We start from the raw sequence: 274,686 nt of genomic DNA on the forward strand, positions 1-274,686 counted from the left end.
CGGTGACTTAGGCTGAGGTGTTCATAGCACACTTGGATAGCTTCACAGCTGTTCCAGGATTCATATTCAGATCTTCAACTTCATACCTTGTAATTGGTCTGCTGGTAAGCCAGTTACTCAATGTGCATCTTTCTGTAGTGCATTTCTAGGAACTTGTGAGAATCCCTCCAGAGGGTGGAGAAAGGATATACCTTACTTTGTCTGTGTGACAATGGTTTATTTGTACTATAAATCAGAAATAAGAACTTCAGGGCTGTATATTTTATGTTTCTGGAAAATACATTTGGGGAGTGGGTTGTTAAGAACTGACTTTGCCAATTAGGTTATACGTTTTTCCTAAGTTAAACCAGTAGCATGGAAATTTTGATAATGTATCTTGTGCTAAAAAGTGTGTTCTCTATGAGTGTCTGTATTCAAAGGAATATGATAACAAGGAAAGGGTAGATTACTGCCAACCCTGTCTTGCAGGTGAGTGTACCAATGCATGGGTTAAAATAGCAGTGACAAATCCTGAATTTGTCAGAACACTGAATGTAGACAAGAGTGTCCCCACATCCTTTGGGGAAGCTCATAAGACAGACCTGTGCCCCTTGGTTCCTCTGCACTGTAATGACTCCTTCCCACCGGGGGTATACAAACATTAATGGAATGAAATCAGAGGTTCAAGGTAAAAGTGAATGCTAAACCTGGTGGTTGGTCCCTAATTTCATCTCTCTCAACAAAACCACATTGAAATAATACATTGAGGCCAGCCATAGTGGATCATGCCTGTAATCCCAGCACTTTTGGAGGGTGAGGTAGGAGAATACCTAGAGGCCAGGAGTTCCAAAACCAGCCTGGGCAACATTGCAAGACCCCATCTCTACAAAAAATTTAAAAAATAGCCAGGTGTGGCTGGCTGTTTTGCAGTGGCTCAATACCTGTGAAACTACCACTTTGGGAGACCAAGGTGGGAAGATTGCTTGAGTCCAGGAGTTTGAGGTTGCCGTGAGCTATATGGTGACATTTTTTATTACCCCTAAAAGAAACCCCATACCCTTCAACAGTCACTCCAATCTCCTAGTCCAGTGGTCCCCAACCTTTTTGGCACCAGGGACCAGTTTCATAGAAGACAGTTTTTCCATAGGGAGGGGTGGTTTCATGGTTTCGAGATGATTCAAGTGCATTACATTCATTGTGTACTTTATTATTACATTGTAATATATAATGAAATAATCCTATAACTCACCATAATGCCGAATTGTTGGGATCCCTGAGCTTGTTTTCCTGCAACTGGATGGTCCCATCTGTATTTGCAGCCATTCCCCAGCACCAGCATCACCACATCAGATCATCAGGCATTAGATTCTCATAAGGAGCGTGCAATCTAGGGCCCTCCCATGAGCAGTTTACAATAGGGTTCCCGTTCCTGTGAGAGTCTAATGCCACCACTGATCTGATAGGAGGCAGAGCTCAGGCAGTGATGTGAGCCATGGAGAGCAGCTTCAACTCACCTGCTGCTCACCTGCTGTGCAGCCTGGTTTCTAATAGGCCTCGGACCAATACTGGTCTGTGGCCTGAGTTTGGGAACCACAGTCCTAGGTGACCTATAGACTTGCCTATTCTGGGCATTTCATGTTAGTCTAATACGTGATCTTTTGTGACTAGCTTCTTTCACTTAGCGTGTTTTCAAGGTTAAACCATGTAGTATGTAGCAGTACTCCATTGCTTTTTAAGGCTGAATAGTGTTCCATTTTTGACTGTTACGAATAATTCTGCTATGAACATTCATGTACAAGTTTTTTTGTGGACATACGTTTTCAGTTTTTTTGGGTATATACCTAGGAGTAGAACAGCTGGGTCACATGGTAACTGTTTAACTTTTTGCGGAACTGCTAGATTATTTTCCAAAGTGGCTGCACCATTTTACATTACCACCAGCAGTCTATAAATGTTCATACTTCTCTACATCATTGCCAACACTTACCATCTGTCTTTTTAATCATAGTTATCCTAGTGGATGTGAAGTGGTAACTCATTGTTTACCATTACACTTTCAGTCCAGAGTCTTTGCCAGGGTCTGCAAGACTCCAGTGATCTAGACATATCTTCTTTAACTTTGTGTACCACAGGTAAGCAACCGGAACTCATGGCAGCGAACGTGACATGAACTGTTAAGTGATTTATAATCTCTACTTATTACACTTAACATGAGTATTCTTATATTTTGCTGCAGAAATATTAATGTGTTTGATCGTTGATGCTGCTTCAGATTCGTTTGAGGATGTTATGTATTAAGTAAAATATGTACCATATTATTGTTCTAAAATAGAAAACCAATTCCAGAGCAAGTAAGGCCCCAAAGATATATAAAGGATTATAGACCTGAACCACTCTCCCCCTAGCTCACTTGAACTTAGCCATAGCCACTGCCTGGCATCCAGGCATGCTCCTGCCTCAAAGCATTTGCACTTGCTATTTCCTATGCTGAAAAGCTCTTTCCCCATTCATCCAAATGACCTGCTCCTTTACTTTCTTTAGGTTTCTGATCAAATATCAGCAATCAAACTTATCAAGAGGCTTGCCCTATATACTGCAGTCCACCATTACACTGGGTCATTCCCTTAGACTGCTTCCCCACTAGAATGTAGTAAGCTCCATGAGACCAGGGTCTCGTTTTGGTCATTGCTACCGTCCTCAATACTTAGAAGTATCTAGCACATAATAGTGACTCATTATTTGGATAAATTGTTTACATCACTTAAACCTCACCAAAATACTATGAAATAGGAATGACTTCTAAAAATTAGAAAATCGAAGAGAGGTAACTCACCCAAGGTCACACGGCTAGAAGCAGCACAGGCGGAATTTACATCTAAAATTGCCCTTTTAGGTTCTTAATCAGCTGGCTCTGTGCAACAGGGGTCTTGGACTAAAAAAAAAAAAAAATACCAAGCACATAGGCAATCAATAGTCTCCTTCAATAAGCTTATTAGCTTGTAAACGCACATGAAATGGACACATTTATATACCTATTAGTTACCTACCAAAAGAATAAACTAAATGTTCAAACTAAAGAATCATGACATTAACCTAAATAGTATGATGGGCAGTGAATTTCTTCCTCCTATGTTGCGAAGTGTTGGAGAGGTAGGCAAAGTAAAATGAAAATCCAGACTATAGGGTTGGGGGGAAAAGGGTAGTCCAGGACCTCAATAAATCATTTTCCAACCAGGCACAGTAGCTCACATCTGTATTCCCAGCACTTTGGGAGGCTGAGGAGGGAGGATCACTTGAGGCCAGGAGTTCAAAACCAGCATGGACAACATAGTGAGACCCCGTCTCTACAAAAAAAATTTTTTAAAGTTAGCATTGCATGGTGGCGCCTACCTATAGTCCTAGCTACTCAAGAGGCTGAGGTGGGAGGATTGCTTGAACCCAGTTCAAAGTTACAGTGAGCTATGAGTGAAGCTACAGTGAGCCACTACACCCTAGCCTGGGTGACAGAGTGAGACCCTGTCTCCAAAAGATAAAAAATAGAGAAACAATAATGATAATAATAAAACTACATAGCTTTTAAATTTAAAAAAAAAATTATTTACCAACCAAAGTCATCCTACAAACATCCATAGGAAATGTCTCCTGAGCTGTAAACTCCTGAAGTTAGGGACAGTGGTTGGTCAATTATATTGCCTGACATAAAGCAGGTAGTCAACATTTGTGGATGAAAAAATATGCTCTGACTATGGAAAAGTCAGAAATGAATGAATAATCTCTTTTAGAATTGCCTATGCTGTTTAAAATACAGAGTTCTAAGCTACATCTCCAAAAAGCATGATTCAAAGAGTGGGGTAGGGTCCAGGAATCTCCATTTTAGTAGTGTCCCAGGTGATTCTGATGCAATTGGTCTGCAGGCCATACTTTAGAGCAGATGGTGAACGGAATGTTGAATTTGGGAGATTTTACTGATGACGAACCCTAAGTTCCAAGGGCTGTGAAAGGGTTTGAGGAGATAAGAGTGCAAAATGGGGTCAGAAAAGGCTGCATGGGAATTAGAATCTGGGAGACGTGGAGTGACCTGGAGTCCTCCTTTGTGGTGACTGCTTGAACAGGGATAAGGACAGCTGAGCCCTGGAGGACATGATGCATCACAAGCCAAGTGTGCAGTGGGACCTGGAGTCCTAGCTCACTTGTCTACAGTTTCAGGGACCCTGACTTCACAGCTCCTCCCCAAGGCTATTTTCCTGACCTTTGCTCCCCTGTCTGAGGTCCCTGCTGCATTCCTCATTTCAGGTATGTGGCTAGGCACACGGGGAGAGAGGCCCAAAGGCATTGAGATGGGGGTAGGGATCACCAGGAGAGAAGAAAATTGGGATGGGGAGGAGGAATACAGAGTCTCCCTCCCACCTCCTCCGCCCCCAAAGAGAAGTTCTGAGAACACATCTTTTTCTCCACTACACAGCTTGTCCTGATCCAGGCCCCCTGGATGAAAGTTAGAGGAATTCTTCAGGCTACAGTTAAAGGTGACATCGGGGTGAGAAGGCAGACCTGGTCAATGTCAGTACCTCAGGGGGGCAGTATAGTGCAGCAGTTAAGAGCCCAGCTTTGGAGTCTGACAGACTTGATTTGAGTCCTTCTTTTGCTATATGGTAGCCTTGTGTAGTGACTTTGGGCAAATTACTATTTAAATCTCCAAACTTCATTTAAAAATGAGAATAGTTACACTTCACGAGACTGTTTTTTGTTTGCTTGTTTTTAGAGATGGAAGCTTGCTCTGTCTCTAGGCTGGAATGCAGTGGTACAATCATAGCTCACTGTAGCCTCCATCTCCTGGGCTCAGGAGATCCTCCTGCCTCAGCCTCCTGAGTAGCTGGGACTACAAGCGCACACTACCACGTCCAGCTAATTTTTTTTTCTTTTTCCGTAGGACTCTGCTTGATGTAATTTTTTAATTTTTTGTAGAATTGGGGTCTCACTTGTTGCTCAGGCTGGTTTCCAACTCCTGGCCTCAAGTGATCCTCCCACCTGACCTCCCAAAAGTGCTGGGATTACAGGAGTAAGTCACTATACCCTGCCTCTGGTTTATTTTTAAAAATTCCCTTCTTTTTCATCTTTTATTTCTCTTAAGGCATTATTTGTTGTATTTACTTGTTCTTATGTTCCTGTAGTTTAGTCTTCATTTCTAAAATATTCTTTCTTTTTACTTCTGATTTTTTCTTAAACTCTGTTACTTCATTTTTGAATTTTTGAAATTCTGATTTTTGTTATTTCATGTCTCATATCACTTTCTTAATGCCTTTTAGCTCACTTTGAAATAAAATGTTATAACTTTCATCTGTTTTGTGAGCATCTCTCTCTTTGGCATGATTTATCTGTAGGGATATTTTTCTGTTCCTTATTTTCTTTTTTCTTATAGTACTTTGTATATTTGTATAGAATTTAACTCAATACTCTTTTGTTGCTTTTTTTTTTTTTTTTTTTTGAGACAGAGTCTCGCTCTGTAGAGTAGAGTAGAGTGCAGTGGCATCATCATAGCTCACAGCAATCTCAAACTCCTGGGTTCAGGCAATTCTCCTGCCTCAGCCTCCCAGAGTGCACCAACCCCCTACCCCATCTTTGTCTGAACTTTCTCTTCCTTTGTCTCTGTTGTCCCTGTCCTACTCAATTTTGATTCCTCTCTCAGTGATTTAGTTGCTCTGTTTTGGTTCTGGTTTTGTTTTAGTGGGGATCTGAGAAATCCCAAAACTAGTCTGCCAATGCTGCTGCCATCTCCCCGCCACCATCAAACATACCCCGCCCCAGTTATTCTTTTCTTTTTTTGGAGGCAGAGTCTCGCCCTGTTGCCCCGGCTAGTGTGCATAGCTCACTCCAACCTCCAGCTCGTGGGCTCAAGTGATCCTCCTGCCTCAGCCTCCCGAGTAGCTGGGATGACAAGCACGTGCCACCATGCCCGGCTAATTTTTCTATTTTTTATAGAGACAGGTTCTCACTTTTGCTCAGGCCGGTCTCAAACTCCTGAGCTCAAGCATACCTCCCACCTCAGCCTCCCAGGGTGCTAGGATTACAGGCATGAGCCACCACTCCAGGCCTCAGTTATTCTTTTATTAGATCCTGCTTGTGCTTCATTCTTGTCTCATGTTGTAGTGATATGTGTACTTGTCTATGATCTCTTTCTCCCTAGATTGTTTGTGCCATGAGAGCTCAGGAATGAGCTGGCAATACAGTAGGAGCTAATATTTGTTGAAAGCAAAATGTTCCAGGAAAAGCGCCATATTTAGAGGCTGAGAGAAAAGAGGCGGTTTGTGGCAGGTACATAAAGTGGGCTAGAGAAGTAGTAATAGATAAAACTGGAGGGGAGTCCACTTGCTCAAGGCTTCTTGGGTGTGGCTCCAGGTTAAAAAAAAAAAAAAAGATAAAACTGGAAGGGTTGGGCCAGTTCAGTGCAGAGCTTTGTAAAGCAGTTAAGGCATTTGTACTTTATCCTGAGGGCAATGAAAATCCATTAGAAGATTTTAAGCAAGGGAGTGGTCTGATGAGAACTCTTTGGTTTTTGAGAAACATCACAAACTGTAGGATAAAGAATGAATTATAGGCCGGGCGCGGTGGCTCACGCCTGTAATCCTAGCACTCTGGGAGGCCGAGGTGGGCGGATCGTTTGAGCTCAGGAGTTCGAGACCAGCCTGAGCAAGAGCGAGACCCCACCTCTACTAAAAATAGAAAGAAATTATATGGACAGCTAAAAATATATATAGAAAAAATTAGCCGGGCATGGTGGCGCATGCCTGTAGTCCCAGCCACTTGGGAGGCTGAGACAGGAGGATCGCTTGAGCTCAGGAGTTTGAGGTTGCTGTGAGCTAGGCTGACGCCACGGCACTCACTCTAGCCTGGGCAACAGAGTGAGACCCTGTCTCAAAAAAAAAAAAAAAAAAAAAAAAGAATGAATTATAGAAGGCAAGACTAGAGACCAGGGATTAGAATCTATGGAAATAATCCAGCATTTGTGCATAAATGAGTAAAAAATTGAATTATAATCATCTGATTTTCAGATAGCTTGCACAGTGTAAGACGTAGTAAAAATCCAAAAGGCAATAGAATGGCCAGAAAAGAGTTGAATCTAAAAAAGATGACAATTAGTAGAGATAAATAAAAGCTCATTCATACAGGACCCAAATTCACAATTGATGAATAATTATAGGCTGGTTTAATAATAGCTTACATAGTTATATAAACATATAAAGTGATACTGTGATGAAATTGACCAAAAATGTTAATTTACTTTTTAAAAAATAGCTTGAGATATAGTTAATATATTATACTATACAATTCACCCATTTAAAGTGTACAATTCAAGGGTTTTAGTAAATTCACAGATACATGCAACTATCATTGTAATCAATTTTAGAATATTTTCATCACCTCATAAAGAAACTCCATGCCTTTTAGCTATCAACCTTCTATGCCCCCATTGCCTTTCCTCTCCAGCCTTTTTTTTGTTTTGTTTTTTTTTTTTTGAGGCAGAGTCTCACTCCGTTGCCTGGGTGAGTGCTGTGGGGTCAGCCTAGCTCACAGCAACCTGAAACTCCTGGGCTCAAGTGATCCTCCTGCCTCAGCCTCCCAAGTAGCTGGGATGACAGGTGTGCACCACCAAGCCCTGCTGATTTTGTCTATTTTTAGTAGAGACGGAGTCTCACTCTTGCTCACACTGGCCTCAAACTCAAGCTATCCTCCCACCTCGGTCTCTCAGAGTGTTAGGATTACAGGTGTGAGCCATTGTGCCTGGCCTCTTCTCCAGCCTTAAGTAACCACTAATCTACTTTCTGCCTCTATAGATTACCTTTTTCTGGACTTTCATATAAATGTAATCCTATAATATATAAACTTTTGCGACTGGGTTTTTTACTTAGCATAATGTTTTCAAGGTTCTTTCAAGCCATAGCGTTTACTGGTACTCCATTTTTCATGGCTGAATAATATTCCATTATATGGATGTACCACATTTGTTTATCCATTATCCTTCCATTGATGGACATTTGGGTTGTTTCTATCTTCTGGCTATATTAAATAATGCTACTGTAAACATTCTTGTACAAGTTTTGGTGGGGACTCCTTTTCATTTCTCTTGGGTATATGCTCAGGGGTGGAATTGCTGGGTCATTTAATTTAACTTACTCTTTGGCTCCATTAATAGACATAACATTCAGAATGTGCTAAATGATAGTCTCCTCAATAATGTGGTATTCAGTGCTGGGCTATCCACACTGACACACTGGACCAGGTACAGCCAAAAGAGGTAAGGGTAATAGAGGGGTGATTGTTAACTGGATCACTTGAAAAACACTGAGAGGACCTGGAGACGTTTAGCTGGAGAAAGGAAACCTAAGGGGAGCAGGGCATGATGTCACAGACGTGTCGCCTAGCTATTTAGGTGGCTGAAGCAGGAGAATCCCTTGCCTAGGAGTTCAAGGCCAGCCTGGGCAACATAGCGAAACCCTGACTCTAATAAAAATACATACATATATATATTTTAAAAAAGAAAACTAAAGAGTAAGGGAGAGACATTTTCAAAAGATCTGAAATGTTGTTATATAGAAGGGGGATTAACCAGAGGATAGAACTAGACCTGCTCAGTAGACGTTACAGAGAAACACAACACTGTTTGAAAATTTCTCTTCTTTCAGTTCCGATTATTTTATTTTTTGATCACATAAAACATGAACAAAACATAAAAGGTACAAAAGAATAAATAGTGATAGCTCACATTCAGTTCCCCTTCCTAGAGCCAGTTTCTTGTGTATCCTTCAAGATACACTTTAAACATATAAAATCAGATTTTTTATTTTTTAAAAGAAGTTAATATGCTTTCAGAAAATGAAAACATTTCTAACTCTCTGCAGCCCAACCCTGCAGTGACCATCTCAGGCATTTCCTATCCTGGGGGTGTTCAGGGAAATGGACAAACAATCATCCACTTATCATCTGGGTGTTTTTTCTCTTGCAATTTATTTGTTTAAAAAAAAACTGGATTGTTGTCCTGTAAAATTTCCTGCACTCTGGATTTTGGTGATTGTGCAGTATCTTTCGTTTGTCTCAATTCAATACCAATTTCTCATAAATTGATACTGAATAAAGAGGCTTAATCAAATTCAGATTTGATTATTTTGGACTTCACAGAGGGTACTGAGTTCTTCCATCAGGAGGCACATAACATCTGGTATCTCTTTTTGTGATGTTCTCAACTATTGATGCTCAAAGCCTAAATCTATAAGTTCATTAGAACTTCAAAAAGTGGTGATATTCTAAATGTATTACCCCTTCTTCATTTATTAGTTAGCATATTTTTATAATGAGAAAGTTCCTCTTGTTTTAGTTGCTATTCTAATGTATAGTTCATATAAGAAAGGCAGATAAGACCTGCCGAGGTGGCTCACGCTGGTAATCCTAGCACTCTGGGAGGCCCAGGTGGGAGGATCGCTTGAGCTCAGGAGTTCGAGACCAGCCTGAGCAAGAACCAGATCCCGTCTCTACTAAAAAAATATAAAAATTAGCTGGGCGCAGTGGCATGTGCCTGTAGTCCCAGCTACTCAGGAGGTTGAGGCAGGAGGATTGCTTGAGCCCAGGAGTTGGAGGTTGCAGTTGCAGTGAGCTATGATGATGCCACTGCACTGTAGCTGGGTGACAGAGTGAGACTCTGTCTCCAAAAAAAAAAAGGAGAGAAAAAGAAAAAAAAGAAAGGCAGATAAATGTTTGATACTTTATCTAGAGTTTTCAAAATAATGGATTGGTTCCCTATCATTTTCTAATGATGACCAATTAATATTTTTTAGAAGGTCAGAAAGGAGAGGAAGATATATTTAAAGCAAAGGAAATACAGGCAGTGATATAGGAGGAAAATCAGGAAAATGTGGTAGCTTAGTAGAAAAGTAATTGTTTCAAGAGGAAGAGAGTGGGCTGGGTGTGGTGGCTCACCCCTGTAATCCTAGCACTCTGGGAGGCCAAGGCGGGAGGATCGCTCAAGGTCAGGAGTTTGAGACCAGTCTGAGCAAGAGCAAGACCCCGTCTCTACCAAAAACTTGGAAAGAAATTAGCTGGACAACTAAAAATATAGATAGAAAAAATTAGCCAGGCATGGTGGCTCATGCCTGTAGTCCTAGCTACTCAGGAGGCTGAGGCAATAGGATTGCTTGACCCCAGGAGTTTGAGGTTGCTGTGAGCTAGGCTGACACCACGGCACTCTAGCCCAGGCAACAGAGTGAGACTCTGTCTCAAAAAAATAAAAAAAATAAAAAAGAGGAAGAGAGTGATCAAGTGGCCAAATGTTGCTGAAAAGTCAGGTAAGATGAGAACTGACCATTGGGTTGGACAAGAGCAGATTCAGTGGAATAGGGAAACAGAACTTGTTTAGAAAGGGCTCAGGAGAGAATAGGAGATAAGGAAGTAGAACAAGCAAATATGGACCAACAGTCTCCAATATGGGGACCACCTGTATTAGGAGGTATGAGAAAATCCATTAGGGTGGAGAAGAAAATATTAGATGTTCAATTCATATTTATTTTATCTAATACATACTTTACTAATATTTAATTTGTGGATTGTCAAAGATGTCAGTCAACACAAAAGAACAATAGTAACATCTTTTTTTCTTTTTTCTTTTTTCTACTGAGCTCATCCTTCTGCTGAAAGTCACATCTTAAAATATGGCATGAGAAGTATCCTAAGGAAATAGGTGGACAGTGGTATTCTCTCACTTCTCTCTATTGTTTTTCTACTCACTATTTCTTTGATCTCTGTTATAATCTTCATTATTTCCTTTCTTCTGCTAGCTTTAGGTTTAGTTTGCTCTTCTTTTTCTAGTTCTTTGAGGTACAAAGTTGGGTTATTGATTTGAGATCTTTCTTATATGCTTGTTTATTTTTGAGACAGAATCTCACTCTATTGCCCGGGCTAAAGTGTCGTGGCGTCAGCCTAGCTCACAGCAACCTCAAACTCCTGGGCTCAAGCAATCCTACTGCCTCAGCCTCCCGAGTAGCTGGGACCACAGGCATGCGCCGCCATGCCCGGCTAATTTTTTTCTATATGTATGTTTTTAGCAAGACATTACTATTAACCTTACAGAAATGAAAGGGATTGTAAGAGAATACTATGGATAAATTGGATAAACTAGGTGAAATGAAACCTCCTTAGTTTCAGCAGTCCAGGATGCCACCAGCCACTGCCATGGAGATAATGCTGCCACCCCAGTGGGCCCAGAGAGCAAAGTATCAAGCCAAAGAGGATTATTCTCAAGCCTTAAGATCTAATGGAGGCCGGGCGCGGTGGCTCACGCCTGTAATCCTAGCACTCTGGGAGGCCGAGGCGGGTGGATTGCTCAAGGTCAGGAGTTCGAGACCAGCCTGAGCGAGACCCCGTCTCTACTAAAAACAGAAAGACATTATATGGACACCTAAAAATCTATATAGAAAAAAAAAATTAGCCGGGCATAGTGGCGCATGCCTGTAGTCCCAGCTACTCGGGAGGCTGAGGCAGTAGGATCGCTTGAGCCCAGGAGTTTGAGGTTGCTGTGAGCTAAGCTGACGCCACGGCACTCACTCTAGCCTGGGCAACAAAGTGAGACTCTGTCTCAACAAAAAAAAAAAAAAAAAAAAAAAAAGATCTAATGGAATTTGCCTTGCTAGGTTTTGAACTTCCATGGGACTCATCACCTATTTTCCGATTTATACCTTTTGGAATGGGAATGTCTATCCCATGCCTGTCTCATCAGTTTTGTTTTTTGTTTTTTATTTTGTTTTTGAAGCACATAACTTGTCTGGTTTCACAATGAGAAAAGAAAAGAACTTTTACCTGAGGAATACAAATCCTTTTAAATTACCAGGCCCAGAAAGACATTAAAATGAGGCAGCAATCATGTCCTGCTCCTGCCACTTTGAGCCGTGTATTCCTCTCTTGAAACTGCTTGCCATTGCCACAAGTAGCCATAAATTAACCTAAGAATGCCATACCTGACACTATAAGCCACACCCTACAGTTCAACAATGTATTGCCATCACTAATCAACGTTATTTCTGTAAATCAATAAGAATTCCTAGGCTGGGCGCGGTGGCTCACGCCTATAATCCTAGCACTCTGGGAGCCCAAGGCTGGCGGATGGTTTGAGCTCAGAAGTTCCAGACCAGCCTGAGCAAGAGCCAGACCCCGTCTCTACTAAAAATAGAAAGAAATTATATGGACAACTAAAAATATATAGAAAAAATTAGCCCGGCATGGTGGCGCATGCCTGTAGTACCAGCTACTCGGGAGGCTGAGGCAGAAGGATCGCTTGAGCCCAAGAGTTTGAGGTTGCTGTGATCTAGGCTGATGCCACGGCACTCTAGCCTGGGCAACACAGTGAGACCCCTGTCTCTACAAAAAAATTTTTAAATTAGCCAGGTGTGGTGGCATGTGCCTACAGTCCCAGCTACTCAGGAGGCTGAGGTGGGAGGATCACTTGAGCCCAGGAGTTCAAGATTGCAGTGAGCTATGATCATGCCACTGCACTCCAGGCTGGGTGACAGAGCAAGACTCTGCCTCTAAAAATAAAAAAAATCAGTTGTGTATCTATACACCAGCAATGAACAATTCAAATAGGAAATTAAGAAAGCAATTCCATGGGCCAGTCACGGTGGCTCATGCCCATAATCCTGGCACTCTGGGAGGCCAAGTTGGGAGGATCACTCGAGGTAGGCATTCGAGACCAGCCTGAGCAAGAGCGAGACCACCTCTCTACTAAAAAATAGAAAGAAATTAGCTGGACAGCTAAAAATATACAGAAAAAAATTAGCCAGGCATGGAGATGCATGCCTGTAGTCCCAGCTACTTGGGAGGCTGAAGCAGAAGGATTGCTTAAGCCCAGGAGTCTGAGGTTGCTGTGAGCGAGGCTGAGGTTGCTGTGAGCTAGGCACTCTAGCCTGGGCAATTGAGTGAGACTCTGTCTCAAAAAAAAAAAGAATGTGTCTCCAAAAAAAAGTAATTCAGTAATTCCAGGCTGGGCATGGTAGCTCATGTTTATGATCCTAGCACTTTGGGAGGCTGAGGTAGGAGGATGGATCGCTTGAGGTCAGGAGTTCAAGATAATACTGAACAACATAGGGAGACCCTGTCTCCACAAAAAATATAAAAATTAACTGGGCATAGTCAAAGTTCTTGTAGAAAAATAAGAAAAAGAAAAAGTAAAAAAAAAAAAAAAAAAAACTAGCTGGGCATGGTGGTGTGCACCTATAGTCCTATCTGCTCGGCAGGCTGAGGCAAGAGAATCAATGGGGCCCAGAAGTTTGAGGTTGCCGTGAGCTGTACTCTAGTCCAGGTGACAGAGCAAGACCCCACCTCTAGAAAAAAATAATTAAAGAAGACCAAAATAGGCCGGGCGCGGTGGCTCACGCCTGTAATCCTAGCACTCTGGGAGGCCGAGGCGGGTGGATTGCTCAAGGTCAGGAGTTCGAGACCAGCCTGAGCGAGACCCCGTCTCTACTAAAAATAGAAAGAAATTATATGGACAACTAAAAATCTATATAGAAAAAATTAGCCGGGCATAGTGGCGCATGCCTGTAGTCCCAGCTACTCGGGAGGCTGAGGCAGTAGGATCGCTTAAGCCGAGGAGTCTGAGGTTGCTGTGAGCTAAGCTGATGCCACGGCACTCACTCTAGCCTGGGCAACAAAGTGAGACTCTGTCTCAACAAAAAAAAAAAAAAAAAAGAAGACCAAAATAAATGGAAAGATATGCTGTGTACATGGATTGAAAGACTTAATATTGTTAATGTGGCAATATTATCAAAAGCAATTTACAGACTGTAACTTGGTTTTCATCTCTAGTTCTTGGCTCACAGCTCCTAAAACCCTTGTAATTTTCTAAGTCATTATAATAATAGGAGTATCTTTTGTTAAAATATTTAGCCTTTTGTCCTTGGCTGCTGTAACAGCTCCAGAACTGCTCCAAAGTGATAAAGGTGAAAGATGTGTTTTTTGTTATTCATAACAAGCTCCTTTCAACCATGCCTGAGTTTATGTTAATGAGGTAATTTTTGGAAAGTCCCCAGATAATCACAGGTAGAGGGGCTGGTTGCCAGGGGAACCAACCATATGATTAGAGGATTGGAACTTTCAGTTCAACACCCCAACCCCCAGCGAGGAAAGAGGGCTGAAGTTTGAGTTGATCAATGGCCAATGATGTAATCAGTCATACCTATGTAATGAAGGCTCCAAAAAAAAAAAAAAACACAAAAGGAGAGAGTCTGAAGAGCTTCCAGGTTGGTGAACAAGAACACATCCATGAACCAGTGATCCTCTTGCCTCAGTTCCAGGGGATCTGAAGCTCCTGTGTGAGGGGCCCTTTCGGACTTTGACCTTTGTTTTTCTTCATCTGGCTGTTCATTTGCTGTCCTCTAAAATAGCCTTTGTAACAAATGGAAAAATGTAGGTAAAGTGTTTCCCTGAGTTCTGTCAGATGCTCTAGCAAATTAATATAACCCAAGGAGGGGATCTTGGGAATTCCAATTTTGATTGGTCAGAAGTCTAGGTAGGTGACAACCTACTACTTGTGATTGTTGTCTGAAGTGTGTGGGGTTGGGGGGCAGTCTTGTGGGACTGAACTCTGAGCCCTTAACCTGTGGAGTCTGACGCTATCTCCAGGTAGGTAGTGTCAGAATTGAATTGCATTAGAGAACACCCAGCTGGATGTTTGCTAGAGAATTGCTTGGTTAGTAGAGAATCAGTTGGTTGGGAGGAGGAGGGAACCCTCACATGTGCAGTGTGTCGTGTTGAGTGAGGGTAGAGAGTAGGAAAAATGCACTTTGTTTCTTTGTTTTTTTTCTATCCTCTAATACAGAGTCAATGCAATCCCTATCAAAATTACAATGAAGTCTTTTTACAGAAATGGAAAAGCTGACCCTAAAATTCTTTTCAGAGATGAGGTCTTGCTTTGTTACCAAAGCTGGAGTATAGTAGCACAATCATAGCTCATTGCAGCCTTAAACTCCTGGATTCAAGTGATCCTCCTGCCTCAGCCTCCTGAGTTGCTGGGATTAGAAGCATGAGCCACCATGACCAGCTTTGACTCTCAAATTAGTAAGGAATTATTAATACAAGGGGTGAAGAAGAGCCAAAATAATCTTGAAAAAGGAGAACAAAGTTGGATAACTCATACTTCCCAATTTTAAAACTTACTACCAAGCTACAGTATGAAAACAATGTGATACTGGCATATAGATAGACATATAGACAAATGGAATAGAATTGAGAATCCAGAAATAAACCAATATATCTATGGCCAATTGATTTTCAGCAACAGTGCCAAGACCACTCAATAAGGAAAGAATAATCTCTTCAACAAGAGATGCTGCACAAGAACTGGACATCCCCCTCCAAAAGAATGAAGTGTGACCCCTACCTCACACCATATATAAAAATTAACTCAAAATGGACCAAAAACTTAAATATAAGAGCTAAAACCATAAAACATAGGGGAAACTCTTCAGGACCTTGGATTTGACAGTTGATTTTAAAATATCACGCCAAAAGTATAAGCAACAAAAGAAAAAAGATAAATTGGACTTAATCAAAATTAAAAACTTAGCTGGTCATGGTGGCATGTGGCTTAGTCCTAGCTACTCAGGAGGCTGAGGCAGGAGGATCATTTGAGCCCAGGAGGTTGAGGCCAGCCTGGGCAACACAGTGAGACCCCCATCTCTAAAAAAAATTTATTTTTTAATTAAATACTTGGTGTATCAAAGGACATTACCAAGGAAGTGAAGAGACAACCTACAGTATGGGAGAAAATATTTGCAAATCATACATCTGATGAGAGTCTTATATCCAGAATATATAAATAACTCTTACAATTTAATAAAAAAGACAACCCAATTTTAAAATAGGCAAAAGAGTTGAATAGATAGTTCTTTAAAGAAGATATATAAATTGCCAATGAGCACATGAAAATATATACAACATCCTTAATCATTAAGGAAATGCAAATCAAAACCACAGCAAGATACCACTTCATACCCACTAAGATGGCCATCACAAAAAAATGGAAAATGGCAAGTGCTGGCCTGGATATGGAGAAATTAGAACCCTCATATATTGCTGGTGGGAATGTGAAATGGTTCAAATGCTATAAAAAACAGTTTGATGGTTCCTGAAAAAGTTTAACATAAAATTATTACATGACCCAGAGATTTCACTCATATAAATATAAAATAATTGAAAAAAGTTATGCAAACAAATCCTTGTTCAAAATGTTCATTGTAGCACCATTCATAATAACCAAAAGGTGGAAACAGCTCAAATGTCCATCAGTGGATGAACGGATAAACAAATTGTGGTATTACATGCAATGGAATGTTAGTCTTAAAAAGGAATGAAGGCCGGGCGCTGTGGCTCACGCCTGTAATCCTAGCACTCTGGGAGGCCGAGGCGGGCGGATCGCTCAAGGTCAGGAGTTCGAGACCAGCCTGAGCAAGAGCGAGACCCCGTCTCTACTAAAAATGGAGGGAAATTATATGGACAACTAAAAATATATATATAGAAAAATTAGCCGGGCATAGTGGTGCATGCCTGTAGTCCCAGCTACTCGGGAGGCTGAGGCAGGAGGATCGCTTGAGCCCAGGAGTTTGAGGTTGCTGTGAGCTAGGCTGACGCCACGGCACTCACTCTAGCCTGGGCAACAAAGTGAGACTCTGTCTCAAAAAAAAAAAAAAAAAGGAATGAAGTACTGATTCATGCTACAAGTACAACATAGATAAATCTTGAAAACATGCTAAATGAAAGAAGCTAGATATAAAGGATAACATTGTATAATTCCATTTATATAAATATCCAAATTAGGTAAATCCATAGAAATATAAAGATTGGTGGTTGCCAGGGGAGATGGAAAGTAACTGCTTGATTGTAATGCAATATAAAACTTAATGTGAAGTTTTATTTTGGGGTGACAAAAATGTTTTGGAACTAGGTAGAAGTGATGGTGGCATAATATTAACATCAAGCTGAATGTTACTGAATTGTTCACTTTAAAATGCCTGATTTGGCCAGGCGTGGTGGCTCACGCCTGTAATCCTAGCACTCTGGGAGGCCAAGGCGGGTGGATCGCTTGAGGTCAGGAGCTCGAGATCAGTCTCAGCAAGAGCAAGATCCCATCTCTACTAAAAATAGAAAGAAATTATATGGACAACTAAAAATATATATAGAAAAAATTAGCCAGGCATAGTGGCGCACGCCTGTAGTCCCAGCTACTCGGGAGGCTGAGGCAGAAGGATCACTTGAGCCCAGGAGTTTGAGGTTGCTGTGAGTTAGGTTGACCCCATGGCACTCTAGCCCGGGCAACTCTGTCTCAAAAATAAATAGATAAAATAAAATAAAATGCCTGATTTTATGTTATATGAATTTCACCTCAATAAAATATTTTTTTAAAAAAGTTTGTGACTTCCATCTTGCTCATCCTCCCTTCCTCCTTGCCTACCTCCCTCCATCTCTCTCCGTCTCTCCCTCTCTCTTTTTCTCTCAGAAGGAAAGCTGCCATATTGGGAGTAGCTCTACAGAGAAACCCATGTGGCAAGGAACTATATCTCCAGCCCATTGGCTAATGAGGACCTGAGGCCTGCTGACAGCCATGTGGAATGATCTTGGAAGTGAATTCTCCCCTAGCTGAGCCTTGAGATGACTGCAGCCTTTGATTGCAGACTTGTAAGACCTTCAGTCAGAGCATCTGGTTAAGCCACTTCTGGATTCCTGAACCACAAAATTTGTGAGATAATACATTTTGGTTGTTTTAAGCTGCTATGTTTTGCTATGACTGGGACTTCTCATATAGCAAGGAGGCTGCATTGCAAGAATAAGCGTCCTGTGAGGAAATGTCCAGAAAGCAAGAGTTTAAAAGAATCAGGCAGAAGCTACATCATCTTTTATGACCTAGCTGCGGATGTCCTATGGCTTCACTTCTACCATAGTTGATGAATCAAACCAGTCACAAATCTGCCCAGATTTAAGGGGCAGGAAATAGACCCCACCTCTCAACAGAAGTGACAAAGAATCTGGGGCTGTGTTTCAAAATTGTCAAATAGGGTATGTGTAAGTTCAACTTTAGTAGACAATGACAAATGGTTTCCAAAGTGGTTGCACCAATGTTAATTCCCACGAGCGAATTATGTGAATGTATGTTCCACGCCCTCATCAACACTAGCTGTTTTTATTATTTGTCAGTCTTTCATTCTAGCAGTTCTGGTGGGTATGTAATAACATCTCGTAGTTTTTTTTTTTTTTTTTGAGACAGAGTCTCACTTTGTTGCCCTGGCTAACGTGAGTGCCATGGCGTCAGCCTAGCTCACAGCAACCTCAAACTCCTGGGCTTAAGCGATCCTACTGCCTCAGCCTCCCAAGTAGCTGGGACTACAGGCATGCGCCACCATGCCCGGCTAATTTTTTCTATATATATTTTTAGTTGTCCATATAATTTCTTTCTATTTTTAGTAGAGACGGGGTTTCGCTCTTGCTCAGGCTGGTCTCGAACTCCTGACCTTGAGCGATCCACCCGCCTCGGCCTCCCAGAGTGCTAGGATTACAGGCGTGAGCCACCGCGCCCGGCCTCATTGTAGTTTTAATTTGAATTTCCCTGATGACCATGAAGTTGAGCCTCTTTTTATGTTTCTTGGCCATTTAGATATCCTTTTTGAATGTGTGTGCAAGCCTTTTGTCCATTTTTCTACTGATTTTTTCCCTTTTCTTATTGTAAGGTTTTTTGGATTGCCCGGCGCCAGAGAAAGAAAGATGAACAGAGTTGAAAGGGATAAGTAAAGAGGCTTTATTGGGGCGCTCCCGGGTGGGGGTAACGGGTCCCAAGAGAGGGGCCCGGGCGAGCCTCATGGTCCCACGAGTGGAACCAGAGAAGCCGCCCCGCCCAGAAGTCTGGGTGGACTTATATATGGTTTTAGGGATGTGAGATGGGAGTTTCTCTGGAGGGAAGGTTTCTGCGGGAAGAGTGAGGAATTTCTTTGTTTCAGCTTTAGGGCGAGTATGGAGGAGCAGGGAGGGCTTCCTCTTTTTCCACTAGGGAGGGGAGGGGTGCCCGCCATCAGCCTTACACTTATTCCTTTATAGGAGTTCTATATATATTATGATATGAGTCCTTTCGCAGATACATGTCCTGTAACTTTCTTCTCTGACTTTATGGCTTGCCTTTTTATTCCCTTCAAGGTATCTCTGATGAACAGAAGCTTTTTTTTTTTTTTTTTTTTGAGACAGAGTCTCACTCTGTTGCCCAGGGCTAGAGTGCCGTGGCGTCAGCCTAGCTCACAGCAACCTCAAACTCCTGGGCTCAAGGGATCCTCCTGCCTCAGCCTCCCAAGTAGCTGGGACTACAGGCATGCGCCACCATGCCTGGCTAATTTTTTCTACATATATTTTTAGTTGTCCAGGTAATTTCTTTCTATTTTTTAGTGGAGACGGGGTCTTGCTCTTGCTCAGGCTGGTCTCGAACTCCTGACCTCAAGCCATCCTCCCGCCTTGGCCTCCCAGAGTGCTAGGATTACTGGTGTGAGCCACTGCGCTCAGCCTAGAGGCTCTTAATTTTAATGTACTCCAGGTTATCAATTTTTTCCTTTATGTTGGGCTCCTTATGTTCTGTTTAAGAACACTGTGTCTATGCTAAGGTCATGAAGTTAGTCTCTTGTATTTTCTTCTAGAAACTTCATTTTTTTACCCTTTTTAATTATATCTGCAATCTACCTGGAATTGACTTTTTTATATATGGTATTAGGAAGGGGTCAAGTATTATTTTTTTCCATTGTGGCCCAGCACCATTTATTGAAAAATCGTCATTTCTGCTACTGAACTGCAGAGTTACCTTCATCATAAATCAGGTGATTGTTTATGAACTCTGTTTCTAGACTCTATATTCTGTTCCATGGGTTGATTTGTCTATCCTTTTGCCAATACACGAGTGGTTTAATTGTTATTTATATAGGTTTTGGTAAATGGCAGTGTAAGTCCTCTGGCTTTGTTCTTCTTCAAGATACTATGGCTATTCGTGGCCCTTTGTACTTCCATATAAAGCTTAGGATTAGCTTAATATTTTTCATTAAAAATTACTGGAGGCCGGTGTAGTGGCTCACGCCTGTAATCCTAGCTCTCTGGGAGGCTGAGGCGGGCAGATCTTTTGAGCTCAGGAGTTCCAGACCAGCCTGAGCAAGAGTGAGACCCCGTCTCTACTAAAAATAGAAAGACATTAGCTGGACAACTAAAAATATATATATAAAAAATTAGCTGGGCATGGTGGTGCATGCCTGTAGGCCCAGCTACTTGGGAGGCTGAGGCAGGAGGATTGCTTGAAGCCAGGAGTTTGAGGTTGCTATGAGCTAGGCTGACACCATGGCACTCGAGCCCAGGCAACAGAGTGAGATTCTGCCTCAAAAAAAAAGGAAAAAAAATTCACTTTCCATTTGTTTGGTGCTCATATATCAAAATATAATTGATTTTTTTTTTTTTTTTTTAGACAGAGTCTCACTCTGTTGCCCGGGCTAGAGTGAGTGCCGTGGCTTCAGCCTAGCTCACAGCAACCTCAAACTCCTGGGCTCAAGCGATCCTCCTGCCTCAGTCTCCCGAGTAGCTGGGACTACAGGCATGCACCACCATGCCCGGCTAATTTTTTGTATATATATATTTTAGTTGTCCATATAATTTCTTTCTATTTTTAGTAGAGACGGGGTCTCACTCTTGCTCAGGCTGGTCTCGAACTCCTGACCTCGAGCGATCCACCCGCCTCGGCCTCCCAGAGTGCTAGGATTACAGGCGTGAGCCACCGCGCCCGGCCTTGATTTTTTTTTTTTTGAGAGAGAGTCTCACTCTGTTGCCCAGGCTAGAGTGCTGTGGCGTCAGCCTAGCTCACAGCAACCTCAAACTCCTGGGCTCAAGCAATCCTCCTGCCTCAGCCTCTCAAGTATCTGGGACTACAGGCATGTGCCACCATGCCCAGCTAATTTTTATATATATATATTTTTAGTTGTCCAGATAATTTCTTTCTATTTTTAGTAGAGATGAGGTTTTGCTCTTGCTCAGGCTGGTCTCAAACTCCTGACCTTGAGCAATCCTCCTTCCTCGGCCTCCTGGAGTGCTAAGATTACAGGCATGAGCCACCGCGCCCGGCCTGTAATTGATTTTTGTTAATTGGCCTTGAATCTAACAGCCTGGCTAAACTCACTTATTACTTCTAATAGTACGTGTGTGTGTGTATATATATATATATATATGATTTTCTATGTATATGATCATGTTACATGCAAAAATGACAGTTTTATTTCTCTCTTCCAGTCCCTATATTTAGGACCTCTAGTACAATATTGACTGAATGTGACATGAACAGACATTTTTGTCTCATTCTGTGTCACAGGGAAAAGCTTTTAATATTGTACCATTAGATTTGATATTTGCTGTAGGTTTTTTGGTAATAAGTTTTTTTTTTTTTTGAGACAATCTCACTTTGTCACCCTGGCTAGAGTACAGTGGCGTCATCATAGCTTACTGCAACCTCAAACTCCTGGGCTCAAGGGATCCTCCTTCCTCAGCCTCCTGAATAGCTGGGACCAAAGGCACAAGCCACCACACTGGGCTAATTTTTCTATTTTTAGTAGAGATGGGGTCTCACTCTTGCTCAGGCTGGTCTTGAGCTCCTGAGCTCAAGAGATCCTCCTGCCTCATCTTGGCCTCCCAGAGTGCTAGGATTACAGGCATGAGCCACTGCATCCAGCCTGTTAATAAGTTTTTAAAATCAGGCCAGCATGGTGGCTCAAAAAAAATTTTTTTTCTTCAATAGATTTAGGACCATTTAGGATTTTCTATGACTTCTTGGGTAAGTTTAGGGAAGTTTTGTTTTCCTAAGTGTGGATTTATTTCAACTAAATTTTCAAATTTATTTATTTTGTTTTGTATTTTAGAGACAGGGTCTAGCTCTGTCACCCAGGTTGACGTGCAGTCACATCATCATAGCTCACAGCAACCTCAAACTCCCGGGCTCAAGCAATCCTCTTGCCTCAGCATCCCAAGTAGTTGGGACTATAGGCACGTCCCACCATGCCTGGCTAATTTTTTTTTTTTTTTTTTTTTTTTTGTTGAGACAGCGTCTCACTTTGTTGCCAAGGCTAGAGTGAGTGCCGTGGCGTCAGCTTAGCTCACAGCAACCTCAGACTCCTCGGCTTAAGCGATCCTACTGCCTCAGCCTCCCGAGTAGCTGGGACTACAGGCATGCGCCACTATGCCCGGCTAATTTTTTCTATATAGATTTTTAGTTGTCCATATAATGTCTTTCTATTTTTAGTAGAGACGGGGTCTCCTTCAGGCTGGTCTCGAACTCCTGACCTTGAGCAATCCACCCGCCTCGGCCTCCCAGAGTGCTAGGATTACAGGCGTGAGCCACCGCGCCCGGCCATAATTTTTAAACTTTTTGTAGAGACACAGTCTCACTCTGTTGCCCAGGCTGGTCTCAAGCTCCTCATGTCAAACTCCTCATGTCAAACTCCTCTTGCTTCAGCCTCCCAAAGTGCTGGGATTATAGACATGAGCCACCACACCCAGCCTCAAATTTATTTTTATGAAGTTATTCATACAGTTACTTTATTGTCTATAGGATATGTAAGAAGACTCCTTTTTTATTTTTTTTATTTTATTTTTTTTTTTTTGAGACAGAGTCTCACTCTGTTGCCCAGGCTAGAGTGCCATGGCGTCAGCCTAGCTCACAGCAACCTCAAACTCCTGGGCTCAAGCAATCCTCTTGCCTCAGCCTCCCGAGTAGCTGGAACTACAGGCATGTGCCACCATGCCCAGCTAATTTTTTCTATATATTTTTAGTTGTCCAGCTAATTTCTTTCTATTTTTTTTAGTAGAGACAGGGTCCTGCTCTTGCTCAGGCTGGTCTTGAACTCCTGAGCTCAAACTATCCACCCACCTCGGTCTCCAACAGTGCTAGGATTACAGGTGTGAGCCACCGCACCTGGCCTCCTTTTTTATTCTTGATATTGGAACAAACTTAGCTTTGCCGATCTTCAATACTGTATATTTATTTTATGTTTCATTAGTTTCTGGTCCTTTATTATTTATTTTCTTCTGTATTCTTTGAGTAAATTTATTCTTTTTTTTTTTTTTTTTTTTTTTTTTTGAGACAGTCTTGCTCTGCTGCCAGGACCAGAGTATGGTGGTATCATCATAGCTCACTGCAATTTCCAATTCCTGGGCTCAAGCTATCCTCTTGCCTTGGCCTCCTGAGTAGCTGGGACTACAGGTGTGCACCACCATGCCAGGCTAATTTTTTCCATTTTTATAGAGAGATCCTGCTCTTGTTGGTTTCAAACTGCTGGCCTCAAGCAATCCTCCTGACTCAGCCTCCCAGAGGTGAGCCACCACTACCAGCCTTGTTCTTTTTTTCCAATTTCTTGAAATGGATATTTGTGGTTAGTGGCTACCATATCGGACAGCATAGACTTAAAGGGTACAAAGATAGCAGCCCCCAGCATATCTTCATTTAATTCACCAATCTGGTCCCTACAAAACCCAGACAGATCCTGGAGGATGGTAGAGAACTACTGCAAACTCAACTAAGTAGTAGCCCTAGTTATATAGCTGCTTTGCTGTATGTAATATCATAGCTAAAGCCAATTAACAGGGCCTCAAGTACATAGTGTGCAGCCATTAATCTGGCAAATGAATTCTTTTCCATTCTTTCCTATCAGAAAGGAGAGCAGAAACAGTTTACATTCACTCAGAAAGGAAAACAATAACATTTATAGTCTTGCCCCAGGGCTATGTTAACTCTCCCGCCCTCTGTTATAAAATAATCTGAAGAGACCTAACCAGCTGGAGGTCTCTCAAAACATCACTGTATTGATCTACTACACTGATAACATCATGCAAATTGGACCGGTTAAGCAGGAAATGGCAAGTGTGCCAGATGCCTTGGTACTTGCTCTCCAGAGGGTGGCATAGTAACCCTATTTCAGAGTTCCCTTCAGGGTTAGCTGAAGCCTTGTGTTTACTCTGCAGCCCAACTTCTGTCCAATCCTGCTTCCTTCTGTCCTTTCCTGCAAGGCTTGATCCCAAGAGCACTCACTCATAAACTTCCTGCACTCTAATTTCCACCTTAGAATTGGCTTCCTTGGAAACTCTGTGATCAAGGGACAAGCTTTACCGGGTAAAAAATAATCCAAAAGTAAATTGAGATTTTAGTATGTGACAAAATTCAAGGCAAAAAATTATGCTACAAAAGGGAAAGTGTTACATAATGATAAAATAAATAAGAAAGCAAGAAAATATGATCATCATAAATGTACTTGGTAATATAGATTCAAAATATACCAATAGTAATAGTTAACTTTATTGAGTACCTTCTACATATCAGGCATGTTCTATAGGCTTTTCATGTATCAACTCACAATCTCCATTACAATCCTATGAGAAAGTATTATTATTATCCTCATTTTATGTTTACAAAACAATTGACAAATTTAGGAAAGAAAAAAATAAATCTATTGAAACTGGAATGGCCGGGCGTGGTGGCTCATGCCTGTAATCCTAGCACTCTGGGAGGCCGAGGCGGGTGGATCGCTCAAGGTCAGGAGTTCGAGACCAGCCTGAGCAAGAGTGAGACCCCGTCTCTACTAAAAATAGAAAGAAATTATATGGACAACTAAATATATATATATATAGAAAAAAATTAGCCGGGCATAGTGGCGCATGCCTGTAGTCCCAGCTACTTGGGAGGCTGAGGCAGGAGGATCGCTTGAGCCCAGGAGTTTGAGGTTGCTGTGAGCTAGGCTGACGCCACGGCACTCACTCTAGCCTGGGCAACAAAGTGAGACTCTGTCTCAAAAAAAAAAAAAAAAAAAAAAGAAACTGGAAACATTTACATAGCTCTCTTAGAAACCGATGGATCAAGAAGATAAACAATAAGAGATATACAAGATCTGAATAATACAATTTACAAGCTCTATCTATTATATATGAAGATTTCTACAGCTAACAGATAATATACTTTTTCTGGCACATGTGAAACATTTACAAAAAATGACTATGTACTAAGTTACAAAGAAAGCCTTAATAGTACATTTTGTTTTTATTTTATTTATCCATTTATATAGTTATTTATTTATTTTTTATTTTATTTTTGAGATGGCATCTTACCCAGGCTGAAGTACAGTGGAGTCATCATAGCTCACTGCAGCTTCCAACTCCTGGGCTCAAGCAATCCTCCAGCCTTAATACTATATTTTGAAGAATCAATATTACAAGGCCTATGTTTTATGACTATAATGTAACAACAGAGAAATTAGTAATTAAAGGATAGCTTTTAAGGCCCAGTGTGGTGTATCATGCCTGTAATCCTAGCACTCTGGGAGGCCAAGGCAGGATAGCTTGAGGTCAGGAGTTTGAGACAAGCCTGAGCAAGAGTAAAACCCAATCTCTACAAAAAATAGAAACATTAGCTGGCCGTGGTGGCGCATGCCTGTAGTCCCAGCTACTCGGGAGGCTGAGTCAGGAGGAGTGCTTGAGTCCAGGAGTTTGAGGTTGCAATGGGCTATGATGATGCCATTGCACTTCAGGCTGGGTGACAGAGGGAGACTGTCTCAAAAAAAAAAAAAAAAAAAAAAGCCTTTAAACCCAAATGTATAGAAATTAAAAACATACACTATTAAGTAATTTGGGTTAAAAAAGAAGTCAGCGGCCAGGCATGGTGGCTCATACATGTAATCCCAGCACTTTGGGAAACCAGCCTGGGCAGCAGAGCATGGCCCTGTCTATACGAAAAATAAAAGTAAAGAAGACAGGAAATTATAAAATACTTAAAAGTAGGCTGGGTGCAGTGGCTTATATCTGTAATCCCAGAAATTTCGCATATCAAGGTGGGAGGATGCTTGAGACCAGGAGTTCAAGACCAGCCTAGGCAACACAGCAAGACCTTGTCTCTATAAAAACAATTTTTTTTTTTAATTAGCCAGCACACTTCTAGTCCCAGCTACTGGGGAAGCTGACACAAGAGGATTTCTTGAGCTTAGGAGATTGGAGTTTGAGGTTATAGTGAGCTATGATGGCCCCAACTGCATTCCAGCCTGGGTAACAGACCAAGACCCTGTCTCTAAAAACAAAACAAAACAAAACAATCTAAATAAATATGAAATTTTCTAGGATAAAACTAAAACTTTACTTAGAGATATATCAACTATACATCAGTAAAGTCTGTGATGTGGGGGTGGGAAAGAATGTCTTTTAAAATATCAAGATCTGCAAGATGTCTGTAAGGAATGAAAAAAAAGTTAAAAAATAGATAAATACATATATAAAAATATCAAGATCAGCTGGTGATGTAGTGTGTGCCTGTAGTCCCAGCTACTTGGGAGGCTAAGGCAGGAGAATCCTTGAGGCCAGGAATTAGAGGTTATGATCACACCAACTTTGCTCCAGCCTGGGCAACATAAGGAGACACATCTCTAAAAAAAAAGAAATCAAGTTTAGAGGTTCTGGAGGCTGTGTATTCTAGCAGGATGGATCTGTCAGATCAGCCAATGCCAGAGCAAGATTGGGATCTTTTTCAGTTATGGGAGCAGCTTTATGGACGAGGGGCTGTGTGTGCAGTGATCACAGCAGTGGCACTGCCACTTGGGACTTCAGCCCAGGAAGCTGAGTTGCAGCTATTAAGAGGAAAAAGGTAAACATTTATATGGACTTTAAATATGCTTTTGTGATTGTGCATGCTCATAGTGCCATTTGAAAGAAAAGGGGTCTCCTGACAGCAGGAAATAAGAATATTAAATATGCCACTGAAATAATGGCCTCAATACAGGCTGTGACTGAGCCCAAGCAGGTGACCAGCATGGCAAAAAGAATTCAGGCCACTGGCAGAGCTGCTAAGGAGGCCACTGGAGGTGATCTGTTCCTTGGGGTCATGATACCCCTGCTAGATTTAGACCACCTTAAAAACTAAAGACTGGGGCTCCGACATTTGGGATAGCACAGCTAAATGGAGATAGAATTCTCATAGACTCATGTTCTACCCAAAGCTTTGGTTCAGCCTCTTATGAGGCATGTACATGAATACACACATTGGGAGCTGGGAGCCTTGATGATGATGCCTTGTTGGATTTGGTGGATTTGGTGGGACCTCATTTGAGAAGACCCCATTTACAACTGTTTATGTGCCTGGGGCTGTCCAAGGACAGAAAGGTGACCTGCTACACAGGGAGCCCTTTCAATGATTGGCAGTTTCACTCAGATGCCTAGGCTTGTACTGGTAGATACCTCCTCAGGCTTGGTAGAGACTTGTCCTCCCCAGAGGAAAGAAAGCAGCATAAGGTTACTGAAATCCTTCTGGAGGAACTCACTCCGAGATGGGCTCCTACCAGGAGCTACAGGGCCTTTGCCGAGTTCCTGCATGTGTACAGGTACAGGCCTCAGGGGACGATGGGATGATGGGCATCAACAGTTCAGGGGAAGAAGCCAAGTAAATGGAGAATAACATGCTGGTGATGGAGGCTGTGGACAGCCAGCTACGGAGATGGCTCAGTAGCTCCTCCTCCTACAGCGAGGACATCAGCAGATACCCCATTGCCAACAGGACCCAGGAGCACACACCACGGGGCCATGGACATTTCACAAGAGTGATAATAGACCCTCCTTTGTAGCAAAGGTAACCCAGCAAGTAAACAAAGCCCCACACCTAGAACAGAAATTGTACACATCCTGGAATTGATGCAGGAAACCCATCTAAAGTGGGGTGAGATATTGCCGTTTGCCCTCCTCTGGATAAGGGTAGCTCTTTAGAAGCAGGCTTAAGTTAAACCCCTAAGAAATGGTTTATGAGAGACTGACTCTTCCTAGCACCCTGAGGTAAGTATGGTAATATAACCATGAGTAAAAGAAAAAGAGTAAAACAATATGTCAAATGTGTGGGTCAGGTGCTAGCCACTATACGTGAGCTTGCCTCTTTCAGGTCCCTGCCCCAGTTGGAAGCAGAGAAGTGGAAGAGACCCTATGAAGTGCCTCTAACAACCCACACCTTGTTAAAATTGTGAGAAGTGAAACATTTGGTCCATCACACCAAAGTAAAGAGGTGTAGCCCCCAATGGAGGGATCAGCCTTTAGGTGACCTAAAGTATCTGTTTCAGAAAAAGAAATAAATGAAAATGTTGACATTTTTGCTAAAAAAAAAAAAAAAAATCACAAAACATAAGAAATAAAATTGATTAGATTATAGAAAAATTAAGAATTTCTGTTTAATGAACAATATTATTATTATTATTATTTTTTTTTTTTTTTTTGAGACAGAGTCTCACTTTGTTGCCCAGGCTAGAGTGAGTGCCGTGGCGTCAGCCTAGCTCACAGCAACCTCAAACTCCTGGGCTCAAGCGATCCTCCTGCCTCAGCCTCCCGAGTAGCTGGGACTACAGGCATGCACCACTATGCCCGGCTAATTTTTCTATACATATATTTTTAGTTGTCCATATAATTTTTTTCTATTTTTAGTAGAGACGGGGTCTCGCTCTTGCTCAGGATGGTCTCGAACTCCTGACCTTGAGCGATCCACCCGCCTCGGCCTCCCAGAGTGCTAGGATTACAGGCGTGAGCCACCGCGCCCGGCCTGAACAATATTATTGACAGAGTTAATGATAAAAGATTGGGAAGATATAATAGGCAATTCATAAAAGAGAAAAACAAAAAGTGAGAAAAAATTTGAGATGTGCAAACATATTAATAGTTAAAATTGCAAAAAGATATCATTTTAAACCCATCGCAAATTGAAAAATTAGAAACTTGAATAATGTCAAGTATTGGCAAGGAAGTTAGGCTATAGAAATCTCACCATTGGTGGTGGGAATGTAGACTGGTGCAGTCATTCCAGAGAATGTGGAGGTCAATATGCACAAGAAATTTTCATAGAATCAAAGGAGGCAAGTACAAGGATATTAATTACACCATCGCTTGTGGCAGCTGAAAGTTGGAAGCAATCTAAGGGTTCGTCACTAGGATAATGAACAAGTAAAGTATAAGGATCTACATAATAGAACACCTTGCAGCAGTTAGGAGCAAGGGACTAGAAGGCCATGGGGTCAAAGAAAGTTTGTTTTGTTTTGGTTTTTAAGATGGAAGAGCCAATGTGTTTGCGCTTGCAATCTCAGCTACTTGGGAGGCTGAGTCAGGAGGATCATTGAGTTTGAGACCAATGTGGGTGATATAAAGAGACCCTAAGGAGACCTTGTCTCAAAAAAAAAAAAAAAAGCAAGAAAGAAAGAAAGAAAAGAAACAAAAAGCAAGCAAGCAAGAAAGATGGACAATATTATAGCATGTTTGTATGCTAATGCACATGATCCAGTAGGGAGAAAAACTGATAATACAGGAGAAGGGATACTGCAGGAAAAACATTCCTTAGGTAGGCAGGAAGGAATGGTCTCCGGTGTAGAACTGGAATGTTCAGTGTAGAACTGGAATGTTGGGGTGAGGGTGGAGATAGGAATGGAGGAGTGACAGTTGGCTTTAAATAGAAGCAAGGACAATTCATTGTAACAAGATGGAAGTTAGAGTATACAGAAGAGCTGGGCAGTGGCTAGCACTTGTCATCTCAGCTACTCAGGAGGCTGAGGCGGGAGGATCACTTAAGGCCAGGAGTTTGAGATCAGCCTGAGCAAGAGCGAGACCCCATCTCTACTAGAAATAGAAAAATTAGCCAGGCGTGGTGGCCACACCTGTAGTCCCAGCTACTCCGGAGGCTGAGCCAGAAGAATCGCTTGAGTCCAGGACTTTGAGGTTGCTATAAGCTAGGCTGATGCCACGGCACTCTAGCCCAGGTGACAGAGTGAGACTCCATCTCCAAAAAATAAAAATAAAAAAAGAAAAGAAAAAGCCCCAAAAGTATATAGATGAGGATGGAGGTAAATTGGCCAGGACTAGTGGTAGGAAGATAAGGATGTTTCTTTTGACTACTTTTATTTTCACAGTTAAATAAGAACCAAAGCCATCAGCTAAGAGTAAGGAAAAATAAAGGGATGCCGGAAAACTGCAGAAAGCATTCATAAGTAAGCCTCCCTTCTTTCATTTATTTAATCAGGGCAGCACCCAACAGGGATGGCCAGTTACATGGCAGTTTTAGCCACTGTGTATATCCTGGGTGCTTAGCATGATGTTTCTCTAAGTGTTGAAGAATGAATAGATAACAGCAGACACATCTTGGGATCTAGTTGGGAGTGTAAAAGATGGGGTTGGGGATAAAGAGAATAGATACAGCTGGCCTTCCTTGAATGCTTCTTAAAGGTTGAGCACAACACAGTAATTCAGAGCTCTACCTGCCTTTTCTCATTAAGTCCAAACAACAATCTTTTTTTTTCTTTAAAGTGGGGCAGCACTCTAACAAGTAATGGTTCAGAGAGCCCCCCCACACAACAATCTTGTAAGTAGATACAACTGTTTATAAACAAGGACACCAAGGAGGGTTTTCTCCTTCAAAATCAAGGCCCTGAACACTAAGTTGAGATGGGGGTGTAATAAAATGAAAGACTCTTTAATCTGGGGGAGAGTAGGTAGGAGTGGAGATCCTTAAGTGGTTTAGCTCTGTTATCGGATGGGCGTTTGATTCTGAGCAGATGAAGCTCCACTCTCAGTAAAACATAAGAAATCAAACCTGAGTTTCTCCTCCTGGTCACCTGATCACCTGGACTACTATCACCAGGTGGATGACCTTGGAGAAGTCACAGGTTTCCAGTTCTGTAAATGGAGAATGATGTCGCCTAGCTCACATAATTTTTATGTTAAGTGACACATTCTCTAAGCACTAAATTTGAGGAAATGCTTTGAAAACGAAATGGCATATGAATGTACCTGTATATGTTAGCCGTTTTGCTGTTGATAGTACTATTACGACTAAGACATGTGGTCTGGGCGAGGTCAACCTCCTGAAAGAGGGCGAAGCAGGAATTATCAAGCAGAGAATGGGCCCTCTAGGTTGTGTATCAATAGAGAGCAGGTTAAAAGAATTTTAGATAGTTGTTTTGGCTAGGGGCGAGGGACGAAATTTTTCTTTATCAATGCTCAATTGTTCTCTAAGTCTTCAGGCTTGAAGTTCTGGGGAAAATAATTAGGCTCTCCGGGCGAGATCTGGAATGCCAATTTAAAGGATTTGAAATGCAACGCCATGTGGGACTTCACTGCCGCAGGTTGGGCACCAGGGGGCGCTGGTCGGATCCGTCCGGGGGCTAGCAGGGCTTTGGCAGCGCCCGACCTTCTGGCCCGGATCGCCCGAGCTGGTGCGGGAGGTCTCAGGGGTCCGTGCCATTCGTCTCTAGTGTCCTCTTCGTGTCCCTCTTCACTGCTCACCCATCCTCCTGCTCTCCAGCGAGAGCCTGGACTTGGCACCCGGGAGGGTGTGGGCGCCCGTGGTGGGGACCATGTGCCCATCTGGGTCCCCAGAAGAGCGGCGGGAACTGCGGCCGCCTGGACGGCGCGGTCAGACTCCAGTGTGGAAGGGGAGGCAGCTGTTCTCCCAGGCGGCTATGGGGGGCAGCAGAGGGGACGGCGACAGGTGCGGGAGCCCCTCCCGGGGTAGAAGTGGAAAGGCGGGCTCCGGGGTCTGTTCCCAGGCTAGAAACCAACCCCTACCCCCCGCCCCATCCAAATCCCCCGGAGAGGCTGGGCCGGCGCCGGGTCTGGAGGAGGAATCGGCCGGAGACAGTGCAATTTCACGCGGCCTCTGGAGCTCGGGTTCCTGGGCAGGGTGGACGAGTTATGAGGTTTCAAGTCCCGGGAAAACTGAGGTGGCCTGAACATGACGCAAAAAACACCCTCCCTCTCAAAAATACACAGAGAGAAATATTCACATTCAGAGAGAAAATCTCCCCAAGTGAACCAACCGGCTAGGGGAGTTGAGTGATTTGGTTAATGCGCGAGGCCAACTTTCAGGGGGCCGGGCTTTGTAGCGCTCTCCCCACCCTCATTCATTACCTTTCCCTGGACTTAGGCGCTTTTGGAATCATGAAGTCCCTTTAGCGCAGCTTCTGAAGGAAAATTAGGGTGAGACCCATCCTGCATCTGCTTGGCCAAGTTGCGGAGCCGTGGGGCGTGGCGCGCGCTCGGGGCGGGCTGTCCGAGGCTCCAGCAATCCCTACTCCAGCCTCCGCGGGAGGGGGCGCGGCCGTGACTCACCCCCTTCCCCCTGCGTTCCCTCCCTCCTTCTCTCACAGACATACACCCCTCCCCTGCCATCCCGCCCCGGACTCCGGCTCCGGTTGCAGTTTGCAACCTCCGGCGCCGCCGCCGCCGCCTCCAACTCTCCGGCGGCTCAGGTGGCTCTCGCTTCGATGTCCTAGTCCAGGGGTCCCCGGGCCGGACTCGGCTGGGCTCCCTTCATCCTCCTCTGAAGTCATGAGGGCGAACGGGGCTTTGCAGGTGCTGGGCTTACTTCTCAGCCTGGCCCGGGGCTCCGAGGTGGGCAACTCGCAGGCAGGTAAGCGGCGCTGGAGCACCGGCGGGCTTGGAACCTGGGAGCCGGACCGAGTGCGCGCAGTTCCCGAGGGCAGGGGCAAGGCTCAGGCGGTGTGGGGGTGGGAGTGTTGACCCCGGGTCCTCTGGGACCACCTGAGAGGGGGCGGTCGGGCTCGAGTTCTTGGCGTGGTCCAGGTGGGGATGGTATTCCTGGGCACCCCCTTCCCCAGCGCGTCGCCTACCCTCTAACTGGTCTCCCCTGATGAGGCTGATGCCGAAACAAGTAGTTCACACTTGTGAGGGGCCCTACAGGGAGCGGAGCGGGGACCTTCGTTCTGTAAACAGGAGGAGATGGTTGGAGGTGGGGATCTTTGCGGAAGGGCTTCTGTTTGCTCTCCAGCCCCCAGCCCCCTGCCCCCTGCCCCCAACCCCGCACCTGATTTCAGCAACCCTCAGTTTCGTTGTTTTGCCGACAGGGCGGAGCTACGGAAGGGTTGGAGGGGGTTGTTGTTTTCTGGTGTTGGAAAAACAGGAGCGGCACCTCCTCTTCCGTGAGTGAGCCTGCCCTGGGGAGGGCTGAGATTAACCAGAGGGCCAAGTCCAGGTGACATCAGGGTGAGAGGCCCAGCAGAGGTTGGCTGCCCGCTTTCCCTCCAAATAATAGAGCTGGCCCGTCCCCAACTTGACTAACCTCTCTTTGCCAAGACCCAGGTCAATTCAACTAATATTTATTGAGCATCTACTACACACAAGCCTCTGGGCCAGGAGTTGTTGAGGCATGGACGTCCAGCCCTTTGTCTTTTCTTTCCCCAGCCTGAGGGCTAGGAGGGCACTTGGGCTACCTTCTGAGCCTCCTGTCCTGAGAAGTACTTCTAGGCCCAGCTTCTGCCCACTGCCCCCATTCTGTTTATTGTCTGACACTGTCTCTAGGACTCTAGACAGAGTCCTGGATTGCTCTTCTCTAATCCTCCTCCCACTCCCATCTATCTGTGTCCACCCCTTTTCGGTGTCTCTGGGACCATGGACACCTGACGGGTGCTGGTGTTGCTGGAATTGAAGTCCTGTTGATCGCCTCCCATCCCCCCAGATCTCAGCTTGGGGTTTGGCACAGCCAGGGCCCCTTCCCCAGGGTGGGAGTGGGAGAAACCACCTGTGCTTCCCCCACAGTTGCTGGGCCTAAATTTAGATCCTGGGATCTCGGAGATGTGAACACTCCCAGCTGGTGGAGGGGGGGTGGTCTGGGGACTGCAGTGGGAGGGACCAGTGGAGTGGCTGTATAGCTGTCCCATCCAGACCCCTGGAATCTTCAACCAGGAACCCAGGAATCCCAGATTCTGGCCACCCTCCCTGGAGGAGGCAGGAGGCAGTCATGGTTGGGTCTCTTTACCCTTTATCTGGATCCTGCAGCCTCTGGGCATCCGGCCCTGTCTCAGTCCTTCTATAGCCCCTTTGTCCCGGCTGTGATGGGGGTGGGGGATGCTGAAGGGGAGGCCTCTGGTTGAGGAGGGCTGGAGATTCTTGCTCTGTCCCAGCCTTAGTGCTCTCTACCAAAGGAGGGCCTGTGGCATTGCCCCTCCCTGTGCCCCTGCTCCCTGGGTACAGCAGGGATTTTCATAATTCCCCTCCCCCACCCTGCTGCCCAAGCTGACTGGTTCCTCCCCAGAGGTGTTGTTTATTCCTTTCCCGCCCAGGGCCTTTGCCCCCTGTTTGTATAATATGGACTTTACCCTAAAGGTGGCAGGGAAGTGGGACCTCTAACACTGTATCTTTCCAAGCATAGACACAAAGTCTGCACAAATACTTCTGGGCAGGTGGGATGGATGGGGCCACCTGAACTACCTCCTGTAAGGATATCCAAGGGCAGATCAGTATAGATTTTTGGGCCAGCAGGGGAGATGTGTACGTGTTCATGTGTATGTTGTGTGTATGTGTGCGTGCACTCACATACACACACCGCACTTCCTTGTGCAGAAATCTTGGCTCCTCCCTTATGTGGGGAAAAGGATTGGCGCCTTAAGTTGGAAAAGGGGGTGTCCTGCCAGGAGGGGGATTGGGTGGGGCTGTTCCAAAAATAACGAACCTTTCTAGTCTCTTTCATTTCAGCCCAAGGACCCTGGAGTTCCCAGGCTCCTGGGAGCTCCTGGCCAGTTTACCCCTCTTTGCTGAAACTAGCCAACCTCTTCCCTTCATGTGGAGTGATAGGGAAGTGAAACACTCAAAGATCAAGTGGTCAGGCCAGGGGTGTATCTAGTAGGAGGAGTTGGGGCCTCACCATCTCCCTCCCTGCATTCCCACTTCTGCCTCCCACTGAGCTGCCTCAGGGAAGGGTGGTTGGAACAGGTGGTATCTACCCCCTACTACCTCCCCCCCCCCATACACACACAGTCTGTCTCTGAGCCAGAGGAGAGAGGCTGGGGTGGGGCTTTAGGGTCCAAGATTTCCTACAGCCCATTGCCCTCCACATTTACAAAGAAAAGTGAACTCCCAAGACTTGACACGCCTCATGTGCGTCTGGTCTAGACTCTCCCCTAGTGTGGGTAAGGATTGCCATGTTGGAAGTCTTTTTAATGACTCTCTTCTAACAATGAAATTGCATGGAAGGCTTAGAATGGGCAGTGTGCTACTGTTTCCCTCCAGGCTTCTCTGTATTTGCTGAAAAATACTCTGGGGCTGGAGAGTGATGCTGAGGGAGCTGGAGTGGTTAGGCTAGGGGAAGGGAGTGAGAAGGAAAGCCAGAGTTTAGGAAGGGGGGAGGCAGCCAGCTCCTTATCTTCCACCTTTAAAGACAAAGCTCCCATTGACACCCCACCACCACCACCAGAGCTCCCCCCTCTAGTGAGGTCACTAGTCTGAGCCCAAGGCTTGAGGGTGGAGGGGGGTTGCTGCTGAGGACGGGGTGTCTGGGGACAGGGTGGGGCAGCCCCCTCCTCCTGGATAGAATCGCTTCATTGTGGGCTGGACTGTGGCCCCAGGCACTGCCCCCACCCTCTGCCCCCATCCCACCCTCAGTAGACACAATAGGGGCTGTGTGCTAGCCCCAAAGAGATGTTTATTTCAGGACCTAGAGAGAGAGGCAGGATGAGGGTAAAGAAGTCAGTGCCCTAGTTGGAGGGAGAGAAGAGGGTAATCAAAGTTGTGGTCCTTTCCTAACTTCTCCTTTCTAGAGAGGGAAAAAAAAAAAAATCCCATCTTCCTTGATTAACTCCTTAGCACCCAAAGTAGTACCTAAAAGAGGCACAGAGGGTCTCTGGAAGAAAAAGGAAACCCTTTTACCTTCGCATGCAGGGGATGGTGAGGGGTTTCTAAGAAGAGAGGAGGCTCTCAGGCCATCATGGGCCTATCTGTCCCTGGTGGGTAGGGTTGGAGGCAAATGCCTTCTTATCCTGTTGAATGTTACTGGAAGAGAGCAACCGAGGGGCTGGTCTTGGGGGATGGCAAATGGAGCTAAGAACTTGCATCCAGCCCTCTGCCACTCTTCCCTCCACTTTGAACAGTGTGTCCTGGGACTCTGAATGGGCTGAGTGTGACTGGCGATGCCGAGAACCAATACCAGACTCTGCACAAGCTCTACGAGAGGTGTGAGGTGGTGATGGGGAACCTCGAGATTGTGCTCACAGGCCACAATGCCGACCTCTCCTTCCTGCAGGTTTGAATGCCTGTCCCCTTCCTTGACCTGTTGCTCTTCATTCTCCCCATAGAAGCCTCCTTCCCTTCTTCAGGGCTACCTTCTGCTGGAGTTCAGCATTCCTAGGATTCAATAGCTCCTAAGATTCAAACCTATAATTATGGGGACAATGACTGGAACTGGGGACCTATGCTGTTGTCGTAGCCAGGGATATATAGGGAAGGAGGAGCAGGTGGTGTTCTGTGATGGTGCAAAGGAAGCAGGGACTAATACAAAGAGACACCTGAGGACTGAGAGGCACCTGGGGAGATGAGGAAGGAACTAAGCCAGGACCCTCTTGGCAGGAAGAGCTTTGAGAAGAAAAAAGTAGGAAACTAGAATTCCTTTATGATTTCTGTTCTCTCTCTTCCCTGTTGGAAGTGACAGCGTTCTGTGACACAATCTACTCCCTACTGCAAATAGGAATTAGAAAGACTTAAAAGAGTTAAGGATTCCTGGGGAGGGAGAGGGGACTGAGACTTTTTGCCCTGTCATGCCTCTCATTGACACAATCTGCTCCATCACAGTGGATCCGAGAAGTGACAGGCTATGTCCTTGTGGCCATGAATGAATTCTCTACACTACCACTGCCCAACCTCCGAGTGGTGCGGGGCACGCAGGTCTACGATGGGAAGTTTGCCATCTTTGTCATGTTGAACTATAACACCAACTCCAGCCACGCTCTGCGCCAGCTCCGCTTTACTCAGCTCACCGGTCAGTTCCTGGTGACTCCTGGCCTTGCCTCTCAGCCAACCTGCTGACTGGCACCTCCCTGATGACCCAAGACTGTTCACCCTAAGTGCCCCTTCCAAGGTGCCCACCTCCTTAACAGTAGAGGGCCTCCAGTGGGGAGCTGAGGGCATCTGCTCCAGGGAGAGGGTCCTCTGTCCTGGTGGGGCTAGAGTTGGAGCTGGATCTGTTACACATTTCTCTAACTTCAAAGTAGTGTACCTTGATGTCCCTTCTTCCCTGGGAATCCTACCTTTACTCCCTCCCAAACCCCCACAGGCCGGAGGCACATAGGGGTTAAATACCACCTGGCCACCTGCTACTTCTCCCTGTCCCAGTCAGTTGGAAAACACACAGGTAGGGCTGGGGGAGGGTGTTGAGTCAGAGATGTTCTCCTTTTTTCCCTTCCCTTCCCCCACTGGCTAAACCGGATCTGGACAGGTGTCTGAAGAGGCAAGAGTTTCTTTTGGCCTGACTCCTCTTATAAGGCGAGCCTTTTCTGCAGCTGGGATTTAATTGGACATATCTGTCTGCCCCGTTTCCCGTGCTGCCAAGTCTCAGATGTCTTCTACATTGGCGGGAAGGTGGAGTTCTGCTGTAGCCCCTGACTCTGTCACTTCTTTTCCTTACCTCAGAGATTCTGTCAGGGGGCGTTTATATTGAGAAGAATGATAAACTTTGTCACATGGACACAATTGACTGGAGGGACATCGTGAGGGACCGAGACGCTGAGATTGTGGTGAAGGACAATGGCAGAAGCTGTGAGTGGCCATGATAAAGACTGCTCCCCCTGCCTCATCCAACCAGAGTGATTCCTTTCCCATCATCGTTACATCCCTGCTCTGAACCCATCTCTCCACTGAACAAACACCTCAGGCCCTAGACCTAAGGGCCTGCCAGGAGAGACCAGGCCAGTTCCCCTGGAACCCAAACCACAGAGGAGGTATATCAAGAAGAGGGGCAAAAAGATTTCTCAGTACTAGGCATGGAATCCAGATTTTTCAACTCCATAGCCGTTACTCTTTCCATCACAATCTACTCCCTTCTCCTTGGAACCCACCTATCCTTGAACATAATCTGCTGCTCCCTGTCCATTTACACGCGTATCTTCCTGCTAGGCTCAGTTTGCCAAGGAGAAACCAAGTTCCTGGGTTGGGACTGAGGCTGAGGTTGGCATTTGCCCCAATCCCTCCCCTTCAGCTGCCCAGTGGGTGGTGTGGAGGCGTGGCTCCACCCTTTGTTGACAGGTTCACTTGAGCCCAGCCCTGCTCTCCAAGGGCAGGGAGGGACACAGCCCTGGCTCTTTGCTTCTTGGGATTGAGGTGTTTGTGTGCTGACATCATACTCTGTTGATTCAAGCAAACCTGTCCTAGCCCTGACAGCCCTTTGTGTTGCCTTTCTTCCTAACCAGGTCCCCCCTGTCATGAGGCCTGCAAGGGACGATGCTGGGGTCCTGGACCAGAAGACTGCCAGACATGTGGGTTTGAACTTCCCTCCAAAAATTTCAAACTCATACGCTTTCATACCCCTGCCTACCCAAGCCTGTGTCAACCCTGGGGGTGGTGATGAGCAGTGACCTCAGAATGCAGTCCTAAGAGCCCTGACAGCCATGCTTTCTCTCCTTCCATAGTGACCAAGACCATCTGTGCCCCTCAGTGTAATGGTCACTGCTTTGGGCCCAACCCCAACCAGTGCTGCCATGATGAGTGTGCAGGGGGCTGCTCAGGCCCTCAGGACACGGACTGCTTTGTATGTACTCTTACCGTTTGCCTGGGATGGAAATGGGGATGTGGGCTTTGGGGAGGAGGTAGGGGTACATATGTAACATGAATTTTATGAGTCTCCTATGTTCCCAGGCCTGCCGACACTTCAATGACAGTGGAGCCTGTGTACCCCGGTGTCCACTGCCTCTTGTCTATAATAAGCTAACTTTCCAGCTGGAACCCAATCCCCACACCAAGTACCAGTATGGAGGAGTTTGTGTCGCCAGCTGTCCCCGTAAGTGTCTGAGGGGAAGGACTGACAGTAGTGGATCCAGAATTTTAGACAAAATTTTGGGAGGCAAAAGGCACCAAGTGGGGAGCTCAGCAGGCAAATTGGTCATGATCATCTAACCACCCACAAAGAGTACCTGCGCTTGTGTCCCATGACTTCCAGCTATTGCCCCTACTTCTGTTCTTTGTAGCAACATAAAGCAAAGGGACTTTCTAATCTACAGGACAGCACTCAAGGGACCTAGGGTGGTAGGTGGGGACAAATCCAGTGCAGAGCGGGAGGGAGAAGGGCCCAGAGGGGGGTTCAGTTGGTGGTTGGCAGTGTTCCTCCCTCACCTCTAATGGTGCCCTCCTCTTCCCTAGACAACTTTGTGGTGGATCTAACTTCCTGTGTCAGAGCCTGCCCTCCTGACAAGATGGAAGTAGATAAAAATGGGCTCAAGATGTGTGAGCCTTGTGGGGGGCTATGCCCCAAAGGTGAGTAGGAGATGGTAAGAACTTGTAAAGAGACATCCTTTCCTCTAAGACTGTTCAGACCACCCCCACTGAGCCTCCTTTGTGTTTGCAGCCTGTGAGGGGACAGGTTCTGGGAGCCGCTTCCAGACCGTGGACTCAAGCAACATCGATGGATTTGTGAACTGCACCAAGATCCTGGGCAACCTGGACTTTCTTATCACTGGCCTCAATGGGTTAGAGATTCTGCCTTCCCTCCCCAGTCCTGCACCCCATCTACCCCTCACGGTTCATTTCCTTGGCCTAAACCTTCCTATGTGGAGCTGACTGGGAATCTAAGTCATAAAGTCTTAGCAGTTACAAAGGACCTAGGGGAATGCTTAACTCAACCTCCCATCCATTGCTTAAGGATGTCCCTGAATTCCCTCAGGGACATCCTTAAGCAATTCAACATCACCCTGCCAAGGAACAAAGGACAGGGACAATAGTGCATCCTTCTTCTTAAAGATTTCTAAAAGTTCTTCCCTAAATTTAGATAAAAATCTGCCTCCCCCGTGATTTTCAGCTATTTCCTCTAATTCTGCTTCTTGGAGTAACAAAGAGCAAAGGGACTTCTATTCTATACGACAGCACTTAAATGTGTGTGTGTGTGTGAGAGAGAGAGAAACACTATGGCTGCCTGTTTTTTTCTTTTAATTTTTTATTTTAACATAATCTCTATTTTAACATAAATTTATTTATTTTTAGAGATAGGGCCTTGCTCTGTCACCTAGGCTGGAGTGCAATGTCACAATTATAGCTCACTGCAACCTGAACTCCTGGGCTCAAGCTATCTTCCCACCTCAGCCTCCCAAGTAGCTGGGACTATAGGCACACACCATCATGCCTGGCTAATTTTTAAATTTTTTGTAGAGATAAGGGTCTCACTAAGTTGCCCAGGCTGGTCTCAAAGTCTCGGTGTCAGGCGGCACTCCCCTTAGCCTTCCAAACTGTGGGGATTATAGGTGTGAGCCACCAAGCCCAGCCTATTCAATGGTTTATAATCCTTTAGAATCATTATTTATTTGTCCCTGATTTGGCCATTGGGAGCCCCTTCAAACTGGTGCCTGTGTTCTTTGGGCTGTACCCTTCATTCTTTGAGTACTTTCTTTTTTGTATAAGATTCTCTAGGCTCATGTTATATTTCTCCCGCCCCAACCTCTCCAAAGAACCCTGTTTCCTTTTAGTGGAGAGTGATACTTAGAAACGAAGTTTGGGGGCTAGGTGTTCTCATTGCTAATAGCTATCATACCCCTACCTTGCTGACTGCTTTTTATTGTTCTCCCCAGAGATCCTTGGCACAAGATCCCTGCCTTGGACCCTGAGAAGCTCAATGTCTTCCAGACAGTACGGGAGATCACAGGTGAGTGGGAGGAGAGGCTGCCCTTTCTGAGAGGAATAGGTGAACCACTGGCATCGACTGTGGTATAAGTACTTGAGAAAATCATGTCCCAAGTTAGAGGGGAGGAAAAAAAACAAAAACAAGTTACAGGGGAGGAGCCAGGAGAAGCTGAGAAAGAGGAAAGGGAGAAGACTCCCTGCTGACATGGCTCTCTCCAACCCCTCAGGTTACCTGAACATCCAATCCTGGCCTCCCCACATGCACAACTTCAGTGTTTTTTCCAACCTGACGACCATTGGTGGCAGAAGCCTCTACAAGTGAGTAAGGGGTGTGGAGCTGATGGCATCTCCAGGCAATGAACACTGTTTTGTGGGCATTCTTGGGTGAAATACGAGGCACTGACTCATACAGCAGGCCCAGAGGGTTTGAGAGTTTGATGGGGAAAAGGCAAAAGGAGAGGCATCCCTCTCGATGGGTCTGGACCAGCTCGGAGCAAATTTGTTAAATAAAATGAATCCACTGCATGGTTAATTTTCCCTTAGTAGTGTCCCCTCTCATCCTGTCTCCTTACTCTCAGCCGGGGCTTCTCGTTGTTGATCATGAAGAACTTGAATGTAACATCCCTGGGTCTCCGATCCCTGAAGGAAATTAGTGCTGGGCGTATCTACATAAGTGCCAATCGGCAGCTCTGCTACCACCATTCTTTGAACTGGACCAAGCTGCTTCGGGGGCCTTCAGAAGAGAGACTAGACATCAAGCATAATCGGCCCCGAAGAGAATGTGGTGAGGGAAAGGGCCCACTGGGTGGTGAGAACAGGTAGTCAGGCAGGACAGGGTGTAAGGATTATTCTGCCCTGGAAGTGGGAGTAGGCTTGGGGATGGAACCACCGAGAAGGGGGATGTTAGGTTGGAAGCAGTAATGAGGAAGACTTCAGGGGAGGGCTTGTTAGGAGTCCTCAGACTCCTCTCCTAATCTACCCCTTCCTTTCCAGTGGCAGAGGGCAAAGTTTGTGACCCACTGTGCTCCTCTGGGGGATGCTGGGGCCCAGGCCCTGGTCAGTGCTTATCCTGTCGGAACTACAGCCGAGGAGGTGTCTGTGTGACCCACTGCAACTTTCTGAATGGGTACAGTGAGGGGACATAGTCAAGAACAGGCAGGGGTGGGGCCCTGGGATGGAGCTGTTCAGGTGGTACCTGACAGCCTTTAGACAACTTTCTGCATGTGCCTTGGTGGGAATGAGGTAGGAGACCTATGGGTGTGGGATTAGGGCGTTATGGTTAGGACTTGAAAGTGACCCCCTTCCCTTTGTCCCCCACTGCAGGGAGCCTCGTGAGTTTGCCCATGAGGCTGAATGCTTCTCCTGCCACCCGGAATGCCAACCCACGGAGGGCACTGCCACGTGCAATAGCTCGGTATAGTAGCAGCACCATAATTGCTAAGGCAGATAGGCAAGGGGCAACACTTGGAGCATCTAGGGAATGATATAGCCAAATCCCAGAGGCAGCATAGGGTGGCCAGATAATGCTAGGGATTGTGGATGGAGGATCCTGAATGGCTGGGTTGGTCTTTGCTGAGCGCCATGGCATTGACCTTGGAATCCAATTCTTCTTGACCTGCTTTCTTTCACTCAGGGCTCTGATGCTTGTGCCCAATGTGCCCATTTTCGAGATGGGCCCCACTGTGTGAGCAGCTGCCCCCATGGAGTCTTAGGTGCCAAGGGCCCCATCTACAAATACCCGGATGCTCAGAATGAATGTCGTCCCTGCCATGAGAACTGCACCCAAGGGTCAGTAATGCAAAATGATGAGAAGAAGGGTCAGGCTGAAGGGCAGGAGCACAGAACTAGGGTGAAGAGAGCAGAAAAAAGAGGGGGACTGTGAATTAAGGATCACCCCCCAATCACTCCCCACTGTGTTGTAAATAATTGGAGAAGAGGAAACTCATTAACAGCACAAAATTATAGTTTTGGGAACCTGAAAAACCTCAGCTCAGAGGAGTTTCATTACAAGAGGGGCTCAGGGAGGGCTTGTGAGCTGGAGGTGGAGGCCATGTCTTGGGATAGGCTTTGGGCTCGAGGATAGGCTGCCATGATAGGTTATGAAACAGCTTTTGTAGGTTGAGGCCATTGGAATTGAGCCTCTGTTGTTCAAGCTCCCATTTAAGGTGTTGACTGTCTTCTTTAGGTGTAAAGGACCAGAGCTACAAGACTGTTTAGGCCAACCATCGGAGCTGATCAGGTATAATGGGCTTGGAGATTCTGGATGCTGGGGATATTTGAGAGAGAAGCTACGGTGAGGGTGGTTACCTGCAGGGCAGAGTGAGTCTCTATTCATTCTGGCCTTTTATATACATAGTCCACTATCACTGGACTTGAAACATAAGAATCCAGGCTTCTGGCCTTCCTTTCCTAAAATTGTAGTAGCCTAAGGGTGGTCTACATTTAGGTTAGTCCCTTCAGTGCTCAAGGAGATATATATATATGTGTGTGTGCGTGTGTGTGAGAAAGTTAAATTCTTGTCCCAGATCTGCACCATACCTTGGCACAGGTATAGATGATATTTGTAAGGGAGGTATATACCCAGGATAATGCTGGGTTTCTCTATATTCCATAGCAAAACCCATCTGACAATGGCTTTGACGGTGGTAGTAGGATTGGTAGCGATTTTCCTGATCCTGGGTGGCACTTTTCTCTATTGGCGTGGGCGCCGGATTCAGAATAAAAGGGCTATGAGACGCTACTTGGAACGAGGTGAGGTGAGTACTTAGAGCTTAATTTTGAGAGGTACCCTGTGCCATCTGCACCCAGAAGTCAGTGATGGGATGAGCATCTCACCCCTCCTCTTTTCCTGGAGATTTGATCCCTTTCTTCAAAGAGATAGTGTGATTTGCTAGAAAGAACACTGTTCAGAGAAATGAGAGGCATGCATTCTAGTCCTGATTTTGCTGTTAATTTGCCACATGACTTTGAAGAAGTTCCTTCTGTTCTCTGTGTCTAAGTTTACGTATCTAAATGGAGGAAATAACATTCCTCTGTATGGCTGTAAGGGTAAAAGCCAATTATGTGAAAGTGCTTTGAAACGGATAGAGCACTGGCCAGGCACGGTGGCTCATGCCTGTAATCCTAGCACTCTGGGAGTCCAAGGCGGGATGACCACATGAGGTCAGGAGTTTGAGACCAGTCTGAGCAAGAGCAATACCCTATCTCTACTAAAAATAGAAAAAAATTAGCTGGGCGTGGTGGTGCGTGCCTGTAATACCAGCTACTTGGGAGGCTAAGGCAGGAGGATCCCTTGAGCCCAGGAGTTTTAGGTTGCTCTGAGCTAGGCTGATGCCACAGCACTCTAGCCCGGGCAACAGAGTAAGACTCTGTCTGGAAAAAAAAGAAAAATTTCCACAGGGTCTGTTATTCCTCAATATGCCTACAGTGTTTTCCAGGACTAAAGACAATTTCTCTTCCTGTCCTTTGGGCTCTGCTGTGTTTGGCATCTACTTATGGGCAGTGGGTTGGAGTGGGATGTGAGAATGGGCTTCCCTGAATCCCTCCTTCCCATCTGCTCCTCAGAGCATAGAGCCTCTGGATCCCAGTGAGAAGGCTAACAAAGTCTTGGCCAGAATCTTCAAAGAGACAGAGCTGAGGAAGCTTAAAGTGCTTGGCTCGGGAGTCTTTGGAACCGTGCACAAAGTGAGTGACCCACAGGAAGGCTGGAGAGGTGGGGAAAGGACCTAGGGCAAAGGGGAGAAAAATTTTAGCAAAGGGAGAATGACCCTAGACTGACTCCTGCCTGCCCCAAACTTCCCAGGGAGTGTGGATTCCTGAGGGTGAATCAATCAAGATTCCAGTCTGCATTAAAGTCATTGAGGACAAGAGTGGACGGCAGAGTTTTCAAGCTGTGACAGATGTAAGTGAAGGAAAAGGATTTCGTATGCTACTAGGAGCGAGGACAGTATTAGATACAGTCATGTAGAAGCATGGTCCTGTGTTAGCAGCTAGTATGTTAGCCATGTTGATATATTTGAACATTGGGGGATCCCCGGCCTGGGTGTACATGTGCAGAGTGTATGTGAATCTGTTTGTTTCCTGGATAACACCTCTTGTGTCTCTTAGCATATGCTGGCCATTGGCAGTCTAGACCATGCCCACATTGTACGGTTGCTGGGACTATGCCCAGGATCATCTCTACAGCTCGTCACCCAATACTTGCCTCTGGGTTCCCTGCTGGATCATGTGAGACAACACCGGGGGGCACTGGGGCCACAGCTGCTGCTCAACTGGGGAGTACAAATTGCGAAGGTGAGAGGAGCCTGGAGGAGCCCTATAATAAGAACTGCCTGGATGGGGGCAGGGAGAGAAGGGGCGGGAAGGTTGAAGTACTGAGAGGTGCCTTCAGGGTTTGGGAGGATTCTAGATCTCAATGACTGATTGATTCTCCCAACCCTGAGAATACTTTCTTCCCCTGTAGGGTATGTACTACCTTGAGGAGCATGGTATGGTGCATAGGAACCTGGCTGCCCGAAATGTGCTACTCAAGTCACCTAGTCAGGTTCAGGTGGCAGATTTTGGTGTGGCCGATCTGCTGCCACCGGATGATAAACAGCTACTACACAGTGAGGCCAAGGTGAGGTGACACAAAGGTCTGGGTAAGGAGGTGGGAGTGGAGTGAAGCATGAGGATAGGGAGCAGTCAGTGGTCTCCTTCAGGGGCAGGGCAGGTGCTTCATAGTAAGTTCAAGAAGGGAAAGCTAAGGTCGGGCACATGGCTCACACCTATAATCCTAGCACTCTGGGAGGCTAAGGTGGGAGGACTGCTTGAGCTCAGGAGTTCAAGACCAACCTGAACAAGGGTGAGACCCTGTCTCTAATAAAAATAGAAAAACTAAGCAGGCATTGTGGTGTGCGCCTGTAGTCCCAGCTACTTGGGAGGCTAAGACAGGATTGCTTGAGCCTAGGAGTTTGAGGTTGCAGTGAGCTATGATGACACCACTGTACTCTATGTGAACCTGGGGTGACTGAGCGATACCCTGCCTCAAAAAAAAAAAAAAAAAAAGAGAGAGAGAGAGAAAGCTAAAGATGTCAAAGATTTAAGTTCAGAGAGCAACAAAGAAAAGAATGATAAGAGAACTTGGGACTTGGAAATGCTAAGAAAATTTGTGGAAATCAACTGGTGACACCTTTATCTTTAATCCTCAGACTCCAATTAAGTGGATGGCCCTTGAGAGTATTCACTTTGGGAAATACACACACCAGAGTGACGTCTGGAGCTATGGTCAGTGCATCTTGATGCCCTCTATACCATCACTGGCCCAAATTTCACAGCTGCCTTTTGAGACCCCCTCTTATAATCTCTAAGGACTTCAGATCCTTGTGTCAAATCAGGTACTGGCCAGGCATGGTAGCTCACGCCTGTAATCTCAGCACTTTGGGAGGCCAACGCAGGAGGATGGTTTGAGGCCAGGAGTTCAAGACCAGTCTGAACATAGCAAGACCACATCTCTACAAAAAATGTTTTAAATTTTTAAAAAATTAGTCAGGCATGGTGCCTCATGCCTGTAGTCCTAGATACTTGGGAGGCTGCGGCAGGAAGATCACTTGAGCCCAGGAGTTCAAGGTTACAGTGAACTATGATTGTGCCTCTGCACTCCAGCCTGACCAAAAAAAAAAAAAAAATCAGGTTCCACCTTCCCTTCGTGTCATGCCCATGTCTACTATTTTACCATCTACTAGTTCATTTCTTCCTGTCATCAGGTGTGACAGTTTGGGAGTTGATGACCTTCGGGGCAGAGCCCTATGCAGGGCTGCGACTGGCTGAAGTACCAGACCTGCTAGAGAAGGGGGAGCGGTTGGCACAGCCCCAGATCTGCACCATTGATGTCTACATGGTGATGGTCAAATGTGAGTTACCTGCTGACCCCAACCATTTTCTGACTTCCTTCCCTACTTGTCTTACAGCTCTATTTCCGTTTATGTCTCTACCTCCTACATTTTACTCCTAGGTTGGATGATTGATGAGAACATTCGCCCAACCTTTAAAGAACTAGCCAATGAGTTCACCAGGATGGCCCGAGACCCACCCCGGTATCTGGTCATAAAGGTAAGTAGAGACTAAGGTGTCAAGGAAATTTAGAGAAAGGGGGACTTGCCTGGAACCAGGATTCACCCTAACAATTACCTACCCCTATAGAGAGAGAGTGGATCTGGAATAGCACCTGGGGCAGAGCCCTCTGCTCTCACAAACAAGGAACTGGAGGAAGTAGAGCTGGAGCCAGAACTAGACCTAGACATAGACTTGGAAGCAGAGGAGGACAACCTGGCAAGCACATTGGGCTCTGCCCTCAGCCTACCACTTGGAACACTTAATCGACCACGTGGGGTAAGACACCTTCTTTTTTTTTTTTTAATTTCAGGATATTAAGAGGGCACAAACATTTTGGTTACATTTTATGTCTTTGCCTCACCCAAGTGAGGAAAGAAACCTAATTACTCAATTCTCTGCACCCTGAGCCTTCATCAACCCTACAGATACCCAGATTAACCACTTAAAGTCCCCCATGGTAAGAGTAGAGTTCTCCCTTCATCTTAAACCTTTTCCTTACTTTTTTTCATCCTAGAACCAGAGCCTTTTAAGTCCATCATCTGGATACATGCCCATGAACCAGGGTAATCTTGGGGAAGCTTGCCAGGTAAGGTCTGTTGCTGGCAGTCTGGGTCTTTGGATCAGAATGATAGGGGTGGTGTGGGAGACATTAGAAACCCTTGAGGTTTAATCTGTGTCCTCCAAAAACGAAGACATTGAACTATCCTTTCTCCTTCTTTCCTTGTCTCTATGTAAATCTCCTTGTATTATTTTGCTCTTCAGGATTCTGCAGTTTGTGGAGGTAGTGAACGGTGTCCCCGTCCAGTCTCTCTGCATCCAATGCCACGGGCACGCCTGGCATCAGAGGCATCAGAGGGCCACGTGACAGGCTCTGAGGCCGAGCTCCAGGAGAAGGTGTCAATGTGTAGGAGCCGGAGTCGGAGCCCACGGCCCCGTGGAGACAGCGCATACCATTCCCAGCGCCACAGTCTGCTTACTCCTGTCACCCCACTCTCCCCACCAGGGTTAGAGGAAGAGGATGTCAACGGTTATGTCATGCCAGATACACACCTCAAAGGTGCCTGATCTTCCTAGGGCTTTCCTCAATTCTTCCTCTAATCCCTTCTCTGGGCTCCCCTTAATTGTTTTGTCTCTGATCATATGCCTCCCTATTCATTTTTATCTAATTTCCCCCATCCCCTACTGCCTATTACCATCATGTTCTCCACATACCTAGCCTCTCTTCTCAACCCTTAGGTACTCCCTCCTCCCAAGAAGGCACTCTTTCTTCAGTGGGTCTCAGTTCTGTCCTGGGTACTGAAGAAGATGAAGATGAGGAGTATGAATACATGAACCGGAGAAGGCACAGTCCACCTCGTCCCCCCAGACCAAGTTCCCTCGAGGACCTGGGTTATGAGTACATGGATGTGGGATCAGACCTCAGTGCCTCTCTGGGCAGCACACAGAGTTGCCCACTCCACCCTGTGCCCATCCTGCCCACTGCTGGCACAACTCCAGATGAGGACTATGAATATATGAATCGGCGACGTGGTGGAGGTGGTCCTGGGGGGGATTATGCAGCCATGGCAGCCTGCCCAGCAGCTGAGCAAGGGTATGAAGAGATGAGAGCTTTCCAGGGGCCTGGACACCATGCCCCCCATGTCCATTATGCCCGCCTCAAAACTCTACGTAGCCTAGAAGCCACTGACTCCGCCTTTGATAACCCTGATTACTGGCATAGCAGGCTTTTCCCCAAGGCCAATGCCCAGAGAACATAACCCCTGCTCCCTGAGGCACTCAGGGAGCATTTGATGGCAGCTAGTGCCTCTAGAGGGTACCCCTCTTCTCCCTACTCCCTCTCCCTCTCTCTCACAGGTCTCAGCCCTATTTCCCCAGTCCTAGACAATTCCATTCAACATTTGGAGGCTTTTAAACACTTTGACAAAAAATTCTTGTGATATGTAGCCAGCTGTGCACTTTCTTCTCTTTCCTAAGCCCAGGAAAGAACAAGGTTTTTCCCTATGTCATGTGCTTTCCCAATCCCATTCCTCAGCTTCCTCACAGGGACTCCTGGAGATATGAAGGATTCCTCTACATGTCCCTTTCCCTCAGGCTCTGACTTGGGACTAGGCTCTTAAGTGTGCCTTTGTTTCCCATCAGAAAGAGGAATGGGAGGAGACCTGGCAAAGGAAAGTATTATAAAATTTTGGCTTATGACTCTTAACCTCCTAGAAAGACTGGGAAGCTTAAAATTTTGTGGAATTCAGAAAGAGGTTTGGAAGAGAGATTGATTACTGTTAATTGAGCACTTACTATGAGCTAGGCATCACGCGAAACTTTACCTACATTATCTCACCTAATCCTTTATAATTCTACAACAATTCTTTGAGATAGCTATTATCCCATTTTACAAATAAGGAAACTGAGCCTTAAAGACATTGAGTAAATTAAGCAGCAGGTCCAGGATTCAAAATTTTCCTAATTCCAGTGCAAGTCTCCTACTGTGAGGTGTCAAGGAAAACTGATATAAGTCAGAGCCTTATAAGGGCCATTTTCTTATTTTTGCACTGAATCAAGTCTAACCCCAACAACCACATCCTTGTCCTATACTCAGACCTCATCTCAGGAAGTGGTAGTGGGGGGTGTCAGAAGGAAAAATAACTGGACGTCTTTGTGTAAACCATAACCCACATGCGCTATAAATGATCTCCACTCCTTATTCACAAGGGTCCCCGAGATCCACTTTTAGGAGCTATTCTCATCCGGTGGTGAGAAGCTTCCAGGTGGGACAGAAAGAAGACCCAGCTTCAGACCTCTGTCCCCTTGGATGGAGAACTGGGGGGAAATGTATGTTGTATCATTGAAGTTTTTGTTTTGTTTTTATACATGTCTGAATAAAAATGCCAAAGTTTTTCCAGCTTCCTGTCTGGAACACACAGTGTATTCAATAAGAGACTGCCCCCTTTCTCTGCTCCTCAGCAGTGGGTAGTTAACTTTCTCTGTCTTTTGAAAGTCCTACTCGGTCCCATCCAGCTTTCTCCAGCCCTATTTTTTTTTTTTGAGACAGAGTCTCACTCTGTTGCCCAGGCTAGAGTGAGTGTCGTGGCGTCAGCCTAGGTCACAGCAACCTCAAACTCCTGAGCTCAAGCGATCCTCCTGTCTCAGCCTCCCGAGTAGCTGGGACTACAGGCATGCGCCACCATGCCCGGCTAATTTTTTCTATATATATTTTTAGCTGTCCATATAATTTCTTTCTATTTTTAGTAGAGGTGGGGTCTCGCTCTTGCTCAGGCTGGTCTCGAACTCCTGAGCTCAAACGATCCGCCCACCTCGGCCTCCCAGAGTGCTAGGATTACAGGCGTGAGCCACCGCGCCCGGCCTCCAGCCCTATTTTTACTTGTATTCCCTTAAAACAAGCATAATGCACAGTCCTTTTCATTTAAGGGTTTTACTAGGAATCTACAGAGCAACCAACTTGGAGTAACACAACAAAAAAACATGCTTGGTGAAGTTAGAAAAACCCCTATAGACACACTTTCTCCTTTAGAGGTGGAATACTGAAACCTCCAGATGCTTCCTGACACTCTGACTCTTGAGAGAGTCACCATCCAGTCAGATGTGGCCCACAGGAGAAAAGAAAACAGAGAGTCACCCAGTTCTTTCTTTCCTTTTTTTTTTTTTTTGAGACAGAGTCTCACTCTGTTGCCCAGGCTAGAGTGCCCTGGTTGTCAGCCTGGCTCACAGCAACCTCAAACTCTTGGGCTCAAGCAATCCTCCTGCCTCAGCCTCCCGAGTAGCTGGGACTACAGGCATGAGCCACCGTGCCTGGCTAATTTTTTTCTATATATATTTTTAGTTGTCCAGCTATTTTCTTTCTATTTATTTTTAGTAGAGATGGGGGTCTTGCTCTTGCTCAGGCTGGTCTTGAACTCCTGACCTTGAGCAATTCTCCCACCTCAACCATCCAGAGAGCTAGGATTACAGGCGTGAGCCACCACGCCCGGCCCAATTTCTTGTTAACACTTCCCTTAGGTGCCACCCAAGCCCACTGTTGGAACAACAATGCCATCCTACTTCATTGGGAGTCTGTCCTCTATATTTGGAGGCCTTTAAAGGGATAATTCCGGCCAGGTGTGACTCATGCATGTAATCCTAGCACTCTGGAGGCCAAGGCGGGAGAATCGCTTTAGGTCAGGAGTTTGAGACCAGCTTCAGCAAGAGTGCGACTCCCGTCTCTACTAAAAATAGAAAGAAATTAGCTGCGCAACTAAAAAAATAGAAAAAATTAGCCGGCCGTGGTGGCGCACGCCTGTAGTCCCAGCTACTCGGGAGGCTGAGGCAGGGGATCCCTTGAGCCCAGGAGTTTGAGGTTGCTGTGAGCTACGATGACGCCAGGGCATGCTAACATGGGTAACAGAGCGAGACTCTGTCTCAAAAAAATAAATAAATAAATAAAAGGGACAATCTCTTCAGAGCCTGGCTAACCAGTTAGCCCCTGCTCCCAACACGTTGGTCTTCCACACCTGCTCTGCCCCTTCGCGTTCTGCGGGCATTGGAAGAGGTTTGGACCGGCTGGGCCGGTCCCGCAAGTCTAGCCAGGTATCCCAGGAAGGGCGAACCCAGCCTCCCCGCCCTAAGTGTAGACACTGCCCACCCGCCTCGGCTCCACGCTGCTCCACCCTACCGCGCCGCCTCTAAACCCAGTTCCCGGCCGTGGCTCCGCCCCTTCTCCCTCAGCCCGCCCTCTTCTATTACGGGCTTTGGCTCAGCACACTCCGTGGAAGTGGTTTTTCCGGGCGAAACCACGCGTCCCCTTAGACTCCCCAACGGCTCCGCCTTCCCGCCGGAGCCTGATCCTTCCCAGCGTGCCCGGCGATTTCGGAGTGCGAGCCCCTTGGAGGGCAAGGCCCCAGGGCCTGGCGTAGGGGCGCGAGAGGCAGGCTGGGAATTGTAGTTCTCACGACCACGAAGGCGGCCAGAGGTTGGCGGTGGGAAGGACTCATTGTCCCAGCGCGCCCTGCGCCTCAGCCCGCGCGCTCGCAGCTTCTCGCTCTCGCCTGCCTGCCCGCTCCCTTGCTTGCTCGCGCTTTCGCTTGCTCTCTCCTCGCGGATCGAGGGGGCTCTTACCACAGCCTGTGGCTGAGAAGGGAGACAGAGGCGGCGGCTCAGGGAAAACGAGGCTGCAGTGGTGGTGGTGGAAGATGTCGGGCGAGGACGAGCAGCAGGAGCAAACTATCGCCGAAGACCTGGTCGTGACCAAGTATAAGATGGGGGGCGACATCGCCAACCGTGAGTGCGGCCTCAGGGGTCCGGGAATCGAGGCTGAGAGGGAAAAGTGCCAGACTGGTCCCGGAGGGGTTGGAGCGGCGGGGTCATGTGGAGAAAGCTACTGATGGGCCCACACTAGTCCGCTGGGGGCGGCGTGGTGGGAAAACCTGGTGTCGCGCCTGGGACCTGAGCGGCCAGGCCTGGGCTGGAGTCTGTGGAGGTGCGGGCCAGCGACCGGGAAGAGCGCAGAGAGGGGCCTCCTGCAGGCTCCGACCCTAGGCCGTTGGTTAGGGGGCAAAGCGCGTCTTCTCCTGTTCTTACCCCTCAGTCCGGATTTCTGTTTCCTCTGATTCTGGCAGCGGCGAGGCCACCTCGAAAAGGAAGGGCCCAGCTGTTGGTGACGGAAGCGCCCCTCTGTCTTGTCGCGTCTCTGGGGCGTCAGGAGCCCAGCCAGCACGTGTTGCTGGGTCCCCATGTGGATCGCTGGCTCCCTTATTCTTCCACTACTGTCCCTGACACCAGCTTCCCCACCACGTGCTTTGCTTTGCTCGCTTCTTTACTTCAGCTCTTACCCTGGTGGGGGCCCCCTTCTACCCTTGGGCCAGCTCAGGGGGCCGTTGGAGGGCACTCCTGGAGCTCCTAACACAAATCTTGGAAATACATCTGTCTTTTCTTGAAGTTATTCATTCCTGTCACCCCTCCAATCTGTGCAGATAGCTGTAATTAGCTTTCAAATTTGTTCTCAATGATTTGACAACTCCAGGAGTGTTTGGGGGCCCTCCTCGAGCTCTACTAGGCAGGCTTGTGAAGAGTATTGGAACAGGGAGGATTGATTTTAGGATTGTCATAAGTCATCCTTGTTTGAGCTGTGCGCTGACGTTCTCAAGCAGTTGCCTGCCGCTCTAGACAGATGTCTCACTTTCTATTTTCTCTTTCCAATTCACCTTTCCATTTTAAAACCCAGTTAGGGAGATAGAAACTGCTTGTCCTTAGGCTTTTAAATGGTTCTGACAGTAAACATTGTTGGGAGGAGGTATTTAGGATGCCTTTGGTCCTATTTTCCAGCTTCCAAAGAGTCACCAAAACAGGTATCAAAAATCAAACAGGAAGTTCAGGATATATCATGGAGAGGGCATGAACAGACCAATGCTTTCTAACAATGCACATTTAGTATAGTATCCTCATTTTTCGCTACCTTTTGGTATTTCATGCTAGTGCTTTGAATCAGAAAAAAAATATTTTTTCTTTCTTGCAATTTATAACTTGAGGGACTTGTGATCTCACATACCAGTTTTGAAACTTTGGGGTCACATACATACATACATCTTTGAGATCTACTGAAAGTTATAAACCATGGGTCTCCGAAGCCCAAGGACCTTAGATTAAGTCTTGGCTTATACACTTGTTTGTGAAGAAATAAGTCTACATAAATTGACGTTACTAACACCTAATTAGGGTGTCTGGGAAGGGAAGACAGGAACATTTAACTATGCATCAGCTTCGAGTCAGCAATTCTGTGTCTACCTTCCCGTTGTCCCTGATGCCTATAAATTTCTTCTAATCCTCTTTGCATGTATGTGGGATACTTTGGCGAGAGCCCCTGAAGTTCATAACTCTGTCCTAACACACCAAAGGTATTATCTTTGGAAAGTGTGAGGCCTTGTCTAGAGAGAAAGTTGTATATAACTACGTGTCACATAATGTAAGGGAGAGAAGGGAATGTTGACCTTTTTTTTTTTTTTTAAGGAAAGGAAGGTAAAAATTAGAGATTATATGTTCCAAGAGGCAAAACTTGTTTCGTCTTTCAGCCTCAGGGCAGTGGCACTAGGGAATATTAGAAACTCTGAGTCCAACTTCCAGGTATTACTTGAGTGGTAACTAGATAGTGAGTACATGCAAGGCTGACATGGTGGGATTCTGTCCCCAGGAGTACTTCGGACTTTGGTGGAAGCATCCAGTTCAGGTGTGTCGGTACTGAGCCTATGTGAGAAGGGTGATGCCATGATTATGGAAGAGACAGGGAAAATCTTCAAGAAAGAAAAGGAAATGAAGAAAGGTAAAAAAACCCAAAAAAGTCCCTCACTTTAACTCTTGTTTGGTCCTGTGTGTTTTTTCTTGTTGTTTGGTTTTTTGGTTTTTTTTCATTATAATGATACGGCCCCTACCCAGCTCTGGTTGAGATATTTGGAAATTTGGAATGACAAATGGAATACAAAAAGTTTCCTACCCAATCCAAACTGATGAAACTTAAGCACAACTCTGAAAAAAATCCTTCTATTTTCCTGAAGGGCAACAGGGCTCCCAGAAGAGAGCAAAGCAGAGAGTAAGGCTGATGATTCTTTTTTTTTTTTTTTTTTTTTTTGAGACAGAGTCTTACTCTGTTGCCCAGGCTAGAGTGAGTGCTGTGGCGTCAGCCTAGCTCACAGCAACCTCAAACTCCTGAGCTCAAGCGATCCTCCTGTCTCAGCCTCCCGAGTAGCTGGGACTACAGGCATGCACCACCATGCCCGGCTAATTTTTTTTATATATATTTTTAGCTGTCCATATAATTTCTTTCTATGTTTAATAGAGATGGGGTCTCGCTCTTGCTCAGGCTGGTCTCGAACTCCTGAGCTCAAACGATCCGCCCACCTCGGCCTCCCAGAGTGCTAGGATTACAGGCGTGAGCCATCGCGCCCGGCCTGATGATTCTTTCTTTGCAGGTATTGCCTTTCCCACCAGCATTTCGGTAAATAACTGTGTATGTCACTTCTCGCCTTTGAAGAGTGACCAGGACTATATTCTCAAGGAAGGTGACTTAATAAAAATGTAAGGTTAAACCATTTTAAGGCATTTGTCCTTTTTTTAAAGCATTTACATAGTGCCGATTCCTAATGCAGTACTTTGCTCTTGCCTTTTAGTGACCTTGGGGTCCACGTGGATGGCTTCATTGCCAATGTGGCTCACACTTTTGTGGTTGATGTAGCTCAGGTAGGTGGCCTGCTTTTGATCTCTGTTCAACCTAGCTAGGGATGGGGTGTACTGCCATTTGTCTCTTACCTCCATCCCCTATCACCATATAAGTTTTGAGAGAGAGTCTCTAGAGAAACAAAAGGATAAAGGTTTTTTCTCTCCTGTTCATTGGCTCACCTTTGCATACGGGCACACAGATAGATATTAACTAAACGGCCAGCTGAGTTAGCAGGCTTTCCAGGAAGACATTGATTGCATGTCCTTATCTACAGGGGACCCAAGTAACAGGGCGGAAAGCAGATGTCATTAAGGCAGCTCACCTTTGTGCTGAAGCTGCCCTACGCTTGGTCAAACCTGGAAACCAGGTAAGCTGTTTTATCCAACTCCAAAGCTTGATAGAACCAAAGATGTATCAGGCACTAGAGCTATTTCTAACCTCCTCTATAGTCCCCCTCTAAAACAGCTTTGTAAAATTTAGCTACACGGTGCCTACCATAGATAGTTCCATGCTAGGTATATGGAGATATATGATCCCTTCTTCATGGGGCCTATAGAGAGCCTTCCTTTGTTTATGTTTTTTTTTTTTTTTTTTTTTTTTTGTTGAGACAGAGTCTCACTTTGTTGCCCAGGCTAGAGTGAGTGCCATGGCGTCCGCTTAGCTCACAGCAACCTCAGACTCCTCGGCTTAAGCGATCCTACTGCCTCAGCCTCCCGAGTAGCTGGGACTACAGGCATGAGCCACCATGCCCGGCTAATTTTTTCTATATAGATTTTTAGTTGTCCATATAATTTCTTTCTATTTTTAGTAGAGATGGGGTCTCGCTCTTGCTCAGGCTGGTCTCGAACTCCTGACCTCGAGCGATCTACCCGCCTCGGCCTCCCAGAGTGCTAGGATTACAGGCGTGAGCCACCGCGCCCGGTCTGTTTATGTTTTGTATGTGCCTCTTTTCCCAAAATAATTTGAGGTAGGTAGCTTATAATAAGACACAGATACAAACAATTAATTTTAAAGTCTCATAGAACAAAAATCATTAAAAGGGCAGGCAAGAGAGATAATAGTACCAGTTAACTGGTGCCAAAGAGAGGCCAAAAGTTAGTTCTGTACTTTGCAAGATAGTTAGGAAGCCCAGGGATCATAAAGTTCTCATGAGCAAAAAATGTTAAGCATGTTAGGTTGTCAGTGGAGACATCGCTAACACTTAAATTTCCAGACACCTATTCAATACTTTAAGCATTGTCCTTTTTTCTTTCTCCTTTTCTGTGTTCAAGCAGTAAGGGGCAGTAATAGGATATGGACCCTATGTGCTTGTTCCTCACCTTTAATCAATTTGTACTTTTATTACTTAATTACATTATTTTTACATAAACCTCTCAGTTTCCTTGCGATGATACCTACCTTCATAAAGTTGTTATAAAGCCCTTTGAACAATGCCTGGCATATAGTACGGACTTGAATTTGTTGTTATTTTACACACTATTATTTTTATTATTTACATATTTATGTATTTTCACGGGAAAGTAATGTTGTGTAATCACACGTGTAGCTATGAAATCAGATTGGGTTCATACCCTATTAGTGTCCCTTACTGCTTAAAAATAATGTTGAGTTCAAATTTCTTTATCTGTAAAACGGGAAAAATAAAAATTGTGCTTTATTCTCATAGGGTTATTATGACAATTGAGGTAATTCACATAAAGTATTTATAATACCTGCCACATAATTAAATGTTAGCTTTGATTATTCACTTTTTTTTTTTTGTCTTAAGAATGGTAGCTTTGGTGAGGATCAGATCATGTTTGAAAGAGGCTTAAAAAAAAAGAAAAAAGAAGGGTTTGCTGTCCCCTCTCAATAGGTTATAATGCCAGATATAAAGGAATAAACATTGGACTTAACATCAGAAAACCTGGGTTTATGACTAGATTGTTCTACTTAACACTCATTTAACCTTGGGCAGATCACTTAACCCTTATGAGCCTCAGTGTCCTCATCTTCTAGACTGGGTTATACGTCTGCCCTGTTCACCCTCAAGAATTGTCTAATTGGACCATCTTTCTGAAAGTGCTTTGTAAAATGATATGCAAATACAGACTTAATTGTTCAAAAAAGCAAATACACATTCAGTAGAAACTGTACTTTGAGTACCCATACAACCATTCTATATTTCACTTTCAATACAGTACTGAATAAATTACAAGAGATATTCAACGCTATTCTAAAATAGGCTTTGTTTTGGATAATTTTGCCCAATGTAAGTGTTGTGAGCACATTTAAGGTAGGCTAGGCTATGATGTTTGGTAGGTTAGGTATATTAAATGTATTTTCAACTTTATAGATATTTTCAACTTAAAATGAGTTTATCAGGACGTAACCCCATTTTAAGTTAAGGAGCATCTATATAAGGTATTTTTAGGTTGTAGGAGGATAATAGGGCTATGAAGTGAAAAACCAGTGAATAAAAATTGTTGGCACTTGATGGAGGATATGAGAACTCTCTATTCTTTTGTGCTGTTTATTCTCATGGTAGAGAACTTATTAGCCCCTGATATCTCACCTTTTATTTAATCTTGTACTTCTAGAATACACAAGTGACGGAAGCCTGGAACAAAGTTGCTCACTCATTTAATTGCACACCAATAGAAGGTGAGACCTCAGATAACAGGGTTGAGGGTCTAAGAATGAGTAGTTTAGCAGAATTAAGGCTTTGCTCCCTTAATGATCCATCCTGGCTCTATTCAGTCTAAGCCAGAAATCTCAGTGCTGTGTGTTTTCATAACCAGGCACTTTTCTCATTGCCTGCCCCTTCAAACTACTTAGGTGGGTGGATTTAGAAACCTTTTGGGATTCTAGATAGCTGGTACCATGGGCTGTGTCCTGTATACAGGTATGCTGTCACATCAGTTGAAGCAGCATGTCATCGATGGAGAGAAAACCATTATCCAGAATCCCACAGACCAGCAGAAGTAGGTGCCAACCCCACTCTTCACCTTCTGTCACACCAGACTAGTCATCAACTTTGTTCCCATACTCCCAACTTAATCTTGTCCACCTTCTACTCAAAGCTCCCAGGAGCTATGTATTACTTTTAATGTTCTCTTTCTCTCTATTCCTTTTAGGAAGGACCATGAAATAGCTGAATTTGAGGTACATGAAGTATATGCTGTGGATGTTCTCGTCAGCTCAGGAGAAGGCAAGGTGAGGACAGTACCAGAGTTGGCAAAGTGGAGATGACTGAGGGTGTGTTCACCAGACCAAAGGTGACTTAATGTACTCTTGTAGGCCAAGGATGCAGGACAGAGAACCACCATTTATAAACGAGACCCTTCTAAACAATATGGCCTGAAAATGAAAACTTCACGTGCCTTCTTCAGTGAGGTGGAAAGGCGTTTTGATGCCATGCCATTTACTTTAAGGTACTGCACTTAGCAAGGACAGGACTTGGAACCAGTCTGACTCAGACCATGCACCTAGGAACGCTTTTCCCTCCCCCATTCCTCCCTTCCTGCCTAAACATGTAGCATGCACTCGGTCGCTCCCTCCCTTTCCCTGTCTGTTTCTCATTGAAGGTAATGTAAAATAGCAGTCCTGAGCACGATTTCTGCCTGAGGGTAGGAGCTATTTAGAAACATAAGCAAAATGGTAACACTTGATGGGGAGTTAAGGATACTTCTGAATATTGTCTTCTCCTACCCAGAGCATTTGAAGATGAGAAGAAGGCTCGGATGGGTGTGGTGGAGTGCGCCAAACATGAACTGCTGCAACCATTTAATGTTCTCTATGAGAAGGAGGGTGAGTACAAAGAAGAGAGTTTTCACTTCGGAGCCCCTGATTATATGGCATCCTTCTTTTCCCTGTAACTTCAGAAGAGCTAAGTACAACAAAGGAACGTTTTATCAAAACTTTTCATTTTTCCCATAGGTGAATTTGTTGCCCAGTTTAAATTTACAGTTCTGCTCATGCCCAATGGCCCTATGAGGATAACCAGTGGTCCCTTTGAGCCTGAGCTCTACAAGTCTGAGATGGAGGTCCAGGATGCAGAGTTGAAGGTTAGTGTAGAATAGAAGGTGGTGGGCACATGGCACCTCCCCTGGGAGTAAGGGCTAAATACCAGCAAAGTCCTGAAAAGAGCTGCAGGACTTAGAGTAACAATTTGTGTTTTTGTTTCCTCCACATTTCCTCAAAATTTGTTACATTCTTTCTGTTTTCCAGGCCCTCCTCCAGAGTTCTGCAAGTCGGAAAACCCAGAAAAAGAAAAAAAAGAAGGTGTGTTATGATCATCCCTCTCTGGCACGGTGAACCTGATCCCTCTTTATTCCACCTTCCTGGGTCATGGTGGGGCATGGACTTTTGTATAGATAGATGCTCCTCAACCTATGATGGGGCTACGTCCTGAGATGCCCATCATAAATGGAAAATAGTTAAGTGAAAAATGGATTTAATACACCTAACATACTGAGAACATCATAGCTTATCCTGGCCTACCTTAAATGTGCTCAGAACACTTTACGTTAGCCTATAGTTGGGCAAAATTATCTAACACAAAGCCTATTTTATAATAAGGTAGTGAATATCTCATGTTTTGTTAAATAAATTATCAAGTATCATGATACGCATATTGGTTTCACACCACTGTGAAGCTGAAAAATCGTTAAGTCAGCCATTGTGAATCAACGACTGTCTGTATATCCATATTTCAGCCCTGACCCAGACTACAAAGATATTTCTTGTACCTCAGACACTACCCCAAGCAGTTAGAAACTGACAAGTCTTCTCTCTGTCCTTTTCTTGAATATATAGGCCTCCAAGACTGCAGAGAATGCCACCAGTGGGGAAACATTAGAAGAAAATGAAGCTGGGGACTGAGGTGGGTCCCATCTCCCCAGCTTGCCGCTCCTGCCTCATCCCCTTCCCACCACACCCCAGGCTCTGTGAAGTGCAGTTCGTGTTCTACACCCAGGATCGCCAGCAGAGCGGGGTCTCCCTGCCCCCATCCCAGTCCCCCAACCCACTCCCTTCCAACAACAACCAGCTCCAACTGACTCTGGTCTTGGGAGGCAAGGCTTCCCAGCCACCGAAGACTACTTTAAATAGAAAAAAAGAAATTGAATAATAAAATCAGGAGTCAAAATCCATCGTCTTCAGGCCCCTCTTTCTAGCCTTTTCTACTACTCTCTGCTTCATCAAGGTTTGTGGCTCTACCACAGAACAGGGAGAAGGCTAAATTAGCCACCACTGCTAAACACTCAGCTGTTTTTTTTGTTGTTTTGTTTTGTTTTTGGTTTTTTTGTAATGCCACTCTAATGTCAGCATTTTCCCATCTGTTTGGGCCTTTTTTCTCTCTTTTCCCACTCTCCCCAGGTATTTTGTCTGGCCTCAAAATTAAGAGGAGCTGTTTTTTTTATTCACATGTGGCAGATTTCTCTTCTGATTCAGGCTGTCTAGTCAGGCTCCTCCCATTTTTAGGAGCTGGAGCCTCCATTTACGAGGAGATTCTCATCAAATGGATCCTCATTTATAAATCTTTTTTTTCCTTCCATTTTCACAAAGCTGTAAAGAAGTAATCCATCTCAACCTTGTCCTTTTCTGTGGGGTCTTCCCTCACTCCATCTTATACAAACCCGAGCTGGAAGCTCAACTGTGGTTTTCCCTGTTTGAAATATCCCTGCCTTGAAACAAAAACCAGGAACCAGAGGAGTAGACTGACTGAAGAAACAACTCCTGGCTTTCTGAAGCTATGGACTTGAATTGGATTGCTGGGGGTTTGTAGAGAAAGGTGACAAGTTTCAGTACCTCTGGCATGCTGTCCCAGGGGACTGGGGCTCTCACTAACTTAAGAGGTTTTTAAACATTGAAAATGACATGGTATTATAATAAATTTGGATTTGCTCATAATGACTTGCTTTTGTATGCTCTTACTTGATGGAGGTGGGGAAAGTGTCAGTTGAGGAAGTAGCAAATGCAACTGTTTTTCTAAAAAAGTGCCATACTTTTTTTTATCTTCCTAAAACAACAAGTATCTTGGGTTGGGAAATCCTGGATTCTTTGAAGATAACAGTAAATCATCTATGGGTGCTTGATGAGTTAATTTTCTAAAGTAGACATGTAACCTTCACTGCTGACATTTGTTCAGGACTAGGACACTTAATTGTACTGCACAAAACACTAAAAATATTTGTCTTGATTCAGGAAAAATGTCTTTGATGTTATACTAATTTTAGGGCCAGGCTGAGTGAACTTGGGTGGGTAAGTAGATTTGAGTATTTTATTACATGTGAGGCACTGCTGACCTTGAAATACTATAGTGAAGAAAACTTAAGAACAGGACGAATGTATAATGACATGCTTTCCCCCATTAAAATATATAGAGTAGTTCCACTGACCTAAAAATTCTCTATACTATACCTATTCACCCCTCTCTCCATTATACATTTGTCCAAACCCAGAGAATGTACAACACCATGAGTGAACCCTGGTGTAAACTATGTATGGTCTTTGGATGATATTGGTGTCAATGTAGATTCATCAATTGTCACAAATGTACCACTCTGGTAAGGGATGTTTATAATGGGGGAGGTGATGTACAGGACATATGCGGGAAATCTCTGTGTCGTCCTCTCAATTTTGTGAACCTAAAACTAGTCCAAAAAATAAAGTCTATTAAAAAAAACTTTTTCAGCTGGGCACTGTGGCTCACGCCTGTAATCCTAGCACTCTGGGAGGCCGAGGCGGGAGGATCACTTGAGCCCAGGAGTTGGAGGCTGCAGTGAGCTATGACTGTGCCACTGCACTTCAGCCTGGGCACAGAGCGAAACCCTGTCTCAAGAAAAAAACAAAAACACAACCAAAAAAATTGTTATATTCTGATGTTGACAGCACTCAAACTACTCAAACATTTAGAACAAGGACCTTAATTTTTAAAACTTGTTTTTCAAGAGTTAAAAGGCCAGGCGTCGTGGGTTATCCCTGTAATCCTAGCATGTTGGGAGGCCACGGCAGGAGGAAGATTGCTTGAGGTCAGGAGTTTGAGACCAGCCTGAGCAAGAGACACCCCATCTCTACAAAAAATAGAAAAATTAGCCAAGTGTGGTGGCATGTGCCTGTAGTACCAGCTACTGGGGAGGCTGAGGTGGGAAGATTGCTTGAGCCCAGGAGTTTGAGGTTGCAGTGAGCTATAATGATGCCACTGCACTCTAGCAGGAACAGAATGAGGCCCTGTTTCAAAAAAAAAAAAAAAAAAAAGTGAAGTTATTGTATAAGTAACAAAAGGTAACCACAAAAAAAGGGATTATGGCAATCACACAAAATCTTACAGTAGTTTAACGGCTAAGATTGTCTGCATGGTTACAGTTCTTTTTCATCCTCCATAAATTAAGTTTGCTGTAGCCAAATCTTTGGGGAACTGCTTGTTTTACTGGGCTTCTAACCTGACCATGCTGTGAGACTGGGAAGTTTTTTATCTTAATACCAAATGTCATACTTTCCCTAAGAGGATTTAGCTAATTTTCCTCTCTATCCATTGGTTTCATCGTCACCGCTAGTTAGAGAATCACTGAAGTATTTTTTGAACAAACAATGCAATGTGGCCAGGAATCTGTAGTGACATTCTGCGTCAAGCATTGTAGGGAAAAACCGTCGTCAGCTACTGTATTCCCGGAGTTACAGGGGAAAAGAGTAGCTCTATCTTACGAGAGGGTCTCTTTATAGCACAGCAGCGCTACCGACTCCCCACTTTACATCTTCCTATGTTCTGGAATCTTAGGACCTTCAGAAGTTCCAAAATAGAATCTCCTTTTTATTTGTTTTAGAATGTAAGCAATTTATTTTGGAAATAAGGCAAACCACGAAAACCAATTGGGAATTTTTGTTCAGTCCGCACCTATCCAAAGGAAAATGGAGGACTCGGCAGGAAACCGCAACTCCCAAGAAGCAACGAGAAGCAAGGCGGAACTCACTATCCTTTTCGGGTCTGTACCTCTCGGTCTAATATTGAAAACAGGTGCTCACTTTGAAATAATACGATGTCTTCATAATAATGGGGGGGGTGGGAAAATTGGTAACTCAATAGAAAATACTCTCTTTTCCAACAGAACGCCTAACTCAATCACTTACCTGCTATCTGAAAGGAGCCTAAAGCCATTGTTACCTCCCATCGGGCGGCCCCGCCCCTGGGGGCGGGAAACAGGCTGGACAGCGGAAGTGACGACACGGAGCGCGCTGTTAAAAAGCCGTAGGCGGAACTTTGGCTTTCTCTCGGCCTTAGCGCCATCTTTGTAGGTGAGTGTTAGTGCTGGCTGCGCTCGGATTCCGCGTACAATCCATTAACATCTGACCTCTGCATGTACCATCGTTACAGCAGACTAACTGTATCTTTCCTCTCTTTTCCTGTAGAAACCTCCGCGCCATGAGAGCCAAGGTGAGCGGTCCCTAGTAACTTGAGAGGTAGGGGGAGACCCAGGCAAGGAAAGTCCGCCATAAAGCTGAACCGCCGGGTTCTCCAGGGTGCCCCACAGCTGGTGGGAGAGGAAGGATAGAATGGGGAGAAAGCAGAGGTGGTAGTCTTCAAGTGCTGTACAGGAGAAAAGAGGATGGGGTAGAAAAAAATGGGTGGAATTAAGTTTTATGTTGAGGGAGGGTGTTCAAATTACTGATGCAAATGCTGCGACCAAATGCTCAGTCCTTCGTACTGAGAACCTATTTGGTAAATGGTGCACTTCATACCCGCCCCCCCAAGCCTGGTAAGACTAATCTTTCTTTTAATTCTTTTCTTCATGACCGGTTGCTAGTGGAGGAAGAAGCGAATGCGCAGGTATGTTGAGATTTTCCCAGCCCAAAGAAGTGGAGTGCGCCTTGGTCAAAACTTGAGAACATTTGGTTTGGAATTCTAAAAGCACTTTAGGAGAAAAGCGTTTTGAGAGGCTTGCCTTGCCAGAACTGGGGATCGAATACAGGGCAATAGAACCGTGGTGCTTGTTCATTTTGCCACCCCCTGTATTCTGTGCACGTTTGATTGAAGGGGAGGGAGGGAAACAACTCTGGCTTGAAGGCAGGGGTTGTATTCTCGTGTCTGCTTTTCAGGCTGAAGCGCAAAAGAAGAAAGATGAGACAGAGGTCCAAGTAAACTGCTTGCTTGTGCACACGTGAAGGCCACAAGATCAGAAACATGGAATGCCAGAGTCCGGGGACGCTGGTACAAGTTGTTGGACTGCATGCTACTATCTAGAACTTGCCTCTCGGTGGATCTAGAACTTCACCGCCATCCGGTCGCCAAGCCCACCTCTGAGAGACCCATCTTGCTTATACCAAAACAGTCCCTACTGGTTCTTTGCCCTGGACCTGACATACTGGACTAATTCTGTTCTCAGTTGTGGCCAACTGTAACAAGTATACAATAAATCACCTGCTGTTTCAGCTGAAGAATCAAATCTTCTTGTCTATTATGTATTTTTTTACGGTTCTATTTGGTGGGGATCCTCTTATCTATCAGTACAGCTAGTTCCCTGTCACCACCCTTGCTATGCAGGATGTCAAGAAAACTATGTTGGTAACAGCCCGGGTTGTGTCGTGTGGTCCACAATTTGGCTAGAGCTGGAAAGGGTGTGGTAATACACCTGTGGGCAGGTTTCAAAGTTGGCGGGCAAGTAGCGGCAAATACTTTTCCCGGAGGCCTACATTGTGGCTTAATTTAGGGTTCTTTGCCTTGCTTTGGGGTAGGTTACCATGGTGACACGCAAAGCTTGCTGGGTACTTGCGTCCTGTCTCACAAATTCCTCGCACACCACAGAGTGTGGTTCCGGGTCTGGTAGCTAGAGCGTCACTTCCGCAGGAAGCGGAAGAATGGTAGGGTGGGCGGCTCTTTGTCGAAGCTAGAGGACCGGCAGGCGGCAGCAGCAACTACGGCGGCGGCGGCAGGTGAGGGAGGCGGGAGACTTAGGTGGAGGCCGCGCCCGGAGGGGAGGAGTCGGGCCGGCCCAGCGGCTAGGCTCGGCCGGCCACACAAGGCCCCCCAGAACCGAGCTGGCTCTTTCTCACATCCCAGGGCAGAGCCCGTTTTCTGACTGACCCCTCTTCGCGAGGAAACGCCAGCTCCGTGACGTCACAGCCCTGCCGGTCCCCTCAGCTTGATGTCACCTGGACCCCCCCACCCCGTCCCCCTCTTCACGTCGTGCTCCCTTAGTGTCTTGTTCACCTGGTTCATGGCTGAGCGCCGGCAGCAGTACACAGAACCTGCCAAGCTAGAAGACTTGCTGCGGGGAAACTCCTAGGACTTTTTCCGCACACTCTAGGGTGTTGGGAAGCGTCATAATCACCGCCCCCGAGTCTAATCTGCCATCCCACTGCACTGTCAGTCGCTGCCCTTGTAAGGCTCCCCATTCGGCGCTCCTAACTCCAACCCTCGGCCAGGCTCTGACCCCCACGTCTTGAGGCAGGGTGCCCCTCACCTTTTGTTCACTCAAGGCTTGTTTTCCAACCCATCCTCCCAGTCCCACCAAGTTAGTTCTCTCTTACTCTTCTTACTGGCGCCTTCTCCCTTTGACAGGTGGAGAAGTTCACTTTGAGCCCTAAAGAAATCCTGAAGTTCCCAGAGCTTTGCCGTCTTGTCAGACTTCATTCTTGTGACAACCACCCCATAGTCCTCCACTCTTACTCCTTCTCCCACCCAAGTCTCTATTTTTTTTCCTGTTCAGAACCCAGCAGTGATGTGGAGGTGGAGACCCACAGGAGCCCCGGACTTCACCTGAGCTACCTCAGGTATCAATAAATTCTGGGAAAGTTGGGTGGGGAGGAATATCATATAAATTATCTGCTTCTGGTGGGACATGCAACATAGGTCAGGCTTGGATTGATAGCATTTATTTTTCACCTAGTCATTTCCCTTTTAGTAAAAGTTTGTCCTCTTTTACCACTTCTGTTCTTGGTCGTTTCTGTTATTCTGGGATTATCTCCTTTTGGAGGAAAAGGACCCTCTTTTAAAGATTTTCATGTAACGCTAGCCTCTGGTTTGGTCAGTTTATTTTAGGGGAGATCTGAAGGCAAAGTCAAGGCAATGAAGTGGGGTTGGGTAGGTCAAAGCCAAAGAAATAAGTAAAGATTCCCTTATGCTTGCTCAAAGGGAAACAATGTGAAGTTTTCCTGTTTCAACAGCAGGGGGAGCCTGAACACTGCTTAGGAAAGGCTTGGGAGGTCAGACACGTGGTAATAGGGACTCCCAGGCTTATTGGGGTGGAGAGAGGGGAGGGCTAGAACCAGGGCAGTGGACTGACATTCCAGAGCTCTCTTGGGAAATAGGAGACTTAAAAAGCTTTTATGGAGTCTATAAATAAAGAGAATCTTCATAGGGTGAGAAATGGTGTGGTTTGATGTCAGTGGGATCTTCACATGGGGAGGTAGTAAGGGGGTGGGGAATGGAGAAAAAGGTCACTTGTTCCATGAAATTAACTCCTTCCCACTTGACCTTACCACAGATGATTTTGTCCTGGGGGGGTCTAGAAGTAGAGATTCCAGCTTAGAACTCCTCTGAAATGGAGGAGGCTGACTTCCTTGGAGTTGAGTGAGAGTAGTGATGGACAGAGAGAGAATACTAAAAAATAACAGGCTTAGGTACTGCCCTCTGTCTCTTTACCCTGGATTTCTTGGGTTCTAGAGATCTGAGACGTACAGAACCCTCGCCTAAGATTCCACGGAAGAGGAGTTACGAGAAGTTTTTTTTACCAGTGTCCCATCATCCACAGCCGTAGTAGCTAAGCACCCATCTTGGGCACTATTCCCAGTCTCCTCCCAGCCTATTCAGACGCTGATAGCAGTTTTAATTTCATTTCCACAACTTTAATAAGGTCAGCTCAGAAGGGAAGATGAAATCCAACACTATTCTCTCCCTCCCCTCTCCTTGGCCTATCATCATTAGTGAGATGAGGTTGCTTCACCCCAACTCCCCACCTCCTGTGTTACCCAGGCAAGTGTGAATCATTCTGATCTAGACCAGGTGCAGAAGGGCCTGGGCAGGAGTTCTGATGGGTCAGCCATTTCAGCCAGAATTCTTATCCCTTAGATTCTCCATCTCCAAAGCCATTGTCCCTCTGGGCTGCCTGCCCTATGGTCAGTAAGAGTGGGATAGCTCTGAAGGACTTTTGTTTGACACAGTTCTCTTTTTTAGTGATCACCAAGAGTGGCAAGAAAAGGAAGAAAGCCCTGAGTTGGGGGAGACCAGGATGCCTGACCGGGACAACTATGCCAACGGCACTGGGAACAGCAGTGGAGGCCCTGGAGGTGGTGGCAGTGAGGAAGCCAGTGGGGCAGTGGCCGGCAGTGGCGGGGCCAGCTCAGATGCTATCTGTAGAGACTTCTTGAGGAATGTGTGCAAGCGAGGCAAGCGTTGTCGATATCGCCACCCCGACATGAGTGAGGTCTCCAACTTGGGGGTGAGCAAAAATGAATTCATCTTCTGCCATGACTTCCAGAACAAGGAGTGTAGCCGCCCAAACTGCCGTTTCATCCATGGCTCCAAGGAAGATGAGGATGGCTATAAGAAGACAGGAGAGCTTCCCCCTCGGCTGAGGCAGAAAGTGGCAGCTGGCCTGGGCCTTTCACCAGCTGACCTACCAAATGGCAAGGAGGAGGTGCCTATCTGCCGTGACTTCCTCAAGGGTGACTGTCAGAGAGGAGCAAAGTGCAAGTTCCGTCACCTGCAACGGGATTTTGAGTTCGATGCTCGGGGTGGAGGAGGCACTGGTGGTGGAGGCTCAACAGGCTCAGTCCCCCCAGGACGGCGTCACGATCTCTATGATATCTATGACCTTCCTGACAGGGGCTTTGAGGACCATGAGCCAGGCCCCAAGCGCCGGCGAGGTGGATGCTGTCCCCCTGATGGTCCCCATTTTGAATCATATGAATATAGCTTGGCTCCACCCCGAGGGGTAGAGTGCAGACTGCTAGAGGAAGAGAATGCCATGCTCAGGAAGCGAGTAGAGGAGCTAAAGAAACAGGTCAGCAACCTGCTGGCCACCAATGAGGTACTGCTGGAACAAAATGCTCAATTCCGCAATCAGGCCAAGGTCATGACCCTGAGCTCCACTGCACCAGCGACTGAGCAGACTCTGGCCCCCACCGTGGGTACTGTCGCCACTTTTAACCATGGCATTGCCCAGACTCACACTACTCTTAGCAGCCAGGCTCTACAGCCTCGTCCTGTGTCCCAGCAAGAACTGGTGGCCCCTGCTGGAGCTCCAGCTGCTCCCCCAACTAATGCTGCACCTCCTACTGCTCCACCCCCACACTTGAACCCAGAGATTGCGCCACTGTCAGCTGCTCTGGCTCAAACAATTGCCCAGGGAATGGCACCCCCACCTGTCTCCATGGCTCCTGTGGCTGTATCTGTGGCTCCTGTGGCCCCTGTGGCTGTATCGATGGCCCAACCCTTGGCAGGAATCACAATGAGCCACACTACCACTCCCATGGTGACTTACCCTATCGCTTCCCAGAGCATGCGCATCACAGCCATGCCACACTGATGGGGCTACTGGACACTCCCCTGGTATAGCCTCTCAGGGTGGGGTCGCGGGGCCCTTACCTACTCGCCTGGCCCTCCCAGGCCCTTTCTGGAGGGCTCCCTCAAGAACTAGGACAAGAGACTACAAGGAGTATGCTTCTCAGGAGCATGTCCTGAGGAGGGGTTGGGCTGGTGTGTTTTCACTCATCTCCCTTTTATGAGGGTCCTCTTGTCCATCTTCTTTCAAGCCTCACAATGGGGGCTTGTATAGGAGTGCAGACTGAAGCCAGCAGAGAGGAAGGACTGACTAAGGGGCTGTGTAGAGGACACAGTTGGGGACATCCCTGGTCTTGTCCTCTGTTCTACACAGCACAGGTTCCAGCCCTGGTTTTGGAAGAAAAAAATACCCTGCCCAGAGGGAGAGCCAGGAAAGATTGGGAAGTGGGTGGCCAGGAGAGAAGGCCTGATAGGAGCCTTCAGACAATTTGGGGCCCAGTTGGTTGGGTTGGACAATACAGAAACTGCTCCTGGGCCCTGGAAAGGCCGGGACCATAGTACTCCAGCCCAAAGACTAGGGAAACATTCATTACCCTAGCTTGGCCTGGAAATCCGTAGGGCAGGGCCCACTACTTTCCAAAGAAATAAAAGAACAATTATTTTTAACAAATGGAGGCAGTGAAAACTTGCTTAGATATTCTGTGTGGAAGATGGGAGCAGTAAGTAGATCTCATGCCAAAATGGGATAAAGACCCCACCCTCAGTAGCTTGGGTAAATTGGGTAAAGGCCAATGGAGAAGGGTAGGGATCTAGAACAAGACCAAATGGGGCTTTGGGGAAGGTGCTTTGTGGGGTAAAAGCATTGGAGCCACCTAGCCTAGTTTAAAAATAACCCCATCTGTTTCTGATCTCTCTCTGTATGTGTTACTCCCAGGTTGCCTTAGTAACCAGGGCTCCTAGGGTCACTTTAGCAGGGCAGGTGTTACGGAGGGTATATTTGCTTAGAAATGGGGATGGGATGTTATATAGTTGACAGATCTTCCCTTATTCAAACAGAGCAGGGCAGGTGGAAGTGGCCTCTCTGAGTGGTTGATGGCAGTTAATGTCCCTCCTACCCAGCCCTTCCTCAATAGCCAATTCCTTAAGCCTTTAAGGCTTGGGAGGTGCCGGGAAAAGGGAGTTCTTCTGGGGACACAAGCCTCAGGGTTCATCCCCTTATTCCCTCTGTCTCCACATAGGACCAGAGGTTTTAAGTCTACTTAAAGGTCAGTAAGGCCAGGGGCCCCAATAGCCAAACCTCAGTTCCTCCTCAGCTCACGGCTGATGTAGGGAAAACAACTCAGGTGTCTGGTCTAATGGGACAGTGGATTTGGGGGTAGAGAAAGTGATCCTGGGTTGTGTTCCCCCCATTGTATCTTCTGCTACCTCTTGCTCTCTTGTCTGGTTAATCACTCAGGTTACACCTGGGACCGGAGATGGTAGGCTAGGTCAAAGCCGGTCATTTTTTTAAAAAAAAAAGGACCTAAAAACTAAAAGTGGGCAAATACTGTTTGTGGATTTTAGAAACAACATATTGATAAATTTAATGTTGGTTTTCTGGCACAATTCTAGATTATTAAAAGAGATGGTTTATGAACATTTAGAGAAGAATGTAATCATAGATACCAACATGAATTCTCAGTCAAATCCTGACTATATTTCCATCTTGCCAAGTGTCTCTAAAGAGGTAGATTTGGGAAACTGTAGACATCATATGTCTTGAATTAATTCACTCCCACTAAAGACCACCGATTGAACAAGTTGGGTTTAAATGCTATTGCAGTGAGGAAGAGAGCACACCATTTGGAATCATGGTGTGTCTCAGCAGGAGGGTGTTAGCAAGGACTCAGAGGACTTAGACATTGGTTAAGTGATTTGGGGGAAGGTTTAAGAAAGTGGGTGTTCTGTTGGATTAGTGCTGGTAAGGAAAGCAGGGATAATTCTGTGACTGGGTATCTTAATCTTACCTAGAAGGAGGGCAGACTAGAGTGAAGCTAAAGCTGCCATTGGTGATGAAGTCACTCATTAGCTGGGAAAAGGGATGTTTGCTGTTTTGTGGTTTGCACACTGACCTTGTTTTGTACTTAAACAAAATTGTGAAGTGATCTTGTTTTTCGTCTCACTTCATCACAGTCACTGAGTGACATCGTCTGATGCTAATGTTTTGTGAGATTGTTTGTGTCCAACAGAAGAACTCATTGGCTATCTGTGAGCACCAGGTCAGCCCTAACAAACTCTGAAGCCTGTGTGAGGCCAGTTCCCAGATATCAGAAACTGCTTTCCTCTCTTGCACCTGCTAAGTCATTGCAGATAAGAAAAAAAATTATGGGTCAATTAATAGTAGCATTTGGTGGAATGTTGATTAGTGCATTCATGTTAGAGAAATCTCTAGTGTCCAGTGATATGGCCAAGGGCTATGTTTTATGAAAAAAAGAAAAAACCCAACTTGGATAAAAATATAAAAAGCCCATTAATCAACAGTAACACAGGAAGTGCTAACTTGGATTGACTAAAACACTGCAGCACTCTCCCCTTAAAAAATTGCTTAGGGATAAAGCCTTGAATTTGTCTGAGGAACAATGTAAACATCTACATTAGAAATAAGTCAGATGAGAACAACCTGGGACTCCCAATTGGCTATAAAAAAAGTCTTAGTCATCAATATGTCAATTTATAAATATTTATTAAGAGCTGTTATGTTCTAGGCACCTTTCTAGAGGCTCCATTACAGTAGTAGAACCTTAGTCATGGATTGTAAATATAACAGTTCTACTATATTATGCCTAAGTGGAACCACTCGTGAGTATTGTGTGTTCTTCTAAATGTAATTATTTACAGAGGGCCAGTAGGGTAGCTGAAAAAGAACTGGCAAGAGAAGGCTGAAGGGAAACCCAATAGATGTCTTCAGATATTTGAAGAGCTGCCCAGTGGAAGAAGGTTCTGTTTGCTGCACAGGAAATAAAAAGAGTTCTAGAATAGCTAACATTTATTGAGTGCTTAATATAAGCCAATGCACTGCGCTAGGCACTTTACATGTAACATCTCATTGACACAATGGGTACTATTATTTTGCAGAGGAGAAAGCAGGCTTAAAAAGTAACCTGCCCTTCCATGTCAGGTGTGAGCTACAGAAAAAAAAAAAAAAAGTAACCTTCCCAGGGTTCTACAACTAGTAAGGACTGGGGCCAGGAACCTATTCAGGCAGTCTGACTTCAGACTTTGGCATAAGAAAGTTCTAATGATAGAGCCATGCAAGGATGGGACCACTACTTGGCAGTAAATTTCAAGGAATAAATAATACAGAAAAAATTTCCTCAAATCCTGTTGCCCCTTCTGTCCTCATGAGTAGGCTGAGACCAGAGTACCATATACAACCCCCTGCCTTCCCTAAGAGGCAATGATAGTTTACATATAAATGCACGTGGTAAGTCCAGGAAGTCTAGGTATTCTCTCTCCTCACTTAGGCTCCGCTCTGTAAGACACTTCCTCTAACAAACGGCCATCCCTTCCTGTTGCCCACTTACTGCTTACCACCACCAGGTGGCACCTGGACAGCAGGATTGTCAATGGGCGGGACCCACCCTGTTTACTTGTGCTGGTAACTGCATTGCAGCTGCTGATCTGTGGCTCTCGGGCTTCAGCTGAAACAAGACTTTCCTAAGGATGAGATTTTGTAACCACCACCCCCCGTAACATCTGAAATAAGAGGATCTGATGACCTGGATGAGTGAGGAAGGGAGAGGTTTGGGAAGGAACCTCCACAGGTCACCCTCTCCATTCCTCCAGCCTTAGGAACCCCCTCCCCTACCCCAATGCTTGGCAGATTTCAGTTTATAGAGAGAGCTTTCTCGCTAAAGGAGGTTCATCCATTTTCCTGCTGTAGTTCTGCTTCCTCAGATGGTGAGCAGATCACTCATTTCTCCTCCAAGTTCATTGTTTCCCTTTTCTACCTGCTCACCTCTGGGAATATGGAGGATAAAGGAGGCAGATAGAAAATTGTTTCTTATACAGTTCTGCAAACTTAATGAAGCAGTCTAGACACTGCCAGCCCTACGGAAGTAGAGAAAAGGAAGTGAGAAAATAAGATTAAGGGAGGGAGGCTGAGCAGGGACAGGTTTTAAGCAGCTTTGATGAAACACAGCCTGACGAAATCTATGCCCTGCAGAGCCAGATAAAATTTATCAGTTGCAGATCTAGTTTCTCCCCCCAAATCAACCCTAGTTCCACTGCTGCATCAGAAAGAACAACACAAGCCCCCCCCACCCCACACACATATACTGCATTAAAAGGTAATCAGCTTATGACCAACCCTTCTTTCCTCAGCTTCCAGTTAGTCTAGAACCTGCGTCTTTGGACAACACTCCACCTCTGAGACCAGTTAACTAGTAACAATAGTCATCATCAGTGCACCCTGCATTTTTTCCTTCCTAAACCTACACAGTACAATGTAGAACTGCATTGATTCTACACCTGTATTGCAAACATTTCTTCTAACTCAGGCAAATAAGAAACAGAATCATCTCACCACTCTATTCCTCAATTTAGTGTTCTCGAAGTTCTTCAGGGTCAGGAAATTCTTGGAAAATGTATTTCCTCTGCAGTTGAGGCTTCCCTGCCTTTGGCGCCAATTTCGTCTTAATCCATCCTCTATGTCCAGCAAAGAGAGCTGCTCATGGAAAAAAAAGAGAGAGAGAGAGAGAGAGAGAAACATCCTTTATGTAGAGATGACTAGCCAACTCTTGGGGATTTCCAAAAAGAAATAAAACTTCACATCCTATTCGCTCCTCTTTTTTTCTTCTCTAAAGGCTGGATTATCTCCAGTTTGTAATTCCCGGACTCTCCGGTTTTCTCTAGCGTCAGCCGTTACACTGCACGGAAAAGGTAGGGGATTGGGGACAGGATGGACAGGGTCGGTTCTCAAACACTTCCACTCCGAATAGGATAATTTCTTTTCCTTTTGTAAGGGTAGCCAAGAAAAGAAGGCTAAGGAATGTGCTTAGAGTATGAAAACTAGGAAAAATTGACCAATGAATATATAGGAATCCTAGACCAAATCCTGCCAAACCGTCCGAATGTGTGGAAAGAAATCCTGACCCTCCACAACCCCTCAACTTCGCAACTTGGGCTTTCTCCAAAACCGAGTAATTGGCAGCGCGGCTCTGTATGACGTCATACCGCAGGCACTCGAATCCCACGTGGGGGAGCTCTTGGTCCGGCCTCTCCTCTTTAATTGGTACACCACGCCCTCTTTTCTTTATTACCAATCAAATGCCGCCCCTGAGCCCCTTTCTTCCTTTTCCCGCCGTCCCAGACCCCCATCTTGGCACTCTGGTCCAATCAGGGAGGTCCAGCCTCTCCGAGCCCCTCTCCCATCTCCGCGGAAGAAGGGAGGAGTTTCAACCTTTTAACTCCACCTCGATCTATGCGGCGCGGACCAACCCAAACCGGCAGAAAGGGTGGGCGTGGCTTGAAGTCCCCTCCCCCATCCTGGGGAACACCGTTTGCCTAGGGGAAGCTGCCCGCAAGACCAGGCACCCTCCAGCTGGTCTCCGGTTCGGGCGGATCCTCTCAGAGGTGGCACAATGGAGCGCCCTCCTGGAGAGGACTCCAGCCCCAGCCCTATGGACCAGCCCTCTGCCCCGTCTGACCCCCCTGAGCAACCCCCCGCAGCTCACACGAAACCTGACCCGGGTTCTGGGGGCCAACCTGCCGGCCCAGGAGCGGCGGGCGAGGCCCTAGCGGTGCTGACTTCTTTTGGGCGGCGGTTGTTGGTGCTGGTACCGGTGTACCTGGCCGGGGCAGTGGGACTCAGCCTGGGTTTCGTACTCGTCGGCCTTGCTCTCTACCTGGGCTGGCGCCGGGTCCGCGAGGAGAAAGAGCGGAGCCTTCGAGTAGCGAGGCAGCTACTGGACGACGAGGAGCGGCTCACGGCGAAAACTCTCTATATGAGCCATCGAGAGCTACCTGCCTGGGTGAGTGACCGCCCTGGGTCCTCGGTGCAGCACAGCCCCCTCTGAGCCTCTCAGTCTGGGGTTTTCCCTCCCTATCCCTAGAGTCAACTCCCCCCTTTGGGACGGGGGCCCCAGAATTTCCCCTTTCACCCCGCTAGCCGCCTGCCTGCTGGGACGCGCCACCCTTGGGACCTACTACCCACTCTCCCCACCCACCCTTTCTGCATGCCCAGAATCAGGACTTCTTCCTCTACTCTTGGGCAACAGCAGTAAGAACATCTGGGGCCCTCGTCTCAGCTGAGGCTTTCCCTCCCAGCCAGCTCTCCTGAACGCCCCTCTTGGCTTCTGGTGCCAGCCAGTCCGCACCGTTGCTGCTTCTGGGCATCCAGGTCCCCGTTACTGCTCAAAAGGTTCCCTCGCCTTTCCTGTCCTCCTCAAGACTTTTTACCTACTTAAGACCATAAGGTTCTCCCTTTTCCCGCTGGGACCCAGCCCCAGGAGCACTTTCCAGCTGAGCCCCAGCACCTGGACTGACCCTCAGGCAGTCGCTTTCCAGCCTCCCGCAGCCGGGCTGCAGCGCAGCAGAGGCGGCAGCTGGGCGTAGGGCGGGGGCGCGGGAGGAGGGGAGTGCGGCTGCTGCAGTGCCCGCTGCCCGCACTCTCCCGCCCCTGGCCGGCCCCACCCTTTTCCGGACTGTGGGCTGCGCTTGCTCGATTGGGGCTGAGACCCTTATTTCTGCACCCCGCGGCTCTGAGGCAGAGCCCGTTACCCGGCCCCTCCCATCAGAGGTGCCAGTCCAGGGGAGAATGGCAGAAGAGGGGAATTAAAATTGACACTAAGCAGACACAGCCATGCTTTCCAGGCCCTGGACTGGGGAGAAGAAAGAGGGAGAAATGGTCCTAGGAGACCTGTAGCCCAGGCAACAACTGTCTGTGTGCCTACTGCTCCTCACGTGGAAACTAATCTGCCTACCTCACAATGCTAAGCACAGGTGTCCTTCTTTCCCATAAAAGGAGTCACACAGAAAGAAAGAGAAAGAAAGAACAAACACAAAGCCAGGGCCTAATTAGCTCTTCTGGTCCCTCCCTGACTCAAGGATTTGCTTCCCCCTCCACCTTTTTGCTATAGAGGCCCCAGAATGAGGGGAGAGGGGAAAGACTTCTTAAATCCCAGGACTTCCCTGAACTCCCGATTTGACTGGACCTCCCCCTCCAGAAAGAATGTGCCCTTCTCCTCCCTCCTCCTCTCTCCCCAGCAGCTGTCATTTCACATCTCTGAGCTAGCCACAAAACAACTTTGTGTGGCCTACACCCTGTCAGCTCCCCTTAATAGGGAGACCTCAGCCCCCCAACTCTGTGAGCAACGAAACCTGGACATCCCAGCCCTCCCCACCAGGTGTGAGGAGTCCCTGTCACATTTACACACTCCCTCTCCTCTACAAGCATCCCTCCCGCAGCTTGGTAGGAAACCACAGGGGGGAGGGTACTCTCATCACCATCTCTGCCTTCCTCACCTCCAGGTCAGCTTCCCAGATGTGGAAAAGGCTGAATGGCTAAATAAGGTGAGGATTGATTGTCCTGATTTTTATTCTTCATGAGGGGAGAATAGGGGTTCATTCCTCTTGCTGGTCCCCTCCACACCTCCACTCTTCCCCCAGCCTAGTCCCCCCCCCCCCCCCGCCCCCGTGCTCTCCTGAGGGGAAGGTTCTGAAGGAACTTGCCTTGAGAAGGAAGATCAGGCTCTCCTGTGACCACCTCCCTTTCCTCCCAGATTGTGGCCCAGGTCTGGCCCTTCCTGGGCCAGTATATGGAGAAGCTTCTGGCAGAAACTGTGGCCCCGGCTGTTCGGGGATCCAACACCCATCTGCAGACATTTGCGTTTACAAGAGTGGAACTGGGTGAAAAGGTATGTGTGTAGGAGAGAAAGTAACGGGTGGGGGGGAATGGGATGCGGAGGATGGGTGGCCCAGAGGGTATGAGGTCCTCCTTCTCTTCCCTCCCCTCTCTCAAGAATTTGTCTCTCCCCAGCCATTGCGCATCATAGGAGTCAAGGTTCACCCTGGTCAGAGAAAAGAGCAGATCCTGCTGGACTTGAACATCAGGTAGTGCCACTCACCACTCTTCCTGCCTCCCCTCCAGTGTCCTGGTCACTCCTGGCTACTTAATTCCCCCCAACCCCCACATTTGCCTAGTACTAACCCCTTTATTCTCTCTTCACCAACCTCCCAGCTATGTAGGTGATGTGCAAATTGATGTGGAAGTGAAGAAATATTTTTGCAAAGCAGGAGTCAAGGGCATGCAGGTGGGGCAGATGTCAGGGGCCCACATAGTAGGGAGTCTTTCCCCTAAGTTACATGGGATATGGGGAAGTGGGAGGTTGGAAAAACCAAGGGTAGGGAAGCCTGGGAGGTTAGAGGACTTTTTCTGGGGAAAAGCTTTGATCTTCTTTTCTTGCCCCAGCTACACGGCGTCTTGCGGGTGATTCTTGAGCCACTTATTGGGGACCTTCCTATCGTGGGGGCTGTGTCGATGTTCTTTATCCGACGCCCGGTAAGGGAAAACATTGCAGGGGGGTGGGGAAGCAGGGGAAACAGAGAAGACTGGGAGGATGAGGGTAGCCAGCTATGGAGAATGACAAGTGAATTGACAAGAGAACTGAAGGATGTGGCTGCTGGGATGGGTGTGACCATGCCCCATAGGATCTGTCCTGACCCCTCGGTTCTTTCCTTTCAGACCCTGGACATCAACTGGACAGGGATGACTAACCTGCTGGATATCCCAGGACTTAGGTATCAAGGATTTACTGTGTACCTGCTGAGTGATCCAGCCCTGGGTTGGGGGTTTAAGGGACACAAAGCTGTACGAGATGCAGCCTGTGCCCTCCAGGAACCTTGACTTTAGTTGGGGAGATAAGACAAATACCCCTGAAAAGTTTCATAATGTGATTTTTCTTCTGTGGGAGGAGCATGCATTTTTGGTAGGGAATAGAGAGGGCTGAAAACTGCAAAAGAGGAAGCTGGGGATGGCAGTGATGAAGGGAGAGAGCAGTAGGTGGGGAGTTAGGGGAGAAGAGTAGCAAAAAGGATTTTTGAGAAAGGACTTCCTTTAAGCTTTAGGTCTCTCTTGGCTGTGGGAAGCATAGTTGGGGCTGGGGGGAATCGGAAGTTGGGGCCATACGCCTTCCTTTTCTACTGCCCCATTCAGCTCACTCTCTGACACCATGATCATGGACTCCATCGCTGCCTTCCTAGTGTTACCCAACCGATTATTGGTGCCCCTTGTGCCTAACCTTCAAGATGTGGCTCAGTTGCGGTCCCCTCTGCCCAGGGTATGACTTCTCCCCCATTACATGGATCCTTCTCTCAGGAACCCTGTGCTAGGTCCTTAGTTTCTCGCCATCTTGATTCCTTTCCCCAGGGCATTATTCGGATTCACCTGCTGGCTGCTCAAGGGCTGAGTTCCAAGGACAAATATGTGAAGGGCCTGATTGAGGGCAAGTCAGACCCCTATGCACTTGTGCGCCTGGGCACCCAGACATTCTGCAGTCGTGTCATCGATGAGGAACTCAACCCCCAATGGAGGGAAACTTATGAGGTAGGAGAGCGGAGGAGCCTGACTGCATGAGATGGGGAGGCCTAGAAGGTTGTGAGAGAAGATGCTGCTTGGATAATCCTCACAGCTGCAGCCCATGAGACCCTCATCCCTCTGTGTTCTCCAGGTGATGGTACACGAGGTCCCAGGGCAGGAGATTGAAGTGGAGGTGTTTGACAAGGATCCAGACAAAGATGACTTTCTGGGCAGGTGAGATTGCCTGTGTTGGGATTCTATAGACCAATGCTACTGAGGGCCTGGAGGTAATTACAGTTGTTTTGTGGGCCTGGGCATCATGTATCGTTTTCCTTCTTAACCTCCCCACCCTCCATCCCTACCATGCATACACTCATGCACACACTAAATATCTCCTGAATATAAGGAAAAGGGAGTCTGAGATCTGCCAGTCATGTCTGGGTGGGTGAGTGGAAGGCCACTAACATGCTAATAATTACAACACTCTCCTTCCCTCCCTCTCCCCACTCCTCCCCTCAGAATGAAGCTGGATGTGGGGAAGGTCTTACAGGCTGGCGTACTGGATGATGTAAGTTGGGAGAAGGAGAAGGTGAAGGTGAGGGTGGTCTCACCCTCTGGGCAGACAATAGTTGCTACGTTGGTGGGGAAGTGGTTGGGGAAGTATCTGATCTCTACCATACCTCACTTTCTTCTGCCTCTCCTTCTAGTGGTTCCCTCTGCAAGGTGGGCAAGGCCAAGTTCACTTGAGGCTAGAATGGCTATCGCTTTTGTCAGATGCAGAAAAACTGGAGCAGGTAAGACACATGGCAAAAAGGAAGCTGGGAGGGGAAAGTAGGGAGCTGGAAGAATAACAGGCTGGGGGTACCAAGGTCTGACTACCACTCCCCACCCCAGGTTCTACAGTGGAACCAGGGAGTCTCCTCTCGACCGGAGCCACCATCAGCTGCCATCTTAGTTGTCTACCTGGATCGGGCCCAAGATCTTCCTGTGAGTTTGGCTGGGTGAGCAGGGAGCCCTAGATAAAGCATTCCCACACCCTCCCTTGCTCCCTTGCTAGGTGCAAATGCCCCCAACCTGCTTTGCTCAAGAAGCAACAACATGTAACCCAAGTGTCCCCAGGAAGAGATCAGATCCACCTTGGGGAAAAGATTCTGATGAGATCCCACCTTCCTTCACCAAAACAAAAACAAAATCCCCCAAGATGGTGACCTCTGAATTCTATCCCCTGCAGCTGAAGAAGGGGAACAAGGAACCCAACCCCATGGTACAACTGTCAATTCAGGATGTGACTCAGGAGAGCAAGGTGAGGGCTAGGACATCATTGGGAGAGGTGTTATGTCAGGGGGAGAGGACTGTTGTTGGGATAAAGTCTCCCTTTAGAATGCCTGTAAATGCAAGGGTTTCTTGGAGAAAGGGAAAGGTGCTATTACATATGCCCTTTATCCCATCCTCCACATCTCCAGGCTGTCTACAGCACCAACTGCCCAGTGTGGGAGGAAGCTTTCCGGTTCTTCCTGCAAGACCCTCGAAGCCAGGAGCTTGACGTACAAGTGAGATAACCACCTATTCATCCCTCCTGAATACTCTGTTCTGTCTCCCAGATCTGCACCATTTCTTCTCTCTTCTTTTGTTCCCTATTTTTAATCCATCTACCTGGATTGCCTACCTCCCCCAATATCTCTCTATTGTTCCCTACCTATCTCTCTAGTATTATTTATATAATTGGGAATTACATACTTAAAACGAGTGATTTTATGGTATATAAATTATGCCTCAATAAAATTGTTAACACCTAGCATTTCAAAGGTATCTGCCTTCACAGAACTTACTGGCTAGTTTCATAGACAAGACACACATGTATAAAATCATTCAAGAACAATTGCATGTGAACTAGTAGGAGTAAAATACCATAGTATACTACTGAGGATGGCCAGAGAAAGCTACAGAGGCTGGAGTAACTGGAGAGATTTTATAAAGCAAGTAGGGTTTTAATTGGGCTTTGAAGGATGAATAGGAATTAAATAGGCTGAGGGAGGAAAATGAGAACTTTCCAAGTAATGGGAACAGAATGAACAAAGGTGGAAGGGACCAAGGAGCGGACAGAAGACTAAAAAGATGGCTCCGAGTAGAGCAAAAGGTTTATGACTGGTACAAAGAAGAGTGAAGCTAGAGCCATGTTATAATTTTCCCCAGTGTGCCTCCCGTTTCCCTAATCCCTTCACTGTATTCCCACCTCCTGTGCCTATAGGTGAAGGATGACTCCAGGGCCCTGACTTTAGGAGCCCTGACCCTGCCTCTGTCTCGCCTGCTGACTGCCCCTGAACTCACCCTGGACCAGTGGTTCCAGCTCAGCAGCTCTGGCCCAAACTCCAGGCTCTACATGAAACTGGTCATGAGGGTAGGAAATGGGGGAAGTGCTGAGGGGCAGGGGAAAAGCCTGTAGATTCCTTTGGATTAAGAGTAAGGAAGCGGGGAGCCACTAAGATTAAATGAACTAGTATACGTCAAAGCACTGAGCAGGCACGCAAAACTGCCTATCTGACTGGTGGAAGGAATGGTGTGTGAGTTGGACAGTGTGTGGAGGAAACCTTCTAGAGATGAGCCCAGCCAAGGCAGGGACCTGGTCAGAGTCCCTACTCTGTCCCCCAACCCCCAACACTTTGCCTGCTGGTGACTAGTTGTACCTCTTTGATTGAATACCCTTTGATACTCTTCCCAGATCTTGTACTTGGATTCATCAGAAATATGCTTCCCCACTGTGCCTGGTACTCCTGGTGCTGGGGACCTGGACAGTGAGAGCCCCCAGATGGGCAGCAGTGTGGATGCCCCACCCCGACCCTGTCACACTACCCCTGACAGCCACTTTGGGACTGAGGTAAGTCCATATCTGGAAAAGACAAGGGCCTGTTTGCCCACCCTAAGTGTGCACAGGGCTGGCGCAGAGCGGTCTCCCTCCCTCTGACTGCCATCTGGTGCCCCATCTGTCCCTTTTGCAGAATGTGCTTCGGATCCATGTATTAGAGGCCCAGGACCTGATTGCCAAAGACCGTTTCTTAGGGGGATTGGTGAAGGGCAAGTCAGACCCCTATGTCAAACTAAAGTTGGCAGGACGAAGCTTCCGGAGCCGTGTTGTTCGGGAAGATCTCAATCCCCGCTGGAATGAGGTTTTTGAGGTCAGAATTGAGTGCCTAGGATGGCTCCCAGTTCTTCCCCATTCCCCCCAGCTCTGAGAGTGGTCCAGAAGCCTTTGGGGTCCAGTTGGTTGGGGATCCAGTCCAGTTGGTTGGGGATCCAGTCATCTGGAGAGGAAAAGAAGAGAATTCCCTTTTGTTGTTTTTTTTTTTTTTTTTTTTTTGAGACAGAGTCTCACTTTGTTGCCTAGGCTAGAGTGAGTGCCGTGGCGTCAGCCTAGCTCACAGCAACCTCAAACTCCTGGGCTCAAGCGATCCTCCTGCCTCAGCCTCCCGAGTAGCTGGGACTACAGGCATGCGCCACCATGCCCGGCTAATTTTTCTGTATATATATATTTTTTTAGTTGTCCATATAATTTCTTTCTATTTTTGGTAGAGACGGGGTCTCGCTCTTGCTCAGGCTGGTCTCGAACTCCTGACCTTGAGCGATCCACCCGCCTCGGCCTCCCAGAGTGCTAGGATTACAGGCGTGAGCCACCGCGCCCGGCCAGAATTCCCTTTTGTCTGCACTATTTTCTCCCACTAGGTGATTGTCACATCAATTCCAGGCCAAGAGCTAGAGGTTGAAGTCTTTGACAAGGACTTGGACAAGGATGACTTTCTGGGCAGGTGAGAGGGTGGGAGTCCAGGTGGGCAGACAGGCTGGGCGTCTGTAGGCCATGGGGTCTGGCCTCAGAGAGAGAGACTCAATTCTGACCATCTACCTCTTGTCTAAATCTTTCTCCTCTATAGGTGTAAAGTGAGTCTCACCACAGTCTTAAACAGTGGCTTCCTTGATGAGGTGAGCATTGGATTAGAATCAGTAATCCCTCCTGATCTTGCCCAAGCCTCATTCTCATGGTTCTCCTGTCCCCGCACCCCCAAGTCTTCACCCGCCTGCTTCCACAGTGGCTGACCCTTGAAGATGTCCCATCTGGCCGCCTGCACTTGCGCCTGGAGCGTCTGACCCCCCGTCCCACTGCTGCCGAATTAGAGGAGGTAAGGAAGGAGTCTGGAAGAAGGAAGGAGCCCAAGATGGGGCAGGGTGAGCTCTCCTCAGCTTTCAAGGCACATGCCAGGCCCCAGGGTGTCGGTTGCCACTGCCTAGCCCGCCATGTGCCTCCCCAGGTGCTGCAGGTGAACAGTTTGATCCAGACTCAGAAGAGTGCAGAACTGGCAGCAGCCCTGCTGTCTGTCTATCTGGAGCGGGCAGGGGACCTGCCGGTGAGATCTGCCCCCCGGGCCCCAAAACTCCCTGGCTCTTTTCACCTCCCGGAGGTTTGAATGCTCCTGGTGTCTTTGGCCCCTCTCTTTCTGAGGGTGGTACTGGGTGGGAAGAATTGTCTGTCCAAGGCCATGAAGGTAGTGGCTGTCAAGTAATAATGGAGACATGGCTGCTGGCTGTGAATATAATTTGGGGGGGATCTGCCTAACTAGGTCTAAATTCAATTTCTCTTTCACATTCTGAATGAATATTTTCTTTCCAGCTCCGAAAAGGCACCAAGCCCCCCAGCCCTTACGCTACTCTCACTGTGGGAGATACTTCTCATAAAACTAAGGTATTGGTGTAGGAGGCAAAAAAAAGAAAGAAAGAAAACCCCAAAACAAACAAAAAACCAAGGTATTAGCAAATACTGCAGGGTTAAGAGTAGGAGGGAGGTTGGGCACTGTGGCTCATGCCTATAGTCCATGCTACTCGGGAGGCTGAGGCAGGAGGATCGCTTGGGGCCAGGAGTTCAGTACCACCCTGGGTGATCCAGTGAGACCCCATCTTGGGGGGAGGGGCAGGAGAAGAATGACAGGGATAAGAGCATAAAGGAGAGAGTATAAACCACTGATGATAACACCTCATCTCCACCAGACTATTCCCCAAACTTCAGCCCCTGTCTGGGATGAGAGTGCTTCCTTTCTCATCAGAAAACCACACGCTGAGAGCCTGGAGTTGCAGGTACTGTAAACTCTTTCTTCAAATCTCTAGCAGGTTCTGGGGTAGGCACTGAGCCAGGCAGAGGGCATTCAAGATAAAAGATCAAGGACTGGGCGTGGTGGCTCATGCCTGTAATCTTTGCACTCTGAGAGGCCGAAGCGGGTGGATCGTTTGAGCTCAGGAGTTGGAGACCAGCCTGAGCAAGAGCGAGACCCTGTCTCTACTAAAAATAGAAAGAAATGATCTGGACAGTTAAAAATATATAGGAAAACAGAGCCGGGCATTGTGGCACATGCCTGTAGTCCTAGCTACTTGGGAGGCTGAGGCAGAAGGATTGCTTGAGCCCAGGAGTTTGAGGTTGCTGTGAGCTAGGCTGACACCACAGCACTCTAGCCTGGGCAACAGAGTGAGATTCTGTCTCAAAAAAAAAAAAAAGGTAGAAGATCAAGTTCTTACATTTATGGAGCTCACACTGTTTTGAGAGAGAAATAATTAGAGAATACTTCCAGAATAATAACTGAGGAAAAAGGCACTGTGGAGAAAAAAGGAGGGGTTCTAACAGTCTGGGGGAAAGGGGAAGGTAGAAAGAAAGGCATGTTAGATGACCGCTGAGCTTAAGGGTAGATAGGCTTGGCCCAAGAAGAGAAGGGCAGGAAAACTCTAGGCTGAGAAAGAAATGAAAGCACATTCCTTATAGATTAGAGAGGCAGGAAGGAAGGTAACATATCCAGATTTGCATTTTAGCAAGATCATGCTGATGGCAAGGTTAGGAATGGATGGGAAGGACCAGCCAGGAGGCAAGGAGATCAGTGGACAGACTATTTAGAGGAATGGAAGCCAGAAATGACAAGGGCCCGATAGGATTTGGAGGTGGTTCTGACATGGAGGGGGAGGAGGAACAAGGAATGGCCTAGATGATAACCCCAGGGTTTTTGGCACAGGATGGGTGAGGGTGCTATTGCCGACACAGGGAGTGCACAGAGAGGGAACTTTTGAATTTGAGATCTCTGAGGGACATCCAAGGGGAGACATCCAGAAGGTAAATCTGTTGCCCATATCGTGTTTTTCCTCTCCCTCTTGTTGGAGCACCATGTGCTCTTTTTGGAGAGGATAGATGAAAGTAATATAGGAGTGCTGATTTCCTCTTATGGAGGGAGGAGTCAAGAAATTGCTTCTAGGCTGGGTGTGGTGGCTCAGGCCACTTTGGGAGACTGAAGTGGGAGGATTGCTTGAGGCCAGGAATTTAAGGCCAGCTTGGGTAATAGCCAAACCCCATCTCTACAAAAAATAAAAAAATTAGCCAGGCATGGTGGTGTGTACCTGTAGTCCCAGCTACTCCAGAGGCCAAGGAAGGAGGATCACTTGAGCCTCAGGAGTTGGAGGCTGCAGTAAGCTGTGATGACACCACTGCACTCTAGCCCGGGCAATAGAGCAAGACCCTGTCTCAAAAAAAAATAAATAAAAGGAAAGAAAAGTGTTTCTAAGCCGGGTGGTACCTGTAAGAAGCCAAGGCAGAAGGATCTGGACAACATACCAAGTCTCTAAAAAACAAAAAAGAAAAGAAAAAAGTTCCTTCTAAAGTTGATAGCACAGCAAGTAGAGGATAACATGAATTAAAATAGAAACTAATAGAATTAAAAATAATGTTAACTGTTAACACTAGCAGAGGTAGAGAAGAGGTATAAATGAGCTCGATTCCTCATCTTTCATAGCACACAATTGGTAGATACTATCTAAGGTTGGTAAATCATGAAATAGACATATAGGCGTATTTCTTAAAATGACACTAGAACAAAGAAAACAGAAGGGGCTTAAAGGTTTTTATATTTGGAATATGGCAATGGAAGTAGAATAAGCAGGAAACATTTGCATTTAATTCCATTTTGACGGTTCTGTACTTTGTGCAGGCATTACTAGTATAATTTTTGAAAGTTTTAGGAAAGTTTAGGAAGTTTAGTGTGGTCTACTCTGGTTAAGGAAGGAAGGAAAGAGGGGCCAGCAACTGTTACATGGCTTCCTTGCCCTTCTCAAAGGGGAATCTCTCACCAAAACCACCCACGAGTCCAAGCGTTTGGACCCTGAATACCAGGATTAACTCATTTATCGATGTGTGTGCCTTGATCACAGCCCTGTTGCCCCACAGGTTCGGGGTGAGGGGACTGGTGCACTGGGCTCGTTAGTCCTGCCCCTCTCGGAGCTCCTCGTGGCTGACCAGCTCTGTTTGGACCGCTGGTTTATGCTCAACAGTGGTCAAGGGCAGGTGCTGCTGAGAGCACAGCTAGGGGTGAGTGCCAGGGGACGGTGGGCAGGCTAAGGGGGGGAGGGGCGCCCTCCTGGCCAGGGTACAGCCAAGGGGATGGGAACGGAGGGCCATGTCTTAGAGCCAGGGTGCTGGGAGAACTCTGCTCAGCTCACGGTTTCTTGCCCCTAGATCCTGGTGTCCCAGCACTCCGGAGTGGAAGCTCACAGCCACAGCTATAGCCACAGCTCCTCGTCTCTGAGTGAAGAACCGGAGGTCTGGGGGGCGCTCCCTCCCGTTACCTCCTCAGCCCCAGAGCTCCGGCAGCGCCTAACACACGTTGACAGGTAAAGGGTTGGGACAGAGAGATGAGGCATGTTGGGAATATGAAGTTTGAGTCACAGGTGCACTAGGCTCTACCTTCTCCCAAACCTGCTGCCATCTCTCCACAGTCCTCTTGAGGTTCCAGCTGGGCCTCTGGGCCAGGTGAAACTGACTGTGTGGTACTACAGCGAAGAACGAAAGCTGGTCAGCATCGTTCACAGTTGCCGGTGAGACCCCATCCCTCCTGTCCTCCGGGTCCCCTCTGTCCCTTGCCTCGGGCTACCTTATCACCTATATCCTCCTGTTGCAGGGCCCTTCGACAAAGTGGACGGGATCCCCCGGACCCCTACGTGTCACTGTTGCTACTGCCAGACAAGAACAGAGGCACCAAGAGGAAGACCTCACAGAAGAAGAGGACCCTAAGTCCTGAATTCAATGAACGGTCAGTCAGTGGGCATTCAGGTGGAGAGATGGCAGGCTTGGGAAGGACCCTGGCCCCTAACACCCAGTCCTCCCCCAGGTTTGAGTGGGATCTGCCCCTGGATGAGGCCCTCAGGCGAAAGCTGGATGTCTCTGTCAAGTCTAATTCCTCCTTCATGTCAAGAGAGCGTGAGCTGCTGGGCAAGGTAGGAGGGCAGAATGGGCAGGGCAGAGGTAGGAGTCGGAAGCTGCTGGTTCCAAGGCGGTAGTCCCTGTTAGGAAGGAAGCATCCCAGGTGATATTTTAGAGTTCACTCTATCATCTGTGCTGTGGGTTGGGATCGGGAGTGTGTGATGAGGGGACAGGGTCATATCTAAATAACACCTTGCCCCCTACCATCCTCCAACACAGGTGCACTTGGACCTTGCTGAGATAGACCTTTCCCAGGGTGCCGCCCAGTGGTGAGTGTCTAGGTCGGTGGGTCTGGATGTTTAAGTAGGAGAAATCCCAATCACAGGAAAGGAAAAAGGACGCAGTCTGAGCTGAGAACCACTGACCTATGACGTGTGGAGCCTTTGGATCATGTCTCGTTTATAAGAAGACAAAACAGTCATCTTTCTACCTAAGCCCTCTCTCCTTGTTTCCACAGGTATGACCTAATGGATGACAAGGACAAGGGCAGCTCCTAGGAGCCAGTGATTCCCAGCCTGACTGCTGTGTCATCTTGCCTTGCCTCTCACTGTGTCACCGCCTCAGTGTGATGAGCCTAAAGCTAGGGTCTGAGGGCAGAGCCTGCACCCTTCAGCCCTTTCACCTTCTAGGCCCATACTAGGGCCTTTGCCTGACCAAAGAGAAGGACCACATGTCCCCTTTACTGCACGGCCTTTATCCTTCTGGGCTCCTGGGGCAGGGACCTGAGCTGGCTGCTTCCTGCTCTGCCTGCACATTGTTCTCCCTTCCTCCCAACTCCTCAGGGCCTTCAGTACCTGTGCCTGGCCACTGGCAGCGCTAGCAGTGGCAATAGATTATGCCAAATACAGCTTTTGGAAGGATCTGTATTCTTTAACTGCATGGTCACCTTCTTCCCTACCACGAGCAGTTAGGGAGGATAACCATGTGGGTGGGACAGTGCGTAGGCTAACCTCCCGAGCTGTGAGCCTGTTGGACTACTGCATGTAGCACGTGTACAGCAGCCCAGGACCCCATGTCCAGTTCTGTCCCCACTTGCCTCAAGCCTGTCCTGAAAATTATATCTGCTATGATGGCTGGGGCCAGCCTCTTGATTCACTCTGGGAACTGGGGACACTTGAATTCTACCCAAGCCTCCAAGTAATGGGATATCAGTCTTGGAGCCCCTAGCTGGTGATGTGCAGAGGGCCTTGGAGGACCCGGGACAGCAGGGCTAGTTTTTTGACCAAGTGCCTAGGCTGTTAATTCACTGACTAGAACTGAATCTGGTACTCTTAGTTTTGCACCAACTCGGCCAATCCACTGTATCTTATATTAAACATTATACTCAAACCAATCGTGGCTCTTTTCCTTAAAGATAGGGAAGTCAAGATATCCATCAGATGTTTATTCTGTCAAAAGCCTTTATTCAATTTATGAGTCTTGTCAGTTTAATTGATGGTCAAAACCTACTGAGGTTGCAGCCACCAAGAATGCTGAGGACGGTCAAGGGGCCTGCGTGAAGTAGCTGCTGTTGCGTTTCAGATGAGCGAGGCTCCGTGCCAGTCACAGTGTCTGTTACCCATCTCGCTGGTCTGCTCACCGCTGTGGGCTTGCTGGGGGAGGATCCCTAAACCTGGTAAACGGGAAGGTGTGTGCCACAGCACAGGCTCCGAGTGTCTCAGTGCCATCGGGGCCTGCTCGGCTATTTCCAAAAGGCTTCAGGCCCATCTGACAGGCAGCTGAGAAATATTTCATACCCATTTGGATCTGCTCATTTTGAACTCTGCTCTTCGTAGGAGTTTTCCTGGAACACAAACTATAGAAGCTATGCTCCATCTGTTCTGCCACATGAAAGGAGAGTGAGATGGATGAAGAGTTAATACTGAAAACAGGGCCAGGAGCAGTGGCTCACGCCAGTAATCTTTGCACTCTGGAAGGCTGAGGCAGGAGGATCGCTTGAGGTCAGGAGTTCGAGACCAGCCTGAACAAGAGCGAGACTCCCGTCTCTACTATAAATAAAAAAAATTAGCTGCTCCTGGTGGCGCGCCCGTAGTCCCAGCTACTCAGGAAGCTGAGGCAGGAGGATTGCTTAAGCCCAGGAGTTGGAGGTTGCTGTGAGCTAGGCTGATGCCATGGCACTCTAGCCCAGGTGATAGAGCAAGACTGTCTCAAAAAAAAAAAAAAAAAAAAAAATACTGAAAACAGAGTCACTGGAATAGGGACTTGGGGATTTCATGACTGCCTCAGGGGGACCTTATAATCTTCTCTGGAAGAATATAAACCTTAGGATGCTGCCCCCTGAGAGAAAAGGGAAGACTCAGGAAAGGACTAAGCTTAGTTCCACGGGTTGTCAAAAGTCACTTCTCAGAAATTGAATTTAGGCCGGGCGCGGTGGCTCACGCCTGTAATCCTAGCACTCTGGGAGGCCGAGGTGGGCGGATCGTTTGAGCTCAGGAGTTCGAGACCAGCCTGAGCAAGAGCGAGACCCCATCTCTACTAAAAAATAGAAAGAAATTATATGGACAGCTAAAAATATATATAGAAAAAATTAGCCGGGCATGGTGGTGCATGCCTGTAGTCCCAACTACTCGGGAGGCTGAGACAGGAGGATCCCTTGAGCCCAGGAGTTTGAGGTTGCTGTGAGCTAGGCTGACGCCACGGCACTCACTCTAGCCTGGGCAACAGAGTGAGACTCTGTCTCAAAAAAAAAAAAAAAAAAGAAATTGAATTTAAACTCCTTGACATCCACTAACCTAGCTGCTGTTTTCAGTGATCCCTTTGCACTTACCTGCTTGTCTGTTCCTCTGCCATCTCTACTTCATTCCCATCAATTTAAGAGGATCTCAAGCCTTGGCCATGAGCAAGATCTCAATTGCTGTATCCCCAGGCTCCCTGCAACTCCAGAATCTTGGAAAAAAACTCCAAAAACAAGGTAGAAAAACTTAAACTTTTAAGGTCTCTTATCTAATTTTTAGATACTGGGCATGTGGCCCAAGGCCTGTTGTTCTAGCTGGCTTCAGATAATACAACCGGGGATTTTGCAAAGTATGATTTTAAGAAACACTTTTCACCTAGTTCATCACCTCAACTAATTACATTTCCAGAAATCTGGAGGACATGACACAAATTCTCCCATCTCAGAAGGGTCCCTGCTCTTTCCTAAACTTTTCAAGTTCGGGATACATAGGAGAGAGGTACCAATCTACATACTAAATATAAGATGAGACATAATTCAGTACATGGTTGCACTTACATATACAAAGAAGAAGTATTAAGGGTCATTAATCACAGGAATTAAATATATTTCCGTTATTTTTCAAAACAGCTGACGTGACATACATACATGAAGAATACCTTCTCCAGAGGAAGGCAGATAAACTGCATATAGGTATGCTGTCACTGACATTTGCAAATGCTGCCCTCTTGGAACGTGGCTTTATTGGATCAATGTGCTATAGTTAACTAGGTGTGTCGACACAGTACTCCACCCAACAGCCATTTCCCTCTTCCCTACATACAGAACCCCAGAGCATTCCTGGGGACAGGGTGCCTGCCCCAAGGGACTAATCACCATCGTCTTTACTGGACACTCACTTTCCCAGCCTCCCCTGCCCACTTGGGATGACTCTGACCCCGCTCTGGTCAGCAAGATGTAAAACGAAGTCAGTTAGGGACTAGAGCACAGATAGAAGAAAGCTGTCATTGCCCCTTCCTTCTTGCTTGGGTCATCAGTATGAAGATGTAACGTCTGGAACTGCAGCAGCCTTTTCTTTAGTATTTAAAATTTTTAAATTATAATATGGGAACATAATCAGTTGCATAGCAATAGGTTTTGTTTTTTTTTTAACGCCATGAGTTTAACCAACAAAAGGAGGAAAAGCTAATATGATTTTAGGAATACAAATTTATAAATTAGGATCATATTATAATTGGATTTCTTCTCTTCACACAAGCATTTTTATATTTCATTAAATATTCTTTGAAAACATAATTTATAGTGGTTGTGTGTAATTCCGTAGAACAAATGCACCATAGTTTAACTGTATGGTCAGAAGTGAAGGTAGTTCACAATATTTTGCTAATCAGTGTGGGAACATACACAAAGATATTTATATATATCTCAAAAGATTTCCTTGAGATAGGTGGACTTGCTGGGTTAACTTCTGTATTTTAATGACTTTTTCTTTTTTTGAAACAGTCTCACTTTGGTGCCCGGGTGAGTGCCGTGGTGTCGGTCTAGCTCACAGCAACCCGGAACTCCTGGGCTCAAGCAATCCTCCTGCCTCAGCCTCCCGAGTAGCTGGGACTTCAGGCATGCGCCACCACGTCCAGGTAATTTTTTCTATTTTTAGTAAAGACAGAGTCTCCTTCTTGCTCAGGCTGGTCTTGAACTCCTGAGTTCAAGCGATCCTCCTGTCTCAGCCTTCTAGAGTGCTAGGATTAAAGGCATGAGCCACCATGTGCAGCCTTTTAATGACTTTTTTTTTTTTTTTTTTTGAGACAGAGTTTCACTCTGTTGCCCAGGCTAGAGTGCCGTGGCATCAGCCTAGCTAACAGCAACCTCAAACTCCTGCGCTCAAGCAATCCTCCTGCCTCAGCCTCCCAAGTAACTGGGACTAAAGGCATGTGCCACCATGCCTGGCTAATTTTTTCTATATATATTTTTAGTTGTCCAGCTAATTTCTTTCTATTTTTAGTAGAGACAGGGTCTCGCTCTTGCTCAGGCTGGTCTCGAACTCCTGACCTCAAGGGATGCTCCCTCCTCGGCCTCCCAGAGTGCTAGGATTACAGGCATGAGCCACCATGCGCAGCCTTTTAATGACTTTTAATATATTCTTCCAAACTGCATTCTAAGGAGATTATATGCATCTTCTACACTCCCACCAGCATTATGTGAAAATGTGTTTTCCTGTATTCTCTCCAACCCTTAATATTATAATTCTAAAAAGTCTTGCCAACTGATGGGTAAAATTTTGTCTACTTTTATAGACTGTCCTGCCTCTTCAGACTAATAACCCCTTTCTTGTTGCTGTCAGTAAGCCTTTTCTCCAGCAGTAATACCCTATCAGTCCATTTTCTTTTCTAATCTTAGACTGGCAGCTCCTAAGATTTACGGAGCATTTCACTAGGTAGGTACTACTGGAAATATAAAGGCAAGATTGCCTTAAAGAACTAAAAACCAGCCAGGCGCAGTGGCTCACGCCTGTGATCCTAGCACTCTGGGAGGCCGAGGCGGGTGGATCGCCCAAGGTCAGGAGTTTGCGACCAGCCTGAGCAAGAGCGAGACCCTGTCTCTACTAAAAATAGAAAGAAATTATATGGACAACTAAAAATATATATATACAAAATTAGCCAGGCATGCTGGCGCATGCCTGTATTCTCAGCTACTCCGGAGGCTGAGGCAGAAGGATCGCTTGAGCCCAGGAGTTTGAGGTTGCTGTGAGTTAGGCTGACGCCACAGCACTCTAGCCCGGGCAACAGAGTGAGATTCTGTCTCAAAAAAAAAAAAAATAAAAATAAAGGGGCTTGAAGAAAGTAGCTGAAGGGCTCTGATAGAATCTCCTGCTCTCCTCCTCTCAAACCTTTCCACTGTGCTTTCTGCAAGCCTAGTTCCATATAACACTTCCCACCCACTCTAATTCTTTATTTACACAAAGCTCACTCTGGCCACCCCTGAAACCTAGCTCACTTCCTAAGAGACTTCATTCACCTATGGCAGCCTCCAGGGGAGGCTGCAACTGCTCCTCCTGAACCCCACATACTTATCTTGAGAGATGAGGTGTGCATTCTCCTTGCTCCCAGAGCTGCTTCTTCATCACTATTTGCAGAATCAGTAAAATTCTCAGCTCCTTTGGAGATGATGGCAATATGATACACTGTTTCTGCCTTCTCTCATCTCTGTCATTCTCTAAATACTTGGTCACTTCTCAATATTTACTGAGGAGTCTGGTACCTAAATCCTGCTATATTTCTGGTGTCTTCAGTATACATTGTACAGTCAACAGCTAGCATCATAGTTCCTTATTGTGGGCATCATTGTCTTCCTCCCAGCGTTCTTTCCACTCCTCATTTAGAGTGACCCCCAACCCACCTCCAGTGTCAGGGATATACTCTTAGTGCCCTAAGTGATCAGAGTAACACCATCCTCTTTGCTATAGAGGTGGGCAACAACCCATGCCTAAGTCCATCAGGACATGGTATTTCCCAGCTGTAGGGATTAGTTGAAGGGTGGATGGGCATATTTCTAAGTTGGTACAGTCAGAGTGAAGTCCAGGAATTGATTCCAGTGGCCAAAAGTAGCTCACTTTCTTGCTCTTAAGCCAATACATGCAGGACAGTGGCAAGAGAATTAGAGAATGGGTCCCTTTGTAAGGTGGTAAAATTCTGGATCACCTAAAGCCCAGCCCACCTCTTGACTTTTCAATTATATAAGCCAATAAATCCCCTTTATTGTTTAGCTAATTTTAGACAGATTTTTGCTACTTTCAGTTGAAAAAACCCTAACAGATATTCTCCTCAAATCCAGTGACCTTCACTTTACAACCCTTTCAACCATCTACTCCCATGGCCACTCATCTTGGTTCTGGCCTTCCTCTATATTCTTAAAAATTTTAATCTCAAATGCACTATTTTCTCCAACTACAACTCTGAGATATCCAACCATCTAATTTCTTCTTCAACCTCATCAAGACTTCAGCCCCTAATGACTTCCCATATTTTTTCAATCTAATAGCCTACTCTATATTTGCCCCTCTATCTGGCCTGGATCACAGATCCTGTTTTACCCAGAATCTCAGCTCCCTTGATCTCATGTTCATCTATCATCTCTACTCCACAGACTACAGCCCATTACCATTTCAGGTGTTTTCTCTGGCTCAACTGCCCTCACAGGTGAGTACCGCTGGAAGAAGAAATCACTACTTTGTAGATTGGCGCTGTTACAAATTCATGATTTCTCATTGCACCCACCCTCCATGCTGCTCAGCAAGCTCATGTGCCCAGCAGAGCAGGCACTAGGTAACTATTTGCCAAATGACTATTTATGACTGGGTCCCCTGTAAGCCATCTTCCATCTTTCACAGCACCTATTTCAAATATATACTACTTTCTCAAGTTACCTTCTCTTTTAGCAAATCAAAAAAACCTCACCTCTTCTTCAGGGTAAAAATCAGAGTTCAATACATGGGAACACCCTTAATCCCTTGAATCTCCAACCTCTCCCCCCTGCCCCCGCCAATCAACTTACTACTACCAGTGTTCATCCTTGACTCTTCCCTTTCACCCAGATATCCTTTCATTCCACAAGTATTTGAGGACTTCATATGTACTAGGCAGTGTCTAAAAATACAGTGTGTTGGGGGTGGGGGCATAAAAGACAAAGGGAACAACCTGAGCAATGAGGACATAGGACACTTTTGAAGATCTGAAAGCTATAAGAATGGCTAGTATAGGGAAGGAGTGTTTAAAACTGTGCCAGTTTTTGTGGGCCACTGTAAGGATTTAGTTTTTATCAAAACATGTGGAAAGATTTTAAGTAGTAGGGAGATGACACAATCAGATGTACATTTTCAAAAGATCACTCTATTTATTAAAGCTGTAGTTATTAAAGCTGTGTGTTTGGTAGTTTGCTCTACATGCTTTCCAGTAGACTAAAAATATTTCAAAAAGATTCCCAGGTCCCAGTACAGACCTAGAATCAGAATCTTTAGGGAGAGAGTCTGGAAATCTGTCTGCTTACAAAGCTCCCAGGAGATTCTGAAGAACTAAGTCTGTGAACCACTGTTTTAGAACATTACAAAAATGAAACTAACATTATTTACCATAAAACTTTTCCATTTATACTTGCATCCAGTACAGGTCTATAAAAACGACTTGAAAAGGATTATAAACTACCTGTGCATCACAAGACATCCTCGTTCTCCTTCTTCTTCTTTTAGCTACAGGCTACCACTGGTACAACTTTCTGGTCAAAATGCCAGAGGTAATAAAAATTAAAATTAGCCAGGTGTGGTGGCATGTGCCTGTAGTCCCAGCTACTCAGGAGGCTGAGGCAGGAGGAGTTTTGCTTGAGCCCGGGAGTTTGAGGTTGCAGTGAGCTATGATTGTGCCACTATACTCCAGCCTGGGCAACAGAGTGAGACCCTGTCTCTAAAAAAAAAAAAGATGCCAGATGACTGATATCTTTCCTAATTCTTTCCCATTTACTCAGGAAAGTGTTCTCACTACCTAAGCTATTCTCCATCTTAACACATAATTAGCTAGAGTTTAAAGAGCAATGTAAGCTATACAGGGTGAACCCATAATTATTCAAGTTACTGAAGAGCCATGTTAATTCCAAAAATTGTTCAGCTGGGTTTTTAATTTATCATTTCTTTTTCCTTTAGAGATGCAGCCTTCCTAATTATTTTATGTTCAAATTAATATTAGAATATACAATCTCTAAGAACATATAAATCACATACCAGGTAGGGAGGGGAGAGAGGAGAGGTAGCATTTCTCCCAGATAATCCACATGCATGATGTAAAAATCACATATGCCCAGTTAAGATCATGTTCAATCCAGTTTGTCATATTTATGATTAAAAGACAGCGATGGAGGCTGGGTATGGTGGCTCACACTTGTAATCCTAGCACTCTGGGAGGCCGAGGCAGGAGGATCACTTGAGGTCAGGAGTTCCAGACCAGCCTGAGCAAGAGACCACATCTCTACTGAAAAAATAGAAGGGAAAAAAAAAAAAAAAAGAGCTGGGCGTGGTTGCGTGCACATATAGTCCCAGCTATTTGGGAGGCTGAGGCAGGGACATTGCTTGAGCCCAGGTGTTTGAGGTTGCTGTGAGCTAGGCTGGCACCATGGCACTGTAGCCCCAGCAACAGAGTGAGACTCTGTCTTAAAAAAAAAAAAAAAAAGACAAGGATGGCACAGAAAATGCAGAGTCCTCCAATCTGTATTTGCCAAGGGTTTTCATCTTTTTTCCTTGCATAACTTCTTTATGGAGAAAAAAAAAATGCTAAAAAGTCAGCTGATGCCATAACCGCTCATACTTGGCAAAGTGCCAAAAGTGGGCTCTAGCTAGGGGGAAAAAAGACAAAAAAAGAAAACAAAAAAAACCCCTACCACCACATTTTTGAAATCAGCTTTGTAGAAGTGATGAAAGACACAAAAAGGCATCTGTAATGTGGCCCTTCCCCAGTCTTGTAACCACTTATAAGAAATGTTTCCCTCCTTCTCCATCTCTTCACACCTACTGATCCTTCATGGACATAAAGTGGGGAAAATACCTCCAACCTCGTACGTTGGGAATATTAAAAGAAATTTGTTTTAACAAACACGTAAGTAGCATTTACGCGGAGCCAGGCCTATTCTATTTTACAAATATTATCACATCTAATTTTCCCAACAGCCCTATGAGATAGGTACTATTATCTTTATTTTACAGATGGGGTAACTGAGGCCTAGAGAAATAACTAAACATGCTGGAGGTTACCAGCCAGTACTTGGCAGAACCAGAATTCAAATTTGAGCAAGCTGGGTCTGAGCCCATACTCTTTAGCATCCCATGTGCTGCCTCTTTGAGATAATTTAGCCCCTTCATCAGTACCTAATTTGTGGCAGCCTCTAGGAATAGCTGCTAACTTCACCATCGTCGTTATTTCTGTTGTACAATTCTACTGTTCTGAAAAGCTTTTCCCAACCAGCGAACGTCACTTACAGCCCACAAAATTTACTTAGGCCTCACCATCCTGACCTCGCGCGGGTTTTCTACTCTATCCTTGCACACCGGTGTAGCCCAAGCCTCCAACACGAGGTGCACCGACAAGGCATTTACTGATTTAGTCAATGAAAGTGGGCCCAGCCTGGCTGGTTCTCTCCCAGCACAGAGATCTTTGATAAAACGCCTGTAGGAATGAGTGAACGCCAAAGCTGGGCACAGGTGTCTCTGCATGAAGAGCTGAAAGCCCTGCTCTCCCCGTTCCCAGACCTATAAAGACAGGGGAAGACGGCGCATATGCGGCCACAAGATGGAGAAGCCTCGACCTGAAGAGACTGAGGCAGGTAACTGGGCTTCATGGCAAAATCTTAATATTTCACTTTAGCGAGCAGCTCATTTCAAAAAGTCAAAAACGTTGGAAGTGGCCGGGCGCAGTGGCTCACGCTTGTAATCCCAGCACTCTGGGAGGCCGAGGCGGGTGGATGGCTCGAGGTCAGGAGTTCGAGACCAGCCTGAGCAAAAGCGAGACCCCCGTCTCTACTAAAAATAGAAAGAAATTATCTGGCCAACTAAAAATATATATAGAAAAAATAAGCCGGCCATGGTGGCGCATGCCTGTCGTCCCAGCTACTCGGGAGGCTGAGGCAGGAGGATCGCTTAAGCCCAGGAGTTTGAGGTTGCTGTGAGCTAGGCTGACGCCACCGCACTCACTCTAGCCCGGGCAACAGACCGAGACTCTGTCTCAAAAAAAAAAAAAAAAAAAAAAACCGTTGGAAGTTACTGCTCTAAGCCACACAGTAACTCGGTGGTCTGTTTTCTTTCAACCAAACCGCGAGAGGAAGCAAGAGTCCGCAGCCACTCTCCCCGCGCAGTAAGTGCTTCCAGCTGTCTGACCTCCATGCTGCCTACCCCAGCTTCAGCATTTCCCCTGGTTCTGAGTTCTCTCCCCAGTGGATCCAGGAGAATATCCCCGCCCCCACTAAACGAGCAGCTCAGTAGGCCTAAGAGGGAAATCTAGGAGCGGCCCGGAGGCCTTTAGGGTTAAGATGGATTGTAAATTGCTCATGGCCTTTCAGTTCCGGGACAAAAACAACACTGGAAAGAGCCTGAGTCACCAACCGGGGCGGGAGGCCGGATGTCCCCGCCCCGCGCGGGCTTCGCGCTGGGGAGCGGCGTTTCCCGTGAGCCCGCGGGCGCGCGGGGACTACGATTCCCGGCGTGCTCCGCGGCCGCCAGATTTAACCCTCCAGGGCAGGGGGCGAGCTGCGACCCGCCCCCGCTCCATACCCGGACCCTGCAGGGTGAGTTTTTGGAGGCTGGGGAGGACTGCTTTTCTCTAAGACTTAGAGGGTGTGTGTGTGTGAGAGAGAGAGAGAGAAAGAGAGAGAGAGACAGGTATTCCCTGAGGGATGAATGATTCTCGATTTTCCCAAAATCGTACAATTTGCAATAATGAGATTCAGGCGCTTTTTTTGCGAATGGGAGACCTAGTATTAACTTTCTGAACCCCAGGGCCTTAGAGGAATCACTGCTGTCTTCCTCAGAATGCTACCTAAATACTTCCTTTATTTTCCCCCCAGGACAAAAGTAGCCAGCAACCCCCTCCCCACTCCCAAATGCCCCCCAGTTGGACCCTCCTCCAGCTCCCCTAGCAAGGTTTTTGACCTGGCGCCTGAGTCAGGGTTTTTATTGTACCCCTGGTTGGCCGGTGAGTACTCATGGAGGCCATAGGAGCTCCCACATCCATTCAGATTACAGAATTTAGGCCCTTTGTCTCCCAGAGCCGGCTGTTCCCCCACCAGGTGCCACCACACAGGGTCTCTGAAGGCTCAGCAGGAGCGTTACCTTTTGTTTGACTTGAATGACCATGGGCTTGTAGAAAAAAATTCCTTCCTTGGAAACATGGGTAGTGGGCGTTAAACCCGATCTTTCTCCCTACTCCCACCCCTAAACAACACTGGTTACAGGAGACAACAGGGAATGTCACGCTCCCCTTTCTATTACTGTTCTTTATACTGTGCACAGTTCCAGTTCTGAGCTGGGTGGGGGCCTAGGGACTACAAGTATTGGGGATTAGTAGACTGTGGGGTTAACCTCACCCACAGTCGAAGGGTAGTGGAGGGATTGGATGGATGAGCTGCTTGTTTTTGTTTTTTTTACCTTTCATGGCTCCCAGACCCCACTTTAACTTATCCCAGTTCACAACAAGCTTCCCTAAACCCTTCAGCCCCCATTCCTGGCCCTTCCAGAGTCTAAAGCTGTTGGATCCCCTCCTTTGCCTCACCTCTATCTGTCACTGGCAAGCATCCTATCTTCACCCCGGAGGTTAACTCCTCCATTCTGGGCAGTCTCTGGCTTCCTCCTCCTGCCCCCAGAGGGAACATTGTTCGGGCCACCCTTTGGGGAGGAGTGGACAGAGGGAAGAAGACCTTGGGGCAGGAGTCCTGAGCCATAGGAAGCCAGGGGTGTGAGGGCAGGCGGGCATATCTCTCCTCTACCTCATCCTCGCCACCGCCAACTGGCTCCCTGCCCCTGCCCCCGCCCCTTGACATCCCAGGCTCCCTGGCTATTTAAACAGAGATGGGTGCCCCCATCGGCACACTGTCCTTTGGCCACTGGACATCATGCCTCCCAAGAAGGATGTTCCCGTGAAGAAACCAGCAGGGCCCTCCATCTCCAAGCCTGCTGCCAAGCCAGCAGCAGCGGCCCCTCCAGTCAAGACCAAGGCTGAGCCAGCTGTTCCCCAGGCCCCTCAGAAAACCAAGGAGCCCCCTATCGATCTCTCCAAAGTGGTGGTGAGTCTCCGGAAAGTAAAGATAGAATTTGGGAGTGGGGGTTTGATGGTGCAAATACAGCCTACGGGATTAGGGAGTATCTAGAAGGTAGAGAATCAATGAGCACTGGAATGGGATTGGGGGGGAGTTCCCCTTAGTCCCCCATTTGGAAGCATCCAGACTTATGGGGAACCACTGTTGTCTCTGCTTTTCTCTCCTTCTAATACTTATGTATATGCACTTACACACTCACCCCCTGCTGGAGGAGGGACTCTGAGATGGGGAACACCTGGGTTCTGAGGAGGGTTTCAAGGTGAAGGGAAGAGAGCTGTTGCCTGCCCTGGCTGGTAGTTCAACTCACAAGGCTGTATCCCTGAACCCCAGGAGGGGAGGCTGAAGAGGACAGACTTGTTAGACAATCACAGCTGGGGGCCAGGGGTAAATTTAGCCTTTGTTCAGCCCCCAGTTATGTGAGGGATGCAGGGCTCAGGGCAGTGGAGGGAGGGGAACAGGTGGCATGGGATTAACCCTGTTCCCAGGAAACCCTCCCCCCCCCTATAATTCCTCCTCTTGGGATTCTCCCAAAGCCCAGAGCTGGGAATGGGACTGAGGTGGCTGGGCTCCCAGCCTGGTCCTTCTGAGCCCCTCCCCAGAAGTGGCTGCCAGTTGGTTTGGGAGGAGTGCTAGAGAGGGATTGAATAAGCCCTGTCATCCCTCCCCACCTGCTCTTTTCTTCCACAGATCGAGTTTAACAAGGACCAGCTGGAGGGTGAGGAGAAGCTGGTCCCCTAAGCCCACTGTCCAGTCCCAAGCCCCAGTCAGATCCTTTCTATTCCCCTAACCCTATTCCTGTCCTTGAAACTTCCACAATAGTCCTCTTTTCCTCCCTTGTCTGCCTAACTCTAGCACAGAGTTTCTGAACCTTCCTTCTGCCTGGGGGTGGTGGGAACCCCTTGTTAACACTGACCTCTTCTTATACCTCAGAGTTCAAAGAGGCCTTTGAGCTGTTTGACCGAGTAGGGGATGGCAAGATCCTGTACAGCCAGTGTGGGGACGTGATGAGGGCCCTGGGCCAGAACCCTACCAACGCCGAGGTGCTCAGGGTTCTGGGGAACCCCAAGAGTGACGGTGAGAGGACCCTTGGAACAATGCAGGTTTTCAGTTTTCAATGGTGAGATGTTGGTAAGCTGACAAAGGATGCTAGGGTGGATCTCGGGACTTCAAAACTGTCACAGGGGCAGAAAACCATTCTGAATGCTTAACAAGATGAACGTTATTGTGGTAAGGGTGGAAACTGGGTCCTAGGTGATACCACAGTGACTTCTCCCTCATTTCTTTAACTTCTAGAGTTGAAGTCCAAGCGTGTGGACTTTGAGACTTTCCTGCCCATGCTCCAGGCAGTGGCTAAGAACCGGGACCAAGGCACATATGAAGACTACTTGGAGGGGCTTCGCGTATTTGACAAGGAGGGGAACGGCAAAGTCATGGGAGCAGAGCTCAGACACGTTCTCACCACCCTGGGTGAGGCAGGGACCAGAACTCCTTTGGGGTGGGGGCTGGGGGGGGGTGGACTAGGAAGGAGATTGGCCAGGGGGAGGGGATTACTGTCCCGCAGGTCATGGGCAGGAGACTGAGAAGGGCCCAGCCATGGGAGCAGAAGCTGAAGGACTTGCTCCTCCAGAGGCTAAAGTGCCTCCTAAAGGACAGAAGAAAGGGGATGAGGTGGGTGACCCAAGTTTTTGTTTTGGAATAGATGCTTGTGTTCTGTGATCTGGTACAAGTCTCTTAACCCTCTGGGATTGTTTCCTTGACTGTTCAAGTGTGCTCCAGTACCAAGACAAAACGAAAAGCAAGAGGCATCCATTACTGGGGAGGATTCCCTTGGGGGCTGTGGTTATGGGAAGTCTCCAGGATGGGAAAAGAGGAGGTACCACCCTGAAGAGCATGGCCCTTGGGTGGATGAGGGAGGGAAGGCAGAGGTCAAACGCCTGTGTCTGGGATTCAGGAGAGAGGATGACTGAGGAGGAGGTGGAGACTGTTCTAGCAGGACATGAGGACAGCAACGGCTGCATCAACTATGAGGGTGAGGGGCCAGAGGAGCAGAAGGGCCAGGGAGGGGGGGAGCCGGCATCGCGCCACGTGGGGGCGGGGGCACCCTGGATTACCTGGTCAAAGGCCCGCCTCTGAAGCCCCTCTTGCCTCCTCTCTCTGCAGCCTTCCTGAAGCACATCCTAAGCGTCTGAGCTCTACAGGTAGGGCCCTCCCACCCCCTCACCCCATCTTGAGAAGCAAGTCTCCCTCCCTTCCCTCAGCCAGTGGAGAAAAGCAGGGGAGTGCATTTTCCTGTTGGATTGCTTAGCAAGCGCCAGGGCTTGGCAACTTTCATTTTTTTCCACAGATCCAGTGGGGTCGGTCACCCGGCCCCTGCAGGCGGAAGCACGTTCCAGCCACTAGGAGGCCACCTCATTGTTTCAAAATAAAGACACGGTTCCTCCCTTGGTCTCAGACTGCTGTTTTCTTAAGAGGTCGGGGGTCGGGGGGAGGCTCCTTGGATCTTTCTCTTGTTAGGGGAGCAGATTCATTGCGCTCCACCCCCACCGCCTCCCGCTGTGAGGTTTGCGTGCTCAGGTAGGGCTGTTCTGGAGAAAGGCACCACATCGGGCCCCGCCCACCTCGCTACTAATGTAGCAACCATTTGCGTCAAGCCAGGCCAGGGCTCCTATTGGCTGAATCAGCTGAGGGTGACGTCGTTGGGACGTACTAAGACTAGGGTTGGGCCTGGAGTCGGAGCCATTACTGCAGGAAAAGGTCCCGCGGAGCTGAAGAGTCAAGATGGTGGGACTTGCGACCTGGGAGATGAGCGGGATTTGGGGCGAGAGGCGGGAAGGCACGGGTCGGGGCAAGGGGAACGAAGGTGTAGGAGGAAGAAGAACCTAAGGGCTTGGAAGGTTAGAGGTGGTGGTGGAAATTCTGGGGCCCTGTCCCGCTGTGAAGCGAGTCCCCATCCTAGAGCAGGAGTTCATGGTTCAGTTTGTGGGACTGGGATAGAAGCTTGGGGGATTGGAGTTCAGATGCTGACCACTACTCTCTTCCCTGAGCAGTGTGACTTCACCGAGGACCAGACTGCAGGTAGGTAGTTTCTAACCCCCACTGAGGTTACCCTTAAGGAGAGGGACACCCCATCTAGCCTTAACTTGTCATCTCTTTAGCACCCCCATGAGAGTACCCCCGGATTTCCTTCTCCCTCCTTCTGGATCCTCCATTTTCTTTTCTCACTCTTTCTTCCTACCTTCCCTTTCACTCTAGATCTGAACCCCAAGCACTGGGTGAGTTTTAGGTGGTTGTGGGTATGTGAGACAACTTGGTCACCTAATGCCTGCTGTGTGTGGGGTGTGGGGAGAGTGTATTAAGCTGCCTGTGCTCCTCTGTCCCTTAATCAGCTACTTCTGCTTCTTCTCACCTCCTGTGGTAACTCTTCCCCTCCCCAGCTTGAAATTGTGAAGACTGGAAAGAGCAGTGACCTGATATTTTGTGAATATGGGGACAGGAGAGTTTGCTAAGGATAGGATTTTGTAGCTCTATCCTCTGGAAGGTCGCTATACTGGAGGGGTGGGAAGTGGCAAGCTGGGATGACCCCAGTCCCAGTGCTGCTCCCACTTCCTTATAAGGACAGGACTCAGACTGGGCGGTGGCAAATTCCTGCCCCGAGTGGTGAGGTAGTACAGAGGTTGGGCAGGCCAGCTGCAGGCAGAGGGGGTGTGTAAATGGATGTTAACCATGCAGCCAAGGAGGGGTGGGGAAGAAGGCTCTATTTTTATGTGGGACACCTGAGTTAGGAGGAAGAGAAATGGATCCCCCTCGGAAGACTTGGGTGTACAGTGTGGTACAGATATCTGGTTTCCTCGGCACGATCAAAGCTGAATGGGTAGCAGAGCTCTGAAGTAGGGTTTGTGTTACCCCCCCCATCCCCAGTGCTGATGTTCATCTGAATCCTCAGAATTCAAGGAGGCCTTCCAGCTGTTTGACCGAACAGGTGATGGCAAGATCCTGTACAGCCAGTGTGGGGATGTGATGAGGGCCCTGGGCCAGAACCCCACCAACGCCGAGGTGCTCAAGGTCCTGGGGAACCCCAAGAGTGACGGTGAGGGGCCTCAAGAACAATTCTGTATGGTAGTAGGCCCACAGTTCTCCAGCTCAGAGCTTCTCTTTATGTTCGTAGGCCCCAAACTTGAGCAAGTCATGTCTTGATTAACAAATCCTATGATTTCCCTGCTTTGTGCAGGAGTCATCTGTTTGGTTGAGATCCCCATAGTCCCGGCTCGAGAATTTGTGTGACTTCTCTGACCTGACACTTCCACCTCCTTTTATGGCAGAGATGAATGTGAAGGTGCTGGACTTTGAGCACTTTCTGCCCATGCTGCAGACTGTGGCCAAGAACAAGGACCAAGGGACCTATGAGGATTATGTGGAAGGCCTTCGGGTGTTTGACAAGGAAGGGAATGGCACCGTCATGGGCGCTGAAATCCGGCATGTCCTTGTCACACTGGGTAAGACTCTGTGCCCTGTCCTTGAGCTGAGTGCCATCCTGATACACCTCACCTGTCACCCAATTCTAAAAATGCTTTCCCTCTGCAGGTGAGAAGATGACAGAGGAAGAAGTCGAGATGTTGGTGGCAGGGCATGAGGACAGCAATGGTTGTATCAACTATGAAGGTGAGGGGTGAGGGGTGAATTGGGGCTTTCTCAGAGGAGGCAGTTATATGCAGCGGGTCAAGTATAGCATTTGGGGCTTTTCCTATCCCTGGACTTGGGCTCCAAAAGGAGCCAGGAGGCAACAAGGGGCAGGGCCCTGCCCAGCCCAGGAGTGGGAGGTCAGGTGGGTATGATAGGAAAGGGAGGAGTGATGTGTGAAAGGTGGGGTTAGGAATGGAAAGTAAAATAAATGGAATGGAATGTCTATTTCCCCACCGCCTGACCCCTTCACCCCATGTCTGTGTCTTGTCTTCACCATTAATGTCTCTTCCTTCCTGCAGCGTTTGTGAGGCATATCCTGTCGGGGTGACGGGCCCGTGGGGCGGGTACGGCTCCTCCCAGCCTCTCCTCTAGTTGATCTCCCCAGTGTTTCTTTTTTTACCCCAATCTGTGCTCTCTATCCCTTGCCGGGACCCTACTACCATCTGACTTTCTTCTGGCATGTTTCTGCATGGAGCTGACTAGGGAGGGGAGGGATTCCTCAAAGAGGAAGACAGCCTAGGGGTATGGTACCTCCCTACTTGGTTTTGCTTATTGGGCCCTGGGTGCTGGTGTCTGGGAATTCTCACCAGCTTACATACCAGTGTTGCTTTAGGGTGATCCTTTGGCCCTGAAGCATGGGTAGCTGGCATGGGGGGGGGATGGGTTGCCTGCCCCATTCTGCTGCTATAGCTGAATAGTCCTTTCCCCTTCCCTCTGCTGGGCAGCTTGGAGGTACCCTAACCCAAAACTCTGCCCTCTCCTCTCACCAGTGGCTGACAGTAGCTATAGGTGTAGTTGAGAACTTTTCTGCCTCTGCTGTGTTCTTGCTGCTCAGGGTGGGGTGGGGAATTAACAGCTGGTGGGAGGGGAGCTCTAGGGGTAGGGAGAACTGGTCAGACTCAAGGTGGCTCCTCTGCAAACTGACCCCAAGGTTGGTTGCTATGGGTATGTCTTCCCTTATGCTACCTTTGCAGTCTTGAAGTCTCCTGCCCCCTGGTGTACCCCTCCTCAGCCCTGCTCCCAGCTTCACCCCACCTTTCCTTTCCTTTTCACAGAGCTCGTCCGTATGGTGCTGAATGGCTGAGGACGCTCCCAGTAACCCCAGAACCCGTGCCTTTCCCTCTGTGAGACTGTATCTAGTCTGAAGGTGTCCTAGGCTCTCTGGTCACAGCACTTTTCCCATCTTGTCTTTTTGGGACAATGTTTGCCATCAGCATTCACCAAATAAACTTGCTTTCTGTGCCCCTAATTTGGTTCTACTTTCCTTCCTGAGCAGGGTAAAAGGGAAAAAGGTGAGATGGTTGAAGATTTCTGCCCTGAAGCAGAGTCTAAGGCTGAGAAAAGCTGGGGAGGAGCCTATAGTAGCACACCCCATTCATCCCTGCTACAAAAGCTACCCCTTGGGGGACTAAAAAATCTATAAATTCCTGTAGGACCAAGGCTGGCCATCCTTGTTCCATCCTATTTCAGGCTGAGTCTTCTCTCAGCCCTCCAGCTCCTTAAACTCAGCCCCTACCGTCCCAAGCATTTAATAAGGCCTTTTGTGGGGAGGCCTGGAGAGTGTTTATTGGAGCTAAAGCCAGGCCATATTAGTGCTGCCTGAGTCTGTCTGGCCCCTTGCCTTGCCAAGGTTGACAATAATAAAAGAAGTAGGTGAGGGGCCTGCCTCCTCCCTAATAAAGGGAAGCAGTGAAGCCACTACTTCTGAAAGGATAAAGGTATAAAATCTCCATTTTGTAGGAATGTTCTTCCAAGTGTTATTTTTAGGGCAGGTGAGAGCTTCAACTCCTATACCAGTACGGTCCTGACAGCTGTGCTGTCTTTGGCCTTTTGTGGTGAGGCACAGTGTCAGTGTCTAGGCCCCGAGGCTTGCAGAGTGCCTGCCTCTCCAGACCAGGTAGATGCCCTTCCCATCCGAGCCCCACTGCCTGACAGCCACAGGTAAGAACACAGAAGGCATCCACAAGATGGAACTGAAAGCAAATTAATTTATAAAAAAAAAAAAAAAAAAAAAGGAAAGGAAAGAGAAAATTTACAGAAAACTTTGAACAGAAGGAAGGTGCCAAGACGCAGAGGAAGAGAAACACGGGGACATGAGGAACAAAGGGGCCTGGTGGGAGGGACCAAGAATTGGTGTACAGCCTGGAATCACATCTGCCTTCACATCAAGGAGGAGGAAGGGAGGAGCTGGAACGGGGAAGTATGAATCCAGAGAGCAGAGCCAAGCTGCGAGCTACAGGTCGGCACTACCCCAGGTTGGGCACCCTCCTCTGCCCCCAAATCCCTGTCCGCATCTGGGGAACCCCAAGCCACCAGCTGAAGTTCTGATAGTCCGGGTGGGAAAGGGAGGAAGCTAGGGGGTGACCCACCGAGTCATAAGGAGGTGCTTAAGTGCTTTTTGAAAACTTTAGGTTTTTAAAATTCCTATCCTTTTTATAGCTCCCCTTTCTGTGCCTTCTCGGAGTCCACTGATACTGCCCAGGGGAGTGAGAAGAATAGCCCTACTACCTACCACAGGAATCTCCAAAGATAGGTTTTCCCCACCAAATACATATACGACGACATCAACTAAGCAGGTAACTTTTAAAAACAAAAAACCCCTTACATTGAGAGGGAAAGGGATCATTGGCTGAGCTGGGGTGGCCTAAAACGGCAACAAGGAGGAAGCAGCAGGAGAGATTAGTACGAATAAAATGGGGGTGGAATAGGTGAGGGGGGTTGACTCAGTCACTAACAAGGGGTTTGGGGAGACAGGTTCTGCCCCAGAATCTTAATTCCCCTTTCCTAAAACTGTCACCACCACTACCCGCCCCCCGCACCAAAATGTAAAAGTTGGTTATTTTTTAGGTTAAAGGGAGCTCCAACGTGGCCTTTAAAAATCTCTCTACTTCCTTCTTTAAGGACTTAATTTTTTTTTTTTATCCATAGAAAACGCAGTAGTTCTGAGGGGGGTGCACCCTTAGAAGTGGTTAATTAGAACCTTGTATAAACACCTTTGCCCAGCCCTTCCTTTGAGGACAGCATTCTCATCCTGTCCTCTCCCAGACATTAGAAACATCTTTTAAACAGAAGTCCTTGAATAATCCGATATAAAAATGCATGCCTGTCAGGCATGGTGGGGGCTTTGGAGGGGCAGGAGGAGCTTTCCTTACGTAGTGATGAACTCTCCAGGCTGGGGAAGGGTCCCAGTGGTGGGGGAAGGGCTGTTCCTGGAACTGTGATCTCCACAGGGAGTGAGGGGGAGAGATGTCTGGCTGGCTCCTCACTGTGGAGGTGGCACAGGGGTGACCGTGCCTGGGCTTGGGGCCGTGGGGTCTGGAGGCAGGGGGGTGCCTGGGTCTGTGGAGAAAAGGAAGATGAGTCAGGGCGAGCCGGCGAGAGGTGTCCAGACCAAGGCCACCACAGACGCACACAGAACCAGGCATGGCATGCAGTGGGTGGGTAGATGAATGAGGTACCCACAATGTACAACTTCCTTCTCCCAATACCTTCTTGCACCTCACACTGGAAAAAACTGATATACCCCAAATCATCCTCCTGCCTCCAATGGAACTTTCTAAATGGGGCATTTGAATGTGTTGGGGACAAGCAAACAAATGCCAATCAATCATCATGCAAACAAGTAGCTGTTTTTCAAGTTTACAGCTGAGATGCTCTGTGCCACACGACTCCTCCGTGACCCACCAGTGAAAGGCCCCAACATCATCCCAGAGGTGGCAGCTGCCAGGGTGGGAAATGGTGGAGGACAGCCAGAGAGGCCCTTCCTCCTATATTCTAATTGTACCAGAGTGTTCAAGAAGGATTGTGGAAACTCTAGCACCTGACCCCTTCCCCCCCAGCCCCTCCCCTCCAGGTGGTTCCCTCTCCCTCACCCTTCTCCCCTCCTGGCCCCTTCTCACCTGGCAGTGGGCTGGCACTGGGCAGGAGGTTGCCCTGAACAGCTGCCACAATGGCAGGGCTCTGGGCTGCGGCGGATCCGAGCCCCGGCCCGAGAGGCAAGGAAGATGGCATGGTGGTGGTCGCCGGCAGGTTAGGATGTAGAGGGTTCGCCATGGACACAGGCAGGTTAGGTGGGGGGAGAGTGCCCGAGGCAAACGGGAGATGGTGGTGATGCCCATGCAGGTTAGGAGGAGGGGGAAGGTTAATACTGATGGAGTCAGCTAGACTACCAAATGGGATGATGGATGGAGCAGGAGGAGGAGGAGGCGGCATGCCAAAAGGCAAACCCAAAGGAGCATTACCCGCCACGCCTGGGTGCCCGCTGCCTGGCACTGCCCCTGGCATCATTGAGGGAGGAGTTTGTTGGTTGGGGAACGGTGAGGGGCCTGAGAACAAAGAGGAGAGATGGAGGTTAGATGTGTAAAATCTCACTTACCGACTCACTTTCACAGCAAAGATAATCTAGCCACTCCTTGGCACTACCTTCCCTTTTCCTGACAGTAGAATAAGTGGTAAATCCTTGGAACAAAATTCCAAAGTTCTGGGTTTGGGAAGGGATCCCTGCTGGCTTAGGGACATAACAGAGATAGGCCCAGCTACAGAGATTGAGGCCAATCCTCATCTCCAGGCCCATCATGTATCCCTTTTGAGAACTGGGAAATTCACCTGGATCCCTCTAGCCAGCAAGAGTTCTGGAACGTATCACTTACCATGGGGTCCAGGGGGGGGTACCCCTGGTGGGACTGCCCCAGGCTGGGGGGCTCCAGCTGGTTGCTGCTGCTGTGGCCCTGCAGTTGACCCTGCCTGCCCAATCTGTTCAGAAGGGCCCAAGCTTCCAGGAGGGGCCCCACTGCCAGGAGCAGGGACCACAGAGGCTGGAGCCACAGCCAAGCCATGGACTGCGGGTGGCCCAGCAGCCCCTGTGGGGGGGATAGGCTGGGAGCCTGGGGGCAGGGTTGGCGGTGGCTGCTGCTGCTGTTGGTGCATCTGTTGGAAGTGCTGCTGCCGGGCCCTCATCTCCGCATACTTCAGCTGCTCCATGTGGAAGGCCTGTCTGTCAGCCAGGAGCTGCTGCCTCTGATACTCCAGCTGCCAGTGCCAATTGAGTATTGTTATCCGATTTTCAGAAGATCCCAAAGGCAAATGCCTTGCCCCCTGCTTTGTCGTCTTCTGAAAGATTCAGCCTCTCATTCAGCTGGTTCCCAAAATCTAAATCTTGTGCTTGTGATTCCTCTGTCCTCCCCACCCACCTCTTGCGAATTCCCATGACCTTCATGTCTCCTGGCTGCCCATATGGTTTCTCATTTCAAGGAAGTTAATCTGGTGGTAGCCCCAGCTCATTTCAGCTCCAAAGTTTTGAACTTGCCATTACCTTGTTTTGGAAAATGCTTCCAGTGTCTCTTGTCAATTCAAGTTCTTTTCTTCCTTCAAAATTGGCTAAAAACTCACCATTCTTAGGAAGCTATCCCAGATCAATTCACTAGCCTCTGAGCTTTGGCTTTATTTTGTGGTCACTCAGGACTTACATACTTGATTTGAAATCTCTTAATTTGAATTTGTCAGATACTTTATGCTTTGTTAACTGTTTCTGATATCTCTATATTGTATATTTGATGTCTCCAATTAAACTGTAAGTTAGTTCTCTGAGGGCAGGGTCCTTCTCTTCTATGTTTTTTTTTTTTTTTTTTTTTTGAGACAGTCTCACTCTGTTGCCTGGGCTAGAGTGCCGTGGCGTCAGCCTAGCTCACAGCAACCGCAAACTCCTGGGCTCAAGCAATCCTCCTGTCTCAGCCTCCCAACTAGCTGGGACTACAGGCACACACCACCATGGCCAGCTAATTTTTTCTATTTTTAGTAGAGATGGGGGTCTTACTCTTGCTCAGGCTGGCCTTGAACTCCTGACCTGAAGCAATCTTCCCACCTTGGCCTCTCAGAATGCTAGGATTACAGGCGTGAGCCACTGTACCCAGCCTCTCCTATTTCTTTTTATGTCCTCTCAAACACACAAAATAATTGAATACCTTGTCTATCACATCCCCTTTCCAAGTTCACCTCCTGGATCTGAGACTGTTAACCTCTTATCATCCCTTAAGCCCATTCAACCACTCAACAAATATTTACTGAGAGTCTGCTGTGGGCCAAGCACTGGTCTAAGGGACCTGAGTGTCTAGGCTTCACTTGTGAGGCCACCTGTCCTTAACTGCCAGGGGCCAGCTCCCTCTGCCCTGGCTTGCCCTCTTTTGCTTTGGAGGCCTGTCAGTCTCTGGCTTTCTGCACTGCTGCTTCCCTCACTCATTCTCTCTCTCACACACAGCCCTCCAATTTTAAACTGAGGCACATCTCAGTCTCAGGTGGGGTTCCAGGCTCCTGCTGACTCCCGAGGGGAGGCTACTCACTGCTTCTCGCTCCCGGTCCATGATCGTCTCCAGCTCCTCAAAGTGTCGGAGTTTGATCTCCAACTTTTTCATCTGGGTCTCCACCAGCAGGGCCACCAAAGATTTGATCTTCCTCTCCTCAACAGCAGCCAAGTGCTAGGAAGGAAAGGTGGGACAGAACGTCAGTGGGAAGACCCAGCTGAAGACATTCCAAGGGAGAGAAAGGTAGGGCAGAAGCTTGCAGGTTTAGGAATGAACTTGCTGTGATCACAACCCAAAGTAGTACAGGCTTGACGTTTTTAAAAGAACATGAAGAAGAGGAGAGAGTGGCATAAGAAAAGACAGAGTCAAATAATGACAGGGCTAGAAGCAGGCCCAATAGTAAAAAATTTATAAAGCTTAGAGAAGAGATGACTAACTCTTATCTCCTCTCAGGATAAAAATAGAAAGGAAATAGGCCAGCATTATTTAAGGGGTGAGCAAGGAAGGATTTCCTAAGTGAAATGGGATTAGAGAAGTGGGCATCTTTCTCTCTGGGGTCTGGCCTCACCTTGGCCTTCACTGCGGCAGCAGCCAGGGCGGCGGCAGCGGCGGTGGACAGGTTGCCCTCACCAATGTCCCGCTCCACCTTTGTCTTCCTTTCCCCATCCGACTCCACCACTTCCTTTAGCACTTCTTCCTGCCCTTCCTTCGGCTCCTTCTCCTTCTCGGGATCAACTGGGACAGACGAGGGTTGAGTTAGACTTAACAGTGTCACCTCTCTTTCCTGTACCCCCAAATCCTGTTCTCAGAGGCTCACCTATTGGGTCTCCATCACTCTTCTCTGACTCCTTCTCACTGTCACCTTCCTTCCCTTTCTCTTCGTCCTTCTTGGGAGCCTCGCTGGTTTTCTCCTTTGCTTCCTCCTCTACAGTGCCCCCTCCTTCTCGGGGTTCCTGAAGTCCCAGCAGAAGAAATGGAGAGAACATCACGGGCCAGGGTTACTAGGTCCCATGCAAAGGATCCACAATGGGACTGAATTTATTCCTCGTACTTCAGCGACAGACCTGTCCAAGACCAGCCCTTGCCCACCTGAGCTGAGCAGGGCCAACTCCCCCATCTCCACAGGGCTGAGTGGCCCTTCCACCTCCCGGCCTGGGTGATCCCTCTGTACCTTGGCCTCCTTCTTCTCGTCTGTGGCTGGACCCTCTGCCCGTGCCTCATCATTCCCGCTCTCCTCTGGGCCCGTGGGAGAAGAGAGCAAAACAGGGAATGTCTGATACAGAGTTTGTCTCTACGACACTTTTCTTTCTTTTTTTTGGAGACCAGGTCTCACTCTGTTGCCCAGGCTAGAGTGCAGTAATATCATCACAGCTCACTGCAACTGTGAACTCTTAGGCTCAAGTGATTGTCTTGCCTCAGCTTCCCAAGAAGCTGGGACTACAGGTGCGTGCCACCATGCCCAGCTTCTCTATAACACTTTTCTAACAGCCCCCTTGATCCGCCAACATTTCCGTGAGAGAACCAGTAGGGAGCCATGGCCCCTGAGGTAAAGTCCAGGGGAACATAAAAACCCCAATTCTCCCATTCATGTGTGCTCCGATGCCAACTTGAGGCAGGATGGCACAGGGAGTCCAGGTGGCTCTGGCTTTTGGTGAAAAGGAAGAAATCTGGGAACCTGCCAGGCCTTACCGATCCGCTCAGGCTCATCAGAGGTGGTTCCTGCAATGCCACTGCTTTCCAGACCGAAGGCTGGGTCCGCCTTGCCTGTTACTTTGGCTGCTTCCTCCACTTTCCGAACATGGGCCTCCACCAAGGCTGTGGGTACCTCTTCCTTCATTTTGGAGAACTCCTCTGTAAGACCCAGAGGGGATGAGGCTGGGAGTAGCACAGGTGGGCAGTTCTGGCTATCCCTGTGAAAGCTTCCTCACAAGCCCATCTCTTCATCGAAGACCAGTATATGGAGCCTAGACAGGTGCCTGAGCTGAGACTGGCACAAACAACGCCAGCAGGGCAGCCAAACTTGAGGGTTTCATGGTCTGAGTAACTAGCCCTTCAAATGCAAACTAAGAAGGCAAGATCCCCTCCCATTACCTAGGGCTGACTTCGCAGCAGCAGAGGCGACTCGGGGATCGACGACAGAGGCCAGGAAGGCAACAGTGCTCATAACAGGGTTGCCTGACTGACTGAAGGGGATGGGCTGGTAGGCCAGGGGGCCCAGGGAGGCCTCTGAGTCCTCCAGGTATGGGTCTTCAATGGGAAGTCGAAGAAAATGCAAGATGCACTCGTCCTGCGTGCGGCTTCCCACATGTTCGGATACTTTGTTCCAGTCATCTTTGTACATTTCCAGTGCCTGGTGGTAGTGGTGAAGACACAACTCCGCTTACTTAGCCACCTTCCTCGAAGGTCAACTCCCCCCATCCTACTAAGGGCAGCTGGCTTCAAGCTCTCTGTGTTCTGGTATTTGTGTACTCTGCTGGGTCCAATGGGGATCTTGAAGTAGCACTAAGAAAGATATGGAGTTAATGAAATGGCCCAAATCCCTGGCCTGGAGCTGTGTCCTGGGGCAGGTGCAGCAGGCATCAGGAAGGGGAGAGACTGGGGTCAAGATCATGCTCTGCTCACGCCAGACTCCACCATCTCTCCCCACTCTCAAATGCAGCTGGTAACGTGAGTATTTCTGTTTTTGTAGAAGAACTCTCTTTTCTTTGCCCCAATTACCTCAAGGAGCAGCAGGGTCTCCTGTTCTGTCCACTCTCGAGTGGCACTAGCTGCAGCTTTGCTCTGCAGGGAAACACAGGCAGGTCAGGAGAGAGCAGCCTGTGACCTCTGAAGAACGAAAGCTCTTTACCCCCGAAGTCAGCCCACACCTCATACCTTGGAGGGGACATTCTTTTTTGTGTACATGTCTGTGCGCAGCCCAAAGTTCTGCATGTCTGTTGGTTTCTCCTTGCCTTTGTCAGGAAAGTTGAGCATTTGTTGGGAAGCAGAGGTCTGCTATTTGTGGAGGGGAAAGAAAGAGTTGAGTACAAGTGACCATTGGGAGCCAGGGGCAGAGAGAGAGAGAAAACAGACAGAAGGAGCTTCCTTCCCAAAGCCAGGGACACCCCTGGGTGGGTCTTCCTCCCTTACTGCTGTAGCTCCTCTGCTCTCACGTCTCTTCTTCCCGGGCAGGGGCCCCCCAATAAAGGGGCAAATAAGAAGCCCAGCGGGGTCTGCACCCCACCTACCAGCTCTGGCTTGCCCTTAGCCGTCTCTGGCACCAGGTCATCCAGCTCTTTGCCCTTTCGCCCAGCCTTGGTATCAGCATCAACCTGGCGGCCCTGGGGGACAGAGCTTGGCGTCATGGAGGCTGGGCAGCAAATGACCAGGCCAAGGCCCTGGAGGCCTCAAGACCAACTGCTGGGTGGCCCGCAAGCTCTGGGGGCACTCATGCCACTGTTCCACGTTCCCTTCATGATTAATTAGAAATGTAGTTGGCATGACATCCATTTGTATTCACATATATCTTTACAGGTTCTCTTAGGAGCTGGACAATTAGGTTCTACGTTTGGTACTCTCTGACATTGGGCAAGCCACATAACTTTTCTCTTATTAACGTTTGTAATGGATGAAGTGGAAATGGAAAAAAAATGGAGGTGATAATAATTATGAGGCAAAAATGAAAAAAAAAAGTGGGAAAGATGACAAAGTTTAAAAATTTCATGCAAGTTAATTTTAAGCTATTTTTCTCTATTTGCTCCATCCCCTACGGCCTGTCTGTTCCTTGAAGACAAGGAGTATCTCTTCTCCCTCAGCAAGTCCCCATAGCCTTAGGTGCAGAGGCTGAGAATGCTAAACACATGGGGCTGATTCTTGTGGCCCTTTATATCTCATGGAAAAGGAAGAAGCCTCAGAACACTCCTGAACCATTACCCTAAAAAACGAGAAAAAGAAAAGTCCAAAGAAGCCCAGTCTTACCCAACCCATCCCATGCCCACAGCACCTCACCCTACCTGCGGGGTCTTGGGCTGCAGAGGAACCAGTCCCGATGGTGTGTCAGCCAAGACGTGGAAGTGAGAGGTGGGCGGAGGCCCCATTGGGGTTGGTCGACTCTCAGCATCCACCTGGTAGTTAATAAGACCCCACTGTTCTAGGAAAGCATGGACCCTGTGAGGAGAGAGACAGAGAGAGGGTCACACGGGATAGCCAGAAAGGTGTCCCTTCTCCCCCTCCCCTGCCCCTCTTCTCTGCTCACCATACACCTTGGGAAATTCTGCCTACTCCCATTGTTCACCCACCACCTAAATGCCAGCGACTCCCCAGTCTACATCTCCAGCCTGGACCTCTCTCTCTATCTATAAGTATCTTTCAGCTACAGACATACTCCTTCTTTACTCTTCATTCCACACTTCAGAGAGCACCACTGCCATTCCCTCAAGTCACTCATTCCCCAAACCTGTACTTTGCCTTTCTCTAGAGATGACTTTTCCTGCTGGCATCTCTACTTCTGCCAAGACACAGCCAGAGGCAGTCACCCTCATGTACTCACTTCCCCTCAGCTACAAGACCCACCTCATGATGGCACAGACATCACCCGCCAGATTCCGGCGGCAGGCAGTGGAGGTGAGATACTCTTGTGGGTTGAGTCGGTACGTGTCAATCATGAAGTTTCGATAGGCCAGGTAGCTTAGAAGAAAGAGAGAGATGAATAACAGATAGAAAAATAAATGTATGTTGAGGTCTGAGGGGCAGGAAGAATGATAAGACTAATGACTCCTATGTGACAAAGGTGGAAAAGAGATTATTCGATTCAAACTCTGAGTGCTTGCTACATGCTAGATGCAAAGGATTCAAATATGTTTTACTTTTCCTTGATGAGGTTTTTTAGTTAAATGAATCATCTCCTTGGCAATACTTGGGAATGTTTCATCCAACTTTTGAACAAGGAACCAGAAGGTAAGAAAAAGTGCCCTTGTTTCCAAACTCAGATGTGAAAAGGAAGACCTTACCCATGCGTTACAGCTAGTTAGCATGACTTGGTAAAAAATATGTATGTTTTGAAGTTGGAAACATCTAAGTTCAAATCCCAGTTCTACCATGATGGCCTTGGCAAGTTACTTCAATTATTTTATTTTATTTATTTCTTTTTGAGACAGGGTCTTGCTCTGTCGCCCAGGCTGGAGTGCATTGGTGTTATCATGGTTCATTGCAACCTCCAAATCCCAGGCTTGAGCAATCTTCCTGGCTTAGCCTCCCAAGTAGCTAAGACCACAGGCATGTGCTGCCATGCCTGGCTTATTTTTGTAGAGACAGGGTCTTGCTATATTGCTGAAGCTGGTCTTGAATTCCTAGCCTCAAGTGATCCTCCCACCTTGGCCTCCTAAAGTGGTAGGATTGATTATAGGAATGAGCCAACACACCCAGCCTATTTCAATTTTTTTTTTTTTTTTTTTTAAGACAGAGTCTTGCTCTGTTGCCCCAGCTAGAGTGCCGTGGCATCAGCCTAGCTCACAGCAACCTCAAACTCTTGGGCTCAAGCGATCCTTCTGCCTCAGCCTCCCGAGTAGCTGGGACTACAGGCATGCGCCACCATGCCCGGCTAATTTTTTCTATATATATTTTTAGCTGTCCAGATCATTTCTTTATATTTTTAGTAGAGACGGGGTCTCACTCTTGCTCAGGGTGGTCTCGAACTCCTGAGCTCAAGCAATCCTCCCGCCTCGGACTCCCAGAGTGCTAGGCCTACTTCAATTTTTTGAATCTCATGTTCTTGGAACGACTGGTGAAAATTAGATAGGTGTGAAAAGTACTATTACAGTGCCTGGCACATCATAGGAACTCAAAAAGTGGTAATGATTACATCGTATAGAGTCAAGTTTGAGAACATAAACCACATTAAAGGATTCAGATCCTGGTTTTACTGCTTACTGGCTGTGTGACCTTATGCAAGTGACTTAGCCCCTATGTACCCCAGTTTCCTAATCTGTAAACTGAAGATGATAACAGTAACTGCCTCTAAGGCTGATGTAAAGATTAAATTAGTCAATGTATGTTGGACACTTAGGCTAGTGCCTGGAAGATAGTAAGCTCTCAACAGACGTAGGCAATTACCATCATTTACTATTTTATACCTAGAGTTCAGTTCCTATTCCAGCTCTGCCAGTACATCATGTTGAATTCATTTCATCTGATCACTATTTCTTTTTCCTTCGTTTTCGCACATACTGCTTACCCCAGGAAGAAGAAGAGGAGAGAACCATACCAAGCTATAGGGAAAGAAATACAGAAGGAGGAAAAGATGAACCCAGAGAGAGGAAGCTGAGGAACAGCTGGGAAGAAAACTCATTCAGTTCTCCATCTCACATACCTCATCTTGTATTTATCCGAAGTATCCCTCCCCATAGGAGATTGCTAAATCTCATCCAAAGCCAAGTGGGTTTGGCCTGAGGCAAAACTTTGAAGGAGATAAAGACTTCTGAGACCCAAGACTGTACATTACGTAATATTTCTCTCCCACAGAGCCCTCCCTTAATTCAGACTTGGGTCTGCTCTTAGTTCCTTCTCTTGTTTTTCTGTCAAAACCTACTCTCAGGAAACTGCCTGGTAATAGTTATTTGCACTTTAATACAAGCCATTATTTGTGCTAGGACTATCTGCAGTATAGACAGCATGAGGAAATACGAATTAAAACGTTTTGTACTCTGTTAAAAAAATAAGGCCAGGTGTGGTGGCTCACACCTGTAATCCTAGCACTCTGGGAGGCCAAGGTGGGAGGATCGCTTCAGGTCAGGAGTTCGAGACCAGCCTGAGCAAGAGCGAGACCCCAGCTCTACTAAAAAATAGAAAAAGAAAAAAAAAAAAAAAAGCCAGACAACTAAAAATAGAAAAAAATCAGCTGGGTGTGGTGGCTCCTGCCTGTGGTCCTAGCCACTCCGGAGGCTGAGGCAGGGAGATTGCTTGAGCCTAGGAATTTGAGGTTGCTGTGAGCTAGGGTGATGCAATGGCACTCTAGCCAGGGCAACAGAGCAAGACTCTGTCTCAAAAAAAAAAAAAAGAATTTGAGGCATTGGAGCAGGTACTTGTTTATGTGTCCAAGTGCTGGGCTGGGGCTGCCTAAAGGCAGATACCATGTGTTTGTAAGCCTAGCACAGTACATGGCTCATGGAAGGAGCTCAAGAAATGTTTGCTAAATTGAATGTTTCTAGATCAGGAAGGATGAATGGGGACAGGAGGGAGAAAGAGAATCATGAGCTGAGATTTCCTTACATCTCTGGAGTCTTGGACTTGTTCTTGCCGTTAAAAAACTCTGGGAGAGCCCTCCGCTCAATGGCATGAACGCTGCAAGAGAAGCCAGAGTGGTTTCAGGAGGATGGGAGCCCCAAAGGGAGGAAAAGCCTAGAAGGTAGAGTGGGAAAACAGCAAGAAACTGTAGGAAGGAATTAGATGCTTGGGAAAAACTTCCCACCAGGGCTATAAGACTTAAAAAAAGGCCAGGAGCTCTTTTAAAACTGAAGAGTACCCCGGTCTATCTTGCTGAGGAAGAAATAACTTATTTGGAGGAGGCAAGAAGGGGAACAGCTCTGGAGGCAAGGAAATAAGGACTCAGAAGTTGGAGTAACAATACCTATTGTAGTCAAACCAGGCTGCGTAGCTGGGAATGATGATGTGGTGGGTCTGTTCAGTCACATTGTCCTCATGCAGGTCTGGATTCTTGGTCTGCTCCCCTTTGTTCCCCGTACTGTTCTCATCCTCATCCTATGAGTATGAAGGCTGCTGGACACTCAGCATTTCCATTTTCCCCCTAGCAACCCTCTGCTTTCTCCCATACCCCAGGAATGTGGACACTAAAGATAGGTGATAGGAATGAGCAGTCGTGGGTCCCAGGACTCTGAAAGGGAGGGAGTTTTGAGCAATAGCTAGAATTACTCTAGGGTAGGAGTCTGGGCAGTGAAAGGTTCTGGGCAAAAGGAACTTTATAATCACAAATCAGAATCACATAGAGAGGTAGGGCCTCTCTAAACTGGCTCCACCTTGCCCGTGGTCTCCATGCTCTCATCCTCCTGTTCATCTGAAAGAGAAAGATAGCAAGATATAAGGCTGGAACCTCCTAAAGAACAGGCAAAAGCCTCGGCAAGCTGGGGGAAAGGTGGCAGCTGAGCCCTCCCCCACCAGCAGCCCTGACTGCCTTGCCCAAGAAGCTCCCGTCTTACCCAGGTCAGTCATGGTGCCGCCTTTGACTGGGGCTGACTCTGAGTCCTTCTTAGTGTTGACTGCCAGAAAAGAGTCATTTTATCAGACAGATTCTGCCTAATTCAAACCCTCACCTCTCCACTTTTTTTTTTTTTTTTTTTTTTGAGACAAGGTCTCACTCTGTCACCCCAGCTAGAGTGCAGTGGTGTCATCATAGCCCACTGCAGCCTTGAACTCCCGGGCTCAAGCGATCCTCTTGCCTTGGCCTCCTGAATATGTGGGACTACTGGCATGTGCGACCATGCATGGCTAATTTTAAAATATTTTACAGAGACCGGGTCTTGCTATGTTGCTCAGGCTGGTCTCAAACTCAAGGGATCCCACCTCAGCCTCCCAAAGTGCTGAAAGTACAGGCCTTCTCCCCTCTTAATATTTTTGGAGATTCTAATTTCTCCAAAAATTTTCTCTAGCAGATCACAAATTATAGTAACTCTCTCCAGTCACAATCATTCTAGGGCTTGAAACTCACTTGCTACTGTCTCCCTTCTCCAACCAAAAATTCATTTAACTTCTTTTTGTGCATTCATAAATCATCCTCGTCTTTAATAGGCCCTTATCTCCAACTATGTGTCTGTAAGCTCTTCGTGGACTGAGACTGGGTCTGACCAAGTTACTCTGTACAGGAGTGGTTAGATCTTATACATTTTTGAAATCAGAGGACACTTTCCTTAACTGAATTCATACATGAAAGCTCAAGAAAAAAACACAGGTAGAGAGGAGGGCTGATTTATGAGGGGGTAGAAGCCAGAACTCCTCTCTCTTAGTGGCACCCCTAATGCCACTCATGAAATACACTGCTGGAATACTTGGGGCTAGTTCATGAAATACAGACTGCAGACCAGTATTATAGAGCAATGGTCTCCAAAATGGGTTTCTCACGTAGGATGCAAAAGATGACCCACTGGAATACAGAAAGAGAATATCAGAACTTCTCTTTATATCTGTTTTTATTTTTTTTTATTTATTTTTTTTTTTGAGACAGAGTCTCACTCTGTTGCCCGGGCTAGAGTGAGTGCCGTGGCGTCAGTCTAGCTCACAGCAACCTCAAACTCCTGGGCTTAAGCGATCCTACTGCCTCAGCCTCCCGAGTAGCTGGGACTACAGGCATGCGCCACCATGCCCGGCTAATTTTTTGTATATATATATTTTAGTTGTCCATATAATTTCTTTCTATTTTTAGTAGAGACGGGGTCTCACTCTTGCTCAGGCTGGTCTCGAACTCCTGACCTTGAGTGATCCACCCGCCTCGGCCTCCCAGAGTGCTAGGATTACAGGCGTGAGCCACCGCGCCCGGCCTATATCTGTTTTTATTATCCTTTACATTTTTCAACATTTTTTAGATATGTTTGCATGTGGTTTACCATATTCCTAGAACAATGGTTTAATAGTACATGTATATAATTTGTGTTCAGATATATTTTACTGATAGGAGTGCATAATCAAACAGAATTTGGAGACAACTACTATCAGGTACAAAGCACAGTCCACAACTCAGATATGGATATAAAGTTAGAGGATGTCCATGGTTATAAAAATAATTTCAAAAACCAGCTAAATTTAAGGGAAAGATCCTCTAGACCTGGAGCTGAACCTAGGAAATCAGCTCACGCAGGGGGTTTGGCACAGTAGGGGCAGGACAGGGAGTGGGGGTGGTCCCAGGAGCTTGGCCTGGCCTGTACCTGTTTTGGGCAGTGTCACCTCTTCTACGTTGGGGACTGGTGAGGGTTCATCCATGTCCTTTGTTAGGTCTTCTTGCTCCTCTTCTCTGTGGCCACGCTTGGACTTGGTGTAAGGTGTTGAAGGACTGGAAAGGAAAGACAATGAAAGGAAACCCAGTCATCCTTAGACAAGGAGCCCCTGAAAACTGAAGTTCAAGGAAAGGAAGCACAAGAACTCCAAGGGTAGAGCTGAGCACAAACTGGAACCAGTAACTACAGAGTAATGCGAAGTGGCAAAGGCTTTTCCTTTAATTAAGCGCTGAGTGTACCAGTGGCTGGGACTGGAACTAACAAACCGAGTAGTACATTAGATCTCCTCATCCTCCCTCTCCGGACATCTGCAGTATCATACCATACCCAGGTCAGGGCCAAGTGGTCACAGGAAGGGATTTCTTTCTCCTTTCTTCAACATGGGGGGGAGAGAATGAATGTGGGGTAAGTTAGGGCTGGCATACCCTTTCTTAGCATTTTTCTTCTTAGCTTCTGGGGTCGGTGAAGGAGAGGGGGAGCGCTTCCTCTTCTTATAGTTCCCCCCCTTCTTGTCCCGTCGATCTGAATCTGGGCTGTTCACCTACAGGTTGGAGATTTGGGACAAATGTGAGCCTAAAATCCCCAGTGAACACTTGTTCTGAGACTTATGCTAAGGGCTCCAAAAAGAAAGAACAGGATTTTCACCTCATCTGTCAACGTTCTAGCTGAAATCTTCTTTCGGCGGGAGACAGGGTTTTTGTCATCATTTACTTCATAGTCTTCTTCATTCATCCATTCATTGAAGGTGTCAGTATCCAGGATCCACTTTGCATGAACCTAAAGTACAAAGGCAGACCATGCTGCAGGGAAGCCTGGAAGCCACAGCTCTGTCTGGGGACCCTTAACAGAAAAAGCCCAGGGCAGAGGAGCCTCTGTTTCACCTCCAAAGAGTGGTTTGGTCCTGGCACTCTTCTTGGGGCAGGGGGTATAAGAAAAGCTCACCTTCCTAGGTTTCTCAGGAGTTGGAGCATCTTCCACAGATGCTTCAATTTCACTGGCTGGAATCCATGTGTCGTAACTGCCATGGGAAATGAAGCATGAAGTAGAATCAATGGGATAGAGTAGTGGAAAAATAAACTGCAGATATTTTACCGTTTCTATTTACAGAAAGTATTGGGTTGTTGGCTTATTTTTTGGTATGATTATATTTCTAACTAATATTGGGATTCTTTTCATTATAAAATAACAAAAGCACATTACAAAACACTTCAAAAATAGATAACAAAAAGAATTACCCTAACATTACTACTCATGACACTCAGTATATGTTTTCCCCAGTAATTTTTTCTGTATAATTTTGTTTTTACATCATCATACTACATCATCAGTACAATCATACTAGATTTTTTTCTTTCTGTTTTTTTTTTTTTTTTTTGAGATAGTGTCTCACTCTGTTGCCCTGGCTAGAGTGCACTGGTGTCATTACACCTCATTGCAACCTCAAACTCCTGGGCTCAAGTAATCCTCTTGCCTCAGCCTCCCGAGTAGCTGGGACTATAGGAGTACACCAACATGCTGAGCTAATTTTTTTAACTTTTTGTAGAGATAGGATCTCGCTATGTTACTCAGGCTGGTCTTGAACTCATGGGCTCAAGTGATCCTCTTGCCTTGACCTCCCAAAGTGCTAGGATTAGAGGTGTGAGCCACCATGCCCAGCCACTAGATGTTATTTTATATGTTACTTTTTGCAGTTAACATTCACCTATAAATTATCCATGTTATTTCACATGACTTTAAAGGCTGCATAAGAGCCCACTGAGTAGATATACAAATTTACCGAAACACTTTTCCTACTGTTAGACATTTAGATTGTTTCTAAAATTTACTTATCAAAAATTATAATGGAGTAACCATTTAACCATTTCACACATAAAACCCCAATCCTTTTAGTGTAAGCCTTGTCCAATAAGTCCAAACCTCCCCCAAGACAGAGGAGTCACCTAACAGGTGAAGGAAAACAAATTAACTGACCTAAAAATAACCCCAAAAGAGTGCCTTCTAGGCACACTTGATGTTCTCGGGCTTCTGGGTCTGGCTCTTGTACTTAAACTTACCTCAGGAACCCATCCTCACCTGTCAGGATAGTAGCCCCAGTGCAGAAGAACCTGCTTATCCCTCTTCATGACTGGTCGTACCCATTCCTCTGGGGATAGAGACAGACAAAGAAGGGAGAGAGATAAGCTAAAGGGGGGCACAAAAAATAACTCTGTTCAAAAGCCACAATTAAGCACTCTCCTATTGTAGCAGGGGACTTGGTAACAGGAACTTAAGATGGTAGGAGGATTCAAGGATGAAAGGAGCAGAACCCAGGCACTGCATGGTGATCTGAGTAGTTTTCTGCTTCCTAGTCCAAGACACCCATTTCAGTGGCCAGGAAAACCCAGGTCTCACCTTCTTCTAGGTTTCCTGGGACAGGATACACAACATGGGAGGCATTGTTCTTATCCTCAGTGACTGTTCCCTGCATGGAACAAGGAAAAATAGGTAAATATGGCATCCCCTCTGTATTACTCATGGGTGTAAATAAACCAAAAGAAGATTTAGCCACAGATCTGCCTTCCTAATCAGACTTTGCTTAGAATGGTATTAAAGTTCGTTTGTATTCTCTAAGAATATACCAGCTGAGTGGCAGAGGGAAACAGCTGGGATTGTGCTAATAATGGAGAAAAGGCAAAGAAGTAAAAATTGCTACAGATAATCCTCTGAACAGGTATCTATACACAGGAAATTTAAAGTTGGCTATATGTCCCTATCAATGACATCTGCTCATTATCACAAAGTTCCAAAGAGCAAGGATTTCACTTATCTGAAATCAGGCAATCTCTAGCTCAGTGGAAGTGGATGCTATTTTTTTTTTCCCTAGGCCAACACATTCCCTAGGAACAGTAATCCAAACCCATTAGAACTGGGAAATAGGAGAAGCAGACACGAAAAGAGAAACTCAAGGCTTTAACTCTAGTCTTTTTCCAAGTAGACAGAGCCACCTCTGCAGTAGAAAACAAGAAAATTCAGGGCTGCTTTTCAGTACAGAAAACATCTGGAAAAGTATCATGGGGTTTCTGAAACCTTTCCTGACCAGTCCACTTACCTGGTGTCTCTTGATAATGTCCTTTAATTTCCCTAGCAGTTTGGGCTCAATTTCTGGGCACAAAAAAATGTTAGGTCGAGACAGGCAATTATTCTGCGGAGAAAAGAAATAGATGGGATGAGATTATGGGAAAAGGGTGTTTTGGATTCTCACTGATGGAAGAGAGATGACGGGGAGGTTCCTATTACCTGCACCAAAGACTTCTCAATGGTCATGAACATTTCCACGTTGCGGTCCATGCGTGATGGATTCTGGAAATCGTAACGCCGCCTTGTGAAGAGGCAATAATCCAGTGAGTGGCATAGCTCAGGTCTGGGGTAACGTGAGAGTTTGTGACTTCTTAACGTGGGAAATTTGGAGGCAACCTTGCTCACAGCTGTTGCCAAAATCACCTGGGATCTGAGGTTCAGTGATCTAAACTCTATGAATCACTCTGTGCTTAGTCCAAATGAACAAAAAGAAGCTTGAGATGCCAACTTAAAAATCCCTTTTCCTCTTCAAAACACACACTGATACACACACACACACTTTCTCGCTCTTGGAGACTATTTTGGCTCTAACTCCCAGCCACTTTTCTGACCTACTAAGTCAGGTCCACAGACCTAGTAACATAAGAGACTCATAAGAATTTCTACCTGTGTTTTCCCACCCCAGAAAGACCCCAGGGAATCATAAAGGAGGGATTCCCTCTAAACTAAATGTAAGATACATAGAGTGAAGGCATCTCACCATCCCTGGTCACTCTTGAACTTGTAGGCAGCTGCAAGTATGTGGCACAGGGAGCCTCCTGCTTTGAAATCTAGGAAACATTTGATCTACAAAATCAAGATAGGGAAGAAGCATGTAAGAGTTCCATTGTAAATTCTCTTCTTACTTAATAATCGTTTCACAAAATCCCATGCTGAACTGATCTTCCTCTCAAAAGTGGAATTCTTTAACCCTTATGCCATTGTATCAAGTGGCTCAGAAGAGGGAGAGAAAGAAACCAATATTCAGAAAGCACCACCTTGTGCAAACACTTTACTGAGTTACCTCATTTACCATTACAGAAGCCCTGCAAGGTAAGGTTTATTAATCCCATCTGGAGATGAAGGACCCAAGACTCATAAAGGTTGCATAAGATCACAGAGCCATCAAATGGCAGAGTCAGGATTTGAACACATGCCTGTGCAAATCTAAACCTAATACCCTTTTAACCATGCCATGAGAGACTCATGAACTGAGCCCAGATGCTCGGAGACACCTTGTTGCACAAATTATTACTAAGACAAAAGGAATGGTAAATTGGGGACTATGTCAAGCCATTAATGTCCTGACCAGGGACAGGGATGTAGGAAATAACCCAAATCTCAAAAGTTACAAAATTTATAAATATTGTTAAAAAAAAATACAATTCCCTCTCCAGTTTGGAGGATTCACCCCCTTGCTTCTGCACTCACCGGCAGTTTAGTGAGCGGTGCATTGCTGACGTGTTTGCCAAAAACTTCTTCCTGAAATTGTAGCAACTGTACAACCAGGCTAGACAGGGACTTGTTGGTGGGTGGTTCAGCTTGTATATACTAGGGAAACAGAGGGAAAGGAAAGAAAAATAGACCCCAGATAAATTGCTCATTATCTCCCATATTTCTTCGCCACTGGCTCTAAAAGCATCTGGGGCAGAGAAAATAGTGCCTTTCTTCCCCCCGCCCCCCATGTCTCTATAAAGAAAATGGCAGAAGGGAGGCCCTGGATATCCCTAACTAGGAAGTTGAAATTCTGCAGCCACCAGCTCAGGTTGCCAGTGCTGGGTGCCGGGGGTATGGAACACTTCCTACTCTTCCTCAGCTATACCCTGAAATTGGAGTTGTAGGACCCTGTTATCTTGGCACCTGATCTCCACTGAGGGCTGTAAAATTCTGAAGGTTTATGGAGTTCAGGTCATGGAAGCAATACTTTCAAGACTCTAAGTGAGACAACTGTATATTTCTTGAGGGAACTCCGTGAAAAGCCATGATTCCCCCTATAATGTAGCCTAACAAGAAAGGTGCAAAGAGGTGAGGTAGGGCAAGCAGACTGGAGAGAGTGAACTTGTGCATTTTGTTTTTGAAAATGTCTTCACAGGCCCTCCTAGATGGGAAGGACCATCTATTACCCAGCCTGATGGAGAAGAGCGAGACAATTATCTGTCCTTTTTGAGGAAACTATATCTGAGACAAGCAACCCTGGGCCTCCTTAAACATTTCCATATTATGCCACCTAGCATCCTAGCCTTCTGTTTTAATTTAAAACTGAGCCAAGAGGTTTTTTCTTTACCTTTTGACCCGTTTCCTCCACCCTACTCAGAGTAGAGTACCTCTCAGTGGGAGGTGTAAAGAGATCTGTGAAGGGGAAAGGTAAATGACAAAGAGCTAAGAACAAGAAAGCAGAACCAGGTCACAGTTGTCAATCCCCCCAGGACTCTCTAAGAGACTAAGCCCCTAGCCTGATCTCCCTTCAAAAGGTCAAAGGTAGAAGCCTGGGAACCAGACAGAGCCTCATGCTGGGGTACAGACAGGCCATAGAAACAGCAGCTGTTTGTCAGGATTCTGACACCCAGAGAGACCCTGAGAGCAAGGCCAGGCTCGACCAGCATCAGTGGGGAGTTCTAAACCACCCAACTCACTTCTGACAGATTGCAAAGCTGGGCAGGAAGAACTGGGGAGCTGAGAGAAAGCCAGAAAGACAGCCCCTAACTGGGGATAGTGAGAAGGAAAAGAGGCAGACCACCTCTAGAGAAAAACCAGGCCTAGAGACAAAGACGACACCAGGAAGAGGTTTGGTGGAAAAGACAGGTAAGGATTCTTGAACCCTTTGTTCACTCCCTTATCATCTCCAGTTATGGGGTCGGGGGGTGAGGAGCTAGAGATACAAAGCTCACCCTGGCCTCTGGACCCCATTCCCAGGGCAATGCAAGGCTAGGTTGCAGAGTGACTGCACTGTGAAGCTGAGGAATGGTTTAAGAAGGGGCCGCTGCCCAGGAACTCCTATACCCTGGCTCCTTGAGAGGTTTTGTGGCCCCTTAGATGAGCATTGGAGACAGGTGATCCCAGGGTGGGGACCCTTTTCAGGCTGATGAACAGCCAACGGCCTGTTCTGTGGCTGTTTACTCTCCTGCTTTCATCATCTCTCTCTGAACATACACAAAGCACCAGGGAGGCCTCAGCCCCGCCGGTACCTGGCTCTGTGGGGATCTCTGGCGGGCGCTGAGGCGGGCACGCTGGGGGGAACGGAGGGAGGGAGGGAGGTGGGGGGAGCCCCTTCGGCACTCAGTCCACCCCCGGCCCGCCGCCTCTCCCAGAAAAGCTGGGAAGGCGATGGCTCGGGGAGGGTGGGCTGCTGGCACCTGGGCCCGCCGGGCAGTGGAGAAAAACAAGGGGCAGAGGGCGCAGCGGTGGGGGTGGGGGTGGGGGTGGGGGCGGGGGCTGGAAGCAGAGGCTGGGGGTGCGGGGCAAGAGAGCTGGGGGAGGGGCGCGGGCACGCTGGGGGCTGCTCGCGCGGCCGCGGGGGAGGGCCCGGGGGCGGCTGGAGGGTGGGCAGGATGCCGGGGGACTGACGGGCCGCGTTCCCTTTGTCCCTCCTCCGGTCCCCGCGCGGCCCTGCCCGCGTACCTTCTTGTAGTTCTTGCCGAGCCAGAGGCGCACGTTGTCGAATTGGGTCACGGTGTCCGTGGCCTCGTAGTACTTCACGTTGGGGCCGCCGTCCTTCTTCCGCACCGCCATCTTCTCGGGCTCCGGCCCCGCCGCCGCCCGCCCCGCTCAGCTCAGCTCCCGCCTCCTCCGCCTCCTCCTCCGCCCGCCTCCCGCCGCCTCCCGCCGCCGCGGCCGCCGCCTCTCGCCGCCTGGGCCGGCCCCGGTGCGCGCAGCGCCCCCTGCTGGCAGGCCTGGCGCGGCGGCGGAGCGCCTTGCGCGGGGCCGACCTGGGCGGCCTTCCTGGCAGCGGCGGCAGGAGCCTCGAGTGAGGCAACTCCTTCCTGGAGGGGGCGCCATTCTCCTGAGATCGTTCTTCGCCAGAGGCGAAGCCCTTTCCGTCTTTTTGCCTCTCAGCCCGGGAATGAGATACCTCTCTATCCCAGCCCAAGGGGACAGCTGTCGCCGAAGGAGCCCCAGCCCATAGCCCCGAGTGGCCCTCACTTTGCACATTCCTAATCCCATGGATACCCTAATCCCAAGGAACCTCAAACCCCTTTCCCCAAGAAGTTTCTTCCTTTCATCCATTCCCAGGAGCTCCTCATTGAAACTCTTCCTCAGTCTCCCTCATCCTTTACGTCTTGTCCCACCGAGTACCCTCTCTCACTTCTCAACCTGAGAAGTTCCGTAGCCGCCATCCTGGGGGCCCAGTCCCTTCCCTCGACTGCTTCCTCAACAGGTCTCGCCATATCCTCCTAAATAGGTTTGCACTCCTTGAGACCCCAACTCTTCCCTAGGCTGGAGACCCTCACCTTCCCTCCTTGGGTCATCCTGTCCACCCGACCCTTTTCCTTTGAATGGCGCATAGGAGAGGCAAGAAGCGAAGGGTGGGAGTCCCAGAGTGTGTGTGCCTGGGCTGGGGCCCTTGTCATTGCTACATGCTCGCCCCTGTGGCAATGCGGACCCCTTCTGTAAGCGCGCGGAAAGGTGCGGTTTTGGAAGTCACGGTGGCCGAGTGGTTAAGGCGTTGGACTCGAAATCCAATGGGGTTTCCCCGCACAGGTTCGAATCCTGTTCGTGACGGACGTTTTTTTCTCCTTCACGCCATGGAAGTAAGGGAACCCCACTCCTCGCACGTGTCTTTCGTGTACTTCCCTTTCTGTCTGGAAAAGGGAAGCCAAAAAGGTCTTACCCCTGGATTTGGGAGGGATGGGGATGGTTTTAGGAAGCTGAATTGTCCATAACAATTTTGGCTGCTAGGATACAAGACACTTCCAGAATTCTATAACTTCACGCTTGTTAGCAGAGCTTTGGCGCACGTTTCATTCTTTTGAGGGGACAGCAAAGGATTTGGTTGAAGAAGGGTTAAGTTTTCTTTGGGGATGTGAGTGCCTGTTGTGCAGTATTAGTCAAACCCGGAGTTTCCTTTGAATTTTGTGACTAGACGTCACACCTTGTAGGTCTGATTACACTGAAGACCTAGGAAACAGAGCATTCTCTCATTTGGATTTCCTTGTATCTCAGGTGTCACAGGGCTAGGAAGGGAATAGCCTATTGAAACATAAAAACTGCCGATCCAGCTGGAGCTAGGGTGTGGGAGGATAACTATCACTTTTTATTGAGTGCTCATTGTGTGCCAGGTCCTGCTTTAAAGTCTCCATGTGTTATTAACCAAGCTAGGCAATTAATCTCTAGCCTCTAACCCTCCTGTACTCACCTCACTCGTTTCTTACTGTCCCTTAATTACTGATTCTGCGTACCTGTTGAGGATGTTCTTTTTGTATTATTTCTTCCACAACAGCATCTTCTCCAAGAAGGATCCCAAAGGGTAGGGGCTTAAGGGTAATTCATAGAGATTTTTACACGTTTATGCTTTAGAGTTTCCCACCTTCATACCACTGCTCAGGCTGTTCTTCCCAGCATCACCCTCACCATTGCCTCCACCCCCTCACCAATATCACTTTCCAAAATCTTCCCCATCCGTTAGGCTCCTCCTCTTTGATGTTTTTGATTGCACCAGGTGGGACCTTTCAGTCCGCCACCACCATTCACTGAGTTGCATGCAAGGCATTTCCCTTGACATGCTTCCACAAAAATAAAATAAAAACAAGTTCTATTTATTCTACCTTCTAAATATGTCTCAGCCAGGGCGTGGCTCAAGCCTCCAGCTCTCTTGTCCCACACCCCCAGCCTCTGCTTCCAGCCCCCGGCCCCACTGCTGTGCCCTCTGCCCCTTGTTTTTCTCTACTGCCTGGTGGGCCCAGGTGCCAGCAGCCCACCCTCCCTGAGCCATCGCCAGGCTGGGGGTGAACTGAGGCCAAGGCAGGAGGATCACTTGAAGACAGGAGTTCAAGACCAGTCTGGGCAACATAGTGAGACCCACTCCCCACCCCACCCCCCCAAAAAAAAAGCCAGGCTTAGTGGTGTGCACCTGTAGTCCCAGCTACTTGGGAGGCTGAGGCAGGAGGATCACCTGAGCCTAGTTCAAGGCTGCAGTTAAATGTTGGTGGTATAGTGGTGAGCATAGCTGCCTTCCAAGGCTGCAGTGAACTATGATCATGCCACTGCACTCCAGCCTGTGTGACCAAGTGAGACCCTTGTTTCTAAAAATAAAAATAGGTGGGGTGCGGTTGCTCACGCTTATAATCCCAGCACCCTGGGAAGCGGAGGCAGGAGAATTGCTTGAGCCCAGGAGTTCGAGACCACCCTAGAGAGAGAGCCCCATCTCTAAAAAAAAATAAATAAATAAAAATAAAAAATTAGCCTGGCATCGTGTCATGCACCTGTAGTCCCAGTTACTGGGGAGGTTAAGGCAAAGGGGAATGCTTGAGCCCAGGTGTTTGGGGCTACAGTGAGCTGTGATCGCACCACTGCACTCTCAGCCTGGGTGACAGAGTGACACTCTATCTCTAAATAAATGAATAAGTCTCAAATTTGCCCATTTCTCAGGGGCAAATGCAGGCTGGGCCCACCACTTGCTAGAGCCTTCTATGGAAAGTAGTGGTATTTGTGGGGACTACATGAGTTAATATATGCAGAGCTGCACTAAAGCATCCACACTGCAGCCCAAGAACTTAAACCCTTTCATGGCTGCTTTTTATGTCGCAGGATCTGACTCTTTGTCTTACACCATTCTTCCATATTCACTACATTCCGTCCACTGCCAATCTTTTAGTTCCTGGTACAGTTGTCTGGCCTTGTTCAGGCTGTTCTCTGCCTGAAATATCTTTCTCAGCCTCATCTTCTACTGTTTCCACCTAAATGTTGGTTTTCCTGGGAAGTCTTCTCTGACCACCTGTTGCCGACCACATCCTATGCCCTAATCTTATTATTAAGTCAGTCTCTTTTCCCTTGTAAGTAGGATATAAACTCTTGACACATACAAACCACTCAGTTTTTAAGTTTATTGCATAAATGGATGTATTAATTTTTACAGTAGTTAAGTGTATATGTTTTAATGTTTTTCCTTTTTCTTTTTTTGAGACGCAGTAGACAGGTCTCCAACTCCTGGGCTCAAGCGATCCTCCTGCCTCAGCATCCCAAAGTACAGGGATTACAGGCATAAGCCATGGAAACCTGCCTGTTTTAATCTTCACTCAGACTGGACTATAAGCTTCTTGAAAGTTAGGACTGTGTATTTTGTTTCTTTGTATCTCCTCTACAAGGCCTTATACATAGATTTGATCAAATATGTACTGAATGAATTAATAGAATCTAACAGGCTCAGTCCCCAACTTCTTACCAAATCCCACTTTGCGCATGCTCTCAGATTTAAGTATCGGGAGAGCCAAGACCAAAATTGACCAGCAGAGGGCAACCGACAACTATGTAGTGAAGGGAAGAAGGCTCCATGGTTTACAAAATGGACGATCTGGACCGAGAAGGGGAATGTGGCAGAGGTAGTTTGTTACTTGAAGATCATCCCTTTCACTATCAGATGCTTCCCTTGTACTTTTTGGGAGTGAGAGGCCAAGGCTTCGAACATTCATGCACAATAGATCATTTCGCATTTCCACCATTTCCACAGCCCACCCTAACTCCCCAATTCTTTCACCCTTCCCCACCCACCTTAAATCCTATCTTTTTTTTTTTTTTAGACACGGTCTACCTGGGATAGAGTGCAGTGGCATCATCATAGCTCACTGCAACCTCAAACTTCTGTGTTCAAGTGTTTCTTCTGCCTCAGCCTCCTGCTACAGTATATGACTTTGCTCGTCTTCCCTGAAGTTACTTTCTTCACCTGGCCTGGCAATCCTACTTATTTTAACCTCAAGGAATCTTTCCTAACACTTTTAAATTCTCCTACTCCACTGGATCAATCCTTCATTAATTCAGAACAAACAAAACCCATCTTCATTTGACACTTCCGAATCACCACATTGTTTTCTACTTTATTTTTTGAATAAAATGTATACTTTTCTACCTCCAGCTCCACAGTACTTTTTAATACCCTGTCCTCTGGTTTCTGCCTCCTCAAGTTTTTTAAACATTAATGGAAACCAAACTTAATAGTATCTTCTCAATCTCCATCCTGTGCTAGATTTGAAACCATTGATTCCTTATTAGCCTTCAGACACTGTATTGTTTTTCTCCTCCTTAAAATAGTTTCTCCACCTCATTTGTTTTTTCCTTCCTCCAGTGAAATTCTACCAAAGCTTCATGCTTCTCCCTTCTCCCAAGACAAAAGCCCAAAGCCACCTTTCCAGGCCTCTCAGTGAAACTATGATCTTTTATCCAGCTGCCTACATGTCTACCTAGTTGACTTAATGTCACCTAAGATGCAAACAAAACTTCTCTTCCTCTCACAGAATCTCAATTCTCAACTGTTTTCATTTTTGTTGATACCACTGTTCTCTCAGTTCCATGTAGTTTCTAGCCTTATTTGACATTTTCTTTGCTCCTATGCCCATTCATTCATCAGTTACTTCCTTTAGCATATCATCTTTTTTTTTTTTTTGAGACAGAGTCTCACCCTGTTGCCCCGGCTACAGGGCCCTGGCATCAGCCTAGCTCACAGCAACCTCAAACTCCTGGGCTCAAGCAATCCTCCTGCCTCAGCCTCCCGAGTAGCTGGAACTACAGGCATGCAGCACCATGCCCAGCTAATTTTTTTCTATATATATTTTTAGTTGTCCAGATAATTTCTTTCCATTTTTTTTTTTTTTTTTAGTAGAGACGGTGGGGGGGGGGGTCCCACTCTTGCTCAGGCTGGTCTTGAACTCCTGACCTCGAGTGATCCTCCTGCCTCGGCCTCCCAGAGTGCTAGGATAACAGGCATGAGCCACCATGCCTGGCCAGCATATCATCTTTTTTTTTTTTTTTTTTTTTTGAGACAGAGTCTTGCTCTGTTGCCCGGGCTAGAGTGAGTGCCGTGGCGTCAGTCTAGCTCACAGCAACCTCAAACTCCTGGGCTTAAGCGATCCTACCGCCTCAGCCTCCCGAGTAGCTGGGACTACAGGCATGCACCACCATGCCCGGCTAATTTTTTCTATATATATTTTAGTTGGCCAGATAATTTCTTTCTATTTTTAGTAGAGATGGGGTCTCGCTCTTGCTCAGGCTGGGCTGGTCTCGAACTCCTGACCTTGAGTGATCCACCCCCCTCAGCCTCCCAGAATGCTAGGATTACAGGCGTGAGCCACCGCGCCCGGCCCCCAAGCATATCATCTTAATTCATGCCTTTGTTACAATGGCATTTTAGATGCCCCAGTTTCACCACACTTAAATCCACCCTATAGTAGTGTGATTACTCTACCGTACTGCTTTCATCATATTATTTCCCTATCCAGGAACCTCAATTCCCCATGTAATCAAACACAACCTCCTATTATCAACATACCCTACCTAAATCACCCATTTTTCTTACCCTTGTATCTTCCCAGTATGATACCTCCCATCTAATCAGGCTGGCCATTTCCGAGTGACAGACTAATTCCTGCCTTCTCTCATGAAGTTCCTTCTGTCTCTTCACCTTATAACCAGCTACTAGCTAACACCACCCTATAATGATCTTTTCAGCTATAAATTCTTAGATCTTATCCAAAATTGCTTTCATGTAACTAATGTTTTTTTAAAGGCTAATGTTTGGGGAATCTCACATATAAGAACTTATCCTTTTCCAAGTTATTGACTTGATCTACATTTTAAGAGGCTTGGCTCTCTGGAGTTTATCCAGTAAAGCAAATCATTAGAGGACTTGGGCTGAAATAATTTCAGCCTACATTTGTTTCAGTGATGCTGTCATGGCACAAAACATTTCTGGAACTCCTTCACAGCTAGTTTATGAGCTATATTTAGATAATTCATTAATTCAAAATTATTTTTTTAACAATTAGCCAACTTTATCATGTATCTATTCTCCAGATTTTGTTCTAGATTACTTCTGGAATTCCTCAAGGTCCCATTCTTGGCCTTCTTCCTGTTCTCTCCTTTAATGTTTGCATTCATTCCTAGCATTTCTTGATCACCTCTGGGTGCATTAACACCCAAATCCACATCTTTAGTCCTAACTTCTTGTTCTTAAGCTCCATGTTTCCATTTCCTGGATAAACACATCTATGTGGAAGCACTTCCAACCCCATGTGCCCCAAATGAACTCATTACTTCACCCCCAAAACCTGCTTATCTTCTCCTCCCTATTTAGGTTAATGACACCATGTTCCCTCGAACTGGAAACATGGTCCTGCCAGAGTCTGGGCAGACTGGAAACCTCAGTCTTTATCTGTGACTCATCTTTGGTTACTTGCCCTTTGTTTATAGGCAATGGTTAGGATCCCAGGCTCTATAATAACTTTTTTGGTTCAAATTCCAGTTCTGATTATGAGCTACAAGAATTTTGTCCTCTGCCTCAGTTTCCTCACATAGAAAATGGAGATAATAATTATAGTGCCTCTTTATTAAAAGTTGTTTGGATGGCCAGGCATGCCTGTAGTCCCAGCTACTCAGGAGGCTGAGGCAGAAGGATCACTTGAGCCCAGGAGACGAAGACCAGCCTAGTCAACATTGTCAGATTCCCTCTCAAAGAAAAAAAAAATTGTTGAGGTGACTAAATGAATGCGTAATACTTAGAATAGTGCCTGACTCACAGTAAATGCTCAATCTGGCCATTACCCCCTTTCATTACTGCCAATATCCAATCCTGTTCAGAACTTAGGTCCAATGATTCCCCGAAAAGCCTTCCCTCCAGCATCTAGCCAGGTAGGTAGTTGAATTCTTTCCTGGTGGTTGCCCCCTTGTACTTAGTCCATATCTATTAGCAACATACTATTCTGTATTTGCCATTATTTGTTCAAGTGTATGTCACTATACTACAAATTCCTTTAAATTGTTTCTCAATAATATTAGTATTTATATATCTCAAATGACTGGCCCCATGTGCTGTAAATGTTAGCTGAGTGAATCTAATCAGTTACCAAGACCTGTCAGTTTTCCTCCCCAAATGTCTTTGTCCTCTCTTGCCTGCTCTATTTCAAGATCCTATCCTCTGCATGAATTACAGCAAAGCTGACGCCAATTTCTTGCATTCTTTCCAGTGCCACCAGAATTGTGGGTTAGAAGTCATTCCTCTTCTCAAATACCTGTAAAATAAAAGTTCAAATTCCCTACCATGCATTCAAGGCCTTCCAAGAATTGGCCCCAAATTATTTCTAGCTTTATCTTACATTACTTCCCTCAATAAACTCTATGTTCCCAATTACACTAGTCTCTTCCTTCTTGAACATATCCTGTACTAAACTTCACTTGTTTTTATTCATGCTGTGAACTCAGCTTAAAATAGAGGCTGCAAATTGGTAGACCCTAGTTTTTGGTTTTGGCACACAGCTTTTTTTTTTTTAATTTGATATATTTAAAAATTGTGAGATTTAGCATAAACATTAGGATGTCCAGAATTTCTTGAAAAATCAAAAGACCTGGCAGTACTGAGTCCCTGTTCTTACATAGTAGCAACCAACCAGAGCTGCACTGCCAGTTGACCCCTTTTCTCACTGCATGTATTTGTCACTTAGCCAGGTTTACAAAAATCTCTCAACAATACAACTGTACAATGAAGAGATCAGGCTAATGGTGGGGCAATTGGGCATATCTCCTGATGTTACAAAATACAAAGAATATCTCTCTCCTGTGATGTCTTCTATCCCTAGAACTGTTTGACTGGAATCTCTCAAGACTCTAGATCTAATTTTGTTTAGTAAAATAGGGACTAGAGGAACAAGTTAAAGGACACTGAAGAAGCAATCAGTAAAGTCCAAAAGAGCGTTCTCCAGGACAACTGACCTAATCTTTTCAATAAATTAGTGTTACATGAAAAAATGTTGTTCCAGGAATCTAGATAAAGAAAGTAAAAGGGAAATAACCTAAAGTAATGCATGGACTTGGATTGGATCCAGGTTTAAACAAAAATTAGGTGTAAAAGGAATTTTCCTGGGATAATTAGGGAAATGTAAATATGAATTATAGTAGATTATTAAGGATCTATTGTTAATTTTTTAAAATCTTTTTTATTTTTATTTTTTCTTAGAGACAAGGTCTCACTCTGCTGCTCAGGCTGGAGTACAGCAATGTGATAATGGCTTACTACAGTCTCAAACTCCTGGGCTCAAGCAATCCTCCTGCCCCAGCCTTCCAAGTAGCTGGGAGTATAGGTGCGCACCACCAGGCCTAGCTAATTGTTCTATTTTTTGTATAGATGAGGTCTTGCTCTTTGCTCAGGCTGGTCTTGAACTCCTGGCCTCAAGTGATCCTCCTGCCTTGGCTTCCCAAAGGGCTAGGATTACAGGTGTGAGGCACCATATTCAGCCCCAATAAAATTTTTTGCAAATGCAGGCAGCAGGTTGCAGCTGACCTCTGATCTAGAACAAATAATACTTCTGAAAAGCCTTTCCTGATGCCCATCAGAATCAGTGGCTTTATATTACTCTGCTCAAATATTACTAGTAAAGCCACTTAGCACATCTATTGTGCCTTATTATATACTCATCTAGATCAGTGAGTAAGTTCTTTGAAGGTAGATGCCATTTTGCTACATGAACCTCCCCATCCCCACTCTAGTGAGCATCTTGTAGGGTAGACATTCAATGAGTATTTGTTTCCAAAAGCCAAATCTACCCTAAAAGAAAGATTTGGTACCATTCATGACATACAAAAGAATGAGCAGCAGGTTCTAAAAGTAATATTGACAGTTTCAGGAAAGAAAAAAAGCATTACTGGTAGCACTAGGGTACATATATTGCCTCTTTTGCTCTATATTGTGACATGTTCATCAGTATTTTATAGCCATAACTTATATGTATGAAAGCATAGATTCAGTGAGCACAGGAATGCCTTTTTTTCCCCAAGCCACTTGAGTATCTAGATTACTATTAGATTTACATTAGGTGCATAATAAATGCTCAACAAATTTAAAATATACTTCTGTGGGGGAAGATTCCTTTTCTTCATGACAAGGAAAAGGTGGCAGCAAATGCTTACAAAAAGGGTTTATCAAGATTTGACAACCACAGTAGGTATAGTTGTTTCAGGTTTCCTTCCTCACATTTACTTTCTTGGTTTAAGAAATGTTGGGGGGTGGAGGCTTCCCTGCCTGCAGAATTCCAGATTCCAAAGCAAAGTTGCTTTTGGGACAAGGGAAAGAGATACATGCATATTTTGTGTAGAAAGTATCCCCCAAAACCCAGGAGCACTTAGAGAAGACATGGAATTTACGGTAAAGGCAGACCCTGGGAAGAACACAGTTCAGATCACTGGAGAGAGCTTTGGTTGCTAGGGAACAGGAAACAGAAGGGAAGGATGCAGGAACACAGGGCAAAGCAGATGTGAGGTGCACACTATTCCCAGACAGACATCCTCTGGAAACAGAGGTTAGTTCCAAGATAAGGGTAGGTAACAAAGCAGGGAAGAAGTAAGCAGAATTAAGGTGAGAGAAGGGCAAAAGCAGAGAGAAAACCTTCAAAACAAGGGGAGTGATACTGAATTAAGAATTTAGAGTTGAGTAAAAGGTTTATTATTAGTACAGTCAACACCATGGAACAGCACATACAACACAACCAGCAACCTGCAGACACTAGTGCAAAGGGTAGGGAAGCCTTAACTGGGCTTCCTGGCTCCATCTGAGGGTGAGGACAGGAGAGTATGGGCCTTGATAAGGCAGGCAGGGGCAAAGGGGAGTGGAAGAAATGTAGTAACCACACTAAGTATAGCAGCGTTTTCAAATTCCTGAGCACAATGTCCTGGAGCTGGAACATATGACTGTTCCCTACTCCCCTCAAGCTGCATCCCTCCACCCCAATCCCAGTGGAGCCATGACCCAACTACCCAGACCTACAGCAAGCTGGCCTGGAAAAAAACTCCAAAAAGAAAAGGAGCCATTATATGGTGGGGAGGAGCCTTTCTATCTCTCTCCAACCCCAATCCCACCTGCATATTAAAGTAATCACACCTACTATCCCTCCCCTTCTCATTCTGCCAACCATCCTAGGAATCAAGGAATACCCAGGTAGCCTGAAATGGAGCTGAAGTCCTTAGAGGGGGTGTGGATGAGGCACAGCACAGCCTGTACTTAGAGACACAGAAACATAATTTCTATCTCATTTGCCTGGTGAAGCTTAGAACCCAGCTATGTAGCTCCAAGGAAGTTTGTGTGTGTGTGTGTGTGTGTGTGTGTGTGTGTGTGTGTGGTGGGGGGGAAGTGCCTTCAAAATTAATACTCTAACTCCAGAGTTTTATGATGAGACCCTGGAAGGGCTAGGAGCAAGTTTTCCAGAGGGCACAGGCATTGATGCTGGACTGTCACATCTATCAAGGGAATAGAGGAAGCTCCTCATTTCAGATGGGGTTTTGGAGGGTTGGGACAGACTCATAAGTTCAGCCAAGGACTCCCTTGGCTCTTCCTATATTAAAGCCAAAGGTTGTGCTGAAAAGGAAAAATATAAAACAGACCCCATCCCTGTCCCACCCTATCCAGAATCCCGACAATAGAAACAGCAAAAGAAAAGTTTTAAGTTTTGTTGATTTTTTTTTTCTTTTTTCCTTTCTTAAAAAAAAGTAAATAAATTAAATTGCCAACAATGTGGCTGGGCTAGAAAGTAGGGTAGCCATAACCAGGCCATTCTTAAAAAAAAAAAAAAAAAAGTAGAGAGAGGGTGGGGTTTGTGAAATATAAACAAACAATGGCCAAGGGAAATTATCAACATAACTAACTACAATCGCAGGGCTGGAGAGGGGTCTATGGAACTATTACGGCCCATGCCACAAGAGGCAGTACCTACCCTACTTCAGCAAAAGCCAGAGAGCAGCTTCTTGCTGAACACAGAAACCCAAACAGACTAACCCCTACCCCCAACCCTGTCATTCCCTAATTATGAAACGTGTAGGAAAGAAGAAATCTGGAAATTTTCGGCATCCCAACCTGCATACCTACAGGCCCAGTGGGAGCCTGCACCTTTAAGGTGGGCTGAACAGGGATATTGCTTGGCACAGAGGTCCAGTCTTCTCCTAAGGGCCATCAGTGATGGCCAATTACAGGCCTCACTATTTCTAGGGCTTTGGTTCCACCCTTACCTTTCTTTAGGATGTCTGTTCCCCAGAACTGCCCTCTAAATACTGCTTAGACTCAACAGGCCTGCCTACTCTGATTCCCTGGTTTTGGAGGAGAGGGATGATTAGATTCCTCACTCCACCCTGATCCTCTAGGGAAAATGAATCTCTTTGTGCTTTCTGAATATATCTAGAACCAGGGATTAGGCAGAAAAATGGATAGAGGTGGGGATTCCAATCCCCCCACCAAGACTGAGAATTTACAGACATTTTAGGGGAAGAGATATGGCAAAAGGAGGAAATCTGGGTTTCCCACCTGAAAGGTTGAGCAAAGTGCCCCAGGGGCCTTCAGTGCCAGAAGAGCAGGGAGATGTATGGCTCAAATATAAGCCATAGTATTAAGGACAGTGGAAAGGACTTGGGGCCCAGCTGCTGGAGTGACGAGATTTTCTGATTTCCATCTCTTCCTGATAGCCCGTCGAGTTCTCCTATATCTCCTCCACACCATGCGCAAATATCATGACAAGCCCCGGTTCTTGCACCATGTCATCACCCATATGCTGGTTTTCACAGGCCATCACGACAACAGCCTGCTTGCCAGGGATGCGCTTGGCCACGTAGTTCTCATAGTAGCGCCGATTCATCTGTCTTGTCTCTAGTGTGGCCAGACCCTGGGGCCAGCTACGCTCGTGGGCATTTTCAATCAGCTCGTTGACAATAGAAGCTGGACAGCCACTCTCCACCAGGGAGCGCTTGATTACAGCCTGGAGCACGGCATCTGGGGTCGAGATCATCCCTCCCCAGCGGGTCACTCTTGCTGGCTGAAGGGAGTTCACCCACCTGTGTGGAGGGGGTTGGAGATGGTCATTTCAGCTCCTTTCTCTGCATTGGCTTTTTCTCCTAAGAGGAAAGACCACCCACTGCACTCAGCCTAACTATTCTTCCTTCTTTCCACCCATCATTGGCTCAGAAACCCCAAATCTTTCCCTAGTTGGTCACATCTGAGTCACCACATTACTCACCACACATCTACACTCTGCCCCTGTTATTTTTCTTTGCAATCCCAATACTTGGCACATAGTAAGTGCCCAACAAATGTTTATTGAATGAAGCAATTATTCCTCTATACTGTTCCCATTTAGCACTATTTGTCCTATATATATTGATTCACACTTACAGTTTAGTCTATGAACTGTATAGGACTCCAGAACTGAAAGGGATCTTAGATTTCGCTTGTTTACTTCACTGGCTTTTGCTGCATTTTAGAGATCACTTTCCTGGACTTGCACTCTGCCTCTTCTTCTCTGGGTTGTAAGCTACCTGAAGATAGGGACGATATCTTCTATTTCTTATTGGCCCTCCTAGCACTCCACAGCCATCAATACAGGACTTTCTACATGGTGAGTACTCACCTAATTCTGGATACACTGCATCCTTGGCAGGCTTTCCCTTCCATCCACCCAAATGCATAAGAGATCCTGGATTGGAGCTGAGGGTTATCCTCTTCTCCTCTGCCCCTGTCCTTCAGCCCAACATCTGAGAAGCAGTGGCCCCAGGCCAGCTCTCCTACTGCCCTCCATCTGGTGCTCCCCTGCTCTTCCTCCTTTCAGGCCTTGGTGCCAGGACGTGGAGTCACTCACTCCACGCCCCGAGTGACACTCACTCTAGGATCTCGTTGTATTCAATTGTCTCCTCCAGGTTCTGAAGGTTGGGGTTGACACTGCGGATTGCACGCATGTATGCCTTTAGCAGCTGGATGTCTCGCTTCTGTTGGAGGGAAGGAGAACCAGGGATGAAGGTTAAGGCAGACAACAAATAAAAGACAAAAGTTTATCTGAGAATGAGGGCAATTGAAAGATCTGAGGGATGAGACTATAAGCTTCAGGAAGACAAGGGTAGGACTCATTCACAGCTGTTTCCTCAGTACTTAGCAAAGTACGTTCACAGAGAAGGCATTTGATAAATGTTAGGTGAATGAATGACATGAATGGGATGAAAAGAAGCAAGGAGAGCTCCAATCTGATTCCCTACTAAGCCATAGGCAGAGTATCCACTCGCCCAGGCTCATAAGCACAAGCACAGGTCTATGTGTTCATAAGCAGTGTTTATCACCCATGGGTATGCACTTATTTGCATATGAAGGACATGTTGTCCCCCATGTTTTGTAGACCTACCTGCTCTGCCAGCTGGTGTTTGTGTTCAGCCGACGTCTTCTCCAGCTCTGCGATGCGTGTCTGCTGCTGCTGGACCACCGAGCGCAGGTGCTTAATGCAATTGTGGTTTGGCAGCTCATCTTTGGGCATCTCCAGGCTGCAGCCCAGGGTGGGGATGGGGAAAAAGCAGAACAGGCTACCAGGGGCATTCAATGGGACATGTGGGCAAATGGCCTATTCTGTGGCAGAAAATTGCAGAGTAGACCTTCTCCTACCCAAAATTCCTAACATTCATTTCAGGCCTCCCTCTTGTATGGTCCCTTCACTGTGTTCTCCCAGACTTCCTCCTTGTCCCCTTTCTGCCTACTTTCTCTGAACTTTTTCCCCCTTCTAAGACAAGGTGCTTTACCTACTGCATGGCTCTCCTTTCTTCCCATGGATTCTGCCTGTGCACTTATTCCTGTTGAGAAGCCCTAGTTTCAGAGCCCCAGCTGTCAATATTGAATCAAATATTTCACACTCAGAAAGAAAAAATAGGGCAAGAGGAAATATGAGAAGGCTGGAAATTAGAGAGGAGTCAGCCTGACAAAGAGAAAGTAGTACTGGCCTTATAGGGAAGAATAAAGTGAATCAGTCCTCAGTGTTATCACATAGATTGCTGAATTGCTGTCCCCCTTCTTTTATTAAAGCAAGAGCAAAAAGATCATAGTTGGAAAAGTGGCAAGAAAGTGAGATCTTTGGCAAATTGACCAAGGGGTTGAAAAAAGAGAAAAAAATCGAGATCTTAGGGCAGAGTGCCAAAGAGGCTAAGAATACTCCTTGCCAACATGTGTAAGAGATCTGCTCATCTAAGTGAATAGGGTACCCAGAGATAGGGGTATAAATGGGAAGGCCCTTATCTGTGTGGGGCAGAAAAATGGAAGGAATCTCACCCACAGCCCTGTTCACAGGTCACAGGCCGCTTGGGGTTGTGCTCACAGTCGCTGAGGTGAGACATGAGGTTGTCAAGCCGAACAACAGCACTGCAGCCGAACACAGCGTTATCGCAGGCAATCTGCAGCTTTGACAACATGTTCCGCATGATCCGAGGTACTGGGCGCAGGTGGGCAACCGTCACAACGCTACGGTCCACAGGACATGTCTGTTGCTGAGAGAACCACTGGGTGATGCAGGCGTTGCAGAAAGCATGCTCACAATGAGGTGCCTAGAAGGGAAAACAGGGCAAAAGGGGCACAAGGGAATTAGCAGGAGCTAAGAACCTGGATGTGATAACTCTACAAAGCCAATCAAGCCTTTGAGCAGCTTCTAGGACCAGGGATCCCTGGGGTCACAACAAAGTACAGATCTACTACAGGAACTGCATTGTGGGGGGCAGACTTAAGATATGTTCCTGTACTTAAGATTATAAATGGGTTGTGAAACAAGACAAACAAGTAAAGTTATATAACAATAACAGATACAAATAACACTCCAGAACAATAGGAGAGATGACATAAGGCAGCCAATTTTTAATTGCCAACTGGATTACATACACAATTGTCAAAAAAGTCTAGAGCAGGGTAAGAGCTGTCCGGGAAAGTAATCATGGCAGATATTTATGGAGAGGACAGAATTTGATATGGGTCTTGAAGGATGATTCAGACTACAGATGTATAAAGGAAGGAGACAGAGGTTTACTAGCTAAAGTTAAATGTAAGAAAGCTGAAAAGAGAAAAAAAAAAAAGGCTGAAACTCCTGTTGAGAGGTTAGGAAACCTCTCTGTATGGGCCCAAGTTCTTATTTTATGAGGGATGACCTGAAGTGTCACCCTGAGTCCCAACAGCCACACTTACCCTCCTAAACAGGGCTGGGGCTTTTCACAGAATCATATTTATTTCAGTTTCATAAAAACCAGTTTAGCCTACTTCCCTGATAACTCAGTAACCTCTAACATTAATCCCTCAAAATGAGAGGATTCCCTGGCCTCTGCTCAGACACCATCTGGTATCTAGCATGGGACACAGTACACACCTACACTTAGTAGATGTTGATGAATAAATGACTGGAGTGCCTGCTGCGTCCCAAACACTTTACTAGGTGTTTATGATAAAATAATAAAATAAATAAGATACTGCCTGGATAACATAGCAAGATCTAATCTCTACAAAAAGTTTAAAAAATTAGCCGGGCATGGTGGCGCATGCCTGTAGTCCCAGCTACTCGGGAGGCTGAGGCAGGAGGATTGCTTGAGCCCAAGAGTTTGAGGTTGCAGTAAGCTATGATCATGTTACTGCACTCCAGCCTGGGCAACAGAGTGAGACTCTGTCTACAAAAGAAAAAAAAAATTGAGTTTCTGCCCTCAAGATGCTCATAAACACTAGACACCAAAGACTGAAATACAGAAAGCTTTCATAAGGGAAGACATTATTCTCAATATCACTAATGCAACTGTCAGTAGATTTTTATTTTTTACTCAAAGGCATACTTGATTCTTTTCAAAGTCTTACGGACTGTATCTCCAAAACAAAAAAATCTGTCCACTTCTGTCCTTCTCCTACTGTCACTAACCCAGTTTAAGCTGCTATCATCTCTCACCTGAATTATTAAATGTGTCTTCTAACTGATTTCCCTACTTCTACTTTGCCCCTTTATAATCCACTCTAAATTTAGCAGAGTGATCATTTAAAAACACAAACCAGATCATATCACTCCCTTGCTTAAAACTTTATAATAGGTTTCCCACTATAGTTAAAATAAATCTAAACTCCTACTCATGGCCTATAAAACTCTGCTTGATCTGGCCTGTGCCTCTGACCTCTCCTCGCCTCATACCATGCTCCCAGCAGTGTTCAGGCCATGTTGGCTTTCTTTTTGTTCTTTGACCACACTCAACTCATTCTTGCCTCAGGATCTTTGCTTTTGCTGTTCCCCTCTGCCTGAAATGAATGCTCTTTCTCTAGATCTTAACGTGAATGGGCCCTTACTATTCAGGTCTTGGCTCTAGTGTCACCTCTTTTATGACCAACCTGTTTAAACCTGCCTCCCCTGCAGAAGTATACAAAATGTGCTACCTCTTGTGTAAGAAAGAAAAGTAGGCCCCCAAAACATAGATATATTAATACATATATACACACGCACACATGTATACACACACATAAATATATTCATATTTGTTTGTATCTGCTTAAATATATATTGGAAAGATAATAAACTAATAAAAGTAGTTATTTATTCATCTATGTGGGGATTAGGTGGATGGGGATAAGGATCGAATTGAGAGCTCTCACAATATTTTTTTTATATTATTTTTATTTTTTTGTTTGTTTATTATTTAGTTTTTTTAGAGACAGAGTCTTGCTCTGTCACCTGGGCTGGAGTGCAGTGGTGTGATCAATAGTTTATTGTAACTTCTAACTCCTGGGCTCAAGTGATTTTCCTGCCTCAGCCTCCAGAATAGCTAGAACTATAGGTGTGCATCACTGTGCCTGGGTAATTTAAAAAATTTTTTTGTAGAGTAGAGGTTTTGTTATGTTGCCCAGGATGGTCCTGAACTTCTGGACTCAAGCAAGCAGTCTCCAGAAGTTCTAGGATTACAGGCATGAGCCACTGCACCCAGCCACTATTTTGATTTCTAAACCATGTAAATTTATCATCTATTCAACAAATAAATATGATGTGGGGAAATCAGCATCCCTAGCAGGAGCCTTCTAACCTTGGAAATGTGTCTGGGTCACAAGGGTTTGCCTGCCCTACTCTTCAGAAGGTAAAGCCTGGAGGTGGATGGGTGGCTTCTGACTAGGTTGTCACCTCCCTATAAGTGACTCACCTCAAATGGTAGTGCTAGAAAACAGACAAGGCCCTGCCAGAGTGAGGAGGGAACCAGACACACCCCATGACCTCTTGACATTGCTAGAATAGCTTGCTCCACAACCATCCAATATGCCTCTAATGGCAGCAGCCTTCAAAGGCTTAGAAAGAGAATAGGTCCAGGTTGGAAACTGGGAGAAAGAATAAACTCAAAGGCTCAAAAGAGCCCCTGGGAGTTACATAAGCAGTGAATGAGGGGCGGGCCATGAGACCTCATTGACTAGTGTCCTGATTTAGAAAATGGGATTATCTCTATCTGGCTAGGAGTGACTGAGGATTAATTGGTATTTACAGAATGAGGGCAATAAGGATCACGTAGGATGATGTCCCATGAATACAACTGTTTTTTGTTTTTTGTGATTTTTTTTTTTTTAGACAAAAGGTCTTGCCCTGTCACCCAGGCTGAAGTATAGCTGAGATCATAGCTCAGTGCAACCCTGAACTCCTGGGCTCAAGTGATCCTCCCACCTCAGCCTCCCAAGTAGCTGGGACTATAGATGTGTGCCACTATACCTGGCTATGAATACAGTTGTTAAGGATTCACCTTACTTATTGTACTTGCCAGGTAACTACGAGCTTCTCCTCATACTTGCCCCAGAAGATACCACTGATTGTGGTCTGGCAAGGCTGGCAGAGAAATGACCTATTGAAGGTGGCAGCTTTCATATCAAAATGCAGAGTACATGGCTGGATCAAAAGCTGGTCTTTTCACCTGGGCATGGTGGCTCACACCTGTAATCCTAGCACTCTGGAAGGCCGAGGTGGGAGGATAGCTTGAGGTCAGGAGTTCAAGACCAGCCTCAGTAAGAGCAAGACCCCGTCTCTACTTAAAAATAGAAAGAAATTAGCCGGGCAACTAAAAATAGAAGAAAAAAAAAAATTAGCTGGGCATGGTGGTGCACACCTATAGTCCCAGCTAGCTACTCAAGAAGCTGAGGCGGGAGGATTGCTTGAGTTTGAGGTTGCTGTGAGCTAGGCTGATGCCATGGCACTCTAGCCTGGGCAACAGAGCAAGACTGTCTCCAAAAAAAAAAAAAAAAAAAGCTGGTCTTTTCAATAGATCCCAGGAAGAAAAAGGTCAGTATATACATTTTCCCACTTCCTATTTGTTAGACTGTAGGCAGGCAGAAGAAGACTGCAGGGAGACTGGCTGATTACATGAAGCACAACATCATCAAAATCCAGAGAGAACTTATCAGGGGAGTCCACATAAGTTTAATCATGGACGGGAGGATAGAAACTAGTCAGAGTTCTTGCAGAGGAAAGGAAGCTACAGAGCTACTAACAGGAGACAGAAATAAGCAGCTGACCATGTTACAGGAGAAAACTCTCAGAGTGACCTCAGAAAAAAATCTGAACCACTGGATCTCTGTGGCATCCATGTCTAGACTCTGTAAGGCTATTCTTGCAACTTCCACTGCTCCTCTCTACCAGACCTCTATTGAGGCAGAACATAGTGACTTCCCCATGGGTCCCATTACCCTAGTTTCACTGCCATCTGTTGTCCCACCAAACCTGTCATCAGACCAACTCACCTGTACTGGCTCCTCCAAGACTCCACTGCAAATAGGGCAGATAAGGTCTTCATCAACATCCCCCTGGAAACGGGTTACATCATACCCCATGTCTCATCCCTGAAACCCAGGTCCTGAAAGGAACAACAGAGGAAAAAGAGGCCAGTTCAGAAGAAGTCTGCATATATGTGACAAGCCCATTGCCAAGATCCATTCATTCATCCAACAAATACTTGTTGAGAGCCTACTATGTGCCCATCATTTGTTGGGGGAGAAAGTTGACTCAAGAAACTTAATTCTAGGGCCAGGCACGGTGGCTCACGCCTGTATTCCTAGCACTCTGGGAGGCCGAGGTGGGTGGATTGTTTGAGCTCAGGAGTTCGAGACCAGCCTGAGCAAGAGCGAGACCCCGTCTCTACTAAAAATAGAAAGAAATTATCTGGCCAACTAAAATATATATATAGAAAAAATTAGCCGGGCATGGTGGCGCATGCCTGTAGTCCCAGCTACTCGGGAGGCTGAGGCAGTAGGATCGTTTAAGCCCAGGAGTTTGAGGTTGCTGTGAGCTAGGCTGACGCCATGGCACTCACTCTAGCCCGGGCAACAGAGCGAGACTCTGTTTCAAAAAAAAAAAAAAAGAAAGAAACTTAATTCTAATGGGGAGGGGAGGAAGACATTACAGAAGTGCATATTTAAAATACAAAGTGATTTTACTTTGACAGAGTAGACACAGGACCTTATGAGGGCAAGAGCCATGGATATCTAATACAGGCTGAAAGGAGAGGGTGGTTTTGACAAGTTTTCCAGGACTAGACATCACCAGAAATTAGTCCTTCGGGATAAGCAGGAGTTAGCTAGGTGTTGGGGAAATAGGGCATTAGGCTTTTAGGAACATGAAAAAGCACATCCAAAGGCCCACAAGTAAGAGGGTATTCGATATATTCAGGGAATTGCAAGTAGTTCAGAGAAAGGCCAACATGAGTAGTGTAACGGAGGGACTGTCAAGATATTAATGTAAGGCTGGAGAGGCAAGCCAGGGCCAGGCCATGAAAAGTCTTATGTGAGGAATTCGGTTTTTAACCTGAAGGCTATGCGAAGCCACTGAAATACTTAAAAAAAAGAACGATGTAACACAGTTCCCTTTTAGAATCACTCTGTCAACAGGGGGAAGACTGGAGATGGGAAGGACATCTAATCAGGAGAGAGATGGTGGACTTAGGTGGTAGCGATGCGACTAAAGAAGAAGAAAGGTTCAGGACAGCAAGGACTCAAAAGAGCAGCAATGCTGCTATGCCCCTTCTTTGGGCTCCCAAAGGTCAAACCCAAAGATGAGGTCAGCAAACAATGACTAACTACCCCCAAACCATGCGCATCCAAGTGGCAGGCTAATTGGATTAAGGATGGGCATTTTATGCAAGGGCAGTCAATCCACAGACCAGGTATCAGCCTGTGATGTCCTAGAAAAGATCAGCTGAATCAATCAGATAGTTCTGAGGAATTTAGAATCAGATTGTCCAATTTTAAAAGGTGCTGGGCCGGGCGTGGTGGCTCACGCCTGTAATCCTAGCACTCTGGGAGGCCGAGGCGGGTGGATCGCTCAAGGTCAGGAGTTCGAGACCAGCCTGAGCAAGAGCGAGACCCCCGTCTCTACTAAAAATAGAAAGAAATTATCTGGCCAACTAAAATATATATAGAAAAAAAATTAGCCGGGCATGGTGGCACATGCCTGTAGTCCCAGCTACTCAGGAGGCTGAGGCAGTAGGATTGCTTAAGCCCAGGAGTTTGAGGTTGCTGTGAGCTAGGCTGATGCCACGGCACTCACTCTACCCAGGGCAACAAAGCGACACTCTGTCTCAAAAAAAAATAAAAATAAATAAAATAAATAAATAAAATAAAAGGTGCTGGGATGGAGTACAGAGAGGCCTTGATAGGTCAAGTGCAAGGTAATGTGCAGCACTGGACTAAGTCAAAACCAATTGGCCAGGTGTGGTGGCTTGAGCCTGTAATCTCAGCTAATTGGGAGACTGGAGCAGGGATCATCATTTGAACCTGGGAATTCTAGTCCAGCCTGGGCAACAGAGTGAAATCCCATCTCTAAAAAAAAAGAAAAAGAAAAAAACCCGGCAGGGCGCGGTGGCTCACGCCTGTAATCCTAGCTCTCTGGGAGGCCGAGGTGGGCGGATCGTTTGAGCTCAGGAGTTCGAGACCAGCCTGAGCAAGAGCGAGACCCCATCTCTACTAAAAATAGAAAGAAATTATATGGACAACTAAAATATATATATACAAAAAAAAAATTAGCCGGGCATGGTGGCGCATGCCTGTAGTCCCAGCTACTCGGGAGGCTGAGGCAGGAGGATCGCTTAAGCCCAGGAGTTTGAGGTTGCTGTGAGCTGGGCTGACGCCATGGCACTCACTCTAGCCTGGGCAACAGAGTGAGACTCTGTCTCAAAAAAAAAAAAAAAAAAAAAAAAAAACACCCCAAACTAACTGGGTTCACATTCCCAGTTCTACTACTCATTAGCTGCATAATCTGGGGCAGCCTATATAAGTTTCCCAAGCTGAAGTACAGTGGCTATTCCCAAGTATGATCACCACAGGAGTCTTGACAGGCTCCACTGGGCTGGTTCACCCCTCCTTAGGCAAACTGGTGGTCCCCTGCTCCTAAGAAATCACAATGTTGATGCTGAACTTAGTGCAGATACCTAGTCAGCACAGCACACTATAGTCCAGAACTCCTGGGCTCAAATGATCCTCCTGTTTCAGCTTCCCCAGTAGCTGGGACTACAGGCACACATCACAGTGTCCAGCTTGTGTGTTTAAATGTTGCTTTAACTGGGAGCTTCCCAACAACCAGAGTATAGGATACCTACTATTTTACCTACTTAGCATCCCATTTTCTGTAAACAGCACTACAATTTTCCTTTAGGAATCATACCCTGGTTCTTAGTGGATATGTGACCCAAGCCAGGACTGAAAGAGCAATACCTGAGACTTCTACAGGAGCTCTCTGGGGAGCTCTTTCCCCTCGGGTTGCATAGTTGGTAGGATTTACAACCCACAGTAGCTGGCAACCATCTCTGCCATTAGTGAAGAGAGCCTGCTTCTAGAATGAAAACGATATTATATAAGAAAGCAGAGCTGACAGACTGAATTCAGATGAAATAATTTGAGGTCCTGGATTCAGCCATGCCTGAAGCCATAATCACCTTTTGAACATCTCAGTCACAGGAGCCAGTAAATTCCCTATTATGTTTAAGTTAGTTTGAGCTGAGTTTCTGTCTCTTTCAACTGACATAAATATTCATTAATGCACAGGAATAATGCATTATAAGAAATCACAAGGCTCCTTTTGGAATCACTTGTCCTTCTTTACCCATTTTACATAAGAACAATAATATCCCCTTCCCCCGTCATACTGATACAATTACACTGGCCTCCTTCACTACCATTTTTCTATACACTTGTCTTCTATCTCTAGGGCCCAAAGTTTAGGGCCTTAGGCTTACTAACAATCCCTCTGAAACTGTCACTGTAAAGCACCTTGGCCTAGCTTTCTCTTATAAAATGGGGCAGGGAGGGGAAATCTACCTATCGTATATTTATCTCCCCTCAGACCTCTGACCTTCTATTCCTAGGCCAACATAATAGAACAAAATAGAAGCAAAGGATATAATTATCCTGAATAACCTAAAAACAGTGATGGATTAGGATGAGCATATAAATGACAAATGATGATATAAAAAATGTAATGAAGAAATTGTAAAACCCAGAACTAAGGCCCCTTGTGATTCTCCTTGCAACTTACTGAACTGAAAAGTGTGCATGGGCTGGGAACGGTGGCTCACGCCTGTAATCCTAGCACTCTGGGAGGCCAAGGCAGGAGGATTGCTCAAGGTCAGGAGTTCGAGACCAGCCTGAGCAAGAGCAAGACCCCGTCTCTACTAAAAATAGAAAGAAATTAGCTGGACAACTAAAAACATATGGAAAAAAATTAGCCGGGCATGGTGGCACATGCCTGTAGTCCCAGCTACTAGGGAGGCTGAGGCAGGAGGATCGCTTGAGCCCAGGAGTTCGGGGTTGCGGTGAGCCAAGCTGATACCATGGCACTCTAGCCCAGCCAAGAGTGAGACTTTGTCTCAAAAAAAAAAAAAAGTGTGCATGGTGGTAAGAGAACAAGATCACCCCACAGTGTCTCCATTCTTATATGTACCTAGATTATTGAGAGCTGTGATAGATACCCTTGGCATTGTTCACCCAGCAACCACATCCTAGGAATTATATCCCCTTTCCCTCTCTATCCACATGGCTCCAGTAGCAGTTGCCTCACCAGTACTATGAGACCATACCCTAAGCTACAACTGACTTAGGCCAAGGGTGAGCATGTGATCCAAGTGGGGCCAATGAATCCTATCCCTAAAAATTTGAGCTTGGCACCAAGAAAGTTGAGTTGGTCTTCTTCTGGCTGCCACGTACACTGAGGAACACGGAAATCAGTTCTATGGATGGAAAGAAAAGATCGAAACAGTCACAGCGAGTAAAGCACAGATGAGAGCCAGAAAAGAGTCCTGAGGTTTTAGAGTCCCTGGTTTGTTACCAAGACCAACCTGCCTTCCTGTCTTAGCATTACCTCAGAAGTCTAGAAGAGAAGGATGAATTAAAAACAATGTTTTTTCTCTTTAATCCTAAAACTTGAATTTAAAAAGTTCAGCCAAAAACCTTACTATAAAACAATCTATATATATTCATTTAATAAACATTGACTGAGTGCCATCTATACATCAAGAATCCTAATAAATCCTAGTTCCTATGAGTGATGGTGAGGTAAACACAAGTAAGAGGAACACAGAAGAGATGGTTCTAAATCAGACTAGGGACGGCTTAGAAAGACTTCTCAGAATTGATTATCGAGAAACATTTACAAGGTTCCTCAACTTCATCACTCTATGTACTTTGGGCTAGAAAATTCTTTGTTGTGGGAGACTGTCTTATGCACTGTAGAATGTTTAGCAGCATCTCTGGCCTCTACCCACTAGATGGCAGTAGGAGTCTCCCAGTTGTGACAACCAAACTTGTCTCCAGACACTGGGAAACATCCTCTGGGGGACAAAATTGCTCCGGGTTGAGAATCACTGGTTTAGAAAAATAAGGAGATGGAGCAGGGCATGGGCCTTCTGAGGCAGATAAAATAGCATGAATCAAAGCAAGACATCAGAAAGGGTTTGTGTAGAGGTGTGTTGCAAGATGAGGACAGAAGAGGGCAGGAGCCAAGCACAAAAGGCCTAGATACACAAACTACAGTTAAAATTAACCTGAAAGCTGTGGCGAGCACCTGAGGGATTTCTTTTGTTCACATAAATTTCTCGAACTCCTGATCTCGAACGATCCACCCGCCTCGGCCTCCCAGAGTGCTAGGATTACAGGCGTGAGCCACCGCGCCCGGCCTGTTCACATTAATTTCTATGTTTTAACTTTCTATTTTGACAATTTCAGACTTACAAAAAAGTTGTAAGAATAGTACAAATAATTTCCATATACCTTTCAGATTCCCCAAATGTTAACATTTTACCACATTTATTTTATAATCATCTCTATATATACACATACATAGATGAATAAAGAAATTTTCTGGTTTTCTGAGAGTAAATTATAAACTTAGTATCTTTATCTCTAAATACTTTACTGTGTATTTCCTAAAAAGAAGAACATTTACTTACATAATGATAGTAAACTTATCAAAATCAGGAAATTTACACTGATGTAATACTATTATCTATTAACCTTATTTCAATTTTGCCATTTGACCCAATAATCTCCTTTGGCAAAAGAATATCCAATATTATGTACTGCAATGAGTTGTCAAGATTCTATAAACTCCTTTAATCTGAAAAAGTCTTTTTGTCTTTCACGACCTTGACATATTTTTTTAATTTTATTTATTTATTTTTCTTTTAAGGTCTGAAAGGATAGACCTTGACAAAATTTAAGAACACAGGCCAGTTAAATGAGAATGTCCCACAGTTTGGGTTTGTCTGGTACTTCCTCATGATTAAATGGAGGTTTTTCATTTTGGGCAAAAATACCACGAAGTGATGTTATGATCAGATCAGTAGTACATGATGTTGATTTGTACCCTCACTGATGGTAGAGTCACTTTTTTTCCTTTATAATTACTAAGAATCTTATGGGTAGACATTTTGAGCGTACATACACCTGAAGGATTTTAAGCAAGAAACTGACAGCTTTCTCATTTAAACAGATGATCCTGGCTGTTGTGTAGAAAAAGTATGGGGTAGGGAAGTTTAGAGAAAGTGAGACCTTTTTAGGAGTATACTGTAAACATTCAGATAAAAGATTTTGAAGACTCAAACCAAGGCATTTAAGAGTCAGAATCTACATTAGTTCATAAGTTAAGAAAAGGATAACTCCTATGTTTATGCCTTAGATAACTGGTATAAACTCTATTTCATCAAAGTAAGAATATCAAGAAAAGGATCAGGATTGGGAAGAAAGATAATGATCCTAATTTTGGACACACAGAGTGCGACATTCCAAGTAGAAATCCTGAAGTTAGCTGGACCCATGGATTTTAAGAGGCCACACAGGGAAAGCAGGGAAAGTATAGAGAATGAAAACAGAAAATGAGGATGGATCTCAATAAAGAACCCAAGAGAACACCAATTCTCTGCTATGTATTTTTTTGTCTTTTCTTTTCCACAATATATAAATATATTCTCATTTTAAAACATTCAAACAATGTAATCATAAACCTCTCTTCTCACTCTCCTCTTCCCATCCATTGCTTACTGTACATTCATTTTTTTCTTTCCTTTTTCGAGACAAGGTCTCACTCTATTGCCTGGGCTAACAGGACAGTGGCATCATCCTAGTTCACTGCACCCTCAAACTCCTGGGCTCAAGCGATCCTCCTACCTCAGCCTCCGGTAGCTAGGACTGTAGGTGCCACCACGCCCAGCTAATTTTTAAAATATTTTGTAGAGACAGGGTTTCAGTATTGCCCAAGCTGGTCTTGAACTTGGCCCCAAGTAATCCTCCCACCTTGGCCTCCCAAAGTGCCAGGATTATAGGCATGAGCCACTGTGCCTGGCCACACATTCATTTTTTCAATTGCCCTTCTCTGCTACTCATAGTTTCCTGTATGAGTGAAGCTATATATTCTAGTGACAAAAATTTCCAATCCACCAATCTAAACCTTGATTACAATGTATTTTACCATTTCCTTCATGACTGGAAGTTTGCTTCATTGCCAATTTTCCCCCTGAAACAATGTTGCAGTTAATGCCCCTGTAGCATGATTTTTGGGGGCACGTGAACAAATGAATCTCTCTCTTTGGACAGTTAACCCAGAGGTGGAATGACTGAATTATATACCTGGTATTTCTTTTCCTAGATACTGCCATACTGTCCTCTGAAAAAGCCTTTTCAATTTACACTACCACCAGTAGTACATGCTTTAACAATGACATTTAAAAGAAAAGAAGCTTGTAAAAAAGATTTTAAAAGATTTGCTTGAAGAATCTCTAATCCTGGAGAAGAGGCTCATAAAAGTCAAAAAGTTGTGAGGGGTGGGAAAAGGAGAGTTTGTTTCGTTAAGTAGAGTTTCAGTTTTGCAAGATGAAAAAATTCTAGAGATTTGTTTCACAACAATATGAATATACTTAATATTACTGAACTGTACAGTTAAAAATGGTTAAGATGGTAAATTCTTATTTTGTTTTTGTGTTTCTGAGACAGGGTCTTACCCTGTTGCCTGGGCTAGAGTGCAAATGGCATCATCATAGCTCACTGTAACCTCAAACTCTGGGGCTCAAATGATCCTCCTGCCTTAGCCTCCCAAAGCACTAGGATTACAGGCATAAGCCACTGCACCTGCCCAAAATTTTTATGGGTTTAACCACAAAAAAAAAAAAAAAAAAAAGTCAAGCCTGAGCAACACAGCAAGACCCCATCTCTACAAAAAAAAAAAATTTTTTAATTAGCCGAGCATGGTGGCTCATGCCTGTAGTCCCAGCTACTCAGGAGGCTGAGGCAGAAGGATCAAATGAGCCCAGGAGTTTGAGGTTGCAGTGAGCTATGATCGCACCACTGCCCTCCAGCCTGGGCAACAGAGTGAGACCCTGTCTCTTAAAAACAAACAAACAAACAAACAAACAACAAAACGTCAAGGGAGGGCAGGGGGAGGGGATGGGTGTATGGCTACATAAAGAGTGCATTGCGCGCACCCTTTGGGGAATGGTCACGCTTGAAGGTGCTGACTCGGGGAGGGTGGGGTAGGGACGGGATGGATATATACCTACATGATGGGAGCAACGCGCACTGTCTGGGGAACGGACACGCCTGGAGCTTTGACTTGCGGGGACAGGCGGTACATGGGCAACGTATATAACCTGAAATTCTGTATCCCCCATAATAAGATGAAATAAAAACAAACAAACAAACAAACAAAAAAATAACGTCAAGGGAGTAGGAGGCTTAGAGGAGGAAAAGAAGTGTCAAAAGCTGCAAACAGACAAGTCAGAAAAAGAAAGTAAAAAATTGCTGGGATGAGGGACTGTGGATACCACACCAGAGCTGTTCCATGGACTTGGGTGTCATTGCAGAGAGCAGTTTAGTGTAGCACTGAAAGTGGAAGCCAGACCACAATGGTTCAAAGTGTACATGAGGTGAGAAACAACTGTGTCAAAAGCCTGATTTTTTTTTTTTTGTATAATTCTCAAGGAGTTTATGGGCAGACCCACGGTGAGGATCCTGCATCTAGAAGAAGGTATTGGAACTCTTGGTGGTGAAGCGTGGCTTGTGCTGGTGACACAAGACCCAGTCGGGCAGTGGGAAAAAAAAACATGGAACACTTGACGAATCTGCACGTCATCCTTGCACAGAGGCCATCCTAATCTTCCCTGTATCATTATAATTTTAGCATATGTGATGCTGAAGCGAGCAGTCAAAAGCCTGATTTCAAAGGAAGGGAAAGAGAGAACTAGCTAGAAGGGGGAAGGAGGTTGAGGAAGTGAGTTGTGTGGGGGTGTTTTTCCTTATGGTGAGAAAGGCTTGTGTTTTTTGTACTAAGAAAGAAAGTACCAGTGAAGAGGGAAAGATAAAGACAGGAGAGTATCTTGTCACTGAGGTAATGGTAGGAAGATCTGGAATTATTTTTAACAGGAAGAGGGATGCCTCCTAAAGCAGAAAGGAAGAAAAAAACGGTACAGAGATCCAGAGATAAGTTTTCAAAAAATCACACCAATAAACTTTTAACAATCAGATATCACTTATTCATTTAAACAAACAGTAAAGGTACAGTTAAGTGATTATAGTAATGTAAGCTCTAAAACAGGCTACCCAGAGACCCAAATGTGAACTAATATGGACACAATGGCACTATTACCAACTCTCCTCGCTGCTTCAATTAATGCAACCTCAATTAATGCAACAGGTTAGTGCTGTTCTGGATGATAGCTACGGTCACTCTCATAGTCCAGGAAAATACACAGGGCTGGGAAGAAGGGAAAGGGTCAAGACAAAAGTTCTTTTAGAAGAGTTACTTAAGATAGCTACATATGAGAGCAAAAATATCCCCAAATATCCATAATTCATCCACTGAACTGCTGACTTTACAATGTCTACCTCAATTAAATAAATGAATTGCAATTTGATTTCTCTACAATATCTATAAAATTAATCAGAGAAAATAATGAAATCATTGCTCTCTTTAAAATGTAACAGGTATGGAAAATTTGCAAGATACACTAGGGAAAAAAAACTAAAATACAAAATAGTATGTAAAATACATTACCATAAGTGCAAAAAAGAATATGTACGTGTATATGCTTACATGTGCACGGAACTCTCCAGAAGGACACACAGGAAATTGCCAACAGTGCTTACTGCTGAAGAGGGGGTACTAAGGAACAGTGATAGAAGGGACATTTTAATTTTCCTAATTATCCCTCTGAAGCTTTGAAAAGGTTTTCTATGTGTGTATGTATATTCCACATTCATATAAATAAACAAATTTGTATTTATACTAAATTGTTTGGAAGGCTAAGACAGGAGGATCACTTGAGGCCAGGAGTTTGAGACCAGCCCAGGCAACATAGTGAGACCCCGTCTCTACAAAAAATTTTTTAAAAATTAGCTAGGCGTGGTAGCACATGCCTGTAGTCCTAACTACTCAGGAGGCTGAGTGGGGAGGATGGCTTCAGCCCAGTAGTTCAAGGTTACAGTGAGCTCTGATTGGAGCCCTGCACTCCAGCATGGAAGACAGAACAAGACCCTCTCTCTAATAAAATAAAAATTAAAAGATAAATGAATTATGAAAGAACTGTATTAAGGTTAAAACAGAAAACATGTCCAAAATGTTAACTTAATGTGTCATGTACTATATATGTCATGTATGTCATATGTCACACACACACATAATATGTCATACACCATAGCAAGGTATGGGGAATAAAATGTACTCTTGTCAGAAGTTGATCAAATTAAATCACAATAAAAATACAGGAAATGTCCTAAAAAAGCATATATCCTTTTACCTAGCAATCCTACTGCCAGGAACTTATCCTAAAGATATAATTAAACAAGGGTGCAAAAAAGAATGTACTAAATTGTGTAAGCATTCTTTATAATACCAAAAAATCAGAAATATCTTAACTATCCAGTAGAATTTCTTATCATGTTGCATTAATATAACTTAGATATATTTATTTCTTATCAATTTAAACTACTTGCTTTTATATTTATTATTTATATAATAAATTAAAAAACTTATTATTGATAGATATTATATATGCTTTTTTATAACAGTATATTTACACTGGAGTGCATCTAGAAAGATAGATATTATAGGCTGGGTGCAGTGGCTCACGCCTGTAATTGTAGCACTCTGGGAGGCCGAGGAGGGAAGACTGCTCGAGGTCAGGAGTCCGAGACCAGCCTGAGCAGGAGCGAGACCCCCGTCTCTACTAAAAAAATAGAAAGAAATTATCTGGCCAACTAAAAATATATATAGAAAAAATTAGCTGGGCATGGTGGCACATGCCTATAATCCCAGCGACTCGGGAAGCTGAGGCAGTAGGATTGCTTGAGCCCAGGAGTTTGAGGTTGCTGTGAGCTAGGCTGATACCGCGGCACTCTACCCCCGGCAACAGAGCGAGACTCTGTCTCAAAAAAAAAAAAAAAAAAAAAAAAAAAGATAGATATTATAGAAGCTGTCTCTAAGTGTAGATTTTTATACTTACAGTTCTACTTTATTGATTTTTGCTACTTTTTCTACAATGATGATGTTTTACATATAACATTAAATAATTAAGCCACCATTTATTGAGCATTACTATATGGTAGGCACTATTTTAGGCATTTTTTTTTACCTATTAACTCATCTAATCCTTACAACTCTGAGGTTTGAGCTATCATTATTCACATTTTACAGACAGAAAGGCTAGAAAGCTTGTCCCAAAATCATATAGCTAAGAAGTGGTAGAGCCAGATTCAAACCCAGACAGACTGGGTCCAGCACCCAAGTTTTTTTTTTTTTTTTTTGGGTAGAGACAGGGTCTCACTATGTTGCCCAGGTTGGGCTCAAACTTCTTGCCTCCCAAAGTGCTGAGATTACAAGTGTGAGCCACTGTACTCAGTCCAGAGCCCAAGCTTTTAACCACTCTGTTGAACTGCCTCCCAACTGAAAAATGGAAGTTGTATACAGTATATATAATATGGTCCCATTTTATAAAAAATAATTTAAAAAGGAAAACTTTCAGCCTGGTAAAAATGAAGGTAAAAAAAAATATAATAAAAGAAAAAAGACTGAGGCCGAAGCAGGAGGATCACTTGAGGTCAGGAGTTCATGACCAGCCTAAGCAAGAGCAAGAATCCATCTCTATTAAAAATAGAAAAAATTAGCTGTCTCTACTAAAAATAGAAAAAATTAGTTGGGCGTGAGGGGGAGGGGAAGGAGAAGGGAAAAGGGAAGGGGAAAGGGGAAAGAGAAAAAAGAAGAAAAGAAGGGGAATGGGAAGGGGAGCAGAGAGAAGAGAAAAGAAAGGAAAAGAGAAGAGAGAATCTAAAAAGAAGAAGAAAAAAGAAAAAGTAACATATATAGTATATATATTTTAAAAATCTAGAAGCTGGGATTATATTTTTGATCTAGTTTATATTTCTAGAAGCAAAAATTAAAATAACATTCACTTTTTCTCTTCTTCTTTTTTGAGACAGGGTCTCACTCTGTTGCCCAGGCTGGAATGCAGTGATCATAACTCACTGCAGCCTCGAACTCATGGGGTTCAAGTGATCCTCCTGCCTCCTGCCTCAGCCTCCCTAGTAGTTGGGACTTACAGGCATGTGCCACCATACCTGGCTAATTTTTTATTTTTTAATTTATTTTTTAATTTTTTTTTTTTGAGACAGAGTCTTACTCTGTTGCCCAGGCTAGAGTGCCATGGCATCAGTTTAGCTCACAGCAACCTCAAACTCCTGGGCTCAAGCGATCCTCCTGCCTCAGCCTCCCGAGTAGCTGGGGCTACAGGCATGCGCCACCATGCCCAGCTAATTTTTTCTGTATATTTTTAGTTTTCCACATAATGTCTTTCTATTTTTAGTAGAGATGGGGTCTTGCTCTTGCTCAGGCTGGTCTCGAACTCCTGACCTCGAGCAATCTTCCCTCCTCGGCCTCCCAGAGTGCTAAGATTACAGGTGTGAGCCTCCTAACCCGGCCGTAATTTTTTAAAAAAATTTTTTTGTAGAGACGGAGTCTCACTGTGTTGCCCAGGCTGGTCTTGAACTTCTGGGTTCAAGTAATCCTCCCGCCTTGGCCTCCCAATGTGCTGGGCTTACAGGAATGAGCCACCATGCCTGGCCAACCTTTTCTCTTTTGTTGCTATGGGGCAATGTAGAAAATAGGCCTAGAGTTTGTATTGTGCTTCATTGTATTCTCATTTTAAATCAATACTAATAATACTGCCTTAAAGAGAAACACAAATTCTGAAAATTTATCTTAATGGGGTTTCCAGAGATCCCACGACTCCAAAATAAACAGCAAAGAACTTGCCTCTGTTGGGGCAAAGATCGCCAGGGGGAGTGGAACGTCACCAGCCAGGGTTAGGAGCTGCAAGGTTCCTACCATAAAGTCACGGTTTATAAAACTGCAGAGATGCTAAGCAATGTTCTTCCTAAATCTAAACCCCCCTTTATCTGCCTGGAGGTTCTCCTGCTTTATCCATCTTTCTCTAATTGTACCTTTTCAGGGGTGTGGCCTCAAGAATTAAGGGTAAGTTTAGATTTCTTTTCTTTTCTTTTTTTTTTTTTGAGATAGTATCGCTCTCCTGCCCTAGGTAGAGTGCAGTGGCATCATCACAGCTCACTGCAACCTCAAACTCCTAGGCTCAAGCAATCCTCCTGCTTCAGCCTCCTGAGTAACTGGGACTACAGGCATGTGCCACCATGCTTGGCTAATTTTTTTCTATTTTTGGTAGAGATAGGGTCTCGATCTTGCTGAGGCTAATCTCAAAATCCTGACCTCAAGTGATCTTCCTGCCTCAGCTTCCCAGAGTGCTAGGATTATAGGCACAAGCCACCGTGCCCAGCCAAAAGTTCAGATTTCTAATCTGGTTAGGGTATTCCCTATTTGTCATCTATGGGAAACAAATATTGACATGGTTACATGTAACCTTGGAAGTTAGCTCAAGACTAGGCTTGCCTTGCCCTGCCCCTAGGCAGACAATCTAAATCTGATAGGCTAGGTTCACTTGATTATTCCTTTTTATCTCTGGGACTCCCAACACTGCGGGGCTGTCAAAGGGGCAGGTTATCATTCCAAGAGGATGCCTCACAAGAATTCAGCTGCTCACTGCTTGGAGGCGGAAGCCTTAATAAAATTAAAACCACAGAGACCTCAAGAGTCACAGCCAGTGACCACAGCCACTGGAAACACAGTTTCTTGGATATTCTCCTTGAGGTTTGGGATAAGCAAAGGCCTTGGAAGGTTTCACTCAAACTGGCGAGCTGAAAAGAAGTAGCACTGAAGTGTCCCTTCAGGCTTATAGGAGTTCTGCCAACCTCCCTGATTTGAACATCCTGAACCTAAACTGACAACTGCATTCCCAGACTCCTATTTAATAGGCCATAACCAAACCAGGTAATTCTGTTAGTTTATCTCCTCTGTGTTACACAGGGGTCTTTCTCTTTATTCCTGGTCTGTAATAGTATACAATAATTCTTATTAAAAATACAAGAACTTTATGGGACCCCTTCCTATACCCTTTTAACTTACTATTGTGGTTGTTTTCTCTGGGCTACTGCTAGACAGAGCCAGGAATTTAAAACAGATTATTCCTAAGGACATTTATCCTCACCTATTCAAGGTTTCTTGAACCCATATGTATAAATGTATAAACCATGCGCATTCATTCAGGCACACATGCTAAGAGAAACATTAGAGAATTCGCTCTAACCCATGATTTATATTTTGGGGTAACTGAGCATGCTGCCACGAATTCATGGCAAAAACATAAGGGCAAAAGCCAGGTGTAAGTGATGTAGTATGCCATCTACCATTCTCTCTCCTCCATACCTTTAATATAACAAAGGTGCAGAGGGCTGAGGATCTTCCAGCTCCAATGACTACAAACAACCTGACACACAGGAAAAGGGCTCCATAAACTGCCCCGGTCTAAGGAAACACATGACCCCTAGGAACTTCAACCTAGTCAAGAAATTAAATGGCAAGGGATCTCACAAGTGTCTCTGAAACAGTTCATCATTATCTCCCTGTCTCCCAATGAATAGGTCTGGAAAAAAGAAAACTAAGTTAAGAATCCAGAAACCTGAGTCCTAATTCTAGCTCTCTTACTGACCAAATGTGTGACCTTGGGCAACTTATTTAACCTCTCTGAGCCTGAGTTCCCTAACGCTACATGAAATGAAGCACCCTGGACTATATAAATTCTATTAACAAAGTGCTCTATAAGCCTGAGCAAGAGCAAGACCCCACCTCTAGGCTGGGTGTGGCAATAGCTCATGCCTGTAAATCCTAGCACTGTGGGAGGCCAAGGTGGGAGGATTGCTGGAGCTCAGGAGTTCAAGACCAGCCTGAGCAAGACTGAGACCCTGTCTCTACTAAAAATAGAAAAATTAGCTGGGCAACATGGTGTGTACCCATAGTCCCAGCTATTCAGGAGGCTGAAGCAGGAGGATCGCTTGAGCCTGGGAGTTTGAGGTTGCAGTGAGCTATGATGACGCCACTACACTCTAGCCCAGGGCCACAGAGCAAGACTCTATCTACAAACAAATAAATAAATAAAGTACTCTACAAGTTCCATGATTCTAAGACTGAGCATAAAAAACAAAAATAGGAAAATCAGAGGGTAACTATGCTAAAAGGTGCCTTGGCATTACCACTAACTGACGTTGCTCTCTTGAGGCAATTCTCTTGACTTTTTAAATGAAAGGAAATGGTTTTTTTTACTTAAGCAGTAGACTCTTCAAAGTGAAATCGTTTCCCCGCTTAGGAACTCAGTTTCCTCACTTGTGAGGTGAGGAATTCTAAGGTTCTATTTAATTCCAGAATGCTGTGATCCATACAAGATTTACCATAGGGAATATTAAAGTTAGGCATCTTTAGTACATTTTAATTGATTCAATTCACAAAAGAATCCAGAAGGCACACAATTCTTCAAAAATTCACCTAATGCCTAAAGGGAGGCCTGCCAGGCCTCAAAGGCCAGCAATGACCTCCCAATTGGTCACCAGTATCAAGCACCATTTGTATGGTTACCCTAAACTTCATCATCCTAAATACATAATCTCCTTACCAGTAAAGATATAAAGAAGAAAGGGAAAACATAATCCTTGTCCTTAAACTAAGGTGTAGACTTGAGCCTAAGGAGAACACAGGATTAAAAACACATAAAAAGACATAAAACTTACTAAGCAACTTACTAACAAGTTAATAATTAATGTAAGACATAAATACGCAAAAGAGAACAGGACGGTATGGGTTAATCACAGAAAGCTTTCTGCAGAAAGGAGTTTTAAGAAGCAGGCTTCAAGGGCAGAAGGAACTCTGATTTATAAAGAAGGATGAAGCCTGGAATGAGATTCTGAATCAAGGCTCTTTACCTTCCGAGTGTTGGGGGGCAGGCTCCCTGTTCACAAGGCTCCAACCCCCTGATGCCTCCACTCAGTGCCACTCAGGAGATGCTCCCAGTAACCCATCTTGTTGGCTACTCTCCGACTGAGTCTTCCTTCCTAGTGATAAGCTCCATTGCCAAGGAGATGGAAGTGATGTCACAATCAGGAGCACTCTATTAATAGGAACAAGGAAGAGAAAGGTAAGTCAGGGGAACTACCTTCACTTGGCAATGAGACTGGACAGACTTGGGGAGAATAAACAGCAGGATTCAGTGCAAGGTGTACAGGACTAACCTCTAAGGAAGGAAATCAATGGCTAAGGAATCACACACATGGTCCAGTAGTTTCAAACATAGCTGAGAAGGGGAAAGAAAAGGACAAGAGGAAAGGTAGAGAAGAGGAGCTGTTGGAGATAAAAAAAGATTCTTTTATTCAGTGCACATAACTACAAGTGATGTCAATAATTACAAATCTGTGGCTACAAAATGCATAGAACCATAATATCTTACATGTACAGTATGATGCTTTAATGTTTCCAAAGTGCTTTCACATAAATTATTTCATGTGAAAAGAATTCTACACCTATAGTCCCAGCTACTTGGGAGGCTGAGGCAGGAGGATCGCTTGAGCCCTGGAGGTTGTAGTGAGCTATGATGATGCTACTGCACTCTAGCCCAGGCAACACAGTGAGACCCTGTCTCAAAAAAAAAAATTCTCGTCCTACCTTCCAACTGGAAAATACTATTTCATGAGAAGAAGATGCTCAAGAGTGTTGGTACAGGTGGCAACTCTGACAAGTCAGGGATCAGGCTTAAAAAAGAAAAAATGAAGAGGCAGTGAGTGAGGAAATTATTCCAGGGTGAGCAACTGTGAAGGATAGAGATAGTAGGAAAGATTAGGTTGACCAGACTCATCATTACGTGGATAGAACTAAACAGAGGAAGACATGGCTTCAGATGAAGGGTGCTGAGGGATCTACTGAACTATATACAGAAGAATGGCAACTATTCAAAATCCTTTCCTTACTAGTACATGTTTATCAATTGTTTAAGGGCCATGTTAGGAAGGCATAGGATAATGACTATTACACATAAAACAGAGACCGTTTCATCTTCTGAGTCTGGTATATATGCTCATCAGTTTGCTATGCTCATCAGCCACAATGTGTTTAGCGCAGTATTTTTAAACTAAAACACCAGCTTAAAAATCGCTGGGCACGGTGGCTCACACCTGTAATCCTAGGACTCTCAAGGCGGGAGGACTGCTTGAGCTCAGCAGTTGGAGACCAGCCTAAGCAAGAGTGAGACCCTGTCCCAGCTATGTGGGGAGGCTGAGGCAGGAGGATCACTTGAGCCCAGGAGTTTGAGGTTGCTGTGAGCAAGGCTGATGCCACAGCATTCTAGCCCAGAGGAGAGAGTGAGACTCTCTCAAAAAAAAAAAAAAATCAGACACTAAAGTGCAATGCCAGGCACCTTTTCTTCCCTGTGGTCAAGGCAAGGGTTGATATGTTTCTCTCCACTCCTCCTTTCCCACTCATAATGCTTCCTTCATTTTGAGAACACCCCATTTCCCAACACCCTGGCATATGCACCTGTACCTCAAGAAATGCTTCAGGGAACCAGTGCTGTTGGCTATGGTCAGTCTCCTTTTGTAACAAGATTCAGAAAGCAAATAGTTGCATACGCTGGAAAGACCAATCCTACTTCAATGCCCCCTTGGCCAGAACAAAACAGGATTTTTCAATTGAGCAGAAGACCATGAGTCAGGAGGCCTGGGTTCTGGTCCTAGCTGTGTCACCGACCAACAAATAGGGTAAATGGTACAGGTTATCTATGTACCGTGTGCGTGTGTGTGTGTGTGTGTGTGTATATACACACACACTCACTTTATACTTATTGTCCTGCAAATCAAATGTGATATAACAAATGTAAAAGCATACTGGATACTGCTATCCTCAGATAAGGCAGTATTTGTAGCAACAGAATGCAAAATAAATTTAGAGTACAGAAGGCTAGAGAACAAATGCTTGAAAGACGTTTGTTCCTTCTTTTCAATTACTGGGAAACAAGCCCAGCCACAGGTCAGCTGGACACACAAGGTAGTAACACTGCATCACTCACATTCCCTACCACTAGTGCACCCCACTTCTATTTGGGAGAAAACTATCAGCCAGCAACGCTATCAGCCTCTTACCCTGTTTGTCAGACTCTAAAACCACTGTAAAGAAAGGGATAAGACTATCACAGGCCAGTCCCCAAGAACGGTGGCCTCATTAACAGCCACATTTGCTATTAGGTGAAATGAAGTCAGTTTCAGAATGGGGAAGGTGTCTATCAATCTCTCAGGCAAAACGCTCTCACTCCCGCTTGGCTTTCTGCTCTTTCTCTGCCCCCCAACTCCCCACTCCCAATTTCCCTGAGTCCAGGCTTGAGGAAGGCTTTCCAAGGCTTTCCGGTGTGTGGTGTGTGAAGCGTGCGAGAGGACCCGGCTGCAAATCATGGGCAGGGATTAAGGAATGTGAGAGTTCTTCAGGGAGGGCTGGGAGGGGAAGAGGATCGGGGAAGGAATGAAAGAGAAGGACAAGGCTGCCAAAGACAAGGCATGGGAGAGGAGCCAAGCTATGGCGCTTTGAGGGCGGGGGTTCAAGTTCCGCCGCCACTGCCCAGGCTGGTCCCGGGAATGTTCCCTTCTCCCCCTCCTGGCCCGTCAGTCATGGCCTATTTAAATACTAGGTTGCTCCCCCAGGTCCGCTGTTCCCTGTCTTCCAGCCAGCCCAAGCCCCCATCCCGCACTTCTCAAGGCTCCCTACTCCAACCGACCTTCCCCAACAACCCATCCTCCAGAGTCCCCTTCTCACCTCCTGACTCCTCTCCAGTGCTGCTCCCTTCCCCCATTTTCATCTTCACGCCTATCCCTCCTCGTGAATCCCAATATCTCGAACCCCCACCCCAATCCCCCTAGAACATCACCCCCACCCCTCCCACACCCTGTTTTAGGTGGAAGCCCGCGCAGGCGCAGTACGCACCGCCCGGACGCGGCCTGGACTCTCCGTACCCTGGCCTGGTGGGAGCTGAAGCCGCAGCGGCCACGGGACAGCCCCGGTGCCGGATCTCAGCCTTTCCTGGGAAAGGAAGGGGTAGGGGAAGGAGGGGGAAGAAGGTTCCGACCACTTGTCGCCGTCTCCGACAGATCCTGTGTCCCGCCCACCGCTGCTACGCAACCCGGAGGAAGCTCGTCACCAAACTCCACCTCTTTGTTTAATTCAGACTTAGATTACCAGCCAGGAGCGTCCAACGAGGAGGGACGAAAGCTAGCCGGGCCTCCACGCTAGACCGGAAGTCTTTATGGTCTCAGCCAGGACTATATAGCCATTTGGGAGGGAGAACTCTATGTTCTGCCCTGCCTGAACGTCAGCGTCTGAGCCCGGTGCTGACTGCCTGGAAGGCAACGCTTCCCTTTGGAGAGGCGCACGTGTCTTGTCCTATAGCTGATGCGGAGTGGTGCGAAATCGTCCCGGGGAGGCTGGCCTGCTGCGTGACCTGCCGTCTGCCCAACCCCTCTCCCGTTTCCAGAGCCGTGGTCAGCATCCTAGAACCTCCTGACCTTATGACTCCTAGTCATGGGAATGGATCCTGCAGTTAACGAGGCGGCCGCGGTGTGGGAAGCGAGGGAGTGCCTGACCGCAAAGCATAGATCTGGGGTGCTCAGTAGGTTGTCTGCCTTTCTGCCAGCTGCACTCCTGCCGTATCCACGATGACTCCTCGAACACTCATAGAGTTCCCTGAAACACCTAAGAGGAGAGAAGGAAGAGAAAAATGTCCTTCCTGGGTTGTGGTTTGATTTCCTTATCTTACAACACTGTGGTTGGGGGGTGTGGACGGGAGAGAACCTGGGATCCAAGGGAAGCCAAGGTGGAGCCTAAAGCTCTAGGAGAAGGTAAGGGATTAATTAAGCAAGCCAAAGCATTACAGTTACATGACCTCTTAGTCTAATCTGGTATTAAATAGTATTTGTTGTGGATATTCGCTAAGCAAATGGTAATGCACATTAATATATCTTTATGTAATTGGTTTATACACAACAGTACAGAGCTAGCTACCTTTTGTTGACAATCTGACAGGTCCCAAAGGGAACTAAAGTTTAGATCCTCTGGAGGAACTCTGAGATCTAGTGAGATAAGAGCAGTAGGAACAGGTCTTGCAAACTATGAGAGGGGCTAATGCAAATGTTCTTTATGCCTCGGGTTCCATTTCTCCCAAAGGCGGTGAGTCAGCCTATTGTCTCTGGTGTGAATGTCACTGACCGAGCTGGGTAGTGCATTAAAGATGAGGGTTAGGGTAGTGGAAGAAGAGGAGGAAATGTTTTTATAAGTGCCCATTGTGTGCTAGGCACTGCTTTTTATATAACTTAAGAATTGTGGAGAAAGTGAAGCTCTGAGCCGGGGTTCAAACTTTGTCATATTCCAAAGCCTTTGGTCCTTTTTCTACCATGTCTCTCCTTGGAGAGAAATGGCCTGAATGCATTCTCCCAGCCAAGACAAGGAAAATTAGGGCCTTGGGCGCCTCCTTGTGGTGGTTCTTCCCCCTACCCCTCCCTGCGGATCCAACTACCTCCGAGGTTCCTTTAATACCTGAAATTCGCCTCCTTCGCGGCGCACGAGTCTCCGATCCCGATTGGCTGGGCGGGGCAGGCGACAGAACGCTGGGCGCGCCCGCACGGTGCTGATTGGTCGGGGGAAACTTCCGGGAATGTCTGCATTCCCGCGTTCCATCAGGCAACATCCGGTGGTAGCGGGGCCTGTGGCTCCCCCTGCGGGCGGTTCAGCGGCGTGCACAGTCGGGCCGGCTGGCTGGGTGGGTGGTGGGCTATGGGTGGGGGAGGGGATGGGCCGAGTCCCGGGTTGTCCCGATCAGGGTTCGGGAAGGTTTGGCCAGTAAGATTCTATTCCTTGGCTTTGCACGGGATTCCCTACCACTGTCTCCGTCGGCTCCCCTACTTCGGGGCTTGAGATTGAAAGAGCATCCCGGCAGGGGGCCTTCCAGCCCCGAAGTGGACTATCCAGAGACCCCCAAATTCTGATCCTGAAGTTGGAGGCCCCTGGGGAAGTTCATTTCTAACGTTTTAGAAGGGTTTGAGGAGTTGAGGCTGCCTGACCCCAGCCTGGTGCAATAGGTAGGCCTTGGGAAGTGGAGCATGGGGGCAAAGGCTCCAAGAATTGAGCCTTCATTCCCTGTTCCCCCTTCCAGTGGGGTGCAGAGGCTCGGGCAGCATGACGACGGAGACCTTTGTGAAGGATATCAAGCCTGGGCTCAAGAATCTGAACCTTATCTTCATTGTGCTGGAGACAGGTGGCTATGCTGGGGCGGTGGGTTCGCGCGCTGGGAGTGGGTGGCGGGAGGGGGCGAGAACACTGCCTGAGTTCTGAATTTGCTCCGGGGATGGTAGGGCGCGCCCCAAGACACCGCTTACTCCCGATCTCGATCTCTCTCTCTCTCTCTCTCTCTCAGACCTTGGCACACACAGTTGCACTCGGGTATAGGGTGGACAGAACTCTTTCCAGATCCATGGCTTCGGTGCCACGCAGGCCTCTTTCCACTCAGGGGCCCTCTCCATGGTGCTGGCTCCTCCATTACCAACCCCACCCCTAACCCCTCATGCCCCAGAGATTTAGGCTTTGCTCTGTACACCTTTTCCCTCACCCCGCCGATATCCAGATCTCATCCGTCTGACCGCCACCGCCCCATCTATTTGACCATCCTCCCACCCCCATTTATTTCTTCCCTTCAGGCCGAGTGACCAAGACAAAGGACGGGCACGAGGTTCGGACCTGCAAAGTGGCAGACAAAACGGGCAGTATCAATATCTCCGTCTGGGACGACGTGGGCAACCTGATCCAGCCTGGGGACATTATCCGGCTCACCAAAGGGTAAGCCAGCTGGTGACTCCTGGCTTTCCAAGGGCAGCAACAATCAAGGAGGGTGGGGTTAACATTCCCTATAACTCTTCTGAGTACTCTGAATCTTGCTTTTTTTGCCCCCACAGGTACGCTTCAGTGTTCAAAGGTTGTCTGACACTGTACACTGGCCGTGGGGGTGATCTGCAGAAGATTGGGGAGTAAGTGCTGTCTTGGGGATTGGGATGAAGCAGCACCAGCCCAAGGGGCAAAAGTTAAGGTTTGCAAGGAGGCGGTATAAGGGTGTGCAGTTCATGCTCTGTTTCTGGACCATTCTGAGGCTTCAAGCAGTGGCCCAGAGGATGGGTCCAAGGCTTTAGCTACTTTCACCCCTTGCAGATTCTGTATGGTTTATTCTGAGGTTCCTAACTTCAGTGAGCCAAACCCAGAGTACAGCACCCAGCAGGCACCCAACAAGGCGGTGAGTCCAGGACCACGATGGTGGGGAAGGAGAGCGGGTCAGGCCAAGAAACATGGTATCGAGCAGGGTCTGAGTATGTAATCTGTGCCTTCAGGTGCAGAACGACAGCAGCCCTACGGCTCCCCAGCCTACCACTGGACCCCCTGCCGCTTCTCCAGGTAAATCTATTCCCTTCCATTCACTGATCCTCCTAGCTCTCCCACTCTCCCCAGCCTGGAAAGATACACTTCCTTCATTCCTTTTCCAAATCTGTCTTCTCTCAGGGTATATCCCCCACCAACCAATTCTCCCAGTCCCCTCATTTTTGATACCTTTTGCAAGTGCCTATGGTGAGATTTGGGAACCTGTTTCAGTCACTGATAGAACTTGGATACCCTTTTGCCACTGCTACTCAAAGGCAAAAAGGAAAATAATTTCTCTACATGTGGCAAATAAATATTAGGGGCAAACAGGTTTAAATGTACCTTATTAAAAATATTTTTGGGCTGGGCAAGGTGGCTCATGCCTGTAATCTCAGCATTTTGGAAGGTGAGGCTGGAGGATCTCTTGAGGCCAGGAGTTTGAGACCAGCCTGGGCAACATAAAGAGAACCTATCTCTACAAAAAAAAATTTTTTAATAAAAATAGTAGCCGGGGGCCAGGCACGGTGGCTGGGCACGGTGGCTCACGCCTGTAATCCTAGCACTCTGGGAGGCCGAGGCGGGTGGATTGTTTGAGCTCAGGAGTTCGAGACCAGCCTGAGCAAGAGCGAGACCCCGTCTCTACTAAAAATAGAAAGAAATTATATGGACATCTAAAAATATATATAGAAAAAATTAGCCGGGCATGGCGGTGCGTGCCTGTAGTCCCAGCAACTCAGGAGGCTGAGGCAGGAGGATTGCTTGAGCCCAGGAGTTTGATGTTGCTGTGAGCTGGGCTGACGCCACGGCACTCTAGCCTGGGCAACAGAGCGAGACTCTGTCTCAAATAAATAAATAAAATAAAATTTGTATAAATTCCTTATAATAAATCCCATTATATATTTAAATGTAAATGTAAATGTTTTTGTGTGTTTGTGTGTATATTTATGTCTCCTACTGGTTCTGGCTCTCTAGAGAACCCTAATACAACTACAAAATAACAACATTTAATTCCACCACAAAAATTAACATCCGTTTGAGAGAGTGACTCAGTGATTGTGTGAGTAGAGGGAAAAAAATTAGTATCCACATTTCCAACAGATATATGACTATTAAATATTTTCAGGTCTCCATGAATCCATAATTTACAAAAAGATCTTTAATAAGGCACATTTAAGCCTGTTTGCCCCTAATACTTATTTACCACATTTATTTACTTTGTCATCTGCTGACAGGTACAAAATATATGATATAAAAACTTAACATTGACTTCTATATGTTCACCTAACTTTTTCTGTGAATTGAGAAAGGGCCATTATTCTTTAGTTTTGGTTGTAGATATCTTAGTCCAGTAGAGCAGCGGGGTTCAGTAGGGATATGGTTTAAGAACTATTAACGGCCGGGTGCAGTGGCTCACACCTGTAATCCTAACACTCTGGGAGGCCAAGGCAGGTGGATCGTTTGAGCTCAGGAGTTTGAGACCAGCCTGAGCAAGAGCGAGACCCCATCTCTACTAAAAATAGAAATTATATGGACAACTAAAAATTTATATTTATTTTTTTTTTGTTTTTATTTTATTTTTTATAGACTGAATTCTCCTGGGAATAAAAATTTATATAGAAAAAATTAGCTGGGCATGGTGGCGCATGCCTGTAGTCCCAGCTACTTGGGAGGCTGAGGCAGCAGGAGGATCGCTTGAGCCCAGGCGTTTGAGGTTGCTGTGAGCTAGGCTGATGCCACAGCACCATTAACCTATAATTTCTATGCCATTTAGGGTTCATAGTGCCTTATGTATATGAGGGACAGGCCTCTGCCTTTATTTAACAAATGTTTATATAGCACCTACTATGTGCCAAGAACTAAAACACAGCACCTGCCTTTAGGGGCGGATAGTCTATGCAGGAGACAGACATACAGATAATGACTATAATACACTGTGATAAGTGCAATGATAGTGATATGCACCAAGTTATGGGAGCTCAAGGAAGTCATTGCACACACCTAGCTCCAATCACACATTTAAAATACATATAAAAATATGACTTGTTATTATCTTTAGGGGGGAAGATTCTGTATAATAATCTTTTTGCTTATTCTTATCTATATTTTCAAAAATGAACATCATCATTGTGGTACACACATACATACCATTTTTTGATTGGTTGTTTTTTAAGATTCTCCTTACTTTTTTTTTTTTTTTTTTTTTTTGAGAGACAGAGTCTCACTCTGTTGCCCGGGCTAGAGTGAGTGCTGTGGCGTCAGCCTAGCTCACAGCAACCTCAAACTCTTGGGCTCAAGTGATCCTACTGCCTCAGCCTCCTGAGTAGCTGGGACTACAGGCATGCGCCACCATGCCCGGCTAATTTTTCTATGTATTTTTAGTTGTCCAGCTAATTTCTTTCTATTTTTTTAGTAGAGCCAGGGTCTCGCTCTTGCTCAGGCTGGTTTCAAACTCCTGAGCTCAAATGATCCTCCCATCTCAGCCTCCCAGAGTGTTAGGATTACAGGCGTGAGCCACCGCACCCGGCCCCCTCCTTACATTTTAACACAGAAACTTCAGGCCCTTTCCCTTCCCATGCTTCTCCAGTTTTACAATCACTTTTGGTAAAGAGGCATTTGTCAGAGGTCCTTGAGCCTAGAACTAAACAAGTAATTCTAAGTCTGACTCCCAGTGATGCAGAGATGAGTAAGAGAGAAAAATATCATACCAGAGTTCATTAAAAAAAAAAAAAGGAAAATAAAAAAAACAAAAATAGAGTGCATGTAGCAACTTCCAAAATGATTATTTGAGTCTTCTCTGGGGCTTCATTCATACTCCCAACCCACATTCTTTTGCACTTGGTCTAGTTGGAGTTAATGTGTGTAGTCATGCATGGTGAAGACTGTGCCACTCTCTGGGGCGTAGAGGTTGGCCTTGGGATGGACCCCTCTCCTCCTTTAACTCTCTAATTCCTGTGTTTCTTCATCTTCTCCCACAACTAGCCTCTGAGAGCCAGAACGGGAATGGACTGAGTGCTCCACCAGGTCCTGGTGGTGGCCCGCATCCCCCTCACACTCCCTCCCACCCCCCTAGTACCCGAATCACTCGAAGCCAGCCCAACCACACACCTGCAGGCCCTCCTGGCCCCTCCAGCAACCCTGTTAGTAACGGCAAAGAAACCCGGAGGAGCAGCAAGAGATAGCAAGACATTCTTCCTCTCTTCCCGCCACCAACCATATCCAAGTGTCTCTGCCAGAGAGCAAGACAGCCTTCTACTGGGCTGCTGGCTTTGGGATTGGGGTGGGGGGAGCAGTATTTTAGCCACTAAACTTTACTGGAGGGGTGGTGAGCAGTGGCCTTATCCACCCAGCTAAAGCTGCCTGTCCCCTGGGATTCAGGACCCTCTGCCTGCCTTCCTTCCTCTTTAGAAACAACAGTTACAATCTGTTTCTTTTGTGTGTGAAATGGGGGTTTAATTGAAATCCTCCTTCCTAATAAATGTTACCACTCTGTACTGGACTCCTTTGCTTTTTGTGGAAAAAGGAAGAGGTTAGCAGCTGGGCATTTGGGAAAGCAGAGTGTGCCTAGGAGGTGGAGGGAAGACAGGTTACAGGTAAGGAGGCCTAGGCAAAGCAGACCTGCCCCTTTAAGGTAGTGTCCCTCCCCTGCCCTCTCCCTGCAGGTGACCCTTGCCCGCCTGCCTGCCCGCCCCCCCAAGGCTAGAACCAAGAAGGCTGTGTCCCCCTTCCTCTGGGTGTCCTTCCTGTCTCCCGCTGTCAGGTAATGCCAACCTCAACCCCCCCCCTCCCCCGGACTAATCACCCCAATCAGACTTTGCTTGCCTGATCTCAGGCCAGGTCAGACATCTGAGGGGAGTGCCAGTACTTGTTTCCTCTCCCCACCAGGGCTTCCTCTTTCTTGGTGATTGATTTCTAGAGCTCTGACTCTCAGTCGTCTTGGGGTGAGAAATTGCTGAGAACAGATTCTTTCCCATGCATGCATCTGGGCTTGCCAGTTAATCTGCTTCTTCCCCCTTCTCCCTAGTGTAGGGACACTTGGGTCCAACCTTCCCAGGGAACATGGGAATGGTGGTTGGAGATGAAGTTCAGTGCCAGATGTTAGGTAGGTGGGGTGGCAGCATATGCAGGAAAAGGCTAAAATGGTACTAATTGGGTTAGGAGTGGGGTGAATTATTTAAGAAAAAAAACAGGCCCAAGTTTTCCTTAGCCATGTGGCTCTCCCAGGGGCAGAGGGTGGCCCCTCCCTACTCGGGGGCCCCAGCAGAGACTGACCTTTGACCCCCACGCTGAGACCAGTGAACCATTAACTCCTCTCTGATGTGAGCCTTCCCACACTGGCCCCACCCCTGACCCCGCCCCAAGGCAGGTGGGCTGGGAGGCGGGGGCTTGTCCATCTCAGCCTTCTATATGACGTGGCCTCCATTCCACCTGGGCACTGGGAGGCTGAGCCTGGATTCCCCCTCTCTGACTCAGGAACCTTAACATCCGCAGCAAGGCCTGACGGGGGACCTGAGGTGACTGCTCTCACGATTTTTGCCAGTGGGGTGAGGCCCTGGGGATTGAGGGGGGTAGAGAGGTGGGACAGGGTTGAGGGGCAGGGTTTGGGAGACAGGGGATGAATGGTCAGCTCCAGGTCAGGGAGGTGCTCTAGGAACTGGCAAAGGAGAGGCTGCTCCAGGAGACAATGGGGAGGGAGGAGGCGGCTAGAGTGGGGGCTGCTGTTGGACTCGGGGGCAGGTACAGGAGTGGCAGTTCTCCCCTGGCCTGAGCCCTAGAGCAGAGCAGTAGCGTCAACCCAGTATACCTTGTTCTTCCAGGGCACAGTCCTCAGAATGTTCCAGGGGTAATAGGAGTTGGAACCAGAGCCTCAAAGCCATTCCCTGCAATGATGGGGCCCCCATTGAGTCGTCTACTGGCTGGTCTCTGTGTATGGGTGGTCTTGCACTGGGTAGGGGGCTCAGTCCCCAACCTGGGCCCTGCAGAGCAGGAGCAGAACCATTACCTGGCCCAGCTGTTTGGCCTGTATGGAGAGAATGGGACGCTGACCGCAGGGGGCCTTGCCAGGCTTCTCCACAGCCTGGGGCTAGGCCGAGTTCAGGGGCTTCGCCTGGGACACCATGGGCCTCAGACTGGGCGGGCCACACCCCCAGCCGCAGACAATTCCACACACAGGTACTAAAACCCCTTGCCCCACCCCACAGTGCCACATCCTCCAGCTCGTCTCAGAGCTTAGATCAGTCTCCTGTTGCCTAGTTCTGGCTTCCTAAAACGAGACCCTTGGAGTTACAAATTCTTCAGAACACAACTCCCTGGTGTCTCTGCAAGGCCCCTCTTGCATCTGTCGTCTTCAAATTCTCTCCTCCTCCAAATCCCTAGGCCCTTAAATTTCTTGCTGTTAGTCTCAATGCTAAATGTCTCCAGGCTGACTTGGCTTCCAATTGGTAGCACTTTTGTCTGTCCTCCTTTTGTTTTCTGTCACCCCCATGACCCCCATTCCAAGACTCTCCTATGAATCAACAATTCTCAGATCTTCCTAGGATGTACATTCCACGACTTCTGGGTCTCAGGAACTCCAGCCAGTGGCTGGTCCTCCCTTTTCCCCTAAGCTCCCTGGGAACATCTCAAGGTGGGTTTCTGAGATAACAGGAGTGAGTCTGACTTGCTATCCCATCCGTTCCAGGCCACAGGACCCTGAGCTGAGTGTGGATGTCTGGGCAGGGATGCCTCTGGGTCCCTCAGGGTGGGGTGATCTGGAGGAGTCAAAGGCCCCCCACCTACCCCATGGGCCAGCCGCCTCGGGCCTGGACCTCTTTCACAGGCTTCTGCTGCTGGACCACTCGTTGGCTGACCATCTGAATGAGGATGTGAGTCTCATGGTCTCTAGAGAGGGGGAAGGAGCCATGGGATTAGATGGCCTGAAATGTTTAAAGAGTCAGTAATTTAATAGTCACTTCAAAAAAATCCCAATGTGGTCTTAAGGTATGTTATCCCAATAGTGAAATATGTTCCCTCTGGGCTCAGAGCAAGTGAGCCAAGACCTAGTTTAGGGGCACACTTGGCAAAGCAGAGAATCCAGAGAACTAGCCCAAGTAGGATCTGCGGATGGTTATCAGGGGATGAGACCTGCAGGCAGAAGATAGCTGGCTTCATCTAGAAAGACAGTGAACTTGTTCCACATACACCAGAGGGTAGACAAAGCTGCCTAACCCTGAAGCAGGCCCAATGAGTGCCCTATCTTGCAGGAAGCATTCAAGCCGAGGTTGGATGAACATGTGTTGGAGCTACTAAGAGGAAGGTTGGATGAGTTTCCAGGTTCTTTTCACTTCTAAGATTCTGGCATGCAGAGCTTCCAGTTGTCCAACCAGCTCCATCAACAAATCCACAAAATGATCAGGGCTTGAGAGGGAGGGAAGTGATGGCAATGTTCACCAGCACTCAGTTTGCACTGAATTGAATATACATATTGGACTGAATATTCACTAATAATTAACAAACATTGATTATAAGTACTCTTGCCCCCAAGTCCCTGCTGCACCTGCCAGTGTGAGCAAAGGGGACCCTCAGGGAGACCCAAGAGTCCATGCAATGGAGGGACAGATGTTAATGATCTCAGTCATAGTTGTGAGTGATTCCCCAATGTATGACCCTCAACTCAACTCCCCTAGTGTCTGAACGGCTCTCAGCTGCTGGTCAACTTTGGCCTGAGCCCTGCTGCTCCTCTGACCCCTCGTCAGTTTGCTCTGCTATGCCCAGCCCTGCTTTATCAGATCGACAGCCGTGTCTGCATCCAAGCCCCAACCCCTACACCCCCAGTGAATCTACTATCTGGTCAGTGAGTATGAGTGGGTGGGGGGAGCACCCTGAATCCTGGTAGGAGAGGGACCATGCCAAGGAAGGGGGTTCATTGGGGTCCTGCCTGTCCTTGCGGCACATCTCTGCCCCACCTTCCCTCTGGGCCTGCTCTCCAGCCCCAGCCTAACTTCAGCCCGATTCTCCCCAGCCTTGCTTCACAGCGCCCTGGCAGTCCTGTTGCTCAGTCTCCCTGCTCCCCTCTCCCTGCTGTTGCTGCGGCTCCTGGGACCTCATCTATTGCGACCCCTGCTGGGCTTCCTGGGTGCCCTGGCAGTGGGCACTCTTTGTGGGGATGCACTGCTACACCTGCTGCCTCACGTATGTGAAGCCCTTTCCTTGTACCCCTGTCCCCAGTGGCAGATGGCCTCCATAGATCCAAGGTGTCCCCAGCCACAGGGCACTGCCGCCTCCTTTCTGTCAGCTCCCATATGCCAATCCCCCCACCCCTGGTTTCAGCCCACAGCTGCATTCTAGTAGAGTGTATGAGTGAAGGCTTGACACCTCCCACAAGGGAGGGGGATACTGTTGGGTGTAGGAGCCCCTGGGTTCTGCCCTGACCTCCTCTCTGTTAGGTACAAGAGGGACAGCACGCAGGACCTAGTGGGCAACCAGAAGAGGACCTGAGTCCAGGGCTATTGGTGCTTGGAGGCCTCTTCCTGCTCTTCGTGCTGGAGAACATGCTAGGGCTTTTGCGGCACCGAGGGCTCAGGCCAGTGAGTGATACCCTTTTCTCTTCCTTCTGCCAAGACCAGAGCCCTAGCCAAGAACAGGCCAAACAAGCCAGCCAGGTGAGGGGTAGCATGTCCATGTGCTCCCAGCTCTCTGATGTTTGCCCGACTGTGCAGGACCTATCAGCTAACAGGGAATGGGGAGGGGATCCTTAAGCACAGATGCAGGACTTCTGGCCACATGGCCGCCTCTTCGGAGTTCAAGTCAACAAGAAACAGAGGAAGGTGCCAACCTGGGAAAAGCGTAGAGGCCAAAGAACATCCCAGGTGCCAGAGGTGGAAGCAGGTGTTCATTTTCCCAGCTTGTGGCCTGGCTTCCCCTTAGCCCCTGGCTCTGGTGCCTCCTCCACCAGGAGGGATACCCTCCTATTTCAGAGATGCTGCAGGCGAAAAAGAAGGGATCTCGCAACACCAAACCTGGACCCAGAGGATGGCAGTGGGATGGCCCTTCAGCCCCTACAGGCAGCTCCAGGTGACTAGGAGAAAAAATGAAAACTAAGTTCCCAGCTTGTAGTCATTTGCAGTCACCAACAGTGTCCTTGTCCTTCCTGTAGAGCCAGGGGCTCAGGGCCAGAAGGAAGACAGCCAGCCCCCACCAGCCCCAGCCCCTTCTGGGCACCAAGGCCACAGTCATGGGCACCAAGGTGGCACCAACATCACATGGATGGTCCTCCTGGGAGATGGTCTACACAACCTTACCGATGGGCTGGCCATAGGTGTGCAGGGAGGGAATGGAGGGAGGCAGGTCCAGGGGCGGGCTAGGGTACCTAGCAGAGGGCTGTCAGGAGGGTGGGGAGAGGATGGGAGAACTACAGAGGAAATGCAGGAGCGTGCTCCTGAGGAGACTTCCTTCTGGACTAACAACCTCTGCTCCTGCGTAACCCAGGTGCTGCCTTCTCTGACGGCTTCTCTAGTGGCCTCAGCACCACCCTAGCAGTCTTCTGCCATGAGTTGCCCCACGAACTGGGTAGGAATGGCAGAAGTGGGGTGGGGTGGGCTCCAGCAAGGAGATCCTTCCAAGGGGTAGAACCTGGAGGCTGGTGGGTGACATGGGTGAGGGGTAGCTCTGGCTTATTCCCTTTCCTGTCCTCTCCCCAACAGGTGACTTTGCAGTGCTACTCCAGGCAGGGCTGCCTTTTCGGCGGCTGCTGCTGCTGAGCCTCGTGTCTGGAGCCCTGGGACTGGGGGGTGCTGCCCTGGGGGTGGGGCTCAGCTTGGGCCCTGCCCCCCTCACTCCCTGGGTATTTGGGATCACTGCCGGGGTCTTCCTCTATGTGGCCCTTGTGGACATGGTGAGAGGTGTGGGGTAGAGCAGAGAAACCAAGGGAAGTGGGGAGGTGGGTGTGGAGAGGGAGGTATCAGTCCTTCCACCTCCACCACCAGCTCCTGCAAGGTGTTGGACCACAGGCCCACAAGAATCTGAGAAATGAGGGACTGAAAGTGTCTGGGTGGGGGCTGCTGAGACTTTCTGACACCTTCCCTCTCATGTTTAGAGGTCAGAAATAAGGCCAGAATCCTGACATCCCTCTTTTCTTTCAGCTACCAGCCCTGCTTCGTCCTCCTGAGCCCTTACCTATGCTTGATGTGCTACTGCAGGGGCTGGGGCTGCTGCTGGGGGGCAGCCTCATGCTTACCATAGCCCTGCTGGAGGAGCAGCTATTGCCCCTGGTCTCTGATGGCTGATGGGGCCAGTGGAGAGGGGTCCAGGTTGCCCTTCCTTCCCCCCAACCACAGGAAAGGAGGCGGGACACAGGGCCAGTAGGAGCAATAGGATTTTAATAAACAGAACCCATCCCAAAGCCATGACTACGACAGTTGTACTTGCACCAAAACAGCATAGAAAACCAGGGTGTGGTGGGAGGACTCAAAGCAGGTTGGAGAGGACATGAGTGGGGGCCTGGAGGGTGCAGGGTGCATCAGTCTGCAGGGAGAGCGTTGTGCTTTAGGTCAGGGAGGAGGAGGAAGGGCGGGGCAAATGCACTGAGGTCCCCACTTTTTCCTGCTGCCCTCAGCACCCTGGGGATGCAGGACTGGGCAGATCTGCCCTTTATTGCTGCCCACCAGCATTAAACACCCCCAACCCCAACACTAGCACCACAGGTGGATCCAGGGCAGGGAGAGGGCAGGAATGGGTAAATTGCTTACAGAAAGATTCAACTAGAATCCAGTGAATTGTGCTCAGTTCTCTTTACTTCCTACAACCGAGTACATGGGTCACAGGGTGGAGGGTGCAACAGGACATGGAACATGCCCCTCCGTGCCCCCAACACACACCTGCACACAGGATGGTGGTGTCTGCAGCATCACAGGTCATGCAGGGCATGGGGAAGGGGAGGTTCACACACACATAGATGCCCACAGCGGGTACCAGACAGAGAACACCCCTGAATATACATAGCTGTACATGGGGAACCCCCAGGTCCCCACCCCAACCCTCTCCCCTGTCTTGCTGTCCCCCAGGCAGGGGAACTGTATTGCTTTGAGAGAGCCACCCTGGGGGCTGCTCTGCCAGGCACCCTCCCCCCCACCCACCCCGATTTTGGCACATCTGCAAGACACACGGCAGCAAGAGTAGGCACTCTCCCTCCCAGGCTTCTGCGGCTTGGAGTTGGGGAAGGGGTTAGGAGACTTCACCCTCCATCTTTCCCCTAGCCCTTCCCAAACCCCTGCCAAACCCACTCCAGCCAGAACCCACCCCCACCCCCCAAACACACACATACAAAGCTGAGCTATCCAGGAATACCAGGGGAACAAGGAGATTGTCCGGGATGGGAGCAGAGGCAGTGGGGGAAAAGACTGGAAGCAGAGACCCCCCTGGTGTGGGGTAAGACTGGCACAACAGCTACTTTAGTGCAATTGGAGAGGGTGCCCAGAGTGAGGGGTAGAGATGGGAGGGGAGGTTCTCCCCGACTTCTCTGGGGACAAAGCCAGGCTTCCAGATTCCCCAGAGAAAGGGCTTAGCAGGAGTGAACGAGGGCCAAGGGCGATCCTCCATCACCCGCCATCCTGTGCCCTCCCAAATGCAGTGACAGCATCCCCCTCACACCTAAGTGGGCAACAGCAGCCTTGGAGTCAGTACCTTCAAGTAATTCAAAGAGCAGACCCTCCCCACCCCAGCTTCCTCCCATCTCTGGGATTTGGTCGCTTCTCTAAGGGGTCGGGTTGGGAGGAGAAAGTCCCCAAGTCAGACCCTTCCCTCTCTACTTCCCTCTTCCCAGACCACTGGGCTTGGTCCTCAAAGATTCCTTACCTCTGCCCTTGCCCGACCTGGGTCAAGGTCACGGAGGGCTGGAGCCACCACAATTAGAGGGGAAGGGGCTGCTTTGTTCCTTATCCCTCCTTCTTAAAAGGTAGGGTTCAAACTAGGCGGGATAGGGGGCCCAAACTGGTTTGCCCCAGGAGTAGGGTTTCTGGGCTAGGGTCTGTAAGGCTATTTTCCTTTGTGGTGGGAAGGGGAGGCGAGGGATGAACACTGGGTATGGGGAGAGGGTGAGAAATGGCTGAGAGGGAAGGAGGAAGGGGCCTCCCCGCTGAAGCATAGTCATTGGAGTCATGTAGACGAGGAAACACTCATGTGCCTAACATACAGAGTGTGCCTACTCTTAGCCCCGCCAACCTGGCCCCAACCCCACCTCTCAGGACCCCTTCCAAGACCCCGGAGAAGGTTTTGGGGGTACAGCCGTAGAACCATTCACTCTGGCCCCACCCACCCCACCCCCAGCCTCTTCTCCCCTTTTAGGTCTAGGGAGTAAGAAGGTGCTTGGGTGGGCAGACAGCGGTGGAAACAGTATTGAGTTTTCCTTTGGTTACATATTGAAGGCAAAGGTGAGCTGGACTTACAGTCAAAACGGATAGGGTGAGGAAGGAAGAGGGGCCACGACTGGGGTTGGAGAAGGAGATATGCCCTCCTCAGCCCCTCCACCCCAAGGAACACGTCTACATGGGGTGGCAGTCCCTCAGTCTCATCTCTCCCACCCCCCACAGCACCAAACAAAAGGAGAAGCCCCCTCCCCCAGGGGCTGCTCCCCACCCCAACCTGGGCTGTACATTCAGTGGTTTTTAGCAGTCCTATGGCTCAGGGGGCCACGGGGCAGGGGAGGTGGCCCATCAGTCTCAGTTGGACAGTGGCAGTGACCCGGGTCTGTTGGTCCATCCTAGGACCCACAGTTTGTGCCGTTTGTTTTTCTGAAGTATAGTACACAACCCTACCAAAGCCACCGCCCAATCAGAAACATCCCCCCAAAAATCAGAAACTAAAAACTGGCTCTTTTCATCTCGCCCTCTGATTCACACGTCTGTTTCCCTGTCTCCTATGTAGCCCTCGCTCTGTCTCCTTTGCTGGGACCTGGGCTGCTCCCAGGGTCCTCACTTAAAATAGGCCTTTTCACAAAAGTGCTTATTACTTGAAGCAAGTGCTTTAGAGCTGTGGTGGGGAGGGGGAGGGGAAGAGGGCGGGCGAAGGGAAGGAGATGTTCCCTCCTGACCCTGCCCCCTTAAGATTGGGGGGCATTCTGCCTGTTTTATTTCTCCACACCCGTTTAAGTCAAAGAGGTTTTAAAAAAAAAATCTTAATATTAAAATAAATATGCAGTGGCCATGAGAATGGTCAAAATGCTTCAAAAAAACACTAGGGGCTGGGGAGCCCAGGGTGAGGTGTGGGGTTTCCTTTGGCATAAGGAGAGGAGGCTGCTTGTCCCCAAGCCTCCTCACAGCCACATGAGGAAGGACAGAGGACTCCCCACCACCTTCCCCAGCACTGCTGACAGTGTGCTGAGGGGCAGCAGGGAACAGACAGCCACCAGAAATCTCATCTAGCAAGACAATGGGGCTCCTGACAAATACTCAGACTCTTCCTGTCATCGCCAAACATTGATAAAGGAGAACACGACTGATACCCCGAGTCTCTCCTCCGGAGGAACCATCTCCCTGCTCCCTTTGCCCCCCACCACCTAATTCCCAGCACCAAGATGAGAAGGGGGGGTGGAATGGGAAGATTTTAGGAGAGAGAACTAAAGTTAGGGGCAAGCTTTGCAGAACCAGCAGGGTGGGGGGTGGGGGCTGCAGCCCTTAAGAGAGGTCACATTGATTGTCGTAAAGGGAAGGACAGGGTGTGAAGGGAGGTGGGCAAGAGGGGCGTCGCAAGGCCCTTTGGCTTTGAAAACAAAAATAAGAACTAAAAGCTGCACAAACCTTCTCGCCAATAATGGTCATTTGGAAGCCTTGAAATGGTTTAGGAACTGGGGGTTGGGAGAAGAAAGACACAGAGAGATAGGGGATAGAAAGGGACCGTGAAAACAATAAGGACTTGGACAAACACCCCAGGCTTCAGGGAACCAGCATGAGGTATGATTAAGGGTCTCTGTCAGGGAGGGAGGGATCCCTGGGATGCCCCTCTCCCCTCAGCCCACCCTTGGCAAGGGTGGCAAGACATTCAGGGACAGAACTGAAAAATGGGTAAGACTGTGAATAAAGCAAACTTGGGTGGGGGAAGGAGGCCAAGGGATCCCCCAGGGGGAGACCTTGTACTGTGTAAACGAAGCCTGTCCAGTTCTCAGGGGACAATACTGATGGCAGCCAAACTGGGCAAGGAGCTGTGGGGGAAGGGGGCATGACCTCTATTCAAGTTCTGTGTCTTGGCCCCTGGCTGAGGTATTGAGTGTGAGGAAGGGAACACTGGGCTACAGGAGTGGGTCCAACTGTCCAGGAGGATTAACCAGGAGATGTATGGACAGAGCATTTAAAGGGACCAGGGCCAAATTCAATGCTACATTTAGAGAAAACTGCCCCCTCCTCACTCCAGCCCAGTTTGGCTTTGGGGTGCAACTTGTAGAAATTTTATCAGTGCAGCCCCTAGCTCAATCCCATCTCTCCCCCTTGCTGGGAAGGCAGGGACCAAGTCTCAGTATCTATTCATCTCTCCTTAGATCAGTTTCCTCCTCACACTGGAGGGGAAGCCTGGGTCCCGAGTAGCCACCGTCCCTGTCTGCCCTGCCCCTCCCACCATCTTTGGCTTCAGATCAGGAGTGACTGGGGACAGTGGGTACTCTCAGACATAACAGAAGGTGGAGGCAGACAGGGGCATAGAGGAACTATGGGACCGGGGCACGGGAGGAAGAACACGGTCACCCCCTCCACGTACATGCAAACACATGCCTGAAACACATAGGACATACTAGGACTGTGGTTTTGAAATGGGCAGGAAATTAATTTGTTTCTTCCCCTAAAGGATAAAATGCTTACTTAAAAATTCATGACAAGCCTCAAAGTTCAGGGAGAGGAGAGCCAGGGAGGGAACGGCCACAGGCTCTGCCCTTCCAAAAGAAGTTAAAAGAAAAGAAGCAAGGTTAAAGTGCGTGGTTAGGGGGCCAGGCCAGGAGTGAGAAGGAAGAGGGATGGGGCAGGCTGTGGGGGCAGAACCAGCCCTTGATTTGCATATGAGGAGCCAGGGGAGAGTGCAGGATTGGGGCCCAGGTACAGTAGTTGCTGCTTCAAGTGTTTTGCATTTGAACTTTAGGGGCAATAGGGTACAGAAGTGGGGGAAAAGCTCCAGGCCCCAGTGCTAAATATCCTCCCCCCTCATCCTCTAGCTGCCCCTGAAGGGGGAGGGGGATACCCCCAGAGTGCTCACACAGTACCAGAAATTAAGGCTTCTCACTGCTGCGGGGATGGAGGGGCCGGCCGAGCAGGGAGGCAGTGATGGGTATGGGAGAAAAGGATGGGGTCTGCCTGGCAGTAGGGGTAGGGAGAAAAGGGGACACAGAGAGGAGAGTCAGAGGGAAGAGTGGGAGGAGCTGGCAGCAGAAAGAGGGAACTGAGAGATGGAGTCAAGAGAGGGGGAGCCAGGCATTTAGCAATCATTTTGGGACACTTGGCAGGAGGGGTTGCCCTGGGGGTACCAAGGGCCTGGGGTGCTCCCTGTCGGTCCCAGACCCCTGCCAGGCCAGGATGGTGTGGCAAAGGGGTGAGCAACTGCTCCCCAGTGCTTCTTTTTCCCCCTCCGCCCCCTCCACCCAGTCGTGTTCTCCTTTAAAGTGCCCTAAATGTTTAGACTTTTTCTAAATAAATAGAATAAGATATCAAGCCACCGGCAGGGGGAGGGACACTGGAGGGGGCCTACTCAGAGTAGCAGCCATCTAACCCAATGGCGCCATGCCGCTCCTGGCTGTAGGGGCAGGAGGCCCCGTGGGGCAGGGCACCGCAGCCACCCACCGTCTTGGCAGCTGCGATGCCGCAGTTCTTGAGCAGGCTGAAGCTGAAAGGACTGACGGCGTCCTTGGGTGGGAAAGGCTTCATGGTGGAAAGGATCAAGGCCAGGCAATCTGCCACGTCCTTGTTGGGGGCACAGGCCAGTGCTGGGGTGTGACCTGCAGGGACAAGGGAGAGAACTGAGGCACTGGGTCCTGTATCCTGGGTCCCCATCCACCCTCCCCCGGGCCCTAAAGTCTCTTATCTGTAGACAGGAGCCAAGGCAGGCAAGCACCCAGCACAGTCAGAATTCAAGGATAAGGAGGGCCCAGGAAGACTGACAGGCAGATTCTCAAAGTGGGGGGTTAAGGGCAGAGCATGGAGACAAAAGCCTGGGGTATGTGGGAGGTCTCCCTGACTCTGTTGGCTCCACCTAGTTCCGTAAGTATCGCTCTGAGAGTCCAGAGTTTTGGGGGCCTGCTCTGAGGAACTCCCTTGGGAAGAAAATCTCTTTTATTGCAAGGTTAACAAGAATGTCCCTGATCCCAAACCTGGGAGAGGCAGGGGGGCTCTGGACCCCACCCACCTTCTTCATCTACAGCCAGCACTGTGGCCCCACGACTCAGCAGGGCCTGCACCACAGAAGCTAGACCATTCCGGGCAGCAATGTGAAGTGGCCTTGGAAGAAAGGAAAAAGAAGGAACAAGAAGTCAGTGGGATACCAAACTGCCCTTCCACCCTTAGACAGGGTGGCAAGTGCACTGAATAAATATTGTGAGCTCCAGAGAACCCCTGGAATGGGGGCGCCACTCTTTCTTCACCCACCTGCCTCCCCCAGCCAGAAGCCCCCTTCCCCAGGCACTCACATCTGCAGCGCACTGTTGGTAGCATTGATAAGGCCAAGGTCTTGGGTTTCTGCCAGGATCATGAGGGCACATTTCTCGTGGCCCTGAGGGAGAGGAACAGAAAGTGGAGACTTGTGATGGAGAAGTATGACAGGCCACAGGGTACAAGTTAGAGAGGGTAGCAGGTAGGCAAAGAGGTGCCCCACCAGTCAGATAGGCCAGACAATCCTGACTTCCAGTGCTCTCTGCAACCAAGGCCTATCCGCCCCCATCCAGCCATGTCCTTTATGCAGCATGCCCAAACTCTCCAGGCAGTACCTTGCTACAGGCTAAGTGGAGGGCCGTGTTCTTGTTCTCATCCAACACAGTAAGGTCTGCCTTCCCTCGATACAGCAGAAATTCTACAAGAGAAATATAATTGAGGAGGTCGGGTGCGGTGGCTCACGCCTGTAATCCTAGCACTCTGGGAGGCAGAGGCGGGAGGATCATTTGAGCTCAGGAGTTCGAGACCAGCCTGAGCAAGAGCGAGACTCTGTCGCTACTAAAAAAAAAAAAAATAGAAAGACATTAGCTGGACAACTAAAAATATACAGAAAAAATTAGCCGGGCATGGTGGCGCATGCCTGTAGTTCCAGCTACTTAGGAGGCTGAGGCAGAAGGATTGCTTGAGCCCAGGAGTTTGAGGTTGCTGTGAGCTAGGCTGACACCACGGCACTCTAGCCAGGGTGACAAAGCGGGACTCTGCTTCAAAAACAAACAAACAAAAAAAAAAAAAGAAATATAATAGAGGAACTGATGCCTCACTCCAGAGCGGAGGCCACCCCGGATCTCCACCCTCCAATCTGCATATACTTTACCTCCCATCCACAGAGGGTGAGACACCCAAGACGTCCCTCCTGCTTCCTGAATCCCATCCCTAGCAAGCCCCACAGACAGGGCTACCCGTGCAGCAAACACCCAAGTGGAGCTCCTCCCTTCCACCTGTGGCCCTTACGCACCAACAGCAGCAGTCTGCCCGTTCTCAGCGGCCGTCATGAGCGCAGTGCGGCCAGTGTGGTCAGTGGCGTTCACCTCGGCTTGATGCTGCAACAGCATCCGGAGTCCAGAGACATTGTCCGCGAAGGCAGCGGCGTGAAGGGGGGTCCTGTGGGTTGGGAGTCAGGGCAGACTGAAATCGGGAAGACTTTTCTGCCTGAGCAGAAAGAGGAAGCCAGAAGCAACTCAGGCTTCTCCCAACCCTTCCATCACTCACCGTCCTTTGGCATCACGGCTGTTCACAATCTTGGCACCCAGAGCTCCCAGCAGCATCTCTGTAGTGCTGTCCTGGTTATTAATTCTGGGAGAAGAGGGAAGAGGGGTCATCAAGAGGGACAAGGGAAATGGACCTGTCCTAAGCCCAAGGCACAGCCCCGAGAGAGTGGCTGACATATTGGAAAGGACTTACACTGCACAGTGCAAAGGAGTGAAGGGGTTTCCTTCCAGGTATGAAAACGGGCTGTGTTCAAGTAACAACTCCAGACAATCTTCATGTCCTGGGCATAGGAAAAAAGAGTGGTGATGGAGAGAAATGACAAGTTTCCCCACATCTGCCCTGTCCATTTCTTTTTTTTTTTTTGAGACACAGTCTCACTCTGTTGCCCAGGCTAAAGTGCCATAGCATTGTCCTAGCTCAAAGCAATGTCAAATACCTGGGCTCAAGTGATCCTCCTGCCTCAGCCTCCTAGAATGCTAGGATTACAGGCATAAGCCACCACATCTGGCCTCTTTTTTTTTTTTTTTAGAGACGGAGTTTCACTATGTTACCCAGGTTAGCCTCAAACTCAAACAATCCTCCATCTTGGCCTCCCAAAGTGCTGGGATTACAGGCGTAAGCCACTGCACCTGGGCCCTGTCCTTTTTTTTGACACTCTATTGCACTTCCAGATCAACCCAGGTTCCTCCCATAACCCACTTGTCCCCTCCTATACACCCCACACACATTCCTATGCCTGCAAAGGCCCCAGATCAGTACCAGTGTAGGAGGCCCAGTGCATGGGCGAGTATCCGCTGTAATCCACCCCAGCATCCAGGGGGTCTGTGGAAAGGGCAGCCTGCAGCAGAGTCCGCAGTACTGCAGTGTGGCCACAGGCCGAGGCCAGGTGAATGGGTGTGCGGCCCTTAAAGTCTCGGCACAGCACAAATGCATCATGGTCCAGCAGGGCAGCCAGGCAGTCCTCACAGCCAGTCACTGCCTATGGGTGACATGGGAGTGTGAGTGGGGTCAGAAGCAACTCCTTTTCCACTGGCCAGTTGCTGGGGGCTGGCCCAGGGGTAAGAAATACTTCCAGGGCTCCAATCCTTGTCTTTACAACAACGATTCTAAGTGTTAGAGACCAGCACCTCCTTCCTTGACTCTCTCTATGCTACTCAGGGTGATGAGAGTTAACACTGGAGTTCTGGAGTAAAAGACCAAATGGAGAGTATAAAAGAGACTAAGGGATTGGGATCAAAATTTCCTGCAGGAAGAGGAAGAGGCTTTAGGACAGGTGATTAAGGAGAAGGATCTGGGTGGTGGCATCATTATCCGATGGGACAGGGCCAACAGGGCATCTTGGGCAGAGTCTGGGTGAGGCGCATGTGGTTCTATGTGATTACAAAGCAGAGTCATCTGGGAAATCAGGCCAGGATGTCAGGGACACATCCTGGGACAAGCCCAGTAAGGCCCAATAAGACCCTGGGCACAAAATCCTGGCCCATCTCCTAGACACTCTGATGTCCTACTGCTAGGAACCTGTGCTCCCACACCAAGGCCTGTCTGTGAGCAATCCCCCCAGGAGCTCACTCACCCCACGGTGGAGGGCAGTGCGGCCCCGGAGGTCAGCAGCATCAGCTGTGGATCCTTTCTCTAGCAGCAGATGTACACAGTCCACGTGGCCATTCATGATAGCCAGCATCAGTGGGGTTCTACAGAGGGGGCAGGAGAAAAGGTGAGGGTCCAACAAGGATTAGAAAACCTATACCCAACCCCTCGCTCACACTCACTGTCCATAGGCATCCATGACATCTGTGATGTCAGCTCGTTCTCCACTGTCGATCAGCAAGTGCAGGGAATCAGTGTGGCCAGAGGCAGCTAGAGAGAAAGAGAGACTGCGTCAGGGCAGGGTCAGGAAGGCAGGCCAAGCCTAAGGCAATCAGGGGCTCAGATTATGGGAAGACCTGGGCCAGGGTGAAATCTTTGAGGATAGGAAGCTACGAATCAGGGCTTGAAGTTTCCATTCTCTTCACCCTACCCCATCCAGGAGGGATTTAGTATGGCAAGGGTAGGACAGCAAGCCTGCAGGGGGACTGACCAGCAGCGTGCAGGGGCGTCCACTTGCGCTTGCGCTCTTTGATGAGGGCAGAGGCGCCATGGGCCGTAAGCACCTCCACACACTCAGTAGAGCCTCGCTCAGTGGCCAGGAAGAGCGCGGTCCGGCCCTTGTGGTCCCTTACATCCAGGTTCACCAGCGTCTCAGCCAGTGTCTTCAGGGCTTCACAGTGACCATTGTAGGCCTGGTGGGGGGCAGGCAAGCAACAGACACAGTTTGGGACATTCCCCTGTCCCTATCCCTCCCCAACTCTGCTCTCAGGGTATATGGGCAGGCTTCAGGCATTAGTCCTTCACCAGCATTGGGCCCCACAGGCCTCTTACCCTGCACTGTACTAATCCCCTGTCCAGACAACTCCCTGCTTGCCACATTCCCACAAGAAGGCAGAAACAAGGATGCATTCACAAGTGCCAGCCCCTTTGTGTGGGCCTGGGGCAAGTCAGGACAAGGCAGGCAAGAGGAAAAGACTTGGGACTCACAGCTAAGTGCAAAGGGCTGACTGGAATGGTGCTCTCCACATCCTCCAGGCAGTTAAAGGACATTTCTAAGAGCTGCAATGGACAGGAAAGTAGGTGATGAGAATTTGGAACTCCCACGTTATTATCTCAGTCCCCCACTCACAGTAAGCCCCTGGATCTAAAGCCCACATTTGATTCAACCACCCCTTGGTTTCAGAATCCACAAACCCAAAGGTGGGCTCTGTGCCCTGCCCCTGCCTCCCCTCCCCCAGGCCGGTTGTGACACATACCAGTTCGAGGTTCTGTCTGTTGCCATAGGCGGCTGCATAGTGCACAGCTGTGTAGCCCTGCCTGTCCCGCAGGGAGGGGTCTGCACCGTTATCCAGTAAGAACTCCAGACAGCTGGGGAGCCGGGGGTACACTGTGAGGCAGGGACAGGCCCAGCCCAGGAAGGCACAGTTCTCGGAGGGCCAGAGAGGGGTAAGGGAGCCACCACCCATCCTCTGGTCTAGGTAGGCTCTCCTGCCCATTCTTCAGCCCCAGCTTTAGTCCTACTACCTTCTCAAGGTCTGCCCTACTACGAGGTATAAGAAGGCTGCCAAGGAAGTCCAGAGGAGGCAGCACCTTCCCCTGGGAAGACTGGGGAAGGGCTCACAGAGGAGAGGAGCTGGGGCTGAGTGTGAGATGAGTAGGACTTCTTTGGATGGGCTGGGAGGAGGCATCCTAGGCAGGGGTTAGCATGGCTTCAATGCCCTCCTCTGCTCTTTGAGTGCTCTCCTAGAAAACCTAGAGCACAATACTGCTATCAGCCTCCTGCTGATCCACATGCTTTCCCCCACCTCCAGGCATGCTAACCCCTGCCTAGAATGCCTTCTCCTCATCCGAAGAAGTCCTACTCATCTCACACTCAGCCCCAGCTCCTCTCCTCTGTGAGCCCTTCCCCAGTCTTCCCAAGGGAAGGTGCTGCCTCCTCTGGACTTCCTTGGCAGCCTTCTTATACCTTCGCAGTAGTAATAATAAAGTATCTAGCACTATGTGTCAAGCAGTTCTAAGTACTTCATGAGTATTAAATAATTTAATGCTCCTAATGATCCTATGAGGTAGATACTATTTTTATCCTTACTATGGTTAAGGAAATTGAGGCACTGAGGTTAAGTAACTTGTCAAGGGTCACACAGCCGAGCCTCTTGGATTTTAGTGTCCTTTTTAAAAAATAAACTTTTTTTTTTTTTTTGAGACAGGGTCTCACTCTGTTGTCCAGGCTAGAGGGCAGTTGCATCATAGCTTATTGCAATCCCAAACTCCTAGGCTCAAGCGATCCTCCTGCCTCAGCCTCTGAGGAGATAGGACTATAGGCACATGCCACCATACCTAATCTTTTTATTTTTGTAGAAATGGGGTCTCACTATTGCCCAGGATGGTCTCAAATCCTCCAGTCTCTGCCTCCCAAAGTGCTATCATAACAGGCATGAGCTACCACACCTGCCAAAAAATAAACTTTTAAAAAATGCTTTTTTTATTTTTAGAGATGGGAGTCTTACTGTGTTGCCCAGGCTGGAGTGCAATAACTATTCACAGGTGCAATCATCATGCATTACAGCCTTGAACTCCTGAGCTCAAATGATCCTTTGACCCCAGCCTTCTGAGTAGCTGGGACTAAGGCACACGCCACTGTGCCTGGCAAAAAATGAACTTTTTATTTGAGAACAGTCTTATAGAAAAATTGTGAAGATGGGACAGAGTTCCCATATATGCCACACCTGGTTTCTCCTATTCCTAATATATTACATTATAAGTGGTCTTTTATTTATCTTCCCCAATAGATTATTAGTTTTCGAAAGGCAGAAATTTGGGGTAATTCATCTTTTATCCTTAGTATCTAGCACAATACTTGGAACACAGTAAATAAGTATTTAATTAATTCTTGTGAAATAAATAAATGATTTTGTGTATTTAGCTTTTCTGATCTTCTCAAGAAAACCATCCATCCCTTTAGAGAAGGAACTATGTCTCACATTTTCATCTTTGCCCACTCTGGGTCAAACCCAAAGCGCTCAAAACACACTGCTAGGAGCTGGGTGCAGTGACTTACACCTGTAATCCCAGCAACTTGGGACGCTAAGGTGGGGGGAATGCTAAGAAAAAAATCAAACCGAACACTGCTGACTGACCAACTCGACAGCAGCAGAAATGTGGTGGTGGAGATTCAGAGGTGCTGGGAGAATGCCAGGACCAGAGTTAGCACTTTGGGAAAGCACGTCCCGGGGGATTTCTGTTACTCACAAGAAAGCCTCCTTCCTGCGGGACTCCTTCAGTGGCTCGTCCTCTTCGGCGTCGTGGCTGGAAGGTGTGTGGGGTTCCGCTCTAGAGAAGAGAGAGAAAAGATCAGGGGGAGGTTCAGGGAGGTGAATGGGGTTGAGAAGGGCCAAAGTGGGAGTCTCACCTCCTGTAAGTGTCGGAGGCGGCAGCATAGTGCAGGGGAGAGCAACCTTTACAGTCAGCCTCGTTGACGCCTGCCCCAGCAGTCACCAGTGTTACTGCACACTGGTAGCTACCGTTGGCGGCTGCGTAGTGCAGTGGGGTCCTGGGGAAGCAGTGAAGGAGGGTGGGTAAGAGAATCAGGGACAGATCCAAATGCAACCAGATGAGCACCCAAATGCTGCTTTGTAACATTCTCTTCACTTAGTCTCCAACTCTCCACTCCTTCCTCCCTTTACCATTTTTCTCTCTAATCAGACACTCCCTACGTATAGCCCTACATATTAACATACCTTCCAAATTTGTCTCTCCTCCTCAAGTCAGCTCCACTGCTCAACAGCAAATTAAGACATTCAACATTCCTAAAAGGAAGATGACAGCAAAGGGAGTTAGAGCCTCAGGGAGAAGCCATAGGCTCAAGGAGGGGCTGAAGAAGGATGGAACTACACAGTCCTTTCTGCTGTGACTGCTCTCATTGTGAGAGGGGGAATAGATCTGGGCAGGCAAGAATGAGGGGCTCAGATCCCTGCCCACTCTCTTCTCAAGGGCTGTGAGAGAGGAAAGAGAACTCACCCTCCAGAAGCAGCAGCATGAAGACAGGTGCGGCCAAGGTTGTCAGGTGTATTGATGTCAAACCCAGCTGAAAGCACATGCTCATTGCTGAGTGAAGATACAATGCTGTACAGCTGACCTGGAGGGGCAGAACAGCCACAGGTCACGTCTGAGAGCATTAAGCAGAGAGGGAAAGGTCTCTGCTCTCCTCTACACCTGCCTGAGCCCCAGCCAGTTGGCACATACCTGAGGAAAGCAGCTTACGACAACAGTCAGAGAATCCAAAGAGGACAGCTAAGTGCAGAGGGAACATGTCATGGATGCCGCGCCTGGGGAGAAGTTGAGGGACTCAGTCCTTGGGTCAAGGAGGGACCAGTTATAGACCTCTTTTTTTGTGGCCCACCACCATCCTAGGGTTCAGGGTAGGAGGTTCTCCAAGGTTCCCTTTGGAAAGCTTCCTTGTGCCTCCATGTTTGATGTGAGCAGTCTGTATAGACCTGAAGCAGCCCAGAAGTGGGGTCAGGGGCCCAAACTTACCGGGCGGTATCCGCGCCATTGGTCATGAGGGTGCTGATGAGCAGCTCGTGTCCATAGCGAGCAGCCACATGCAGTGGCGTGTTCCCAAATTTGTCAGCACAATCAATCTCGCTGCCTGAGGAGGAGGCACACACAAACTCAGGCAGACCTCAGGCTTAAGACCACTCTCACTAGTTAGCTACCATTTGAGTACTTATTAAGTGCCAGGTGCCAGGCCTGTCATTCTACATGTATTATCTTGTTTGTCAGCCTTAGGAGATTGGCAGGGCAGAGCAGGGCCATTTCCACAGAGTTCCAAGTGCCTATCCTGACTGGAAGAGGGTGAGGAAGGAAGGTAGGGGTTTTCTAGGGATGAATTCCTTGGGGGAGGAGGAGATGAGAGCACAAAGTCTCCCCAGTCCATACCATTCTGGATGAGGATCTGGGAGCGTGTGAAACGGCCATGGATCGCAGCCATGTGCAGAGGACTTTTCCCTTCTTTGCTCTGTGGAAACATGGTGGGTTTTTTTCAATGCAAAGCAGAAAATGCCCTGTTCCCCCTTCCAAGGACACATCTCTGAGGAAAGAGAGGTCATATGGGCATCTTCTCAGCCCACACTGTCCTGAGTCCCTGGCACGGTCTAATCACCCCAGGAAGCAAGGAGAAAATTCCCCAGGAGAGCTATCCAGACATGGTCAGGACCCCTAGAGCCAGGTTCTTCTCCCCACTGGTCTAAGCCTCATCCCTTCAGGTACCTGGTAGTTGACATCAGCCCCATTATTGACCAACAGCTCCAAGCAGAGCGCGCCATTGGTGGAGACTGCAGCCACATGCAGTGGAGTGAAGCCCTTGTCATTTGGCTGGTTGACATTGGCTCCTGCATTCACCAGCTCAATAGCCACAGCATCCTGGCCCAGGTAGCAGGCGATGTGCAAAGCTGTGTTTCCAAAAGCGTTGGGCTCATCAATCTGGATTTCCAGGGGTGAGGGTAAGGGAGGTATCAGTTTAAACAAAGTGGAAGCTGGCACATATAGCCTAGAGAGTCCCAGAAATCCAATGACTGCCTCAGTCCCCTCAGGTTCCTGACCCAAAAGACTGAGGGCACTATTACTTAAGGTAAGCGTTATTCAGCCACTCTTCACTACATCTTCCCAACCTCCCAAAACCACACCAACACTCCCAGCACCTTCATACCTCTATAACTGACTCTGACCTCCCACTCCCTCCCCTCAGTCCCCAGCCCCAGTGCTCAGCACCCTGACCTCAGCCCCCATCCGAAGCAGGTACTTCACCACTTCAATCTGGCCACTGGCAGCAGCTGTATGGAGCAGTCCATAGCCCTTGCGGTCCTTACAGCCAAGGTCTGCTCCCCTTGCCACCAGCAGTTTCAGGACCTCCAAATGCCCTGAAAAAAGAAAGGACACTCTCGAGGAGGTAGAAGATGAACTCTATGACCCTGAGCTCCTCTCTCCAAAGGCTGCAACCCACATCCCTTCCCCATGAATCCTAAATGTCAACTTCCTGATTTTCCTGTGTATTCCCTCTCACCTAGAAAAGCTGCCCAGTGCAGAGGCTGCCGCTCCTTTTTGTCACAGACATTCAGGCTGGCTCCTTTGTTGAGGAGCAGGTTCACCGTCTGCATCAGGATATGAAAGACATCTGTTCAGCACCAGGTTCATGCTGACAATCTACCTAAGAGCAGAGGCCTCATCTCCTGATAAGGCTGAGCCAGCCTAATTAATGCCTGTGTTCTTGAGCAGAACAATCTGGAGGACCAAAGGGAATAGCAGAAGCAGGCACTAAGCAGATACCAAACAGACCTGGAACTTTAAGGGAAACTCAAGGGAGTCTCTTCAGGCGATCTGGTGCTTCTTAAACTCTTATGAGGCTTTGAAAATGTGTTGAAAGACATGGACTTTCTCTTCAGAAAAAGGCACATATGTAAAAATTGTCCATGTAACATCAGAGGGTTTGTCACCCTCCTGAAGTCCAAGTCAAGACTTTCAATCTAGTCCAATCATTCATTTGGTGCTTGAGCTGGAGTGTTTATATAACCATCTGGGCTATTTCTCCCCGAGGCCTGATGGCCCAGAAGCTGGGAAAGGTAAGTAGGAAAGTAAGAAAAGGGAAAGCATTAGGTAGGGCCCGGATTGGAACAGTCCTCACCTCAAGATGCCCACTATGCACTGCATGGTGCAGAGCACTGCGCCCGCTCCTGTCAGCCACGTTGAGGCTGCTCAATAGGGGTGCCAGAGCCTCAGCACACTTGGTGGCCCGGTTGGCAGCAGCCACATGCAGTGGTGTCTGCCACAGCTTGTCCCGGGCATTCACATCTGCTGAATGTGCCAGCAGCAGCCCCAGCACCTTCTGTTGAGGGGCAGGGGGCAAAAGATAGAGGGGGATCAGAGGGCAAAACAACAGGAAATGGAGAAGGGATAGGTCAGCATGGCACATATGGTACCATCCCCCCAACACAGAGTCTCTTCTCACTTTTCCAACATACATAGCCTTTCCATACCTACTTCCCATCTTCTGGATCTTTTTAGAGCTTAAAAATCTTCCTTATTTTGCTGAGGAAAACAGGGACCCCTTCCTCAAGTCACCTGGTATCACTCCCCAACCCAGACCCTGAAAATCTTCACCCACAAACATCCATTCCCAAACAAATCCACACATGTAGATCCATACATCCCAACCCCCCACTACTTCCAGGAAAACTAAATGCCCTTGCTACATTAATGCCCTGAACATGTTTCTTAGCTCTTTCATAGGCACCAAAATCATTTCCATTACCTCAATAAGCAAACATACTGGTTCCTCTCCAAAACCCAGCCTAAAATGCCCCTCCCACCCCTACCACCACCCACCTCATTCCCACTGGCCTCAGCCCCTCCCCCTGGTGGCTGAAGCCATCACTGGCTGAATTGGGGCTGGCGCGGGTGGGGGGAGGGTCTCCTTTTCCCTCTCTTCAGGGTTATAGGGAACAGGGTAGAGGACCCAACTAATAAAATATGTTTGGCCCCTGTGCTGTCAACTTTCATGCTGCTTGAGGCGCAGGGATGCAAGAGATCACCATGCCCATCCCCCATCACAAGGAAAGAAATCTCAGTGCCCAGAGGGGGATCAGACTCAAGGTGGCCCCCCAGGGAGGGATGAGTCACTCAGGCCTGGCAGCAGGGCCCCCGCAGTCTGCCAGCCCAGTGTTAAGCTCTCCCTTACGTCACATCAGCTGGCAGCACTCAGCCCCCTTACCAGCCTGTTTTAGGGGTAGAAGGGAGGGGCCAAGAACTAGTATCCTCCCTACCTAGGGTAGAACAGCTTGTAGGGCAGAGGATTGAGACTCTCCAACCTTTAACCCCCACCTTTAATCAACTCATCCTTTTTGGAAGGGTGACAGAAGGTGGGAGGCCCATACCTCGTTTCGGGAGGCAGCAGCACGATGAAGAGGGGTCAGCCACAGTGTGTCCTTAGCGTTGACATTAGCACCTGTGGGGATATAATTTCCTATTTTGATGGAAGGTGGGGAGGGGGTGAGAAAGAAGCCAGTAACCAGGCCAGGGAATCTGGATGGAGCTGGCACCTCACCTGGGACCAAGCACCAGAGATCAATCCTTGGATATCAAAAAAGAGACTCCTCCCCTCCCTCCTTCCCTCTCTCCCTAGATGCCACACCTTCCAGCTCCCCACTTTCACCTGACATCAGTAGCAACTGGAGGATGGGGACATCGCCTACGTAGGCAGCAGCATGCAGTGGGGTTCGCCTCTCTTGGTCCTGGGAAGGCAGAAAAGAGCGGCTGTGGTGGTGGTAGGAAACTATCAAGGACCCCAGCCCAAGTCTTAGAGCTCCAGGCCTTTCCCCACAATCTCTTCCCATGGCAGCATCCTGAAAGTCAAAGATAAGCACCTAGGGAGGGTGGAGTCAGGGCCACAGTGCCGAAGCCGGCCCCTTTTTCCAGGAGGGGTGGGGGCGCTGCAGACCCCACCGGTTCAGAAAAAGAACACCGTTTCTGGGCATCCCCAGACCCACTAGCCTGTGGTCCAAGCCTGACTGACCTACTGTTCTCCAACCCCAAATGCAGAGCTGGCTCCCACCCCAGGGTGGAAAGAGGTGCGGCCTCATCTGAGCAGAGGAGACCCGGAGCCGCCCCACTGCGAGCGGTCCAGAACACCGGATTCAGGGCTCGCCATCCTCCCTCCTCCCAACTCACCAGCACATTGATGTTCTCCTTCTGTGAGAGGAGGGAACGCACTTCCTCCACATCTCGGCTAAAGATGGCCTGGACCAGGGGCGGCTGCAAGCAGAACCCTCATTCAGGGAGCGGGCCGGAGCGGAACCGCGGTGGGGGTGGGGGAGCACCCAGCTTTGAGGGGGGGCGTCGCTAGAGGGGCTCCGCTGTGAGGGTCCTGGCTGCAGCGGGCTCCTGCGGTGCCTCCGCCGGTTGCCAGGTCCCCAAGGACACCGGCTCGGTTGAGGGGAGCGCGGTGTGGGGCGGGGCGGGAGCTGCGGTAGCCCTGGGCTCCGGCCCAGCCTAGGCCGCACATCCCCCGGCTCGCGTGGCGGCGGCACCGAGCCCTGGAAGGAGGAAGCAGGGAAGGGCAGGAGGGCTGACCTGGTCCGTGATGCTGAGGATCCCCATGGCCCGGCCCGGGCTCCGTCCGCATCGAGCTCCCGGCGGCGGCGGCAGCAGCTCCACCGGGGACACGGGGCGGCCCAGGCGGCGGCTGCGGCGGCGGCGGCGGCTGCGGGGAGAGCGCGGCCCCGCCTACCAGGGGGCGGGCGAGCGGGAGGCCGCAGCGCTCCCTGGCGGCGGTCCTGGGCCCGGCCGCAGGGCTCTCGCCGCGCAGGCCGTCCCAGGCCGCAGCCCTCCGCCCCACCCCGGCTGCCGGAGCTACCCGGCACGCCAGACCTCGGACGCTGGCACCCGGGTCCCCCGGCCGGCCGCGCTGTGTTCTCCGCTCCAGTGTGGAGGTCCGCGGGGTCCCCCACAAGACCCTAGCGGAAACCCAGGCCTTGGTCCCGCCGTTCCTCTCAACCTGGGGACCAAACGGCTGGCCAGATCTCACCCAGCCTACAATGCCCCCGCCCGAGCTAACTCCTCCCGTCAGCTATTGCACACGCCAAATTCCCCACAGACTAGGGGAAACTGGCGGGTGGAGATCTAGGAATTATATATGTCGATAGCCCCAGGGAGCAAAGGCGCCTATCTCCACTGGCGGACACGTGAACTCCGTAGAAAGGAACTAGCTAAAGTGCTCAAACTGCAGAGAAACCCCAAGAAAGATTCTCCTGCTGCAGAAAACCCCCACAAAGAGGCTAGGATAACTAACTGGCAGCTGGAGAAGGCCTCCAAGGCCAACAGAAGGGGCACTTTTCAACTTCCTAACTACTCCATTGCCAGATTAAAGTGGTATGGGGACTACACTTCAAAAGACACCAAGGTTTCTCCAGAAAAGGGTGGGGGTGCTCCCCCACCCTTGAGCCTTCAATTAGGGAAGAACTGAATGAATGGATGTCATTCCAGCCCAGAAAGGGAAAAGGGAGGAAGAAGAAAAGTGGAGATTGAAAAATTGGTCGCCTGTAATCCTAGCACTCTAGGAGGCCGAGGCGGGTGGATCCTTTGAGCTCAGGAGTTCGAGACCAGCCTGAGAAAGAGGGAGACGAGGGAGACCACCCCCGCCCCCCGGTCTCTACTAAAAATAGAAAGAAATTAGCTGGACAACTAAAAATATATGGAAAAAAATTGGCTGGCATGGTGGCGCATGCCTGTAGTCCCAGCTACTCGGGAGGCTGAGGCAGGAGGATTGCTTGAGCCCAGGAGTTTGAGGTTGCTGTGAGCTAGGCTGATGCCACGGCACTCTAGCCTGGGCAACAGAGTGAGACTCTGTCTCAAAAAAAAAAAAAAAAAAAAAAAAAGAAAGAAAAGAAAAGAAAGAAAAATTGGTACAGTAAGGGTGATTCAGGATCCTTTTCCAAGTTTAGCAATTCTACACGTTGAAGGAAACATTTTATGGAGGAAGTTCCTCTGTCAAGGCCTTATATATAAAAGCCTTCCCTTGCCTTCAATATCTTGCTTCCTGCTGGAAAGATACTCAAAACACTGGCAACAGTGCTTTTCCCTGGAGAGAAAAAACTGGGGAACAGGAAATGAGGAATGAGAGGGAAATTCACCTATCACTATATACCTTTTAGAGTGTTTTGAATTTTTACCATATTGAAAATAAAATTTAAAATATTGCCTAAACCCCACTGCTAAATTTGACTGGCTTCAAAACAAAACCAAACCAAAAATACTTACCTGTTAAACAGGAAGTCTCCCGTGATTAACAGGCTCTTTTCCTTTTGTTAGTTCTTTTTTTTTTTTTTTTAGACAGAGTCTCACTCTGTTGCCCGGACTAGAGGGCTAGAGTGCCGTGGCGTCAGCATAGCTCACAGCAACCTCACACTCCTGGGCTCAAGCGATCCTCCTGCCTCAGCCTCCCGAGTAGCTGGGACTACAGGCATGTGCCACCACGCCCGGCTAATTTTTTCGATATATATTTTTAGCTGTCCATATAATTTCTTTCTATTTTTAGTAGAGACGGGGTCTCGCTCCTTGCTCAGGCTGGTCTTGACCTCCTGAGCTCAAACAGTCTGCCTGCCTCTGCCTCCCAGAGTGCTAGGATTATAGGCGTGAGCCACTGCACCCGGCCCGTTAGTTCTTAACATATACTTAGTTTGCCCTGCCACAATCTGGTTTGATTTGTACACCTTTGTTTCTAATTTCACCTTATACTTTTATGACACACAGGTGTCAGACATTTCAGAACAGATTTTAAGCTCCTTAATAGCCAGAGTCAACATCTTCCCTAACACAGAACTGTACATTGTTTTTATTTTTTTTAATGGAAAAAGAATTTTGAGCTTTCTGAAGGCAAAGGTATACATTAAAGGTGTACATTAAATTTTTTTTTAGCTCCAGCAGATCAGCACATGGAAACAGGCATTTAATATTTTGATGATAATGGTGATGATGTGGCAGAAGTAGTAGAAACCAAAGGTAACTACGGATCAGATGGCTATGGGTGTTAGAACTTGGCTATCTGATATGCTGGGCCTTCCAAGAAGGGCTAAGCTAGGATATGGCCCAGAGGATGGTGAAGAGGGCAATAAATGGTATCCATTGCCCAAAATAGCTCTTGGTAACCTGAGGAATTGGAGTCAGGGGTTGAGATGGGGTCACGTGCCTGCTCTGGCTTGGGAATGGAAGTGAAAAAGGTTCCAGCCTGGTTATCTGGGCAGCTGGAAGAGGGAGGAAGGGCTAGAAGAGTTATTCTTAATATTATTCAGAGCACAGAAAGAGGAATTCCCAGTAGGGAAAAAGGGATATGATGTAGGTAACACTTACACTTTCAAAGCTCAGGGCTCAGGGCTCACGGAGACCCAAAAAGTGGAGGAGGAGAAAGCAGAAAGCCGGAAGTGGTGGCAAAACTCTCTTATGTGGACAGTCCTTCTGTATTCAACTACTGAACTCATATTTAGTTCACTGCAGGCAGATGCCACCTATCTTCAAGCCTCAGTTTTCCTTATTCTAACAAATGTGAGGACTCATCCTGTAGGTAGTCCTAACTTGTTGGGAGGTAGAAACTTACACGTAATGGTGTCTCATTGCTTCTCAACCTTTTGGCTAAGATTCAGTGTAAAAGTAATCGTATCTCTTTTTGAGGAAGCTTATAACTTAGAGAAGAACACACATGTACACCTAAAACTAGAGAATATAGGATACCTGCTAGTTTATGTGGCATTATGTGTTCAGAGTAATGTTGAGGGATGGGTTCAGTCAAGAGGGTCTTCCTGGAGGAGGTGTATTTTGAATCAGTACTTGAAAGAAGTTATTGATATAGAATGGCAGGGACACAGCAGGAAATCAAGTATAGGGAATAAACTAGGAAAGGTTTAAATGGCAGTAATTAGCTAATCTAATTAGTAGGGGGACAGCAAGCAAATTGGCTTGGCAGGCCTATTGGACCTTGGGGATTCCGTAGCAGTTAACTCAGTTAAGATAGAGTGTTAATGAGGTCACAGTTCAGTCATGTATCCCAGTTAATTTCTTCTAACCAACCAGATCCTCATTCAAAGCAGCTGTCTCACATGTGTAAGCCCTTAGTCAGAGGAGGTGGGGCTGGACAAGAGGGTAGAAAGAGTAAATCTGTCCTTCAAGGTCATATGCCCATTTGAAGGTGGCTCCAGATTATCCTCTTTGAACTGCACGATGGTAGTGGGGAGGAGGATTGGGAGTGTGGACATAACAGCTCCTCTCTGAAGTGCTGAGGGAAAAAAGAAGACATGTTAGGAGAGAAAAAAAAGTGAGATCATTCTCCAACTTGGGGTTTCATATGCCTCCCTAATAGGTGGAAGAAAGGATAAAAGGAAAGATGACAAAACATTCATTTGGTCACAATTATTTATTGAACTAGTAGTACTAAGTGCTATGGAGGCGCAGCAGTTTTTTATTTTTTTAGAGATAAAGGCTCGCTTTGTTGCCCGTACTGGAGTATAGTGGTATGATCAGCTCACTGCAACCTGGGATGTATGGACTACAAGCGCGCGCCACGACGCCGGGGTAATTTTAAAATATTTTGTGTGTCGGGGGGATCACAGTATGTTGTCAGGCTGGTCTCAAAACTCCTAGGCTCAAAAGCAATCCTCCCGCCTCCCAGAGTTCTGAGACTACAGGCGTAAGCCACTGCGGCTGTCCTACCATGAAGAATTTCAATTGCTCTTGCACCCATCTAAATCCAGTCTCTTTCTAATTGCTTTATTTCATTCTCCTTTTTTATTCCTTTCTTCTCTCTACTTTTATCACGAGAATTTTTTTCTCCTTGAATCATAAAAAGTAGTATAATGATATTTAAATGTCTGCGTTTCCATGAAGTCTCACTCTTCATCAATTACACAGTTTTCCAAAGATGGTTCTCTCCCTTAAAAGTCTGGTTCTTCCCATCCCGACTTCTTTCTAATAAATATTAAAAGAGAAAACTGCAAAGTCTTAGCTCAGCGCTTGGAACGTTAATTTCTTTTCCTAAAGATGTAAAGCACAGCCCTAGGCACTGTGGAGACTACGAAAATGAACAGATCTTCTAACCATAAACAAGGCAGACTATGATAAAGTCTCTAAGAGAGGGGTTCAGAGGATCCACAGATATCTATTGACACGCCCACGAAATTGCCTCTGTGCCTACGTATCAGGTCTTATGACCACAGACTTGCCAAATAGTTTCTGCCTGAGGACCTCGCTCCTCTGAGCCAGCTCTGCAGCTTCTCAAACACACACCCCAGCGCCCTTACTCGCCAGGGGTGTGAAACTACATCTCCCAACAGGCAGCGTTGTCCCCTTCCTTCCTCCCTCGCCCAGTCCCGAGCCATGGCAACGGCGTGACGTGGGGGATACCGAGAGCTGCGGAACAGCGGTACCGGCTTCAGTTCTAGCCTACCCGGCCGCCTGAACGGGAGCAGGGCGGGGAGCTGCAGCCTCGCGTCGTCCCTGCGCTCCGGGGGCTGCCCGGGACCCGTTCGGCTGCGGCTTCCTGCCGCTTCTCCTCTGGAGTGAGTAGGGAGCAGCCAGTGTCGGAGCCGAGAGTGCCAGGGAGTGTCGCGCGCATGGCCTCGGCGGGCGCGCGGCGGCTCCAAGCTGGGACCGGCGCGACAGCCCAGCGCTGCGGCGTCCTCTCGCTCCGCCCGGCCGCACGCCCGGCCCCGCCCCCAGGCCCTCTGCTACAGCCGCGACCAATGAGGTGAGAGGGAGGTGCGGGCGTCCGCCCAGGAGAGCAGGGGGTCGCTGAGGACCCCGACGTTCTGCCGCGGAAGGTTGCAACCCGGGGATACGGGCGCGGCGGAAGCCGGCAGCGGTCGTGCATTGGGAGCTAATGTAGAGCTTTGGAGAATGCTCTTGCAAGTTCTACGACAGGGGAAGTCCTCGGGGTGGGTGCCCAACGACTTCTTGGCCCTCGTGGGCGCCCTAGCAATTAACGGGCCTGCCGGGCCCCGGGGGCAATGATGCTTACTGAGAGTCTTAACTTTCAGCAGTAGCGTAGCCCCAAAGGCAACTGGAGCTTTGCATGCACCCTGCTTTTTCCCCTCCCCACCCCCAGCCCTGTCCTCAGCTGCCCTCGACCTTTTGCACTCGTGATTGCCTGGCCAGAGAGAGCGCGAGCCTGGCCGGCTGCAGCAGGTGCTGGACGGAAAGGTTGTCTGGACGACCTTCCTCTGGGGTGCACCTTTCTTCCCTTTCACCTGGAAGTAATAGAGGACTATAAAGAATCTTAAGGTTTCCTCTTCTTTCCTCTTGGCCCTAGGTTTCTGATCTCCTGCAGCTTCTTCTTGCCTAGAGCTACCCAGGTCTTGGCGGCTGAAGCTGGCTTACCTCCCAGCCGGTCTTTCATGGGCTTTGCTGCCCCCTTCACCAACAAGCGAAAGGCTTACTCAGAGCGTAGAATCATGGGGTGAGCATCCTCCTCTACCCTGCATCTCTTTATCTCCCCTTTCCCTCCAAATAACCATGTCCAGGCTAGAATGTAAGAGTACCATTAGTGGGCAAGATTCATACCTGGTCAACCCCCGCCCCAGATTTATTACTGATCTTTTATCCTTCCTTGCCAGCTCCTAACCTTAATTTCCCCTTTTCTTGGTTGCTGTGCATGTGCAAGTGAAATGAGACTAGGGTTGGACTATACCATAAGACTTATTTCTCTGGTGACCTGACCTTTGTTATGTGTTCTGAACACAATGTGATAATAGCTAACTTACTGAGTACTTGCTACATGCTAGCAGCCAGGCTGCTTAGGTGTTTTGCATAGAGTTTTTCATTTAATCCTCTCAAAAAACCTATAAATCAGGTGCTATTATTGTCTCTGGTTTATAGATGAGAAAATTGAGGCACAGATGATTTACCTAGGGCCACAACATTGTTAGAAAATTGTAGAGCTGAGATCTGATCCTTGTGTGATCACTAGTAAAATTGACAGCCTCCCTGTCCGCCTTAGATGATCTTTCTTAGGATCAAATTAATAATGAATGCAAAAGCATTCTGTAAACTGCAAAATGTAAGGTAACATTAACATCATGAGGATTTGCACATTTGCTTTTGGGAAGTCATTCATCCAGGCTTATCTGGGATCTCTAGTTCCTGAAAGTGCATGGTTACTGGGTAAGGTATGAGTTGGGGACTTATGGCAAGAAGTAACCTGACCCAGCTGGCAGTTCCTTGGCCTCTGATTCCTCTTCCCCTAGGTACTCAATGCAGGAGATGTATGAGGTGGTGTCCAACGTCCAGGAGTATCGCGAGTTTGTGCCCTGGTGTAAGAAGTCTCTGGTGGTATCCAGCCGTAAGGGTCACCTGAAGGCCCAGTTAGAGGTTGGCTTTCCACCTGTCATGGAACGTTATACCTCTGCGGTTTCCATGGTCAAACCTCACATGGTCAAGGTGAGGCCTGATTGGGAGGGATTGCCCAGGAAGTGTTTTCTGTGTTCCTTAACACTTTCACATTAAAGGGCTATTTTGGCCTTCCTTGTAATGACTTTATCTCTGTGTGCCAAATATTTTCCTAATAAAATATTAGAAGAGAAGGAAGATGGGTTTCAAGTCTTTCGTGTTGCCTTCTATACTTACTGTTACTTAACTGATTGTCCTATTCTAGGCTGTTTGTACTGATGGCAAGCTCTTCAACCACTTAGAGACCATTTGGCGATTCAGCCCTGGTATTCCTGCCTACCCCCGAACCTGCACCGTGGACTTTTCGGTGAGTGAGGAGGCTGTGTAGCACAGGACAAGGACTGGGTGTGGGGCAGAGCTGAGGTTATTCTTTAAGTATAGCTGGCACCTAGCATTTTCCAAGTCAATCAGTTTCCACAGGTCTGAGCTTGTATCAAACTTGTACTCTGTGCTCAACCCTAAGTTAGGGATCCTAAGGGGATCTAAGGAACTGGAGGGGGAGGGGAAGAAAAGGCACTGAGGAACAGTATCCTTGCATTTGGCCAGAGATTATCCAAAATGGTCCTGAAGAGTTTCTGACTGTCTCTTACCCATTCCCAGATTTCCTTTGAATTTCGTTCTCTGCTGCACTCCCAGCTGGCCACCATGTTTTTTGATGAGGTTGTCAAACAGAATGTTGCTGCCTTTGAGCGTCGGGCAGCCACCAAGTTTGGTCCAGAAACAGCCATCCCCCGTGAACTGATGTTCCATGAGGTGCACCAGACTTGAGGCAAAGGATTTTTCCTTAGCCTCTCCTCTACTCCCCTTCCTCACCCAATCCTTATTTATTTGGTTTGGTTCTTGTTCCTATGAGAGGAGTCTGTGTTCATAAATACTGTTTCTCCCCTCAATTCCCCAGAATTGGGCTCTATGCTGGTTGTAAATGCTGGGGGAAAGAAAAGGCAGGGGGTGTGGAAATGCGACATACCTAGGAAAGGGTCAGGCCCATGTTGAGAGCCCCATATGCCTGCAGCCTTTTCACAATGAATTAGAATCAGGACTGTGTGGTTGTCTTTGGGCCCTGTCAGGGCACCTCAGTTTCTGACTAGGGAAAGATAGTAACTTTTCTAAGAATAAATTAAGCTTTTCTTCTGACACAGAGGTACTGGGTGGTAAATAACTTTTGTTCTGCCTGAGATTCCTCAGGAGAAAAGGCAACCTGCCCCTGACCTGAAATCTATCAGGTCTAATTTAAGAGCATTTCCATGTTGCCAGACTAGGAGAGAGCAAGGGGCTTTCTTACCACCAGTGCCACAGGACCCAGGAGGGAAAAAAAGCACTGAACAGAACTGTCTGTACTCTTGGGTTGTACCTTATTCTTCCACTTGGCCTGAGTTTTTATAAAATTTCAATAAATTGTGACAGTGTGAATCTGGCTTTATTGTATTGTTTCTTGGGGGAATAATGTAGATAAAGCAGAATAGATGAAAGTCATGGCTTCCTTCCCTGGGGGAGTGAAGGTGTAAGAAGGCCTCTTGAACATAGTGTCCCTGCTAACTATAGTAGCAAAATCTACAAGCCAGGACCTAGTACCCACCCCCTTGCCTATTTATAGATTTTTTCAGAAGGTCAGTTGCAGCAGGAGTCTTAGGCCAGAATCATCTGGTCTCAGACCTCCCATATATCTGATGCCCTCAGGACCACCTCTTATTATTTTTGGGACCTCCTTAAGGGAAACTGCAAAGAGTGGGCACTCCAAGAAGTACCAGAGCCCTCTAGTGGCTCAGCTCCTGAGCTAGCAGTTGTAGCCCATTTGTCCTTGGTATAGTTTGTTCCTTTCACTCAGTGGACTAGACCAGTTCTTGGATTATTCACATAAGCACTTGTGGTCCCAGCTGTAGTCCGTCAGTGTTCTACCCTACAACAAAATTAAGAAGGTTAGGGGCTAAAGTTCAAGGATTTCCTAACCTTGAGGAAGGAGAGAAGTCTCTTTTGGGAATCTCTCAGGAGACTTTCCTCTGATTAGGGTAAAAGAAGGTCAAACCTCTCTAAAAGATAAAGGGATGCAGAGGATAACTTGTAACCTGCTAGGTTCAGGATCTTACTAGCCAGATTCCTTACCTCATAATAAAGATTCCTCCAGTTCTTATTTTATTTAATAGCAGACTCAAGCATTGTTAATAAAAACATTTATTTTGCATTTTATACAGAATAACCTGAAGTCTGCATAATGACCTGACAGTTACCCAAGGGTTTACAGTGTGTCCATCTCAACAGTGTGGTTCTGGGGGTTAGGGATCCACACAAACACAGGTGGCAGTTTTGAGGGGATAAAGGGGCACAGCAGGAGTGTATCAACCCTTTCTCAAAGAAAAGGCAGTAGAGCATTCTGAGTTGCTGAAAACCTGTGCAAATGGGGCTTCTAAAACACTGTACTGTGAGCTCTTGGGGAAGGGGCAGGAAAAAGATGTTGATAAATAAGGGGGCATTTTTTTTGAGGCAGGGGATGAGGAGGGAAGCTTACTATTTTTAATGCCCTCATTCCCCAGAACTGATATTCAAAGGAGTCCACGTCCAATCTTGAATGATTTCCCTATTCAAAAAGAGGTGCTAGTAACCCTGGGACCAGACTCGGAAGATATCATGCTGGTCGTTCCTAAGTCCCTGTCCCACAGCATATTAAAGGGGGACTGGAGGGTGGTCAGAGGGTAGTGGCTTATATTCTGTGGAAGTAAAAAGCCTTAGTTCACATTAAGCACTGATAAAACCCAATGACTGGGAAAGACCACAGATCAGACAGATCTGTTGAAAGAGGTCTCTAATAGGGACCAAGAGGGAGAGGTCCAGAACATCCTCATCTTGAGGTGCAGCAGGTGTAGAAAGTCTGAAAGGAGGTGAATTTTAAAGTAATGGGAAACAGAACACTCCCAGACCTTAATTTTAACAAGATAACTTTAAAAAGTGAAAATCAAACACTGGGTGCCAGTCACAACAAATGCCATGCTTTTATGGTCACCTGGTAGCATAAAAAAATTGCCAAAGCATGTCCAGCTAACCAATAGGTTCCTCTAGGAGATGTTTATGTGCATGGGATAGGGCCAAAGAGCTTGGTACAGCTGACAATCCAACATGATTCCTCTGTAAACAGAAGGGGCAGAATCCTGGTTTGCTGGCTCATTGAGGGCTCGGCAGAGTAGAAGCAAAATCTCCGAAGTGACTGAAGATTCTCTGCAACCAGCTTTGACCCAGAGAAAGAGCCAGATTCTCACTAGAGATGGCAGGGAACCAAATCTAACCCATACTACATGCATTAGTCCTGGTCATCCTACAGTTGATGGGCAACTCATACCAGGCAGGGGAAGGGAGCTGGTTAGGGAAGAAGGGGTCACTTTTCATCTTTTAAAGTCATAATTTATATTTTAACCTCAAACATATTATCAGTGCCTCAGATACAATTTAATCTTAAGTCTTTAAAGGCCCCCTGAAACAAAGGTGTAGGTGTATATATATATATATATATATATATCTTTAAGCTTCCTCACTTTCTGGTAGTCAGTTTCCTCCCAGTCTCCAGTTTTACCCTGACTTAGAGTCCACAAACTTCATCAGACCATCCGTGCTCATGGACTTGGGCCTCTCTAGAGGGAAGCCTAGGGCTCGGCTCCAGATGAGCTGTGCCAGTACACCCAGTGCCCGTGACACCCCGAACAGGACCGTGTAGTAATTCATCTCCGTCATGCCATAGTACTGTAAAGTAGAAGAGAAAAAGGCTTTGTTTAAGGGTCAGAGACAGTGGCATGTACAAGTCCAGAGTGATGAAAACCTTTAGAGGCTCTATTTTCCCTTTCTCTCCAGGGACTTAGCCCAGTCAGCCTTAAATAGAAACAACACTGGGAAAAGTATAACAATCGGGATTCTGAAAAGAGAGCAACAGCAACCCCAACCCCTACTCTCCACACATCATAGCCAATTTTATTAAAAGGCTCTATGAGGGAGGTAATAAGAGAGTTCTTGCTCTGACTAGGGAGTTGATTTTGTGCGTGGCTGAGAACAACAGGGTTTGGTACAAATTAGAGGGAAAGTAGGGAAAGGAGGACTTACCTGGAGTAGCACCCCACTGTGAGCATCTACATTGGGCCAAGGATTCTTGGCCTTGCCCTGTTCCAAGAGGATATTGGGCACAATCTTGTATAGTTGAGCAACCAACTTAAACATGGGGTCATTAGGCAGATGTTTCAGAGCAAACTCTCGCTGACAGGTGTATCGTGGATCAGTCTTCCTTAGTACTGCATGACCATAGCCTGGAACAACCTGTAAAGAGTGAGGGGAAAAAAACAGCTGCTATTCTCAAGTAGAAATTCTTTTATTTATTTATTTTTTTCTTTTTTTTAGAGACAAGTTCTTGCCATGTTGCCCAGGCTGGAGTGCAGTGGTTATTCACAGGCACAATCATAGTGCACTATAGCCTCAGAACTCCTGGCCTCAAGGAATCCTCCTGCCTCAGCCTCCTGAGCAGGTGGGACTTTAGGCACGTGCCATTGCACCCAGCTAAAAATTATTTCCTAAATTTTTCAGGGTAGATAAATGGAGTGGAAAAATCTCTTTCTCTAATTTGGGGACTTCTCTCATTCCTTTCTTCTTAAATCTTCCAAATTGCAGAACTTGGGTCTTGCCTTCTTTCCTGGTTGCTAAGCATCTCCACTTACCCGTCCTGAATTGAGTGTGTTCCAGATGTAGTCTCGTAACTTCTCATCCGATACCTCTTTGCCAACTTCCTTCTGTAGTTGTGTCAGCCAAACAAGCACTTCCTATGGTTAAAGTGTGGGGAAAAAAGGAGTATCAATGCATATGCCAGGAGAGAATGCCAAGATCAGGAATAAAGCATAGGAGTAAGAAAAACATGTGGCAGGAAAAGAAAAAGAATAGTCTTACCTGATTTGCCAGTCCATGTAGAGGCCCTGCCAGCCCGTTCATGGCTGCTGCAAAGGACAGGTAAGGGTCTGAAAGGGCACTGCCCACCAAGTGGCTGGTATGGGCACTTACATTGCCACCCTCATGGTCACTGTGGGGAAGTAAGAAGAGAGAGCCAAGGAGAGAAAGAAAAGGGCAGATTATGGAAACAGAGATCTTGCTGTTCTCTTATTTGTCACATACTAGCCCCATTATGGATTCACATCAGCCTATAGCCAGTCAGTTATACTTAAACTCTTGTAAAAGACATCCTAATCTCATTACCAATTTTTGTTCACTAATCCACAGAGCTGGAGAGGTTACTGGTTGATGATGCTTGTGTGTCCAAATCCCTGACTCCCACCCCAGCTTTAGTAGCAATGACCAGAAGAGGGAGCTCCTAGAAAGCTGAAGGACCACCTAATGTGAGCAGCTAGTACCTCTTCCCAACTAGAAGTACCATCTCGTTCTTAGCACCCTTAGGGTAATTTCCCTAGGCCTCTTGACCTTCCTTACTAGACCCCTTTCTTGCCTTATATCACGCCTTATGCCACATTTGCATCTCCTTGGTGCCTACCATCTGTTCCCAGAAGATGAAAACATAAAGGAGCCTTTAAAAAAATTTCCATCAATCATGGCACCTGGTGGCTATGGTTGGTTGCTAGGTCTAGCTCACCTGTGGATAGTGAGGTACAGGCGCATGAGCTCAGTGAACTGCGCATCAGTATAGCCTAACATGTTGGTGAAATTGTGGGACCAGTCCAGCTTAGAGTCAATGGCCCCAATACTGCTGCCCTCCCGGTAGAGATTCCGGTAGATCTTTGCTGCAACACAAGGTAGCTTTGCGATCAGATCCATACAGTCTTCATAAATCAGCTGATGGGAGAAGAGGAAGATGGAGAGAAAAAGAAGCAATTATCAGTGAAGAAGAATTAGGCAAGGATACTGTCTGTCCTTTACGGATTGAGTTATTTGGGTTAATGGTTATATGCTGGGCTATTATATATTGAGTATGTTTGAAAGTATAGAACAATAATAACCATTTAACTGAATTAACTGTTAGGACCTACACACTGTACTAAGTGATTTATAATACTATCTCATGTACATTAAAACATTTTTCCCAATGCTTACTATCATACAAAGTATGTAACGACCACTATTTTAAAGATGAGGGAACTGAGGTTCAAAATACTTAGTTAAGGCCGGGCGTGGTGGCTCACGCCTGTAATCCTAGCACTCTGGGAGGCCGAGGTGGGTGGATCGCTTGAGGTCAGGAGTTTGAGACCAGCCTGAGCAAGAGCGAGACCCCATCTCTACTAAAAATAGAAAGAAATTATATGGACAGCTAAATATATATATAGAAAAAATTAGCCGGGCATGGTGGTGCATGCCTGTAGTCCCAACTACTCGGGAGGCTGAGACAGCAGGATCCCTTGAGCTCAGGAGTTTGAGGTTGCTGTGAGCTAGGCTGACGCCACGGCACTCACTCTAGCCTGGGCAACAGAGTGAGACTCTGTCTCAAAAAAGAAAAAAAAAAAAATACTTAGTTAAATGCCAAAGTCAGGTTTGAACCCTGATGTGTTTAATCATTATCTTTCTCATTATACTATGACTTTGCACTCTATGAATGTGCTAAGACAGTAGGTTTTGTTTTGTTTTAGAAACAGGGTGGGTCTCACTCTGTTGCCCAGGCTGCAGTACAGAGGCATGATCATAGATCACTGCAACCTTCAACTCCCTGGGGCAGGCAATCCTCCTGCCTCAGCCTCCCAAGTAGCTGGTACTACAGGTGCATGCCATTATGCCCAGCTAATTTTTTCTATTTTCTGTAGAGTCAGGGTCTAGATCTTGTTCAGGCTGGTCTTTAACTCCTAACCTCACGCAATCCTCTGGCCTCAGCCTCCCAGAGTGCTAGGATTACAGGCATGAGCCACTGCAGCCAGCCAAATTTTTAGAAGTTTTTTAGAGACAGGGTCTTACTCTGTTGCCCAGGCTGGTCTGGAACTCCTGCCTCAAGCAATCCTCCTACCTTAGCCTCCGGAGTAGCTACGAATATAGATGTGAGTCATCACGCCTAGTCCTGAAGTCTCTTTTAAACAACTTAAATTCCTTCTTCTGCTCTCCTTTTTTCACTTTGCAATACATTTGTGGAAAATGGGATCATTTGTTCTGTAGAATTTCCCATGGTTAAGATTTTGCTGGTCATAGGCCAGGCTCAGTGGCTCACGCCTGTAATCCTAGCATTCTGGGAGGCCGAGGCAGGAGGATTGCTTGAGCTCAGGAGTTTACGACTAGCCTGAACAAAAGTGAGACCTCATCTCTACCAAAGAGAAAGAAAAAAAATAAATAAATAAAAAATAACCAGCTGGGCGTTGCAGCTCACACCAGTAGTCCCAGCTACCTGGCTGGCTGAGGCAGGTGGATCGCTTAGAGCCTAGCAGTTGGAGGTTGAAGTGAGTTACGATGATGCCACTACATTCTACGCAGGGTGGCAGAGTGAGACTCTGTCTCAACAACAACAAAAAGAATTTGCTGGTTATATACCTGTGATGTCATTTAACATGTTCCTCTGTCTACTGTATTTCCTATAAATTGATAGCTCTAGAAGGCTGAGCAGATATAGGTTTTTAACAAGACAATTTCAGTGAGAATAATGCCGAAATTAAAAAGCTACCTGAAGCAAGAAATATTTAGCTAATACTTTCAACTTCTCAAGAGATTACTTACATAATAATCATACTATTAACTATACCTCCTTGCAGCTTTACATCCCCCAAGAAGTAGGTTACTTCTAGAAGCCTACATCAAGGATTTGCAGTTCTAGGGAACCCGGATTTATTAGCAGAATGTCAAGAACAGGCTCCTAGGCTATGCAAACTGGTATATGTGGAGTACATACTAACTTTCAAGAATAGCTAGGACTACAGGCATGTACCACCACACCTGGCTAATTTTCAAATTTTTTGTAGAGATAGGGGTCTTGCTATGTTGTCCAGGCTGTCCAACTCCTGGCCTCAAGCAATCCTCCTGCCTCGGCCTCCCAAACTGCTGGATTACAGGCGTGAGCCACTGTGCCCGGCCAGGATGAAGTTTCTAAAACAAGAAGTATTTGTCCAGGTATGACAGTGTGGGATCTTTACCTTGCTTTTTGTAGTAGTCAACATTGTATGGTCAAGAAGAGTTTTAAGAAACAAAACAAATCTTATAGAGAACTCCTGCTTATTTCTTTAATAATCTAAAACTGAGGTATTATTTAGATACTTGTACCAACTTATTCTTCATTTACAAAGCCTTGGGAAAAAAATATTAAAACATGCCACCATCACAACTGTCTTGAATAAAGGTAACATAACTGACCATCATCATCACAGTGAGCCACCATCTCTGCTGCTAGTAAAATTCTGGCCAAGATTCTTCCATTTATAGAAAAAGAAGAGAGCCAGTATTAATGGTGAAGAGATCCCAGGGTCAAGCAAACTCCAGTTTCCACCTGGTATCTACCACTTACTAGCTGCATGACCTTTGGCAAGCTACTTAACTTCTCTAATTCTGTTTTCCTATTCAGTAAGAAAATGGATTGCAAAACTGAAACTTGAATTACAAAAAAACAAACAAAAAAAAGGAAATAAATAACACTTCACAGAATTTTTCTGAGGATTAAATCAGATAATGACTGTAAACCACTTAAGCATATTTGGCTATCCGGCATGTTTTCAATAGCTGTTAGGTGTTACGATGATTGCAATTTTATTTAAACAGTTTCAAAATCTATATATACCATTCACAGACCTTACAAAAGGTAGCATTACTAGCATAACTTGATCTGTCAGGTACTTCATAATTTTACTAAATTCAACATCTTAAGGCTACTTCACAATTAAACGGTTGTATCAGAACAATCTCCCTGCCATCAGTGAAGTTAAGTCAATCAAAAAGAGACCTGGAAGCTGGTTAAACTCGCTACTGAAGAGATTACATTATTCATCTAGAGTCATAGAAACTGTTATGGAAGAAATGTGGTGTTTTCTTTTTGGTTTGTTTGCTTTTGTTTTTGAGACAGTCTCACTCTGTTGCCCAGGCTAGAGTGCTGTGGCATCAGCCTAGCTCACAGCAACCTCAAACTCCTGGGCTCAAGCGATCCTTCTGCCTCAGCCTCCCAAGTAGCTGGGACTACAGGCATGTGCCTCCATGCCCGGCTAATTTTTTCTATATATATTTTTAGTTGTCCAGATCATTTCTTTCTATTTTTAGTAGAGATGGGGTCTCGCTCTTGCTCAGGCTGGTCTTGAACTCCTGAGCTCAAACGATCCACCCGCCTGGGCCTCCCAAGTGCTAGGATTACAGGCGTGAGCCACCTCGCCCGGCCTGGAAGAAATGTTGAAGGCAGAGGATCATCTTCTCGAGGTATATGTAACTCCTTCTTAACAGCTGAATGACTAGCTGAATGCTGTCATGTAATTCTACTTAAATAGCCCACAATTAAATTAAACAAGGCAGAGAACTGAGCTGAAATAGTGTGTCTGACCTTTGAAAGAGATATGAGAAGTGGCAGCAAGAGCATCAAGATCTACTAAACTAAAGCAGTTACTGGTGCTAATTTTTGTGCAGTGTGAACTTACTAGACACATATCGTAAGGCTGACAAATACATCGGTATTGCTTACAAATACTCTCCAAAAGATTAGCAAAGCTCCGAAGCATAACATGTTTACCTCAAGATAGTCACCCTTAGATAGCATCTCATAGAGATCATGGCAGAACAATTAAGCAATGACTGTACATCGAAATGGAGGCCATAGCAAGCAAGGGAATACAAGATTCATTTTAGTGGTTCAGTAAAAGGCAGTGTTAAGCATGCAGCATGTTTGGATGCCTGGGAAATATCTTATAGGCATCTATTATAAAGTATGAAGAAGCTGTTTTTTCCCCCTTGTGGCAGTAAAAATAAACTGTAAGTAGTAACAGGCACTTCTGTATGGCCAATTTCTGAAAGATATGTTTTGAATTAGAACTGCTGGTCTTGATTTAACCTTTCTGTTATGGTGACCCACACAGATAATTACTTGAATAGCATTTTTTAAAAAAAGAACAGCAATATATTCAGATTATATAACCTTTTGTACTTGCTGATATGTGGCTTTATAAATGTTTTAAGTGTTCCATAGCTTGTGCCATGCAAAAAAAATAAATAAATGCTTTAAGTGGCGTGAATATGTATATTTTGCATAATTCCTATACCAACCTCCCCAATACCAATCAAGTCAATAAAAATTTCAAGCTTTCCCTTCTCTCCTCAACAGCAAACAGAATTCTCTATACACAGTTGACGTTGAATAAATATTGACCAACCAAATGAAGCAGGATTTGCCAAGGCCCCAAGGGGGTTTCATCAGACCAGTGGATCATGCTATTGTGTCTTGCATCATAGTGAACTCTTTGAAGCGTTCTTGGTGTTTAGCATCTCCTGGTCAAAAATCATTTAGCATACTTGCTTTTTTGTTGTTGTTGTTTTTAGCATATTATGGGGGTACAAATGTTTAGGTTACAGATATTGCCCTTGCCCCAACCAAGTCAGAGCTTCAGGCATGTCCATCCCCCAGACGGTGTGCACTGCACCCATTAGGTATGTACATACCCATCTTCTCCTCCCCCCTCACGTACTTGCTTTGTAAAAAGGAATTTTTCTGTTCCTATACTGTCTCCAAATAAGAAAAGAAAATGGGATGTCCTCCTTGTAAACCTAGCCAGACAATTTGTACTTTTACCCAGAGTTTGTGAGTATATGGAATATGGGAAGACGATGGAAGACATTATCTACTATGCGTTAGGATAAGATATAACAGCCTTCCCATACCCCAACCAGAGTTTGAACTATTAAGGTCACTTTTCATTTTCAGAGAATGAAACTTATTTGTTTCTGGATCCTACTCCCAGGACACTAACCACCCTCCCACTCCTGCCAGGTATCTTGGGTTGGCTAGCCCAGAATGTGGCTGATTGGCACTAGTCCTCCTCCTAGACCTCAGAGTTGCCTTAGCTGCTGTTCACCCCACTTTTAAAATTTCTCAAAGTTTTCCTTATTTGAATAAGACGGGGAGGGGAAGTGACCCTCTGGAGCCATGGTAAGACTGCTCTGTGAAATTTTCCTCAAGGACTCTGCAGTTATGTCACATACTTTTCAATATTACAATAGCCCTGTGTACATACTTCTATTATAGCAATGGAATTTTATATTATATATATTATATAATATAAATATATATATAATATATATATTATAGCTATGGAATTTTAAGTTTCTTTTTTACATGTATTATCACCCTAACCAAATCAATAACCTTGGTGATAGGAACCATGCTCTATCTGTATAATCCCAACAAGTAACACAAAACAAGCCTACAATGAAAATTTGTTAAGTAAGTTTCTGGAAAAACTCAGACAAGTAATTTTTCTCAAAATTCTACATTCCTTTTCCTCCCTTCACATTCAAGTCCTTTGACTTCCCATCACACACCGGTCACACCACCCAAATTTCCTACCTCCCAGTATTTGGTTCGGTTGATACCCTCTGAATATGCTCGGGCAAAGTTACTTTCACTGTTGAGGGCTGTAATGGCTGCACTGAGCTGAGACATGGGGTGCAGATTGGTGGGAAAGTTGTCCAGCATGGTGACCACATGGGAAGGCAGAGCTGCCCTCTTTGCCCACTCTTTTGAGAGCCAAGATACCTGTAGAAAAGGAGACATTGCTCAGAACACTAGCAAGGAAAAGGAAGAAGAAAAACAAAAGGATAGTGACATCTCAGTAAAGAAAAGTCAAGAAAGTCCAATCTAATCCACTTGTACAGCAGAACTCTGCTCTGATTCCTTCCCCTCACTACACATCTCTATAAACTACCACCCATAGCCAGATCAGGATTAAGTTTCTGAGGTCAGAAAAAGGCAATGAAGAAGGGGAATGAGAAAGGCTAATGTCCTCCTGCTTTACCTGTTCCTCTGTTGGGATCTGTCCAGTTACCAGCAGCCAAAATAAGCCCTCAGGCAGGGGTTCTTCCCCTCCCTTAGCCTTGGGCAGCACTTTCTGGCATTCAGGGATACTAAATCCTCGGAAACGGATGCCCTTGATAGAGAAGAGTGAGAATTACAACTCTTAAGTTGATATATTAAAAAGGTAAACTTGTTCTTCAGTTACTCCATACATACTTATTCTCTACCTTCCAAAATATTAATATTTTTTGTTTTATTCTCCTTACCCTTACTGATCTAATCCATGGTTTCCATAGTCAATAAACTCAATAATTATTAGTGATTGACATGAAGGTGTCTTACCTCATCAGGATCAAGAACTGATGTTTCATATACCAATCCCTTCATGCCTCTCATGCCACCATACATCTAAAGAGAATGGAAAAAAAAAATAAAGGAGGTAGAGGTTGTAATCAGTAGTCAGAAAGATTCAGGACACAGCTTGTTAGAACTTCATGGGATCCGCAAGAGGAAACTATTCTCTGACTTGCACTTGTGGGAAGAAAATGTCTGAGGAGTTAACCTACTGAAGAATTGAACTTTGCAAGGAAGACTGCTAAAGTTGGAAATTAAGTTTTTAAGTTGAGAAATCACTCTCTTTCTTTAATGTTTCTGCCTCTGCTTCCTTTTCTTACTGTATTTTATTTTTTCTCCTGCCACTCTTAGCCCCCTTAACTCCTAAGTCCCACCAACCAAAGTAAACAGAATGAGATATATTATAGGGGAAGGGGTGGATACCAATGGCCAAAAACTGCTGTGAAACTATCATCTGAGCTGCTCAGAATCTTAAGGCTGGGGAAAAGTCATCCTAATACTGTTCTAGAGGGCCTACCAGGGCTATGGTTTAACTAGATGGCTGGCATAACATCAATTCAAAGACACAGAGTCCTGGCCCCAAAAGCTGAGGGATTAGGAATAGGAATAGAAACTTCATCTACCCTTCCCATAGGTGAATTAGATTAAGCTCAACTATTAAATTTATAGAAAAGAACAATCTAATCTCAAATGAACACCATAAACCCCAAACATTTTCTTATATGGGACACAATGCTTTTGAACATTAAGTGAAGAGAATAGTGCTCTTGTTGAAGCACATTACAGAGCTACTTTTCCCGGCCAAGGTCCCACAACCCTTACCATGTCCACAGTGATTTGACCCACCACCGTCTTGCCATGTTGCTGCCTGAAGGTCTTAATTCTGGCCTGCTCCTTAGGTATCAGATCAGCCAAAATGTCTTTCAAATTCTAAAAAGACAAGTAGAAGGGCTAAGTGACCGTCAAAAAGTTTATTAGATTTCCTGCAAAGTAGGTATATGATGAAGACTTTGCTTTTTAGAATTTGGTTTTCTGTATCTGCCAGAAGTCTGGTCAACTATTAATATTATGTATAAATGAGGATAAAAGAATTAGGCAGGGGAGGATGGAATAAGTATTGTTTTATGGGTACAGTTTTACTCTGGGAAGATGAAAAAGTTATGGAGATGTATGGTGGCGATGGCTGCACAATAATGTAAATGCACTTATTGCCATTGAACCATACACTTAAATTATTAAATTGGTAAATTTTATATTATATATATTTTTACCACAATTTAAAATATTTAATTTTAAAGAAAGAATTAGGCAAAAGTATCTGATAGTCCCACTTCACTATACCATTGAGTAAATTATTTCTTTCTTTTTTTTTTTTTTTTTTTGAGACAGAGTCTCACTCTGTTGCCCAGGCTAGAGTGAGTGCCGTGGCATCAGCCTAGCTCACAGCAACCTCAAACTCCTGAGCTCAAGCGATCCTCCTGTCTCAGCCTCCCGAGTAGCTGGGACTACAGGCATGCACCACCATGCCCGGCTAATTTTTTTTTCTATATATATTTTTAGCTGTCCATATAATTTCTTTCTATTTTTAGTAGAGATGGGGTCTCGCTCTTGCTCAGGCTGGTCTCGAACTCCTGAGCTCAAATGATCCGCCCACCTCGGCCTCCCAGAGTGCTAGGATTACAGGCGTGAGCCACCGCGCCCGGCCGAGTAAATTATTTCTTAAAATAGTAATATAGTAATAGTAGTTATAACAATAATAATAATGGACACTTCTAGGAGATACTCAGGACAATAACAAGAGAATAAGAGACCAGCTGGTCCCCAAACCCTCTGTCCCACACCCCAACAATTCTATCTGCTTTTCCAAACCTTACCATGGAGGAAGCACTGGCATGCCGGGCAGCAAAAACAACACAGGATACATTCTGAAAAGCAAAAATAAAAACGTTATGTAAAAGTTACTCCTCCCTCCTTTGTATCAACAAGAAAGAGTTATAGTGACTCAACCTCTCTCTCTTCATCTTAGCCTCTTAGGATAGTTTGACATAAGAAAGCTGTAAAAGGCCCTGAACAGCCTGGGAGGAGTTACCAGTCTGGACAGAGCAGCAGGTTTAACTCTGTTTCTTGTATTCATAGCTTCACTAGCATTCCCTGAAGAGTCTTTCCCATGATCTGGGTTCCAGAGCAGGGCAGTTGTTGAGTATCCAGTCCATCTAGATCTAGCTGTCAATATTTCTGGGCAGCCCCGAGGAAAAACAAATGAGGAAACTGACCAATTACTGAATGCTGCTGGTAAGATCTCTCCTGCACCTGGTCTTTTGGCAGGACTTCAACCTCTCCAGTCTAGGAAAGCCCACAGGCAGAGGGCAGCCTTACAACACTACGTCTAACACTCCTAGAAAAAGCACAAAGACAGACTATCTACAAACAAACAACTGACGGAAGACTACTCAACAGCAGCAATGGAAACTTTTTTTTTTTAGAGACGGGTCTCACTCTTGCTTAGGCTGGTCTTGAACTCCCAGAGTGCTAGGATTACGGTATGAGCCACTGGGTCTGGCTATAGAAACTTGAAAACTGGAAAATTTTCTAAAAGCGTGCCAAGAGACAATAATTATTAAGCCAGAGTTGTGTGTGCGTGTGAACAACTTAACAAAGAGGGAGGGCCCTTTTTTTATGACAGGGGAGCCCGTTCATCATCTGTGGCCAATGTGTCTTGCTTTTGCTCTGTAAACCTGTATCTCAGTCTTGCTCTGTGAACCTATCTTGCCCTTCCTCAATAAACTTTGTTTCATGCTTACCTTGCAAAAAACAGACAAACAAAAAAACCCCAAACCAAAACACAGAGAGGGAGAGAAATAAAGACATTTTCAGATAAACAAATGGATAAATAAAAACTGAGAGTTTATCGTCTACACTACCTGTACTAAAGGAATTTTAAAATATCTGCTTTAGGAAGTAATTAAGAAAATCATGGAGAAAGATAAGCCTGAGACTCAAGAAGGCTATCCCTCACTACAGAGATAAACGGCATGGATAGCTTACGTTTTTCTATGTGTAGGGGTAAGTTCCCCCCTACTCCAGCAAAGAGAAACTACTTTTTCTTTTCTTTTTTTTTCCTGAGACAGAGTCCTACCGTGTTGCCCAGGCTAGAATGCCGTGGCGTCAGCCTAGCTCACAGCAACCTCAAACTCCTGGGCTCGAGCAATCCTCCTGCCTCAGCCTCCCGAGTAGCTGGGACTACAGGCATGTGCCACCATGCCTGGCTAATTTTTCTATATATATTTTTAGCTGTCCAAATCATTTCTTTCTATTTTTAGTAGAGACAGGGTCTCGCTCTTGCTCAGGCTGGTCTCGAACTCCTGAGCTCAAACAGTCCACCCGCCTGGGCCTCCCAGAGTGCTAGGATTACAGGCATGAGCCACCGCGCCCGGCAAAGAAACTACTTTCTATAAGAAGACTGCAGAGTTCCAACAGAAGTTCAACACCAACTGAGAAATAAGACGACCAATTATACTACTAATTAGGGAAAAGGACGTAGATAAGAAAATTAGCTTTTCTACACTATATTATTTTGAAGAGAAAATGAGTCAAGCCTCAGTTTCCTGCTCTATAATATGATGCTAACTTTCATCATATACCTCACAGGATTGTCTTGTGATAATTAAATTATAGTGGATGTGAAAGTACTTTGCAAATTAAAAAGATTACATATGCGCACAAATAAACGAAACCTGGAACAAGTCTACACCTTTCCTCCTTATGCCAAAAGGCCTTTTCTTAGTAATCACTGCACTGTTGTCTGGCTGTGCAGAAAATCATCTGAACAGGTGGTACTGTATAAATTACAAAAAGCTACATACTTAGGGTGAGAGTTCTGTTCTCACTCTAGAGTTCTTAGGGCAGGAGGCTTTTTAGAATGTACTGTCCCTTCCTATTTCTGTTGGGGCAGGGGGGAGGACTGAAAGGAAAAGAGACCCTTCAGAAAAGGCTATTTTTAAAAGTATCAATCCAAAAAAATACAGAGAACATAAGGCAAGCCAGTATGTCCCTAAAGCAGAGGGAGAATGCCTCAACAGGGCTGTCCTTAACTCACTTCCTAACTTGCTGAAGAGTCTCCTCTAGCTCAATTCTTCACCTGGGCAAGAAGTAGGAAGCACAAAAATCCCTTCACAGCCGCTTCACCCTACATAGGGTGAATACGAAACTTAACCCAGCACTCAAGGTATAACTTTGCCTTATCTTACTAGTCACTAAAAGTGGTCAAGGGAAGACATGTGAATGAGTTTAAACTATTGTTTTATAGAGTTAACCTTGTTTAAGCTATTCCATGTTCCAGGGTCTTGCAGACCCTATTACAGAGGCCTCATCTCTCAGAGACCACATCAGCACAGCAGCAGACCTCTTAATTGTGGGTCGTGGTTTACTGTGGTTTTGTTTTGTTTTTGAAGCAGCTACAGGGATCAGATCATCTGAAAGAAGTTGAAATTTCTCCATAATGATAATTTTTCCACTTCTAAACCATCCTTAAGTTTCTATAATGCCTGGGTGCTTCACTGGCAAGAGAGAGGATTAGAAGAATAGTTTAAGATTAAATCCCAGGTTAAAAAAAAAAAATCTATCCAAGCTCAACAGATAGAATGAGAGCCCAAATCTTAAGGTGAAAATGGAAATTCCTTCAGGTTGGAGGTCTTTCTTCTACCAATATGAACATAAAATAAAAAGTTTTCATTGTGAGAGAACTGCTAGAATCAATGAATGAACTAGTTGTTCCCTCTCCTTTTACTTCATTAAACATTAAAAAAACAAAAACAAAAAGCCAAAAGAGGAAACCGGAAAGAAAAGGTCACCTAACTAGGCTGTAAGAATGCAACATCACTTAAAAGGGATCAAATGGGCCACGACTGCTGCTTAGTTACCACCATCTCTCAAATCTGTTTATATGACTGTTACTTTAAGAAATGGTTAGGGAAAGGGAACTTCCAACTAAACTATCACCCACTTCCACCCTCAGCAAAATCTTAATTTCTTTTGTAGAGAGCTCCTTTGCCATTTAAGGAGAAGCCTCAGGAGTAAACTAAAGACAGCTGATCTTCACTGTCCCTAACCTTGATCATCAGCACTTCTTAAGGCAGATCTCCAATTAGCAAAGCAACGCTAGTTTGTAGAGAGCTTGCCTATGTGCTTATAGAATAAAGCTAGTATATTGTTTCTACTACACTTTTCTGTCACTTGCTGGCTGTGGGACTCTAACCAAACCATTTAACCTTTATGTGCCTCAGTTTCCTTATCTGTAGAAGGGGAATAATAATAGTATCTATCTCAAAGGATTGTTATGAGGATTAAGTAAATATTTACAAAGCACTTAAAACTGTACCTGGCATATAGCAAGTGCTATGTATTTGTTATATAATAAATATGTAAAACAAAAGTATAGCGACTTTCTAGCCCCCACCAGTATCAGGGTCAGTCACATTTTTTGGTAACTCTGAAGCTTGGAAAACCAAAGAAATCAGAGGGATTTTAAAGGAAGCAATTCATTGATAAAACTGTTCAAAAGGGGAGAGTATGAAAAACTCAACTTAGGACAACTTTATCTAATGATGCAGAGTTCACAGCACTGGATTTGGAGTTACAAAATCTGGGTTCTAGCCCCAGCTCCATTACTAAATAACTGAGACAACCAAAGCAAAACAATTAACTACTGTTTCTCTTCTCATTTCCATATTTAAGATAACAAACCATTTAACTCAGAGTCTGATTCTCAGGCTCCAGTAAGGACATACGTAAAGGTACTCAAAAGTTTTATTACTTAAAATGTGACCTCCTAGCCAGCAGTATTAGTATTACTTGAAGCTTGTTAGAAATGCAGAATCTTGCACCTCAGACCTACTGAATCCAGATCTGCAGTTTAGTATGATTTTTTTCTTTCAGAATATTTTGGGGGTACAAATGTTTGGCTACATAAATTGCTTTTGTACAGTTTGAGTTAAAGTTATTATACTTGCTAGGTGTGAATTTACCCATGCCCTCCTCTGCCCTCCAAGATCTGCAGTTTAGGCGTCATCAAGAAGCAAGTCCTAAATTCAGATTCTGCTACTTTCCTGCTTTATTATCTTGGTTATGTGACCTAACTTCTCTAAGTCTCAGTTTTCACATCTCTAAAATGGCAATAATAAAAGCCAACTTTAGGGCCAGTGTGGCTCACACCAGTAATCCCAGCACTTTGAAAGACTCAAGTGGGAGGACTGCTTGAGGCCAGGAGTTGGAGACCAGCCTGGGCAACACAGCAAGATACCGTCTCTTAAAAAAATAGAAGAAAAAAAAAAAAGGAAAAGTTAGCCAGGTGTGATGGTGCAGCCCTGTAGTCTTACTCAGGAGGCTAAGGCAGGAAGATCACTTGAGCCCAGGAGTTCAAGGCTACAGAGCAATGATCATGCCACTGCACTCCAGCCTGAGCGACAGAGTGATAATTTGCACAAAGCCACGTAGAACAAGCGCTTATACATAGCTGAGTTCAATGAATATTTCTTAGAAATGTGTTGGCTTCTTATCTATCATCAAGTGTCAGAACTCTTTCCTGGAGTTGGATCCCAGGAAAGAGGCAGTCAAGCCTGAGGAGGAAGTGAATGGATAATTCCTTCCAGCTGCAGAACAGGTAAAGCCCCAATTTTCTTTTAAAGGGCCTTTTTACCAAGATGGGGGGAGTCTCAGGGAGAGGAAACAAATTTAAGTAACCCTAATCTCCATCAGCTGAGCAAATGACTCTAGAAAGGCGATGCTTGAAGACTGTCACACCTAAAGTTGCACGCCTTATTTCCTCTATCCCCTGGCTGCCAAAGAAAGCTGCTGAATGGCTTTGTACAGTACATTTAGTTTATACTCACTGATGGGATAGGCAGATTACAAACCTCTGAGTCATTTCTGAACTTCTACCTCTCAGCTCCTCCCTCAGCCTTGGAGGTGTGGCAGCTGAGCTTTTGGCTTCTGGTTGCATGCCACCTGTGGAGTCACTCTACTGGAACAGCAGCTGTCAGGTGAATCAGGCAGTCCACCTCACTCAATAGGTCAGCTCCTTCATGGGGAGAGATGAAGAGAGCTGCTTCCAAAGACAAGGGCTTGGCTCACAATGTCTGATGGCCAGTATTCTCTACAGGGTGGAGGTGGGCATATCACAATCACTAGGAGGCTTTTTCAAACTTCATATGCTACTACCCCCTTACCAGATCTGCTCTAGTGAGTCTGCTATTATTGATAGAAATGGGCTGTTGCTCCCAAATGTGCTAGGATATGGAAAAATATAGCAATTAAAAGAACCTCTATCTTAAAGGGCTAAGAGAGGAAAAGGACTAATTAGTACATGCAGGAGTATTCTAGGAATAGTGTATTGGCCAAATCACTTACCAGATATCAATTAACTACTCCCTTTTCCAAATTGTGTAATCAACAGGATCCTATTTGGATAACCACTTACTCGATAATGCAGTTATTTCCCTCCTACTCCTCTTACCCTATATCATCATTGGTCTACATTTAGGACCCTCACTCTTCAGGGGAGAAGCCGAATTTTATTTGATTCTCCATCCTCGGCATATCAAGACTATATTCTACCACATATCCACATGACCAACATTAAAACCTTGAGAGAGATACTCCTGATTTTAACAGGAGGGCCTTTGTCTATCAATAAAAATCAGAGCTAGCCAAGCCAGCAGGACTGGCTTGGTTGATGGAACACACATAATACACTAACAACCAGCAGGAATAATCTTGTCCCTACAGTCTTCTAATGCAGAAGGAACAACTTGCATTAAGAGTAAATGAATACAAATAGGACAAAGGCTCCTCTCTCCCCAGAACCAGGTCAGAGGACTAAAGCCATTTAATGTCTGTGTTTCACAATGGTGATACTGGAAGTCAGCCTGCACTACTTGGTCAGGCCACTTAATAGCCTGAGCAGCGTAATCTACAGTTCACACTTTGACCTCCTTAATACTGAAAAGAGTTTATATCTTTCTTTCTTTTTCTTTCTCTCTCTTTCTTTCCTTTCTTTCCTTTCTTTCTGTCTTTCTTTTTCTTTTTTTGGACAGAGTCTCACTCTGTCACCCTGGCTGGAATGTAGTGGCATCATCATAGTTCACTGAAATCTCAAACTCTTGGGCTCAAACGATCCTCCTGCCTCAGCCTCCTGGGTAGCTGGGACTATAGGCACACACCATCACTCCCAGCTAATTTTTGTTATTTTTGGTAGGGACGGCGTCTCGCTCTTGCTCAGGCTGGTCTTGAACTGCTGACCTCAAGCGATCCTCCTGCCTCAGCCTCCTAGAGTGCTAGGATTACAGGTGTGAGCCACCACACCCAAACAGGAGTTTCTTTAATAATTTTACCCAACTGTCATTTTACAACAGTCTCTTGCCTAAAGGTTCACTGATCATTCAGTAAAGAAGACTGCTAAAGATAACACTCCAGCCTAAGAATAAATAGTCCTGACTTTTCCTTTCAGTAGAAACCCTTACCATTTTTTAACAAATATGTCTTGAACACCTATTTATTATATGTACACTAAGTGTACACTAGTGAATAAAGCATACAAGATCTGTCACCATATACTTTCTCAGAACTTAGAAACTATTGCCTCACTTCTGCTAGGAGTTCTTACAAGTTTTAGCTCCTAACACTTTGCTTTTAGCTCCTAACACTTTCCTTTTTTCCCAAATGCCTTATGCATTTGGGGAAAAAGGCCTAGGAAGAAAAACCTAGCGAAAACAGCCTAAAGCACAATGCTGCTTAGAATGGTTACTTTTGAAGTCCATTTTTAAAATAATCAGTCATCCAAAAAACAATGCCCAAACACTCAAAGTTTCCTATAATGCATCCAATAAAGTTCAAATAAAAAGGCCTACAGGTGGATTTACTGGCCTAACAGTAAGGTCCTGAGACCACCAAGCATCATCAGTCTCTTAACGGTCAACTGAGGTTATTAAAAAAAACACAAGTTTCCAGACATCATCCCACCTTTGGTGAATCATATCTGAAGGTAGGATCCAGGAATCTGCAATGTGAATAAGCATTCCAGGTGATGATGCCCACCGTGAACCTTTTAAAATGGAATCATGTTAAAATAAATACAGACCTAAAGAATCTGAGCAGTTGAAGGAAGAACTGAAAGACAGTCAGACGGTAAGAAAGAACTATTGCTAAAGCTGCTTCACCAAGGTTTTAAATTTCACATCCTACTCAACTCTATCACATAAACCATTGACACAGGGCAAAACTACTGTGTGGCTTTAGTGGGATCCACCAAGTCTGGTTTCCTTTCTGCTGCCCACTTGGATTCTAAGAACCAGGAATACCAGCCCTTCCTTCTCTGTCTACTTCACTGCTGCCCTAGCTGCCTACCCATGCTCATGCATTCATTCACCTACTACCAACCTAAAGGCCACTAGAAAAAACAAATTTGAAGCTGGGCATGATGGCTCATGCCTGTAATCTCAGCCACTCAGGAGGCTGAGGCCGGAGGATTGCTTGAGGCCAGGAGTTTGAGACCAGCCTGGGTGACATAGCAAGACCTCATCTCTAAAAAAATTTTTTTTAATTAGCAGCTACTTGGCTCACACCTGTAGTGTCTCAGCTACTTAGGAGGCTAAGGTTATTCAAGCTCAGGAGTTTGAGGCTGGAGTGAGCTATGATTGTACCACCACACTGCAACCTGGGCAACAAAGCAAGACCCCATGTCAAAAAAAAAAAAAAAAAGAAAGAAAGAAAGAAAGAAAAAGGAAAAAGAACAAATGCAATCATCCCATCACTAGCACCCCATAAGGCTCTCCCCACCTCCATCTTTAGTCCATCTAGTAAGCATCTGGGAATCACTGTTACTTTGGGTAGGCTGACAGTGAAGGCAAAGAGATCTGAACCCTTGCTTTTAAAAGTTTTGGGCTTTAAGAGTAAACATCTCACAGGATAAAACCAACTTGGTTTTATTGAATTCAATTTCAGACTAGGACTCATATAGGAGATCTTGTGTGGTGGTATAAGACTGCTGTAAAGGAACCACTGGTATTTATTTAAATGTCTTGAAAAAGTCCGGAAATAATCTAGAAACATCTTTCGATTGATTTACTCAAAGATTCAAGCATCACAGCTTGGAGAAGCAATTCTCAATGGTATAAGAATCAACTCTCTTTCGCTAGGGTTGGTTAAGCATGTTGACTTCAAGAGTCCAGAAGTGAACTGTAGTTCTACTTCAATTCCCAGACCAAATCTAAACCCAGAGCATCTGTGAAAAGATATTATGTCACAAAGCTGGGACACTCACAGATAATACTAAGGCCATTGCTTAGCATTAATTCATTTGACAAACAAGAAGTCAAATGTCAAGGCTCTCAATTAGTCTAATTCAGGTGTTCATTTAAATCATCTGACAGTGGGTAGAATGGAACAATAGAACAATGACTAGCATTTCTGTCTCCTAGCAAGGTTAAAAAAATCTTTTCTCAGAAAAGTGAAACTGTATCTGACCTTGAGAATCAAAGTGGTAGGGGTCAGTTCTCCCAGGTCAGAAGACTAGTTAGCCCTCTAAAGCCTACTTTAACAGCAAAAATAAAATCTATTCCCAATTACGACTACCACTAGACATGGTCTAATCTAGAAAGCCCAAGCAGGTGCTAGCAATGCTGACAAGTTGAAAGGCTTCTTGGTATCTTGGTCACATCGCTTAATTTTCAGGAAATTTCCATTCCTGAGCTTGTTGGGCTTTGCTAGTTTTAACAGTCAAAAGCCTTCTAATAGCTTTCAGCTTATTGGTTTCTAGGATCCTCAGGGGTATCTCTAACACGAGAGTAAAGAAAATAATGATACCAAAATTATGTAGCCCTGTCATCCCAAAAGTGTTCTGAGCTTCCCTAAGGGCTTAAGGGACAAAATAAATTCAAAAGGTAAATCCAAAGGCTTTTTCAAATTCACTGTAGGGTCAGTCTATCTGGTTTGAGTTAGCAGTTGTGGAATGAGCTAATTATAGTGTCCCCTATTCTGCCAAAACACTATCTAGAACTTGCTTCATTTCCCAAGAGGTTTCCTTACCCTGTTCCCTGGCAGCAGGAGAAGCAACAGCCAAGTAAGACAAGTATCTCCCAAATGATCAGCCTCTACCTTGCTGCTGGGTGCCTGGAAGAACCTCAAGGTAAATCCTACAGGTTTCACTTTATCTCTGCCAACCATGAAAAACTAACACATGGCAAGCCAAAACCAGTCTAAGGTTTTCCTTTCCTTCAGGTGCTAGCAACTTTAAACCATCTGCTGAAGAGAAAGCATAAGTTCTTTGCAGAAGTCAAGGTCACTTGTGGGACTGTCCTTGCTTGGATTAGAGGGCCAGGACTCCCTCAGCACAGCAGTTTCTCTGTTTAAAAGGCCAAGTTATCTAGAACCAAAAGTACTGGCAATTTGAAATTGGAGGCACCATTACCTGCAACAGTATTTCTAGGATCCAAAAACTAACAAATGTCAAGTAAAGGGCCCCAAAGAATGAAAGGAAGATCCTAGATGGACTTAAGATCAACAGCAACACCTGGACGAGCAAGTAGTATGATTGGACACATGATCTTGGCATTACTATTTCTTGCAGAGTATCTTCATTTATTGGTCTGCAGTCTGGTGGAACCACCTTTCTGGTTCTTTCTCCAATCATATGTGAAGATCATGCAGGAGGTTTTACAGAAGTGCTCCACCCCGCCCAAGCTCCTCCTATATAAAGAGTAAGTGAAAGAGTCCCAAGGACAAAGAGGACCTGAGGGTCCCACTTTTTTTTTTTTTCTTTTTCTTTTTGTTACCACAATAGCAAGTCAGGGTCCCACTTTTCTAGCAGAAACTGTTACGGTGTGGTCACTAAAGGCTTAAATAATTGGGTTGGAGAAACGGAAACAAGCAGTTTAGGAACTAACAAGGCCCTTCCTACAAAGCAGAAGACGAAATTAGCCATTGTTCAGCTCTGGCCCACAGACAGTGTGTGTATATCTCTTCATTTCTGCCACCCCTTTTACCTGTTCACCCCCGCCCCTTCCACCAAACAGACTCTTTCCCTAACTCCAGGGGAACACCACACCTCTGTTCTCTACTGGAGGCTCATCTCGGCTCCTTCTTTTTCCAGAGTAACGCATCTCTCTGTCCTCCACCTTAGACATACCAGGTGACAGTAGGGTCGGGCCTACTCACCCGCCAGACTGCAGGCCGGGGCGGGCAGCGTTCGCTTCACCCCCGGTGCCGAAGAGACGCGTAGCACATGGCCCTGGGAGCTCCACGCAGGGCTGGCGGCCAGCCCAGCGCAGGGCCCCTTTAAGGCGCGCAGGGGTGCGCGCGGGTGTGGGAGGGAGACCCCGGCGCTTGAGGGCCTGCGGTCGCCTCAGCCCCACCCTGGGATGGCGTGCTCCCTCCCCTAGCTACTCACCTTGGCTCCCAAGAGCCGGGCGGCCGCAGTGAGTAAAGCCATGGCGGGCGAACTCCAGGATCTGGTGGGGAGGGAAGGAGGGGAGAGAGCTGGGCAGGAACGGGAGCCGCCGCCGCTGCACCAAAGGCCACGCCAACCGGTGGACAAGGTTGAAAGGAGGCGGCTCAGGGAAAGGGTAGACGAACCGGCGGCGGCGCCCAGCCCGGGGTCCTCAGCGAGGCCCCGCCCACTGCCCAGAACCCGGTCCCGTCCCTCTCAGGGGACTCGCCCTGGGCTCGGCCATTGGCCCGGTGGGGAGGGGGGCGGGACCTGAGCCGTTGACAGCAGTTGTGGCGGGGAGGATTGGATCGCCCGGATTAGGCCAATTGCGAGTGGATGGGTGGCAGGAGCGGGGTGTAGGTGGCTAAATATGTGCCTGAGAACTCAGTTAACTTCTTTCTTCAGCTTTTTCATTTGGGGTTGGTCCTGAGGTGAATACTAAGGAAAACGCTCCAGGACTCAACCCTGGAAGGTCGTTGGGAGCCAACTCCTTAATATACTGTCAGGAAAACTGATGATTGCCTACTCCTCCTACCCGTTTGGCGCGCTTTCTTGATGAATGTCTTTGGTTAATGACTTCATGGTCATGGAAGTGACATCTATGTGGAAAACAGGCTATGTTACCAGAGATCATTTGCTGCTTGATGGAGATCATTTGACGTCAGCAGAGGCCAAGGTACTATACATACTAACAGACCCCAATATGTGGAGAAAAGCAAAATCAGGAGTGTGAATCAAGTGCTTTGTAAGATGTCAGTTCTCTGTGTAATGCCGGGAAATCCAAGTCTTACAAACGACCCCCTAAAACGAAGGCTTACAGAGGAGGCTAGAGCCTCTGCATCCTGGGCATTACTCTCACTGCCACTCCAGTCATGTAACCCCAAACAGCCAACCCACCCTACATTTAGCCACAAGATTAGAAACTGCAGACCAACCTCTCACCCAAAATCAGGCATTAGGCACCCTCCCTTTTTGTCGCCTCACTCCCGTAAGGGCATTGGGCCACTTCTCTACTTGGCTATCTTCTATACTCCCTTATCCTGTGCTCCCCACAGATGACCCTTGGCACTAAAATGATCTTCCACACCACTCTCTAACTCCTCTGGGTAGACAAGACCTCAGGACTTTTGTACTTCTCTAAGCCTGTTGTCACTGACCCAAGGACAGAGGGGAGCTGACCCAAGGACCAGGGTACCTTATCTACAAACCCCCAACCCCAGTGAACAGTCCTTTTATTAATATCTCATCACATAGTGGTAACAAGGTTCAGAGGTCTCAGTACCCATTTAAGCCAGGTTTGGGGAGACCTCTTTTATAAAGAACTTAGTTTATAGCTTAGACTTGGAAAAAGAGGAAGAAAACTATTTTCTCTTCCCAAGTTTCCTTATACCCAGCTTCACACCTAACAACCAATGCTCCTCTGACATGGGGATCAGATAGGTAGGTCTTAGGAAAGAACTTTGGTCTTTCAGTCTTTCTCCACCCATTCCTGTCTCTCTGGAATGTAATTTAAATTAAAAAAAAAAAAAGGAAAGAACTTCATAAAGAGAAGCCAGGCAATGCCCCAGAGAAGCATTGGCCTCAGCTACCTCCCTGGTGACTTCAAAGCTCCATTGATCAATATTTGCTCCCAATTTAGCATCTCACAGAGAATTTCCTCTGGAATAACCCTAGAATAGTCTGACCTGGTTCCTTCCCCCTGGTTAATTATCCACAGAGACTAGCCAGCAGAGCAGGGGACTGAACTCCAGTGCCCCAGGAGACAGAGGCATTCTCAAGGTGAGGATACCAAAGGAACAACTATTGAGTGGCCACAGGGTAACCTATTTTGGAGCTTTAGTGATTGGAGGGAGGGTGGGGAACAGCAATACTCTGAGCCTCTTGACACCGCATCCTGGAACCTAGTGTCATGAGGACTTCATGGACTTGTTTTGAAGTTGTCCAATCCTGACATCCACTGCTATAAGGTCAATTGGAAAGCTCAGGGATCAAAGAGGCTTAATGGATTCTCCCAGAAGCTGGCTTAGAGTCTCTTTCTGAACACTGATCGGACCTGGGGAGGTGAAGAGTGTTAAGGGAGAAGGATTGCCATGAATAAAGCAGCCAAGTGAGCTCTAGGTCCAAATACAAGTCAGTGTAAAACTACAATGTAAATGACAGTAAATAAAAACAAAAAAATAAAATAAAAAACAAATACAACTAAGTGCCTGGGAACTAGAGGGGGAGGAGAGAAGGCTGAGCATTGAGGTCACCATGACCTTGGGAGGACCTCTTTAAAATGGACAGGGGCAATGGTGCCCCCTGGTGGCCATGGACGAGTGGGAGAATGCAGCCTAAATTTATTTTATTTTTTTTATTTTTTTTATTTATTTTTTTTTTTTTTTGAGACAGAGTCTCACTCTGTTGCCCAGGCTAGAGTGAGTGCCGTGGCGTCAGCCTAGCTCACAGCAACCTCAAACTCCTGAGCTCAAGGGATCCTCCTGTCTCAGCCTCCCGAGTAGCTGGGACTACAGGCATGCACCACCATGCCCGGCTAATTTTTTCTATATATATTTTTAGCTGTCCATATAATTTCTTTCTATTTTTAGTAGAGATGGGGTCTCGCTCTTGCTCAGGGTGGTTTCGAACTCCTGAGCTCAAATGATCCGCCCACCTCGGCCTCCCAGAGTGCTAGGATTACAGGCGTGAGCCACCGCGCCCGGCCTGCAGCCTAAATTTAAACCCTCTTAAATTACATGAGTAAACCAACCTTCTGTATTTAATACATAATAGCTAAAATCTATCGAGTACTATTTCCAGATACTGTCTAAATGCAGTATATGCATTATTTAATTAATCTTCACAACTCTAAGATATGTAGATAACATTAGTATCTCTAAAGAGGAAACCAAGGCTTAGATGAAGTATCCAGCCCAGTGTCATAGCTTGGAATTGGCATAGCTAGAATCCAGATTGAGGCTGGCCTCACTCCAGAGCCTATATCATCTTTCTTTTTTTCCCCCTAAGGCTAGGCTAGTCAAGAGAAGCAGTGGAAGTGGAGAAGGAGCAAAGGAATCTGTAACTGGTTGTGATCAATTAATTGTAAACACCACTGCACTTGGACCACCCCAGAACCTGTATCTTAACTGCTAAGCTGTATTGTTTATATTATGATTGGCTGTGAATTATCAGCTGAAAATCAGTTAAGGGTATTTTTGAGTCATTGTCAACCGTCTCCTGGGGACATCAGCTCAATGTGTTGCTATATTTAAATATATTTTAAGCCAGGTGTGGTGGCACATGCCTGTTGTCCCAGCTACTTGGGAGGCTGAGGTGGGTGGATCATTTGAGCCCAGAATTTTGAGGCCATAGTGTGCTATGATCACACCTGTGAATAGCCACTGCCTGCTAGACTGGGCAACATAGCAAGAGCCCATATCTAAAAAAATAAAATAAAAGGAACTATAGTCTTATTCATCTGTAAAACCTTTGACATCCATATGTGAAATAGATGACAAATGGTGACAAACATTTAGAACTTAAAATGATCAGAAGAGTAAAAATGGGCTTCTATAATAGCCTGGAAAAATGGCTGAACAGAAGATATAATGCTTTTCAATTATAAATTACTAGAATTAGAGGGCATGCATTCAAACTCTGAGGTAGTTTTTAAATGAATTTAAAACATGCTACTTTATATAGCCACTGGAGACTACATGGAGACTGCACTACAGAGAGGTATAGCAGAAAGACCACTGGCCTAGGAATAAGATGATCACTGGGGTTCAAGTCTTGGCTCCTCACTGACCACCAAGATACTTAGAAACTAAGCTTAGTTTCTCCATCTGTAAATAGGAATAACGTCTATTTCTTAGAGTTATAAAGACTAAATGAGAATGTGTATACGCTTATTGTATGAGTATTCAACATATGTTAGTTCCCTTTCCCATGCTATCCATCCCTGTCCTATATTTAAAGGAATCTTGTGCCTGCTGTGAACCTCTTTAACAGCATAAAATCCTCTAAAAGTTATTTTTGTTTTTTGAGACAGGGTGTTGCTCTGTCTTCTGGGCCAGAGTGCAGTGGTGTCATCATAGCTCGCTACAACCTCATACTCCTGTGTTCAAGTGATCTTCCTGCCTCAGCCTCCTGGGTGTGTGTCACCACACCTGGCTAATTTTTCTAATTTTTTCACTTGTGCTCAGGCTGGTCTCAAACTCCTGGCCTCAAGCGATCCTCCCAACGTGGCCTCCCAGAGTGCTAGGATTACAGGCGTGAGCCACCACGCCCGGGCGAGAGTTCTTAACAGTTGTATCAGACAAGCCAGTGAGGTGCATCACAAATAACTTATTGATTAACATTACATTTATTTTATCTTAGTTATTAAATCTTGTGAATAGTTTGTTTTATAAATTAAAAGTCTCAAGTTTCCTTTAAGAGTACTCTCACTTTGGCTGGGCATGGTGGCTCACGCCTATAATCCTAGCACTTTGGGAGGCCAAGGCGGGAGGATCACTCGAGGTCAGGAGTTCGAGACCAGCTTGAGCAAGAGCGGGACCCTGTCTCTACTAAAAATAGAAAGAAATGATCTGGACAACTAAAAATATATATAGAAAAAATTAGCCAGGCATGGTGGCACATGCCGTAGTCCCAGCTACTTGGGAGGCTGAGGCAGAAGGATTGCTTGAGCCTGGAAGTTTGAGGTTGCTGTGAACTAGGCTGATGCCACAGCACTCTAGCCTGGGCAACAGAGCAAGACTCTGTCTTAAAAAAAAAAAAAAAAAAAAGAGTACTCTCACTTATACTTTTGATAAGCTTTTGGATGGAAAAGAAAGGAGTTTTTAGATGCCAAGCAGGCAATGGACAGAACCCTGGGTATACTCTTAGGGGTATGAAAAATGTGAACATTATTCACATGCATCACAGAAAAAAAAAAAAAAGGTTTATAACAGCTGGTTTGGGAAACTGATTTGACAGGATACAGCATTTCTTATGGCTGTTGAGAGAACATGCAATTAATATCAGGCTGAGTTTAGTTGACAGTATCAGAGTGCTTGCTCTGAGCTAATGTGTTAGATTTCACAGGTATTTGTGGTACAAGGAAGCTTTTTTGAATATGTTCATTCTGTGTGCCAGGTTTAGTGCAAGGTATTATTAAGAGAAAAAAGACTTAAAACAGAAACTATTCTCTAGCTATTAATATATAACTAGATTAGATTGGCACTTGGGGAAGTTAGCTTATAGATCTAGTTTTGCCACTAAATGTAGAACTTCAGGAAGTTCTGTGGCTTCTCTGGGCCTCACTTTCTCCATCTATAAAATGGGTAGAGGTGAAGTAGATGATATCTAAATGCTAAAATGCTGTAATTTTTAAAATTTTTGAAATGTTTATTCAGGTGTTCTCTCTTCAAGACATTCCTGGGACCCAGATGTTCCGTTCCAGACCCTGAGACAACCATATCTCAGGATCAGGGTGTTTAAGAAGTTTCCAAAAGAAGGTACCCTTTAGGTTTTCATCCCTATGCCCCAATGTAGAATCTCAACACACAAAAAGTGAGGACAAATTTATAGTCCAGATTGACAATGGCTAGTGACGGAGATGAGAAAGATATACTTTATTGTTGTTGTTGGCATCAAATCTAAAAGCTTAGGCTAGCAAGCAAGGCCTTTCATTAAATTACATTCCTTACCTCATCTGTCCCTATCCGATAAAACCCTTACTTTTCAGCTGAGTTGGTCACATCCATTTTCCCCTTCCTGTCTCTGCTCTTGCTGGTCCCTCCATCTGGAAGGGCAGGAAGGGAAGAATAATGCATGTCCATTATTTCCTTCAAGACCAATCCCTATCTTACTTTATTTTCATCAGCCTGCATACAAGGAATTTCTAGAATCCTACACTACCATACACTTATGTTCTGCTGCTTATTCATACAGGTCCCTATCTTCTCCATAATTAGACTCTAAATACATGGTATTGCGTGAACACTGAATAAATGCTTATCTAGTTTATGAGTGCAGTGGAATCTCAGAAGGTAAAAGAATTAAAGGTTCAGGCCCCTCCTACCTTTGTCCTACACAAATCCTAAAACTCTTCCTTCCTCTTTGTTTTGTTTCCTGTCTATAATCCCTCATATTCAAGCCTAATGTAATGGCCGATTCCGGGCACGAAAAGACAACACAGTTTGTACTTTTGGTTTCATGTTTTTTCAGTTCATTTCAGTAAAAACATAATATAAAAGACATTGCCACCATTTTCCCCTCCTGGGGGTGATCCATCAAGCCGGACTAGGCTGCTCCAGTGGTTCATAGCTCATCATGAGATGTGTGCAGGGCATGGTCACAGAGATCTGCAAACAGCACATAACAATTTGAAGGAAAATGCCACTCTCATATTGATATATGCCACTATTAAGAAAATACCCCAAACCAAAGTGGCACACATACACCAACCACCATTCTTCAGAACATATTCTTATAAATGATAAAATATCCCCACTGCTCTGTCACTTGTATCTCAGGTGAGGGGGCCACAAATTCTGAAAGCTGACAGAAAGAGAATGGAGAGGAACAATCCAACTCCCTAAGCCAAGGGAATTGGAAGCCAACTCTTGAGCTAAATATCAGAGGATTTCTGGCGTGGGGGTGGGTGGGTTAGAGAATGTGTCAGGTTCCACAAGGGTATGAAAACAGGGGTATGAAAACAGAACAGGAGATTAAGTGGGGGCAGCTTACCTGTTCGCTTACTACAAAGTTTGTCTTTAACATTGTCAGCCTCTCGGGAAAAGAATTCAATGAGTTCATCCTCATATTCCTCCACAATGCTCTCACACTGCCAACCCAAGGGAGAAACAAGTGACAAAGGGCAGCAAGAGGCCTCTTGCCTCCACCTCCAAAGAGGAGGACAAAGATATTGATCCAGCTTTCTACTTGGGTCCTCCAACAACCCCCTTAATTTCCAAGAACTAGCTACCCACTTCCATAGCTCACCGCAAACTTGAGGGTGCCGCTGATATCTGAATCGATTCGGATTCCCTGTAGGTCCAGTTCACTGGATTCTCCATTCCGGCCCACTACACGTACGTAGTTCTTGCGGTGGGTGGAAGGGTCAATTTGTTCCCCGTACTCCTTCATCCGGTCACATACCTCCTCTAGCAGCTCTGTGAGGTGGGCCTCTGAGCGAGCATAAGGCACCTAGAAATGTCCTCAGCCTTGGGTCACTCTCTTCTACCTCTATACATTAGTAATTTATATCCTTACTTTTCCTTCCAAATCTAGCTCAATCGACCTATTCTAAAAAGCCTTCTCTAATTAAAAACAATATGGTTTATTTGTACAGTTTCAAAGTACTTTCAAATATAAGATTGTATTTTACCTCATTATATAACCCTAAGAAGACAGGTATCATTAGCTCCAAAGTGTATATAAACAGACCACTCTTTGATTAACCCTGATCAACTATATTCTTTTTCTTTGAATTCTCCCAATTCTTATGAAGATAATTTTTTTTTTGTATCAAAATGAGACAGCAATAAAGACAGCATTAGAGAGGTAGTGTAGGCTCTGAGGATAACAACTATTATAGCACTTCATAAGTATCATAATTTTTTTTTTTGAGACAGTCTCACTCTATTGCCCAGGCTAGAGTGCCGTGGCGTCAGCCTAGCTCAAAGCAACCTCAAATTCCTGGGCTCAAGTAATCCTCCTGCCTCAGCCTCCTGAGTAGCTGGGACTACAGGCATGCGTCACTATGCCCAGCTAATTTTTTCTATATATATTTTTAGTTGTCTATATAATTTCTTTCTATTTTTAGTAGAGATGGGGTCTCGCTCTTGCTCAGGCTGGTCTCGAACTCCTGAGCTCAAATGATCCACCCGCCTTGGCCTCCCTAGAGTGCTAGGATTACAGGCGTGAGCCACCGCGCCCAGCCAAGTATCATAATCTTAACATTTCTTTATATATATATTGCTTACTAGGTATAGCTTTGTGTATATCTGTTATGTTTTCAACAACAACAAAAAAATTTCCTAATTACAAGGATAAGACCTTCTGTTCTTTTTAAAATGAATGTGTGTACGTATACCACAGTGCTATAGTAATAACATGAGTCATGGATTGGGGATGTAGAGAAGGGGGCTGATCAGGGCTCCCTGTCTGCTAACAACTTACAGCAGAAACAAAGTATTAAGGTTTGGAGCCAGGAAGCAAGTGCATAGCGTACAAACTTCCAGCCTCTTTCAATAAGACAGAGCCCAATCTTTTAGCTACCCCTCTGGGTCTGTTTTCTTTATTTCTGTTAAACCAAGGTCGTTCTTAATTAGTTGAGTTCTCACACAAAGCCAGAGTGAGCTACTGTACTTGGGGGAACAGTAACAGTTACCTCCACCACTGACTGGCTGCCATCTGGATTGATCCGGAAAGATCCCATCTGAATGGTCTTCTTGGGATCCACCTGGGCAATTTCCCACTCCAGTTCATCCACTAGAGCCCTGCAAGCTTGTGGAAGGGGAGAGAATGGGGACAGGGAATAGGGTGGAGGTAGGGTGGGCAGAGAATGGGATCAACCCAGGGATTTCCATTCATCCTTCTCCCAAGCCCTTAGATCTCATACCCTCCTGTGGCTCTACTTCCTCCCACTTCTCTTTCCCTTTGTGCCTTTACCTCCACAGTGTAGATCCTGGCTTCTCCGAGCCCAGGCAGTTCCCAGCAAGGCCCCCAGAAGCAGGGCCAGCCAACCCCAGCTTTTCATCTTTAGCGTAATGGGGTCGCTCCACCTGGGTTTGGGCGGGAATAAAACAGGTGTGAGGAGCCAACTCCATTTTCCTCTGCCCCTCTGCTCCTCATCCTAGGGCTTTCGAAGGCCTCTGTGTCACTCTGGCTATACTTTCTAGGAAATGCCCGAGACACAAAGGGGCTCCTCTGTTCCAGCGCTTGAAGCCTCAGATTACCCCGGGGCGGTAGGTGGAAGCGCGAGCTCTAGACTTGGGGCTCGGTCCCAGACACTACGTCTCGACAGGTGAGGCCCTAATGTGGATACTTTAGCACTGGATGCCTGCGGCTCACAGGGTTATGTGGCAACTACGGGAGAGAAGGCGATTACGAGGAAACGTCAGGCACTGGGAAGCTGCCAACAAGGAGCCTTCAGTCAGGCCAGAAGGCCGGCGAGGAGCACTCGATATCTAGTGTCTATTTGGACTCTGCACTGAAGACTCCTGCCATCCCATCTGCAACCTATAAGTGATTGCCCGTGCGAAACAACCCCTTCCTAAGGACTCCGCCATTGCTTTCGCTCCAGTCCATCCCCAATCCTCAGCGCCCAGTGCCTCTGCCGCCCGCATCCGTCCCACCTCTGCTCCCAGGGCCGCCGCCGTGGCCCAGGCGCTGGAAGACCGCTGGACTCTCACTTTGGCCTCGGTGGCTCTCGAACCTACACCTGGCTGCGGGGGAGTGGGGCTGTCCCGGATTCTCCAGACCGCTTCGCCGCCTTCCAGACACGAAGTGTCCCGGCGACTGCCTTACCTCGCTCCCCGGACCCTAAGTGACACCTAAGCGGGGTTCGGGTGCGCTACCGTGCGAGTCTCCCCCAGAGAGCGACCCCAAACCCGCCCCTCCAAATTCTCGCGCGAACAGGCAGCTTAGAAGCGACTCCAAGACAGCGAGGACCCCTGTTGATCACAGAAGGACCCAGACTTGCGTGGCGAACAGCTCCACGTGACCACTAGGGGTCAGCCAAAGAATAGGAGTGGCCTTCAGCTAGACGAACCCGGGCATTCAGTCTGGGAGAGGTCAGGCTTGTGCTTTTGTCACTCTAGGTGGGCTAGCTAGACCTTCAAAAAGGTGTGCTGCTGGCAGGCAAGAAGCCCAGGTTTCAATACACAGAAAACTACATTTCCCAGGAAGCACCGCACCACCAGGCAGCTCCTTTGTCAGTAGCTACTACTCCTTTAAGATACCCTGGGACCTGTAGTTTGTCAGCTTACACAATTAACGGGTAAACCATACTGTACATCTTCAAACATCCTGCCTTAGGGTACTAGACAGCTACAGCAAAGACCTAACATTGTCCAGGAAAGACATAATTATTCTCTTTCCATATCCATAACTTTGGCTTCCAGAGCCTTACCTTCAATTCAGTTGGGGATTTGAACAGAATCTTAGTTTTTCCAGTTGTATTAAGAAGCCAAAACGAAGAAAGGAGAGGACTGAAGTCAGAGAACCCACACTAGCAATTCTCTAATGAGACAGATGAAAGACAATATTTTTGGTTTTATTGTAAAAACATGCGGTTTAAAACAAAATTTTAAAAAATAACAAAACTTGGGACAGGAGAGTGGATGGAAGACAGATGCTTCTCAGCTGTCAGCAGGAATAAATGAAGCCAGCAGCCAAGCTTTGTCCAGGATCCAAAGGCCCTTTTGGCAATAGTATTAACAACATCAGCTTGCTTGGGCCACCAAGACTTTACATGCTGCCCCCTCCAGGCATCCCTCAAACAGTTGGTGACTTGAGCTAAGTCTTGACCTGTTGTATCCTCTGTTACTGTCTAAGATTTCAGTCCCTAGCCAGCTAGGAACTGAGAGGTGTGGTTCCAGGAGCTTCTCTGCCTGGATATTAATCACCCAGGATATTTACTGAGAATACTAATTACTTTCCATCCGGGTCAATTCTAGACTGTTTCTGGCCCACTATTTTGCAAAGGATAAAGACAGAATCTGGCTCCTAGAACCTTTACAACAATTCTGCTGTAGTCCAGTTCTATTAATAGCACCATCTGTAGACCCTGAGCAGGTCCAATTCTGGAAGTAGACAGAGTTGGCCAACTTGGGAAGCCATCTCCCAATGGGGCCACAGTTCTGGGGCCACAGAACGCTAAAGGGAGAGGGCCGTGATTCTCTGGGAGAGGGAAGGTCAGAGCGCCAGCACTGAGGAGAAGACAGCTGCATCTATCAGAGACAAAACCAAGAGCATGACTCTTAAGGTGAGTGGAGAAAAAGCACCTTCTCATACTTCTTATGGAAGAAAAATGCAAGAGAAAAGAGGGCATGGACCATCACCAAATATTTTAGAACTGGGCAAGAGGATGTTATAAGACCAACAGAGAGTTTCAATAATAAAATCTATTTCACTGAATGTTAGGAGGATTAAGTGCTTTGTAAACTGTTAAGTGCTTTACAAATATAAGGCAGAGGTGGTATTGCTATCACCATTGTCATCATTATGGTTGTGGTGGGTATAATCTCCATATATGCAATCAAAACCCACCTAGTCCCGTTTCCCTTGTCCCTTCCCCAGTCTTACTCTTGGGACTTGTCTGGCCCTCAGGCTCAGGCACCTTCCAGTCCATCTTTCGGCCCTTCTCGTAAAGACCCTTGAGCACCTTGTGGAAAGACTCAGGCTCAGTGCCATTCTTGCTTAGTTCCAGATACTTTCGGTAGAGCTGAAGGGCTGTACGGGCATCCTCAATACTGTCATGAGTCTCCCCTTGAATTTTCAGGTCTGAGATAAGTAGAGGTGGAATATTTGGGGACCTAGCAAAGGGAGGTAGAACATGTCCCCCCACTCCCACCCATGACTCCCAGAAAACAACAATAAAAAATCTGACTGCCCCAAGGGAAAAAGAGTCAAACACCTTCCCTAGTGCAAAGAAGGGACCACTAATAACTCAGGGTCCTCCCTGCTCCCACTTAGTCCCCCAACACTTTTTCTGCTCTTAATGTACATAAGAGGGACCTACAAGGCAGAACAACTCACCCAGAAAGTACCAAGCAAGGAATCGCAAAGAAATCATTCGTTTTCGGGGCATGTGGAACAGGTAGACAGTGTCAAGGACTTGGTCCTTGGGCACCTGGCAGGAATAAAAGGATGGGAGAATTAAGGTAGGGGATCTATAATTTCCCATTCTCCAAAAGTACCAATGTATACCCTGAGGGGCCCACCCTCAAAAGAGGACTCGCTCAAACCATGAGGTTGATGACCCGGAAGTCCTTCTGCAGGCCATGGCCCACAAACTTGACTCCAATGTCGATGAGAAAACGAAGCTTTAAGTAAGTAGACTTCAGAGTTGTGAGGTGCTTGGAGGAAATTTTGGCATCAAGGTCTCCAGGCTTTATCCCCGAGTATTGAGTCAAGTAATCTACCACCTAGAACAGAGAAAAGGACTCGTGAAGCAAGGTGCAGCGTCGTCTCCTACCACTATTCCCTCGGTTCTCGAGCACTCTACATAAGCACAGGATCTGCCTCACTTGCACCTCCATATCCTAATACCTGCTCCTGGGTAGAGATGTAGTCATCAATGAAGGGGATACCCTCATTGGGTCCCTGCCCCCGGACACAGGTAATTCTCGCTACTGACATCTGGCTTGGTTTAATAGTAGACTTGGTACCATCACTGCGTAACTCTGCTTCCTCCTACACGAGAAGAGTTAATAAGGGAATCAGAGAAATGCTTATAACTTCTAATATTCTCAGAGTTCTGTTCCAATGCCCCATCCTTTTGATCTTAGTTACCTCATTAAGAGTGACAAACTCAGCATCCAGACCCACCAGGTCCCCAACCTGTGGCATCTCATTCAGCATCAGTGGAATAAAGGTAGTATGTGTTTTCCGCTGCTTCCGTGCCAGGGAGGCTTCGGCCAGTAGGACACTTGCCTCAATAGGGTTCTTGACTAGAAGGGAGAATACAGAGGACAGAGGGCTGGGACAGGGGAGAGAAGCCTGGGGTGGCTGATCAGAGACTCTGGGTCTATAGTGTGATCCCTCAATAATCAAAGCATGTAAGTAAAAAGATCATGTCTGATGAGTGGCAAGGTAGAACAGGTGAAATCAGAAAATTATCAAGAATAAGCAAGGAAAAAACTAGAAAGACCACAGAGAAGAAATAGTAACATTTTTACTTTGGACCTTAGTTTAGAAAATCTGGAAAAATAAGGTTATAGAGAAACTGTAGTTTAGAGGTACCAAATAGGGACTTAACAAGGAGCTCATCTCCAAAAGAAGAGGTCTTCAGTTGGGGATAAGAATGGTTAGACTCAAAATTATAACCTAAGCTATTTTGATCAAAATTCCCTTATTACCCCTTCCCCACTCCACTCTCAGGATTTCCCACGTTTATTTTATTTTTAATTTTACTTTAACTCAGGCATCCGAGATTTCCAGCTTTTAAATTGAAGATCTGATAAGCAGGAATCTCTTTAGTATCCCTGGAAATATTAACATTGGTTATCAATCTTAAATACCAAGCAACATCCCAGGTTTCATCTTGAAGCCCAATCAAAACTGCCCACATCCTTTGCTACCAGGTGGCAAGCTGGTAAATAAGGAAAAAAAAAAATTTGCCCACACCCTTGGGTCTACTATGTACCACTTACTGTTCAGGTTGTATCTGGAATTGAGATTTCTTTTGACATAATAAAGGATAGCAGGTACTTTCCAATTCATGTCAAACTGTACAGCTTCATGCTACAGAAGAGAAAAAGCACTTTTGGCCTGTATACATACCTCTTTTCCTTTCCCCAAGTAAGACTCAAGCACTTTTTTTTTTTTTTAATTTTTATTTATTTATTTATTTATTTATGGACAGACTCTCAACTCTGTTGCCAGGGCTCGAGTGCTGTGGCGTCAGCCTAGCTCACAGAAACCTCAAACTCCTGGGCTCAAGCAATCCTTCTGCCTCAGCCTCCCAAGTAGCTGGGACTACAGGCATGCGCCACCATGCCTGGCTAATTTTTTCTATATATATTTTTAGATGTCCAGCTAATTTCTATTTTTTTTTTTTTTTCAGTAGAGATGGGGTCTTGCTCTTGCTCAGGCTGGTCTCAAACTCCTGAGCGCAAACGATCCACCCGCCTCGGCCTCCCAGGGTACTAGGATTACAGGCATGAGCCACCTTGCCCGGCCTCAGGTACTATTTTTAATTATTCTAATGCTTTTTATTCCTGAGGATCCTTCCCTCTTAAATCTGCCTGGCATTCTATAGGGCCCTGAGGATAAGGATGCTAGGAAAAGGGGAGAAGAAAGGAGGAATGGGCCATGTTGCAACTAACCTTATCAATAGGTTCAATAAGAAAGTCATTGAATAGATACCACTGCTGGTGAGTAACGCCCTGTGGAGATACAAAGTAATGGCTGGACCATTCTGTCTCAGAGTACACACTGTGGCCATCTCAGGAGAATCCTGCCCTGTACCACCTCACTCACCTCCTTGCGTTGGTGGTAGGTCTCTCCAACTTTGATGTGAGCCACCAGGCTGCCCCCTGTGCGTGAGTCCAGGATGTGTACCACAGTAGCCATCAGGTCATACACATAGACACCATGCTCCTCCTCTGCCCTGGCTGGGCCCCACTGTGAGGGGGGGTACCCAGGCTGCTAAGCTAAGTTTAAGGATGGGGAAGGAAGGGGAACGAGGACAGAGGACAGGGATTGGGGGTATAGGGGATGGGGGACCAGGGTAGATTATCTCCATCCTAGCCCAACTATGACTCCGAACACTGAACTGAGTCACTGTGGGAACTACTAGGCCTTATTTTCCTTCCTTTTCCCTTTGCTAAGTTCCACCTTCCCCCTTCCCTGCTTCACCTTCTGCCATGCCTTTTCTCCCTTAGTCCCCTCCCTCTTTCCAGTTTTTCAACAACCTGCACCTCATCCCCATCAGTCCAATTGCAAACATCCAGCCCTTTGTTCTTGGTCATCTTCATGCGAATGGAGAAAGGAAGCCAGATATTCTTCAACTCCTCAATGGAGGGACACACCAGCACACCCTCTGGACTCCCTAGTTCCTTCCTATCAGGTGAGAAGAATTGGAAATTTGTTGTGAAGAGATCTAGCCAGTGACAAGAGAGGCCACTGGGTAGTTCAATCCTTTGACAACTTCCAAGACAGCACCTACCAATCAGCCAAAGCAAATTCCTTGTTCTTGGAGATTTCCCCACCATGTTTCTTTACTGCCATCTTGAAGGCAACCTGAACACAAAGGAAAAACATCTGATTCCTTAGAACATAATCATATATGAAGGTCAGAAGGGGAAGAAAACTAAAAAGTACTCCTAAAGGCCTGTGTCCAGCCCTAGTCCTTACCTCAGCCTGCATTCTCCAGAAATCAGCCTCTTTTGAGCTGTTTACCTCACAATTGATGACAAGAATATCTGGCAGATGGCGGATGTTACGGGTCTGAATCTTAGAGGATAAAACAAACAAAGAATGGCAGGAAGTGTAGAGGAAAAGAAGCATGGACAGGAACCTGGGTCTGCATCCTCAAACTGGGGCTCCTCCCACTCCCCATAGATCCCTGGATGAAAGTGCTGACATAGCCAGCCTCAGATGAGATGGTAGCTGAGTCCCCAACATGGCAAGACTCTAGTCCAGTCCAACAACCCACTCACCGTAGGCTGGTACTTTTCACAGTTGTCACACCAGGCCTGTGTATTCTGTTCCAGGCAGATGCTTCGCTTTAGCACCTGAGCAAAGTCATAGTTCTTCCCGGTTTTATCTGAGGGGAAATTGAATGCTTCACCCCTGGTTCTCCCCTCTACCCACATTTAGCCCCCCCACCTCTTTCCTGATGTTACAGGACATCTGGGGGAGCCTTCCCCACCCAGCTGCAGGGTATATTACTGTTGCTACCGTCAGGGTAGGAGAGCGTGAAGAGCAGGGTGGAAGAGGCTCGCACGGTCTCACTGCCACAGCGGCAGAGGCTGCAGTTCTCCATCTCACAGCTGAACAGGTGCCCAATGACAGAGTCCCCCGATGAGCAAAAGCTGCTAAGGGTAGAGAGGGCAATATAGGCACAGTGAGGGAGTTAGGAGACCTTTTAAGTCACAGAGGGGCCTGGCCTGTCATGGTGGCTTTAACTATTCCTATCCCGATTCCATACCTGCCTCCAGCACCTCTATAAGCCTGTGGTACTTCCAGCTCCTGCATATCCTGATGTAGTTGAGTGAGAATGAAGCGATTCCACCTCTGAATGAGCCTGGCCAGATTGCCCTTGCCTGAAGCCTCATCTGAGTCAGCCAGGATAAGACCAAGGGCTGAGGCCTCAGGAATGGTACGGAATGCCCGAAGAAAATTATTGCCCTGGAAACATGTTAGTGGAAAAGGATTTTTTCTCTTTTGTAGCCATTTACACAGCAATGTCCCTGACTACTGTCCACCTCCCTCCCCCTTCCATTTTAAGTGTCCTGGGTCTCCAGGCACTGACCTGGCAAGGGTCACCACGAGAGAGGTCCAACATGTGGAAGAGAAAGCCCAACTCACATGCCAGGCAGAACTCCTTCTGGCAAAGGTGGTTCTGGATTAGACAGCGAACAGGCTCCAGGAAATAGAGCACCTGGAGGGAAGAGCAGGAGAAGTGGTGTAGGAAACTGGGACGGGAAGGAGAGATGCATAGGTTACGGGCTCTGGTGGGAAATACAAAGCAGGAGTCCACCAAAGCATTGGAGCTCATAGAGGAGACTTGAAGGTTGTGGGGGAAAAGAAAGAATGGTAGAGGCCATGGTAAAGCAGGCTTGGTTGAAGAAACCTGGAAAGAATAGGGGTTGAGGAGCCATGGGGAAGAAAGGCAGTAGGCAGGTTCAACTTGTAGAAATACCCAACTCTTACCTGGATCATACAGTTACAGTATGCATTGGGGATGTGAGGCTCTAATCCAGCAAACAGGGTCTTATTGTAGTGTTTGAAGTCAAAGTCCTCCAGCCCTAGCTTGGAATATTTGATGGTCACCTGAGGCAGAAACAGTCTGAGCAAGACGAGGATATCCTCAGAGTCCCTGAATCTTCCCAGTAGCCATAGACTTTCCCAGAACCTCCCACTCAGGTCCAGGGTCATAGGTGAAGGCCTCCTGACTTAGTACTTCAATCCTTTCTCATACGAACCCCTTCCCAGGTACCTTTCCCCACATCTCACAGGGCCCCTGCCTTGGTGTCCCCCAGCACCTTGCGGTATTTCTTAGAAACCATGTGGAGATGTGGCTCCTCTTCCCGCCCTATCGGTGACTCAGTGACCTGGCTGAAGCTGTCAAATTCACTGTCCGACTCCTTGAGTCGGTAAGGAATCTAGGGATTTTAAAAAGAGGCAACCTTGTTGGATGTCTTGTCATCTTTGGCTTCACCCCCACCTTTATCCCAACATTGAAATAGCCACCAAGTCCTGAACCTTCTATTTTCGTAGCATTCTCAGCATCCACTACTTCCTTTTTATTTCCACTGCCATCACTCTACTTCATCACAATTGGACAACTGTGATGGCTTCCACGCTCATCTCCCTATATATTCATGCTGTCCAGCATACGAGTACCAAACCAACCCTCCCAGAATGCTGTGTATCACTTCTTCTACTACACACTAGTATTCAAGGCTTCACAATCTGGCCCTTTCTAACCTTAATCTCTCACTACTGCCCAATACCAATAGCTGTTCCAACCAGAATGGTGTACTCACAGTCTCCCTCAGACATGCTTTTTGCATTTATGCCTCTTGAGATCTTCAGTAACACTGTTCTCTCATCTTGAATATTCTTCTCTTTTTACTACCTACTTGCCCATATTCCACATTTCCAGCTCAATATCCACCTAGTTCATTACACCTCTCCTGACCACTCTAACTCAGAGTAACATTTTCCCTCCAAACAGCTCTGGCACTGAATGCTTATGATAATCCTTTAGCATTTAACAATCAAATGTAAATAATTTCTGATATGTATATGTCTTACCTTCACCAACCCAATGCTAATTTCCTAAGAGCAAGGACACTATCTTTTTTATCTTTGAATCCTCCCTAACACCTAGCATAGTTCCTTCAATTCAGTAGGCCCCCAAAAACCTTTACCAACTGTCCAAAAACAAAAGAAAGACTAATAAAGGAAAAAGGAGAAATGCCAGTGGGCTGATTTGGGGGCTGACTGTCTCCACTCTGAACATACCTGATTGCGAAGCCTGGTGCGGGGGTTGGGTGCATAGCCAATGAAGCCCACCTTCTTCATGGTGCGTAGAATCTCTGCATCCACAGGTGGTGCACGCCTAGAATCCAATATAGTTCTAGGGCTTGAAGGGTTGTGTTGTCTACCCGTCCACTCCCCAATCCCCAAAGGCCGAGAAAAAAAGAAAATATTGAAGGTAGATAAAAATCAGGAAAGTAGTAAAATAATAACAGAGCTAGCAGAGAATTCTGGTATCCTGGCCCTTTCCCCCTCCCTCCTTTTGGCCCAGAGGTGGGGTACAACCTGGGAGCTGGAGCGGAGTTGGCAGCAGGCCAATCGGAGAGAAGTGTGTCAGTGGTGAGCGGGACAGGGATGAGGGAAAGAGGCAGCAGGTCCTGGCTCCAGTCCAGAGGAGGCAGTGAGTCCACGAGACAGGGCAAAGCAAACTCAGTCTCACGGGAGTAGGGGTTGAAGGAAGGCTCAGGGGAATCAGTCCAGAGGTGCACACAGCCCTCAGAATCCCCAAAGGCCAGGGCCTGCTTGCTGGCTGACACATCAAAGGTCATTAGCAGAGGCCCCACAGGATTCACATGAAAGATGTCTGCTGGGTTGGCCAGGCCTGTAGGCTCACAGAACTGGCACTGGCCTAGGAGGGAGGAAGAAATCCACTGAGCCCCAGAAAGTGAAAGGGAACTATCCTTATATGCCCTTCCTACCCTCTTCTCTGGTATCTAAGCAAGATGGGTCCCAAATCTATGCCTAGAGAGAAAAAGAATGCCATCTGATGTCTCCCCACAAACTATAGGATGGTTTGCTACCTAGCAAAGAGCAATTCTAGAGTTATTTTGCCTATTCCATCTATATTTTTTCCCATGTTCCTCACAACAAAGGACAAAACAAAAGCTCTAATCTCTGACTAAACCCAGGTAAAATCCTGGGACCCCAATGAAAGGTTACTTCTTTTCCCAACAAAAAGGTTTCTAGAATAGTACTCCTGTGCCTAGTTCCCCTTTGCTCATCCGTCCCTCCTACCCAATCCTGCCCTTCATACCTGACTGGGAAATGATAGCAAGACGAGAAGTATATGTAGGAATGAAGCGCAAGAAGGCAGGATCCACATGTACTTGAAGTGGTGTGATGGCACGCATCATGCGCAAATCATACACCTTGAGGAAACGGTCACAGGCAAGGCCAGTGAGACGGCTGGAGAAGCCACAGGCAGCCAGTAGATTGCCATGCACATCAAAATCTGACAGACTCCCTGAGAAGGCATCAAACTCATGCTCCACCTTAAAAGTACGGAGGTCTCGCAGGGAAACCTAAACAAGAGATAACTCAGTTATCTGCCAACCCTGTTATCAGAAAGAGTACCTGCCACTTACCTAACCCTGTGAGGTCCCTACCAAAGGAATTAAGGCCATAGGTTGGATATGGACAATTAAGAGTCCAGAAAAGGCAAACAGAGAAGCCAAGAGCTGGATAGGACCCCAAAGAGAACTCTTGTTTACCCCTTTGGCTCTAAGGTACCTTGTTACAATAGAAAACATCAGGCTGCAAGACAATCTCATAGTATAACATGGCTGAATAGGAAGTGAATTTACTCTTTTCATCCCTCATCCCCAATCCTACTATACCCTGAGAGTTGAAAGAAAGCACAGCCTAATCAGATATCTAGTGAAACAGGGCCCTGTGGTAGGAGAAATGGAACTTGGCCACCTTGCCAGACGTGTGGCCACAGAAGAAGAAGCGATTTGTCTGTCTCATGATGGTGACTCCAGGTGTTTCAACTGCATACTGGAGAGGGAAGCAGGAAAAACCAGTGAGAGAATGATTTTTCCCACAGACCAAAGGAACAGAAAGGTCACACCCACATCTCAGGCCCATCACCAGCCCAAGCATACCCTGACCCACCAATAACCTCAGGCCCTGCTTGGGTCTTTCCTGTCCCAGGCTTGTACCTTCTGAGTCTCCTGAACAGTGTTGAGATCAATCTCCAATATGTGGTTCTGCAACCCACCAATGAGTAGAGTACTGCTGTCAGTCAGTAGAAGACTGTGCATATCCTCATTCTCATCTAGCCTGTTGGGAAGAGGAAAGGCTAAGGGCCCAGGGTCTCGCAATCTGCCAATCCCTTAGCCTTCCCTCCCTATGAGGTACCATCTCTCCCAGTCCAGAGCTCAGAAGCCACTTACAAGTAATCAAATATAATGAGGCCCCCACGAGCCATATACTTGAGGTTGTTCTTGGTGAGAAAAAGGATACCATTCTCCAGGCTCTGGATCTGCCGAATGTCATCACTGCCATTGACCTGAAAGGATGAGTAGCGCTCCAAAGCTGGGCCGAAAAAAGAAGTGGCATGGCCCTGTAGGGAACAAAGATGACAAAGACACCCTGAGTGAAGGGGCAGGGTCATTCCACATGTAGGTCAGGGACTAGACAGGGCTCAGATTTTTCTCTTCTTGCTTGGCCTTTGTGACTAGGAGCAACTGAGGCCTAAGGCTAGGAACCATATGCTGCATATGACTGTAGTCCTAGCTACTTGGGAGGCTGGGATGGGAGGATCGCTTGAGCCCAAGAGTTCCAGGTTACAGTGAACTACGATCACTCCGCTGTACTCCAGCCTGGGTGACAGAGTGAGACCCTATCTCAAAAAAAAAAAAAAAAAAAGAAAGAGTACTAATCAACACCTGATATATTGTATATGTTTTTTGTTTGTTTGTTTTGTTTACTGCTTATTCCAAACTTAGAGCAAGGTCTGGCATCTAGTAGGTGGCTCAAAAAACACTGGTTGTTCCATGCCAGCATCTGTGTGGGGTAAAAGAAAGAAAAAAGAAAAAAAAGAAAAAAACTGGTTGAATGAATTAGTATCTACCTCTTCAGCTTATAGTCCAGTAAATCCTAATTGCCTGTAGTTCCTGCACTCTGTACTCACCATGCTTTGTAATATCTCGGGAATTTTTGTTTATCCTGTGCCAAGACAGTCTTTTCCCATCTCTTTCACCTAATTCCTACTCATCTTTCAAGCCTCAGTTCAAGTGTCACTTCCTCCTGGAGGCCCTCTCTGACCCTCCTCCATGATCTCCAGCACCCAGTACATATTTTCACACTGGCACTTAGTACCATGAAATTATCTGTTCATGTGTCTTTTTTACCTCACTGTCCTATAAACTCTTTGAGGGCAAGGATTATGTTTTATTCAGCTTTATTCCCTGTGCCTGGGATAGCAGTAGACATTGCCTGCTGAACTGAATCAATCACACACACAAAATTCATCTCTTCTAATGGAAAAATGATTCACGCTCCATGACAGATAAATTAGTAAACCAAGGACAGCATATTATTTCTTACAAAATCTTTGGGTTCCATAGCATATTGGCAATATGTGGACATACATTTTAAAAAATTAGCACTGATAACTGCTCTGAGAGTAAAATCAACCAGAGAAGACTGAAGCATATCTCCATGTAAGAAATGCAGAAACGTTCATTAAACATTCTGTAATAATAAACACGGAAAACAGAAAAGGGGCATTAGAGATTGGATTTGGATGGCTACAGACTAAGTTATGGGTATAATTATCAAGATTAATCAGAACATGGGATGGGCAAACCATGATAAAAGCGATGCCTTCTGAGAAAGAGTATCTACGTAATTTATTCTTGGATCCTACATTCCCCTTCTCTCTCCACCACCCTCCTCTTGGCTTAATTTAGAGACCAAGCTAATCTCATTATTTCAACTCAGTTCTGCCTCCTTGCAAAGCGGCTGTCTTTGGGGCCAAGACCACATAAAGACCTCCAACATCTTTCAGCCCTCACAAAGTTCTTACCCCATGGCTCCCCACCCACAGCATCTCCTCGTGCAAGTCAAAGTGGGAAACGGAGACAGGCACACCCACTTCAGCCACCACACTGTGCAATTCAGAGTAGACACCTTCCATTATGTGCACTGACTCCTGGACGGGAAGAGCCTCCAAGGCCACTCCCTCTGGGTCCAGCTCCACATTCTGTAGCAGACTTGGGTTCAGGTGGGCATCCAGGACAGGGTCCAAGGCAGAATGCATGCTGGGAGCATACTCTGCCAGTCCAGGATCAAGACCCTCAAAGTTCATGATGACGATGGCAGTTGATTACACTTGTGTCACACCCTCCCTTGCCAGTCCCTTTAGCCTGACCCAACCTTCAGCAGGACAGCACCGATGGGCCTAGAATGGACATCTCAGCCTGCAAGGGGAAAGAGGTAGCTGAGTCAGGGGTAGGTCCAAGTACTGGTACTTAGTTTCTTCTAGGTTATGTGGGAGGAAGATGAGGCAGGCAGAAGCAATGAAACTGCCAGCCTGAGGATGAAGCAGGCAGGGGGCAATGGGCAGGGGGCAATGGGCAGTGGGGTAGGGTTGGGAGAATTACTGTCCCTTCCTGTCCTCCTCTAGGCCCTGTGTACTCCCGATCACCCTACTATCTAACCTAATTCTCTTTCTTCTCCCTTCAGACCTGCTCACTCGCCTGGCTCAGCCCTGAACCATCAGGTGAAGGGAGCAGGAACTACGGGGGTTGCAGTTAGGTAGAGGGGTGTAAGGTGCTTGTTTCCCAGAATTTGGGTTAGGATGGCGGGGGGCGGGGGTTGGCAGTGAGGAGAACAAGAGAAGTCAGTTTCCCAGAATCCTCTGTAATAATTACCCAGGATTCTCTAGGGGAAAACAACAATGGCCAGTTACCCACAATTGAGGCGGGGGTAGGGGAAGGTGATGGAAACGGCTAGTTACCCAGAATTCCCCGGGGGAACCAGAAAAATCGGTTATCTAGAATTCGACCCCGGCGGCGTGAGCGGAGAGACAGGGCAAGGGTCAGATGTGTTCCTGGGATGCGTACGGGGAATGGGTCATTACCAAGATTTCTCCATGGCGGATATTTTGGAGCGCGTGGAATTAAAACGAGTAGGGGTAGCGCAAGCGCCGTCACCTCCGTGGGAAATTCCAGTTTCCCCAGTTGTCCCCCACGCCTCAGGGTCAATCTAACTCTATGGCGGGAAGGACTGGACTCCCGGTAGCGGCTTCCAATCAGGAAGGGCTTGGGGCGCGTCTAAGCCAATCAGAAGGAGCCAGGTACAGACGCACTCCGCGAGAAGGCGTGTGACGCAGGAGCTGGGCCAAAACAAGGTTACGGGGCGCCGTTGGGAACAAACGAAGGCAGATCCTGGGCTTGTTTGCGGTCGTAAAAAGTAATCGTTCCTTTTTTAAACCTTCTTGAATAAAATTAGACCTAGGCTTGGAAACCGAACTTTTATGTTCCCGGTAACTTTAGGATCTCTAGAATAAGGGGCGTTCAAGGCAAAGTACTGGGAATCCACTGCTGGGTATTCCCAGCATGGATTAGTTCACCCCTTCTTCCGCGGTGCTCTAGTGAGCTACTCCGCAACCTCTGACCCTATTGCCCCCGAAACTCGCTGGCATTTCCTATCATCCCTAGATATGGGAGAGAAAAAAGGAAGCGGGAGCCACACTCTTGACACGGCCCAAGTGGCCGCATCTTCTACTGTTTTAAAGGCATCCATCTGAAACTCCCATCTATGATTGTTCCCTCCCCAGAGGCCCTGGTAATATTCCCGGGGAACAGGACCCCCAGGGTATGAAATTCCCCTAGCCCACGGAGCTGGACGCTCTCTCAGAGGGGGATGAGAATGGCAAATTGAGACATTTGCCTTCTCGAAACTTAAACCATTTCTCATCAGCGGTTATTCTGAGGGATTCTTGGGACCTGTGAGCTTGAATCTCTTTGGAATGGGTCCAGGTTGTGAGATGTCTCAGGACACTTTAGCTCAGCTTTCATTACTGTTTCTAAAGGCCACATAGAGGGACTCTGGTGGGAGAAATTCCTTACAGAGGATACAGTTTTAAAGCATTTCTCTTTCTTAATAAAAGCTGATAAGTAGACCTTCACAGAAGGACCCAAGAATTTATATTTCCAGGACTCAGAGGGCTCCTAGACTCAGGTAGAGGTCTAACAGCAAGAGGAAAACAACTCAGAGGGTCTCTCAAACTGATCTGACTTCACAAGTCCTTAGATCTAAAATAACACAAAAAGGTGGGTGCTGAGACACCTAGACAGTTCCCACACTTTTAAGAAATCTACATATTTGAGGTCTCAAACTGAGGACAACTACACAGATGCATGAAAGTTACAGAGCCTGAGATACCTGGACCAAATAAGCTACTTTATAAATTACACATGTTCTTGTGTCTCCTCACAGTATCATAGCATAATGCAATGATTGGCCAGGCACGGTGGCTCACACCTGTAATCCTAGCACTCTGGGAGGCCGAGGCAGGAGGATCGTTTGAGCTCAGGAGTTCGAGACCAGCCTGAGCAAGAGTGAGACACCCCCCCCCCCCCCCCCGTCTCTAATAAAAATAGAAAGAAATGATCTGGACAACTAAAAATATATGTAGAAAAAATTAGCCAGGCATGGTGGCGCATGCCTGTAGTCCCAGCTACTCGGGAGGCTGAGACAGAAGGATTGCTTGAGCCCAGGAGTTTAAGGTTGCTGTGAGCTAGGCTGACACCATGGCACTCTAACCCGGGCAACAGAGTGAGACTCTGACTCAAATAATAATAATAATAATAATAATGCAATGATTAAGAATGCAGGATCTGGCCGGGCACAGTGGCTCATGCCTGTAATCCTAGTATTCTGGGAGGCCGAGGTGGGAGGATTGCTTGAGCTCAGGAGTTCAAGACCAGCCTGAGCAAGAGCGAGACCCTGTCTCTACTATAAATAGAAAGAAATTAGCCAAACAACTAAAAATAGAAAAAATTAGCAGGCACGGTGGCGTGTGCCAGTAGTCCCAGCTACCCGGGAGGCTGAGGCAGGAGAATCGCTTGAGCCCAGGAGTTTGAGGTTTCTGTGAGCTAGGCTGACACCATGGCACTCTAGCATGGGCAACAGAGTGAGACTCTGTCTAAAAACAATAATAGTAATGCAGGATCTGAGACTAGGGGTGGTGGTTCACACCTGTAATCCTAGCACTTTGGGAAGCCGAGGTAGGAGGATTGCTTGAGGCCAGGAGTTCAAGACCAGCCTGAGCAATCCAAGCTCCTTAGGTGGCTGAGGCAGGAATATCACTTGAGTCCAGGAGTTTAAGGTTGCAGTGGGCTATGATGATGCCACTGCACTCTAGCCCAGGTGACAGAGTGAGACCCTGTCTCAAAAAGAAAAAAATAAGAATGCAGAATCTGAAGCCAGATTGTCTGCACTGGAATTCCAGCCACTTAGTAGCTCTGTGATCTTGGATAAACAACTTATCTCTGCATCTCAGTCTCCTCATCTGTAATATGGGGATAATAATAGTACCTATCTTATAGGGTTGTTGTGAGAATTAAATGGTTTAACACGTGTAAAGTGCTTAGACAAAGTACTTGGCATAAAGTGAGAGTTGGATATATATTAGGATCATTATTAACCACCTGGGGGAACTTCAAGTGGATTTGGAGTATGGGCATCCAACTGGAAAGGCCTGCCTAGGAGTGTCTTGTGAATATGATTTGCATAACGGTTGAGCCCCAGCTGACGTCAAGGGCTTCTTGCAGCTCCAGATCAGATGTAGCCCTGGAAGTAGTTCCTGCCACACAACAGTCCCACAATCTCCCCACCAACCCTGCTTCCTACCCAACTCCTGAAGCACCAGGAAGTGAAACAGAGGCATGGCCCCGTGCCTCCAACTCACCCTTGTCCTTCTCATCCCGTTCTGCAGAGCTCTACTTCTTCCTTTTCCTTTTCACCTTTCATCTCCTATCTTTTAGGGCTCCCAGAATGGGGACCAGAGGTGGGAAGAGCATAGGAGACATTGTATACAAGTGAGGTGAACTCCCTTATGCCCCTCCCTCCGATTTCCTTATTCCATTTGTGTCCATCCAGTGTAGGAAAAGGCAAACCATTTCTCAACAAAACAGATAATTCTCTGATGCTGGCAATGTTTCATCCAAAGGGTGATTTACCACAGAATCATAATATTTGAACCTGCAGTTTCACTGGGCGGTTCCAAATAGCTCTAAGGGAAGGAAGACCTCCATTGAGGGTAAGTTTCTCAGAGGAAAAGGGTCAACCTCTTGGGGAGGCTTGAGGGGCCAGCTGTGTGGTCACCTATGGCCTCATTCTGACGTCCAAATTATTCTGGGACCCTCCACTGGGGTCGGGGCAGTCCCAGCCTCGGACCACCCTCTACTCCCACGCCCAACCTCACACCCTCAGCTGTTTCACTGGATGTTGCATCAGGGAGGGTGATGAAATCAGTGACAGTGGATTTTACCCATGGATGCAACAGGCTGAAAGACTAGCCAGAGTCATTGACACTGTGTACATTTGACTACCCAGAACTCCTGGGCTTCCTAGCTATGGGATAGGGACTGAGTACTGGAATGTCTAAGTTGAATTTCCAGCCGTTGCTTACACTGGTATCCTGAAAAAAACATCACCTGAACCCCACAAAGCCCATGAAAACTTAGGCTGATAGGGTTGAAGAATCAGGTGGTTCTTAGCCAACAAGCCTCTTCCCACAAGAGCCCTCCTAACCTCCACCTGAAGTAGGAAGCAATGAGGCCTCATGCTGCATTTATCTGGCTTCCCAGTTCACAAAGTGCCTTTATATCCATTCTCTCCTATGAAACCAGGACCATCCAGTAAAAATAACGCTGTTTCCAGTGAAGAAAAAGAAGAAGCCCCTTATTCTTAGATGCGGGCATTGGGTAGGAATAACACTTCGTTACAAATTGAGCTCAGCACCCTATTGGGAGATGAATAAATGTTTCTCTGTTTTGTATTTTCCTCAGGCAGGAGGAGGTGAGGAAATTAGGTTTGGCCTGGGTAGTGGTATAGCTTTGAGAGGCAAAAAGTTCAGAGGAAGATTAAACAGGAAGGAACTTGAGACCAGATTAATTTAAATGTTCGTTACTCCCCTCAACCCCCTCATCTACAGCCATTTCGATTCCTGGAGAGCATTACACATGTGTCCCATCCCAGGCCTCTAGCCACAGCAACCACACGACTCATTTCCCGTGGAACTGAGGCTGCATACCTGGGCTCCCCACGGAGGGGGATGATGCAGGGAGGGGAATCCCACCTGCTGTGAGTCACCTGCTAGTATAAAGGGCGGGCCTTACAATGCAGGGACCTTAAAAAGAGACTCAGAGACAAAGGGAGGAAAATAACAGGAAGCAGCTCAGAGACTCGGTAAAGAACGGAGGGAACCAAACCAGAGACGCACAGAACAGAGAGAATCAGGCTCAGAGCAAGTGGAAGTGGGCAGAGATTCTACAAGGACTGGTGCAAGGCACAGAACCATCCAGGTTAAGAAGCAGGCAACAACAAGATGCTAGGAAGCAGAGCTGTGATGCTGCTATTGCTGCTGCCCTGGACTACTCAGGGCCGAGCTGTGCCTGGGGGCAGCAGCCCTGTCTGGGCTCGATGCCAGCAGCTCTCACAGAAGCTCTGCATGCTGGCCTGGAGTGCACACCCACAAGTGGGACACATGGTGAGTGGCAGCCCCTGGGACCAAACTGGAGCCTCTCCAAGCCTGCAGAAGACTCTGTGACCTTGGGTGGAAGCTGGAGGGTTGAAGGCCGTCAAGGAGTGAAAGAGGACAGGAGAGTGGGGTTCCTGGGAAACCCATGGGCCTGAGGGTCCAGGTGGGGTTCAAAAGTACTTATCTTCTTCATTCTTCCTACCCTCTCCTCCATTCCAGGATCTACTAAGAGAAGAGGGAGATGAAGAGACTACAAATGATGTTCCCCATATCCAGTGTGGGGATGGTTGTGATCCCCAAGGACTCAGAGACAACAGTCAGGTACCACTAGGATGAGGCTGGGCCACAAAGGAGAGGGGACTGGGAACATGGCTGGGCACTGTGGTGAACTAGACGCTGTGTCTGAGAATAGTAAAAACTGGGTGGGTCTTCAGTGAATGGAGTAGGAAGAGGGTATCCACTTGTTTCATTGCTTTCTTCTCTCCCTAGTTCTGCTTACAGAGGATCCACCAGGGTCTGATATTTTACGAGAAGCTGCTAGGATCAGATATTTTCACAGGGGAGCCTTCTCTGCTCCCTGATGGCCCTGTAGGCCAGCTTCATGCCTCTCTACTGGGCCTCAGCCAACTCCTACAGGTATGAACTAGGGACCCAGAGGATGGGGGCTTGCAAGTATCAGAGACAGAGGCTGGGGGGTTAAGGATCTAGAGTCTTCTTTGACTGTGTCCTGCCCTGTTCTGTCCTTTCAGACTGAAGGTCACCACTGGGAGCCTCAGCAGACTCCAAGCCCCATTCCTAGCCAGCCATGGCAGCGCCTCCTTCTCCGCTTCAAGATCCTTCGCAGCCTCCAGGCCTTTGTGGCAGTAGCTGCCCGGGTCTTTGCCCATGGAGCAGCGACCCTGAGTCCCTAAAGCCAACAGCTTAAGGATGGCACTCACATCTCCATGACTCAGCAATGCCAAGATAAAACCGACCACCCCAGACACCTGTGAGCTAACAAGTTAATTAGTCCATTAATTCTAATGAGACTGCATATGTTGAAAAATTACCAGTACTGACTGAGTTATGATGCTGACCTATGACAAGGTTGAGTATTTATTAGATGGGAAGGGAAATTTTGGGATTATTTATCCCCATGGGAACAGTTTGGGGAGGAGGATTATTTATTATATTTATACTGAATAATGTACTTTTTTCAATAAAGACTTATTTATGAGGCTATGAGAGTCTAATTTCCAGGCTCAGTTGGGAAAGATAAACAGATGGAAAAGTAGGGCCAAGAGACTACCATATGCATCTCTTTCTTCTACTCTGAAGGGCTACAGCAGAAAGTGGTATTTCCTCATGACCCCTTGGTATATAGAATAACTGGGATCTTTTTGGTATTAATCCCTGTATGGCTGAGCAAGCAGAATGGGATCACAAGGGGTTGAGACTGGGAAGTGGGGTCACACCCAGGGGTCACTTGCTCCCTGATCCAGTGCCTCCTTCCCTACTTTCTTGGCTAAGAGTAGATCTGGCCAAAGACAGGTGCCCTGATCATTGTAGGATCAAATGTCAGAGCTCAGTTTTGAGCAGGAAGGGCATTCCAGGAAGATAAAGGTAAATCTCCCAAGCCAATGGGATTCTCCTTTAAAGGACATCTGTGGGCCCTTTGGGAGGAGTTTGGTCAACCAAGGGGAACTAAACTGTCTTTGAAAAAAGGAGGGGAAGGGGCTAATGATAATTTCCTTTCCTTTTTTTCCATAGTTGCAGCATATAAATAGCATGGGCTTTGGAGTCAGACTCAGGTTTATATCTTGGCTTTGCTACCAACCAGCTCAGTGACAATAGGATAGTTATATAATTATTCCCCACCCCTATCCCCCCCACCCCCCGCCCCATGAGAGTCTGAGGGACAGGAGCGGCTTCTCCAAATAGGGAGGGAAGAAGAAACATGACAAAGTGGGCATACAGGGGTGGGTGGAAGAGAGGCCACAATTTGCTAACCTCAGTCCTAGTTTATTGGTGTCCCTGATGACATTAGATGTTTTTTTTTTCTGTTTTTTAGACAGAGTCTCACTCTGTTGCCTGGGCTAGAGTGCCATAGCATCAGCCTAGCTCACAGCAACATCACACTCCTGGGATCAAGCAATCCTCCTGCCTCAGCCTCCCGAGTAGCTGGGACTACAGGCGTGTACCACCATGCCCAGCTAATTTTTTTCTATTTTTAGTTGCCCAGCTAATTTTTTTTCTATTTTTAGTAGAGGTGAGCTCTTGCTCAGGCTGGTTTCGAACCCCTGAGCTCAAGAGATCCTCTCATTTCGGCTTCCTAGTGTGCTGAGATTACAAGTATGAGCCATCACACCTGGCCCAGGACATTCGTTTTTGTAAGTAGAGAAGTAAAGAAGTTCAAACTCTTTCAGGTGAGCAAAAAGTTTATTAGCCATTTCTGCTCAAAAGGGCCCCTTTCTAAACAGGACTGTTTCTCTGACATACCAGGCAGGAAACAGCCATGTGTGCAGGACCTCACTTTCATTTATATGGCAAGTTACACTAGAAGCAGATCTTAGAGCAATAGCAGTTGCCCCCTGGGGTTCCCTAGGAATGGCCAAGGTGTGAGTTTGTCTAGAGTCCTGTGACAAACCTTCAAGGTTTTAAGTTCCAGGAACTTGGTCTTTGCCCAGGCCTACACCCAAGGAATAGAGACATTCCTTTTAGGTAAACAATATATTGTACAAAAGAAAGGGAATAATAGCATGATAGAGAAATAGCTAAGACCCAGTGCTTCTCTTCCTCTGTAAAAACACCAAATTCTATCCAATACGTTAAAAAGGAATTCCTGAATTCCCAGCAACCCTACCATCCCCAACCTCCAGGAGTGTTCTGTCTCCTAAGCACTAGGAAAGTGCGGACTAGGCGGCATAATATAGTGTGCAAAGCTTCACAGGCACATTAGATTGGCAGGATCATTTTATGGGGAGAAATGGTTGTGGCCAGCTTAGGGGCAGAGCAAGGGAGGAGACTGGTAAGAAGAGGATCAGCCTTCTCTCCCTTTTTACAGGGTGGAGCATCATATGGTGGGCTGAGGCAGAAAGCTCTCAGGCTCTGCAGGGAAAGAAGAAATTTAAAACTTGAGTCAGAAGTGAAGGGAAGAAAAAAGGAAAAGTTATCTCAGACATAAAGGAGTCAGAAGAAAGAAATGGAATCCTAGCATATTTCTGTGCTCCCCACCAAGGGCCAATGCTAGTGTGTACCAATTTAGGCTTACCAGCTATTAAAATGTTGAAATCTTTCCATACAGGAAAAAAAGCCACTGCCCTGAGCCCTCCAAGTACCTCCCAAATGTCCCGGCCTGCCCCCAGGACACCTGCACCTCCCAGCACATCGGGCAGCCTCCAGGAGCCTATTTAGAACTATTGTCAACATCCATTCTGATTCATTGCTGCCCCCTCCACACCCATTTTATGCTCTTACTTCTCACCCCAAATCCCTGGGTTAACCCGGCTTAGAAAGGGCACATGCCCGATTTCCTAACCGTGGAGAGCAACATCATGATGTGTGAGCAACATCACGGGGTAGGAGGGGTAAGAGATAGGGAAAGAACAGGGGAACCATAGTTCCTAGTAGTCAGAAGGAATCAAGGGTCCATCAGTGTAGAAATGGCTGGGGCGGGAGACATAAGCCTCGTCCACGGTGTTCTGGCCAGCCAACAGCGGATCACCATTTGGCATGATTTCTTCAATCTTTATACAGTTTCTATCCACAGTGTTCAGGCCAGCCAACAGCGGGTCACCATTTGGCATGATTTCTTCAATCTTTACACAGTTTCTAAAAACTAGGATATCCAGAGAACAAAGTCAGGCCCTGATCTTAGTTGGGAGCTCCTAACCCATCAGGGAAAGTGAGGGAGGATGGCAGGAAAGGCCTGGACAGGGCCTGAGGGAGAACTTGAGGGATGGAGGAACAGGGAGGTGGGGGCAGGTATCTGAATTTCCTAATAAAAGGAATCACAAGGAAATGAGCCTCTCTCCAATGAGGAGCTTGAAGCTTAGCTTTTTCTGTAATGGGAGAGGGAGGGGAGGTGGGAAAGAGAATGTGTGCCCCCTTCCCTAGCCCCATCTCAACACTTACTTTCCATTTCCTCAGTATTCAAGTGTCTCAGATCACAAGGCAGATCTGGCTCTGGCACTGGCTGTGATATAGGTATTAGGTTTGGCTCTGGTAGTCTTTGTGATGCCAAGCATAGTGTGGGCTCCAGCACCGGCTCTAGCTTGGGCTCCAGCACAAGCTCCAGAGTGGGATCCAGCACGGGTTCCAGAGTGGGCTCCAGGAGGGGCTCCAGAGTGGGTTCTAGCACAGGTTCCAGGGTATGCTCCAGAGTGGGCTCCAGCACAGGCTCCAGAGTGGGCTCCAGCACAGGCTCCAGAGTGAGCTCCAGCATGGGCTCCAGCACAGGTTCTAGTGCTGGTTCCAGATGCAGCCCTGCCTTCAATAGTGGCTCTAACTCCAAGCCTAGCCCTAGTTCTGGCTCTGGCTCTGGTACCAGCCCTGGCTCCTGGTCTAATGATTCCAGCTCTGGCTCCAGCTGAAGCTCTATCGGTTGTTGCAGTTCATCCACCTGTCTGGATACCCCAAGACAAACAAAGGGTCAGGGCTCAATGATTTAGTTGAAGTAGGGAATGATAGAGTAAGCAGAAACTGTCTCTGTAACCTAAAAGGGCAGTAGAGCAGAAGGCTAAAGAGCATGGGCTTTGGAATCAGGCTTGCTGGAGTTTGAACCATTTCATTTACTAGCTGAGTGACCTTAGGCAAGTTCCCTAACTTCTCTGAGCCTCAGATCTACCATCCGTAAATGGGAACAGCAATACCTAACAATTCTTTTCTTTTTTAGAGGCAGTGTCTCACTCTGTTGCCCAGGCTGGAGTACAGTGGCATGATCATAGCTCACTGAGGCCTCAAACTCCTGGGCCCAAGCGATCCTTCTGCCTTAGCCTTCTAAGTAGCTAGTACTAGAGGTGCACACCAACATGTCCAGCTAATTTTTAAATTTTTTATAGAGAGAGGGGTCTTGCTATGTTGCCCAGGCTTGTCTCAAACTCCTTCACTCAAATGATTCTCTGGCCTTGGCCTCCCAAAGCACTGAGATTACAGGCATGAGCCACTGTGTCCAGCCCCTAACAATTCTTTTTTTTTTTTTTTTGGAGACAGGGTCTCACTCTGTCAGCTGGGATAGAGCACAGTGGCGTCCTCCTAGCTCATTGCAACTTCAAACTCCTGGACTTAACCAATCTTCCTGCCTCAGCCTCCCAAGTAGCTGGGACTACAGGCATGCGCCACCAAACACGGCTAATTTTTTTATTTTTTTATAGAAACAGAGTCTAGCTTTTCCTCAGGCTGGTCGTAAACTCCTGGCCTCAAGCAATCCACCCACCTCAGCCTCCCCAAGTGCTAGAATTACATGTGTGAACTGCCATGCCCTGTCCCCCTAATAATTCTTGAGAGGCAGTAGGATGCTTAAAAGCAGGGCTTTGGAATGTGACAGACCTGTATAATTTATTAGCCATGTACCTTAGCTATGCCACTTTACTATCCCAAACTTCGGTTTTCTCAGCTGAAAATAATAATAGTGTCTACCTGACAGGATTATTGTGAAGATTGCATAAAATGAGAAAATGAACACAAAGAATTTAGCCTAGTACCTGGCATATAATAATTTTTTAATAAATGTGGCTATCATTAGTATCTACTCTGCTGGGTTTTTTTTTTTTTTTTTGAGACAGAGTCTCACTCTGTCGCCCGGGTTAGAGTGCAGTTGGCATCATCATAGCTCACTGCAACCTCCAACTCCTGGACTCAAGCAGTCCTTCTGCCTCAGCTTCTTGACTAGCTGGGACTACAGGCGTGTGCCACCACACCTGTCTAATTTTTCCATTTTTAGTAGAGACGGGGTCTTGCTCTTGCTCTTTCTCAGGCTGGTCTCGAACTCCTAAGCTCAAGCAATCCTCCTGCCTTGGGTTTCCAGAGTGCTAGGATTACAGGCATGAGCCACACTGCACATGCCCCTGATGGGTTCTCATAGGAATTAAATGGAAAATGTTTTTTAAAAATCTAGTCCTGGCCAGGCGCGGTGGCTCACGCCTGTAATCCTAGCACTCTGGGAGGCCGAGGTGGGCGGATCGTTTGAGCTCAGGAGTTCGAGACCAGCCTGAGCAAGAGCGAGACCCCACCTCTACTAAAAATAGAAAGAAATTATATGGACAGCTAAAATATATATATAGAAAAAATTAGCCGGGCATGGTGGTGCATGCCTGTAGTCCCAGCTACTCGGGAGGCTGAGACAGGAGGATCGCTTGAGCCCAGGAGTTTGAGGTTGCTGTGAGCTAGGCTGACACCACGGCACTCACTCTAACCTGGGCAACAGAGTGAGACTCTGTCTCAAAAAAAAAAAAAAAAAATCTAGTCCCATTCCTGGCATCGAGTAGGTGTCCACTAACACCAGTGATCATGACCATTATTATCAAGGAACCCCTGTGGAGTCAACCTAAGGATGGCAGCAGGAAAATGTGAGAGAGAAGAGAGACTAGAAGAACAGGAAAAAACTGGAGGGCTAGAGAATGTGGGTCAGTAGGAAGAGAAGGCTGGAAAGATTGGAATTGGACAGATTAGAGTCACTATATATATCAGTTTAAAAGGATTAGGGGGGATCGGTTTATAGCTCACCTATTAGAGACCACAATGAGCCTATGTTTCAGGTATTTCCTCCGTTCCTGGAGATTAACTGTGGGGACATACACAGGAGGCAGGAGATCAGTGGGTTGGACACAAAGCCCGAGGGCCCCTTAGGGCAGATAGTCTTGACAGTCATATCCCCCTACTAACTAACAATATCTCATGGACAAATCCCTTAACTTCTCTGCATATCAGTTTTTCCATGTTTGAAAGGAAGGAGTTAGATTTATGGATGTCTGAGGATCCCCGCAATCTAGCAATGAAGTATGTCAACGATTCTCACCTTTCTCCTGGTAGTAGCACCCAAAAGCCTCATCCCGGGGGATTCGGGGATAGAGAAAGCGCAGTGGGTTCTCGGGGATATTCTCCTCAGTGAGCAGCTGGTAGTGGCGGATGATTTCAGTTAGCGGGAGTGACTGCAGCACCTCCTTGGTGTAAGGTTGCACAGAGCAGATGAGCACCTTATCTGGAGAATGGACACAGGGACAGGCAGGCTTGAGGAGAGAGGCTGGGCCAGGGAGTTCCCCATTCTCACTGCCCAACCCCAAACCTGCTGAGGGATTCAGGACAGAGTCAGGAAAGCCAAGGGCAGGCAGAGGGGCAAAAGGAGAGCCAGGCAGAAAGGACAGGCTGTGGGAATGGTTGGGCAGGGCAGCTGACCATCATCCTGGTGCTCTACCCAGGAGCAGGTAATGCCCCCTTCTGATGATTCACTGAAGCGCAGTAGAAAGGTGCCAGAGATGGTCTTCTTCAGCAGCCGGCGCTCCTGGCTCCGGCTCACAAAGCCCATGATGCGTCTGGAACACAGAAAAGAGTTGTGAGAAACACCCCTCCTCCAGTGCCCCTCCCCGCCCTCCTCTTGGATGGGAAAAGAGCACCAGGTTTTGGTGCTAGCTCTGCCACTTACAAACTTTTCCATCTTGTCCAATTCACTTCACATTACTGACAATATCCACCCTCCCAGGGTTTGAAGGATGCAAGGATTCAGTGAGATCACACAGATGACACATGACACACCTTTTTTTTTTGGAGACAGGGTCTCACTCTGTTGCCCGGGCTACAGTACAGTGGCATCATCATAGCTCACTGCAACCTGGGCTCAAGTGATCCTCCTGCTTCAGACTCCCAAATACGTGGGACTACAAGTGCACACCACTACATTCAGCTAATTTTTTAAAATTTTTGTAGAATCAGGATCTCACTATGTTGCCTAGACTACTCTCGAATTCGTGGACTAAAAAGATCCTTTCACCTCAGCTTCCCAAAGTGCTGGGATTATAGGCATGAGCCAACATGCCTGGCAGAAAAGCACCTTTAAAGGCCAGGTGCTAGTTACTGCATTCCTGCCTGGGTGACAGAGTGAGAACCCTGTCTCTTAAAAAAAAAAAAAAAAGGTCGGGGGGCGGGGGGGCGGGGGGGGGGCGGCGGTGCCCAAAAGCCAAGTGCTGTACAAATCAGTAGGCAGTATCATAGAAAGAGCATGAGGTTGGGAGTCACATAGATCTGGGTTCAAATCCCAACTCTGTCCCTTGGGTAAGTTCTTTAACTTTGCTAAGACTTAGTTTTCTCACCTGAAATGAAAGTAGCAGGCCAGGCAAGGTGGCTCACACCTGTAACCCCAGCACTCTGGGAGGCCGAGGCGGGAGGATCACTTGAGCTCAGGAGTTCAAGACCAGACTGAGCTAGAGCAAGACCCCGTCTCTACTAAAAATAGAAAAATTAGCCTGGTGTTATGGCTCAAGCCTGTAGTCCCAGCTACTTGGGAGGCTGAGGCTAGAGGATCGCTTGAGCCCAGGAGTTTGAAGTTGCTGTGAGCTACGATGACACCACTGCACTCTACCCACGGTGACAGACTGAGACCCTGTCTCAAAAAAAAAAAAAAGAAGAAGGAAATTGAACCCTGCTCCTGACTACCCCCACCTTCATATTAAAAAAAAATGAAGGTAGCAAAACCCACCACTCAGTGTAGTTGTAAGGATTAAATGAGATAATCCATGAAGTGCACCCAACAGGCTCTGGAACATAGTAGATGCTTCACAAATACTGGCTACCACTACAACTATTATACAATGTGAGGGGGTAACCTCGCACCAGTTTTTGCTCTCCCTCTGTTTGCCAGATGAGGGCGCACGGAGTCCACTCTCAGACCCAGAAAGCATGGGCCCCGCACCCGAAGGCTGACCAAGGCCTTACCCGTCATTCCAGAGATCCTTCAGGTGGTCATGTACCAGCTCCAGAATTTTGTCCAGCCATGTCCAGAATGGGAGCTTGCCAGGGGGACTCTCTCGCTGAAGGATGAATGGAAAGGCAGGAAGAGATGAGGAATTGTCCCTGGTGTGGGGAAGGAGTGATGCGGGAAGGGGCCAGTATTTGGATTGGGGGCGAGATCTAGCTACACAGGATGCAGGGTGTTACCTTAGTGAAGTCAGCCCAGGACAACAATGTATCCTCAGTCCTAGAGTTCTGCCCTGTGGGACAGATAGTCACAAACAGTTCAGATGACAAAGGAGGCCAGAGATCCTGGGAAAGATAGGACAGAAGTCCAGGGAAGACTAAGGCTGGGGAAAGGCTGAGAGACAAGATGGAAATCTGTACCGAACAGCTTGTTTCTCAGCATGTTCAGCTGCTCTGGGTCCAGGCCTCGGCCAATGTAGGAGGAGAACTGCCAACTGAGAGCAGGGCCCAGCAAGCTCCAGGGGGCCTTGGGAGGGCTGGAGAAGAACTGCTGGTTCTGCAGGGGTGGGAGGAGGGCAGCATGGCTCAGAAGCAGCCCCTCACACCAAGCTTCCACACCCCTCCTGTCTACCCTTCACCTCCTACCTGTGGGTTTGGGCTGAGCAGATTGAACCAGAGAACGGAGGCCCAGGCAATCGAGAGTTGGTTCATGTTAGAAATAATTACCACAGGGAGTGTGTCCGTCTGGGGAGAATATAGGGGTCACTGCAGACATTTGGTAGGGGAAAGGGGTGATCTCCCACCCAAGAGGCTTCTGTTTACCCCCTCCCTGTGCCTTCTTCCGAATCTGCTTCATCTCTCCCTACCCTCCACGTTCACTCACTTTCAGCTCCTCCTTCAGACCCTGGTAGGTGTATTTGACTGTGAAGCTGATGATGTGCAGTTCCTCTGTCACACCTAGTGGCCCCTAGGTCAGCCAAAGAAAGAGTGATCAGAGAGCCCTTTGGCAAGTTCCTCCTGCTCCCCAATCCTGTCCAGGCCTCACCTTATTGCTGCCCTTTCCTGAGCCACCTGAACGTTGCTCCATCAGAGTCTGCAAATTGAGGGGAAGGAGAGAAAAATGCCAGTGTGGGGACCCTAGGGTCCCCAGAATCCCTGTTTTTCCTCAAGTTCACTCAAGGCCTAGGAATGTCCCCCAACCCCTTGTTCCTTTAGGCCAGAAGCCTAAGCTAGTAGCCCTTCTTACCAGATAGCCAAAGTCCCAAATTAAGCCCTGACTCTGCCCCTTCTCAGGGGTCAAAGTTTTCTTGTTTGAGGTCAGAATGTTGAATTTCCGGAAGCTGTTCCAGGAGGAAGAAGATATATGGAGACAAGGAACAATGTTATTATAAAAACTCAGTAGGAAAACAGCAAAAATTCTACTTCATTTCAGATCTCCCCTTCTCCCTTTGTCCACATCCCTCCCAAATCTCCTTCCTCCCTGTTTGTGCTCCCACCAGGACTGCTGAAGGTGGCTGTGTAGGTCATGCAGTGTAGAAATGTTTGCAGCGTCCTTGTCAGGCACCTACCCTTGTAATTGAGGAGGATTCCTGAAAAAAAAAAAAAGAAAGAAAATCATTTGGAAGTAAAAGAATATAGGAGATAGACCTGGGATCAAACCTGACTCTGCAGCTGACTAGCTATGTAGCCTTGCAAAAAATAATTTCTGCACTAGTTTTCTGGTTTGTATGGTATATTGGTCATACCTAACTCATGGGGTTGCTATGACAATTAAATGAGTACTTGACATGCTGCACGTCACATAGTAAATGTTCAACAAAAAAGATGAGTTATTATTTCTATAAGGTAGGAATGGAAGGGGGAAGAAGACAGCCCTAGGGCTCTGTTGTGAAGACTGGGTATCTCCTCCACCCCAGCAACCGGCCACCCCTTGGTCCTACCCTTCACCTGGCCCAATTTACCTGTCAACAGAGACTTCCACAGTCAGTGACTCATTGCCTTCCTGGAGTCTCACCAGCAGCCTGGGGGAAGAGAGGTAGATGGGGGAAAGTTGTAAACCTCAACCTCCTGGATAGGCCAGACAGATGTTTGAAAAAGATAAGGAAAGCTATTAGAAGAGGTAGGTGGATTGAGGGGAAAGGGAGAAGAAAAGAACAAGAGTGGGAGGGTCTCTAAAGGCAGGAAATGCACAGCGTCAGGGTTGGAAGTAGGAATGAGTTCTGAAATGCCAACCTTGTTCGCACGGTGAACTTGCTCCCAGTCTTGATGATGAGGGGTCGATGGGGAGTTTGAGGCATGCAGGGCTGATTTTCTACCACAAAGGCTCTGGGGAGAGAGGTGTGGAGAGAATATACAGCTCAGTATGTAATAATGGCTCCCCCTGTTCCTTCCCTTCCCGGGGGTCCCTCCCTGGCCTCTAGACCTGTGTAGCAGACGCTGTAGCAACTCTGTGACCTGGGCCTTCAGCAGGTCCACCTTGGTCAGAGGGTCACGTTCGTAGCTAACCAGGTTACTCAATCCCTTCAGCTCCTTCAGCAGCTGCCGCAGGTGAAATAACAGCTTTGCTCCAGCTGTGAACCTGGATGACAGAATCCAGGGAGAGAGATTCCATGAGTTTCCTGGAACCCCCATCTAGACTGCAATAGCTCTCCTTAAATACATGGAGAGTCACAAACTGATTGGGCATGGTGGCTCATGCCTGTAATCCCAGAACTTTGGGAGGCTCAGGTGAAAGGATCACTTGAGTCCAGGAGTTCCAGACCAGCCTAGGCAACACAGAGAGACCCTATCTATAAAAAAAATTAAGAAATTAGTTGAGTAAGGTGGCACGTGCCTGTGGTCCCAGCTACTCAGGAGGCTGAGGCAAGAGGATCACCTGAGCCTAGGAGTCTGAGGCTGCAGTGAGCTATGATCGTGACACTGCACTCCAGTCTGGGCAGCAGAGCCAGACCCTGTCTCTAATTAAAAAAACAAGAAGAAAAGAGAAAAAGAAAAGAAAAGAAAGAAAGGAAGGAAGAAACTGATTGGGGCAAAAAAAGAATCCAGGAAGCTTATGAAAGATTATTCAACATGATTCATAATATAAGAAATGAAAATCCAAGCGATTTTCACATTCAAAACTGATAAAATGTTCATTAACATAATTACAGCTCATTTTCATATGAAGTTTGCTATACACAATTTTACACATATTAATGTGTTTAATCCTCACAACAACCCTAAGGCAGGTGCTATAATTTTCCTCCATTTAACAGATGATAAAACTGAGGCACAGGACCAGGCGCGATGGCTCACGCCTGTAATCCTAGCACTCTAGAAAGCCAAGCCAAGCACTCTAGATCGCTCAAGGTCAGGAGTTCGAGACCAGCCTGAGCAAGAGTGAGACCCCCGTCTCTACTAAAAATAGAAAGAAAATTATCTGACCAACTAAAAATATATATAGAAAAAAAATTAGCCGGGCATGGTGGCACATGCCTGTAGTCCCAGCTACTCGGGAGGCTGAGGCAGTAGGATCGCTTAAGCCCAGGAGTTTGAGGTTGCTGTGAGCTAGGCTGACGCCACGGCACTCACTCTAGCCCGGGCAACAAAGCGAGACTCTGTCTCAAAAAAAAAAAAAAAAAGACAAACAAAACTGAGGCACAGAAAGTTTAAGTGACTTGTTCAAGGTCATACAACTAGTAAAGAATGAACGTTATATGTGATCCCAGGCAGTCTGGATATAGAACCTATCCTTTTTTTTTTTTTTTTTTTTTTTTTTTTGAGACAGGGTCTCTCTTTGTTGCCAAGGCTAGAGTGCAGTGGCATCATCATAGCTCACTGCAATCTCAAACCTCCTACCTTAGCCACCCAAGTAGCTGGGGTTATAGGCCCATGCCATCATGCTAGGCCACTAATTATTCTATTTTTAGTAGAGACAGGGTCTTGCTCTTGCCCAGGCTGGTCTTGAACCCCTGAGCTCAAGCAATCCCCCTGCCTCAGCCTCCCAGAGTGCTAGTATTACAGGGGTGAGCCACTGTGCCTGGCCAGAACCCATACTTTTAACTACTATATTTTACTGTCTCTGTAATAAAAAATAATAAATATAAGCAATGCGTTGACAGGCAACAACCATACATTACATATGAGACAACATATTGGGACAACTTTTCTGGTAGGTAGTTTGAAACTATCTTTTTAAAAGTCTCAGCAAATGTACACACATTTTGCAGTATTCCATTTCTAAGCTATATCCTAAGGAAACAACCAGACAAATGAACAAAGATAAATATACAAGAAAGTTCATAGCTTTGTTATTTGTAATGGAAAAATTAGAAACACTTGGTATTAGTTAAATAAATTATGGCATATTTACATTATAAAATAGTATAGAACCATTAAAAATGGTAATACAAGCCCAAATTTTTACATGGAAAATGTATTTTATTACCATGTTGAATGGTTATAATAGATTTTTTTTTCTTTTTTTTTTGAGACAGAGTCTCACTCTGTTGCCCAGGCTAGAGTGCCGTGGCATCAGCCTAGCTCACAGCAACCTCAAACTCCTGGGCTCAAGCAATCCTCCTGCCTCAGCTTCCCGAGTAGCTGGGACTACAGGCATGCGCCACCATGCCCGGCTAACTTTATATACATATATATATATATATATATATATATATTTAATTGTCCATAGTTTCTTTCTATTTTTAGTAGAGACAGGGTCTCGCTCTTGCTCAGGCTGGTCTCGAACTCCTGAGCTCAAACGATCCACCCGCCTTGGCCTCCCAGAGTGTTAGGATTACAGGCGTGAGCCACCGTGCCCGGCCAATAGATTTTTTTTAAAAAAAGAAAAATGTGTTTTACATGTAATATAATATTACATGTAACATTTTAAAATACATAAAAGTATAATATTTTCCATGGAAAAATATTCTTTTTTTTTTTGGAGGTGGAAGACAGTGAGGAAAAATATTCTATGTCCAAAAATATTACATTAAAAATTATCAGATATTACATATATGATATGATTTTACTTCTGTTTAAAATAGGTGTATAGGCAGGGCGCAGTGGCTCATGCCTGTAATCCTAGCACTTTGGGAGGCCAAGGCAGAAGGATCACTTGAGGCCAGAAGTTTGAGACCAGCCTGAGCCCATCACTACAAAAACCAGAAAAATTAGCTGGGTGTGGTGATGTGTGCCTATAGTCCCAGGTACTGGGGAAGCTGAGGTAGAAGGATCATTTAAGCCCAGGAGTTTGAGGTTGTAGTGAGCTATGATGATGCCACTGCACTCTAGCCCAGGTGACAGAGTGAGAGTCTGTCTCAAAAAAGAGAAAAAAAAAAAAAAAAAACCAACAACAAAAACAGCAAAACAAAATAGCTAAGATATGGAATTGACCTAAGTGTCCATCAACAGATGAATAAATAAATGAAATGTTGTGTATGCAAGTTAGTTAGAAGCCAAGCCAAAAAAAAAAAAGGAAAGAGTGGTGTGTGTACATATATATATAATGGAATACTATTCAGCCACTAAAAAGAATCCTGTCATTTCCCTGCAACATGGATGGAACTAGAGGTCATTATGTTAAGTAAAATAAGCTAGGCACAGAAAGACGAATATTACGTGTTCTCACTCATAGGTGAGAGTTAAAAAACCTTAATCTCATGAAGGTAGAGTGTAGAATAATAACTACCAGAGGCTGGGAAGGGTGCATGGGGGTAAGGGGATGAAAAAAGGTTGGTTAATGAGTACAAACATACAGTTAGATAGAGGAATAAGTTTCAGTGTTTGATAGCGCAGTAGAGTGACTATAGTTAACAACATATATTGTAAATTTCAAAATAGCTAGAAGAGAAGATCTGAAATGTTCCCAATGCCTAGGATTATAGGCATGAGCCATTGAGCCTGGCTTGAGGTATATTTTTAAAAGTCTAAATTATAATGAATCTTCTCATGAGAAAATATTTAAAAGAGTAGGTATTTTTCAAGTATGTTCAAGGACACATTAGTGACTTTTCCTACTTCACAATATAATTACTATAAAGTAAAAAGTTTACTGGGAAAGAAAGAAATAATAAATGTTTAAGGTGACGGATATCCTAAATACCCTGATTTTTATCATTACACATTCTATGTATGTATCACAATATCACATGTACTACATAAATATATACAAATATTATGTATCAATAAAAAATGCAAAAAATAGATGTATATTTGTATATGTGCAAAGGAAAAATCTGAGGAAAATATATATCCAAAATCATAACCAGGGCTGGGCGTGGTGGCTCATGCCTGTAATCCTAGCACTCTGGGAGGCCGAAGCGGTGGATTGTTTGAGCTCAGGAGTTAGAGACCAGCCTGAGCAAGAGCGAGACCCTGTCTCTACTAAAAACAGAAAGAAATTACATGTACAGCTAAAAATATATATAGAAAAAATTAGCCAGGCATGATGGCGCATGCCTGTAGTCCCAGCTACTCAGGAGGCTGAGGCAGAAGGATCTCTTGAGCCCAGGAGTTTGAGGTTGCTGTGAGCTAGGCTGATGCCACAGCAATCTAGCCCGGGCAACAGAGTGAGACTGTGTCTCAAAAAAAAAAAAAAATCATAATCAGGCCAGGCACAGTGGCTCACCCCTGTAATCCTAGCACTTTGGGAGGCTGAGGTGGGAGGATCATTTGAGGCCAGGAGTTTGACAGCGGCCTGAGCAACAGTGAGACCCTGTCTGTACTAAAAATAGAAAAATTAGCTGGGCGTAATGGCCCGCACCTGTAGTCCCAGCTACTCACAGCTACTCAGGAGGCTGAGGCAGAAGGACTGGTTGAGCCCAGGAGTTTGGGGTTGGAGCGAACTACAATGATACCACTACATTCTAGCCTGGGTGAGGAAGACGCTGTCCCCCAAAACAACAACAACAAAAAAAAAACCATTAACAGTGGATATCTCTAGATGACCAGATTATGGATGGTTTTTACTTGTTTTTCTCTTTTAAATTGTCTGAATATTTTTCAGTTGGTATACATTATATTTTTTTTTTTTTTTTTTTTTTTTTTTTTGAGACAGAGTCTCGCTCTGTTGCCCGGGCTAGAGTGAGTGCCGTGGCGTCAGCCTAGCTCACAGCAACCTCAAACTCCTGGGCTTAAGCGATCCTCCTGCCTCAGCCTCCCGAGTAGCTAGGACTACAGGCATGCGCCACCATGCCCGGCTAATTTTTTCTATGTATATTTTTGGTTGTCCATATAATTTATTTCTATTTTTAGTAGAGACGGGGTCTCACTCTTGCTCAGGCTGGTCTCGAACTCCTGACCTTGAGCAATCCACCCGCCTCGGCCTCCCAGAGTGCTAGGATTACAGGCGTGAGCCACCACGCCCGGCCTACATTATATTTATAATCAGAAAAAGCAACAAAGTTCTTTCACTCTTAAAAAGAGTGAAACAAAAGATCAACAGAAAAACAATGTCATATTGCCTAGAGGAAAAGGTATATACTTTAACCCAGGAAAACCACTTCTGTGAATTTATATTACAGAAATAATTAGGGAAATAAACTAAATAAAGATGTAGCTATATTTCCTGCAGCACTTTAAAATGGCAAGAAATCACCCATAGGACACAGTTTGCCACACCCTGTATGATCATGACCTGGGCTCAATCGATCTTTCCACCTAAGCTTCCCAAGTAGCTAAGTTGTGGTATAAATATTATATATATATATATATATATACATATATATTTTTTTTTTTTTTTAATTTTCTTTATTTTTTTTTTTGAGACAGGGTCTCCCTCTGTCACCCAGGCTAGAGAGCAGTGGCTTCCTCTAGCTTACAGCAGCAGCCTTGAACTCCTCACTCAGGTGATCCTTCTGCCTCCATTTCCAGGGTAGCTGGGACTACAGGTGTGTGCCACCACACCCGGATAATTTTTCTATTTTTTTGTAGAGACCGGGTCTCCCTCTTGCTCAGGCTGGTCTTGAACTGCTGGCCTCAAGTGATCCTCCCACCTCCGCCTCCCATAGTACTAGGATTATAGGCGTGAGCCATCAAGCCTGGCCTGAGGCATATTTTTAAAAGTCTAAATTATAATGAATGTTCTCATGAGAAAATATTTAAAAGAGTAGGTATTTTTCAAGTATGTTCAAGAACACAGTAGTGATTTTTCCTACTTCACAATATAATTACTAAAAAGTAAAGAGTTTAGTGGGGAAAAAATAACAAGAAATTCAAAATAACCTACATGTCCAAATATAGAGATTCATTAATTAAATTATCACCATACTGGAGACTATTATGCAGCCATTAGAAGTAACATAGGTAAATATTATAACATACTGTTAAGTTTTTTTAAAACCCTCAGGTTTCACAAGAGTATGAACAATATGATTCAATTTCTGTTTCAGACTAGATAATAGGTAATTCTTTCTTTTTCTTCCTTCCTTCCTTCCTTTCTTTCTCTCTTTCTTCTTTCTTTCTTTCCCTCCCTCCCTTCCTTCCTTCCTTTCCTCTCTTTCTCTCTCTCTCTCTCTCTCCCTCTCTCTCTTCCTTTCTTGTTTGGCATTATATTCATTGCAGTAAAAAAAATTAGGAAATATGCAAAAACTGGGCTCTGGGTTCCCTGGGTGGTGAGGATGAAGAGCAGAGTATAGCTGCAGCCAGACAAGGGAGCTGGGATCATTCTGGGGAACAGAAACTAATGAGAACAATGCCTCTTGCTGTACATAGGGTACTATAACTCACAACTCACAGTGGGTGGCGAGGACTAGGATTGGGTGAGGATGTGAAGGTACCTCTCACCATTTCTCTAGCTGTTCCAATCTGTTGTCTGGGGGGGCTCCAATGCAGGCTTTTTGCTGCTGGACTTTCCACTCCTCCAACTTTGGCAGCAGTAGCTCAATTAGGGTAGTTGACCGGCCTAGCAGTGCTTTGGAGGCATCCAGCACCTCCTAGGAAAGAGATAACATGAATACTGAGCACCTCTCACTATTGCCCTCCACCATCCAACTGGGAATGAGGAGACAATGAAGCCAAGGCAAAGGGGCAAGGACCCAGATCCCTCATTTTTCCTAGTTCCCCCCTCCCTCTGTCCTCTGCCTCCCACCTTTCTCTTTTTGTCCAGTTCATTGAGAGTTTCTTGCAGACGCTGCTGCTGTCTGGTCTGATGGGGGTCCAAAGAAGGTGTCTCCCCTGGATGGCAGGAGCAGGAGTCAGATCATGGGATCCTTCTCCTCTCCTTTCTGTCCAGGGTCCCAGTTGGAGTCAGTGAAGGAGAATTTTGGAGGAAGAAGGGGAAACCGACCAAAGCAGGTACCTATGGGATGCTCAGGTAAATTCTGAATGGTCATGCTTAGACTAGACACCCCTTCAATCTGCCAAGTCAGTTTTCCATGCATTTCCTTCAACATTGACTAGCTGTTCCGCAGCCACACTTCCAAATCGACCTCCACAACACACCCTGACACTTTTAGCATTGCATGGTAGCAGGACTATAGTCAGGTGGAGTGTAGCCAAAGGTGACTACTGCTCACTGGTACTTTCCCCTCCCACCCTTGGCCTGTCAGCAGGCACTTGTCTTCCTCTCACCCCTCAATGTACTTCCTACCTTACCTTTGATCTGAGTCTTATATCGGAAAGAGAAGACATCCTGTTGGTCTTTCAGTTCGCTGATGGATTTCACCAGCTTCTGCAGAGGGGATGGGACCCTGATGAGGCTGCTTCTGAGGGAGCAGGTAGGCTAAGCCCTGCCCACCCTGACTCTTGCCACATCTACCAACCTCCATCATGGCCCTTAAATCCAGGATCCGGGACTCAATCTCATGCTGCTGGCTTTGCATAGGTGCTTCAAGAACTGGGTTGCTTTGTTCCTGAAATAAGAGCCTCTGAGCACATTTCAACTCTGACCATTCATCCCTTAATCAGGGGTCCCAACCTACGGTGAGTTGTATAATTATTTCATTATTTATTACAATGTAATAGAAATAAAATTCACAATAAATGTAATCAAATGAATCATCCTGAAACCATACCCTGCTGGCCTCATCTGTGGAAAAATTTTTTTCCATGAAAACGGTCCCTGGTGCCAAAAAGGTTGGGGATTGCTACTAAATCCACGCCTGAAATTATACCACAAGATGTGGGAGGATCCTGTTCTGAGACATTCCCTGAGTCTTTTCCATGGTTCCTCTCTACTCCAGGAGCTTCCAGTGTCACACCAAATTGTCCTCACCGATTGAGCCCTCTGAGCCTGAATCAGAATTCTTTTTTCATCCAGAAGGAGATTAAACATCATCTCAGCCAATTGGGTAGGGCCCTGGGAAAAGGCCTAGAGTAGGAAAAGAGAAAAGATTGATCTAATTCAACCATCCCCAATGCCTACCACCCTAGACCATCCCCACCAATGAGCCCAGTATTTCCCCTTCCTTCAGGGTCCCTAATAGCCTTTTCCCTTTCATCATTGGACCCCCAAACCCTGGCACCCTCCCAGCAGTGTCATGCAGACCCTGTCCTCTCTGCCAGTGATCTGCCAAATCCAGACTCTGTCCCCCTTTCCCCAGATCTGTCCCTCTCTCCCCCCTTGCACCTCCAGGTTCTATTCCATACCCCACACCTTACTCCTCTACACTCAGCTCCCAGCCCTATCTTGTATTCCCAATTCCTGCAGGTACCTGAATGTCCCGGTAGAATTTTCGCAAGTTGTGATGTAGCAACAAGAGCTCACGGTCCTGGCTGCAGCGGCCACACTCATAGTTCAGTTGGTCCAAGAAGTGGAAGAATAGCATGTTAGCCTTGGAATCATCATTGCCCAGTACAGCTTCCTGCCTGAGGACCAGTAACAACAAGGATTAGTGTTTCTGCTGCTGTACAGAGGCTTTCCAACCCACCTCTGCCCATGATACCTCCAGGATCCTGGGGGCTGAGAAGAAAGGAACCAACTTCTTCACCACCCCCCAACTTCCTGAAGGCCTCACCAGTTCTGGTCTTCAATCCAGACAGCCAAGTACTGTCGAATGTCCACTGGCAGGAGGCTATGTGAGTAGAGCTGGTGTAGCTGATCCTGAAATGGGCTGTCAAGATTCTGCAGCATCTCCCACTGTGCCATTTGGGCTCTGAGTCAG

General features: G+C 46.7%; 17 protein-coding genes, 1 long non-coding RNA gene and 2 other non-coding genes across 50 annotated transcripts in view; 12 read left to right on the forward strand and 8 right to left on the reverse strand.

Moving 5' to 3' along the window:
* Positions 1-32,262: 32,262 nt before the first annotated feature.
* On the forward strand, positions 32,263-49,646 carry ERBB3 (erb-b2 receptor tyrosine kinase 3). Of its 2 annotated transcripts, none has more exons than XM_069489313.1 (28): positions 32,263-32,467; positions 35,940-36,091; positions 36,637-36,823; positions 37,474-37,599; positions 38,250-38,315; positions 38,469-38,587; positions 38,695-38,836; positions 39,196-39,309; positions 39,401-39,521; positions 40,614-40,687; positions 40,893-40,983; positions 41,244-41,449; positions 41,659-41,791; positions 41,989-42,079; positions 42,299-42,453; positions 42,851-42,904; positions 43,280-43,421; positions 44,230-44,349; positions 44,468-44,566; positions 44,773-44,958; positions 45,128-45,283; positions 45,855-45,930; positions 46,410-46,556; positions 46,658-46,755; positions 46,846-47,034; positions 47,273-47,344; positions 47,521-47,815; positions 47,995-49,646. In XM_069489313.1, the coding sequence occupies exons 1-28, from the start codon at positions 32,386-32,388 to the stop codon at positions 48,513-48,515; spliced, it is 4,014 nt and encodes a 1,337-aa protein (XP_069345414.1). In that variant the 5' UTR covers positions 32,263-32,385; the 3' UTR covers positions 48,516-49,646. The 2 variants fall into 2 exon arrangements, with proteins under 2 accessions (XP_069345414.1, XP_069345415.1); XM_069489314.1 differs by having other exon boundaries at positions 41,665-41,791.
* Positions 49,647-51,784: 2,138 nt separating this feature from the next.
* On the forward strand, positions 51,785-60,836 carry PA2G4 (proliferation-associated 2G4). Its single transcript, XM_069489470.1, has 13 exons — positions 51,785-52,026; positions 53,933-54,061; positions 54,708-54,813; positions 54,906-54,975; positions 55,230-55,322; positions 57,535-57,598; positions 57,840-57,918; positions 58,072-58,150; positions 58,235-58,368; positions 58,650-58,744; positions 58,874-59,001; positions 59,165-59,218; positions 59,753-60,836. Exons 1-13 carry the CDS (start codon positions 51,939-51,941, stop codon positions 59,816-59,818), a joined length of 1,185 nt encoding a protein of 394 aa, XP_069345571.1. The 5' UTR covers positions 51,785-51,938; the 3' UTR covers positions 59,819-60,836.
* A 2,361-nt stretch (positions 60,837-63,197) lies between these two features.
* On the forward strand, positions 63,198-64,377 carry LOC138396847 (uncharacterized). Its single transcript, XR_011235726.1, has 4 exons — positions 63,198-63,229; positions 63,344-63,368; positions 63,739-63,761; positions 64,031-64,377. It is a non-coding gene; the product is annotated as an uncharacterized lncRNA (long non-coding RNA).
* Positions 64,378-64,846: 469 nt separating this feature from the next.
* Positions 64,847-70,597, forward strand: ZC3H10 (zinc finger CCCH-type containing 10). Of its 2 annotated transcripts, none has more exons than XM_069490100.1 (3): positions 64,847-64,864; positions 65,641-65,704; positions 67,107-70,597. In XM_069490100.1, exon 3 carries the CDS (start codon positions 67,162-67,164, stop codon positions 68,458-68,460), a length of 1,299 nt encoding a protein of 432 aa, XP_069346201.1. In that variant the 5' UTR covers positions 64,847-64,864; positions 65,641-65,704; positions 67,107-67,161; the 3' UTR covers positions 68,461-70,597. The 2 variants fall into 2 exon arrangements, with proteins under 2 accessions (XP_069346201.1, XP_069346200.1); XM_069490099.1 differs by lacking the exon at positions 64,847-64,864 and adding an exon at positions 65,249-65,312.
* Positions 70,598-73,969: 3,372 nt separating this feature from the next.
* On the forward strand, positions 73,970-87,595 carry ESYT1 (extended synaptotagmin 1). Of its 2 annotated transcripts, none has more exons than XM_069489533.1 (31): positions 73,970-74,446; positions 75,945-75,986; positions 76,196-76,330; positions 76,453-76,526; positions 76,654-76,726; positions 76,885-76,974; positions 77,158-77,213; positions 77,629-77,752; positions 77,842-78,018; positions 78,143-78,225; positions 78,511-78,559; positions 78,699-78,785; positions 78,886-78,978; positions 79,193-79,294; positions 79,455-79,541; positions 80,240-80,389; positions 80,711-80,866; positions 80,988-81,164; positions 81,709-81,791; positions 81,915-81,963; positions 82,071-82,160; positions 82,290-82,385; positions 82,649-82,720; positions 83,023-83,109; positions 85,232-85,372; positions 85,520-85,674; positions 85,780-85,878; positions 85,962-86,093; positions 86,172-86,277; positions 86,483-86,532; positions 86,721-87,595. In XM_069489533.1, exons 1-31 carry the CDS (start codon positions 74,057-74,059, stop codon positions 86,758-86,760), a joined length of 3,345 nt encoding a protein of 1,114 aa, XP_069345634.1. In that variant the 5' UTR covers positions 73,970-74,056; the 3' UTR covers positions 86,761-87,595. The 2 variants fall into 2 exon arrangements, with proteins under 2 accessions (XP_069345634.1, XP_069345635.1); XM_069489534.1 differs by having other exon boundaries at positions 79,223-79,294.
* Positions 87,596-97,152: 9,557 nt separating this feature from the next.
* MYL6B (myosin light chain 6B) lies at positions 97,153-101,226 on the forward strand. Its single transcript, XM_069489815.1, has 8 exons — positions 97,153-97,253; positions 98,531-98,747; positions 99,468-99,495; positions 99,711-99,854; positions 100,074-100,247; positions 100,732-100,809; positions 100,941-100,978; positions 101,125-101,226. Exons 2-7 carry the CDS (start codon positions 98,577-98,579, stop codon positions 100,967-100,969), a joined length of 624 nt encoding a protein of 207 aa, XP_069345916.1. The 5' UTR covers positions 97,153-97,253; positions 98,531-98,576; the 3' UTR covers positions 100,970-100,978; positions 101,125-101,226.
* A 278-nt stretch (positions 101,227-101,504) lies between these two features.
* Positions 101,505-104,709, forward strand: MYL6 (myosin light chain 6). 2 transcript variants are annotated; one of them, XM_069489257.1, is made up of 7 exons: positions 101,505-101,561; positions 101,828-101,855; positions 102,724-102,867; positions 103,100-103,273; positions 103,362-103,439; positions 103,760-103,804; positions 104,516-104,709. In XM_069489257.1, the coding sequence occupies exons 1-6, from the start codon at positions 101,559-101,561 to the stop codon at positions 103,786-103,788; spliced, it is 456 nt and encodes a 151-aa protein (XP_069345358.1). In that variant the 5' UTR covers positions 101,505-101,558; the 3' UTR covers positions 103,789-103,804; positions 104,516-104,709. The 2 variants fall into 2 exon arrangements, with proteins under 2 accessions (XP_069345358.1, XP_069345357.1); XM_069489256.1 differs by lacking the exon at positions 103,760-103,804.
* Positions 104,710-105,821: 1,112 nt separating this feature from the next.
* Positions 105,822-126,646, reverse strand: SMARCC2 (SWI/SNF related BAF chromatin remodeling complex subunit C2). 8 transcript variants are annotated; one of them, XM_069491348.1, is made up of 30 exons: positions 126,448-126,646; positions 124,261-124,380; positions 123,551-123,636; positions 123,010-123,091; positions 122,822-122,914; positions 122,125-122,194; positions 121,807-121,876; positions 120,676-120,751; positions 120,379-120,510; positions 120,159-120,274; positions 119,665-119,789; positions 117,946-118,005; positions 117,766-117,803; positions 117,360-117,490; positions 117,002-117,073; positions 114,308-114,421; positions 113,749-113,902; positions 112,984-113,076; positions 112,631-112,750; positions 112,475-112,537; positions 111,848-112,106; positions 111,446-111,607; positions 110,928-110,992; positions 110,574-110,709; positions 110,325-110,491; positions 109,796-109,930; positions 108,110-108,488; positions 107,702-107,785; positions 107,360-107,425; positions 105,822-106,799 (listed from the first exon to the last, which is right to left on the reverse strand). In XM_069491348.1, the coding sequence occupies exons 1-30, from the start codon at positions 126,556-126,558 to the stop codon at positions 106,723-106,725; spliced, it is 3,456 nt and encodes a 1,151-aa protein (XP_069347449.1). In that variant the 5' UTR covers positions 126,559-126,646; the 3' UTR covers positions 105,822-106,722. The 8 variants fall into 8 exon arrangements, with proteins under 8 accessions (XP_069347449.1, XP_069347451.1, XP_069347446.1 ...); XM_069491350.1 differs by lacking the exon at positions 107,360-107,425; XM_069491345.1 differs by having other exon boundaries at positions 107,360-107,785.
* An 820-nt stretch (positions 126,647-127,466) lies between these two features.
* On the forward strand, positions 127,467-127,548 carry TRNAS-CGA (transfer RNA serine (anticodon CGA)). Its single transcript has one exon. It is a non-coding gene; the product is annotated as a tRNA-Ser (tRNA).
* A 10,017-nt stretch (positions 127,549-137,565) lies between these two features.
* On the reverse strand, positions 137,566-164,849 carry RNF41 (ring finger protein 41). 3 transcript variants are annotated; one of them, XM_069490092.1, is made up of 7 exons: positions 164,705-164,849; positions 161,639-161,823; positions 145,532-145,644; positions 141,083-141,354; positions 140,172-140,307; positions 139,661-139,764; positions 137,566-138,837 (listed from the first exon to the last, which is right to left on the reverse strand). In XM_069490092.1, exons 3-7 carry the CDS (start codon positions 145,619-145,621, stop codon positions 138,486-138,488), a joined length of 954 nt encoding a protein of 317 aa, XP_069346193.1. In that variant the 5' UTR covers positions 145,622-145,644; positions 161,639-161,823; positions 164,705-164,849; the 3' UTR covers positions 137,566-138,485. The 3 variants fall into 3 exon arrangements, with proteins under 3 accessions (XP_069346193.1, XP_069346194.1, XP_069346195.1); XM_069490093.1 differs by lacking the exon at positions 164,705-164,849 and adding an exon at positions 164,676-164,695; XM_069490094.1 differs by lacking the exons at positions 161,639-161,823; positions 164,705-164,849 and adding an exon at positions 148,496-148,557.
* On the reverse strand, positions 154,363-154,469 carry LOC138397724 (U6 spliceosomal RNA). The gene has a single exon (XR_011235850.1). It is a non-coding gene; the product is annotated as a U6 spliceosomal RNA (small nuclear RNA).
* Positions 164,850-164,967: 118 nt separating the features above from the next.
* On the forward strand, positions 164,968-171,618 carry NABP2 (nucleic acid binding protein 2). Of its 5 annotated transcripts, none has more exons than XM_069490181.1 (7): positions 164,968-165,357; positions 166,897-166,998; positions 167,438-167,576; positions 167,693-167,764; positions 167,943-168,024; positions 168,119-168,182; positions 171,126-171,618. In XM_069490181.1, the coding sequence occupies exons 1-7, from the start codon at positions 165,270-165,272 to the stop codon at positions 171,323-171,325; spliced, it is 747 nt and encodes a 248-aa protein (XP_069346282.1). In that variant the 5' UTR covers positions 164,968-165,269; the 3' UTR covers positions 171,326-171,618. The 5 variants fall into 5 exon arrangements, with proteins under 5 accessions (XP_069346282.1, XP_069346284.1, XP_069346280.1 ...); XM_069490183.1 differs by having other exon boundaries at positions 164,968-165,229; XM_069490179.1 differs by having other exon boundaries at positions 165,296-165,586.
* A 201-nt stretch (positions 171,619-171,819) lies between these two features.
* SLC39A5 (solute carrier family 39 member 5) lies at positions 171,820-177,522 on the forward strand. 3 transcript variants are annotated; one of them, XM_069491074.1, is made up of 13 exons: positions 171,820-171,903; positions 172,029-172,084; positions 172,617-172,657; positions 172,961-173,315; positions 173,824-174,007; positions 174,809-174,971; positions 175,144-175,313; positions 175,568-175,708; positions 176,099-176,195; positions 176,278-176,439; positions 176,610-176,690; positions 176,825-177,015; positions 177,263-177,522. In XM_069491074.1, the coding sequence occupies exons 4-13, from the start codon at positions 173,029-173,031 to the stop codon at positions 177,404-177,406; spliced, it is 1,620 nt and encodes a 539-aa protein (XP_069347175.1). In that variant the 5' UTR covers positions 171,820-171,903; positions 172,029-172,084; positions 172,617-172,657; positions 172,961-173,028; the 3' UTR covers positions 177,407-177,522. The 3 variants fall into 3 exon arrangements, with proteins under 3 accessions (XP_069347175.1, XP_069347173.1, XP_069347174.1); XM_069491072.1 differs by lacking the exon at positions 172,029-172,084 and having other exon boundaries at positions 172,617-172,687; XM_069491073.1 differs by lacking the exon at positions 172,029-172,084.
* A 64-nt stretch (positions 177,523-177,586) lies between these two features.
* Positions 177,587-195,863, reverse strand: ANKRD52 (ankyrin repeat domain 52). The gene is made up of 28 exons (XM_069491071.1): positions 195,716-195,863; positions 195,314-195,397; positions 194,799-194,877; positions 194,521-194,591; positions 193,272-193,472; positions 192,654-192,741; positions 192,368-192,510; positions 191,861-192,073; positions 191,531-191,609; positions 191,126-191,240; positions 190,835-190,917; positions 190,610-190,727; positions 190,330-190,398; positions 190,002-190,142; positions 189,842-189,922; positions 187,849-187,960; positions 187,580-187,651; positions 187,083-187,284; positions 186,775-186,862; positions 186,579-186,696; positions 185,765-185,984; positions 185,198-185,285; positions 185,006-185,089; positions 184,752-184,897; positions 184,072-184,154; positions 183,775-183,857; positions 183,495-183,586; positions 177,587-183,087 (listed from the first exon to the last, which is right to left on the reverse strand). Exons 1-28 carry the CDS (start codon positions 195,740-195,742, stop codon positions 182,837-182,839), a joined length of 3,231 nt encoding a protein of 1,076 aa, XP_069347172.1. The 5' UTR covers positions 195,743-195,863; the 3' UTR covers positions 177,587-182,836.
* A 4,496-nt stretch (positions 195,864-200,359) lies between these two features.
* Positions 200,360-203,983, forward strand: COQ10A (coenzyme Q10A). Of its 2 annotated transcripts, none has more exons than XM_069489598.1 (5): positions 200,360-200,876; positions 201,438-201,584; positions 202,372-202,564; positions 202,779-202,880; positions 203,174-203,983. In XM_069489598.1, exons 1-5 carry the CDS (start codon positions 200,743-200,745, stop codon positions 203,339-203,341), a joined length of 744 nt encoding a protein of 247 aa, XP_069345699.1. In that variant the 5' UTR covers positions 200,360-200,742; the 3' UTR covers positions 203,342-203,983. The 2 variants fall into 2 exon arrangements, with proteins under 2 accessions (XP_069345699.1, XP_069345700.1); XM_069489599.1 differs by lacking the exon at positions 200,360-200,876 and adding an exon at positions 200,889-201,063.
* A 768-nt stretch (positions 203,984-204,751) lies between these two features.
* CS (citrate synthase) lies at positions 204,752-227,488 on the reverse strand. Its single transcript, XM_069491711.1, has 11 exons — positions 227,284-227,488; positions 216,719-216,769; positions 215,667-215,774; positions 214,833-214,898; positions 214,492-214,623; positions 214,044-214,232; positions 208,179-208,378; positions 207,485-207,614; positions 207,259-207,360; positions 206,654-206,863; positions 204,752-206,299 (listed from the first exon to the last, which is right to left on the reverse strand). Exons 1-11 carry the CDS (start codon positions 227,323-227,325, stop codon positions 206,129-206,131), a joined length of 1,401 nt encoding a protein of 466 aa, XP_069347812.1. The 5' UTR covers positions 227,326-227,488; the 3' UTR covers positions 204,752-206,128.
* Positions 227,489-232,904: 5,416 nt separating this feature from the next.
* Positions 232,905-236,985, reverse strand: CNPY2 (canopy FGF signaling regulator 2). The gene is made up of 6 exons (XM_069489724.1): positions 236,646-236,985; positions 235,960-236,072; positions 235,679-235,794; positions 234,289-234,492; positions 234,034-234,130; positions 232,905-233,648 (listed from the first exon to the last, which is right to left on the reverse strand). Exons 2-6 carry the CDS (start codon positions 236,045-236,047, stop codon positions 233,605-233,607), a joined length of 549 nt encoding a protein of 182 aa, XP_069345825.1. The 5' UTR covers positions 236,048-236,072; positions 236,646-236,985; the 3' UTR covers positions 232,905-233,604.
* Positions 236,986-237,535: 550 nt separating this feature from the next.
* PAN2 (poly(A) specific ribonuclease subunit PAN2) lies at positions 237,536-250,228 on the reverse strand. Of its 10 annotated transcripts, none has more exons than XM_069491499.1 (26): positions 250,091-250,228; positions 249,035-249,428; positions 247,398-247,567; positions 247,164-247,284; positions 246,922-246,999; positions 246,257-246,524; positions 245,509-245,851; positions 245,209-245,305; positions 244,224-244,343; positions 243,892-244,011; positions 243,491-243,619; positions 243,167-243,366; positions 242,917-243,050; positions 242,676-242,782; positions 242,371-242,469; positions 242,183-242,256; positions 241,929-242,076; positions 241,495-241,638; positions 241,341-241,400; positions 240,666-240,756; positions 239,806-239,963; positions 239,563-239,706; positions 239,259-239,438; positions 239,050-239,143; positions 238,597-238,794; positions 237,536-238,241 (listed from the first exon to the last, which is right to left on the reverse strand). In XM_069491499.1, exons 2-26 carry the CDS (start codon positions 249,314-249,316, stop codon positions 238,207-238,209), a joined length of 3,594 nt encoding a protein of 1,197 aa, XP_069347600.1. In that variant the 5' UTR covers positions 249,317-249,428; positions 250,091-250,228; the 3' UTR covers positions 237,536-238,206. The 10 variants fall into 10 exon arrangements, with proteins under 10 accessions (XP_069347600.1, XP_069347599.1, XP_069347605.1 ...); XM_069491498.1 differs by having other exon boundaries at positions 242,917-243,053; XM_069491500.1 differs by having other exon boundaries at positions 237,590-238,241; positions 241,935-242,076; positions 250,091-250,180.
* A 3,703-nt stretch (positions 250,229-253,931) lies between these two features.
* On the forward strand, positions 253,932-255,940 carry IL23A (interleukin 23 subunit alpha). Its single transcript, XM_069490667.1, has 4 exons — positions 253,932-254,728; positions 254,939-255,040; positions 255,209-255,355; positions 255,469-255,940. The coding sequence occupies exons 1-4, from the start codon at positions 254,567-254,569 to the stop codon at positions 255,628-255,630; spliced, it is 573 nt and encodes a 190-aa protein (XP_069346768.1). The 5' UTR covers positions 253,932-254,566; the 3' UTR covers positions 255,631-255,940.
* Positions 255,941-256,842: 902 nt separating this feature from the next.
* The window catches only part of STAT2 (signal transducer and activator of transcription 2), a 21,245-nt gene continuing 3,401 nt past the window's right edge, over positions 256,843-274,686 (reverse strand). For both annotated transcript variants that reach the window (XM_069490342.1, XM_069490343.1), the window contains exons 2-24: positions 274,540-274,686; positions 274,237-274,390; positions 273,798-273,893; positions 273,346-273,435; positions 273,179-273,254; positions 272,673-272,758; positions 272,369-272,517; positions 266,028-266,183; positions 265,838-265,930; positions 265,567-265,626; positions 265,174-265,194; positions 264,852-264,945; positions 264,651-264,698; positions 264,489-264,572; positions 264,251-264,349; positions 264,026-264,161; positions 263,846-263,898; positions 263,624-263,718; positions 262,091-262,227; positions 261,714-261,896; positions 261,422-261,479; positions 258,833-259,323; positions 256,843-258,536 (exon numbers count right to left, since the gene is read on the reverse strand). The exon at positions 274,540-274,686 is cut by the window's right edge and continues 30 nt beyond it. In XM_069490342.1, the coding sequence (XP_069346443.1) occupies positions 258,322-258,536; positions 258,833-259,323; positions 261,422-261,479; positions 261,714-261,896; positions 262,091-262,227; positions 263,624-263,718; positions 263,846-263,898; positions 264,026-264,161; positions 264,251-264,349; positions 264,489-264,572; positions 264,651-264,698; positions 264,852-264,945; positions 265,174-265,194; positions 265,567-265,626; positions 265,838-265,930; positions 266,028-266,183; positions 272,369-272,517; positions 272,673-272,758; positions 273,179-273,254; positions 273,346-273,435; positions 273,798-273,893; positions 274,237-274,390; positions 274,540-274,670 (2,805 nt within the window). In that variant the 5' untranslated portion in view covers positions 274,671-274,686 and the 3' untranslated portion in view covers positions 256,843-258,321. The remainder of the gene's footprint in view (positions 258,537-258,832; positions 259,324-261,421; positions 261,480-261,713; positions 261,897-262,090; positions 262,228-263,623; positions 263,719-263,845; positions 263,899-264,025; positions 264,162-264,250; positions 264,350-264,488; positions 264,573-264,650; positions 264,699-264,851; positions 264,946-265,173; positions 265,195-265,566; positions 265,627-265,837; positions 265,931-266,027; positions 266,184-272,368; positions 272,518-272,672; positions 272,759-273,178; positions 273,255-273,345; positions 273,436-273,797; positions 273,894-274,236; positions 274,391-274,539) is intronic.

The sequence above is a fragment of the Eulemur rufifrons genome, chromosome 16 (assembly GCF_041146395.1).
Source record: "Eulemur rufifrons isolate Redbay chromosome 16, OSU_ERuf_1, whole genome shotgun sequence".
Taxonomy (NCBI): Eukaryota; Metazoa; Chordata; class Mammalia; order Primates; family Lemuridae; genus Eulemur; species Eulemur rufifrons.

Coding starts and splice junctions, on each gene's coding strand:
- ERBB3 (XM_069489313.1), top strand. CDS start 32,386: ATGAGGGCGAACGGGGCTTTGCAGGTGCTGGGCTTACTTCTCAGCCTG. Junction 36,092..36,636: donor CCGACCTCTCCTTCCTGCAG/GTTTGAATGCCT, acceptor GCTCCATCACAG/TGGATCCGAGAAGTGACAGG. Junction 47,035..47,272: donor CACTTAATCGACCACGTGGG/GTAAGACACCTT, acceptor TTTTCATCCTAG/AACCAGAGCCTTTTAAGTCC.
- PA2G4 (XM_069489470.1), top strand. CDS start 51,939: ATGTCGGGCGAGGACGAGCAGCAGGAGCAAACTATCGCCGAAGACCTG. Junction 54,976..55,229: donor TTGTGGTTGATGTAGCTCAG/GTAGGTGGCCTG, acceptor CCTTATCTACAG/GGGACCCAAGTAACAGGGCG. Junction 57,599..57,839: donor TAATTGCACACCAATAGAAG/GTGAGACCTCAG, acceptor TCCTGTATACAG/GTATGCTGTCACATCAGTTG.
- ZC3H10 (XM_069490100.1), top strand. CDS start 67,162: ATGCCTGACCGGGACAACTATGCCAACGGCACTGGGAACAGCAGTGGA.
- ESYT1 (XM_069489533.1), top strand. CDS start 74,057: ATGGAGCGCCCTCCTGGAGAGGACTCCAGCCCCAGCCCTATGGACCAG. Junction 76,527..76,653: donor CTGCTGGACTTGAACATCAG/GTAGTGCCACTC, acceptor CCAACCTCCCAG/CTATGTAGGTGATGTGCAAA. Junction 85,373..85,519: donor TGCTGAGAGCACAGCTAGGG/GTGAGTGCCAGG, acceptor TCTTGCCCCTAG/ATCCTGGTGTCCCAGCACTC.
- MYL6B (XM_069489815.1), top strand. CDS start 98,577: ATGCCTCCCAAGAAGGATGTTCCCGTGAAGAAACCAGCAGGGCCCTCC. Junction 99,855..100,073: donor GGGGAACCCCAAGAGTGACG/GTGAGAGGACCC, acceptor TTTAACTTCTAG/AGTTGAAGTCCAAGCGTGTG. Junction 100,810..100,940: donor CGGCTGCATCAACTATGAGG/GTGAGGGGCCAG, acceptor CTCTCTCTGCAG/CCTTCCTGAAGCACATCCTA.
- MYL6 (XM_069489257.1), top strand. Junction 101,856..102,723: donor CACCGAGGACCAGACTGCAG/GTAGGTAGTTTC, acceptor CTGAATCCTCAG/AATTCAAGGAGGCCTTCCAG. Junction 103,274..103,361: donor GCATGTCCTTGTCACACTGG/GTAAGACTCTGT, acceptor TTCCCTCTGCAG/GTGAGAAGATGACAGAGGAA.
- SMARCC2 (XM_069491344.1), bottom strand. CDS start 126,558: ATGGCGGTGCGGAAGAAGGACGGCGGCCCCAACGTGAAGTACTACGAG. Junction 118,006..119,664: donor GGTGACACTGCCCAAAACAG/GTACAGGCCAGG, acceptor CTTTTCTGGCAG/TCAACACTAAGAAGGACTCA. Junction 112,538..112,630: donor AAAAGAATGTCCCCTCCAAG/GTATGAGGTGTG, acceptor GTTTCCCTGCAG/AGCAAAGCTGCAGCTAGTGC.
- RNF41 (XM_069490092.1), bottom strand. CDS start 145,621: ATGGGGTATGATGTAACCCGTTTCCAGGGGGATGTTGATGAAGACCTT. Junction 141,355..145,531: donor TCTTGGAGGAGCCAGTACAG/GTGAGTTGGTCT, acceptor TTTCCCTTCTAG/GCACCTCATTGTGAGCATGC. Junction 138,838..139,660: donor GAATACAACGAGATCCTAGA/GTGAGTGTCACT, acceptor CCCTCCACACAG/GTGGGTGAACTCCCTTCAGC.
- NABP2 (XM_069490179.1), top strand. CDS start 165,466: ATGTCCTTCCTGGGTTGTGGTTTGATTTCCTTATCTTACAACACTGTG. Junction 166,999..167,437: donor CTTCATTGTGCTGGAGACAG/GTGGCTATGCTG, acceptor TCTTCCCTTCAG/GCCGAGTGACCAAGACAAAG. Junction 168,183..171,125: donor ACCCCCTGCCGCTTCTCCAG/GTAAATCTATTC, acceptor TCCCACAACTAG/CCTCTGAGAGCCAGAACGGG.
- SLC39A5 (XM_069491074.1), top strand. CDS start 173,029: ATGATGGGGCCCCCATTGAGTCGTCTACTGGCTGGTCTCTGTGTATGG. Junction 175,314..175,567: donor TGCTACACCTGCTGCCTCAC/GTATGTGAAGCC, acceptor CCTCTCTGTTAG/GTACAAGAGGGACAGCACGC. Junction 175,709..176,098: donor GGCACCGAGGGCTCAGGCCA/GTGAGTGATACC, acceptor CTCCTATTTCAG/AGATGCTGCAGGCGAAAAAG.
- ANKRD52 (XM_069491071.1), bottom strand. CDS start 195,742: ATGGGGATCCTCAGCATCACGGACCAG. Junction 194,592..194,798: donor CCAGTTGCTACTGATGTCAG/GTGAAAGTGGGG, acceptor ATATCCCCACAG/GTGCTAATGTCAACGCTAAG. Junction 187,961..189,841: donor CGCAGGAAGGAGGCTTTCTT/GTGAGTAACAGA, acceptor CCGGCTCCCCAG/CTGTCTGGAGTTCTTACTGG.
- COQ10A (XM_069489598.1), top strand. CDS start 200,743: ATGGCCTCGGCGGGCGCGCGGCGGCTCCAAGCTGGGACCGGCGCGACA. Junction 201,585..202,371: donor TCAGAGCGTAGAATCATGGG/GTGAGCATCCTC, acceptor CTCTTCCCCTAG/GTACTCAATGCAGGAGATGT. Junction 202,881..203,173: donor CCTGCACCGTGGACTTTTCG/GTGAGTGAGGAG, acceptor ACCCATTCCCAG/ATTTCCTTTGAATTTCGTTC.
- CS (XM_069491711.1), bottom strand. CDS start 227,325: ATGGCTTTACTCACTGCGGCCGCCCGGCTCTTGGGAGCCAAG. Junction 208,379..214,043: donor ACCGAACCAAATACTGGGAG/GTAGGAAATTTG, acceptor TTCTCCCATCAG/CTGATTTATGAAGACTGTAT. Junction 207,615..208,178: donor CTGTACCTCACTATCCACAG/GTGAGCTAGACC, acceptor ACTTCCCCACAG/TGACCATGAGGGTGGCAATG.
- CNPY2 (XM_069489724.1), bottom strand. CDS start 236,047: ATGAAAAGCTGGGGTTGGCTGGCCCTGCTTCTGGGGGCCTTGCTGGGA. Junction 235,795..235,959: donor CCAGGATCTACACTGTGGAG/GTAAAGGCACAA, acceptor CCCTTCCACAAG/CTTGCAGGGCTCTAGTGGAT. Junction 234,493..235,678: donor GCAGCCAGTCAGTGGTGGAG/GTAACTGTTACT, acceptor GGACATTTCTAG/GTGCCTTATGCTCGCTCAGA.
- PAN2 (XM_069491495.1), bottom strand. CDS start 249,316: ATGAACTTTGAGGGTCTTGATCCTGGACTGGCAGAGTATGCTCCCAGC. Junction 245,852..246,256: donor TGCTATCATTTCCCAGTCAG/GTATGAAGGGCA, acceptor CCTCCCTCCTAG/GCCAGTGCCAGTTCTGTGAG. Junction 241,639..241,928: donor CTGATGGGGATGAGGTGCAG/GTTGTTGAAAAA, acceptor CCCCCCTCACAG/TGGGGCCCAGCCAGGGCAGA.
- IL23A (XM_069490667.1), top strand. CDS start 254,567: ATGCTAGGAAGCAGAGCTGTGATGCTGCTATTGCTGCTGCCCTGGACT. Junction 255,041..255,208: donor GACTCAGAGACAACAGTCAG/GTACCACTAGGA, acceptor TTCTCTCCCTAG/TTCTGCTTACAGAGGATCCA. Junction 255,356..255,468: donor GCCTCAGCCAACTCCTACAG/GTATGAACTAGG, acceptor CTGTCCTTTCAG/ACTGAAGGTCACCACTGGGA.